General features: G+C 37.7%; 6 protein-coding genes across 9 annotated transcripts; 5 read left to right on the top strand and 1 right to left on the bottom strand.

Moving 5' to 3' along the window:
- Positions 1-16,172: 16,172 nt before the first annotated feature.
- LOC150082086 (uncharacterized) lies at positions 16,173-110,085 on the top strand. Of its 2 annotated transcripts, none has more exons than XM_090379097.1 (2): positions 16,173-16,649; positions 107,432-110,085. In XM_090379097.1, the coding sequence occupies exon 2, from the start codon at positions 107,466-107,468 to the stop codon at positions 109,443-109,445; it is 1,980 nt and encodes a 659-aa protein (XP_090235223.1). In that variant the 5' UTR covers positions 16,173-16,649; positions 107,432-107,465; the 3' UTR covers positions 109,446-110,085. The 2 variants fall into 2 exon arrangements, with proteins under 2 accessions (XP_090235223.1, XP_090235225.1); XM_090379099.1 differs by lacking the exon at positions 16,173-16,649 and adding an exon at positions 59,136-59,309.
- Positions 110,086-127,268: 17,183 nt separating this feature from the next.
- Positions 127,269-234,052, bottom strand: LOC150082082 (uncharacterized). 3 transcript variants are annotated; one of them, XM_090379094.1, is made up of 2 exons: positions 233,885-234,052; positions 127,269-129,485 (listed from the first exon to the last, which is right to left on the bottom strand). In XM_090379094.1, exons 1-2 carry the CDS (start codon positions 233,934-233,936, stop codon positions 127,471-127,473), a joined length of 2,067 nt encoding a protein of 688 aa, XP_090235220.1. In that variant the 5' UTR covers positions 233,937-234,052; the 3' UTR covers positions 127,269-127,470. The 3 variants fall into 3 exon arrangements, with proteins under 3 accessions (XP_090235220.1, XP_090235222.1, XP_090235221.1); XM_090379096.1 differs by lacking the exon at positions 233,885-234,052 and adding an exon at positions 134,280-134,354; XM_090379095.1 differs by lacking the exon at positions 233,885-234,052 and adding an exon at positions 133,863-133,911.
- LOC150082085 (uncharacterized) lies at positions 138,246-158,584 on the top strand. The gene is made up of 2 exons (XM_090379390.1): positions 138,246-138,273; positions 156,619-158,584. The coding sequence occupies exon 2, from the start codon at positions 156,632-156,634 to the stop codon at positions 158,582-158,584; it is 1,953 nt and encodes a 650-aa protein (XP_090235516.1). The 5' UTR covers positions 138,246-138,273; positions 156,619-156,631.
- On the top strand, positions 171,071-176,431 carry LOC150082083 (uncharacterized). The gene is made up of 2 exons (XM_090379387.1): positions 171,071-171,196; positions 174,141-176,431. The coding sequence occupies exon 2, from the start codon at positions 174,452-174,454 to the stop codon at positions 176,429-176,431; it is 1,980 nt and encodes a 659-aa protein (XP_090235513.1). The 5' UTR covers positions 171,071-171,196; positions 174,141-174,451.
- On the top strand, positions 171,151-173,125 carry LOC150082084 (uncharacterized). The gene has a single exon (XM_090379388.1). The coding sequence runs from the start codon at positions 171,151-171,153 to the stop codon at positions 173,107-173,109; it is 1,959 nt and encodes a 652-aa protein (XP_090235514.1). The 3' UTR covers positions 173,110-173,125.
- Positions 188,154-258,946, top strand: LOC150082081 (tripartite motif-containing protein 2-like). Its single transcript, XM_090379093.1, has 4 exons — positions 188,154-188,375; positions 239,764-239,940; positions 240,043-242,133; positions 258,669-258,946. Exons 2-4 carry the CDS (start codon positions 239,833-239,835, stop codon positions 258,819-258,821), a joined length of 2,352 nt encoding a protein of 783 aa, XP_090235219.1. The 5' UTR covers positions 188,154-188,375; positions 239,764-239,832; the 3' UTR covers positions 258,822-258,946.
- Positions 258,947-288,358: the final 29,412 nt, after the last annotated feature.

The following is a 288,358-nucleotide window of genomic DNA, read 5'->3' as shown; positions in this document are numbered from 1 at the left end:
CAATCCGGGCGGTGTGGCGTGGCGCATTATCCTGCAGAGGGGAAAACAGTTGCCATTAAAGGGTGTACCTGGTCAGCAATGATGATTAAGTATATTTGGGTCTAACGGCTCCAGGAATTTCTCCCATCTCCTCGTATGTACACTGCATCGGACAAACCAGGAATTAAAAAGTATATGGGACATATACTTTAAAATTGCTGGATTGTCCGATGCAGTGGGGAGAGGGGGCGCAAAGCCCCCCCCTCTCCCCACGGGAAGGGAAAGAAAGCACCGTTCGAGAGACAAAGAGTGTATGATAAGTCACATGAACACCTTGGATGCCCTTTAGTCCAGGTGCTCGATAAGACGAGATGAGGTTCTTCTGGTCTTCTGTGGTGTCTTGATGAGTTGAGTCACAGTTACTGTCACACTGATATGTGACAGTAACTGTGGAGGACACTGATATATCCTACCTCCAGTCTTTATTGGTGTGTTTTCTTTGTCTGTGGTAAGAAAGTCTGTTCTATGTTTTGGACTATGTAGGTTGTATAAGATTCGTTGTCACTAAGGTGGTCCAACCAGATCCTGGTTGCCTCACAGGTTGAGGATCCATTTCAGTGATCCAGTGAGGTGTGTAGTTTTTCCTGGGTCAGTTCCTGATCCTGTGCAAAACATCCGGAGTATATTTCGGGCATTATTTCTGTTGTTCCTTAGAGAGGGGTTTCTCTGAATTTAGTAAGGTCTTACTCGTGTTTCCATGAGCCAGTGAGGGGTGGCTGTTGTTTCGTGTTTGATTTTCCTATTCGTGGATCTGTGAACTTTAGGGACATCTCTACTCAAGGGGAGAGCAGGGTCCGTTGTCTTGTGAACAGTTTTTGTGAAAAAAGTATGAACTCTTTGTAGGTCTCTTCCACTTGCAGAACAGTGTCCTCCTGGTTTCGAAGACGCGAGTGAATCTTGGTATGTAGTTGACATCTTAGGTCCTTGTAGTGGTCACACTCGTAGACCAGATGCTCCCAGGACTCCTCCTATCCACAGGAGCACCGCGGAGTACCTGAGATTCCGGTCATATAGTCTCTTTCTAAATGAGCCATATCAGTCAATAGGTAGGTGGTTTGGTGTCCTGGCGAAAACCAAGCCGGGAAGGGTGGGTAAACTTGTTCGACTTCCGGTATAAATCTCTTAATAATGGAGCCTTTGTTAGTGAGGTTCCAGCGATTTTTCCTTAGTGGTTTCATGTGTTGTACAATCCGTATGTTCTCCACGGTTTTGGAGTTTGCTGGGTCTGTGGTGAATCCTATATGGGAGACTATTTTTAATTTTGGTACAGCAACCCCTAGCGCGCAATCTCCAAGTCCAGGGGAAGGCATCCCGCCAGGACCTGGAGCGCGTGGATGCTCACAGTGCAGCAAGCTCTTGTCGTTATGAGTAATATTGATCAGTGCGTCATCTCCAGTTTTTTCATGTTGACATCTGTGCTAGTCTTTATGTACCAGACCCCCAGCTGGTTAGTGCTGGGATAAAGAATGCCTTATAGAGGACGCCAAGGGCTCTCTTCTTCAGACGCCAGTCTTTCCTAGTGACACTGCCCAGTAGGCTCGCATATCTTCTTATTTTTGTTCTCAAGTCGCAGAGATGTGGTGTATAGCTAAGGTTTCTGTTAAATATCACTCCGAGGTATTTAATTTCTGTTAGCAGCTTAATGGTTTTCCCGTTTATCTGCGGAGGTTTTCACACCGTTTTCCGCCGCCGTATAGTGAAGACGTGCACTTTAACGCTCTGTATAAATTCGTTTAAAAATGTGCTTTAACTTCAGTTATTGTCTCAAAATGTGTTTTCACTCAAAGATGTCTACTAGTGGACTTCCCCTGTAAGAAAATTTGAAATTTCTGTTGGGAAATTAGCAGGTTATTTGCGTTAATATCTGTATCCTTTGTTTGCCAGACCGCAGTGGTCACCATGTGGCTGGCAGCAGGGATATAGAGAGGCGCCTCTATCTCGTGGCTGCCACGTAAATACCTTGCACTTGACTGGGGAGGGTGCCCCCATCAACGCTAAACCCAGGCTGAAAGAAAGCCCTAACTTTCTGTGACAGTAAAGTGCACTTACACCTATAACTAGATGCAGCTCTTAATTCGATTCAGGTTAATTTTGAATTTTGAATATTATTTTGGTCTCAGTGATAAAGACAATTGTCCGTTGCTTTTCCGGATTATATGACGACATACAGAACTCCCTGCCTGCACGAGCTGCCGACACTAAGCTTGTCCGTAACATTTCTGGAATTTACGCCTCAGGGCACATTGACCCACTCCTCACTCACTCACGGTGCCTTCAGCGACTTTCCACGTATTCTCTATTTGCCTTTCAGTTTTTCGTTGTCTTCAAGGACGCTGCTAATCCTTTAAATCGCAAATACCTACGGTCTCTGCAGACATGAGCGAACCTACTACGTGCACAGGGTGTGGTCATCAAGTTGACTATGTCCTTGTGTGCACTTCGTGCAAAGCCGTTCGCCTCTGTGGGCCATGTAGCCCATACTCTGACCTGAAAAGACTCGCAAAGAAAATTAAAAATTGTTGGAAATGTCAACTTTGCAAACAAGCAGAAAATGACTCGAGGAATATTGATGACACTTCATCTAATTTACAAACTGAACCGGAGTGCGTATCCCGCCGTGATTTTATTCAGCTAAGGGATTCTGTTAACGAAATTCAGACCACAATCTCTCAACTTTCTGCTGAGTTTACACGGTTAAAGGACTCAGGGCAACAGAGAACCGACACCACAGGTGTGAAACCTGATGAACGTCTAGAACTGAGGATACCTGAACCCAGTGTGTCATGCTCAGCAACCACGGACGCAGTTGTTGAGAGTACCGAGCGGTTGATCTCCCGAATTAACCAGCTTAAAAAAGAAATATTAAACTTCAGGACACCCTCATCAGAAGCAATAGCAAAAATAGATCATGGAAATGAAATCTCAAAAGCACAACTGGCAGAGCTACAAGACGACATCACAGTGCTACACAAAGAAAACAAGGAGATGAAATTTATACTCCTTGATATCTATAATAAGATCGAACTGAGTAAGCTAGCAGATCCGAGCAAACTCACTAACCTTCTGAACTCAGACGATCTTAGTAGATTATATAAAAATTACCCAAAGGCCATTACGGTATCAGTCTGCCCCGAATGCAGCAAAAAATCAATCCCTAGTCCTCCATCAGAAGCTCCTGGTAGGAAAGAATCTGAAAAATGGCCAAACACTGGACATCGTCGAGCGCCATCTCCTCGCTCCAGCCAGCTTCCAAAAACAGATGGGAAAGGGCAAAAACCACCCACAAAAGCCCAAAATTCACGTACGCTCAAGTTGAAGCTGAAAGGGGTAACTGATGTTAATCACCACTCAACGAAAGAGAGGATTCCACAATTACAGAAGCAGGCTCCACCAACGGTCAACAGCACCGCATATAGAAACTCGCTTACCTGCAATAACGAATTCTCTACCTCTATGCCAATGAGGCAAAAGTCATCATTTCCACCTTCACACCCAACTTCTCGCAATGCCTATCCCGTCATACCTCACTCGCACTTCTCATCTTCACAAGGCCTGGGACTCAGTGTCGGAGTGAATACAATATTCGAGCCAGCAGATTCTTCCACACTACAATTTCCACTCCCAGTTCACCCCAATGCAAATCCATCCTATCCTATGCAACCAGAGGATAGTACACGTATGAACTTCAGAGTGAGCCAACGAGCAAGTATAGCTTCACGTGAATGGCTTCGAATTGGCACATCGACCAACTCCAAACTGCAGCCTTCCCACACACCTCCCAGACGGCAGAAGTCCAGACCCTCTAGTGGACTTTTCATATCTCGATTAGCCCCAAATACCACAGCAAATCATGTTGCCGAGGTTCTGCGTGATCAACTAAACCTTCGACTAAAGGTGCAGCAACTTCACACCAGGAACCCCCGCTGCGCATCGTTCAGGGTTGAATGCGCACAAGACCTGTTCAATTTAGTTGGAACCGAATCTATCTGGCCTATTGGCACCATTATTCGACCCTTCTATAATAGGAGAACCAGTCACCTTCCCCAACCTCCACCTCTGCACCAAAACCAAGTCTGCAATATCACCACCCACAGCTGACTGGACTCATTCCTGGACAACCTCCAAAGATCTCAGCAGTCCTCCTTTCATACCACTGCTCTGCCAAGTGCCACAGTCAAAGCACCACTCCACCACAATAAGAGTATCCTGAGTCCTCTATGTGATGGTCCCCATAAAATACCAGTCCATTTGTCGATAGGAAGTCGTGCCATTCGCTCGCGAACATGCCAACTCAGGACACCTCCAATCAGGACGGAAGTTCGTCGAACACCTGTCATCAGGGTGTACTTCCAAAATATCAGGTCCATTAGGAACAAACTAGACTCTGCAGAACAGATCTTCCTCTCCCAGGTCGCTGACGTGGTCTGCCTCGCAGAAACGTGGCTTCAACCTAATCAAGACACACTCTTCTGCTCAGCTATTGCTGGTTACCACATGCTGTCTGCCTCCAGGGAGCAATCTAGAGGCGGTGGAGTAGCCATACTGTACAACACCTCCCTATTTTCATATGAGAATTCGACCTCAACTACAACTCAAGCCTTCGAAGCGATTATAGTCTCGCTACGCTTCCACTCCAGCCACATTGATATCGCATCTGTGTATATTCCTCCAGGGCCTACAATTGAAATTATTGAAGATCTAGGGAACTGGCTCTTAAACCATCTTCGTCCGTCTGCACAACGCCTCGTTTGTGGTGATTTTAACCTGCCTCCAAACCGCCATCACCTCTTTATCACGCTCTGTGAGTTCTTCAAATCCATTGACATGACACGGGTCAATGAGAACCCCACCAGGGGATTGAACCTACTGGATCTCGCTTTTGCTTCAACACCATGCACAGCTGAGGATGATCCCATCGCATTCTTCCTGTCGGATCACCAGCCTATAGTTTTGACGTGGTCATTGCAGGTGCCAAATTTCAACATCCCTGACAACAAAATAATCAAATATGTTTCAGCACCTAAATACCTCAATCCTCAACTCTGTGTAGAAGCAGCATCCTGCATTCCTTGGGATGTCCTCATTGACTGCGACCTCAGCCTCGCAGTGACACTCTTGTCTAACTGGATTAAATCCGTCACCGACTATGCTGCCACCAAACGAGTAACAGTAACTCCCCGTTCCAGAGCGTGGTGGACTGCTGACCTCAACAACAGCTTCAAAATGAAACAAGTCCTACATAAGAAATGGAAGCTTACGAATGGCAGTCAAGACAGAATAGCCTTTTCCCGCGCCAGGGCCCACTTTAATCGAAAGAAAGCTGCTGCAATCCAAGTAAATCTTAACCGCACTCTGAGGAAAGGAAAGCCATTCTATGCTGCCCCACATGGTGGATCCAATCATATGCCTGATCCTCAAGAATTGTTAAAATACATCGCCAGGTTTTCAAATACAACCACAGTCCCATCCACAGTTGTCCAGTCTGACTATGAAAACCCTTCAGATGTCCTAGGGACTATCCAGATCACGAAACAGGAGCTCATACGTGCCATCAATTCCCTTCCCACAACAGCCACTGTTGGGGAGGATGGAATTCCGCACTTTATGATCAAATGCTTGAGCGCATTCATCATAGACCCTCTTCTCTCGATCTACAACAGATGCCTCACTGAGCATTATTTCCCACCCCAGTGGAATAAGTACAGAGTGTGCCCCATCCCTAAAAACAAATTTGCCACAAACGTCGATCAGTTCAGACCCATATCAGTTGCTTCTTGTCTGCTAAAAACTTTTGAAAAGGCTTTGCTACCCACAATCACTCACCAAATCCTCCAGACGAAACCATCCGAAATCCACTATGCCATCGCCGGAAAATCATCAGTCACTAACTTGGCAGCCACCACAGAACGCATCCTCTCAGCATTCGAACAAAGAGCTGAGCTAGCAACCACATATCTTGACATAAGCGCAGCCTTTGATGCCGTGTCGATCCCGGCCTTGCTCCTCTTACTTAAGGAGAAATTTCACATTCGAGGTGATATGCTGTGCTTTTTGGAATCTCTTCTCTGTCACAGAATACTTATTCTCCATCGGCAACAACACACCCTGTCCTGCGACATTACTGCTGGAGTACCGCAGGGGGGTGTCCTATCCGGTGTCCTGTTCACAGCTATCATCGTGCCCATTATTGCCTCAACGAAGGGTCTCCTATGCTATGCCGATGACCTCAAACTGCTGACTGAAATTAACCCTGGCGACAATCCCGTTCAGCTCAGCAACAAGATCAATTCCCAACTTAAGGATCTAGAATTGTACCTGGCAAACTTCAATCTAAAAATCAACCCAGTGAAGTCTGCCCAGGTTATATTCTCCCTTAAATCCATGCCGACAGTACTCAACGTTTCACTCTCAGGGGTACGAATACCTAATGTACCCTCGCACACAGATCTTGGCGTTCTGTTTGACCAAAAGATGTCCTTTGTCAACCAGATCAACAAAATCAGTACCAAATTCTCTCGTTTACGGTGGATCTCAAAGAAGCAGCTCCTACACGTCCGACATCCTGTCACTGTTAAAAGGTTCATCACCTCCACCGTTTACCCCGCCATTCTCTATGGTGCAGAAATATGGGCATCTGCTGCACCTACAAACCTCAAGCGAGTGTACACCGCTGAATACTGGTTACTGAAATGGGCCAATAACAAGCTTCGTCTACCTCCCACTACCACAACCACCATGATGGCACAAGCACTCGATATCCCGAGGTTGAAGTCCCTGATCGTGGAAAAGAGGCTGGTGTTCACAGCCAAACTCATCACAGGCCAGATATCATCTCCAAATATTTGGAACGCTTGCTCTTGGAGGATTCCACAGCCAAGCCTAAGGTCGACACCAGCACTCGTGGCTCACCACAACAGGCTTGTACTCACTGAGAGATTTCTTCCCAAGCAGATGCTCGCTGCCCTCAACCGTGTGGACGCCGACATCGACAGCATAATAAGTAAGAAGAAGGACAGACACAACTTTGTCAAAGCCCTTGAACCCTGATATATGGCCAATTTGTATTTATTTCTGTATTTATGTCTAGCTCTGCGTTTTTATGCTGTATTTGTATTGCTTTTGTATTTGTGATCGGTATTTTTTAGCCTTTTGTATTTGTTCGCTGTATTTTTGTAGCCTTTTGAATTTGTAAACTGTATTTTGTAGCATTTTGTATTTGTTCGCTGTACTTATCTTTTCTCTAACTGCTATATGTGAACCCCTGGCGCTCGTCGCCGTGATGGGATATTGTGCTGTAACTCTACTTCACAATAAAGATTTATTTAGAGTCAAGAAATCCTTTGAGAACTCTTGAACTTGTTTTATCTGAGGAGTTAGTAATTAGATTTGCGCTAGCCCATTTTTTCAGGTTGCTAGTGGCCCGGTTTTCTATGGTCTCCAGTCGTACCCGGCTGTCAGCCGGCAGCATCAGGACCAGGTCATCCACATACGCCTGGGTTTTAACATTTGGAATATCCATATTATAGAACTTGTCAAGGACCAGGTTCCACAAGAGCGGCCCCAGGACAGATACCTGAGGGCAGCCACTGTGGACCGGCCTAGAAACAGAGGCGTATTGAGTGGTAACAGTAATTCGCCTGTTTTCAAGATAGGATTTGAGGCATCGATATAAGTCTCCTGTGATATTAGCCTTCCGGAGCCTGGCCAGAACAGCAGGCCATCAGAGAGAATCAAAGGCTCCTGCAAAGTCAATCGATATTAGGAGGAAGTATTTTGTGTTGCAGTTTAGTTAAAACTGTTACTTTTAGGCCACACGAATAATGAAATTCATCTGCCGTGCTCTGTCTTATGTCTGTTAATTGCGTGTGTTCTATGGTCGATTTGTCTGTTTTGCTGGACGAAAAACTTCAGTTACTGGGGGAAAAACCTTGCTATCTACGCCCGAGACCGACTAACTCAGCCATGGATTGAAAAAGTCCATTAAAGCTCCTCGTCATCGACGGGATTCGAACCCAGGCTTTTTCCACCAGGTGTGGGGAGGACGGTGACGATACCACTGTGCTACTCGAGTAAAGTATATTACCCATATGGATAGGGATATGGCATACATATGGTAAGAATATACCCAGATCGTACCCGAGTACGATTTGGGTATATTCTTACCATGCGTATGCCATATACAAAATTTCATTACTTCATACAGCATGTCCCCCCCCCTCACTTTTTCTTACTATTGAATACACCACGAATTGTCAAACTAATAGAACACGCTTATCTGCGAAAAGAGCTAAACCTCCGAAACACTTCCTAATTCATTTCACAAATATACGTGGTCTCAATTTTAATCTCAACGATGTCCATTTCCACCTGCACTCTGCCAAACCCCATATACTTTTTCTGACAGAATCTCAGCTATCGGTTGATTCAACTACTGCTCATCTGAGATGCCCAAATTATTCGCTGTATGATGATTCCTTTCGTCTCAAAGGTGGTACTTGTGCATATATCCTTTACGACATTCCATGTCAGAGGCTTGGTAATTTGGAATATCCTCTCTTTGATCTTCTCTGGCTTAAAATCTCTCTACCTCATTGTGTAAAATTCATCTGTTGTCTCTACCGTTCTCCCAACTCTACTAATCACTTGGAGCTCTTTGACTTCCTCTCTTTGCAACTTGAGTTTCTCCAGTCCAACTTTCCTAACAGTGAGGTAATTTTCCTTCGTGATTTTAATGTTCACAACTCCAGCTGGCTTCCGTTTTCTAGTCACACCGACCGGGTTGGTCGAGATGCTGAGGCTTTTGCAATTACTAATGACCTTGCACAGATTGTTCATTTACCTTGATCTTTTTCACACAAACAACCCTTCTAAGTACACCGTCGAAGTGAGTGGTCCTTTAGGCACCTCAGATTACAACTTGATGATTGTCTCTTCTCCAATGGAGGCTTTTTCTCATGGCTATTCCCAACCTCGTATTGTTTGGAGCAAACTACAAAAATGCAAAATGGGATGACCTGCGAGATTTATTTTCTTCTTTTCCTTGGTCGGATTATTGTTTCAAAACTTCTGATGTCAACATTTGCTGATATCGTGTCAGTGAAATTTCTTTATAGGAATGGAATCCTTTATCGCACACTCCACTTTAAAATCTCCTCCTTCATCTAAATCTTGGTTTTCCAATAAATGTGCTAAGGCTGTTCAAGAGACGAATGTTGCATATCGTAATTGGCTTGTTTCCAATTCTTCAGTTTCCTTTTCTGCCTACACCAAAGCTCGCAACATTTGTAAAGCAGTTCTTAATCAGTCCAAACTAGAGTTTGAACAGGCTAAGAGTAGAAAAGTTCTTTCTTGCCCTAATGGTAGCGGAGCATTCTGGTCTCTTGCCAAAGCTATTGGCCGCAACTTTTTTTTGCCCATCTCTGTTCCCACTTCTGTCAAAACCAGATGGTTCTGTTGTTAGTTCAGCCAAGGATCCCATTTTTCTTCCAACTCATGTATTAAGGATCTTGGTAAAACACCTCCCACCATTCCCAACATGCTCGCTTCAATGTTTCCTGTGGTCTTCTGTCAAAAGGATATCAGAAGGATTTTGATGAATCTTGATGCTAAGAAAGCTCCAGGTCCTGATGGTATTTCTCCACTTGTTCTCAAAACCGGTGGACCTGAATTTACTCCTGTTCTTTACCGCCTTTTTTCACTTTCTTATTCCAAAGGTGTTTTTCCTTCTGCTTAGAAATTTGCTCATCTCCTGCCAGTTCCTAAAACGGGCGACAAATTCCTCCCATCCAATTATCGTCCCATTGCAATTACTTTCTAAAGTAATGGAGAAATCAATGAACCGCCAACTCTTAAAACTACCTAGAAAACTTCCGTTTTATCAACAATCGCCAGTGTGTATTCCGTCAGTGTCGATCCACTGGTGATATTCTGGCTTATGTTACCCATTTATGGACAAATTCAACGTATAAGTTCGGTGAAACACAAGCAGTTGCTGTTGACATCTCAAAAGCTTTCGATCGTGCTTGTCATAAAGGTCTTCTAAACAAGCTTCCATCTTATGGTTTCCCAACTGTTTTTAGTAATTGGTTATCCAGTTTTCTCTCTGATCGCTCACTGAGGGTGATGGTAGATGGCTCTCTGACATCTAACTTCTTCGCTAATGCCGTGTCCCCCAAGGTTCAGTTCTTTCCCCCACTGTTTTCCTCTTGTATATCAATGACCTTCTTCCATTGACTGGAAATCCTATCCATAATTTTGCCGATGATAGCACATTGCATTCCACTTTCCATTTTGAGAAACCGTGCCCTGTTCAATCAGCTTCAACTACTCGAATATCCGTTACCAGTTCCTTAAATGCTGATCGTCAGGTAATTCTTCAGTGGGGCAAAGACAACTTAGTTGATTTCATCCCTTCTACAACTCAGTCTTGTCTTATATCTCGCAAAAAATATTCTTCTGCTCCTATGCTTATCTTTAGTGACACTCCGATTTCTAGGCAAAATGATATATCTCTTTTGGGGATTACCCTGACTTCTAATCTCTCTTGGCACAAGCACATTACAAATATTGCTTCCTCTGCATCTAAAAAACTTGGTTTTCTCTTTCGCTCTCGGCGTTACTTTTCTTCCAAACAGCTGCTCACTCTGTATAAATCGCAAATCCGTCCTGCCATGGAATATTGTTCCCACATCTGGGGTGGTGCCCCCCAAAACCTCTCTCAGGCTTCTTGATTCCATTCAGAAGAGGGCAGTTAGGTTAATTTATGATTCATCTCTAACAGAGTCTCTCCACTCGCTGTCTCATAGAGGTACTGTTTCTGCTGCATGCCTCTTCAACAGATACTTCCATGGGCACTGTTCTTCTGAATTGGCTTCTATAATTCCCGCTCTCTCTTTCAAAACAGTCCGAACACGTGCCGCCACCAACCAACATCCCTTTACTGTCCAACTTCAAACCCACAGAACCAACTTTTCATCTTCCTCATTTATTCATTGTGCTGCCGTTTTCTGGAACAACCTTCCTTCATACGTATTTCCTGAAAATTACAATCTACAGAAGTTCAAGTCCAATATCAACGAATATCTTCTTTCGTCTTCTCAACCTTCAACTCAATAGGTTCTAATACTTCTCGTGTTTGGGGTTTTCATAAAAAAGATATAAGAAAAGTACTATGGCTAATGATTTCGTGTACAATGGTTAATCTCTTTGTGTCTTTGATGAAATTTGGCAATTCTTTTGTAATATTTAAAAAACTTTGCGTTTTTTAAATATTGCAAAAGTATTGAATCTTACAAAAGGTTTATTTTTTGTTTTATTGTTAATAATATAAAATTGTTTGCTGAAGTTGTTTCATTCTGGTGAAAATTAGCCACTCTGAATAACGAGTTTTTGACAGAAGAGGATCTCGGGAATCTGATTAAGCTAATGAACCTCGTCCACTATGCATAAAAATTCAAATAATGACAGGCAAAAAACAGTACGCGAATAGAAAAAAATAGACTCTCTATACAACCACTGGTTTACACAATCTCTAAACCGTAAACCTTCATGAATGAAGTAGAAAGGTGCACCTTTTGTACGTATCAATTATTAGCAATTTAGACATCATTAATCGATGTACCGATAAGCGAATTCCACATTCCTGTTCATTCGCTTCAGTTTACAGCAAATATTCTGAGTGGTCCAAGTAGAGAACCATATTAAACTTCTGTTTTTAGGAAGGCGCTGGTTATTTGTAGCGCAGCACTGAGGTAACTCGTACCAAGCGAATCTGAGGAATGCTTCATACATTTCTCAAACTTTGAATCAACGAGTTTGTCTCTTAACAGTCTGTTCTTAACCAAACATCTGCGCAGATTCTCTAACTAAGGTAGGGTCCTTCTGGATTCCACTTTGAAGGCTCCAATCTTTTAATTTTGATGAACGAAATTCATCCATAACATATAAGATTATGTCTGCTCAACTCATTTAACTTTAACATATTTATTTAAGACAAAAAACGCCTTAGATTTTCAAAAATATGACAGCTATCGATTATTTCTCCAGCTTCATTAAATTGACCTTTCGTGCCTAAAATAAAATATTGATGGACTCAGCGATGTATTGACTAATTTTGATGAAAACTGAGGTCGCGAAGGTAGATTTGGACGGTAAATTAATATTTTACTTCAATAAAATGAAATTATTTCGGCATGATATTGCGACATCTTTCTATGCGTTTCCACAGAAGGCAATATTTGTTCACCTTGATAACAACACGCAAGCAACCAGTTATTTTTTCACTCTAACATTGAAAAACGCACTCCTTTTAACAATTTTGTGCACACTTTAGTGGTTCCATTATTTCCTTCATAATTCCTGTCATGACGTTTACTTTCGTCACCAACTAGCAATCATGAGAGGAGTGATCATGTGAGCATCATCATTTAAAGCAGATCTACGTGTGAAGGAAAACCTGCATCCGCTCACTGAGCAGCACCCAGAATCTTGTTTAATGAAAGTCAGAGAAGTATTCTTTGTGCAGGTGTATTGCGATAAATTTGCAGATGTATTGGAATGTGTTATTGAATTTTTTTAACGCGTATTGGTGATGCCAATGGACCAGTGAGGTTTTCGTGAGATAAAATTATTAATAAATAAATTGAATAAATTCATCACGTGGTGAAGATTTGGTAAGCACTTCTTGAGAAGATTCAGCTTCTGAGGTACCTTATTTGATAATCCTTAATAATTGGAATCATGTAGGTATTTATTTTTTAATTTTTGGTTTTTATTTTATTTTTTAATTATTTATGTATTTATATTTATATTTATTATTTATTATTATTTATTATTATTTATTTATATTTATTATTTATTATTTATTTATTTATATTTATATTTATATTCATTATTTATTATTATTTATTTATATTTATATTTATATTTATTTATATTTATATTTATATTCATTATTTATTATTATTTATTTATTTTATATTTTTTTATTTTTTTATTGTTTGGTTGGCGTAGGAAAAGTCTGGGGCTTCCTTGCACCACGTGGCTAATAATAATACGAGTAGGGTGGTAAATAAGTATTTGCCCTCACCTAGAAATATTTGAATTAAGGATTTGATATCATTTATAAACTACTAAGTCCCATAACTTAATGTATTTGTTTTTCCATATCCATCTGTTTCTGGACTACAGCCACGAATACAACGAGAGGTGGTTTGCTGATGAAGGCTAAGGTCCGATCCGTTCTAAAGTTTCTTCACTTGCAAGGCAAAGAAACAAAACAAATCCATGAGGAAATGAAAGATGTATATGGGTAAGATTGTCAATCACTAAGAGACAGTTCGGGCGTGGGCGAAGCAGTTTGCACGATGATCCCATAGAAGGATGGTCATCTCAGTCACAGACCTTGACATTTGGGCTAAAGTGGAACAGCTAGACCTTGAAGACAGACTCGTCACTTTAAATTTTATGGCAAATGAAGTGAACACTAGCCATGGATCTGTTTGCTTCACAATGCATCCGTTCCTGTACACATATAAGATGGCAGCCCGGTGGGTTGCGAGATTGTTGACGCCTCTTCAAAAACTCTACAGGAAAGAGTGTTCGCAACAATTGTTGGAGAGTTTTTAGAGAGAGAGAGAGAGAGAGAGAGAGAGAATGATGATTTTTTGAGGAGGTACATCAGAAACAAAACAGATGAACAAGTAGTGAAACATTCATCTCCACCAAAAAGCCAAGGTTCGATTGTCTGCCAACAAGATCATGTTGTAAGTCTTTTGGGGACTCTAAAGGTATCATCCTTACAAATTAACTCCCAAAAAGCAAAAAGTTAAAAGGAAAGTTAAGAGAGGTTCTCAAATTGAAGAAAATCGAAAGCTATCCAAAGGTGTCGGCTCCTAGCCGACCATGCTCCTGGTCACAAGATTTCTCCGACAATAAACTTTGTAATCAGGTGTAGTTTGAAAATATGCACCATCCACCTTATTCTCCCGACCTCTTCCCTAAAATGGAGAAACCGTTATGGGTTTTCGGACTGATGAGGAGATACTTAATGAAGTGGAAGCGTGGTTTATTCGCTCAGAGTGAGGAACTCTATTCAAGAGGCCTGAAGAAGATTTAAGATTGGGTTGATTTCTTAGAGGACGGGGGCAGTAAATATTTATTTCAATCGATAAATCAGAAGCATAGAATTTAAGAATATGAGATGGAGAAAATTTGTCTGCGGTTTTTCTTTCGAGTGCATCAGTGACATATGAAATTCATTATAAACATTTCGTAAAATTCTTGGTTTAATACCAAAAATACTTTTTTCCACTACGACATCAGAGAGAGAGAGAGAGAGAATATATTTTATCGCAGCAGTACCTTTACAACTTTTCTTGAAGCTGAAAGAAGTATCGATTATTAATGGAGTCAGTGGCTTCTGCCTCTTGGATAACAGCAGTGCCCAAGGTCACAAAAATATTTTCTAAAGGAGTAGGGTGGATAAACTATAATGCATCTCATTGGGCATCACACGTGCTCTTTGGGATTAAAATCTGATGGCCATACCCTCACTTTCTATATACAAATGGCAAACGCCAAGTACTTCATATGGGTACCAGTAACCCCAGAGTAACGTACCAACTGTGTGGTACTACACTCAGGGAGATGGAGGGTGAAAAATACCTGGGGTAATTGTGCAGTCGGATATGAAGATCTCTGAGCAGTGCAGACGGGCGGCCAGGACAACTCATGGGGTTTTGTCAATGATATACAGGAATTTTGCTAGCAGGGATGAGGAGGTGATTATCCCATTGTATAAGGTAATGATTAGACCACACTTGAGTATTATATACAGGTCTGGAGGCGTCATTTTAGGGAGGATGTAGAGTTGCTAGAACGGGTACAGAGAAAGGCAACGAAATTGGTGAGCGGAACAAAGGGATACTCTTACAAGAAGGGTTCAGTTCTGCAAATTGCAGTGGCTGGAGACTATACTCCTGCGAGGTGATCCGATTGAGCTGCTTAAGGATTTGAATGGGTTGAGCAAGTTCAATGCTCATTGGAGTCTTCCTCTTGCTAAGACTACACAATTAGGGAGCACAAATTCAAATTGAGGAAGGACGTTTGCAGAATAGATGCGCTGAAGTTTGTCTTTAGCCAATGGGTGGTTGATTGCTGGGACAAGCTTCCGTCTGTTGTAAACACGTAGTGCTGTCCGTCTAAACGAAAATAAAATTAGTTTTAAACTCATTCCATTGCACAAATTCATCTACCTCGAAGATTTTCACCGAAATATCAGCGTCTTGCAGTTATTGTAACCTATCGGCCAACCAGTGAGGAAGTGACCTCAGAATGGCCTTGCACAAATCCCCCTATCGCATTTCGTATCTTTGGAATATTTTCTTAATCTTCACACCACACCGCAATCAGAGCCACTTAATGAAGCATTTTCCTGGGGAAATTAACTACCCTATCTGGAGGGGATAACAGACCAACCAGCCGAAGTAATATGCACTTTACACAGACAACATACTGATGTACTATGGGCTTCCATCTAAGAGAATCGTCTGAATCAGTCTTGACAATTTAAAACGAAGTTAACAGCACACAATCCAAACATGAAAGAGATGTTCGATCTCAAAGCGAAAGATGGATTCCTTTTTATTTAAATGAAGAGACACCTCGCTCAACTGATGGTAACAAAATTTCAACTTTATTGAAACGTACCTGATCGAGGAAATCCCTTGACCCACTGCTTTCAATTAACTAAAAATCTATAGGCTACCTGCTGCTATTGGCCCTTACTTCTACGCTGCTTAATAAAACAGCCTAGACCTAAGAGCCACAAGCTTCATAATCTCTTTAAACGAGAACCATCGGGTTATTTGAACAATCAGTCCATTGTCCAATTCGTTTACTTCGCGAGTCTAAGAAGACAGAGAGAGCGAGAGAGAAGAAATAAAAACAGCTTTTCATTTCACAACAGAAGAGAAACAACCGCGCATCCTTCAACCACCCCTCACACAGAGGGCGTTGTAATCACAGATCATTCCCGGCCAAGAGAAATCGGCTCGCAGCATCTGAAGAAAGAAAGCACATCTCACAAAAATACCCAGACACACTTGCGATATGCCGCTACATTAACCAGCCCCATTCCCCTTACGAAGACGGAAACCCTTGATAGTTTCTTCGCAGGAAACTCGCGGATGTGCTTAGCCTTGACTGTAGCGAAACACCGCGAATCCTACGGCAGCCCGTTTCCGTGGTAACCTCCCTTCACCCCCACAGCGATAAGGCCGCGTATTGATCTTTCTCTCTCTCTCTCTATTCTTCGCTATCGTGGCATTCTGCGCGCGAGCTACAGCATCACCCAGTCGCGTACTGTTTCGGTCAACAGAGGGACTCATCGTAATAGCTCTCTCTCTCTCTCTCTGTCTCTCTCCTCCACTCTGTCTTTCTGTGTCTCTCGCTAGCGTAGATTACATGACGACATCCCGACAGTCGTTTCGGGGGAAGCTGACAGGAACGTGCAGTTATTTGCGTCCGTGGAGAGTGCTGGAACTGCGCCCGACACTGTGTGAATTGTCGACACCCAGAAACGTTGTCCCCGACAGATCTCCATGTTGATGGTGAGTTTTGTGTTCTTTCTATTTAAATACGTCTTAAGAAAGGGTGAGGCAGCCTCGCGTTGTCCTCCACGCTAATGGCATCCTCTGTAGCCAACTAACAGTTGATGATGATGATGATGGAATCTGAATGATCCGTTACTGTCCTTCGTTTAGATCAGAACATGGTAAACGTCGGTGCATGGAGGTTGCCACATAGCGCAGAATGCACGCAGCTCTCTGGTGCATTTAGGGTTAAATACGTACACAAAGCTAATAATATCTCGTTGATCAATAGACAAACTTTTTCCAGGGAATATTCTTCGTCTCCTTGCTTAGGACGTCTTTATGAGTCACCACTTGCGAAGTTAATGAGGAGATAACCTTGGCGTGTTATGCTATCAATTGGGTTATGACCCCAGGACTCGTTTGGGCTAGACGTAGTGTGAGAGGTTAAATAATTACTTTTATCTGGATGTATGCCACGTGTTTTTGATTCTGTGCACTTCTACAATGTCCACTTTGGAACATTCGTATAAAATAACATTAAAAATGAAATACCAAACACTGGACTGAAGTAGTTCAAATTGAAGATTTTATAACGTATCATAATAACAAGTAATATAGACTTTTCTATCTACACTACCCTCCAACGTGTATTGGGTAGCGTAGACAGGAAAGGGATTGAAAGGAATGCACCATCAATGAAAGGTAGGTGGAAGAGGGACTGGGAAAGGACTCGTATCTCTCTACAAGGAAGGGCATACCGGCTGGAAAAATCCATGTGGCATGTATCAGAAAGAATGGAACACCTAAACTCAACTGAAAACATCGTACTCCAATGGAAGACAGAGCGGCCATTGCACCTCGTGCCAGATTTACGTGGTCTCAACTTGATCCACTGTAGATGAAGCCATGAATGCAGCTGTTGGTTGTGACATTCTGAACAATTCTTCCTTACGTCCATTGTTGTAGATCTTTGGTAAGGGAGATAGATGTATTTATGTCAGCCTGAAAACGCTCTATATCACATATTTCTTGAGAAAAATAATGTTGAACTGTCATTTCCAGCCCAGAGCCCAGATATGAATCCAACTGAACACTTTTCAGATGGAACAAGACATCCTCTTTCAAGAAGAAATTTCCACATATCAAAAATGTGTAGCAAATATCCTCGAGATGTTTACTAAGACAATAATTGCATACACGATATTAGCAATTTATTTATTTTTTTTTCTAATCAGATGTTTCTTATTTAACGTTCTGATGGATGTCTTGAGGACAGAATGTTACGTGTTTTTGATGGAATAAACGAACTAGAATAATCTATTTCAATTTAAAAAACACAACTTATTCTAACACCTCCTAACAGGCCCTTAATCGATCCTGAAAAAGGCCCACATGTTTTGAAACACCCTGTATAATAAATTTATCACTAGATGACACTTTATCTGGATGTATGCTTTCTGGTAATCAACAGTCCAATAATTTTATACGGTATTGTGATGGATAGATTAAAACCAGTTAGTCATTTGTACGTCATTTCAAGCGTATTCTATTTTTTTTTCTTAAAATTAATCCAATTGAGTGAAAAGTAAATATAGTAATCTCCTTATCAATTAATTACTAATATTATAACTAATAAAACTCTTAATAATTTTGCGTTCTAAACTTAGCCGTTCAATTTCATTACAACTATATAATATTTATTACTCTTCTCCCATACACTTTTAAGTCTCTTTTCTCTCTCTCTCTCTCGCTATATATATATATATATGACTGGTTGTTGCATGTTTTCTAGTTGGTTTAGAAGTAGTAAAATTATAGATGCGGATGACAATGTCCATGGTACAATCTTCTACTGAGAAGACGTGAAGAAAATACCAGAGAGAGAGATTTACTTGATTATTGTGTTTTGAATATCACGCAACATATAGAAACAGTATTCTTTTGTAGAATGGATTTATCGACTTTAAATGAATGCCACCTCTGAGTGGGACAACCGGTTGCAGAGTAAAGCAATCAAAAAACAGTCAGCTTGGTGCTTGAGATTCAACTGCTTGACACCATGTTTTTCAAACACCACTGTATTGGTCTGTGATTTCCTTCGTTGATTGCACGTTCCAAAAAAAAAAGGTTTGAGGTCTTGTTCGAAGCCAGACCACGATTTAAAAGTCATGTGTTGATGGAACAAGCTGCAATCGAGAAAGCAGTTTGCCCACAGAGCCGTGGAAGAAATAAACAAATTTTAAATAGAACGACAGTTATTAAAAGTTTAAATAAGATAACTGAGAGTAACAGCGAATAGATGGAAGCTTATAGGTACAAAACATTCTTTAGAACCACCTATAGATACATTGCACGAGATTTATCTTAATAGGACTTGATTTCACGTATAGCTGGTGCCACAGGAAGCACCATTGTGACGCATGCTTTGTGTCCTGAACGTCTATCTATGAAAACCAACCGAGTGAAACTCCCTGCGGACAGAGCGCGCACTCCTGAACAGTCGTGTTATCATTCGGAGCCCAGATATCAGGCTTTACAGAGAATCCTCGTAAGGAGTGATGTAACCGCTGTCTTCATTTTGCAGGTCATTAAAGGTAAACTTTCTTAGCCTGCCAAATCGTGCTCTTACTATCGTATCATCCCTCTTTTCGCACTATTGACCTCTTAAGGTCCAGACGGTCTTCTGTAGCACGCACCCACTTATTCCTGGCATGCCAACCGACAATCATACTCCTATTAGAAGCTCATCATTATATGGGGTGTCCGAATACTTTTGACAAGGTAGTATAATTCAGTATCATGGCAGTTGATTAGAATTGTGGATAAAATAGGAAAGTACTTGTGGAGCCACATCCTGATCCTTAATACGCATGTGTAATCATTATAGGCTCGTATGCCTTTTCATATAACGGTAATTAGTGAAAAGCATGTTCTCCTTGACAATTTATTATAGAAAATTTTGATAATAAAGAAATAAGTGTACTTTGAACTTTCTCATAATTTGGCTAGACTTAGACTTCTAGAAATATGTATTATTTATTTAATAAAAATATTAAAGTTACAATTAATATTTAGGAAATTTAAAATAAAATAAAAAATTTTAATTAAGTTATATTAAAATAATACTACGTAGTTGCCCTTAGATATGCATACTTGTTTATTATCGATACCACATTACGCTAATGTACCACAATCTACAATTTAATATCGGGTAACATTAATGTTTTGCACGTTTACAACCCATAAATAGTGTTTAGTGTTGTCATAAACACACTAAGTATGTAATACTTAGTATATTTACGATTCATGATTACAAATAAAACAATTGATGTACTGTGAGCTAATGTTTATTCATCGGTTGGATATAGCCGTCAGATATACACTCATGAGCCAAAACATTATGGCCACACTGTCTCCACGGGTGACGCATCCCACAGCACCTAGGAGTGACGTAAACGACCGGCATAGCATATATAGTGACTGGCCGGGTAGTGCCTGTAATTTTGTCAGTACGAAGTCCATGCAATGAGGAACAGAAAGAACCTCCCCTAGTTTGAACGGAGAATGATTTGCTAGGAAGGCGGGAGCCAAGGTTCCACCTCCATCATGCCGATGGACGGTGCGTATTCGAAGTAAAGCAGATGAACAGCTATAACCAGACTGCAAAGTTCAGCGGCGATGGTATCATGATTTGGGGATGTTTTCATGGGCCTCATTGGGTTCCCTCATCCCCAGTGAACACACCCTTACTGATAGATCCTACTGTTGACATCGTTTCGGACAAAGTTTTGTCCAAAATAGTGACCATGTATCCAGATGATACTGAACCCTTTCAACAAGACAACGCCTCGTGTCACATTGCCCGCATTGCGTAGGAGTCGTTCGAGGATAATGTCGAAGCATTTCGTGTGCTCCAATGGCAGCCAAATTCCCCCGACATCAACCCCATCGAACATTTGCAGGATGCAGTGGAACGCAGTATTCGCCATTGTCGAACTCCGGGACGTCCTTCTGTCCATCTGTTCCAGGATACTGAGGATACCTTCCGCGGTCTCGTGGAGTCGATACCACTCTGGGTGGGAGCGGTAATCACGGAGAAAGGCAGCCCAACATACTCTTAGGTAGGTGGTCATAATGTTTTGGGTTACGAGTGCAGATACGCAGTGAAATATGGTAAACTTGTCACAGAAGTGAAAATAGTCTATGTTTCGAATACTATTCAAAGCCACAAAAGAATTAAATGTCCTTCTAAAACGACTCAAAAATAGATATTAAAAGATTCATTTATTGAAATACATCGTTGATGAAAGAACCACAGTAAATACCTTCCCTGAAGACAGTGAATGCCTGTTCAGCACTGCATGGATTTGGAAATAGAACTTAATTTGTAATTAAACTGTATTACAACAACAGTATTATAACAATTAATCTTCTTAGTGTTCTTCAATATAAGAGGCTTAAGATGTTATATGATATTTCTCTATAAATGGATACTTATTAGAAATTTTTTGCTAATATTTGTAACTTGTAACGATAACTTGTAAATAGTATACCATCATCCACCCTCCTAGCCATCGTGGTCATATAGGGGTGTTATGTGGCTACACTGAGTTAAATAAAAAATAAATAAATAAATAGAATGACTAAATACGAATACATTTGTGTGTAACGCAGGTATTAAGTCATAAATGCGCATCGTTTTTGAAGTACTGATGCATCTGTAAGAAAGGTCTATTAAGTACGTTCCTTTGTGAATATGATTTCGGAGATTAAATCTCAACATAAAATTTCCAGCATAAAAGGCAAGTAAGGTTCCTGGAGTTGATGATATACACCCAGTAATTTCGAGGGAGGCCGCCAGGGAGTGTATTGAACCGTTGAAGTTAATTATGAGGGCATCTTTGAACTCGGGAGGTATTTCTCTGGATTGGAGAAGTTCCAACATAACACCAATACATAAAGGCGGTTCTAAGAGCGAAGTTGGTAACTATAGACCAGTTAATCTGACTTCAGCGGTAGGGAAAATCTTAGAGGCAATGATTAAGAGTGTAATCTAGGTACATTTAGATAGATATGACATTCTGAATAGCAAATAACCTTGATTTTGAAGGAAAAAATCATGTTTAACTAACTTAGTAAGCTGTTATGACACTGTTACTCATGAGCTGGATGTAGGGAACAATTTCGACACAGTTTATTTGGATTTAACAAGACATTTGACTCAGTCCATCAGAGGTTATTGTATAAGCTGGAACATGTTATGATTACTGGTAACATTCTAAGAAGAATTGCTGGGTGGCTGCAGGGCAGAAGACAGAGGGTCGTGATTGATGGATATTCTTCAGAAGTCAGAAGTTGAGTACCGAAAGGATCAGTTCAAGGACCACTGTTGTTTCTGATTTTCATAAATGACATCGACGATGGGATAAAGGGTTGATGCAAAAATTGGTAGAGTAGGAATAGTTAATGATCAGTACCAAGCAGCGCTCCTTCGGGCTGGAAGGATGGTCAGAAAAGTGGAAGCTATGTTTTAATGCAGCAAAATGCAGTCGTGCACTTAGGGAATAGCAACACCCAAATAAATGATACACTTAGTGGGTTTGAATTAAAAGTAGTGGAGGAGGAAAGGGGATCTGGGAGTTAGAATACGGGCAGATATGAGCAGTGTAAACAGGCAACCAGGAAAGTTCATGGTGTCCTATTTTCGAATGCTGTTCTGTAGAGATAAGGAGATCATAATCCCACGGCAATTGTAAGACCACATTTGGAACACTGTGTTCAAGTATGGAGACCTCATCGGAAAAAAGACATTGAGCTTCTTGAAAGGGTCCAAAGACCGGTAACTCAATGGTGAGACTGACAACAGGACGACCGTAAGAGGAAAGACTTCGATTATGTTGGCAACCGCGCACTCAGAGGTGACCTGATTGAGGTTATTTTACAGCTCTGAGAGGAGTTAGTAAAATGAGCGAAGGTGGAATTTTCACCGTTATAGAGAAATCCAGTACTAGGAACCATAAATTCAAATTATAGGGGAAGAGCTTTAGTTTAGATTGTAGGAAGTTTTCTTTTAGCCAGCGGGTCGTTGATTGCTGGAGGTCAACTGGATAGTGCATATGTGAGGAGGGAAGCACATAATTTTCTTATTTACTCGTTTTGTTTTGTTTTGTTTTCCGGCAACTGTAGTAAGAGCCTGTGGCTTCCTTGCAATATATAGCTTTACTATTAGTACTACTATTACATGTCCAGCCAAAATGGGTCCATCAGAACCATTTTGTCTGGACTCTGAATAAATGTATATTCTCTGATCCATTTTTATATTCTAGTGACAAATGCAAAGAACTTGGATTTTTAATATTAAAAAGCGAAACTAATAAAACAGTACCAAGTTTTGGGATGGGTGATCTCATTTCATTCATGAATGAGAAATAGAGCAAATTCAAAGTCTTGTTTTTTTTAAATTTCTTGTTTTTTAAATTGATATTTATGAATCCCCGAACTTAATGATCTGTAAAAGCAGCAAAACTTCGTGCATTATACAAAAATGTTTTTCACTCTCGAAATATCACTTCTGAGGAGTAGAATCCAAGTCTGAAGTCAGATAATTCATTAACCAGAAATATTATTGAGATGAAAAAGCAGAGCATTCCATTAAATTTTTAATAAAATTTATAAAACTTTTAACAAGTATTATAATAAATGGTGTATAAATATAATCAATTACTTGTAATTAATGAACTACATTCATAATAAAGTCAATTAAATTTTTATTTTTATTTTGTATTTGCTTTTTTCTTTTGTGATGAACATGGTGAATGTTTCACCATATGAAATGTTCACCACCGTCATCACTAACATGTGAAGGTATAGGAAAAAGTGTAGAAGGGAATGGAGGAAGTGTATTTTTAGAGACGTATTACAAGATTTTCTAATTCCTCACATGCTTTCGTTAATAGGGGAGTTATACACTGTAGATTTAATTTTGTAATCATGATGCATTGTGAATAACCCACAGGCGAGTCATTTTAAAATCACGTTCAAGTGAAATCGAAAAGTATAAAAGAACAAAAGTTTATTAATGTGTAAGAAAACATGAACTCACACTTTTTTGCTTCATGCTGTGTATGGATTAAGATTAGTGCTTGATTATAAACTGATCCTCCTCAAACAGTTGAGAAAACAAACAAACAAACAAACTAAGTAGGTAAACTCTCCTTTGGAGAAGTCTAGGTTCGAATCGCCTCATATACTAGAGGACTTTCTAAAGGCCTCTTCACTCGGGACTATATGGTTTCTTGTCCTTGGGTTGTCCAGATCGATGATCTGATTTTTCGGCCTGAACAACATGCAGCTCGCTCATTCAGTAAACACACACATGTGCAGATATAGTACTCAATGGAGTCAAATGATCTAAGTTGCTGATGGCCGAAAAACAAAAACCACAACAACTTTGCAACGAGTTGCCCTAATACTGCACTATTTTCAAACGAATCGCTAATGTGCAATTTATTTAGAAGGGGCACATACTGCTATGATAGTCTCTTTCAGAACTTGCTGATCCCTTGTCAGACAGCGGGTGGTCTCTTTTAAATAAATTACAGGAAAAAAAAAAAAAGGACAAAAATCAATTGGCGATGGCATTTGTTTAAAGTAGTGCAATAACAAGGCAACTTGTTGTGAAGGCAAAGTTTCTTCTGATGTGAACATTGTATTAAATAGGCAATTTAAATTCTACCAGCCTAGCGAAATGAATATTTAATGACAAATCCAGTTATGAATTTCGAAATCATATTTGTCGTATGGAACAATTCCGCAGATAAGAATGTAAAGCCAACCACCTGCCTCCTAAGTTAGCTGCAAATATCCTTCGTTATACTGAAATGAGTATAGTAGGATACGACCTATCCAAAATAAAATTACAAACCTCTTAAAATTCGCTAACGAAAGCCATGCGTTACCATTTGTATACGAGGCAATGAGTGAAACTAATCGAAACTTTCTTCAGGAGTGGCATAAATGGAAGTGTTGTCATTAGAAAGAGATCTCCATGAGAGAAGAAACGCTACACCATGGGATGGACGTATTGATCAGGACAGTGCCGTAATCATTTGACGTTTTCCTGCCCTCAAGAGACACACGATTACCTGGTAAATGCTCGAGAAAACCTCGCTACACAGTTACAAACTACTTTTTTTTTTTTTAACCGCCGCAATCTGGCACTTTCTGTAACCAGCTGCTTTGGACTTTCGCCATGCGTGAACTGAATGGAAATGAGCGAACATCGAGTTATTTACTGCTTTGCATTCAGTTATTCGGGTTTCGAACACCGCTCCAAAACTCATTGGAGGCTTTTAAGGGCTGTATAAATGGTCTGCTCCACTTTATACTCCGTGTCGTTGAATTCCTTTGTGGACAGTTCTTATGTATACAGATTGCTGCTGCTGCCTGACTGATGTTGACAGCCGCATCATCAGCCCCTGCACGGGCAGCTTTTAACATTTTGCGTCCTTCAAATAATTTCCCTCGTCATCTCTTTCACTCTCCCTGAAAGCTTGAGAAGTCCTTTTAGACTTGACAAGCAGCCAGTTAGAATGACAATTTATTTTCTCCAAGCTGTTAACAATGTCATATCATAATTACAAACTTCATTTTTCCCTAGAACACCTTCATTAAAATTGTATTGCTCTGACGTCACAGATATAGCACGTTCTTTACATTTAGGAAATAAAGAAATGGTGTCTTAATAAATTTATATTTATAAATTAATAAATTGAATTACGATCGACTATTTAAAAAAAAGCATTACTTTTTTTATTAAACTTTATTTTATTAAAAATTATTTAAAAATTAATGTAAGATTAATGTTTCTTATTTTGATTTTCATGAATATGGAGCAATGAATCAAGCACACAATAGAGCAAATCAGGAGGTGACGTCATGAGCAGATGACTATGTTTCAAATCCCTGCTCTACTTATAGATATAAATATTTAATAACACATTTAATATTATACTAAATTAATAGTTAATTTTATAAATTAATTTGCGGGAATTTCTTATATTTAATAAGAAATTCCCGTATAAGAAATTTTACACTATACTAGGTTTGGTTTCTTAAGTTCCAATTTCAACTCTATGTATTGTAATGTATTATTTTCCCGCGTAAGAAGTTTCCCGAGTGAAAAGTTTTCCCACTTAATACGTTTTTTAAATATACAAATTATTTATTTTTAATATTAAGAACCATTAAACAATATAAACATTTGGTAATCGAACAAGTTAGTGCCAAGCATAATTTTAGTTCATAGTAAACCACTGAAGTAGGTGAATTGTTTTGTTATATCTCATATTGCGAATGCCTTCACAACGAGTTGCCCTAATATTGCACTACCTCCAACAACGCTTCTCCAATGGAGAAGACTAATTTACTTATTCTCGGCGGATACCACACCCAGGGGTGGTGGGGTGGTAGTATCTGCCGAGAAACCATTAGCGAAGTTTGCCTATTTGAGAATCCATTGTCGAAGCGTTGCTAATTCGAGGTAGTTCAATATTTAGGCTTTCAGCCCTAAAAGCTTTTTAGTATAAACATTTTGATATAATGGAAGTGACATATTGCAATTTTTTCATCGATATCCATAATTGGATGTGTCGACCTCGTTAAGCATTAGGTTCTGATGGTTGTGAACAGTTCTAAAGTACTGAGTGGACGGTTCAAGTGTCTTATTGTATTTGTGACATTTTAAGGTAAACTCCAAAGGAGCTCATTCTTCCAACTTGGTAATGAGTTTAATGAACAGAATGCTAAGCAATTAGAAATCTTCAGTTTAAAAATGTTTCCCATAGGCAGAGTAAAATATTTATAAATTCTAAAATAGTACTTAAAAATCATCTTCAACTTATGTATGTGTATCTTTTCATTTTTATTTGTGTAGTTAATATTTCATACCCTTAGACCAATTTCCTTTCTAAGAAGTGTTCCCGTGTAAGAAGTTCTAAACCTCCAGTCGCTTGGAAAACTTATCCGGGTTCTACTGTATTAATACAATATAACCCGAATAAGTTTGACCCGGATAAAACCTGACCAGTTTTAAAGGGACCGAAGGTTTAGAACTTCTTACACGGGAAAACTTCTTAGAAGGGAAAATGACCTAAGGGTATGAAATATTAACTACACAAAAAAAGATACAAGTAAATAAGTTAAAGATCATTTTTAAGTACTCGAAATTGCAGTGAATTTGTCTACTAGTTGGCTTAAGACTATTGCGACCTTTACAGCATCAAAGAGAATTTCCATCATGCCTTGGTCCAGAGCATGGTGGACTCCCCATCTTAATGGGGAGAAATTCGCAAGATTATTTAATGAAAAAACTTTCGAGCCTACAGACTAGTAAGGCTCCTGGAGTTGATGGAATATACCCTATAATCTTAAGAGAGGCGGCAAGCGAGTGCATTGAACCATTGAGGCTAATTATGCGAGCATCACTAGACTCTGGGGAGATTCCATTGGATTGGAAAAGTGCAAATGTATCTCCCATACGTAAGGGTGGTTCTATGAGTGAAGTGGGAAATTATCGACCTGTCAGTCTGACTTCAGTAGTAGGAAAAATCATGGAGGCAATGATCAAGGGTGGAATTCAGGATCATTTGGATAGAATTGAAATTGTCAAAGATACTCAGCATGGTTTTGTAAAGGGAAAATCTTGTTTAACAAATCTGGTTCGCTATTTTGAAAGGGTCACTCACGAGCTGGATTTAGGGAATAATTTCGACATTGTTTATTTAGATTTCAGCAAAGCTTTTGACTCAGTCCCACATGAGCGGTTGCTTTATAATCTGGAACAGGTTGGAATCACTGGGAAAATCCTTAGATGGATAGAAGGATGGCTTCAGGGCAGGAGGCAGAGGGTTGTGATAAATGGCTATTCCTCAGATTGGGTTGATGTAAGAAGTGGGGTTCCCCAAGGATCAGTATTAGGACCACTGTTGTTTTTAATTTTCATAAACGACATTGATGAAGGGATAGAGGGCGTGATGTCTAAATTTGCAGATGATGTTAAAATTGGTAGAGTAGTTAATGATCACTGTCAAGCTGAGCTTCTTCAGAGAGATGCAATGCTGAAGCTACTTTCAGACCACTATGAGATCAAGGGAGACACTCTACAGTTCCTCACGTCACTCGTTCAAAACAGAATAATCCAGCTTACTGTCCATGGGCACATATACAAGCGAAGTATCTCTTCAGGCGTGCCACAGGGTGATGACGTCTTATCTGGGCTCTTGTTTACAGCACTTATCTCTCCACGTGTTGAGTCCAGGTATGATACTTTATGTTATGCAGATGATATAAAGCTCCTCACACCGATTTCTCCATATGATGATCTTCTCGTGATAACAGGATCAATTAATAATACACTCACGGAAATTAAAAACTACCTCAACCAGTTCGGATTAAAAATAAACCAAAAAAAATCTGAATTTATGATATTCTCTTTAAAGAAAACGCCTTCTTATATTCAACCAATTCTGTGTAATTCTCCTATTCCCATCATCAATAAGCATACTGATCTCGGGGTTGTGTTTGATCCTAAGCTCTGCTTCAGTTATCACATAGACAAGCTCCTCACCTGGCAGCTCGACTCCGATGGATTGTCAAACAGCATTTACGTTATATTAATGAAGTCACAACTAATAGAAAATATATAAAAACCACAGTATACTCTCTGCTTTTATATGCTACAGAGGTATGGGCATCAGCTGCCACTAGCACAATTAGGCCACTTTTTTCTGCTGAGTTTTGGCTCTTAAAATGGGCCATAAACAAACATAAGCTTCCTCCACAGCTAAGGACAACTGAAATGGCCAGTTTGATTCAAATTCACAGGCCCCCACGCTGATTAAGGTGAAACGTCTTACGACGACTATCAAAATGATGGTTGGCGACATTTCGGCACCATCATTCTGGGACCTGTGCTCATGGAGAGTCCCTCATCCTTCCCTCAGAACGACTCCAACTCTATGCCCACATCTCAGATGCCTCCACATATCCGATAGGTTCCTGCCTTTTCAGCTACTTTCATGTGCCCAGACCTTCGATGCTGACCTTAATAATTTCGCTTCTGACAGGGAATACAGACGTCGCATCCTTAAATTGTACTTCGCTGTACCTGATCCTTCTCCTCGAAGCTCGTCTTAATACCGCAAACCAACAATACCAGTTGATATGAAGATGGCATACTAGCTTTTCAGTATGACAGTTAGTAATGATGGACTAACTACTTCTGTTCAGTGCAAAGAACGTTGCCTGTTTATATTACTATATGTATATGAAATTATTTGTTTCCGCCAATATCTTCTTTATATATTGTACTGTAAATAACTGTGTTATACTTGGAGTTTTGAGTTGTACATCCACATACGCATTTCCTTATGTTTCATATATCAATGCTCTATATTTATATAGTATTATTACTGTTAACCCCTGGCCTAGTGTCCGTGAAGGGCAACATTGCAATGTATCGATTTGTAATATTATCATTATTATTATTGCAATGAAGATTTCTTACTATTTTAGAATTTATAAATATTTCACTCTCTGCCATGAGAACCATTTTTAAACTCAGGATTTCTAATTGCTTAACATTCTGTTCATTAAACCCCTTACCAAGTTGGAAGGATGAGCTCCTTTGGAATTCCTTTGGAATTCCAACATACCTGAAAGATTGTGCAAGGCTCAAGGGGTAGAATTTTTTTCAGCCTGAACTGTACTTGTTAACAGGAGAGATTGCTTCTACAGGGATGGGATACACTTAAATAGAAAGGGTGCAAGAATATTTGCTGATGCTATCGAGGCAGTGTTAGGTGGGTCGGAAAATTGCTAGCTTGGGGGGATACAAAGACTAATAGTTTAACAGTAACCGCAGGCAGAGGTGAAGGTGATTCTTGCACAACTTCTATTAGAATAAGAAGCGACCTGGAGCGAGGGGTGTTGGGGGTTTCAGGGACGGATGGCAGTCATCATGGAATAGTTGGGTATATGGGATGTGTTAGGGTAACAGGGAATAGGCATAGGAGCATGTATGCTTGCATGTATACCAATGCTAGAAGTATAGTAAATAAATTTGATGAATTTGAAGTGTTGGTCAAGACATCAAAGGCGGATATTGTTGGGATAGCAGAGACGTGGTGTCACAAAGATATAAGGAATGCAGAACTGGAATTTGGGGAGTACAATGTGTACAGAAAGGATAGACAGGACAGAAAGGGAGGGGGTGTTATGCTGTTAATTAAGAAAAACATAAAATCAAAGGAAGTGCACCCAGTTAATATAGATGAACAGTGCTCTGTTGAGTCAGTTTGGTGTGAGATAAGCACTGCGAAAGGAAAAATAAGAGTAGGAGTGTGTTATAGGCCTAATGACTTGAATGAGTACAATGAACAATTGTACAGAGAAATAGAGTGGGCCAGTAAATCAGAATGTCTTATAATGGGGGATTTTAACTTCCCAGATATTGACTGGAACTTGTGGGTTGGTCACTCACACACTAGTCAGACTTTTGTGGATTTATTGGATGATTGTTTTCTGCAGCAGCATGTTCGAGAGGCAACCAGAGAAAGTAACACTCTTGATCTGGTTATCAGCAGTGATCATTCGTGTATTAAGAATTTGCAGATAAAGGAACCACTAGGTGGCAGTGATCACAGTGTGCTGAAGTGGGATTTACTCAAAGAGGTAACTACCGTCAGGGGTAAAGGAAAGGGTTTTTGCTTCCGTAAAGGGGAGTACAGTGGTCTCAGACAGTTTTTAAATTCTGTACAGTGGGATCAACTGACGATGTTACCAACAGTAAATTCTAAGTGGGAAGCATTCAAGGAATTAATCGTGGAAGCTACTAAAAGTTTCATACCTATTAAGAAATATTGTTCAAGGTTTAGGCCTAAATGGTTATCAAATGAACTAATGAGACTCGTGACAGAGAAGAAAAATGCATGGGATGCATATAAATTATCAGGTGACGCAGAAGCCTGTGGCAGATATAAGCTAGTCTGTAATCAGGTCACAAAGGAGGTTCGGCAGGCGAAGGCCGATTACGACAAATCTTTGGCAAAAGATGCTAAGAAAAACAGCAAGGATTTCTTTACTTATATAAACTCTAAAAGGAAGGGGATGAATCTGATTGGTCCACTTGACATCGATGGTTCGACTGTTGATGATCCTGCTCAGATAGCAAACAAACTGAATGAGTATTTTGCATCTACATTCACACGTGAGGAATTATTACCGTTTGAAAATGGAAGAAGGTTATCAAATTGTAGCAGTGTGCTTAATGATTTTGTAATAACTGAGAGCAAAGTGGAGGAGAAATTGTTGAAGTTAAACATAAGAAAGGCACCTGGGGTGGATGGGATCTATCCAGTTATTTTAAAGGAGGCGGCAAAGCAACTAAGCAAACCCTTAGCCATAATTATCAGAGCATCCTTGGACTCAGGGGACGTTCCCACGGACTGGAGATGTGCAAATGTGTCCCCAATTCACAAAGGTGGATCGAAGGGTGACACGTGTAATTACAGACCAGTTAGTTTAACTTCTGTTTCGGGGTAAAATAATGGAGTCGCTGGTTAAAGATGCATTGCAGGATCATCTAGACAAGACTGCAGCAATAATTAAAACACAGCATGGGTTTGTTAAGGGAAAGTCTTGTCTGACAAATTTGATTGGTTATTATGATGTGGTCACAAAGGAACTGGATTCAAAAAATAATTTTGATATCATATACTTGGATTTCAGGAAAGCTTTTGACACTGTTGCGCATGGAAGACTACTGTACAAATTGGAGCAGAATGGTATTAAGGGTAAGTTGCTACAATGGATAAAAGGATGGTTAAGTGGGAGAAGACAGAGGGTGGTAATCAATGGGTGCTGCTCTTCATGGACTAATGTTATTAGTGGAGTCCCACAGGGTTCGGTGTTGGGTCCACTGTTGTTTTGTGTATTTATCAATGATATTGATGAAGGTATATCAGGCTTAATGTCGAAGTTTGCAGATGACACAAAGGTTGGCAGGGTTGTTAATGACAGTAATGGCAGTGTGCTACTGCAACAGGATCTAGATAATTTGGGCAGATGGGCTAAGAAGTGGCAACTGAAGTTCAACCTTGACAAATGCAAAGTACTGCATATGGGTAGAAGTAACCCCAGAGAAACGTACCAACTGTGTGGTACTACACTTAAGGTGGTAGAAAATGAAAAAGACCTGGGAGTAATTGTGCAGTCAGATATGAAGTTTTCTGAGCAGTGCAGACAGGCTGCTAGGGCGGGTTATGGGGTTTTGTCAATGATATATAGGAATTTTGCTAGCAGGGAAAAGGAGGTGATTGTCGCTCTGTATAAGGCAATGGTCAGGCCACGCCTTGAGTACTGCGTACAGGTCTGGAGGCCTCATTTTAGGAAGGATGTAGATTTGCTTGAGCGTGTACAGAGAAGAGCAACACAATTGGTGAGGGGAATGAAGGGATTCTTTTACCAAGAGAGGCTTAAGTTCTGCAAATTGCAGTGGCTGGAGACTAGGCACCTGCGCGGTGATCTGATTGAGGTCTATAAGGCCTTGAATGGGTTGAGCACGCTGAATTCTGATGGGATCCTTCCACTTGTTCAGATTACGAACCTACGGAGACATAAGTTCAAATTAAGAAAGGACAGATGTAGAATACATGTGCGGAAATTTGCCTTTAGCCAGCGGGTGGTTAATTGCTGGAAGAAACTTCCATCTGTCGTTGTGGATGTTGATAGGTTAAATAAATTTAAGGAGGAACTGGACAGGCATTTGGAGGGAATGGTGTGATTTTTTTTTTTTTTTTTTGGCTGATGCTGCATAAGCTCCTACACTTGCTTTCTTGCATCATGTGCCACTACTGCTACTACTACTACTACTACAACTACTACCTTAAAAATTCCAATTACAATAAGACAGAGCAACAATCCACTAAGTTATTCAGAACCGTTGACAGCTGTTCAGAACTGGACAATTGAACACCAGAACTTAACGGTATGTGGATCACGTGGTCGACATTATCCACTTATGGATATCGATGAAAACAATTGCAACATGCCACTTCCATTATATCAAAATGTTTATACTGAAAAGGTTTTAGCGCTGAAAGCTTCATACTACAGAAAATTCACTAATCGAACAAGTTAGTGCATAGTAAATCACCGAAGTAGATGAAATGACATCGTTTCTGTTATATCTCTTATTGTGAATGCTTGCCCAACGAGTTGCCCTGATATTGAACTACCTCGAATAAGCAACGCTTCGACAGTGGATTCTCGAATAGGCAACACTTCGCCAGTGGATTCTCGGCTGATACCACCACCCGTGGATGGTAGTATCCGCCGAGAATAAGTATAGTAAGTGTTCTCCATTGCAAAGCGTTGCTTATTGGAGGTAGTGCAATATCAGAGCAACTCGTTGTGAAGGCATTCACAATATGAAATGAATATCAAAAACGATGCCATTTCACCTACTTCGATGGTTTACTCGAACTAAAATGATGCTATGCAATAACTTGTTCAATTACCAAAATTTTTATAGTTTAATATTTTTTTAATTTTAAAAATAAAGAATTTTTATATTTAAAAAACGTATTAAGCGGGAAAAGGTTATTATAATAATACACTGTTTATTCTTTATCACGAACTTTTTATGCGGGAAAACGTTTTTTGATGTATATTTAATATTATATAGTTAATAAATAACTTGTTAATAGAAATATAGAACACCTAACTGTTGTTATTTCTGAGTAGCTATCCCCAAGTATGAAAAGTGTAAATGTACAAACTCATTAAACGCCACCTGGTGGAATTTTATTCCTAACAAATATATTTTATTTATTTATTTTTTATTTTTGCAGTTTTCAATTAAGTACTGAATAACTTCATTCTCAGCCAAAGTTCTAATAGGCAAAATTGGTGGTATAAAGTTAACTAACTGGTTAAATGAAGAGAAAAAGGAACAATGTATAAAATAAAAATACATACGGTTATTTACAGTGCAGAATATTTACAACCCACATCGAAATTACACAAAAAAAATGGAAAACTATTTACAATGCATTATTATTTTACATTTAAAATATGATATTGCTTAGAGCAAATGAATCTTTAATTCACAGTTGAGTTTTAAGAAAAACCGAAGTTTGTCTTATGAGATATAACACTTCCCCATTAAAGAAAGTCGATTGTTGCTTATTCTCCATTGAGTATCACATTTATTTACATTGCAAATTAATAACCAATGTAAATTATAAGTACTCACAACGGGAATTACTCTGTTCTAAGTAATTATGTTATCTGAACAGTGTCTATATACACTGTCCAGTCAAAACATTATAACTACCTACCGAATAGTGGGCATGTCTTCTTTCTGGTAGTACCACCTCTACACAGCGAGGCATAGACTGTGGGGCGTGTGGACATGTGTGTATTTGTGTGCGTTCTGTTGTTATGTTCTGGCTACTTAACTACCCAGAAGCATCAATCACCTGGACAGATGATTCTGGGTGCTCATCCACACCACGGGAAGGAGGGCCAGTTCCAATGGACCACGTACTGTCTCGATACGAGACTCTGACCCACCTGATGTTTCCAAAAGGTGGGCCAGATTTCTCTGGGTCATCCGAACATTGCAGTAGATATGTTGTACCATGTCGCCAGGACTGCGTCCCTTAGATCTGTGATAGTCTGTGGAGGAGGATCCAAACGCCAGGTCTGTCGGATTCACATCCAGCGAATTCGGCCGCCAGGGTTGCACCTGGAATTAATTTTCGTATTCGGCGAACCACTCTCGAACAATGCCGAAAACTTCGCAGGATGAATTATTCTGCTGGAACACACTTGCGCCATTTAAGAAAACAGTCACCATGAAGGAGTATACCTGATCAGCCAATGGACAGGTAGTTTTTAGCAGTCAGAGAGCGTTCTAGAGGTATGAGGGTTTCGAAATATTCCCAGAAAAACATCCCCATACCAAAACACTGTAGCCATCTGCCTGTTTCTGTTGGACTAGGATATCGATGTGATTCCTCTCCACAGTTTGTTGCCGTATTCTCCATCTACTGTCCACACGATATAGCAGGAAACGTGATTCATCGGAAAAGGAACTTTTTTCGTCAACGGTCAATGAATCCATTCAGACACAAACTTTAGGAATCGAGTCGTTGGCGACAGGTGGCTGAAAGCATGGGTACTTTGACTGGGCACCTACTTCTGCAGCACATACGGAGGAGGAGTGGTCGTTGGAACGTGGTCTTGGAAACACCGCTGGTAGTCCCCTGATTAAAATCCATGGTAAGCCGTTCCACCGTTTCCATCTATCGGCTTTCAAAAGCCGACCATCGATGAGGCGTGGTTGCCTACCATTGGCCCAGCCACTGCTGCTGTGTACTGTCCATCCACTCTTAGAACACTTTAACTACAGCACTTCTCGAACAGTCCACAAGATTCACAGTTTCCATAATACTGCCACCCTTCAACTGGTACCTAATAATCATCCTTTTTTGGAAGTTCATCAGATCAAGTCCCTTGCCCATGTTGATGAAGTACTTGGCATTCACTATACACCGCATGCCACGAACTTATATTATCACATTTATCAGTTTTCATCACTACACGAGTTCCACTAGACAGGGAGGAACGGCCGATTTCAAAATCATAAAGGTGGTCATAATACATAATATTTTGGCTGGACAAGGTGTATTTCTGTTATCGATCTTGTCACATTCCATATGAAGCGTTTTTTCCTCATCTGACGAAGTGATCTTTCGCTGCATTCAAAACTGATTTCTTTTTCTCTCAGTTGTCTTAACATTCCTTCCACAGTTGGATATTTATCTTCTGAAAAACTGTCTGTCGCAGTTTAAAAAGTAAATAAATAAATCTTTATTGCCAAGGATATACATACAAACAGCAAAGTCTATATATAAAGGCAAAATTCCCTCCATGGCCAGAAATATGGCCAGAGAATTTACATAGCAGAAGAATTAACTGAAGGAGGAAGCTGACATCGAGATATCCAGTGTCCTCCCCAAACAGGTAATAATAGGGTTTGTAAATAGTAAGTTAGCATATGGTTCGTTGGGAAATTTGAAACATTATATACTCTTCAATGGGCGCTTAACAGAGAATACTGTATTAACAAATTTAGCAAGTTACTAGAGATCATTCAGTTACATTATTTTGAATTTGAATAAATTTATAGAGCTGGCTCAATTAGCGCTTAAGAACAGCTCTTTGGTCTAAGATTTTCCGGCGCTGTTCTTGTTGATATCGAATTTAAAAAGGCCCACATCCAATTACTGCGCAACTTTCAGCATTCGTCAAGGGAGAAATCTATCAACCGTGAGCGACCTGTTTTATTAGTGGTTGGGGAAAGAGTTGCCCGAAGAGTACCGAGTGGGATCCTCCAGGGGATTACGTTCCCCATAGATCAGGAACTTAAATACATCCTATGAGCATATTCTGTGAGTAATACAATAACAGAACGATCAAATTTGTCAAAGTCAGTTAAAACAGTTCTCTGTGATCGATTTTTATCTAGTTTTCATTTGGAACAGCTCGTGTGTGTTCATGTAATTGGGTGGCCCCCTAGGCAGTTGCCCATCTCCACCTTGAATAAAACTTGTAAGTCTGAGTGTGTTGTTTCTGTCAGGCTACTTTGCCACCAGGGAGCAGCCAACACCTGATAGCTGCTGCCTAGTGCCCGTTCCTAGGCACGAGAAACCGGACCTGGATCTACTGCGCAAAAGTGAACAAATCCCGCATCCGCCAGAGGTAGTGTAATACCAGCGGATGCTAGCATAAAACAATCCTGTACCCAGGATACCAAGTCCCGGGTACCAAACAAGAGAGAAAAACTAGTGGTAAATTAATCAATTTCAACCTAACTCAGACAGACTGTCCAAAACGAAAAACATTTTTGGGAGAGTCTTCAGTAATCATACTTTAAACAGATGGACCGATATCCATATTTGTTTTATTTGTCTCTTTTAATAAGCGTGATGATCCCAGTTCATTGTCTTTAATCAAAAGGAGATCCATTTACCTTTTATGGGAGATCCATTTACCTTTGATCAAAGAACAGATTTCCTGGGAAGGAAAACTATCCACCCTTCATCTCTGTTGAAGCTTGTGAAGAGAGAGAGAGCGATTGCCTATATCATCGAAAATTGTTTACTTGAGTAATGCTTGTTAGTATATAAATAAATAAATTTTCTGTTTATACTCCGGCACGACAACCAAGTCAGTAGAGTTTCCAATAAATCGTCAATACAAATATTTATCGTATTTATAGTCACGGGCTTGAACCCCGGTCCACTCAAGGAACGCGTGCTATGCACTCTCGCCCCTGACCACTGGGCTACGTCAATCCTCAATAGTTCAGTAGTTCAACGCTGCGAGGCTGTTCTTACAAGGAGAGGAAGATATACAAACGAAATTTTATTCTCTTTGAATTAATGAGAATACCAAACACTTTCCCGATTGTGAAAGGCTGTCATAGAGTAGAACGAATAGTGGAATTTTTCAAAAGAAAAGGGAAAAGAGTTCTCTTTCATCAGAAAGAGAAGATCTGCATTTCCTAAGTGTAGAAATAATCTCTGAAAATCAGCCTTTTAAACATAGATGGAAACGTTAATAAATTTCGGGTACACTGAATAGAGTACGCATGAGGATTCGTGTAAAAGCAGTATAACACGGTGGACCTTCAATCGATCGATTGTGCAGCGGAATGGCAACTTTTGGACAACGGTTTCTGGCAGCAGGTCGCAATGGAAGCAAGGAAGTCCCAAGAGTTTGTGGGAAACTTGGTCCATTATAGTCCCAAGAGCGTGCAATCAGTTTCTAACGAACAGCGCCGTAACCCGAAGATCAAAATCTGCTCCAGGACCAACCACCGCGGCAATCAATACTTTGCATTATATACAGTAGTGTGCAAATTAATGGAAACAAGCCAGTTATTTAGAGATATAAGCATTTATTGAATAAATATATTATAAAAGCGGAACTTAGTAAGCAATTCTTTCCTTTGTATTATTATTTGTTTTCATTGTAGATAATTGTATCCCGGAAGTATCGGGAGGCTCTTAGCCCCTGGCATTGGCCGTGAAGGGCAATAAAGAGTCTCTCTCTCTCTCTCTCTCATCTTCTCTCTCTCTCTCATCTCTCTTCTCTCTCCTCTCTCTGAATATGGCATCCCCTGACTGAAATAAGTTGTTTCATTCCATTTTGCATAGATTCCATCACTTTTTGTCAAATCTTTGACATTTATCAAGAAATCAAACTTGAATTAAGGATTGAATAATTTCAACTTCTGTCTGTGCAGTACATCTTTCTAAATTTACCACAAATTTTCTATGGGATTCATGTCTGGCCAATCAAGAAATGCAATGCCGTTTTTCTGCATGAAAGCTTTATTGCTGGAAGACACCTGTGTCGCTCAGAGCAGGAATAACACATATTTCCAAAATACTGTTCATCGTTCCATCAACAGGGACAATGCTCATGGTCTTTTTGCTGAAAACCAGCCCAAAAACATCTTTTTTTACAGGATATTTAACCATCTGTTGAATGTACTTCAAAACCGGTTCCCCATCTTGTTTTCGAATGTAACCAGAGCGCCTGCCTTGAACAATAAAGTGAGTCTCTTCGGAAAATAGCCCTTTTTAATACCGTTCAGTTGTCCACCCACCACATTTCTTTGCCCAATCAGTTGTTTCTTCATGTTCCTTCCACGAGTCTGCGACGAATTGTGGAGTCATCGACATGAATTCCAGCATTGGCAAGTTCTTTTTGAAGAACAGAAGTTAAGTTTTCTGTGAGTCGATCTTCGATTTTCTTAAAAGAACTGCGTCATCTCTGACTGGTTTTTCTCGCTTCTTTCCTACAGGTTCCTTTCCGCTTCTAACACCACCGATCCTGTCTCTTTCTTCAGTTGTAGAATTTTATTACAGCACTCACACTCCAGAAGTTTTTGGCTATTTCTCTTGAGTCATTGGTGTGTGTTTAAACAACATTACAATTTTTGTTCTTTTATTTGGTGATATCCATGACATGATATCCATGTATGACAGAACAATCTCATGTACCTTCATTAGTTCCTGCCCTCCTCTTTCCCCCATATTTAATGTGCAGTGAATATCATCCCTGGTGATTTCTGCATCACAAGCGCTTGTTTCCATTAACTTGCACGCTATGTAGAACCCATAATATCACCACAAGCTCCAGAATATTGTTTTCCACTTAATACCACTCAAAGAATAGCAGATAGTTCATAAACACGTCAGCCAGACATTGGATTAATGGACTACCAAACTCTCTACAGATGAATCGAGGGAAAGTCGGTATGCGCTCATCTGCAGAACACCAGGAATATGTTCTCATCCTATTAATATGTTCCCTTTTTGCTGATTTGTCCTGATACTGACAGCTCTATCTGTAGTAGTAAAAATAACATATAATACTGTTTTATACGTTGGTCTAACGTAGATCCTTTTTGATCCAAATTACTGTATGCCTTCTTCAAATTCAGGTTTAGCAATGAATAATGGGGAAATTTTAAACATTTAATGAAAGAGTACCTGGCGACCATGACAGAACAATCTCATGTACCTTCATTAGTTCCTGCCTCCTCTTTCCCCATATTTCATGTGCAGTGAATATCATCCCTGGAATCAAAAGGTGTAGTCATGACAGTGGAAGTGATTATCGACTTGTTCTTATTTGGAGGAGGAACTTAGAATACGCTCCCATCCCTCTGAAGGTGGGGAAAAAGAGGAAACTATGGAGGAAGTGGCATCAAAAGGCATCCTGATGAAAAGCTGCATCGATCTCAATTTCTTTGAGAGCAGCATCTTGACTTCAAAGACATTGTGGAAAAATTATTTTACCTCCTATACAAGGCTTTCAGAGATACAATAATCTTCCATGTAGGGCTCAGCTGATCGATGAATTCCTTCAAAGATAGAATTTCTTCAGTTGGATTGGTCAGCCAGACCTCCAAACCTGAATTCCCATTGAGTATGGGATCATTTAGGGAGTGAATTGAGATATTTCGTCCAACTTTCGGAAGTCTTCTAGCGCTAAGATCAAATCTTGTGGACGAATTATGCAGGACCGGCCCTACGCTTTAAACAGCATTGATCTCATTATGTATAAAGCATTCTTCCACAAGAGATACGATTTTCATTATTCAAACTATTTGGAAAATGGTTAATTATTAAAAAAATATATCCAATTTTTGCAATTGCCACTGCACTGAACCGTCATGCGTTAATATCCATTGAAATAATTTGTTAAATCTCCAGCCAAGTACACACACACACACACACGGGAAGCAAGTTTTGCTAAGTGTACTTTAATTCTTTAACTACTATTAAGTTCGTAAATTTTCTGCAAGAGATTCTAGAAAACAAAAAACATAAAACGAGTAATGGTAGCTTTTTTTTTTTCTTATATGTACATGATTTAACGCTCCACGCGTTAACCCATCGCTCACAAGTTTTTGTTAAGTACCATCAAATGCTCTTTAAACTGCCTTCTCACATGACAAGCTTATCGGCCCGGGTTCTTTCTTTTCGTGTTTTCAAGAAGCATACTTACGCCTACTTTATTGCTTTTAATGGAAACACAAAGCCAAATTCTGATAACTACAAAAACGCTTCGCTTAGTTATTTGTAGTAAAATAAAGGTGAATGGAAGTGTTTGAAATGCAAGGAATGTATGAAGAAAAGACTGGTACTTGAAGGAGAACACTGAACCAAATTCGAAATTTGTTCATATCCAGCCAGTTCCTAAAGAAGGTGACAAATCCCTTCAATCCAATTATCGCCCCATCTCACTTACTTCTACTCTTTCTAAAGTATAAAGAAATGCATTAACCGCCTCGGTAAATCACCTTCTAAACGTTATAGAAACCTTCCATCTGATCAATGATGACCAGTATGAATTCCGTCAATGTTGATCTACTGGTGATATACTGGCGTATATCACCAGTAGATCAACTGACCTTGGAGAACCCATCTATGGACAAATTCAATGGAAAATTTTGGTGAAACTTAAGCAGTTGCTCTTGACGTATCAAAGGCTTTTGATCGTGTTTAGCATTAAGGTCTTCTAAATAAGCTTCCATCATATGGTTTTCCATCTTTTGTTTTTGTAATTAGATATCCAATTTTCTCTCTAACTCTCATTGCGGGTGATGGTAGATGGCTCTCTGTCTTCTAATTTCACCACTAATGCTGGTGTTCCCCAAGGCTCACTTCTTTCTACCACTGTTTTCTTCTTGAATATTAATGACCTTCCTTCATTGAGTGGAAATCCTATCCGTAGTTTTGCTGATGATAGCTCATTGCATTCCTCATTGTAGTTGGAGAAACCTTGCCTTGCACAAACAGCTTCAACTTCTTGATTATCCACTACCAATTCCTTAAATGCTGATCTCCAGGTAATTCTCTAGTGTGGCAAAGATAACTTAGTTGATTTCAATCTTTCCTGTCTTATATCCTTCAGTCCTTCAATCCTTTTTTTCGTTCCTTCAATCCTTCCTGACTCGGTCCTCTCTTATATTTCGCAATAAAGGATTCTTCTGCTCCCATGCTTATTATCTTCAATGACACTCAAATTTCTTGCCAAGATCACATATCTCTGTTAGGGATTATCCTGATTTTTTTAGTCTCTCTTGGCATAAGAACGTCGCAAATATTGCTTCCTCTGCATTTAAAGAAATTTCTGTTTCATTCCCGGAATTGTTTTCTTCTGAACAGCTACTCACTCTATACAAATCTCAAATCTATCCTACCATGGGATATTGTTCTCACATCTGGGGCGGTGCCCCAACACTTCTCTCAAGCTTCTAGACTCCAAAATACGGCAGTTAAGTTAATTAGTGACCCATCTTCCACAAAGCCTCACCGCTATCTGTCTCGTTGACGATATATGTACATACTTCCATGGGCACTGTTCTTCTGAATTGCCTTCTTTAATTTCCTCTCCCTCATCCAAACTAATTGAAACACTTTCCGCAACCAGTCAGCATTATTTTTCTGTCCAACTTCAAAGTCACAGACCAACTCTTCTTCTCCCTCATTTATTCCTTCAACTTCCACCTTCTGGAACAATCTCCCTTCACGTGTATTTCCTGAAAATTGCAATCTACAGATATTCAAGTCTGGTGTCAATAGGTATCTTCTATAATCTTCTCAACCTTCAACTCATGCATGGTACTAAATACTATAGGTTCTAAAACCTTTCGTATTTAAGGGGTTTCATACGATATCTAAAACATAACTTTACTAAGTGTGTCCGATCTCATATGCACATGTATTGTGAAATCCTTTCACCTGGAGTTACTTGGTATTGCATTGCTCCAGTTGAGAAGCATACTGCTATTCATTTAATCTGTATTCCATTACCCATTCCTGAGTTTAGATGGTTTATGGAATCTCATAAGTCGGTGGGCGAAAGGCAGGCACCATAATTGAATGTCCTGACAACCAAGTAATGACGCACGTCCTATAATATCAGGTGGACAGATTTCTTCAAAATGCAGGCTTATTAACTATGAATCTCTTTAGAATCTACTGTACCCTCTTCACTCCAGTGCAATATATAAGATATTTATGACGATAGAATCAACAGCGCAAACAGAGAGAACCATGAACGGTCAAGTTTATAGTTCTCAAGTGAAGGTCAAGTGAGCTATTTCATCATTCATCCTTTTCACTCAAATTATTCCCATCAACGTCATATTTGAATATGTTCAAACCTTTGCTATAGTCCAAAGGGCAATGATGGATTTGCCTGTATGTTAAGGACCATTTATTCTACAATACAACTGATATAGGCAAAATGATGCATTTTTCTCCTTCTACTCCTTTTGAAATACATACATTAACATCAATAATAATATTTGAGGCAAAATTTGTTCTGATGTTACTGGTCTTTTCATACAGTCATTTCTATTTTTAAAATATGACTATGAAATACTAAGACCACTTCGTTAAATTCTTTTAGAAAAATCTAAACTTTAAAAAAAATTTAAAAAAGTAAAATGCGTATTTATTTTAGTTTTTTCCTTATTTTATTTAATTATATTTGGAGAAGCAGTGGACGGATTAATATTACAACCTGAACTTATGAATGCGTCTGTGGTCTAAAAAATAATTAATAAAATGTTTTAATAATATATTTCTGAAAGAAAAAAAAAAAAAGAAATATTTTAAAAAGAATAATTAAAATGAACTTCCTGCCAAGGTTCCCATGAAGGTATAACGCACCACTGAGAACTTGAAGATTAATTTGAAAATTAGGTTTTTTCAAAAATGGTTTTATCGGTTTTGATGAAATTTTATATTTAGTTCTTATGTCGTATAATTTGTTTGTTTTTTATCAAAATAAAAAGAAATCGAAAATGTTCTTTATTAGTTTTTCCTTTAGATGGGGCCCCCAAATTTCATTTTGCCTTGGGCCCCATGAAGGTATAGATGGAGTCCCCAAATTACATTTTGCCTTTGGTACAAATTCCATGTTGCCTTGGGTATAACCCAAGGCAACATGTAATTTGGGGACCCCATCTATACCTTCATGGGGCCCAGAAGGCAAAATGAAGTTTAGATGGAGTCCCCAAGTTACATTTTGCCTTTGGTACAAATTCCATGTTGCCTTGGGTTATACCCAAGGCAACATGTAATTTGGGGACCCCATCTATGCCTTCATGGGGCCCAAGGCAAAATGAAATTTGGGGGCCCCATCTAAAGGAAAAACCAATAAAGAACATTTTCAATTTCTTTTTATTGTGATAAAAAAAGACAATGCGTATATGTGACCCTACGTTAAATACGCCATTTAACGTAGGGTCCCATATACGTATATTAAAAATAAAAAGGTATTTCAGTTACTTTTAACTTTATTGTAAATAATATGTTTAAAAAATTATAAATAAATTTTAATGATTTTAAATAAAAAATAATTATAAAAAATTTCTAACAGTGCACTAAATATAAGAAACCACTACAAATAATATACATTTTATGTTGAATGAAAAGCAAACGAATCATCAGTTGATGTACGGTCATAATTAGCTTTATAGCACAACTGGAAATAGAATGAAGAGCAGATGAATTAGCCACATTTCTTTCGCTACTCTCAAGACATGTTTTGGCAAGCTCTCCATAATTTCCTAAATAGAAAAATCAGTCGCACAATTGGAATGCTTCCAGAAAAATATAGATTGTTATGTTAACTTAATCCACGAGGACTCCAGTGGACACCAGCGACATTAGTCATGCATGGCAATGTAAAATCAATTTTCATTTTGCAAAATGCGTTGGTAACTCTCGAAGAATTTAGAATAAGAAAAACTGCACATATATGCATAAGACACATCAGAAAAACATCTGGGGGTCTAAAAATAGCTTCGATAGTGGAGGACAACTGAATTAAATACGTCGGGAGAGAGCTAGCTACCTTCGACATCGTGGTTCTTGTTTAAAATTAGACCTAAAATTGAAAGGACTATAGCATAGCTGCTTTTAAAAAATTCATCTAAGAAACTATCACGCAATGTCTTACTTTCTGGAAAACATTTTTTTTTTTTCCCGTCTGGTTATATTTAAATATTTATAGAGCAGAAAAGAGGCTTTTTTTTTTATTCTAATAGGAATGCTGAACTTTCTTTCGTTCAGATCAAACATTTTGTTGCCGTATGAACTTAGGATAACATTTGCTTCTTAATTATAAAAAAAAAGTTACATTCGTATGAATAAAATGTATATTAGAAGTATTGTAAAGAGAAACATGCTGCATGCCATAATCGTCCATCAGATATGATCTGCGACTCCCTTTACTGCTTAGAAATCGTAAATTATCCGTAATAATCAATGGCACTTCGAAATCAACTCATTTATTGTTTCGCAAGGTGTTCCTCAAGGCTCACCTTTGGGTCCGCTTTTCTTTATTGTTTACATTAATGATCTGTCAACTTTGTTTCAGTCCGTTAATGCTGAATGGCATCTATATGCAGATGATATTAAACTTTACAAAGTTATATATTCTTCAACAAACAGCGATGGACTCCAGTCCAGGAGTCTTGATTCCCTCTCACTCTGGTTCAATAATAATAACTTGTTTCTAAACCCATTAAAATGTAAATTATATCGCTTTCGCTCGAATAGTGCAGTTAGACCAGTGTTTCCCAACCTTTTTTTTACCATGCCCCACCTAAGTCTTTCTAAAATTCTGATGCCCCCTATGTAACGTTGGGAAACACCGATATACATATTTTTTATATTCAAAAATTGAATTATTTCCTAAATGAAGCCTAATTACAACTTGTTCAGGACACAAAACTTAGGTTTTAGGAAGAAATCATTAGGAAATTATTAAGAAAAAAACAGTAAGTAAATTTTCAAAACATATAATGGACAACTAAAATTCAAGTACAAAATAATTTATATGAAAGATTTTTTTATAATATTTTAATTTTTAGTAATTATTATTTAATTGTTTAATAATTTCAACATTCCATGTGAAGTCACTTCTAGATGAGTGCACTAAATTTAGTGAGACCCTTGTGCTTGATGCTTGCCGCAGAGAGATTTTATATTGGGCTCCAATTTAGTCAGCTTCAGTCTCAAGTCTCCCCGTTTTGTGATATCCAGTCGATTTCTTTTCTTTAGTAACAAATCATTTGTGGCACTAAATCCACATTCAGCTAAATATGAAGATGGAAACGGTAACAATAGCTCTCTTGCAAAGTTGGTTGAATTTGGGTATTTAATTTCTGTTTCATCACAAAGCCATGCCATCGCTCCTTTTATATTGAATAAAGTTTTAACTGACTCATCATTTTGCATTTCTGAGAGTTCTTCTTGGTACTGCATTGATACATCAGACAAATCCACTAACATTGGTTGCATCATCCAGGTTGGAAAATCAATTTGTTTTAAATCAGAAAACCTTTCTTTTAAATCAGCGGACAGAATTTTCAGATGATCGACAATAACAAGTACAGCGGTATCAGTCACTTCACATTTTTGCAGCCAACGAAACTGTTCAAAATTTTTGTTACAAATATATTTTTGACATAATTCAATAAATGTAATGAAACCAAATATCTTCGCTTTTGCATCGACGAGAGTTTTATTTGTTCCTTGAAGTTGTTTATTTAATATATTTAGTTTTTCAAAGATATCGGCTAAATAACTCACAAATGCTTTACCATCGACCGTTAACAGATGCTTCATTTCAGGTTTGTCACTTAAAAAGTCACTAATAGTATCAAATAGTTCCATGAATCTTTTCAAGCAGTTCCCTTTCGAGAGCCACCTTACTTCAGTGTGAAGTAAAAGTCTCACATGGTCTCCATTTTGTTCTTCACAAAAAAGCTTGAAGAGACGCTCACATTTGGCATTAGCTTTAATAGCATTGACACATTTTATAACTGATTTTAGTACTTCATGAAGAACAGGCAAAATATTTTTAGCTACCAAGTTTTCCCTATGAATAACACAATGCACAAGAAGCATTTCTGGATTCTCATCTTTCATCAATTTTAAGCAGCCATTTTTCTTGCCCATCATATTAGGAGCACCATCTGAAGCGCAAGATGTTATATTTTTCATTGGTATATTATTGTCATCTAAGTAATTTTTTAGCTTATTATATATATCTTTGGAGGTAGTGGTGCTCTCTAATGATTTACAGAATAACATTTCTTCAGCAAAATTACCTTTATCAATATATCTCACATAAGTTATCAGTACGGCTTCACTGTCTCTCAAAGTTGATTCATCCATTTGCACTGAGAATTTTCTTGTTTTCAGCTTTCCAACAAGTTGTATTTCAATATCTTCACTCATTTCATCTATTCTTCCGCTAACAGTATTGTTATTGAGTGGCATAGCTTTCACGTCTTTGTCATCTTTTTCCAGAACTGTTTTAAGAAATGCTGATATTGATGGTTTGATTAAATTCTCTCCTATAGTATGATTTTTCCCAGATTTAGCAATGAGTAAAGAAATTTCATAACTAGCCTCAAGAGTACGATTGACAGTTGCAGTATGAGCAATAAACAGAGACTTTAATGTTGCTCTTTTTTCAAAATTCTTCTTTAAAGTTTGAAAGTAATCTAAATCTGAATTTACATGAGCATTATGTTTCGCCTTCAAATGCGCCTCAAGACGACCTCGCTTCATTGATTCGTTGGTCAAGCATTGTTGGCATAAAAGACAAAAAGGTGACCTTTGATCGTGGATAGCGGGTATGAAACCAAATTTTAAGTATTCCTCTGAATACTGACGAACTTTTTTTTTACTTGCACTACTCATTTTACTGCGCAACTGAAAGAAATAAATATAAGATAAATCAAAAACTAAAAATAAACTATGCATTAAAGTTAATTTAATTTTATTTTAATATATCAAAATTAATTATTAGTACGCTTTTTGAATGAATAAATCACACGAATTACTGAATTCGGGCTATTAAATCTGTGGTCTCTGTGAACAAGCAGATAAGTCTAATTTGTCAAAAATGAGATAAGTGCACTATAATAAAGTATTTATTATTTACTATTATGTGACACGCAGCTATCTTCGTTATTGTAGTTTTAGCGTGAGTAATAAATATTTGTATATTCGAATATATGCGTGTTTATATGAGAGTGTGAAGTTTATTTTTCCTCTCCTGCAAATTCGAGTTTTTGGACTTATTTGCTTATTTACTGAGACCACAGAAATACATATATGACAAATACATACCATTGTATATCACGGTTCTTCATTAATAATAATTCTGTGCGTGGACAAAGTAATTTTTATTTTAATCTGAGATCGTCAAACCTATCCAAATGTACAGTCACGATGCCCAAACGAGCGTTTGTATGAAAGGAATTACCTATTTCATATAACATTGCGGTAGGCTACAGTAGACAACCACTTTGCTTGCACATTGCATATGCCATAAGCAATCGTCCAATACAGTATGTACTATTCCTTCACTAGGCATAGTAAGCAATACTCTCCGAGCAAACTGTAGTTGATATTACTCCAAACTTTCAAGTGCAGCTCTATAGAAAGTACAACATTTAACGAATGCTTATTTAAAATTGAGATACCAACAATTCTTCTTTTGTACAAGTTAAATCATAGTAGGCAGTTGTTTTAAACTCTAGACGAGCAATTTTTGAATTGCCCCCCTGAACAATCAAATTGCCCCCATGTGGGGCGTGGGACCCACGTTGGGAAACACTGAGTTAGACCCTCTGTGTTTACTGATTATTATATTGGAAACTCTGTAATTGAAAGTCCTGATACATTCAAGGACTTAGGTGTCCTATTCCGATCTGACTTTCATCCTTCTACCCATGTCGATCACTTAATATCTCAAACTTCCAAACTTCTTCGCTTAATTAAGCGTTCTTCCTGATTTTTAAGAGTGACAAAGTTATAATTCTTCTTTACAAGCAGCTCATACTTCCCATTTTTGATCATTGTGATATTATTTGGTCCCCACAACAAGAATGTCTTTCTAATAGACTTAAGGGAATTCAAATTAAATTCTTATGCTTTCGAAGTCGCATTGCCTTTCACCGTTGGAACTATCTAGCCCTTTGTCATTTCCCCAGAATCGTTCCTCTTCACTCCATGGGGTCTCTTTTTGTCTACAATAACATAAACTCTGTTATCGATTCTCCATCATCTCTTGAATAAATACCTTTCAGTATACCCAGATTGAATTCTCATTATAAACCTAATTTCTCACTGCCTATCCCTGAACTCAACATTTACTTGGAAGTCCTCTGTTCCATTTTCTTCAGGTATTGAATAATTACGATATTAATTTTACAACTAAACCGTCTGTGTATTGCTCTTGATTCTGTTCTGTTAATCCAAATTTTGATACTAGTGACTCCTTTGTATTGATTCTCTGTAATTCTCAGCGTTCTCGGATATTTAGGGACTGCGTGCCCTGTGGGTGAGACGTTTGTAAAAATAAATAAATATTTACAATAAAAAAAGGTTGAGAATAGTTTCAAATAAATTACAGTGCAATTATTTAACGTCAGCTTCCTTTGTAGTTCTGCATCCAATTTTGAATTGTTAAACAGAAAAGGGTGTATTATTTTCAAACAACAAATTTATTTTTATATAATGACATGACGGTTTCTTTTTATTTTTAACATACAATTTAAAGTTTTAAATATTTGTATAATATAATATTTTATATATAACTCGTTTATTTCACATGTATTTGTTAAAATGCTGTTCTCTGACCAGAAGTGCTTTTAATATTTGTGTTGTTCTTGTTTTCATACTCTTAATTTTATGAATTTTCTAGCCAGATTAAATATGGTTAGACAATAAAATAATGGAGTATAATCATGTATTTCATACAGATATAAATTTCGCTGCACGAAGAAGCTTTTATTTATTTATTTTTAAATTTAATATTCCATTCTTATCACAAAAGACTGATTTTAAATTCTTTTAAAATTGTTAGTGACACTTTGTGTCTACACATTATGTAGTTGTACAAGAAAGTAGGTGTATTTTTTAAAGTAGACGTAGGGTGTAATTTTTTTAAGGAAATTTCCTTCCCAGAAATACAAAACTGCGTTGCTTTTACCATTACATTTAAGAATACACAAGATGGGCAATTTACCATGAATTGCTGTCAGTCACGTTTCAAATGATTGTTTCCATGTCAGTAATGATTGTTCCAAACGTTACTGACTGTCCTTAGCTGTTTATAGAATCTTCTTTTAATTCTAAAAATTCTTCCTTGTTTAAAAATCTTCTTGCAAATTTAAAAATTCTTCCTTATTTAAGAAACGATATGAATGAATATTCGTCTTGCTTGACACCAATTATGTTTGCTCTAGATACTGATTATTCACCATGGAAAAACGGATATATTGTATTCGTAGGGATCTCATTAAGTCAGTATCTATTTTTGTACGCATGCGTAAATATTTCACTTACACTACGCGCACGACTGGTTCTTTGCAGGTGCCCTGTTACTTTTGACAATATAGTGTATTTAATTAGTTGAGCAAAGACAACTTCTTTTTTAACATTCTGATAGTGCAGTCATCCTTGACTTTCTAGATCAGAAATTACAGAGATGGTTTGAGAAATTTGTTTCTAGATGAAGGAACATTAAAAGTGAACAGAGCATGCTTGGAAATGCCTTTCTATTAAACATTTGTGTGAATCTCTAGAACAGATGGATCAATAAAGAAATGGATAACGATTTATAGCAGAGCTGTCCTTGTCCTAATCATAAAGCTAAATATTTAATAGCTGTACTCGGAGAACCGTGCTCAGTAACGTATCTAGAAATCTGTAAGAGTGGGTAACAAAACTAATTTAATTTGGATGAGGCTGACTTCCTGTTTAATATAATTAATGTGTAATTAAATAAAACACTAATTAATTTAAGAATTAAAGAAGATGAATAAGAAAACAGTTTATTACAGAGACCATAAGTTCCACAATTATAATATATATAAAATTAACTGAAGACTTTATAACATGACACACACCTTCGAGTAAGATTGCTTTAAGGAAATGAAAATTTAATAGCACATTAAAACTAACGAATTCTTAATCGCTCTTTTAAAATAAGTGAAATTAAGGAGAGGAAGCTTAGAATTAAGACGGCGAATATGGATTTAATGCCATCGGTGTAGTTCAAACTTGAAAAGCACTTATTTTCCTTACCGATAAAATCTCTTAAACTATAAATGCCTTTTATCAGTATACATAGTGATTGGACAGTTTTAGCGGAGCACATGAAAAATACTGACTATCAACTGAACTTATGTACATCTAACTATTCATAATGACTGTCTTGTCTTTCATATGTTTTTGCGGCCAGCCAGATTTAAACTACATGGATGATGCAATGGTTTTAGCTCTCACAGCAGAACAAGCTTGCCTTTATAATGAGTTTCCCTAGTATTTCACTCCTTTCAACAGATTGCTTAGCTGTATTATAACTATGATATCGTACACTGCATGGCAACTAACATCGAACAACTTTTGATAACTGTTTTGTTGTAGTTAGAGACTACCTGCTATATGCTGAATGACCAGTTAGTCCTGAAACAGGCTGTCACAGCAGTCTCATCTTTTAAACAAATAGTCAGTTAACCAACCAACGAGCTTTCTGTTTGAAAATAGTACAATACCGGGGCAACTCGTTGCAAAGGCAGTTTTGTTTTGCTGTGAGAATTCGTCATCAGCCATTTTAAATTCACTGCAGGATGAAGGCCTCTCCAGCAACTTTCAAGTTCCTTCTGTTTTGTGCAATGGCCATCCATTTACTACCCACAAACTCGTGAATTTCATCTGTCCATCTCCGTTGTTGTCTTCTAGGTTTCCTTCCAGCTCCTCTTGGGTACCACTCTGTTATTTTCTTAGTTCATCTGTCATCATGTCTTGTGTCCTGCCCAAGACCATTTTCGTTCTTTAGTTTTGATAAGAATGTCCTTTACTTGAGTTTGCTGCCTAATCCATGTGTTTCTCTTCTTATCTAACAGTCTGATTCCCAATATAATTCGTTCCATTCTTAGCTTCTCTTCCATTCTTTTGGTGAGTGCCCAAGTTTCACTTCCATAAGTCATGGTGGGGAGTATACATTGGTTCATTATTTTACGTTTCAGACAAATTGGGATATTGCTCTTCAGTATGTGACTATATTTCCTGAATGCTATCCATCCAAATTTATTCTTCTTTTGACTTCCAGCCATTTATCATTATTACAGCTAATAACTTGTCCCAGATAAGTATATGACTCCACCTTTTCAATTACTGCTCCTTCAATCATTATTTCCCTTTCCGTGGCATACTTGTTCATCATTACTTTTGTTTTAGCCATATTCATCTTTAGTCCAAAATCCTTACTAACCCTACATAACTGATTAAGATTTTCCTCTAATTCTTTGGGATCGTGGCTTATGACCACAATGTCATCTGCAAATCGTAAATGGTTCAGGTACTCTCCATTCACATTGACTCCTTTCTGCAACTAGTCTAATCTTCTGAAAGCTTCCTCAAGGGCAGCAGTAAACAACTTCGGAGATATTGTGTCTCCTTGTCGAACTCCTTTCTCGATTTTAAATTTGCTACCATCTTTGTCTAATCTAATAAAGGAGGTAGCACTCTCGTATATTTTCTTCAAAATCATAATATATGGGGTATCTATGCCTTGTCTTTCCAGTGCCCGAAACATTGCCTTATGCTGTATGGAGTCAAATGCCTTTTCATAATCCACAAATGCCAGGCATAATGGTGTTTTATATTCATTTGCTTTCTCCGTTAGCTGTGATATTACGTGAAGGTTGAGAATCCTGTCCTAAAGCCAGCTTGCTCTTTCGGTTGATTCTCATCAAGTATTCTTTCTAATCTGTTAGTAATGACCCTTGTGAACAACTTGTAGATGTGGAATAACAAGCTAATTGGTCTATAATTTCCAATTTCTGATTTATCTCCTTTCTTATGCAGCAAAACTATGATTACATTATTCCACTCCTTAGGCATCACACCTTTTCTAATGCACTTTGTGAAGAGCCTTGCCAGTTTTTGTGTCGTGTCTCTTCCTCACAATTTTAACAACTCTACAGTAACTTCATCTTCCCCCGGGGCTTTCTGATTCTTCATTTTCTTCAACGCATGTTCTACCTCATCAGGAAGAATATCGGGTATGTCCCATGTGTCTTACTAATTTGCGATCCATTTTCCCCACTGCTGGCATCATTCCCCTGCTCCTTGTATAATTCTCTATAGTAGTCTTCTGCTATTTGAATTATGCCTTCTCTGCTGTTTATAAGTACACCATCGCTATTCTTCAGTTTCAGTATCATTTGTCTTTCTGTATTATTGCTCATGGCTGCTGATTTAAGTCCTTTGTTTTCCCTTAATGCTTTTTCTACTTTTCTTGTGTTAAATCTTCTTATGTCCTATCTGAGTATTCTTCTAGTGGCTTTGCATAACTCAGTATACTCAATTTTCTCCCTGTCAGTGTTTTTCTTGCTCTTCATTTGTCGCCTTCGGTTCATCATGACAAGTGTTTCTTGACTAATTTTTTCTTCTTTGGATTTCTTTTTCCCTATAGGTTTCTTGGGTTTTATCACTTTTAGAAAGTTGTAACATTCCTCGTCGATATCTTGGTCTTGAGCAGTCTGCAGAAGCTCAAACTTGTTCTTAAGTTTCAGTACATACTGCTTTTTCTCTTCTTCTGTTATCTCAAAGACCTTCGTATTATTTACTCGAGTCAGTTTTTTACTTTCTTTTCCTACAACCATATGAAGTGTGCATCTTACCATTCTCTGATCAACTCCAACGTTTACCTTGTTCACGAAGGTAACATCATTCACGATATATCGTGAGAATTAAGATTGTTTTAATTATCGCGCAGCTTAAATCATCTCTTCTTTCTTTCGTCATTAATCATTCTCTCTATCTTGTAAACTTCTTTGACCTTATGTATCCGATAAAATCTCTTAAAATGGAGAGATTAAGAAAACGGAGTATAAAGAGAAAAAAATTATTAAGAGCTATAGAGATCGCCCGATAGTTGTTCACTAGCCAACTGAAGGTCTACGCAATGTACATCTTCAGACAAGGTAAATACAGGGATTGCGAGAATTTGATATCATCAGCGTGTGTTATGGGGGTTTAACGGTGTATAAGTTGCTGTGGCTATAATGCGCCTATTCACATGAAAATGCTAAAAACAAAATTTAAGTGTAGTTAAAAACATAATTTAGGCATAACAACTTGGTTGTGTTTATAGAGATATTTTAGGATTTATCATAAAATCCAATTATTTTCAGATAAGAGAAAAACTCGTTGATGTTTGCATCATCTCCAATAATATGTTGTAATGTCATTGGTTCTCGTAGATTTCTCAGGGAACACAGGACGGATGTTCTGTCCTGTTGATAGTGAGGGCAGTCAATCAGAATATGTTTGACTGTTAAATTTTCTGAACAGTATGGACATTGAGGAGGATCTCCGCCTCTAAGTAGATGGAGGTGAGTCAGATATGTGTGTACAATACGTGCCCGTGCAAGAACCACTTCTTCTCTTCGCACTGTTTTGGTGCTAGAGTGCCAATGCTTTGGATCGTGTTTCAACTGGTAGAGTTTATTATTGGTTTGGGTATGCCATAGCTCTTTGCACTGCGCGAAACATGCTGTTTGTATAATGTGACAGTAGTCAGAGGCTGGAACCAGAATGGAAGTTAAAAGGTCACTAATTGATGACATTCTTCAATTTGTAATAGGAGTCTTCCGATTTGATTTAACACAGGGTGAGCCTTGTAGGAGGAGTTTTGCATTGCGGTTATTGAGCTGAGAGAGTCTGTGTATACAACATATTTTAGAGATGGGTAGAGATTCAGGTTGTCTAAAGCTAATTTTATTGTATGACGTTCTGCGGGAAAGCTGCTGTACTCAGATGGAAGGGCAGCCAAAATTATAGTAGAGGGAAATATTGCCGCTGCTCCAACGGCTGAATGTGATTTGGAGCCATCAGTATATATGGGCAAAAAATCAGCGTATTTCTGAATATGGCTTGCATGGAGCTGTTTCACATTAAGTGTCGGTAGACAATTCTTTCCCCACTTGTCAAGATAAGTATTGAAATATAACTGAGGAGGGGGAAATCCAAGGCGGTTGGGAGTAATTCATTAAATGTTGCCTGTTGAAAATTTGAACTTTCCAACTCTGCATTAATTCAATGAGGCGTAAGCCTGCCAGTCTTATTTTACTGGGTTTATTTCTATAGAGGTTTTGAAGTGGTGGATTAAAGAGGTGTGGCTGAATAGGATGATGACAGCAATTTTGTATTCGGGCTGCATACTTAAGAAGCAGCGTTTTTCTGCGGAGATAAAGGGGGGACTCATCAGCTTCAATGCACAAACTATGAGTAGGAGATGTCCTGAAAATAGGCGCCTCCGTAGCCAGGTGGGAAGGAACAGTAGTGCTTAGCACACGCTTCTTAATTAGACCAGGGTTCGAGCCCGTCACCACCGAATACGGACGATGCGGAAAGGTCAGGGAATGACCACCGCATATTCCCGGAGCAATATGGCCTTAGTTGCTAATGCTCCTAAAAACCAAACAACAACAACAATGTCCTGAAAGCACCAAGTGCAATCCGCAATGCACTATGCTGTATAGGATCCACCCATCGCAGTGTACTCTTACGGGCGGAATCATAAAGAGGAGCACCATAATCCAATCGGGATCTGATCAATGCTCTATATAAGAGCAACAAAGATGTACGGTCTGCTCCCCAAGACAAGGCAGATAAAGCTCTTAGTATGTTCATATTTTTGAGGCAGGATATACGCACAGATTTAATGTGCTCTAGGAAATTTAGTTTCCTGTCAAGGATTAATCCCAAGAATCTGATGTTAGCATTAGCATTAGCATTAGTAGAGGCATTTGATGCAAGAAAGCAAGCTTATGCAGCATCAGCCAAAAAAAAAAAAAAAAAAAAAAACCCACTTCCACTTCACCCCTCTGTTCGTTCAAAATACCTGTCCAGCTGAGCCTTAAACTTATTTAGGCTATCAACCTCCACCACAAGGGATGGGAGTCTGTTCCACCAACCAACCACCCGCTGGCTAAAGGCAAATTTCCGCACGTCTATCCTACATCTGTCTTTCCTCAATTTGAATTTATGCCCTCTCAGGTGATTTTTCTGAGCTAGAGGAAGAATCCCATCAGCATTGAGCATGCTCAAACCATTCAAGGCTTTATACACCTCTATCAGATCACCTCGCTGGTGCCTAGTCTCCAGACACTGTAATTTGCAAAACTTAAGCCTTTCTTCGTAAGAGCACCCCTTTGTTCCATTCACTAATCTTGTTGCCCTTCTCTGTACTCGTTCCAGCAGCTCTACATCCTTCTTGAAATGAGGCCTCCAGACCTGTATACAGTACTCTAGGTGTGGCCTGACCATTGCCTTATACAATGGGATAATCACCTCCTTATCCCTGCTGGAAAAATTCCTGTATATCATTGACAATACTCCATGAGCTACTCTTGCAGCCCGTCTGCACTGCTCAGAGAACTTCATATCTGCCTGCACAACCACCCCCAAGTCCCTTTCATTCTCTACCACTGTCAGTGTAGTACCACAGAGTTGATACGTTGCTCTGGGGTTGCTGTTTCCCATGTGTAGTACTTTACATTTGTCAATGTTAAACTTCATTTGCCACCTCTCAGCCCATCTGCTCAACCTTTCCAGATCCTGTTGCAGCAGCATAGTGTCAGTAGTGTCCTTGACAACCCTGCCAACCTTTGTATCATCTGCAAACTTGGACATTAAGCTTGATATACCATCATCAATATCATTTGTTAGTCACTGGAACAGTAAAGGTTTGCATCTGACGTTTGGGATCTGTATGCATTTTCCGTTGATTGCAAAAGTGGATTGCAACAGTTTTCTGCTGTGATAGACGACAGCCATTTAACTCTGCCCACCTTTGGACTTTATTCAAAGATATCTGCAGCTGCCGTTCAATGGATCTCATATTCTGAGAATGGCAAGAAATAGAGAGAACATCGGCATAAAGGTAGGTCTCAACAGTATTTGAAAGTTCTTTTGTGATGGAATCGATTCTAAGGGCAAAAAGGGTTGCACTCAGTTGCACCCTTGTGGCACTCCTTCTTCCTGTAAAAATGTCATAGAAAGCAAGTTGCTGTATCGAACTTGGAACGAACGAGTCCTGAGAAAGTTCCTAATGAATATAGGAAGGTTGCCTCGTAGACCTAGAGCATGGAGGTCACTGAGAATGCCACGACGCCAGGTAGTATCAAATGCCTTCTCTATGTCTATGTAAACCATAACAAGATGTTCATTTTTTACAAAGGCATTACGAATTGCAAACTCAGCTTTGATCATGAGATCTAATAAGGAGCTGTTCTTTCGAAAGCCTATTGCTAATTAGTTGTTGCGTTTCGATGATCCAAACAAGGCGATTATGGATCATTCTTCAAGTAATTTACCGAGGCAACTGGGTAGAGAAATAGGTCTATAACTGTTAGGACTGGTAGGATCTTTACCGGGTTTCAAAAAGGCAAGAACTGGGACATGATGCCAAGAGCTGGGATAAATGTTTTCCATAAATATCCGGTTATAGTAGACCAGCAGTATTTGTAAATTTCTGTCACCAAGGTTTTGTAACATAATGTAAGATATTCCATCTGGCCTAACGGCACTGTTGCGTGTTGTTTTAATGACATGTATAAGTTCATGATATTGAAGAGGCTGGTTATATGGAAAGAAAACTGAGGTTCGAAAGTTGATGGCTCGTTATTCAGTCTTGGTCTTTATTTTCTGAAAAACCAGAGAATAAGTTGATGCCGCTGAAACTTGGACAAAGGTTTTGCCCAAAGCATTTGCTATGTCGTCGGCAGCAGAGAGTTCCTGCCCATTCCATGAAAGAATTGGTGAAGGGGTGGTTGGAAATTTTCCGGAAATCTTCCTGATTTTCTTCCATATTAACCTGGAGTTAGTGTTTCTGTTTATGGTAGATGCAAACCGAATCCAAGAATTTTTCTTGACTTCTCTTTGAATGCGACGTGCTTTTGCTCTTAGTTTCTTGTAATTGATAAGATTAGCTGTGGTTGAGGATCTACGAAATAAATTCCATGCTTTATTTTTTAACTTCTTTGCTTTTGTGCCTTCTTGATTCCACCAATAATAGTTAAGGTGCCGTCGGGATTGGGAATTCGACAATGGAATTGAACATTTAGCTGCAGATAGTAGGTGTGAAGTGATATAATCTGTGGCTTCATCTATCGACTGTGTTCGTATATATTGCTCATCCAGGGTGACAAAAGATTGAAATTTGACCCAGCTGGCTTGAGAGAACTTCCATTTCCTGCAGGGTATGGCTATTGGTGGTTGTGCAGTGAGCATATCACAAATAATCGGAAAATGGTCACTGCCCATGGGATCGTCCATAACAGACCATTCTATGATTGGAAACAGAATGGGGGAACATATTGATAGATCGATTGCAGAGGTTTGTCCAGTTGGTAGTTGTGTGTGAGTGGGTGCACCAGTATTAAGAACAGTAAGGTTTTGCTTATCCAGAAAGGTTTCAACTAAGCGGCCATGTCCATGTATATCTAATTTTGTCAATCCCCATAAGGGGTTGTGGCCATTGAAATCACCCAAGAGACAGACAGGGGATACTAATTGCATTAGCAGGTTTCAAGATTTTGGTAAGAGAAGGTATGACTTGGTGGGGGATAAACTGATACTAGTGTTAAAGCAATCTGGGTTATCAAACGTACGGCGACAACTTCAATTTCAGTTTGCAAAACAATTTGCTTAGTCGGGATCTTTGAGCTGATCAAGATGGCCACGCCCCCACGGGCAGCATTTGAAGTATTATGATCGTGCTGATAGATGGCATAGTTCTTTATGTTGGTGGAAATTTGAGGAGTTAGATGGGTTTCCTGTAGACAGAAACCAACTGGAGAGTAGCGGTTAATTAAGACTTAAATATCATTTCCTCCTTAATATGTAAAATATTTAATGGTATTTGAAAAGTGATTAAATAAGCGCTTAAACAGAGTTTCAACGGATGTAACCTGACTGACAGCGAAAGAGAGAAAATTGTTCGGTTATTAATCTGGATAATAAATCTAATGTATAAAGTCTGAATTATTCGTTACTGTTTTTAATGTTTATTTTTAAATAAAGCTTATGTTAATTTAGTTAGACAAAAGTTTATATTTATTATTATTAAAAATCAAATTTATTATTAAAATCAAATTATTATTCGTAAGATTTAATATTATTCCTCTGTTTCTTTGCAGAATAAATTAGTTTTTATCAAACTAGGATAATTATCTATAACGAAAGAGTAGACCGGTACCGTTAGACTTCCACACATGGAAGTTTCGTTCGTGGTAACTGTCATTTCTTTATAAAATCATTCATTTTGGTTAGCCTCTTCATTCCTTTTTTCCATCTCCTATAAGTATAGTAAATGCTACGCAACCAATAGCTATCCACTATCACCGGGAGCCCTCACACAGAGATAATATTTATACATTTCTCAGCTAGCTTGGTGCAGCAGCAGCAAATATACTTCAATGTGGATGTGTACTATTCCTTTGGATGTTGTTTCTTTTCTCTCTCTCTTCTCCATCCCTGTCCGTTACTCCATTCTATCTTCTGTGGCACGTACCAAGAGGACGTTGTACAGAAGTCTGATCGATTTTCTCTGGTGCGTGTGTTTGTATGTATGCGTGCGTGCGTGCACCTGCTCCTGTGCCGTTCAATTCAGCGCATGCTCCCTGGAATCACTCTTATTCACCCACCCTACCCTACCCTACCCCTTCCCCCTCTCTCTCTCTCTCTTGCTCCGTGTATCATCGGACGCCGTTGGCACACACGCTGGATCGACCCATGGTAGCATTTCCATCGTGGGAGGCTTAGTTCGCTCGCGAGTGTGGTTCGTGGCCTGAATCATAGATATTCCTCGAAGAATAGCGGCCAAAACAGATAAGATTCGGAGGTCCTTCCGAGCATCGTAGAATACGGATTCGGTGACGGATTACATCATTCTGTTGAACCGTCAGCGGTGTTTGTAAGTCTGTTTGTTTTTACCTCCCCTTCTGTCCTTCATGTCAGGTAGACTAATTGATTGATTCGCTGTGTGTCCGAAAAACCATCCGGCGTACTAAGAGGAGGGTGGATGGATGGGCTATACGATCTTGCGGTGGATGTTGAGTGCGGTGTGGTACGCTAATAACCTCTCTGAAACACGTGACTCGTTTATTCGGCGGTATTGCGCTCCGATTTCTAAGACACAATATTACGTTACTCCATTGAGAGATTAATGACCTCGATCTGAAAGGAGGAAATCAATAGCAGTTAGCGAAAACCCACTCCGTTTGTACGAGCCATTGCTCAACATGGTTATTAGAAAATTCTCTTGTCTTCCTGTTTCGATAAAACAATTCGAACACGGTTCCACAAAGTGACACTCCTATTTATCCGTCAACCATTGTCCATCTCTTTGTTTATCTAAATCTGTTAATCAATCTATAGCTATCCAACCGTTATCTGTCCATTATCTTTCCATTTTGATTAATACTATTTCAAAACCGAATTTCTAGTTAATTAGAATGCCCTAAGTGATATTTGCTATATAATAAAGATCCTCGATTGTGCAAAGTCGCTGACAGAATCGAAAAATAAACATCATTATAAATCCTCGCTCGTATCTAAGATACCAATTGTCAGCATCTATATTTTGTTTTCCATCAAAAACAGGGTCAGAATTCACCGAAGTCACATGATATGCAGTTCTGTAATGAAGTCTTTAGAATAAACACAACGATCTTAAAGTGGATGAGTGACGGATAGTCCGTATATTTATAAGTGTAGCATGGGTCAAGGCCGTATTTTCTTGAGGCCCTCAAAAAGTGCTTGTACACCCGACAGAATAGGCTATTATCTATCTTTTTTTCATGGGGACCTTGAGGCTGTTTTTTATGAATAAACCTATTTAGGAGTGTAATGTTTCTTTCCTTGATATCTATTTGTTTTAAATAATAAATCCTCCTGAGCTTTGTTTTTTCTGCAGCTACAGACAACGACTACCTCATAGCAAACTGCCAATGAATCGAACAGCTTTAATATATGAAGAGATGGTTTAGAAAGGGGTGTGATAGGTTTAGCTGGTCACGTTTTGGGATAAAAATTTTTAACCTCAGTTAGTTGGGGAAAAATATACACATCTCTGGAAAATTTAAATAAATAAATATTATTTTAATAATAAAACTACGCAACTCGAGAGAAGGAGATTTCCTTCTTGTTTTTTTTTAAAATTATTTCGTCTAATTAGAGCCACCGAAGAGAGCGAAGGCCCTACATTATTTATGTCCTCACATTATACAGCCATTTAGCAGAGTAATTGCAGCAGTCGATTAATACGTAGCTGACCCTACAAGTTCATTCGTTAACGGAGACTCTTCCACAAGATAATGTTCTCGAATTGTCGGGCAACCTGCTGAGGATGGTCTGAACACAGTCCTTCCGTCTGGGTCATCAGAGAAAGGGTCACAACCGGCTGCGTCTCTACTGACCATAGTACCTTGACGGCACGCTATTCTGCAGTTTGGAGGAGAGACGATGTAATTACGAAGCCGTACGGCGTGACACGCACCTCCTGTCAGAGCACAATGCGTCATCCGCGAAATAAATGCAGTCAGGCCTCGTTTGTCGTATATCTTAGTCACGTGCCTAACGTGGGGATGTTGGAGAAAGTGATGTCACCATTGGTCTTCGGGATTTCGTCTTACCCGAGTGTTTTTCCTTAAGAAACAAATGTGTATTTGCTGTGGCAGTATACAAACGCCCGCAGAGACAGGGCACTCGTGTTTTAACAGTTGTTATGGTGACGGAACAGTCCATGTGTGTCATTCAGTGTAAGCGAGAGTTTTACTTCAAAGTGGACAGAATATTAAGAGATGCTTTGCGGAGGATGTCGCCTCAATGTCGGAAAGTGTCAGAGTTCATTGTTTATGTCGACACGGAAAAGCTTACACAAAAACTCTGTTAGGTCAGAGGAATTCCAAACTAATAACTTTAACGAAAATACTATTATTAACCGTCTTTAGCAATTTCGTGCCTTTGAAACCACTGTTAACTCAATAGCGTGTACTTCTGCACTCTTATGTTGATCATTCGGCTTCTACTTGTCACTCTATGATGTAAAAAATAAATATGCAAATTATTCTAATTTTCATATTTGTTGTTTTTCATTTTTATAAATTATTGTTGGTTTTACTCTAATTTTCATTATGTACATCGACATGTAAATGAAGTTTCAAAGATTTATACTATTATTATTAAAAGAAAACCTGGTATTTTTTTGGTCAAAATCTCTAATTCTCAAGCAGTGACATTTTTATAAAATAAAAATTGTATATTTAAGTAGTGGGGGGAACTACGCATGCGCAATAGTCAAAACAATTGCAGACTGCACTTAATAACTCAATATCTATATGCTTTTATTATTATTATTATTATTATTTCATTTTAACCATATGGTCTCAACAGAGAATTAAAAGTCTGGGCAACAAAACTAACAAAAACCCGTGTAACTCACAAAATTGGATTTCAACAAAATTCTAGCAGATTGGAATTGTTTGATAATCGATGTGGCTAGAGTTAACAAGTTTCTGTTTAATCTAAAAATTAGCGTACTAAAAGCGCTTATTAAATTTTGCCACAAGAAATTTAACAATAACACCTGCTGCATATCACAGTAGACATTAGAAAAACTAGAATGCCACCATATAATTCTGCTATATTAAATATATGCATAAATTGTATGACAACATAGGCCAAATTATCAATCAATTTGAAAATTGGAACTCTATATTTGAACTGTAACATTAGATTTAAACACTTTGTCCACCTTTGGGCATATTCATATGGAATATTAATATGTAACTATAAACTCCTAGCAACTATTGTTGGTAAATTAAGTGAGACAGAGATATTAATATGTAACTATAAACTCCTAGCAACTATTGTTGGTAAATTAAGTGAGACAGAGATACCCTGCCTGTGTAATAGCCCCAAATATGTTAAATACGTGGATTCATTTCACAACGAGTTTCCCTGATATTGCACTTCCCGGAATAAGCAACTATTCGCTGGTAGAAAAGACTAAGGGGCTCATATCTGATGAGTATGGGCTTGGCACACCCAGGGTCCTGAGCTGGATATCGTCATTCTTCTCTTTCTTGGTGATTCCCTTCTACTTCTGACTGACTGACTTTCTCTCTCTCTCTCTCTCTCTCTCTCTCTGGGTAACTCAGGAATTTTTTTTTCAGCATTCATTTTAGATGTAAAAACTTTAAAATATAGATTACGAACGTGTTCAATGCCTCTCAATGTCTCTCAATTAATTAACATTCTAGGGCTCAAAAGCGAAAGAAAATGTAAAGATTTGCAGAGTAACTTCGAATACGTAAATGCTAAAACTATTTACCAAATATCCTTCAAAAACTATTTACCTCAATCCCACATTCTAAACTAAAACATGTGTTAGACACACTATACTGTGCGGAAAAATTACGGGGATCAATTATAAAATTTGAACCGACTTATGCGAATTATGCATCTTTTTCAACTATATATCCAACGAGAAAGGGACATAAAGGAATACCAATGGGCCCGAGGATCGCTTTCGCTGTCGCTAACTTCTTATCCCACTTTGAATCAAAGTTCCAAAAACAGAATGACATAAATTAACCGCGTATCGATTTGTTGACGATCTCGCTATTTTAAACTGGGATTTTAACAAAATACACAAAGACATCTGCCCTGAAGAACTCACACTAAAGAATACTAGCGAAAACACCAATATTTTAATATTCCTAGATTTAGAGATTATGCAAAAAGACGTAAGTGAAAAAGTGGTGATAAATTTACACGATAAAAGAAATGCATTTAAATTCCAAATTACATACCTCTGTCACTGGGACTCCAATATTTCACGAAAAATCCAGAGGAATATTATTTCTGCACAGATACGCTCGTATTTGTAATAACTACACCTTATTAGTACAAGCATTTAAAAAACTGAAACAATTTTCCTGCAAATTTTATCAGATTATTTTTGTATATCTAATTTGTGATATTACTGAGGGGGCGCTAATATTTTAAATTAAAAATTAATCAGAAACAGTAATATTAAAACCAGGGGGCGCTAATTATTCATAGCCAACATAACTTACTCAGTTTCATTTTCTGCGACCGTTCAAAGCCACTACTATTCAGTTTAGATGTAAAAAAATTTAAATAATATAAGTTCATATAATTATTAGTTAAAATAATATAAGTTACCAAATTTTATTTCATTTTAAAGTTAATACTGAGTTAAATTACATTTATACATTTATTACGCAATAAATATACAATTATTTAATTGACAATGCCATTTAGATAAACAATTATTAATAAGGACAGTAACGGGCTGATTTAGTGGAACTGTCGTAATTATTAATTTCAATTTGAGTTTTGTTTTTTGTATTCAGCTTTGTCTACTCATTTTATCTTCATCCATTATAAGGTGTTTTCATTTTTGGAATCTTAACACAGGGGTAGCCTAATGCAAAACAGTTACCTACAGCCTACAGACAGGAACAGAAACCAAGATCTTTGTATGAAAATACAGAAATTAAAATCTTTCACAAAACAATAAATCTTAGATGTCTCGAGTATTCAATTTAGCTTTTTATTTGTGTATTGCTGTGATGGGCCAATGCCATGGACATGTAAAATCGTACCTTAAAGGTCAGGGATATTCAGGGATATTCATGTGTTGTTGTGGCGGATCCCAGGGTTTCCCCCATAAGCCGCTATTGTACTTCTTGTGTTGAAGCTTATGCCAAGACCGGCCAATTGTATGTAGTGTGTTGGACGTGTAAGTGTTATGATGTGTTCTGTTGTTATGTTATCGGCCGGTACCTGGCTCTTAGCAGGTAAGAAGCAGTAACACCTGGTCACTACGTCTCACCCCCCATCCCCGCCACGTGGAGGCGGCCAGGATCAATTATCTCCTGCTGGGCAAGCCCAGGGCATAACACCTGAGAGTGCCCGAAAAAGAGAATGAAGTGGAAAAAGAGGAATACAGAGGGAGAAGTTTGGGATCTGGGGAGGTAAATAGATAGAATAGAGGAGAATCAACAGAGGGACTCTCCAATAGTTAGAAGTGAGAAGAAGTTAAGCAAGAATAAAGTAGGGAGAAGTGGACTAACTTCTTTAACCATGGAGACCTATCTCATGGTAAATCCCATCCTAGGAACTAGGATCAGCAAAACATCTTAATTTACAGTTTGCCTAACCCCTTGTAGGCAGAACGTCTTCAGTTGTTGAAGAAATAATTGATCTTCTAACAAAAAACACAGTGAAAGCAAATCCACGAATTCTGAAAAGCTCCACAGAAAGACACTATGTGCAATATGTACAATATCCTCTTCTTCAGGAACACAGCAGAATATACACTATGTACAGATTCGTCCAATGTAATGCCAGGGTAATGCCATAACCTGGCCCAATAAATAAAATGTTTCAGGGTTAACGCAAAAGTAATATACATGTCCAAATCCTAGATGAGATCACATTAGGCAGGGTTCAAAATTATGTTTTAAAAAGTTCTTGCCTAAATACAAGCTCTAAGAGAGCCCAAAAAGTCTAAGATAATCATCCAAGAAAGTTGATAACAGAGTTACTATGAAAAGTCCGTAATATGAAAAGTCACAGTGGTCACATGTCACTCACAAAGAAATATTAATTCCAAAAACTATGAAACGCTAAAGGCCAAATAATATCTCGATGAGTAGAGCAAAATTCCTTATACAATAAATACCTATTCTGCTGAAAACAGTTCCACATCAAGAACAAGTCTATTATAAAATCCAGGAAAGTATAGTGTAGCACTTAATGATACTAATCAGTTGCAGATATAGAATCCAATCAAAAATGAGAGATATTTCTTTCCTAATCCAATAAAGGATCCAAGAAATCGCAGGAACAGTAAAACTAGGACCTAATTTCGGTTCTTCTTTTAAATGCACGAGAAGCAAACACATTCATAGCATTAAAAGCTGTCTGGGACTCAACCAGAATTTTATTGTTGCTGGAGTCCAAGTTAGGAACTACACTAAGTAGGTCACGTCGAAGATCGTTATAATAATGACATTGATGAAGAATATGGTTAACAGTTTCTTCCTGGCCACACAAACAAGATGTTGTTGGTGAAAGTCCCAGTTTGTGAAGTTTAGTATTTATACTTCCGTGGCCAGTTAATATAAACATACCATATAAGCCCGGCGAAAACCACTTTAACTCCTCCTTTTTAATTTCCCTTGCTACAGGCAGAAAGTCCCTTGTGACTGCACCAATATCAGATGAAGACCACTCCTGCTGCCATTTTGCAATAAAAATTTGCCTTAATCTTGTCTTCTCAGTCTTAATGGGAGCACTTAGATCTAATTGGATGTTATCATAGGTCAATGGTATTTTCTTCAAAAGGTGATACTTAAGGTAGCGGTACTGAACTTCAAAATGGACAGGTAGTTTCCCAAGCAAAACCTGAAGAGCCATCGTGGAGGTAGTTCGACAAGCTCTTGACATGGTTAGGAGGGCAGCCCTCTGTGCTTGTAACAGTTGCTTTACTACAGCAACTTTATTAGCTCTAAAGCCCCATGCACCAGCTCCATAAGAAATTATCGACAAAAACACACAATTATAGTGAAGTCGTAAGGTTTGACCTCTAAGACCCCAGTCTTGTCTTGTTATCTGTTTAATTCGGCTCAGGAACAATTTAGCCTTTTCTTTCACATACTGAACATGTTGTAGGAAACTGAGAGCATCATCAATATAAATGCCTAGGTATTTGGTCTTCGATAGGTACTTAATGGTTTGTTCCCTATATTTAATAACTGGAGGTCTTCCATGGTCAAGCTTTCCCTTAAGCAACATCTGAGACGTTTTTGCAATTGAAACCTGCAATTTATGTGTTGAAGACCAGTTGGAGAGTTCTAACAGCACAGCATTTGCTGATTCTTCAAGGCTTTTCCTAGAATTACCCTGGATTAATATTGTAAGATCGTCAGCGTATGCGATCATATGAATAGCTGGAAAACTCTTAACCAACCAGGAATCAAAAACCAGATTCCAACACAAGGGACCAAGTATTGACCCCTGTGGACATCCTCTTGTAACTCTGCGAGAGACCTCCTCCAGTCCAGATTTGACAGAAATGGTACGATCAGAAAAATAGCTCTTTAAAAGCTTATATATATTTATGGACACTTCGGCCTCCCGGAACCTCGCCAGGGCACTTTGCCACCAAAGGGTGTCAAAGGCCCCTTTGAAGTCCACAAAGAGGCCGAGCAAATACTTGGAATCTGTATCAGCCTGAATATCTAGAAGTCTAACTAATGCATCTTCTGTCCCTCGTCCTTTGGTGAACCCATACTGGTCTCCAGAAGCAAGTCTTTTGTCGGCATATGCTGCAATTAATCTGCTGGCAACAACCTTCTCTAGCGCCTTTCCCAGAACTGGGAGAAGGGCTATAGGCCTATATGATGATGGATCCTCAGCCGGTTTTTTGGGATTCTTAAGCAAGATTTTGAGCAAAGCTCTTTTCCACACTCTAGGGAATTCACCACTTCGTAGGCATGAATTAAACAAAATTAATATTGAAGCTGGTACAATTTTCCAGACTCTTTTAACAACATCAACTTCAATTTTATCATACCCAGGGGATTTACCTGAGCGCATGGATTTTATTGCGCATTCGACCTCTTCCAGAGAGAATGGAGGTTCTTCAGTCAATCCTGTGTAGTTAGAATTTAAATGTACGATGTCAATTTGTTCCGGTGACATATTAGTATCAGAATCTTGATGTATAATTACGTCTAATATTCTATCTATAGTAGAAGACCAAGATAGGGTACTTTGACCTTCTGCTGTTGTGACAGAAGTGAAAATCTCCCCTGGTGGAATCTTTTTGGTCACAAGCTTGTAAATAAGTCCCCAGGGATCACTATTTCCCTGGGTGCTAATTAAACTCTCCCAAGAAGTCCTTTTTTGTTTGCGAATCTCATTATGATAATTTCGTCTTGCTTGTTTGTATCTACTTTGTAAAACCGTCAATTCAAGTACCGTACGCGATGGATTTCTCTTCGCCCTCTGGAATTCACGTCTATCTTGAAGACGTGAATTCCAGACTTGAAGTCCTTCTAGTAAGCTGTTTTAAATCAGTTAATGTAGAAGACCACCAAGGAACGTGATATGGTTTGCGCTTTCTAAATTTCATTGAGGCTTCACAAGCCTGTATAATAGTGTTCTGTATAAATTCAACTTGATTATCCAAAGGAAGAGATTCCATAATACCCATCTGCTCAGGAGTAAACATTTCTTTTATTACCTTGTCAAAGACCTGCCACTTTGCAGACCTAGTGTGAAAACGAGGCACATCAAAAGGATCCGATCTAGAACGAGAAACAATATCTGTCATAGTAAACTTGATAACATTATGGTCACTTGTTACCCAATCAGTTTTAACCTGCCAATCCGAGATCCTTTGGGCCAAAGACAGTGTTGCCAAGGAGACATCTATAAATGATTGTCCACGTGTGGAAACAAAAGTCGGTGGATGTCCATGTGTGTTAAGAATTTTTAGACGATGTGTCATAATTACTTCCTCTAAAAGTTCCCCTTTTTCATTTGTTTGTTGAGCATTCCACAGTGTCGAATGGGCATTAGCATCCATTAACAGGAATATTTGTTCATTCTGTAAAGCTCTCACGGCGGAATCAATATAGTTCACAAATGGTTGAATAGAATCATTATGTTGGGCACATTGACAATATATCGAGATAATATAAAATTTCCCGAACCAGCCTTCAATGCAGGCACAGACTGCGTGTGCAGAGCAAAGACTTGAAATCCGAGTAACAGTTAAATTAGGGTCAGCAATGACAATAGCTGCCCAAATTCTCCTTCTTGCATTTCCGCCAGTACCAGTAATGTCTGGGTCAGATTGTAAGACTCTAAATCGCATAGGTAAACCTTTTACTAATCCCTTATAGGAGTAAGGTTCCTGTAGGGCCATGATATGAATAGAGTGATCAAGAACGGTTGTGGTGAGGTCATGCATAACTGCAATCGCACGTTGACAGTTAAGTTGGAGAAAATTTAATTGTTTTAAATTTGTACTGCTTGTGTTGGAACTGATTGGAGGTGTATTATTCATAACTAGTTTTAGATCTGATAATTTCCAGCGCCTTTAAATATTCTTGGCATTTAGCATCTTTGTATGAATGAGCATAGTTCTTTTTTCTCCGCTTACAGTTCGGACATTCAGGGGGTTTGTCTTTATTCTGGCAATCTGCAATATTATGACCTGAACAACCGCAGTGACCACATGTTTGAGCTTCTTGAGTACACGTCCTAACTGAATGGCCGTAGCCAAGGCATTTAAAGCATCGTGGTACTATAGTATAGTCCTTAACCGTGTGCGATGTCCACCCTATGTAAACTCTATGAGTTAAAAGCAAAGCTTTCCTAATATCACTGGAAACCTCGAATATCCAATTTACCGTTGACCGATTTGGTTTGGGACGTGTTGAAAACCTAGGTTTTACTTGCGCCTGTACCTCCTCTGAGGTAAATCGATAATCCTTTAGATTTTTGTGAAATAAATCATCTAATATATCTTCAATTTTAACCTCCTTGTGTATGTCATACATAACAATTGTGGGTCCTAGTTTCTTGGGTGTCTCAGATTTGAGACCACAATCTTGCAATTTTGAACACTTTCGTATCTTATCAAGATCCTGAGAAGTTGCAGTCTCAATAAGTATCCCATTAGATCGAATCTTTCTTATGTATTTAATTTTTACATCCTTGATGTCCGACGCCAATTTGGTTTTAACCTCCTGCCTAACCTCTTCGCTGGTAGAAAAGGCGCTGCCTTCCTGAGCCTTAATAAGTATAATGTGTGGCTCTGGCACAGGCTTCACTGATCCAGTCCTTGGCGTAGCAACATGTGATGGAGTGTAGATTTTTGCCGCTTGTCCATATGACAAATTAGAAGCAGCCAAAGTAGTTGGCAAAGACACTGGAGGTCCACCAATAGTTCCTTGTACCTTGCTAAGTTGGTATTCTCTTTCCTCAAGTTTGGCCTTTAGCCGCTCATTCTCCATGATAACTTTGGTCAATAATTGCTCCATTGCTGTCCAAGTTGTTTGAATGTCCGTGGTAACCGTCTTGGTCAATCTACCACCGTCAGAAATAACCTCAAACAAATGTGAATGCAATGAAAAAACCTGGTCTGTATATGATCCAAGATATTGCGATGATTGAGATTGGTCTAGTGTATCTACAGAGTCTCTGGCTGTTGTAGCATCCAGGGAATCCTGAGACCTAGTTGAAATCATGTTCGCGACCACTGGACTATCACTGGGTTCCAATCTGGGCAACTCCACCCTAACACCCAATTCTGAGGAACAATCTGTGTCTTCAGCTCTACCTTCAACAACTTGTGAAGGTAATGGTGGAAAACTGTTCACCAAGTTGACTAAATCATCGGAATCCATTGTTTTCTTATTATTCATCTAAATTTTAAGATTGTTAATTTTTTTTTTTTTTTTTTTTTTGGATTTTTATTTCTAAGCTGAAAAACAATTACCTAAATCCTAGGTGGCGCTGTGTTCCAAACTGGCGACATTCAATTTTCCCTCCAACTCTTTTGGAGTGAAGACGCTATGGCAGCCATAATTTTCAACCTAAAAAGCATAAATTAAAAATAATATTTACATCGTTCGCTGATAGCTACTCAATGGGTAAACCAATTTTGGAATCCAGTATACGACAAGAAAGAGAAAATTATTCTCTCCGTAGTCTTCTATATTTTTTTTTTTCCTACTGTACAGTCAGGGGTTTGTAACAACCCTATGTTTGAAATAGTATTTATTCAAAAAACTGTCAGCCATTACAAACAGTCTAATAATAGCTACCCTACGTAAACATATGGAAGACGCTTTCCATTGTAGTCTACGGCACGATGCTTGTTTTCAATAACGTTCAGAAAACCACAAATTTCTTAATAATCCCTGCAGGAATCACGGTGAAACCTATCTCTATGTACTCACCAACCCTTCATAGATCCAATGGTATCCTATTTGCATAATTAATCCAAGAGTATCCACAGTAATAAGCACAATATTAGGAGCACTATATTAGCACATATACACAAGCCAACGGGCGAGTCCACTTCCCCCACCTTAAAGGTCAATTAACATTAAGGACACGGCCCGATACGTCACCGCCCGGCAACGACCCAACAATTTCTGGCAGCTATTTTTAGTGTAGTATTCACGCTGTCCGTCAACGACATGACATTCTGGATGAGAATATCAGTCGTGTCGATGACGGGTCCTTGTAGGAAACTGTGAATGAGTAAACGATAGGTTACTCATTCTGAAATGGATAATGAAAGTCTGATAGAATATGTTAAAAGCTGTGGTCGATTTTCTGTTTGCTAGACGAAAAACCCGAGTTTCCGGGAGAAAAACCATGCTACCCTCGTCTGAGACCGACTAACTCAGCCACATTGTGAAAAAGACCTATAAAAATTCCTCACGTCATCTACAGGACTCGAACTTAGGTCTTTTCCAGCAGGTGTGGGGAGGACGGCAATTATATCAACTGCTCTACCCACGAGGACGATTCTGCTCGCAGTCTTTCATTTGATATTTCATTTAATCACTCTCCTCCTCTTCCTTCTTTATCCTCATTAAATAAATGGTATGAAATATTTATAAATTAAGAAATATAGTACTAAAATTACATTATCTGTAAGACTATCAAATACTCTCTCTAAAGATAAATAAAGCGCCTATCCTCAGGAATTTTGTTAGGGATATATTTAAGTGGAAGTGCATCATAAGCACGATGTTCAGCTGAAGTCAGCAAAACTGAAGCATGTTTTTTCGATCATGTACAAAAAAGCACCATTGGCAGCTTTTGTAAAAATGAACGTGGGATGGGAAAAAATCGTTCGGGAAGAAGTCATTGAACTTTGTCTGTTTCCCTATACAATACAAATCAACGTTGTCAAATATATTTTCCCATTTTTCTGTTGACAGTTCTCTCGTTTTCTCTTATTTAATTTTTGGGACTTCAAATACATTTCCTATAATCCTTAGTCAGTATCTTCTTTCCTTTATTATCTTTGCTATTTTGTTTATCCACTGTTATTCTTTTAAAACATCCCTACTTTACTTTCTGACACATACGGTATATACATTTCGCAACTGCTTTTCTTTTACATCATGCTAGTGCTCGAAGTTCCTTTGAAAACCGACCCAATTCTTTGCACGAAAATCTGTCACAGTAGACTGAATTCAAATGATTGATAACTAACACGGAATATATACACCGATGAGCGAGAACATTATGACCAGCGAGTCGTTATGCGAATCGAAGCAACTGCAAGTGAACTACGGCGCGTGCGCGGGTCGGGACACGGTATAAAAAACACCTGAAAAAGACTACCGAAAGTGGTCCGAGGAGGGGAAACCCACGAACCGCCAGCGAGGTGTTGGACGACCGCCGCTCGTCGATGCTCGAGTTGAGAGTTGAACGAAGGTTGTCCCGGATAGTACGTGGCACCAGAAGGGCGACTGTGGCGCAACTCGCTGGTATTTTGAATGCTGGTGACGGGAGTAATGTGTCACAACACCCAGTTCATCGAACCCTGCTGAAAATGGGGCTGCGTAGCCGCAGGCCGCTCCAATTGCCCATGCTAACCACGGTTCACCGGCGAAAGCGCCTACAATGGGCACGAGAGCATCGAAACTGGACCTTCGGTGATTGGAAGAAGGTCGTTTGAACCACGTTTCCTATTACACCATGTGGACGGCCGGGTACATGTGCGTCGTTTACCTGGGGAAGTGATGAAGCCTGGATGCACCGTGGGCCGAAAACAAGCCAGTGGCGACGGTGTCATGCTTTGGGCGATGTTCTGCTGGATACCCTTGATGCAGTCATCCATGTGCCGGGCACTCTGATGTCTACCACCTTCCTAAACATTTGATGTCGCTCGACACTAAATACACTCTACCTAAACACCACCTTTCTGCCTCTACTTTGCCAGATAGTGGATGCCTTCTAGACAGTTACCAATAGCTGATCTGGATGCCTCCTAGACAGTTACCAATAGTTACCCAAACATCATTATTGACCAGGTATATCCTTTCATGGCAACGGTCTTCCCCTCTGGAAGTGCCGACTTTCAGCAGGATAATGCGCCATGCCACACTGCCCGGATTGTTCGAGACTTGCTCGCGGAACATGAGGAACACTTCCAAGTATTGCCCTGGCCTCAAAATTCCCCAGACATGAATCCCATCGAGCTTCTGTGGTTTGTGTTGGAACAGCAACTCCGATCTGCGGCGTCTACACCACGGACCTTACAGGAGTTAAAGGATCTGCTGGTTATGTGTTGGTACCAGATACCACAAGACACATTTAGAAATCTTGTAGCGCCCATGCCTGCCGGGTACGAGCTGTTTTGGCTGCACGTGGAGGACTAACATCATATTAGGTAGGTGGTCATAATGTTTTGGCTCATTAGTGTACCTTGCACTAGCGAGATATATCCTCCTAACATGTGATACCCTGCCAGTCCTGGGAATGTATTTCGGAGTAAGGTGTCTGAAAGTCCTAATCAGCTAGGTCGAAAACGTGCTCTCCTTAACATGTAAATGGCTGAGTAACCAAATGTATTCTAATGTTACGAGGATCACCTCTGGGAATTTTAATCTTTCACCATGACTGCAGCATCCTGAAAACTTCAGAGGGTACCAACATATATCTTACTTCCTTCAGGCCACCACTCAACTTATGTTTCTCCCCTCTCTCTCCACCCCTCCCCCCAAATTTAAAAATTAATTAATCACTAGCTAAGCGTACTTAAACGTTCAAAAAGAGATTGTCACTTCCTCTATTGGTCCTTTGGATGTCAATATCTCCAACCTCCTTCATTGTATACCCTTCACCTTCGTCCAATTAAAGGCAACTTAATTTCTTAAGAATAAGTCCAAAAAAAAACCAGTAACATTTCTTTCTTTATTAGGACTTTTATGCCCTCATAAAATAGTGCAATACCAAGACAACTCGTTACAGAGGCGAGTTTGTTCTGCTATGAGAATTAAGATTATTCTTAATTCAAAAACTCAAAAGCCTCATCCTGCTTCCCATAAAAACAGATACAAGGATAACACAGTCATTATAAGTGTCTGTCTTATTACAAGATAAGACAGTCAGGACAAGGTTGTTTACAGATAAATAAGTTGTTTGTGCTTAATATTTATTGAAATGTACTCCTCTAAAATTGCTCAACTACTCAAAGTACAACTCTCGATAGCCGAGGGTACCGGATTTAAAAGAGTTTACTGTATTTAAATTTATAAATATTAAAATTACATTTTTTTCCTTGCACAGATAGTCTGTGGCTTCCTTGTAGGTATGTCTGTAATGCCAATTTAAAAAAAAAAAATGTATAAAAAAAATGCATGTAGATTATGCTATCTACATTTCTGCAGCATTATAACTAGAAGTCGTTAAAATTTTCTAATTTATTAAAAATGTTCATATAAAATCATATAAAAGTATGGTAAATAAGTTATAAATAACAATATAACGAAGTCTGGCAGCAATGGAGAACCTTTTTGACCACCATGTTTGAATCAAACTGAAACCATAATAATTTTCGCATGCAAAAGAAAAAAAAAAATTAAGTGCTGTTTTTATGTACAATTGCATAATTTGGCTCAAGATCTTGTTACAAGATCACACCCACACAAGATTTCAAATTTGACTAAGTCAAATTTGACCAGCAACAATTTCAAAATTGTTTTGAGGGCCAATAAAACCTTTTCGAGAGCCGGATCCGGCCCATGGGCCGTACTTTGAGCACGTCTGATATAAACTAATGAGCCGCCGTGTGCCCCTGTATTTTCCTTGCCCCTCGGGTTTGCCATCGCTGATCTAGACAAAGCCCTCATGCTACAAGAGCTAGAAAACATATTGGGACAGGAAGGGCCTCAGCCTATACCTGGCATTGAGCAAACTGACCTTTTATTTAAGTTAATTGTGAATAATGAAAATTTTATTTACTTTCTTAACTTAATTAATAATAACCGAATGCAAATTTCTTACGACCTCATTTCCTAAGATGACATTTCTAAGAATCAGTGTTCAATAATTCTTTTGAGAGAAAAACAAATACTATATTAATAAGACAACTAATTTAATTTATTCTTACCTGTACCTTGACTTTTAATCCGTATCCTTTTTGAATCATTTATATTTGCGATCTCTTACTTTTCTCTTATATGTTATCTTCCTTTGATATTCCCTCGTTTTTATTTTATTAACTCAATCCAGATTGAAACTGGTATACAGTTTAAATCTGGATTGAGTTAATAAAATATTCGCTTGTTGCAAGACTTTTAGTAGGTTTTTATTAATTTTTAAAAACGTTTTATAGTAAAATAATGCATCTCTTAAAATAAAAAAGAATATAAAGAATTTTTCTCCAAATTTCTTAATTTCAAATCATTAAATGTAAATTTATTTAAACACCTTTTTTAAATTTTCTTTTAAATTTCGATCGATAATTTTGAAGAATTAACTGCCTTAGATCTTCTTGGGTGTTTCCAACTCGCTTGTTTATATTCGGCCCAATTATTTTTTCATACAAATTATAACTTGCAGTTATTCCTTCAACACAAGCTAATCGCCTAGCTCCATTGTAAGTTGTTTCCATTTCCCCCAAGATTCCCTGTAAATAATGAAAATTTAACTACACAAACAGTAAAAGATTCACGTTCAGTAAGCTCTTCTGTCTATTATTACTTAGGAAATGCGAGAAACGAACTGCTAATGGATTAACAGTTCACTCATTGTATAACCGACACATATAGAAACATGACAAAAGGAAATCTTATTAAGGCCGTTTGTTAAAACCGGAGCTGATAGTGGCAACACAATACTGCAAGAGTTTTCTTACAGGAATTTTATCTTTATGGAAATAAAGATAAAAGTCTTTTTCTTCCGCTCTTTTGTATTCTTCCAATCACAAAAGAAACAAAAAAAAACCATCTGATGGGGATTGGCGTAAAGACTTTCTAAGAAAGTTCCATCGTATGGTCTGTCTTCTTCTTTTTACAATTGGGTGGCCAGTTCCATGCTGGTCACATTGCGTGTGATGATGGATGGCTCTTTATCCTCAAACGTCTCCCCTAATGCTGCAGTGTCTGGAGGTTCTATTATTTCGCTTACTCCTTTGTTCTGTTTATTTCTCCTTCTATTTTCTTTTCTTTACATATATTGCATACTGAAAGGGAAAAGAAGCTATAAATGATAAATATAAAAATTTAGAGTGAGCAGTGATACGAAATATTGAATGTTAAATTTTAGAATTGTGGCTGAGTTTTTGCCTTTCTTCTTTATTCCTTCAAAGCTACAGAAATAGGGGAAAGCAGCAGAAGGTAAAGGTACCTTAGTGAGTCTTTTATGAGTGTCTGTCATTTGTTAAGTAATTTAACAATTAAATAATTAATTCAGTATTAAATTTTTCAATTTAACAAAGGAAGCAGTATATAAATAAAAAAATAAATTTTCTGTTTATACTCCGGGACGACCAAACGGTCAGGGGAGTTTACAAGATACACAGAATACAAGAAACAGCACCGTATTCAGCAGTCACGGGCTTGAACCCCATTGTCATGCGTATATCTTCTCCAGCTTCAGAAGACATCTAAAACATATATTAACAAGGTAGAAATCACGCCGACTAATATTTAACTTTCAAAGCAACTTCGTGGAAAGCAGATTTGAGAATTTACTACCACCTTCGAAGCTTGTAGCTGAGAAACGGAGGAAGATTGGTCCATCAAACATATCTGGCCTATTAATTTTCTTAAAAATGAAATCTTTAAATTTGATTCAGACCTCAGGTGCCATGGATAAAGAGATGGCTGGGTGGGAGAAAACAGAGAGTTATTATCAATGGGCATTGCTCTTCTTGGACTACTGTTATTAGCGGAGCCCAGAGGATTTAGTATAGGTCCCACTGTTATTTATTTATTTATTAACGATGCTGAAGGCATATCAGGCTTAATGTCTAATTGTGCATATGATAGGAAGGTTGGTAAGGTAGTTAATCACAGTAATCAGGGTATGCTAATACAACGAAATCCAGACAAATTGGGCAGATGAGCTCAAAAGTGGCAGTTGAAGTTTAATTGACAAATGCAGGGTACTTCTTTTGGGGGAGCGGTAATCCCAGATTAACGTACCAACTGTGTGGTACCACACTCGGACAGTGGAGAATAAAAAAGACCTGGGGTTAATTGTGCAATCAGATATGAAATTCTCTGAGCTGTCCCGGCAGACTTCCAAGACAGCTCATGGCGTTTTGTCAATGATATACAGGAATTTTGCCATGAGGAATAGAGGAGCGATTATCCCATTTTATAAAGCAATGGTTAGGCAACATCTTGAGTACTGCAGACAGATCTGGAAGCCTCATTTTATTCATGAGGTGGAGCTGTCGGAACGGGTGCAGAGAAGAGTAACAAGAGGCGAACAAAAGGGTGCTCTTACCAGCTTTTCCTGGTGAACAAAAGAGTGCTCTTACCAGCTTTTCCTGGTAAGAGCACTCTTTTGTTCGCCTCACCAATCTTGTTACTCTTCTCTGCACCCGTTCCGACAGCTCCACCTCATGAATAAAATGAGGCTTCCAGATCTGTCTGCAGTACTCAAGATGTTGCCTAACCATTGCTTTATAAAATGGGATAATCGCTCCTCTATTCCTCATGGCAAAATTCCTGTATATCATTGACAAAACGCCATGAGCTGTCTTGGAAGTCTGCCGGGACAGCTCAGAGAATTTCATATCTGACTGCACAATTAACACCAGGTCTTTTTTAACAAACTACAGCGTCTGAAGACTAGGCATCTGTAAGACGATCTGACTGAGTGTTTAAGGCCTTGAATGGGTTTATTAAGCTCGACGTCGATGGAATCCTTCCTCTTATTCTTACTGACACACACATGAGAGAGTATAAATTCAAATTGAGGAAGAGAATAGTTGCAGGTATCATGTACGGAATTTGTTTTCAGCCAGAGGATAGTTGATTGTTGGAACAAACTCCAATCTGGTTGTAGAGGTAGGTAGTTTGAATAAATTCAAGGAAGAACTAGACAAACTGTTAGAGGGGATGTGTTGCTTTTTTTTTTTTTTTTTTTTGGCTGGTGCTGTATAAGCTTGCTTTGTTGCATCATTCGCCACTACTACTAATAATTCTCCTTCTTTCTTTGTGAACAAAAGTATCTTGAAAAAATCCTCCAAATTTTTCAAGACTTCAAAAATTTAGCAAATTAATGTACAAGAAAACTTGTAATTAAGAATGATGTTTTATTTGGACACAGCATAGCATGTCTTGACATCAACAAGAGAAACTTGATAAAATAAGTTATTTACTCTAAATGCTTTAATCAATTACTCTATATGAAATAAATTCTTTACTCTGCGGTAGCTCTAAAATTCTTTAAAAATGGCGTTAATCGGTCACCTCTCTCTCAAAAACCATTCTGTCTCATGGCTACCAACCAGTTTATCACGTGACCACCGTTGCTTCCTGCCCATAAACTTATAAAGTAACAGTTCATTCATCCACCTCAAAAAAGGCGCATAAATAAACTTCTACATACTAACATATTATAAAAGCTAATAAATTTAAGAGAGAAAATTAAACTTTATTATTTAAATTTATTCGTTACTTTATAAAGCTAAATCTATTATTCGCAGGAGAAGTAGAGCCAAATAACGTTAATAACACATTCCGAATATAAGTAGAGAATACTATAGCTTTATATCGTGTATTTGCAAAAGAAAATAAAAGTCAGCTGAGCCATATACTGGTAATATGCTCCTAATATTTTGCAGCAACTATTACATACTAACCTAGATAACCCAAATAGCTGAGAGCCTTCCCATAAATATTTTACAAAGTTACTTTATTGAGCCTCATTGACGTTCTATTCTTACACATAAAATTGCTGGTTTATTTTTCTGTGCCTGTAGAATTCGTGTTCATAAAGAAAACGGGGTACCATTCATTATTCGCAACCTTTTGTTTAACGAAAGAAAAAAAAAGTTGGGATGAAAAAAAAAAGCATTGCAAACGTTCTTATTCAAACCTGGAAAACTGCCAAATACCAAGAGGTCAGCCTTGTTATTAAAGTAATAGGTGCAAAAGCTAACTAGAAATAACTTTTACGTCGCTATAGCAACCACGTGTGTGCAGTGTGAACCTGAGCAAAATGCAAATTGTTTTGATTTTGGCTTGAGTGTCACGCATAAAGTGAATTAATTTCGGCATTTCTAAATGAAATTTCTTAAAAAACTTTCCTCGAAAACGAACTTCTTTACTAGGGCGTGATATTTATCAGTAGGGCGTAACCTGGAAGGAAGGGGGGGAGGGGAGAGGAACAACTCTAAAATGTTTTCCGTAAGTCGCACGAGAAAATTAACTCTGGGTGTTTTTTAATATTTTAATAATTCTTAATTTTTTTTCTATTTTAACTAGAATTATGTCGAAGTTCCAAACATACTAACTCCGTTACCTTTGCTGTTTATAAGTGATATCAACTAACTGAAGAAGTAGGGTCATTTTTCAGGTTTTTATTTATTTTATTTCAATCGAGTTCATAAAAATAGGATTTTTTTTTCTTTCTTTCTTTTCATACTCTAAACTAGAACTAGTAATCGAAAAGTAGCTGATAAGCTGTAAACCGGGCAGCGCATTTCACACACAAGTTAAAGTCATGGTGTCCAATTATTATTATCACTTTTTTCTTCTCCTTATTTATTTATTTTTTTTTTATTGGTTGTTGGTGAGGTGGTTCTTATGTCAGGTTACTATTATTGGTCAAGAAACTCTGACTATTCTACAGCTATACAGGATCGCGGCTTTCTGGAGTTCTATGTAAATGTTCTCTGGGAGGCCTATTGCTGCTAGTTTCTTATGGCACCATGCTAGGTTCTTTGGCACCATGCCTGCGGTTGACACCTTGATCGTAATGGTCTTTACTTGTTCATATGCCACATCTCTCTCTCTCTCTCTTGGCGCCTCCGTATCCAGATGGGCAGGAGCAGCAGTGCGTAGCACACGCTTCTTGATTAGACCGGGGTTCGAGCTCGTGACCACCAAATACGGAGGATGAGGAAAGGTCAGGGAATGACCACCGCATATCCACGGAGGAATATGGCCTTAGTTGCAAATGCTCCTAAAAACCAAAACAACAACAACAACCACATCTCTCTGACTTCCAGTCTAAGGTCTGCGTACTTTTTGATCTTTTCCTCGTAGGTTTTTTGGAGGTAGCTGGCCTTGGGCACCGTTAGGTCGATTTGATGGTAGTCTCTTCCTTCTTTTCAGTGAGGGTTATGTTCGGTCTCTCGTGTGGATCATCTTGTCCGTTCTTAAGGTGCGGTCCCAGACTTCTTGTGGAGAAGAGTCTCTCTCTCTCTCTCTCTGTAGTATGGCCTAAGGTCATACTTGTAATACAATATATTTCTTTGATCAACTGTTATTTCTTCACTAGCTTCTGATGTATTATCCTGGCGACTTGGTCCTGTCTATAAATGTACTGCGTCTGGGTGATCACGTTGCATACTGTGGTGAAGTGTTGGATCATTTCTGAGCCCAGGTGACGTCGTTAACATATGTCATCTGTTACTGCGGGGTCGTTGCCAATGTATTTTCTGTAGTTAGTTCCTGGTGTTGATTACCTGGACTTGGATGGAGAGCATGAATGTTTCGCTCTCGGGGATGAGCGAAACCTCACCAACAACGCATGCCTCACCTGTTGGTGAGGCATTCGTTGGAATCCATCTTATCTATGTAGTTTTGCTGAAGATAATTGCCTTTGTCCATTTTTAGATCTTCGTTTCTTCCTTCTGGGTGGGTAGGGTGTGCCGTTTGTCTATATTCCTTAGGTTGGTGCTGTAATTTTCTGGAAGAAGTCCTGGTTTTTAACGTCTTTATTAGTTGTTCGATGAGGTCTGTTATAGCCCTTTCCCCTTCTTTCCAGGCTATGGTCATTCTCTGGACAACCGCCTTCGGATGGTGTTGGCGGCTTTTCGCTATAATTGTCCTGGTCCTTCTCATGATCTTCCCCAGTTCGGTGTTAGTCCACTCTATGATCCCGAAGGAATACATTAATACTGGAACTGCGTAGGTTATTATGGCTCTGACTGTGTTCTCTCCGTTTAGCTTGGTTTTTGCAGTCTTCTGAATCTCTGATGATATTTCTCGGTATCAGGCGGGTCTTGATCTCTTTGAGTTCTAGCTGTTCAGCCTGCATCATCTCCAGTTATATGTATATCTTTCCTGCTGTCTTAGCTTCGATTTTTTACCAGTCTACAGATGGTAGTTTCGGCCGACTGATTTCCCTGATGCAATCCGTGAGTCTTGCATTTGTCTAGTCCGAATTCTCTCCTGATCTCGGTGCTGAACTCTTCCATGATCCGTAGTAGCCGTTGGAGTTGCTTCTCGGTTACCACGTAGAGCTTGATGTCTTCCACGTGCATTAGGTGAGAAGGATGTACAGGGTCTTCCTCCACTCTTTAAGAGTATATCCATACTTGCTGGTATTAAGCAAGGTGGACAACAGTTGAGTGTTAGAAAGAACCACAATGAGCTCAGGGCATGTCCATGGAAGATTCCTCTCCTAACGGGATTCGGCTTGGTCGTGATGTTCCCGACCTTGATGATGGCCCTCCATTTCGCCATGGTAACTTCTAGGAAGTTTGTGAAGCCCTCATTTAAAACTGATGTCTTTTTAGGCGCATTTGCATATATGCATAATGCGCCTATTGCCTACCCGATGTCCGTCTATCTGTCTGTCCGCATATAAACATTCAACTCCCAGTGGATGGATTTTTATGAAATTTTAATTTGGACCTTTGAAAAAGACTTGTCGAGCCATTCCAAATTCAATTTAAATAAGATCAACAGAAATGATTAGAAATAACAACAATTATTATTTCCTTTTTTATTTTTTTCATCCTCATATAAATAACTCGACTCCCAGTGGATGAGTTATCGTGAAAATTTATATTTAGACCTATAGAAATATTGGTAGAGGCGTTCCAAATTTTATTCAGATCCCACTAATAGAAATCAAATAATAATTATTTATTTGTCAGTCCGTCCGTCCGCATGTAATAACTCGACTCTGAATGGATGGATTTTCATGAAATTTTATATATCGCTTTGTTAGAACGATCCATCTAACATCCCCAAATTCATTAAAATCGGACCAATAGAAATCCAATCCGGCAGTTATTATTATTATTCTTTTATTTATTTATTTTCATACAAATCAATTAGGCTATTCATATATCATATATTGCAGCTGAAGCACTGGATATTTATACAAATCTATTTATTTTGCCACTTTAAACCGCTGCTTTAGATATTTTCCATTTATTTCGGTTTCTTTTCATTCTTTTTAATTTATGGTTAATGTTTAAATAGTTCTGAAGTTTTCACTTATAGAATATGCTCAAAACACACATACCTCCCAATACGTGTCATCTTCTGATCTCAAAATAAACAAGAGAAGGGTGATCTAATGTGATTTCGATCGCGTATGTATTTGTTGTAGGGTGGGTAAACAGCGGGTATAATGTTTTCATCATTTAGACCGTGTCACATCTGCGCATCGTATCATTCAAATAAAAAAAAAAATCATTTCTGACGTAAAGGAAAAAAGGAGAAAAAAATTAAATGACAAACTAATGGCTCTTTCTTCCATGAAGAGCATGACGTGTGTCTGCACACATCCTGAGGAGAGGAGAGGAGAGGAGGGGGGGAAGAGTTATATAACCCACCGGAACTTCAATTACATTAAATGGTAGACTAGTATTACTTTTCCTCATATAATGTCTTCTTTGGTGATCTGCACTTAGAGCTGATTGTTAAATACACACCAGCGCAGACCATTTCAGTTTCATGGCCACTTTTGTACTTTGTATTTTCAAGGAAAGAATTTCCTTAATGTTTTCTGAACACGTTATCAAGTTTACCTTACGCCATAATTCATTTTAATAGACTAAATGACCTTCGCTTTGGCACGAAACAATTAACCGAAGAGCCTCGTTTAATCCGGGTAGATTTGATTTCACATAAAGCAACCGTTTCCTTCTTGCAGCCTTCTTGTATTCGCACTCATTATGCAACAGTCTTTGGAACTAATTAGGTAATTAGTCACTGGAGCAAATTATTAAAAAATATATATAATAATTACTTAATTATTCATTTTGGGGTATAAATAACAGCTTACGTAATGTAAGGATCGAGCTCAGATTGTGAATAAGCTCTTAGTAAATCAGAAACTGAGCTGAAAGAGGTCGCGGATTATTATTTTTTTAAATGTCCATTATATATACTAAATGGGCACTATATTAGGCACCTACCTACCTAATAGCAAAACTGTATGGTTGGTAATCTATTCCGAAGAGCTTGTTTCACCTCATCGTACAGTTAATCAATTGGATTGAGATCTGGTGACTGGGCAGACCACTGCAGTTGGCTGAATTCACTCCAGTTGGAACCAATTCTGGTCTTGTGACACGGTGCATTGTTCTGTCGAAAGAATCCATTCGCGTATAGATACGCTGCAATTGTGATTCGCCAAGTGGAAAACAATTTACAGATAACCAGTGGAATCCAAATGTTTCCCTATAGGTAGTAAGGGGCCAATGTGCACCACAAAAACATTTCCCACTTCATTACAACGCCACCACCAGTCGGAATTTTTTACACCTGGCAGGATGGGTCCATGGATTCATGCAATCCTCTACCTCCTCACGCTGGTGCTCCTAGCCCACTGTAACGTACATTTTTTGCTGACAGGAGGTAGAACATGGTTGGTCGTCGACTGTGATGTCCCATCCTTGACAAGATAAGAAGAACTGTGCGTTTTGAAATTCCTCTTTGGATACCACTGCTGTACTGGGCTGTTATTTGACTGACTGTGGCTTTTCTATTAACTCTGCACAAATCTTGTTACCTTCTATTGGTCTCTCGCATAAACGAGCTATTTCTCACCACAGGTTCGTTATGTGGATATCATTTGATCAATCAGAGTTGCTGCAAAATACTCAAACCAGTGCCTCTGGCGCTGACTCTGCCCCAAAACGAACGCGAATTCTTCACATTATTCCTGTACCCTTTGTTGACTAAAATGTAGTCGTTTTGGTACTGTCAACACCCCCTGGTCTTCTCCAAGTGTATCTTCTTCTCTTCTCCTGTCTAAACCATGTGTTGTTGCAAACATCTATTTCTCTCCTTTTGCAAAATTCTATCGTCTTCTTGCCCCAAGTTCCCAACCTCATCACCTTCCTTTCCTAGGACAGCATCCCAATCTCCCATCACAAAGACCACGCATCTGTCACTCCCCAGTTCTTCTTTCATCCATTAGTAAAGACGCGTGAGGTAGAGACAATTGGTAATATCCCTACATCTGAAGTAACACGGTGTTATAATTAAAAAAAAAAACAATTTTATAAGTAAAGTTTCTTTTAATCTAGGTATTTTTCTTAATATAATACTATCAATATAAAATATTTCTTATTAATGAAAATATTTGCTAAATCAATTATTTTCTGATGACTACCACGTCTAAACATAGTCAATAGCGCAAATACGTGGACAATGTCTCAGAAAATATGAGTATGGTGATTCATCTTTATTCTTAAGATATATCGAACATCTTTCCTTTGCACCACGTCACAGGAAATTATGGATGTCCGATTACAGATCTGGTCCTGATCCTAAATCATAGTACATTACCTCTCTCTCCTTTCTATCTGTAGATAATCCTTGATATATGGCTTGGTACAAAGTTTCTTCCTGTCAGTACCTCAGCACGTTTCACAGCTGATGACTCACAGCATGAATCATCTTGTCATGCATGACGTCACGATTGAATCGACTGTCTGGAACAATAGATGGACTTGGGTAGAAGACGAATGATGGCGGATTAAAGCTGAATTCTTAATCTGCCATCTCTAAGGGGATCTTGGCTGAAACATCCCTTAAGGTAGAGTTTAAAATGCACAAATATTCGTTGGAGTTAAAAAGACAAACCTATAAGTTTTTATTTTGGAGAATTGAACGTTGTAGGATGCTCTATGAGTAGAGGGATTTTTTTATTAACGGTGATATTAAGATACAAGACAAGTATATTGATGTAGACAAGAAGCGATGAAGTTTGTGTTTCACTTTAGCGGTATTCACTTAAGAAAGTGTGGTGCATTATGGCCTCCAAGAAATTCAGAGGTTCCTTCCGTTCTTTTTAGATGGGACAATTTACATTTACTGCTTCCATTTTCGAAGATTTGTTCAATCAATATTGTGCGTATACTGTTGAATATTTTGCAATTACCGATTCTATTAAAAACGGTGTTACTTTCCAGCTCCAGTAAAACTATTTCAACAAGAACCGAATGAACAAAGGTGGCTGCATTATAACAAACTGATTAGATACTTGCATGTTAATCAATAAACAACATTCTCAAAAACGCAAGTTTAATATTGCATCTTCAACTGCACCGTGTTCTCTGTGGTGATACGAGCTCTATGAAAGGGCCAGTAACTTATATAATACAACATTTGTAGTGTGTGTGTGTGGCTACTTTGATACCAGGAAGCAGCAGTCACCACTGAAACGGCTTACTGGTATCCGTCCACGTCACGAGGAGGCGGGCCTTTAATTCTCGTACTATATTATTACTCTAAGCTGAACTTGGCATTGAAAACAGAGAGGGGGATTTTCATTAGCTAGTAGATGATAATGCGTAAGGTGAGTGTGGCCAATTCATAGTCTGGCAAGCATCACTTCTTCTCTGCGATTTACCCTGATGCTTGAGTTCCATATTTATGGGTTCGATTTTATTTCTTGCAGTTTATTATTGGTTTGATTTCTCCATATCTGGGCCCATTCATCAGAGTCAAAGATATAGGACGATAACTGTTAGGGGAGGTAGTATCTTTTCCAGGTTTTGCTATGGGTACCACTATTGACCGATGCCATGTATCAGAGTAAACATTCGCTTCAAAGATTCTGTTGTAAAATTTCAATAGTGTAGATTTTGAGTTGGAGTTGAGGTGGCGAAGCATTATGTAGTAAATGCCATCTGGTCCAGCAGAACTATTTTGAGAATTCTGGAGAGCTTCATTGAGTTCAGTAATACTGAACGGAAGGTTATAAGGATAAGATTGGCTTGTATTGAAGTTAATTTTATACTTTTCCATAGACGGTTTTGTGCGTCTAAATGAGTCTTCATAAGAGTCAGAGGATGAAGTGGTAGCGAATATTTCTGCTAATGCCTCTGCAATATCAGTCGGAGAAGAAATATCCATTCCTTTCCAAGATAGGATTGGGGCCGAAGTTTGTTGATACTTTCCACTGAGGATACAGATCTTTCTCGATTTTTCTGGGGTCAGTGTTCCTGCAGATGGTACAAGTGAATTGAAACCACGCATCCTGTTTTGCTTTTTTTCGAATTCGGCGTGCTTCAGCTTTCGGCGAAAAATGTTCCAAGCTTTATTTTGCTTTCTTTTAGCAAGAAAGCAATCTCTTGTCCACCAACCATTATCTCTTTGTTTGGTAATGTTTGCTTTTGGCATTGCGCTGGCAGCAGCTCCAAGTAGTTCTCCTACTATATGCCTAATGGCATTATTAATAGATGTAGTGAGGATCAAGTGACTTTGAAATTGAATTATTTTAGAAAACATTTCCCAGTTCGTTCGGTGAAAATTCCACGTAATTCCTCTACAATTCCTTTGAATGATTTTTTGCATTATTTGAGTTTAGGTTAGGTGGATTAGTCTGTCCGCTTTGTTTTCCCTCGATCCTGTTTATATTTCTCTCGTTTTGAAAATACTGGACGAACGATGTCCATCTCGTCTTCTGCACGTAGTAGGAGAACTGCATCTTCATTATCCAACTTCTCGTCAATTTCCATACTTCGATCAATCAGTTTATTCGGGGTAGGGTTTGCATTATTTTCCTTGGTTAAAGTTCCTGATTTGGGGGCATTCTCATGGTGCTGATTGGTTGGCTTTGCGTTAGCAGAATTTGATGTATTCTTCGTCTTTATAGCTGTCAATATCTCATCCTTTGTGAGAAATGATGTGGCCCATTGAGAAAGAGATCTTTTAGGAGGAATTGTAACATTGGTCTGTGTTGAGAACTCTTTAATGTTTTTGACTGCATCACAATAACATTTGGGTGGCATCACGTTTAATATCTGTTTTCATGATTCTTGGTATGAGACATTTTTCTCTACTTTGTACTTTAGTATTTTCTTTCCCATTTTCCATGATTCACAAGTTCTGGAAGATTGCAGGGTGAGCACCCTGGTAGTTGGGACACTTTAGCGCTGCTGCTGTTCATTCAGTTTGCAAGTGGTCTGGTGAGCCACACATGGGGCAAATGGCCTTACCTTGACATGCTGTTTGAGAATGACCATACTTCTGGCATTAAAGCATCTGAGTGGATTTGCAATATATGGACGGGTCTTACAGGAAAGGTAGCCAGCTTTAACTGATGTAGGAAGATTCGGAGTGTTGAAAGTAAGGATAACATTTCTGGTGGGTGTATGGACGCCATCCTGTTTAGTCATTATTCTTTTGGCACTGATAACGCATTGTGAAGTTCTTCAGCAATTTCTTCATCGGGAACATTAAGGAGATCCCATTTTGAAGTGACCCCTTTTCAGGCGTTTAATGTTCTGTGTGGGGTTACAGAAATGGGAAGACATCCAAAGGTCGTTTGTTTCAAGAGCTGTCTAGAATGACTGGGATTGGAAGTTTCTATAAGAAGTTCTCCTGAGCGAAGTCGTTTGACTATTTTTGGAGTGCCTGCTACAGCGTCTATGCTTTTTTGCACCAAAAATGGAGATAAGCTGCTACGAGGTTCCGTAGGCAAGGAATGTAAAATTAGGAAAGCAGGCAGGTCATGTGAAGAATCTTTTTCGATTTTTTTTGCTTGAGATGACTCGAGTTCGTGCGAGCACGTAGGCTCTACAGTCGGTAATACACTGGCGCGCAAAACTTAAGGACCAACACTATTTCTAAAGGTCACAACCACAAAATCTTTACTGATGAGAGTAGATTCAGTCTCAGCAGCCATTCTTGTCAGCTAATCTGGCGAGGGTTGGCACACTGTATCACCCCGCAAACATCACTGAAAGGGATCGATATGGCGGTCGAGGTGTTCTCGTTTGGGGAGACGTTATCTTGGATGGACGTACGCAACTCCAGATACTGGAAGACGGTACTGTAACCAGTGCACGCTACTGTACTGAGGTAATCCTTTCCCATGTGTGTCTGTTCCTAGGTGCCATTGGCCCCGAGTTCGTGATAACGTCACACCTCATCGCACTGGATCTGTTGATATGCTTTTGGAAAGTGAGGACATTGTTCGTATGGAATGGCCTGCCCGTTCCACGGTCTATATCCCATCGAACACATATGGGACGCTCTGGGAAGACTCCTAGCGGCACGTCCACACCCACCGGAAAATGTTCGCCAGCTGAAGATGGCGCTGACAGAGGAATGGACGATTTTACCGCAAGAACTTATCAACAAAATTGTTCTAAGTATGGACAGGCGGTGCGAAGCCTGCATCGATATTAGGGGTTGCCATATCTCCTACTGAGCACTACCTCTTCCCTTTGTTCCATCTTTGGCAGTGATGCATCTGTATCACGGCAGCCAGTGCTATGTTACCATTTTTGAATAAAGTCCCTCTGTACCGTTTTGTTTCCGTTGTTGTGTCGGTGTTGTTTCCTTCACCATTTCTGTACCTCACGAGGTTTCTTTCGTATGCTTTTCCCATATCCACGCCATTCCTATGAGAAGCTACAGGTGAAAACTTGACTGGTCCTTAAATTTGCATACCAGTGCATTAATGGATTCACAATTGCTCCTTTTTGTCCTGATTATTGAATTTATACTCAGGTTACCAGCCCTCCACGTGGCGGGCTGGTAACCTAAGTATAAATTCAATAAAGCTGGTAAGGAGCGGTGCCACCAGTGAACAAGCGATAAGGGATTCGTGATAACTGTGTTAAAGAAGTTAGTTATACAAAAGAAAGGTGTCTTTCCTTTCTTGGTTAGAAGCTTACTTCTTTATTTAGAAAAAGCCGAAATTGAATAACTTTATAAAGGAAGGGTTTTAACAAATCTGTCGCTTAGAGAAACGACGCTTTCAAATCACTTTGGAAATATCGCTATGATCACTCGTTTCGCAATCGAGGCCTAATGATAAGCAACGTTCCATCCTTTTGAAAAGGCTAATAAACCATGTTGAAAAAGATCAATGCTAATAACTGCGCATAAAAAAGCCCATCTAATATTGTTAAAAGCAAAAAAATGTGGTCTGATGAATCCTAATTTTGCCTATACTCTAATGACCCCAGGTACCTTGTTCACAGGAGAAGCAACAAAGGCATTTCATCCGGACTGTGTGCAAGGTTTCGAACAAGCTGATGGTGGATCAGTGATGCTTTGGGGATGTCTTAACTATTATGAACTGGATCCCTTACATGAAATAAAAACCAGGATAAATAAGGCTGGCTACACAAATTTTTGGCTTTTCAGGCTGTTCCTTTTGCTGAACGTTTGAGGGACACTCGTGATTTCGATACGCCTTTATTCCAGGGCACCTACTGTTTTAAACTGGTACGAGGAACACGAAGGAAAGGTAGGGTATTGGATTCCCTCGTTTAAATCCGATAGGGAACGTATGGAAGTAACTTGAAGAGACACAGCAGTATCCACGCAATCTCAATGAATCCTGGATTCAATTAATGGTTTTAAACACATCTGTTCATTCGCACCAGAAGCGGAATGTTACTATTTGATCTATAGATAACAACATCGAAACGAATAACATTAAATAACAATCTACCGAATTTAGTCTATAGAAATATAATTTATTTTTAAGTGTTTCTTGATTCTCTTTATCCCAATAAATTTATAAAATCAAAAATATCATAAATAAATAATACAGTAATCTTTTATAATAATAGTTTAAATTTACAGATTATTTATTCGGTTTTTATTATAAATTATCTCTGGATCACATTTGACAGCAATTGTTTTGTTTAATCAACATAGTGAGATTATTTCAAGGGCAATTAAACAATTAGGATTTATACAGATATGCGCTAATTAGTTCCGACCTGCAAAATTAATTGTCTTTAAACGGTTTTTGTGGCCGGAAAGATTCAAACTGCACAGATAATGCAATGGTCTTAATCCTCAGAGTAGAACAAACTTGCCTTCACAATGAGTTGTGCCGGTATTGCACTACTTTCAAACAGATGGCCTCTCCAAGAGATTAATTGGTCATTATTTAAAAGATGACACTGCTATGACAGAAAAAAAAATTATGATATGAGGGTCACCCGTAAATGATTGCATCTACCCATTTTTGTCTGTAAATTGCGTGTGTTCAATTGCGTTGATTAGATACGCTCCAAATTGGAGTTGAGAATTCCATCTGTGTTTTTTGTGGTATTCCAGTTGGATTTACCTACAGTGGCGGACAAAAAAACTGCATCACCTTAAAAAAGTAACATTTGTAGCGAAAAGTATAAGATAGTGTTTGAGTACAGTCATTTTGTTTGTCGCAATGCAAAGGTATTGCATCAGATAGCCCTTCTATTGCATCAGACAGTAATTGCACGGTATTGCATCAGCCATTTCTATAAATACGGCGTTGGAAGGGTATACACGCTCATTAATATTGTTTTGCGGAAGTGTAAGCATGGCTCCATATGTTCAGTTGACACCAAAAAAAAAAACGTGTAGCTATTGCTGTGTCTCAGGAAGGGCTTTCTACGCGTGCTATCGCTGATAAAATAGGTTGCCACCAGTCAACAGTATCCTGGGTGCTGAAATTAAAGCGTGAAACCTGTGATGTGAAGAGACGACTTGGATCAGGCCGTAAGAGAGTGACTACTCCTTCCCAAGATCGATATTTTAATCCTGATCTAAAAGTAGACTTTGAGATGGCCGTTGGTGTTGAAACAAGTGCACAAACTGTCCAAAGACGGCTTTCAGAATGTGATCTACATACCTATCGGCCCAAGAAGAAGCCTTTGTTGACCCAACAAATGAGGAAGAAGTGACTTGCTTGGGCTAAAACGCATGTTTCATAGACAAAAGAGCAATGTGACACCGTCATCTTTTCTGATGAATCGAAATTCAACCTGCATGGCTCGGATGGGAAGCGATACGTTATAAGACCAAAATCGGAGGCATACCATCCTGACTGCATAACAGATGTCCGGGGATGCATAACAAACAAAGGGGTGGAGCGAATTAAGTTTATTAACGGAACGGTGAATGCAGAAACCTAAACTGCTATCTTGGAAGAGTGCCTGAAACCCGTTATTAGGGATCACCACACAGACGTCCAAAACTGCATTTTTAAACAGGACTCAGCACTTTGCCACAGAGAAAAATGATAAGTTTTATGCTATTTAGATTTAATTATGAGTTTGTCTTCTTGTCTCACAAGGCTTAAAACATACTTAAACCAATGTTTTCCCCCCTTAAGATGCAGTCATACCTCAGAAATGCTGGAATTACAGTGTTGGACTGGCCTGGCAACAGTCAGATTTGAACCCTATTGAAAACTGCTGGTACATAATGTCGTCTAAAATTGGTCAGAAGAAGCCAACAAGTAACATTCAGCTGCAGGAGAGCACTGTAAGGGTGTGGTACCACGAAATTGGGCAACCGTATATCCAGAAGTTGATTATCTCTGTGGCAGATCGTTGCAAGGCTATAATTGCAGCTCGAGGAGGAACAATAAAATATTGAGGACTTATTTTGCTAATTTACAATAGTATTACGGTAACTTGTCAATTCAGTTTGTACACATAAATGCAATAAAATGTATGTTTGGTCGTCATGGTTTCCATTTGCATGATTTCTCATATTTCCATTAATTACGCATTTTCCCCTTTGGGAAGATATTTATGGCAATTAGGTATATCAGGTGAAGTCTTTTTATTGGATTTCATTCACAGCAATATATATCCCATCTAACAAATGCATTTCGAACATTTCTGCAACCCACAATGCAGCGCAAAACACATTATATACAAAATTTACAAGTGATGCAGTTTTTTTGTCCACCACTGTAATTCGGCTCTACAAAGATAAGCTTATTCTGAATAAATGTTTTTCCAGCTGCTAGAACTAAACACGATGTGTGTAATGCATCTACTTCCTGGACGTTACTGAGCTAAAGCAGCTAAGCGATTGCTGATTGCACTGTACATGCTGTGAGAGTGACAGCTAGTATTTCATACCTGCTATTAAAATACGTTGACGTTTTCCAAACAGATTTAGTTCGTATGTCAACAAACAGTAAGTGAGCGTATTTCTGCTTATGCATATAATGATTGTACTCTAAGAAAAGCATTCGTAATGTTTATTGTGCAGGCTGAAATAAATCACATGGAATTATACTCTCTCCATGAGATTGGAGTCTAAATGGCGTAAAGAGGTTTTCTCTGTGCTGTCAAAGATCAGTCATACAAAGCTGCCTTGGTGTTGCACTACTTCAGATGAACAGTAATCCCTGTTGAGATAGGGAAGTAGTGCAATACAGAGGCAACTCGTTGTGGAAGTAAGAGTGCTTCATACGAGAGATTTAATCCATTTAGACTGCATTTGTTCAATGGTTAGTCGAAAGTCTACAATAAAACTGAAACAACCGGTTAGAAAGCTAAGTAGAGTAAAAAAAATGAGCTAAATAATTAATATTTAAAAACTTAATAACTATAGACGCAATTCATGCTGCGATTGGAATTCTCTGTTTTAGTTTAAGACACTTTTCGGCCGAAGAAATCCTATTGTATGATATTTCAAAACCGTTTTCAGCAAGTTTTACGTAATATGTATGTCAAAGTGATTTCGAAGTATTAAAGTTGTTCATAAAAGCAATACCCATGGTATTATATTCCATGGAAACACCAGATACTTCTGGTATATTTTATATCAGCTTAACTTTGGTAAACAAATAGGAAATGGAATGTTGTTATGTATAATACTACCAAAAGTATTGGGAACACTTTATCATGGCGTAAGGTCTCTTTTACACCAATTTATAACTGGACAATAAGAGTACGAACACGTGCACTATTTTTCTGGTAAAAACATAATTATTCCACAAATACGAATTAACTAAAGTACAGATCGAATGTTGCTTTGTACATTTTTAAATAGTTTATGAGGACACAAATAACTTAAATAAATTGGGAACAAGTTTACATGAATTAAATGTTTCATGAAAAAGCCACAATCGTTTAAATAACACAACACTCATGTTTTTTTTTTTTTTTTATTATTATTATTATTATCAGATACCCCTGTATCGTTATTAACAATCGAGAAATACGAAACATTGGAGAATAAATAATGTATTCATTTATGCTAACGTATTCATCAAAGGTATTACGCATTCATAGAAGTCTAAATTTATTCTAAATAAATATTCATGGCCGAAGGGGAAAAAAAAAAAGATTAATTTAAGAGTAGCATATATTCTCCAATCCCGTATTTTAATGAAAACAAGAGAGATTAAATATTAACAAATGACATTGAGGAATTTATAACCCTCTGCAACTAATTATGGCTGTCACAGAATCATTCTCTAAGCTAAAAACCGTAGCTGTTGGAATCCATAGTTCTGCAACGCTGTCCTCATTATTATGGGTTTTGCATTGTAAACTTTTGAAACCAAATGAAACTTTTAGATTAAATTCTAAACAAATATTACAATTTTAGCTTCCCATAAAATATTCAAATTCCGAGCAACGTTTTGTGGTATTATGATATTTTTCTTTATGGTATTTTCAACTGCAAACGTTGGGGCTTCCAAGTCAGTAATTTGCAATAGTATGGAGATGCGACAGTTCGAGTTTGTAGAAGATGAAATACACTTCCATGTACATATTTAAAGGATATCGTTGGATTTATAGTGGTGACTAACTTCTTTCATTATTCTGCATCTAAACAAGCTATTGTATGCTATCTTTATGAACACCTCAATGAATCCAATTTCAGTGTATAAGTATTCTCTAATTATTATTATAATACAACAGACTTATTCGTAATTTGGCTGCATAGCTCAGAAGCAATACTTTTCTCCAAAGATGTAGTGGAGGTTCATTGGCGTCTATATATAAACGTTGCACTGGGGCTCTCTAGTTCCAAAAAATGTAAACGGTTGATTATATGGAAGAGATGCCACTGCATTGAAGTTCAGCGTATATTTTTCCTGCATTAGCTTCTACCTGTTTAAAGGCTGGCTCATGTGCTGACATGGCAGAGATTTCAAAAAAGCATTCTGACAGAGCATTTGCAATTTCCGCTGGAGAGGAGAAGTCTTCACCCTTCCAACTTATAATGGGTGTTGATTCCGGTAAGGATTTACCATTCAGTTAGATTTTTCTACTGTTTGTATTTTATTATAATTTATGTCCCCTCACGTGCATAGTCTGATCAGGAGGAACCCATCAGCATTGAGGTTGCTCAATCCATTTAGAGCCTTAAACACCTCGATTAGATCACCTTGCAGGTGTCTAGTCTCCAGAACTGAAGCGTTTCTTAGTACGGCACCCTTTCGTTCCACTTGTCAATCTTGTTGTTTGCCCTTCTCTGCAAGTCAACATATTTCCAAAAATGAGGCCTCCCAACATGATTGTAGTATTCAAGATGCAGCCTTGTACAGTGGGATAATCACCTTCTTATGCCTGCTAGAAAAAAATTTCTATACCATTTTCTAAAACCCCATGAGCTGTCCAAGGACAGTTCATGGGGTTTTGTCTGCACTGTCAGAGAACCTCATATACGACTGTACCATTACGTAATGACCCAAGTCTTTTTTTATTTTCCGCTACCTTCAGCGTAGTACCACACAGTTGGTATATTAATCTTGGATTATTGCTGCCCATATGCAGTATTTTGTCAATGATCAATATTAAACTTAAAAGTACATTTCTTAGCCCATCTGCCTAATTTTTTTAGATCTTATTGCAGTAGCATACCTTGATTACTCTCACGAACCACACTGCCAACCTTTGTATTATCTGCATTTGATATCCTGATCAGTTATTTGACTACTTCATGAAATTTATTTTCTATGCTCCTAGCATTAGTATAAATGCAAGTTTACATGCACCTCTTAGTTACCCTAACACAGCTCATGCATTTATTTGTTCCATGATGATCCACAACAGAGCTTTCGTGCGTTTAAAAAGATGATATCAAAATTCTTCGAAAGCCCTCCTTAAGTTTTCCCCTGAACCACAGCACTCCCACTGTTTTGAGTCTCTTTCTTTGTCGCTGTAGTGTGAGGCATACCCTCCAACATATATGTCAATTGACAATTTTGTAAATTAAAATTAAATGGAGCTGTGCTTTTTTATATAGAGGTAGTACAATACCGAGGTAACTCGTAGTGAAGGGCTTAGACTATAAGATTCCAACGTAAATATGTATTTGGCTTATTTCTATCGAATATTCCACAAAACATTATTATTGTTATTATAACACTAGTAATGCTGAGTTTGAAGAGTAAATATATTCCTATTTTTTAATGAATTACGACTAGATATTTATACACCTAAAACTAAGGAGCAGATCCTCCATAATTCGTACACCGCTGAGCAGCTCTCACAATTAACTTTTATAATGTTTACAATTCTGATGAAAAGTTCTGTTTAATGATACATAAACGTGCCATAATATTATGAAAGTTATAAAATATTACTGTACAAGTAGGACATGGCCTTAGGGTGTACATTAAACAAATTAGAATTGCTACTTAGTGCACTGAATCTACCTTATGTTGTGAATGAGCTTCGCCATGAGTTGCCTCGGTATTGCACTAATTAAATAAAAAGCACTGCTCCAATATTGCTATATATTTAAAGTTTAAACCCTTTTTTATATGTCACCAGGTTATTTAGCCCATTTCCCCATAAATGAGACCCTAAAACAGTATAGGTAATTTCATCCAATTTAAATAAATAGTAATATACTTCTTTATAGGTGAAGTGATATTTATTTAGAGTAGTGCGATACTAAGGCAACTCGTGGTGAAGGGTTAAAAGAAAATAACATCGATACACTTAGTAATAAATCTAATTTCATTTAAAAGTAGCAATACTATAAAATTATTTATGTAATATATCAATAAGAAAAATTTCTTATTAATTAATTAGGCTGAACACCCTAATTAATAATAGTAGAGTATTTTAAATTGTATTGGTGGTTTCCTTCGCTTTTCATTTAATAAATTGAATTTGCATTGAACTGAATTGAAAACATTATTGCGGGTATTTCCAAGGAGTGGATCTTCTAGAGGTTAACGATAAAAGTTTTTTTTTTAGACTACTAAAAATATCTTTGGAAAAACCTTGTTTAAAAAGCCATTTGTAATATCGTTTTCTACTCAGCTTGATCGTATAACAGGAAAAGCAAAAAAAAAGCAATCAGCCGGTTTACTGCATCAACTTCGTAACCAAGTTTATGAAGGCCATACCTTCATCGGATTACAGCTTTCACAAAATCCTTTTCCATTGATTGTGTTTGCCAATTTTCCCTCAACTCTCTTCCATTGCAGTCCATGAAAACTGGTACATCCAAGATTTCCTATATTTTCGTTTCTGTATTTGGCACACTGCCAACTTTCAGAATGCTCACTGAAAACAAGCATGTTGTTTACGGATATGATGTAATTTGCATTGGTTATCACTTCCGGTGCAGTTTGATTTCATCCTTATACAAAGTACTCTTATTGATCTTGATTCTGTATTTTATTTCTGAAACCGAAAATAAGTTTAAACGTTTCTTTATGAAGAGAAGTGATTTTTACAAACAAGTGAGGGTGAGGCTTGCATAAGAAGACAGCTCAGTTATTAGCTAGAATATCTACATACACTACATGACCAAAAATATACGAACGCACACCAGTAGTTGAAAAAAGAGCTTTTAATTTGAAAAATTAAAACAAAGTAGTCACTTTGGCCTGTATAACAGCCACAACTATCCTGCGCATAACATCGCCTCCATTCCTCCTGCAAATCGCACTTCTTTGAAATAGAATAGCAGTGTGCGCTTTATGAATGCATAGATATCTTAATAAGGGAAATATCATTCACTGCTTCCAATTTTATACGAGAATGAACACTGCAACATAAGTGAACAGATGAGAGAACATTTACACGTATTTTCCAGAGCTCAAAGGTAGTTTATCAGCATAAGAATGCATTGTCTTTTGAGAATTTCTCATGAGGATATCTGATTTCCTCTCACGTGAAAACAAAAATGATCGCATATCCTACTTTGTATTGCGTTTCCTTCCTCACAAACTTTAGATGTTTTGGACCATTTCCCCTCCCACCCCACCCACAGGTTTCATGTTGCCTAGCTCGAAGATTTGCCTCTACATGAAAATTTAATACTGCAGTGTAAAAGGAAGAAGTCGTTTGTTCTCCCGAATAAATTATTAATCTTTGCTTAAGAGAATAAATAGTTTTTTTTTTAAAGCCTTTGTTTATTGGAACTGCAGTGTTTATTTTCTAATTTATTAAAATTTGTAATTCAAATTAGAGTCATTTGATCTTATCTTGGAATGGTTTTTTGATTTCACTTAATTCTGTTCCAATTTTTAATCCTAGAGGTGCTTTGCATAGTTCTGCAGGTTTCCGCTGGGTGTCGCTTTTCCCCGAACAGCTATGCACTTACTTCAAGGTCGATGAATCGCCACTAAGTTCGAAAATCGATAAATATTCGAAACCCTCGCAGTAAGAAAGATATCTGTACTGCTCATGCGCACTAACTTAGGGTCGGAGCTCTATCATAAGGTCATCTGGTACAGAAGTATTTTTAACACCACCACCATCACCAGACGCTATTAATAATGAAGAGAACGGCAAAACACATAAAACATTCAGTTTTTATTCAACATATCTTCGTTTTTTTTTTCTTTTTCTTTTTTGGACTTTGGAGTAAGTTCATCGTACCTGTAATAGCTTTCCATTCTGCCTATTACAAAACCTTATCGATAAGAAAGTGGAAATGGGATGGCACGAGCGTTTCCGCTCTTACTCCTTTGTGGAAATTTTAATAGCAAAAACGTATCGAGTTCCGAGCAATATTTCCAGGAGGATTGTTCAGAATTGCTACATCTGATCAATATTGACTGATGTTCTTTTACATCCATCTTTTATTACTCACTGCCAGTTCGGATCCTCGCCAATATAATTTGCAAAGCAATGTCTTCCACTTTACAACTGAGTACCGGATAACAATTTTCATATTTACAAAAGTAACTCGTGTTACAAAGAAAGGGGGGGGGGAGTTCTTTTCACATGTACCTAACGAAGTCTAGAAATAACGTAAGAAAAGCGGTAAGCACGAAAAAATACAAATGCGTCACGAATTTGATAGCTTAGGTGATTCATTATTTTGGGCAAGCTCTAATATCAGCCATAGCGGCGACTGTCTATTACGTGCAGTCTGAGCGGCGCGCCTTTACGATAATAATGCCGATTTTAAAATTGTATAAAACTTCCTACGTGCCAAACTCAGTTTTTGCTGGATAGTTTGTTTGAGGGAGAACAATATTTTTTGTCTTCTCCTCTCTTTGGACTTTATGACTGGAAAACTAGCGCAACTTTTTTCCATTGATTATATTTCATTGTTGGATTACACGTGCAAACCACAGCAGTTGACTTTATCCATTGTTATTGCACGCGCAACCTCAGAAGTTGAATTTTTTTCATTGTTGGATTACACGTGCAACCTCAGAAGTTGAAATTTTTTCATTGTTGGATTACATGTGCAAAACACATCAGTTGACTTTATCCATTGTTATTACACGCGCAACCTCAGAAGTTGAATTTTTTTCATTGTTGGATTACACGTGCGAAACACAGCAGTTGACTTTATCCATTGTTGGATTACACGTGCGAAACACAGCAGTTGACTTTATCCATTGTTGGATTACACGTGCGAAACACAGCAGTTGACTTTATCCATTGTTGGATTACACGTGCAAAACACAGCAGTTGACATTATCCATTGTTGGATTACACGTGCAAAACACAGCAGTTGACGTTATCCATTGTTGGATTATACATGCAAAACACAGCAGTTGACGTTATCCATTGTTGGATTACACGTGCAGGACTTGAATTTTTTTCATTTTTGCTCCACGTACAACCACAGCAGCCAATTTTATAAGTAATGCAACCAGAGAAATGTAAATATTATAAAAAATAAGCACACAGATACCATATTTTCAATGAATGTAGTGTGAACACCATCAGAAGACTGGAGGAGAATCGTATGATCAATATTTTCTCTTCCACATAAGGATGAAAAATCCTTTCGATCAATAACTGAACTCGCGGCTTTGACTCCTCCCTTCGCTTTCTCCATTAATGTCTGCACTCTTCTCTTCATTTTCCTCCAGTGTGCATGCACTCACATCTGAATTGCGTACGCTTCATTTCGTTTCCTTTTCTGAGCCAAAGAATTTAATTACGTCCACAACTTCGTTCCACTTGGTAAGCGACTTCTTTAGCCCTTTATCGGGTGTAATCCATTGGCACGTGCACGTCTTAATGACATTAAGAACAAAGGAGACACATTTCTTTTTTTGTTGTTGTTGTTGTTGTTTTGTTGTCCCGCAGAAAAGCGTTTATGCGCACGTGCTGGAGAGGGGGAGGAGTTGTCTAGGCAACAAAAATTTGATTAATTACAATCGCAATTACACCCCGCACAAGAAATTCAGTCTTGGGATACGTAAAAGACGTCGACATTCTTACTCCACCGTCTTTTGGACGTATTTCTACACGCGTCCTCATTAGTTGTTCTAGAATCAGGAAGTCAGAGCAGATTCTTTCAGGGCATAAAGGTCTGGTTGTTGTATCAAGTGACGTCACCACATACTCCGAACTGGGATGTTAAGAGTCACTTGAGCGTGCCTAAAGCCCATTAACGGAAAGAATTTCCCAAATTAAAATATGTTCACTACTGAAATCTGTAGTGATGTTTACTCTTTAGAATGGTGATATCGTTGATTAACTTCTTCCTGACTTTTCTGCGTATTCCAGTAATCTTTGCTTCGCTCTCACCCGTCGACTACATGTACATCAAAATGTCCAAACATTTTGGTGTTGCATAGACATAGCAGTATGAATTTTATCATACTGTTAAGAAATTATATGTCAGCTTTCTTTAATTACCGTATTTTTCGGAGTATAAGACGTACCCAGGTTTTTGAAGGTGAATTTTGTGAAAAAAAATAACATTTTATTGAATAATATACGAATTCAAAGGTGCTTACTAAACAGAACAGAGTAGAATTAATCCCAAAAATTCTCTACTGTCACACTCGTCCTAGCTGATGTTATAATCTGAATTTTCACTTTCTACAAAAAAATGCTCTCGGGAATGGGACGCCAGGGCAACCTAGACATAGTACACCGGCGCCAGCCTGAACTGACCTTCGGCCAATGAGGGTAGGGTCGTGGCAGTGACATGGCTGACCCTCGCAGGTGAACCTAATAGCTGATTGATCCTGGCCGGGCCTTGCAGGACTACACATCTTATCAAAGCAGGGGCCAAAGTGGTGTGCTGAAACATATATATACGAAGGCCTAGCCACTTTAACTTTTTTTTTTTCTTTGATGAATTTAGTTTTTCAACTGCAATAAATATTTCTCCCTTCCACTTTCGATTATTTCAGTGCGCATTCCATCGAACGTTTTATCGAAATGTCCTGTGATTAACATTATTAAACCATCCATTTCCCCCCTCTTTCCCCATATATATAAATATAAAAATAATAAGTTAAGAGAAAGAGGGAAAGACAAAAAGAAAGAAAGGAAAGAATTGCTTCCATATATATTTAATCGTATACAACAGTGTTTCCCAACCTGGGGTCCGCAGCCCCAGTTTGGAATTTAAGTTGTTAAAGCCAGGTAATCCAATCTTCATGTGTGAATTGAGAAGAAAAAAAAAAAAAAACAAAATTAAATTCGAAACACATTGATTAAACATATTTTACCATGACACAATAATAATGCACGATTGCCATAACTAATCTATTTATGAAAGAAAAACTTATATAGATGATGACTTTCTACAGCAACAGCACTTCTAATAATTGCCTTAAGGCCAGAGGTGCGAAAATGCGCAACCACTTGAGTAATTCGACTGGGAACCAACAAGCTTAATTTGTTGAGGTAAGCTGGTGGATTACCACAAGAAGCGATGGCCAGTGCCCACACACTGTTATTGTACGCACTCCCATTAACTTTCATGATGCATTTAGGCTACCTGTGGCTGCTGGTCCCAGATAAGCATGCCATCTGTGTGCACGTAGGCTGTGAGCGTTGGATCTTAGGACGCTAAGGATCCCCAGCAGCACGTCACTGGGAGATCCCCTCACCACGTACAGGTGCCCACTTCGAGGAGTCCATTTCAGGTATTCAGTGTCACTACAGCTGCTATCTTGGTAGAAACAGAAGCACACTGTCTGTCTGTCTCGCGATATTTACAGCTTTTCCCTATCCTTCAATAACTTATAATAATCTCAGTAAGCCTTCTTCTCTGTAAGAAAATCAGTGAAGATGACGTAGAAAACATTAAATGATTTTCTTGGGATTCTCAGCCCATGGCGCATCCATTCCGACGTTATTCAATTGAAGAGGAGTTTAAGAATCCTTCATCGTAAATCCAAGATGATTCGAACCGAGACTAACCCCTCCAAACGAATAACGAGACCACTATTAAACCCACTGGGGTTCTATTCCACATTAAACATTTCTGCTTTTCTTAACTAGATTTTTTTTTCTTATCCTTCAATAACTTGCGCATGATATTAGGTAACTGGTTTAGTTAATTTAATAATGCATGCACCAGGTAGATAGTTTGCCACTTTCCTAAAAAATATCACTCTTTTATCGAAATAACAACAACAAAAAAGTTGAACAATGGCATGCTGGAAGAGCAAATTAATCTCAGCAAAGTTCTCGGAATCCTTGTGTCTCCACTAAATTGGATTTTCGACAAAAATAAGGTTGTGCGCTCTTTTCTTTCCAAAGCTAAATAACCACAGAAATAGGCTGGTAACTTCGCAGGAAACTTTGGTCCAAGAAAAAGATCGTAAAAAAATTAGCTGTAATCATGAACAGATTAAGGAAGGGATCATGGCCGAAAATCCTACGAAACAAAATTGCTTCTACGTTATTTAGTTGCAAATCAAGCCCAACATAACAGAAAAACTTTTCTGTGACTTAATTCTAGAAGCCAGCGTCAAAATCACGTGACTTATTTAGCCACATCAACTAGCCGCTCCTCAAAAAGCCAATTCAACACCAGAATAAAAAAAAAAATGCATCCATTACTGTATTCGAGAAAATTTCGACTTGCAGCGCCATCTGACGCGAAAATCAAAAACGTCAAGAGAAAACAGAAATTATTTAATATTAAATTGATTAGAGTTTGCATTTGATACTTCTTTGAAGACTTTAGCTCCTATTTTTGTACAAATCACTGAACCTAATAAATTTTTAAATACTTTTACAATAAAGTTACTAAAAAATAGTAACGTCATACGGAGATTTTTGTTAAATTTTTTAACTCTTTTTTTATGTGTAATAATCTCCAAAAAATGATTGCAAGTGCCCGAGCTGCCTACTTCCTTCTGTTTATTACTGAAAACACGATCAAATCGATTTAGCTAAAAGCATCGGCTGCCTGCGTGTTGCTTGAAGAAAATCGATTCCGAGTGCACATTGCAATAAGAATTCTACGCTACAGAATAAGTGCTTAAGAATTGTCAGAGCGATGCCAATAATTGTACCATACAGTTAAACATAAGTTCGCTTCGTTTGTAGAAATGTATGGAATAAAAAGGCGATAACCAGCCAACAAATGAACAGAAAGATTTAGTTATTTTAAACCTTAGAAGTGCTTTCTTTTCTGTACATGGAAAAATCCTTTACGTAACTCGAATTACAAAAATAAACGCCAGTTATAAGGATTCATTGTGAAATCAAGAGATAAAGACGAAACCTGATCTCGCTGAAGAATTAATTTCCCAATTGCTAGAAGTGGAAGATAAAAGAATGGAAAATACGAAACTCGAGAAATACAGCTACACCAAGTTGGTGGATCACTTACTATAAAAATAGTTATACGACGAAACTGTAAACTCCTTGTCACTGGATATTTCTGCCGGATTATAAAAAAGGAATTTTATTTCTCCAAATAAATTCTGAAAATAAAAGTATTTTCACACAAGGCAAAGTAAATAAAATGTATGAAGATTCTTTAAAACTGTCAAAAGTCACTCTGAGGCAAGTATGGCGAATAAGGATTAAGAATTGAAGATTTTTCCAAAATGGATGGCACAAAATGATGAGGAAATTTGTTGAGATTACTTGTAGTTCCATGCAGAAGGAGCCGTCCAATTGCAAAATCTGCTGTTGACGAAATTCCTGATTCTCTGCCTAAAGTACTTGGCCGCCATAGCCTAGTGGTTAAGCTTACAGGTGCGCAAATACACGTACCTTGAGTGACCGGGGTTCAAGCCCGTGACTGCTGAATACGGTGAACTCCTCTCACCGTTTGGTCGTCCCCGAGTATAAACAGAAAGTGTATTATTATTTATTACCGCACAGAAAGCCTATTCGTCAGCTAGTGCCAGAATAGTATTGCGACATCAAAATGTTCCATGGACAATGGCCTGCAAAGCAGGCCATTGTCCTTCCAGCAAAGGTTTCCTTACAATACCCATGTGGTCCTTTACTCCACTTGATCCCAGCAATGCAATGGCTTGGCTGTATGGTTTCCACTAGAATGAATGAAGGTGGATGATACGTGGCTTTGGAACATGTTACAGACCGATGAGGTTCTTTTCCAGCAAAGAGAAGTAACTCGATTTCCAGGAGACAAAAACCATGGAACTCTTGGCTGAGATCAACTAACTCAGTCACGTTGTGAAAAGAGTTCATAAAAATTCCTCACTGGCATTGGAACCAGAGGCGGACTGGCCATAAGACTTATGGCCAGTATATGAAAACTAAATACACAAAAATCATAACAAGAAAAATATGGATCTTCCTTATCCACAGTAATATATGAGTCAAGTCTTTTGGAAATGTTTTTTGTTTGCCTGTATAGTAGTCGCATCAACCCTGTTAGAGTTTGTTTGATAAAACCAGCACCACCAGGTTGCCCCTGCGGCTGGCAACCACTGTTCATATTCATACAGGGTAGTGTGGCCCCTGTGGTGTGGTTATCACAAGCGCGACTTCTGGGTATAGTATGTAGTAGAGGCGGTTGTATAGGCTTAACGGACACCTCTGAATTGTAGATTGTTAATCCCTTTAGTTCCTAATTCGTGTTAATTGGGCCACCCATGGATTCCCAGACTCTGTATAAGCCGAGACCCGACAACCTTAAAATTTAGTTTAATTTAGCAGTTGAAGAACGAAGTAAAAGTGTGATACGCAAGAGTGCACACATTGAAATAAATATAGGTACGTATCTTTGAAAGTAGTGTTGTAGTTTTTTTATTTTGTTGCAACAGCAAATTTAAATACAGTATATTAATGTTTCGTTATCCATTATGGCTGTGGCAACGTTTCCTTTACTGAAAGTTTCTCGCTCTTAAAATATGAATTGATTCGTGTGTACTTAGTTATTTAATTTTTATATTGAATCATTATCAGTTACATTACTCCTAAGCTATATTACTATAACTTCTTTTGAATTAAATATTTAAAATTGTCAATGAACAACGAATTAAATGAAGCAGTAATTAAAACAATGATATATTTAAAAATGCATTAATTTGGAAATTAAATGAAAAAAAAGCAATTTTCTTTCTTTAAAATTATTCTTTTAATAATAACTAATTAATTATAATTTACTTTCCCGAAAATGGTGTGCTATTTTAATGTCTTTAATATCTTTTAATAATAATAATAATAATAATAATAATTATTATTATTTTATTAGAGTATTATTATTTTATCAGACTAGTTGAACTTTAGAATTTCACTGTGAACGATTTAATTGAGATGAACTTTTAGAAGTATAGCTCTGAAAAAGCAGCTCTCTGAACAAAGAGGAATCACTTGTTTAAATTTCTTTTTTCGGAACTATCGATTTTATTATTTTTTAATTAAAAAGACTAAAATAATATTAATGTTAAAATAATTAAGACAAACGATCTCCACTTTCATATTTCTGTATTTTTTTTAAAAAGATATGTTGAATGATGAACAAAGCACACCACGGTCCAGCTCATATAGTAATTTTTCTACCAACTAATATATATGTCTATCGATTTTTGGCTATTGTAATTAAAAAGAGAAAGAAAAAAAAAAAGATCTCTTTTTGTGTAATTGCGTGGCACTGCAAAGCACGTTTTTAAACCATTTATAGATTTATTCCCTCCCTCAAACCTAAATGGCACACATAGGACCGGATCTAACATTCACTGAGTCCTGGTGCAAGAATTAATGTTGGGGATAAAATACGAGTAGGGCTGAGTGGCTCTCCTTTTGTTTGGATTTGGGGCCTTTCTTTAATATATAACCTGGGTGTGTTGCACTCGTGCTTCTCCTTAAACAAACAACGTACCCCGTGCTTTTATTTATCCACAAACCTAGCGATCACGCGAATTCAGTAAGTAAATAAAGGAATGTGAAAAGTGTGTTGCTACTTTACTCTCTATGGGTTATTCGGCTGATTTTAATAGATATCGATTATAATAATAATCGACCTCTGCGCTCGCTTCTTTTGATAAAATACAGCAGCTTTCGGCACTGTGTCTCTCTCTTCCTCAGCTATGAATACATAAATACGTTACATGTGGAAATCAAGAATCGTACTACGTGGTAATGCCAGATAAACAAAGCGCGTGCACGAGGTTTATCTAGCAAGACCACGCTAAAACAGGAGCTTCTTTTACCACAGTAAAACGTGCTTCTGTGACGTATTTTAGTATTTGTTACGTATTGCCACACAACCAACATCCCTCTTCTCCCATTGGCTAAATAAATATCATTAGTAGGAGAAAGTGGTTTAATTTGAACACGCTTGTTGAATAACACTTTTGTCTTGTGAAAATTCTTCTATTAAGAGGTTATTTATTTGGAAATCTAATGGGTGAGTACATTGAGTAGAATTAAAATTTAAGTGAAATACGTAAGATGTACAAAAATCGATTAATCTCTTCATTTTTATTTATTTTTCCCTCCTTTCCCTTCATCTAATTTTGTGGACGAATAGGCGTTATTGTAATCAAACTGTGTAAAAGTTACTGCTATTATTAGAGTACGTTTCGAACTCGGGAAAAAATCAATACGCGCTTATAGAAAGCGAGCTCATAGATTTTCCCCAGCCAGCTGTAATATTTCGGCCGCCCCTGAGAACCTTAATTTTTGCGTAGAAAGTAACGCTACGGTGATTCGTCAGATCCGATCGCTTCTGCTGTTTATCAACTGCACCCCGTTTTGCTGCTAGATAACTTGCGAAAGCTTTCTTGCATAAAATTTGAGACAGTTAATCATGAGGTATATGCAACTGCAGGCACGCTAATTTTGCACGCCACTGAGCAGTGTGCACGAAATGCCATCTTCAAGCACGTGTTCAATGTCTTGCCGAATTCTAAAAATCTGGCTGAATCATTAAAAGCCAAAAAAAAGAAAAAAAGAGCAGGAATGTAGATCCACCAATCATGCCTACAGTTAATATTATACACGATATTAAAAATAAAGATATAGCATTTTTTGCCCAGTTATTTTATTTAAAAAGTTTTAACCTTTAAGTTAATTGCTAATACTTTAATAAAATTAAATTTAGTTAAAAAATTAATCATTAAATTTAAATTTTTTTAGGCACCTTTTCTAAATTTTAAGATACTAATTATAAGTAAATGGATGAGAGAATAGATTAAGTTTTATTATTTTTGCCATGACCCGAGGATTCACTCCCCCTTCCCGATCACTTCTCTTAACTTCTTTTTTTCCATATCTGATGTTCCTTCTCTCGTTTATTCTCATTTCTACCCTCCAATAAGTTTAATCTCATTTCTGTCACCCTCTGTGTTCCTTCCTGCAAGAAGTGGCTCTGATGCTCAACGTCCTCATCAGTCTCTACACGACTAATTACGCTCGGAGTTGTGCTAACGACAACACTTTGGGAGGAAACATTATCATAATATCCATTACCTGAACACAAGTGAGATGTGATTTGCCCGCAAATCAATTCACACTTCACTCGTTTACCGCTGCTCGGCTTAGTAATAAGATAGCGATCGATCTGTCGGGAGAATATCCGGCTAACTTAGCATTAAATTCACTCGAAGCACGCAAGAAGTTGAGGAGATCGCAAATCGAGCAAACCCTATTAGATTTACCGTTCAATTTGAATTTCAAAAGTGTGTGGGTGTTGTTGTAGTAAGGTTTTAGGAGCATCAGCGACTAAGGCCATGTGTATATTGTCTGTAAATTGCGTATAGTGGTCGATTTTCTGTTTCCTGGACGAAAAACCCGAATTTCCAGATGAAAAAACCACGCTGCCCGCCCCTGAGACTGACTAACTCAGCCACTTGTGAAAAATACCCATAAAAGTCTCTCCCGTCATCGACAGGATTCGAACTGGTCTTTTACACCAGGTATGGGGGAGTACGACAATTCTACCAACTGTGCCACCCACAAGGGCTGAGTGGGTGTGTTCAGAGGTGGGTTAGCAGCAGGTTTATTTTTTTAATAAATTTTAAAACTGAAATAAGAATAATTTTACTTTATTAATTGGAATTATCTCACGTAGTCAAATATTTTCAATAAAATTATTGCATAATATTAGCAGAAGCGATAATGTAATATCATTTTTGAGAATGTCCGTGGCATTCCATCGAAGAAGCCTTTTTCTCTAACAATTCAATGTTTTTTCTTTCTCTGTGCAGTGCCTGATGTGGTGTATGAAGACGCCTCAGGAACATGGGGTCCATGCGACGCACATTCGTCATTCTAGCGTCGTTCGCAGTGTGTGCCATAGTGATCTTCGTATCCTACTCGACCGACCAGATCGGATTCGTGAGACCGTCCCAGGTGAAGTGGCTGGTCGACAAACACGGCTTCCTCGTGGACACCCCGGGTTGCCGTATACCGACGTGGGACCCATATGACGCGTCTGTCAGGCCGTTCATCGAAGCAGTGGTCGGATCGTACAAATGTCCCGGCCGACCGTCTTTCTTTAACATCAAACCGAATGCGGTGGTCAGCATCGACGAGACGATCCTACACTTCTATTATGGCCTGTCGAGAAACAACGTGTCGTGCACCTACAAAGCGATCCTCCGTGACCCCGGTACCGAAGACAAGCCCACAGACAGCAAGTTCAAGTTAGGTTCAACAACGCCATTGGTTTTCGACGTCCCGCTGAACGAAGACTTCATTCAGGTCACGTGTCTGGTTGGGGTGTGGCCCCCGTTTTTGGAATATCTGCCCCTGGTGCCCATAAAACCGGAAGTGGAAAAACGCTGCGAAAATGCCACGGCAAAACAGTCGTCCCCACCCCAGGAGAAGCTGAACGTGATCGTGGTTGGCATCGACTCCATTTCCAAACTGAACTTCATCCGCCACTTTCATAAAACTCGAAGATTTCTTACGGAGCAACTACCCGTGATCGAACTCCACGGATACAATAAAGTGGGGGACAACACCTTCCCCAATCTGGTGCCGTTTCTCACCGGACAGTTCGTGGAGTACTACTGGAACGAAAGCGTCCGCTATCACATGTTCTTCGACGACATTGACCTCATCTGGAAGAAATATTCCGAGCGAGGATTTCGCACCATGCTGGCTGAAGATGCCCCCAACATTGCCACCTTCAATTACCTCAAGAAGGGCTTTAAACAACCCCCCACCGATTACTACATCCGTCCTTTCTCTCTGGCGGTGGAACAGTCCCAGATGAAGGCCCAAAGCAAAGCTTACTGCTTCCAGTCCAAGATGGAGATCGAAGTCATGTTCGACTACCTGCGTAACTTCGTCTACACCATGCACGAGCGACCTTTCTTCGCTTTCACCTTCGTTGCGCGACTTACCCACGATAAGCTGAACGCAGCGGGTCACGCCGATGAGCCGACCTACCTGCTCTTAAGGGACCTTCACCAGTCCGGAGTACTGAATAGGAGCGTCTTAGTGTTCATGAGCGACCACGGAATCCGATTCGGACCGATCCGGCAGACGTACATCGGCAAGATCGAGGAGCGAATGCCGTTCATCTTTCTTCACTTTCCCCAGTGGTTTCTTACCCTCCACCCCACTTTCGCCAGCAATCTGAAGAGGAACGAGCATCGTCTCACCACGCCCTTCGACATCCACGCCACCCTAGTGCACCTACTGAATCTCACCGGCGATCCGCTCACCATCGCTGGTCGGGGCACGAGTTTATTCACCGAAGTCCCTCCCCGACGGACGTGCTCCGACGCTTCCATTCTGCCGCACTGGTGCGCTTGCCAAACACACACATCCGTGTCCGTAGACGACGCGATGGTGATTAGCGCCGCCGAAGCCCTCATCGACACCATTAACGAGTGGATGAAGGAATACGACGACAGGTGCGTGACCCTCAGAGTGGAGAAGATCTTGGACGCGCGCGTCGGTCGACCGAACGAGGAAGTGCTTCGCTTCGTACGACACGTCAACGACGTCATCAACAGGCACGTGCTTTTCGGCGACAAAGTGGACGCCCCCGTCGATTACCTGCTGACAATCAGCGCTTCTCCGAGTGGTGCGATGTTCGAAGGAACGGTGAGGTACGAAGACGACGATCGCACTTTTCGGGTCATGGACGACATCAGTCGAATCAATTTTTACGGTAACCAGTCGGCGTGCATCAGCAATTCGCGTCTTCGCAAGTTCTGTTACTGTCGGCAGGTTCTTCGCTCCATTGGCAACGTTTCGGACACATAATGTATCGGAGATGCCCCGTTGGAAACAAACTGAACCTCGTGATTGTGCGCAGTAAGATCCAATGACGTCATTATTTACTTCAGATAAGATGTGTTTGAAATGTATACATTGGTGGTGGTGCAGGAAAAGAGAGAATTTTAAGCATCGAGATGATGCGTTTTGTGCTGCGTTTCATAATAAAAACAAGACTGATTGTCTAAGAAAAAAAGAAAAAGAAAAAGAACAGCTTGTATACAAAAGTATCTAGTCGTGCATTCTTTTTTTATAATGTTCTAGTATTTCATGCGGGTCTTATCAACAAAGCTTCCACGTTGCATTTATATATTTGTTTTTCACGGATCGATGTTATCATTTTGTGTACAAGTAGTCACCAAGAGTGTGCGTGCGTGCGTGTGTGTGTGTTCACTGCAGCTGTGTTTAGTTCCAGTGCACCAAAAATTAAAATGCCGAGTGTGGGTTCTTTTTTTTTTTTTTCTCCCCAAAAAAGAGAGCATTGCTCAGGATATTTCCTGGTCAATGGAATATACATTTTGTAAATAGTGAGTGTTTCCTTATGAAGTGTAATTAATTTGTGCCAAAACCGAAATAAAAATTCATTTTATTAGCAAATATAACCGCTGTTATTGTGGTCAAACTTGATCCAGGCACTGCTTTGTTTTTGATTGTATTCATTGATATTTCATGTAGATCTGGAAGCGATGGAGATAAAGTTGTTTTTGTTTTTAAGACCTGTCTTCCTTATTTCATCTCAAGAAATTATATCATATATTTCCCATCCATTATTGATATACTAATAAGTATTCTTAATGCATTTTTTTTATATATAATCATCTCGAACAATCAAAATTATGTTGTTCAAAGTATGGGATGTGTGGTGGCGCCATCTAGTAGTGCTGGTTCTAAAAAATGCTGAACTTTTCTTTCATTCGCTTAGTATTTTTCCTCAGCTTCTGATTGCCATTATTATTCAACCAAAAATATGTTGTTAAATCTAATAAACTTCATTATTCTCATTAAATTAATAACTTCTTAGAAAACAAATAATTAAATCACCGTTTCTTCAATATTATTCTCAATTATATTATTTATTATTTTTTTTTAAATCCTTTTATATAAAACTACGAGTGGTTAACAATTGCGACAGCTGTTTGAAACGATTGCCAAACAATATTATGTAATATATACATAAATATATTTGAATATTTATATTATATTCTGTATATTTCGAATGTTTAAAATATCTTTTCTTCAATATTTTAAGGTACAGATTTATATATATGTTTTAGTTTCAAATTTATCTAAATAAAAATGAATCGCAGCATTTTTCTCACACCACTTATATCCTACAAAGCAAGATAAAATAGGGAGGTTGAAAAGAAAAAGGTTTCAAAGTTTACCTGAGAGATGGCGCTGTTAACGTACATGATTTAAAATCGTTATAAATCAATATTGACAAATCTGCATTAAGCATCGCCTGAAGTAAATTTGATGTTTAATATATAACACAAAACCTTCTTAAAAAATAAAAATGAATAATTATTTTTAAGTGCTTTATTGTCATTTAAAATAATTCTGCATATTTATCAGCCAGAAAAAAAAAAAAAAGCAAGATTTTGGCAAACTTTCAAGAACAACAACTTATAATATTTTATGCAATGTAGAGGAGGCCCTTTATAATTCTTAATTCACTTTTGAAATCACTGGTAATAAATGGATATTAAATCAATCACTTTTATTCTTTCTCTTAAAATCATTTGAGATTAAAAGGGGTATTTAGAACGCGACCGATAAAAATGCAATGATTAATAGGGGATGGTATTTAATAGGCAGTCGCTTAAAGCGAGTTTCACAGTACATAGGAAGATTATCATAATCCCAAAGTGATAAATGAATTAGGAATTAATATAATATTCATACGAGGAGTATAATTTTAAACATTTGTTTTGAAAATAAAGAGTAAAAATTTAATTGTATTTTAAGCAGAACCATCCTTATCAAAGGACTGCCCATTGATTCCTTGATACTTGCCCATTGAGTCGTTGGTCTTCTTCGTTTTTTTTTTAATAATGAGAGATTTACTACAGTAATTTGTTATATTTTATTAAACTGGGCCTTTCATATTCCAGCATGATAATGTCCCTCTTCCCTCCTACAACTGGGTTTGCAAAGCTACAGTCCTGATCTGAATCTTATAAAACACATGAAACTTGGACTGTAATTAACAGACCAATTATTTTTCAAACGTATGTAGGAACTGCTAGGCTTCAATTGAGGAAATTTGTTAATCTCTTGCAAAATAAGGGATTCGTCTCTTTTAAGTACTGTATATGAAAAAAGGCATTTTCAATTGGTCGCCCTGGGTTTTGTACACTCGCACCAATCTTATAGCCAACCATGGATGAAAACAGATCAATACCGCGTTATGACTATTAATTACTCGTCTCATGTTCAATAATTCTCTTTAGAATTGAAGGTTTTAACAATTTACAGGTTACCCAAGGTTGAAGCGATCGATTAGAGTCCACATGGCTTTATGCTGTAGGCGTTCCTACTCTTCCTAATTGGTTCCTTTATTACTACCCAGAACGCGCTTAGAACGTACACAAAACAACGACCAGCACTCCTTTGAATGTCTGCACGCAAAAGTTAGAAGCAACCACGCTGAAAAATTAATGTTTGCAGCTACTGGAGGCTTTCCCACGCATAAGAAGCAGCATTTTATTCTTGCGATAAATCAATGGAAATAAATTAACGACCCCAACTTAAAAAATTAAGTCCAAATTTTTGAAAATAACTTTGAAAGGTTCGTTTCAGTTTTGCAAACTATTTATCACTAGTGAATCTAACGTTTGAAAGTAACTACATTTATTATCTTGCTCTCACACAAAAAAATAATACCACCATCATTAAAGTTAATTGCTTTCTGGCATGGAAAATCGATTAGTTGTTTGATATTTAACAGGAACTGCGAAGGTGTTTGTTAAATCAAGGATAGTTTTTTCGTTGGAGCCGCAAAGACTCCTCTCTGGCATCATAGCATTGGAGAAGAGAGGGAATGAAAATGTTGAATTCATGACGACCAACAACTCATTGCCATAATTACTTCGAACTTCATTGTTGGGAGGATGAATTGAGGCAGGTAATGTTCTCTAGAAAGCATCCTTGATCGTCCGATCTGAACCATGTGTAGCGTACTCTGCTGCTCCATAAGAATCTTTCCTTGTTTTCATAATCCAGTTTAAGATTGGTAACTTACCACTCTAAGCAACAATTGGCTTTAAGCTACGGATCGTGGGCTGGGTGGCTCTGAAAGCTCAGATCAATCTACTAACTACAAACTCGCTGTTTGAGGCACCAAAGCAGAACAATCACTACCTTTCGCTTGGAAAGATCTGTGTCCTCGTGGGAAAACCACCTATCTTCACTAATTGTGAAGATGATGCCAGATTACAACATTTTACTGAAAGCTTTCCAAAAGACGGATCAATCTGTTTAAGATTGATCCCTCTTTTAGAAAAAGCTGCAAAGAGGAATAGGCCCAAGTGTTTGAAGAAGAATCATCCACTGGCATTCTTCTCAAAATTAGTAGTAGCTTTTTCTGCCACTATATTTAGTATTGCTCTAAGTCAGTGAGCAAAAATCCTCTGGAAGATTTGAACCTAGCTCTATCATTTTCTTGCTGTGGAGTGATGAAGATTGCTAATTTGTGCATAGCCCATCGAAGAAGCCAGTAATCGTCAGATTTGATAGTCTTCAGCATAGAGGGGCAGATGATGTCCAAATTTCTGTTCCATAAGTAAGTGCTGGTTGAATCTGTCGATAAATGTATTGCAGAGTGACGGTTGGCTCTGAGACAATCAAAAGATGCTGTTTTGTTGGTGAAATATAAACTTGGAGTCAAAAATTACTACGAGGTCTTTACAAGAGCACTACTATTGAGGCTTCATGCAGGACAGAGTTCCACTGAGTTGATTTCTTAGCGTTTACACAATAAGCGCAGATTTGTTTGGATTCACATAAAGATGAAAATCTTACAAGATATGATACGAAGTCTTGAAGATTTTTTTATTTTTTTATTTTTATTAAAAATAAAGGCGGCACCCAAAACAACTCTCAACTGAGTACCTTACATATATTTCATAAAATAAATAAATAAATAAATAAACATTATAAAATCATAAAATATATAAATAAAAAACAACACAAAATTTACACTAAGAATTTTACCAAGGACTCTAACATCATAAACAGACTTTTAAAACTAACTATTGTCCAGGTCTTCTTGGTAAAACGAATCTTCTTATTGTCCAATTTTATCTTCAGACTTGATTGATCTGGGGCAGAACCGGGTTCGCCCTCAGAATAAGCCTCTTCCAAGCAAAAATTCCTTTTGCAAAAGCCTGGAGTACTGCAAGATTACTTAGTGCTTGAATTAGTTGTTCCGCTGCAGTTGGGGAGAATCCCTGGACGTTATTCCTCAGCTGTTCTCTGGATTCATCATATATTGCACAGTCGAAGAGTGTGAGGGACCAGTTCTCCTTCGCTCCACAGAAACAGAGGTCTGACTGTGTAAGCCTAAATTGAAACAATTTGTCATTGAGGGCCCCATGTATGTCTTGTGACTAGATAGGTTTCCATCGTGAGAGTAAACCATTTCGTAACAGATTTCGCCATGGCAAAAGTAATCCAGTATGAAGTTTTTCGTGACTAGTCCCTTGTTGGTTGTGTCCCCTCGTATCTGCCATATATGAAATAGCTCATTATAGGAGCGCAGCCACTTTCTTTTCACGTTCGTGTCTAAGTTAAGGTGAATGCTTAGGATTTCTGCAGGGATCCTCTTCCGTATTCTGTAGTATAGTACCCGATAAACTACAATGAGGTCCAGTGGAAGAACTTCTGCAATAACTTGTGTTGCCACTGTGGAGACCATTCTGCAGATCGGATTGATGGCCAGGAGAAGTCCTCGTTGGACAGAGTCAAGCGTCAACTGCCCGATGAAACCACGCCCCTGCAGCGAACGTGACTATGGAGAGAAACACCGCCTTGTAGTAAAGGAGTATTGTGCGCTTGGAGAACACCAGTCACTCCTGGAGATACTGACTATTGAGGCTGAGAAGTTTTTTACTTTTATGTTGAGATTCTGAAGATGAGGGAGGAAAGTAAGTCTATGGTCAATGATGACCCCTAGGACTCGGGTTTGGGTCACAAGAGGTAACTCCGTGCCTTGGATTTTAACCTGGGGGGGGGTGCTTTCAAAGGTTGAGTTTGGCTCCAAAGATCATCATATTGATTTTTGTTCAATTGATTCGGAGTTACTGGTTTGAGTCCAGTCGGAAAGATCGTCAAGAACGTGGCTTGTAGTGGTTTCAAGGGCTCGCCGAGAGCAGCCCGAGAAGATGGTGAGATCGTCTGCGAATGCAATGACGTTGGTACTGTCGAAGCTGCGGCGAAGCCAGTCCTGAAGAACCAGGTTCCAGATTAAAGGGCCCAATACGGAACCCTGTGCGCATCCTCTGTAAATTGGTCGTGTTGGTTGCCTATGTCTTGCTGCACTGTAACGGTTCTGTTGGTGAAGTAGCTCCTGATTAACAAGTAGAGTTGTGGTGGGCAATCGGCAGAGCGCAGCCTCTCAAGAGCGCTGTCCCAACATACCCAGTATAAAGCTCCCTCAAAGTCTATATAGACGGCCAGTTCGTACTTGGCCCTTGAGGTCTCCAGATGGAGTATTATATCTGAGAGTGCATCCTCATAGGAGCGACTTTGTGTGAAGCCATATTGCAAAGGAGAGATAAGTCCTTTGTCTTGAAATAAGCTTACAATTTTTATGGCTATGAGTCGTTCAAGAATTTTACCAGGTTAAAAAGGAAAAGTAAGTTCTCTGGTTTCAGTTTCAACACATTTTGTATGAATGCATACTCAATAAGATCAATGCCGGGGCATTTATTCAGGTAGATTCTGGTCATTACTGTCTCAAGTTCTTCGGGTGTAAAAGGTTCATCAGGTGAGGTTGATGTGTAGAGAGAATTTCTTCTTCTGATATCTGCATGTTCAGGTTGAACTTCCATTGAACTGAGCCAAAGACATCCGGGATGTATGTCTTCCCCTGGAGTCTTGAAGATTAATTTGGCAAACACTGCTAGATTACTGTATCTTTCCAGGTAACAATCTTCACATCGGCCTTCGGGTGGCAGTTTGCAGACTCGCCGTGGTCCTTACATCGGGTGGAAAAGATGAGTTCGAATCCCGTCGATGACCTGAGGTTTTTATGGGTTTCTTTCAAAAATGACTGAGTTAGTTGATCTCAGTCGAGGAGAGCATGATTTTTGCCCAGAAACTGGGGTTTTGCATCCAACAAACAGGCAACTCGACCACAGAACACACGCAATTTATATCATATTATATACATTGCGATATGGCCTAAGTTGCTGATGCACCTTAAACCCTACGACAACTGACATCTTCACATTGTCTTGCTTGTGAATTCCGCCCACTAGCGCAAAAATGGATAAAAAGTGGGTGAATGAAATTTATTTATTATTATTATTTTTTTTAATGAAAGCCCCAAAACGAGAGGTATTAGAACCTATAGTACTTAGTAACTTGCTTGGGTTGGAGGTTGAGAAGAGGAAAGAAGATATTTGCTGACATTAAACTTGAATGTAGACTGTAATTTTCAGGAAATACGTATGAAGGAAGGTTGTTCCAGAAAACGGCAGTTGAATGAATAAATGAGGAAGATGAGAGTTGGTTCTGTGAGTTTGAAGTTGGACAGTAAATGGATGTTGGCTGGTGGCAGCACGTGTTCGGACTGTTTTGAAAGAGAGAGCGGGAATTATAGACGCCAATTCAGAAGAACAGCGCCCATGGAAGTATCTGAAGAAGAGGCATGCAGCAGAAACAGTACGTCTATGAGACAGCGAGTGGAGAGACTCTGTTAGAGATGAATCATTAATTAACCTAACTGCCCTCTTCTCAATGGAATCAAGAAGCCCGAGAGAGGTTTTGGGGGCACCACCCCAGATGTGGGAACAATATTCCATGGCAGGGCGGATTTGTGATTTATACAGAGTGAGCAGCTGTTTGGAAGAAAAGTAACGCCGAGAGCGAAAGAGAAAACCAAGTTTTTTAGATGCAGAGGAAGCAATATTTGTAATGTGCTTGTGCCAAGAGAGATTAGAAGTCAGGGCAATCCCCAAAAGAGATATATCATTTTTCCTAGAAAACGGAGTGTCACTAAAGATAAGCATAGGAGCAGAAGGATCCTTTTTGCGAGATATAAGACAAGATTGAGTTTTAGAGGGGTTGAAAACAACTAAGTTGTCTTTGCCCCACTGGAGAATTACCTGAAGATCGGCATTTAAGGAATTGGTAGCAGATTCGAGAAGTTGAACCTGATTGAGCAGGACAAGGTTTCTCAAAATGGAAAGTGGAATTCAATATGCTATCATCGGAAAAACTATGGATAGGATTTCTTGTCAATGGAAGAAGGTCATTAATATACAAGAGGAAGAGAGTGGGGGAAAGAACTGAACCTTGAGGGACACCGGCATTAGTGGAGACGTCAGAAGACTGATAGCCATCTGCCATCACCGTCAGTGAGCGATTAGAGAGAAAACTGGATAACCAATTACAAAAACAGTTGGCAAACCATAAGATGGAAGCTTGTTAAGAAGACTTATGCCAAATAAGATCTAAAGCCTTTAAGATGTCAAGAGCAACTGTGTTTCACCGAACTTTTCCATTGAATTTGTACATAGATGGGTAACATAAGCCAGAATATCACCAGTGGATGGACACTGACGGAATTCGCATTGGCGATCGTTGATCAGACGGAAGGTTTCCAGGTAGTTTAAGAGTTGGCAGTTAATTGATTTCTCCATTACTTTAGAAAGAGTAGAAGTAATTGCAATGCGACGATAATTGGATGGGAGGGATTTGTCGCCCTTTTTAGGAACTGACTGGATACGAGCAAATTTCCAAGCAGAAGGAAAAACACCTTTGGAATAAGAACGTGAAAAAAGGCGGCAAAGAACAGGAGTAAGTTCAGGAGCACAGATTTTGAGAACAAGTGGAGAAATACCATCAGGACCTGGAGCTTTCTTAGCATCGACATTCATCAAAATCCTTCTGATATCCTTTTGACGGAAGACCACAGGAGGCATTAAATGGAATGTGTTGGGAATGGTGGGAGGTGTTTTATCAAGATCATTAATACATGAGCTGGAAGAAAAATGGGATGCTAACAGGTCAGCTTTTTCCTTGGCCGAAGTGACAACAGAACAGTTTGGTTTTGACAGAGGTGGGCTAAAGTTGCGGCCAATTGCTTTGGCAAGAGACCAGAATGCTCGGCTACGATTAGGGCAAGAAGCCAGTTTTCTACTCTTAGCCTGTTCAAACTCTAGGTTGGACTGATTAATAACTGCTTTACAATTGTTGCGAGCTTTGGTGTGGGCAGAAAATGAAGCTGAAGAATTAGAAACAAGACATTAGGATATACATCATTCTTCTCTTGAATAGTCTTAGCACATTTATTGGAAAACCAAGGTTTAGATAAAGGACGAGATTTTAAAGTGGAGTGTGGGATAAAGGATTCTATTCCTACAAGAATAATTTCACTGACCCGATCTGCGCAAAACATCAGAAGTTTTGAAACAGTAATCCGACCAATGAAAAGAAATCTCGCAGGTCATCCCATTTTGCATTCTTGTAATGCCAAACAACACGAGGTTGGGAATAGCCATGAGATAAAGGCTCCATTGGAGAAGAGACAATCACCAAGTTGTGATCTGAAGTGCCTAAAGGACCTCTCACTTCGAGCGTGTACTTTGAAGGGTTGTTTGTGAGAAAAAGATCAATCGTGTTGGCTGTATGATTAGGATTGTCCGGTATTCTTGTAGGTAAATGAACAATATGTGCAAGGTCATTAGTAGTTGCAAAAGCCTCAGCATCTCGACCAGCTGGGTCGGTGTGACTAGAAAACGGAAGCCAGCTGGATTTGTGAACATTAAAATCACCAACGAAAATTACCTCACTGTTAGGAAAGCTGGACTGGAGAAAGTCAATTTGCAAAGAGAGGAAGTCAAAGAGCTCCAAGTGATTAGTGGAGTTGGGAGAACGGTAAAGACAACAGACGAATTTGACAGAATGAGGTAGAGAGATTTTAAGCTAAAGAAGATCGAAAAGAGGAGATTCCAAATGATCAAGTCTCTGACAGGGAATATCAGAACGGACATATGCACAAGTACCACTTTTGAGGCGAAAAGAATCATACAGCGAATAATTTGGGCATCTGAGATGAGTAGTACTTGAATCAACCGATAATTGAGATTCTGTCAGAAGAAGTACATGGGGTTCGGCAGACTGCAAGTGGAAATGGACATCGTTGAGATTACAATTGAGACCACGTATATTTGTGAAATGAATTAGGAAGTGTTTGGGAGGTTAAGATCTTTTCGCAGATAAGCTTGCTCTATTAGTTTGACAATTCGTGGTGTATTCAATAGTAAGAAAATGTGGGGGGGGGGGAAACACGCTGTATGAAGTAATGAAATTTTTGGATATGGCGTACACGTGGTAAGAATATACTCAGATCCTTGACATAATGTAGCCTCGACGGTACCCTTCGCATACCCGCTACTAAGACTCCCTCCAGTCACTATCTGGCAGAATAGAGGTAGCAAGATTATACACTAGCTGATCCGGAAGCCTCCTAGAGAGTTACCAATAGGTTCGGTCCGGTGTACTATCTAGCGACCGGCCTGCGAACACCGTTTTAGAGGTGTAATCCCATTTTAGAGCTGTACCCTCGAAATGTAAGGAAGATTGGATTTCGCCACGATGTCCATCATAACCTCAAAATTCATCAGTCATACTGCATGATGGAAGAGATAGGGAAGGGTTGACCGGAACTTAGCTCTGGAGACTAAACATCGGTTCCACCTCTTCAATTCTTCAATAAGCAAAGTGGTGGAATTGCACCGGTTGATGAGAGTCATCTACCACCTGGTACTGCCTGGTAACAGAGGGGTGGCATTCCCCCATGTGGTGTGAGTGCCACACCTCGACCCCTGGTTGGTCACCCACAGTGTGCTTGTGCATGGGAGTTATACCCAGGATTACTACCAGTCCCAACATCGTGAAAGTGCAAGTATGAAATGCCCAGAGGAATGCTGGTATGCGTTGGTTTACGGTATAATGTCTGATTCACAGTAAAAAGCAATGTTCTTGTTAGGTTTTTAAAAAATATCAGGATGTCTCTCTTTAATATAGTTGACTTCTATGCAGGGACAAGAAGGGCTTTGGTTTTAACACTGTTAAAAGAACGGCTTATCGAGGGTTGTAATCATAAGCTCTGCTCTTTCCTCAAATGACTTACGAATCTTATTAATAGTAACCAAAATATTTGCAACTGGGAATCGGAGCTTGGTAGAGTAGTTAATTTGAGGAGAGTGACACGAGAGTATTTGTCTGATTTACACTTAGGAGACATTTTTCATCAACTTTTGGATATTTTGGTTATTGAGAGTAAATCTGGATGGCAGGTACTGAGTGGAATCCTTGAGGAGTACTAGCATAAGGAATCAGTCTAGTAATGGATTTCATCTTGGCCTCCGATTCAAGTTTGGAAATTTATTTTTCATCAAAAAAAAATTGAATCTTCCAACACAAACGTTTTATTGACGTAATTCTTAATAGCGAAGGAATTTTTGCATGTTACAGTGAGCTCTGGCTCTTGCAGAAAGGGATTCGACCTTGTGAATTTGACGAAGTCTTCCAAATTTTAAGCCGTGTTTTGTTTTCCTCAGAAGGCTTGAGAAATACGTGGAGTCTGCCATCCGTTACTGTGGCTAGTGATCATTGTTGATGCAGTCTTGGCACCAGAATTAAGCTAACAGGCGATCATATGATGGCAAATTGAAAATGCACATTCCAGCAGAAAGTCTCACCACAATTATTGGGATGAGGGTAGTCACTAAGACAGGCTAGTTTTTTCTGAACGTGCAAATATCTTACAGTTTGAAAGAAACTGATAGATTATAAGGCTGATAACTTGAAAGTAATGCTGTCTCAGGGAAAAGATCCACCATAATCACATTTGTAGCTAAAATCAGGTGAAAAAGGCTGGCACCTCAGGGGAAGGGATACAGATTCATTCTGGAGTAGGAGATTCATGGCAGCAAAGGTCAGTGAAAGTTGACGGATCAACCTACATTCGGTGACCATTGAATTATGACTATCCGTAATGGACGATGCCGAATAGCTCGAAGCATTCTTGCATTAAGAATCATCTGCAGATAAAGGAACCATTAAGTGGCAATGATTACAGTGTATTGACGTGGGATTTACTCAATGATGTAACTACCATCAGAGGTTTTTGCTTTCGTGAAGGCGATTACGGTGGTCTGAGACAGTTTTCAGTCTATACAGTGGGAACAACTGATGATGTTACCAACAGAAAATTCTAAATTGGAAGCATTTAAGGAAGTAATCTTGGAAGCTACTAGGTTTTTTTGTCCCAACTAAGAAATACTCTTCAAAGTTTAAGCCTAAATGGATGTCACATGAATTAATGAAGCTCGTGGCACAGAATAAAAATGCATGGGATTCATATAAATTATCAGGCGACAGCAGATATAAGCTAGTCTGTAATCAAGTCACAAAGGAGGTTAGGCAAGCGAAGGCACATTACGAGAAATCTTTGGCAAAGGATGCTAAGGAAGACGGTAAGGATTAAACTCTAAAAGGAAGGGATGAATCAGATTGGTCCACTTGATATCGATGGTTCGACTGTTGATGATCCTGCTCAGGTAGCTGACGAACTGAATAAGTATTTTGCATCTACATTCACACACGAGGTATTATTCTGTAGCGAAGTGCAGGACAGAAGCTTATTAAACTCTAACGGGGAGCTTAATGATTTTCTAATAACTGAGAGGAAAGTGGAGGAGAAATTGTTGAGGTTAAACATAAAGAAAGGCACCTGGGGTGGATGGAATCTATCCAGTTATATTGAAGGAGGCAGCGAGGGAAGTAAGCAAACCCTTAGCCATAATTATGAGAGCATCTTTAGAATCAGAGGAGGTCCCCATGGCCTGGAGATGTGCGTATGTATCCCCAATTCACAAAGGGTGACACGAGTAATTACCAACTTGTTAGTTTAACTTTTGTTCCAGGAAAAATAATGCAGTTACTGGCTAAAGAAGCACTACAGGATCGTTTAGACAAGACTGCAGTTATAGTTCAGACATAGCATGGGTTTTTAACGGGAAGTTTTGTTTGACCAATTTGATCACAAAGGAACTGGATGCAAAAAATAATTTTGATATCATGTACTTGGATTTTAGGAAAGCTTTTCATACTGTTGCACATGGAAGACTACTGTACAAATTGGAGCAGTTTGGCAATGGGGCAAGTTGCTACAATGGATAAAGGGTTGTAAGACTACTGCACAAATTGGAGCGTTGTTGCATTGCAGGCAAATTGCTGCTATGGATAAAGGGATGGTTGAGTGAGAGAAGACAGAGTGGTAATCAATGGACACTGCTCTTCGTGGAATAATGTTATTAGCGGAGTCCCCCAGGGTTCAGTGTTGGATCCATTGTTTTCTCGATTTATAAATGATATTGATGATGGTATATCATGCTTAATGTCCAAGTTTCCAGACGATACGAAGATTGGCAGGGTTGTTAATGACAGTAATGGCAGTGTGCTACTGCAACAGGATCTCGATAATTTGGGCAGATGGGCTAAGAAGTGGCAACTGAAGTTTAACCTTGACAAATGTAAAGTACTGCATATGGGTAGATTTAACCCCAGAGTTAATATATAAACTGTAGTACTACATTCAGGGTGGTAGAGAATGAAAACGAACTCTGGGTAATTTGTGCAGTCAGATATGAAGTTTTCTGAGCAGTGCAGACAGTCTGCCAGAGCAAGTCATGGGGCATTGTCAATGATATACAGGAATTTTGCAAGCAGGGATAAAATTAGGTGATTATCGCCTTGTATAAGATGATGGTCAGGTCACGCCTTGAGTACTGCGCACAGGTCTGGAGACCTCATTTTAGGAAGGATGTAAAGCAGCTTTACATCCTTCCGACCATCTTTGTGGTGTGACCGACACCACAAAGAATTGTGTCGGACGGTCACACCACTCCCGCCGACAGAACTGTAAAGGATTATGCAAGGTGGATGTTCATGGTGAGTGTGCAGCGCATTAATTGTACGGGCCCAACAACAGTTCACTGTGCGATATTTGACATCGCAATATAATATGGAGGATGCAGGAACAATATTCCAAATGATGCGCCGCACAATCAGACGTATAGGATTCTACGGCAGACAACCCAAGAGACACTCTTCTCACGGCTGATCATCGTCGACGGCTGTGCTGTTAACAACACGCTGGTTGGACACTGGAGAACTAAAAACGAGTGTGCTGTTCGGATGAGTCCAAATACCTGGTGCAACACGTCACGGAGAACTTCGTGTCTGGCGCAAGCAACGCGAGTCCATGGAACCATTAACTACATGTGTAAGAATGACTGGTGTGCAGATGGGGTTATTGCGTGTAGAATGTTGTTCTGACAGTCCCCCTCCTCTTTAGACTGCTGTGGAAGCAACCTATAAGGAAACCTCCCCCGTCCTTATTGACGATATGCCCTCTGATCTGGGGCATGGCGTGGGATCTGCGAACACTGGTTTCAGTAGACCTGGCCAGTGTGGGATCTTAAACAAAATCCTTCGCCTTGTGGACTCTGCCACCAAAAATCTTTCTCTGTTCTTAACAGTCCCCTGGAATGGATGGCCCTTCCACATGGGTGCCCCTCTATCTATTTAACTTTTGTTTTCCCACTTATGAGCCATCTTCTATCCAATACTCGAACTACCACCCTGCACTCCTTTTCCAATTAAAAAATCTTCTGGAGTTTTTATTTTTTAAGGGCCCTTTCTGGCAAGCACAGGCAACTCCCAGGGTTTGTCCACGCCAGAGACGTTATCTACACCCTGCACACCTCCTGGTGGCGATAGTCCCACCAGGGGCCACGCAGCTAAATGACCGAATGAATAACATACCATAACACACCCCAATCATACACTAGAACTCACACTTGGGTGGACCCCAGGTGTCGCCTGATAGTAAACACTATACACGACAGTAACAAAGATAAAAGCAGGTATTGTTACGTAACAGAATGTCGGTGTGTCGTTTTTACATGTGGACAAAATAATGGAAACACCTGATATGAAAGTAATAGTTCGTGTAATTGAAGTATGACGTATTTATAATCATTCAGTAATGATGTTTTGTTGTTTCTTATAGTTAAGACTCTGAAGGAAAAGCGATAAAAGCTGACGTTTATTTATAGGTAATATAAAAAAAGGTACATGAAGAAAACGGCTGATTGTCTGAATTCCAAAGAATTCAAATTGTTGGTGTACGTTTAGCAGGGGCATCGGTGACTAAAACTGCTGATTTGTTTAATGTTTCCACAGAAACTCCATATTTGTTCAATGCAGTAAGGTCTGCATTGAACAAATATGGAAAAATAAAATCTGATAGGACGATTTGTGGCAGAAAAATTCAAGTTGACAGAAAGAAACCACAGGACACTGCAAATGATTATAGCTCGAAAAAAAGGTGGACATTTGGTGATTCAAAACTTCATATTTTCAGAAGAATTATCATTCACGCTTTTTCCAACATTCTGGAGATTTTGCATTTGGCGAATGCCAAAAGAAGTTGCACCATCCTGACTGTGTTATGCCAACCGTCAAACATGGAGAAAGATCAACAATGGTTTTGGTAGTAATATTCTTTACATCTGCAAGGAAAAACACCTGGTGCTCACCTCCTCGAGGTCGATGTGGTCAAAAACGTTTGCGGAGAATTATCCAGTTACCCTCTTACGTCTTCTAAATCGGTGCCTGGCGGAAGGTATCTTCCCAAGATCTTGGAGAACAGCAACTCTAAAATGGATCTTAAAATTCGGGGAAGAATTTAACCTCACATCATATCGATCAATTGCTCTTCTACCCGTGTTGGCTAAGCTTCAGGAACGTCTTCTATTCTGGCTCTCTGCCTGCTATGAAGAACACCAACTGTCATCAGCAAAGCAATATGGCTTCAAATCAGGTTGCTGTACAGAAGATGCTATGAATACCCTCATCACTCAAGCGACACTTCCCTTTCAAGTGCTCCCTTGCAATAATGTGGACTTTGGAGGGGCTTTTGATCGCCAGTGGTGGCTTAGTATTCTACGGAGGCTCCGCCTGGCCAAAGTTTTTAAAACCCTTTAACAGTCTGAAAACCTACTTAAGTAACAGAAAGATCCAGATTATCAACAAGTTCCAGACAGTATGAGGTACATCTCTAGGAGCTGGCCGCAAGGCTCTGTCCTTGGCCCTTTTCTCTGGTCCATAGTACTTGATGATTTCCTGGGGATAGACCTGGGAGTTGCTGAACCTCTGGAATTCGCGGACGACTTGGTCTTGCTTATACATGCGGATACCAGAGCGATGTTGGAAACAATAGCCAACAGAGAATTAGACAAACTCCAAAACTGGGCAGCCATGCATAACCTGAAGATTTCAGGAGAAAAAAACAAATTGATCCTCCTAAATGGGAGACTGCAAATACGAATACCACCAACAATTATATTGACTCGGGTCTCACATTTCACTACCATTCTCAAGTATTTATCAACAAAGATACAGAGGTATGCTGCCATGATAAGACGAATTAGCAGGGCGGATTGGGAGCTGAAGCACAAAGACTTGGCACTTGTCTATAAAGCCATCTACGTTCCAATTGTCAGTTATAGAGCATCCATCTGCTGTAAACAAGCCACGCTTGAGAGAAACAAGCGAAAGCTAAACTATACAAAGGTTTATGCTCTCATCAATCTGCAGGGCGTGCCACACTGTCAGCACTCCTGCACTGTAGGTGCTCACTCGATGTCAATCACTGTACCTTGAGGTCGTCAAAAGAGGCTTATTCTATCGGTTAAAGAAAGGAGTACAAACAAGCCTTCTAAATTTACAGCTAGATCTAACAAGCGACGTGAAACAAGAGAAAATGCGCATTACCCAACACCTACTGGAATTATGGCAACGGTCATTGGAAACTTTACCGAAAGGAGAAATCGCCCGACGATTCATACCAACAATCAAAGTAGTCCACCCAAAGCCTGCTTCCTGATACTCGCCTGGGCTGCAGGTAACATTCTTAATCACGGGACATGGTCCCTTCCGATAAAAGTTGATAGCCATGGGCATAGAGAGACCCACAATGCCACTGTGGCATAGGAGTCCTGGTGACACCTCATTTATGAGTGCCGAACCTATGAAAACAGTAGGGTTAAGTTCATCACAGAAATACAGAACAATCCACGAAACAATGAGTCCTCTCGCATACTAAAAGAAAGTTCCTACAAAACTCTTGCAACCTATGCGCAGGAAGTTTTTTTCCTAAGAAGAGCCAGAATAGCAGAACTCAGCACAACTTTGAACACTACGCCCTTGGGACCAAATCAAACTTGAGCAGAAAAATTCCAAACCTCTAACATAACATTGAACTCCAGCAAAGCCATTTAGGGTAGGATATACTGCTGGCATCCTTGGTGTGGGATTGCTGGTAATCCTCTGAGTGCGGGATCCGCAAAGCTTACGCTAACCCATTACGAATAGAATTCTTGCTGGCACCGTTCTTGTGCGGGCTGCTGGCACACCTCATAGTGCGGGATTTGCAAAGCTCAGGGCAAATGGCACTCACACAGGAACATCTGCTCCTGTGACTTTAACCTTCACACTAATTCCTCATGTCGCCTAAACTTGGGTGGATTAACTCTTACCTGTCTAGCCACCCACACCCTTCCCCCTTTAATCTCTTCTTCTATACCCCATTCTTCATATTCTCCTATCTTTTTTTTCAACTTGGTCTCCATCAAGAAGCTCAGGCGACCCTGGCAGAGGCTAGCCAGAGTATTATGGGCAGCCTGGTTCACCTACCAGTGGTGGTGGTGGGGTCCCACTAGGGACCCTGCGGCCAAGAAGCCAGAGACACAACAACAAAACATAACACTACTCTGGCAGAAACCAGACATTACACTTTTTCTGGCTTTTACACAGTCCTGTACTTCTTCACAAATTACCTACCATGGCGCAGATATCGGAAACCACTTGTGGCGCCTTCCACAAAACACTATATTCTTTAGATCTTATCATCAACTTGAACAGGCGAATTACTTCCACTGATTATCGCGATACATTCTAAGCGACTAGGTTCATCCCATGGTACACACTGTTTCCCCACACCCGATGCCATGCTTCAAGATGACGCTCCAATACCCACAGTGCGTTAGTTGTCTGACGGCACCAAGGGTTCCCCCCCATCTCCGCGCTCCAATTCCCACAGCCAGATGTGTCCAATCTGAGGAACACGAAACTGAGACAGCATATCCCATGGCCTGCACAATCAGACTTAAACGTTATTGAGCCAATGTGAGCATATTTGGAGACGAGAGAGCAGATTTCCTCCACCTTCATCAATCAAGGAGCTTGAAACGCCCCTCCATTAAGAATGGTCCAGTATTCCTCTTAAAACACTTCAAGATTTATTTTAATCTATTCCACGCAAACTATAAATTAGAAGCGGTTTTAAAAGAGTGACTCCCGAGGACGGTCACTCTTTTAACGTGTTTTAGTCGAAATATTTCTCAGTATCAATAAGTTATGTCCTTGTAAGACAGTTGAAAAGTTAAGCTATTCAACTCACTTACAAACCATGTTCGGTGTGTATTAAAATTTACAAAAAATATGACAACACTTTAGCAGGCCTTTTATTCAAATATACCATAAAACTACAAAACATATTGCAAGATTGCATTGTTTTCCAGTTACTTAAAGTAACAAAGTATACTACATAGCCATAAGTTGTGGAGTTCACTACTTCGTTGCATATCCATTTCGACTCAACTGCAACCTTGCGCTGGCTGCAGTTTAGAGTACTATACTATAACCGGGATTATAAACGATTTTCACGTGTTTTCTCTCTGATATTGTCTACAGAATTCATCACATCTTTGCAGTAACAAAACTTACGTATGTGGGAGTCACTAATACAAGAGGACTGGTTGCCATAGAAATCAATACGACTAATATCGTCCAAAACGCGAAACATGTGACCTTCCTTTTTGTAGCGTACGGTACCTTCGAGCATCGCGTCACTCGGGGAGGCCTGAATAGTTATAAGATAATCCACGGGAGCGTCTATCTTCTCCCCGAACATGACGAAACTATTGTTGTCTTCATTAATCTGTTGCACAAATCTCAAAACCTCTTCGTTGGCCTGGCCGGCCCGAGCATCGATGATCATCTGTAGTTTTAGGACCAAACATTCTTCGCGATACTCCATCAACCAGCTGTTAACGGTGTCAATCATAGTTTCAGCGGCACGGACCACCAGGGAATCGTGAATGGACACGGGAGTGTGAGACTGACAGGCGCACCAATGTGGTAAAACATACGCTTGATCGCAGCTCCGAGTTGGTGGAATTTCGGAGAACAAACTGATTCCCTTATGGATCAAGGGTTCTTTGCCGTCCAGTAGATGCAGCAAGGTGGCATGGATGTCAAAGGGCGTTGTGAGGCGATGTTCATTCTTCTTCAAGTTGCTGGCGAACGTGGGATGGAGTTTCAGGAACCACTGGGGGAAATGAAGAAACATGAACGGCAATCGCTCCTCGATCTTACCGATGTACGTCTGCCGGATTGGACCGAATCGGATGCCGTGGTCGCTCATGAACACTAAAACACTTCGGTTAAGGACTCCAGACTGATGAAGATCTTGCAGGAGATGAAGAGTCGGCGCATCAGCGTATCCAGCGGAATTGAAGTCATCATGGGTAAGTCTCGCAACAAAGGTAAAAGCAAAGAAAAGTCGTTCGCGCATAGTATAGACGAAGTTCCTGAGATAATCAAAGATGACTTGGATCTCCATCTTTGACTCGAAACAGTGGGTTCTGCTTTGAGCCTTCATCTGGGACTGTTCCACTGCCAGAGAGAATGGACGGAGATAGTAATCAGTGGGAGGTTCTCTAAAGCCTTTCTTGAGGTAATTGAAAGTGGCAATGTTGGGTGCATCTTCTGCTAACATGGTGCGAAATCCTCGCTCGGAATATTTCTTCCAGATCAGGTCAATGTCGTCGAAAAACATATCATACCTCAGACTCTCGTTCCAATAATACTGTACAAAGTGGCCTGTGAGAAGCGGAACAAGATTGGGGAAAGTGTTGTCTCCCACTTTATTGTAACCATGAAGCTCTATCGAAGGAAGATTCTCCATCAAAAACTGACGTGTTCTTGGAAAGTGGCGAAGAAAGTTCAACTTCGATATGGAGTCAACTCCCACAATAATGACACTGAGTTTTGGTAACTCAACGCCTTGTAGCAACTGCTTTCGGATCGCCTGTTCGCAACGCCTTTCCACATTCGATTTCAGGGGAACCAGGGGTAAATACTCAACAAAGGAATTCCAAGTTTCAGTGAAGCATCCGACTTGTAAGAACTCTTCCTGAAGTGGCTCGTTGAAATTTAGTGGAAGCAATGGGCCTAAAGTGAACTCGTCGTCGGTGGGATCATCTTCCGTCTCCGAGTCCCGGAATATCGCCTTGTACGAGCACATTAAGCTGTTTTCTGTGAGTCCCAAATAACGAAGAATTTTTGGCCTTAAGGAGACCACAGCGTTGGGTTTAATGTCAAATAAAGAAGGTTGACCGGGACAATCATATGGTTCGATAATGTTTTCGATTAAGGGACTCACACTGTCGTCATAAGGGTTTAAAAGGGGTATTCGACAACCGGGAGTGTCCACTAGAAAGCTCCCATTTTCTTGTAACCATCGCTTTTGGAATTTGGTTTGGTCTGCTAAGTACGATAGAAAAATTATGATTGTACATACTGTGAACGCTGCTAGGAGAATAAGAGTTCTGTACAAGACTCCCATACTCTTGGAAATATCTTCATATGCTTCATCTAGCACTGCAAAGATAAAAAGAGTCCTTGAGTTGAATGAATATGGTGATATTCAAATCTGCTATGCAAAGAAGAAAAAAAAAAACAAGTACAGTATTCATTTTACTGCTCAACTTTCTTCCAAGAGATAAATACAATCTGTGGTCTCCTTGGTCCTGTAAAATTATGAACTTACCTCATTTGTACGTAGTGATATTGAGTGGTTAGGATAAAGATTATCGCCAAAGCGAAGTTGATTATAATCTGGTAACCTTTCTTCCCGACATTAAGTCATCGAAGTAAAAGTATTAAATAATATACACTATGTTATCAAAAGGTATTGGGACATGTAAAGTATGAGCTCGTCTGTGAAATATTATAAAATGGAAGTTGTTGTAAAATGATCCATTTATCCCGTAAGTTGGGATGAATGACTCATTGAGATTTTATTTGGATCATTAAATTGAATTGTCGCATAATGTACTTGGATCACTTATATGAAATGAAATTCATTTCCGTGTGTAAATGACTGGGCAAATGTTCATGGTACCAAGCAAAACAAAACTGGGAGGTGGATGATGGAAGTTTGTCTTCTTAACGTCATCATTAATGTTGATTCTATGGCTGATAAGGAACACGTAATCCATAATCTACAAGGTTTTGGTACTTGGAGAAATGTTTTTACCATAAAAGAAAGCCCATTCTCATTGAGTAGCCAATTTCTGTCATGGTAACTTGAGTTGTAAACCAGTAAATTTCTTAGGCAGTTTAAATACCATCATCATATTACAAGCTAAAAATTTCCAGAGTTATTCCTTGTTCCATTTTATCCGTATAGGAATAGTTGAGGTTTTCGTATGGCCAGAAGAATGATGTCACTCGAACATCGTAATCTGACTGACGAGGAACGGTGCTGTGTAACTCTTCACAGATGAGTCCAGATACAACCTGCAGTCGAATTCTCGTCGGGCCCTAGTAAAGGATGAAAGATCCATTCGACACATTCCCGTGCAAGAATTTCCAGCAAACTTCATCATCAGCGCATAATTTTTAGAGGAAGTGTTCCCAACAGACATGTCATGTGTGTTCTCAGTGGTATTTTGACCTCTGCAATCTCTTCATTGCAACAAACGTCAGAATTTGTAGCACACATTTTGTTAAAACAGAATGATTCACCATCTCTTCACCGCATTCATCAATATCTTGCTCAAGAATGCGTTTATCGAAGATCGTGTCTTAAGTGAAATTTATCTTTCTTTTGGCCTCTTCGTGCACCTGATTCGAGTGACATGGCTACGGGGTTACTTCGACGAGCGTGCCTAATGTAACGATATGCGCACGTTAGTCTTTTAGGAGGCAAAAATCGGGCAACATATCAGTAACATTAGCCTCGACATGATAAGCTACACGTGGATCATGCAATAAAAATCTAGTTCCGACTAACCCGACCATGACATGCCGCAGAACAATTTAAATGGAGCGTGTATTATGCCACCTGGAGGAAAAGTGTGGAAAAAGTCTGAAATGTAAAATTAATTTTTCTCTATAAAAACTTTTCATTTGTAGTAAACGTAATTTATCATTCAGAGCATAAGGCGTATAATATACTATAATGGGGTCCAAAAGTTAAGTTACAACCATAAAATATGAAATATCAACAATAAAGGAGGTGTAATCATTCCCGATAGACAAAACTCTTACAACGAGCTCTGTTTTCTTTGATAAGGACCCTTGTGGTGATAAATTCCACTCCTCTCAGAGAGCAGATATAGACAGGGTTCAGAGAGGACATGGACGCACCCAATTTCATCTGCAGACGTGTCCCAGATATGCTTAATCACATTTAGATTCTGAGTTCTGGCTGAATACTTCATCTAAAGACTATTCTCACTTTGAAGGAATCATCCGTTTGTTGAATCGTAGGATGAAGGGCGTTGTTGCCAATAAAAATGAATTTAGGGTCTATGGCGCCTCGAAAAAGTCTCATATAGGGTTAAAAGAATATTCCTTATCTCTGAGAAGTTCAGGTGCTTACTACTAAATTTCAGTAGCCCGGGCATTTTTATCAGATACCTGAGATACATAGACCATTTGTCTAATAAACCAATCCCAAAGATTGGTTTATTAGACAAATAGTCCTAAGTGGTTTATGTATACAGTTGCTCAGCACGAGAGCTTGACTTCCCAGTTCTTGTGGAGCCAGCATATGTTTAACTTGGACAGATAATTTAATGATAAATTAGGAATTGTTAATATGCTTTAAAATATAGTCACATAATTTAATAAATTAAAAAAAAAACCTATTTTATCCGCATTTCTTAGTGTTTATGAACTGGGGCGTGTTGATTCCGAATACGATCAGAGTTTTTGCACATCACTAATGTTTGCCCAGGAATGAGAGAAAAGTATATATAATAATACATCAAGTTTATACAATAATTAATCCCTGTATAAACTTGATATATTAATATGGACTAATGTTATTAGTGGAGTCCCTCAGGGTTCAGTATTGGGTCCATTATTGTTTTCTGCATTTATAAATGATATTGATGATAGTATATCAAGCTTAATGTCCAAGTTTGCAGACGATACGAAGGTTGCAGGGTTGTCAAGGACACTACTGACACTATACTACTGCAACAGGATCTGGAAAGGTTGAGCAGAGGGGCTGAGAGGTGGCAAATGAAGTTTAACGTTGACAAATGTAAAATACTACATTGGGAAACAGCAACCGCAGAGCAACGTATCAACTCTGTGGTACTACACTGACAGTGGTAGAGAATGAAAGGGACCTGGGGGTGGTTGTGCAGGCAGATATGAAGTTCTCTGAGCAGTGCAGACGGGCTGCAAGAGTAGCTCATGGTGTATTGTCGATGATATATAGGAATTTTTCTAGCAGGGATAAGGAGGTGATTATTCCCTTGTATAAGGCAATGGTCAGGCCACACCTAGAGTACTGTATACAGGTCTGGAGGCCTCATTTCAAGAAGGATGTAGAGCTGCTGGAACGAGTACAGAGAAGGGCAACAAGATTAGTGAATGGAACAAAGGGGTGCTCTTACGAAGAAAGGCTTAAGTTTTGCAAATTACAGTGTCTGGAGACTAGGCACCAGCGAGGTGATCTGATAGAGGTGTATAAAGCCTTGAATGGTTTGAGCATGCTCAATGCCGATGAGATTCTTCCTCTTGCTTAGAATAGTCACCTGAGAGGGCACAAATTCAAATTGAGGAAAGACAGATGTAGGATAGACGTAAGGAAACTTGCCTTTAGCCAGCGGGTGGTTGGTTGGTAGAATAGACTTCCATCCCTTGTCGTGGAAGTTGATAGCCTAAATAAGGCTAAGGCTCAGCTGGACAGGTATTTCGAACGAACAGAGGGGTGAAGTGGAAATTTTTTATTTATTTATTTATTTAGGCTGATGCTGCATAAGCTTGCTTTCTTGCATCAAATGCCTCTACTAATGCTAATGCTATTACAGAACAGAGTATTTATCATTGCCGCAAGTAAATAGAAAGCTAAAAAAAAAAGCAGAAAATCCACCTCCAGTTAATGAAAAAAAAATCCTTAAAAATGAATATTGGAAGGTCTGTCTTTTGCGGTCAGTCTACTCATTCCACTTTCCTTAGTACCTCTTATCCACTGACTGTTTCTCCTGTTGGAATCTCCAGGTGACATTCTGCACTCCATTTTTTCCATCAGTTTATCAACTAGTTCTTTGTTTTCATTCTTAATATTAAGAAGAAAACCATTCACTACAAGGTGAAGCGACTGCCAGCCATTTCGCTTAGCATGAGACTTTGATTTCCCAGTTCTTGTGAGGACAACATCTGCTTAACTCGTGTACAATAAATAAACCACCTTTCACTTCTGCATCAAGCAATTTCTGAACCAGATCAATCCTATTCACCAGATGAAGACTTCTCTGGCAGGTGAATTGGGAATTGGTAGGCCTTCTTATGATCACCACCAACTTTCTTATAAGGACCTGCAATTATAATAGGCTTCATATGCACTACAAAAGTTGGTTCCTTCAACAATGTTATGCTTCAGTTGTTTCTGGACTATAAACATAACAGAACGAGTCTAGAGACAACGTACCCCTTCGTTTAGTACATATAGGAAACTTCTAAAAAAAAAAAAAAAACAAATTATACGAATGTTAAAGACTTAAGTATCACAGTATCGATATGCACTTATGTAATACATTTAAGCGTGATAAAAATCTTAAAAATGTTCAATTTCCGCCAAAGATATTGACCCAACCCAAACCCCAGTGACACCATTGGATTCAGCACACAAAATAGGCACATAATGAAAAAAAAACATATTTTTGTGGCATAGTGAATTCATAAGACGCCACCTACTCTTTTCTCTGAGTGAACTTGAATAAAGAATCGTCTTACCCTTTACAGTCTTGTAAAACAGACTTCTCCAGAATCTCATATGACAACGGCGTTCAACAGAAATAGGAAATAAATCTGAGGTACAAGGTTCATCAACGTCTGTCTACATTACAACGTCTCTATGGTAAGAAAAATGTTTCCGTTAAGCAAATATTAATTATATATTTCCTCTATGGTGTATAAAAAAGAAAAAAAAATAAATAATCTGGCAGAATTCCTTAGACAAATTCCTCGACAATCTCTTCCCCCTTCTAAGAAACAAAAAACTATTATGGCACCCACTACTTATGTAGAGTATTACTGGAGGTAATTAACTGGCATTCTAGAAACCAGATGGTGTAAATGTTTCTGTTTCGACAGCTAATAAAAAAGAATAAAACGTATATTTAAAATATTAAAAAAGAAATCATCACTTACCTCTTTCGAATACAAAGAAGATGAAATCGTGGTGTTGCCACTATTTGGTGGCACGCCAATCTACTTCAGTGGTCACTTAGCCAACTGAAGCTTACTGTTAGGGTGATCTGTTGCTATGGTCTACAGTTACAGTGATTCGTTGCTATGGACGCCTTACTTCCAGCGTATCGATTAACAGAGCCTATCGTGGAATTATGATACTAAGTGGCACGCTTAAATCACCCGAAATGTCTCCACTGCTAACATGAGACCTTTTATTTGTCAAATCGAAGTGTATATTCAACGATGAAGTCCACCCGGTTTTATACTTACGAAATACTCTATTATTAGGCACTGCGTTGCATGTTTGAACTACAGAGAAGCATGAAGTAGAATGAATAAAAGGATGTTGGTTTGAAGCACAGCGATTTTCGTGCTGGTAATTCAATGCGGTGAGTGTGTGAGAGTACTTTGGTCTCGCCACGGTTAGAAGCATTACTAGCCGGATAGATTTTAGGAAATAAACCAGAGCGGAAAAGGAAAGAAAAGATAATGAAGCCTTGGAATGTTATTAGAAGTGACACTTAAAATAAGAATTAATCAGCTTATATTTCGAAATGAAGACTAATCCACTCATATCTGTGATATTCAGACACCTCTGCCTGGTTTATGATGTCTGTAGGTTATAAATTATTGGCTCTGGTAATTGTAATAAGTTTGCAAAATCTGGCTAATAAAGCATGTAGAATAAATCATGGTGTATTAATTTAATTGCTAATAAAAAAATTAATAAAAATTTAAAAAAGAACTTTAATTTGCATATTATGCAATTCTAAGAACGCTTAAAAATTATAAATGAAATATTTATTTATTGTTCAGGGTTTTATAGAAAGAGCGAATGGTAATATTTATGTAGCTGATTTCATGATGTTAAGAGAAGAGTAACTTGTGAGTGCGCCAAAAACTTCGATTTTTCATAGAGGGCGTGAAAGTAAAATAAGGGCGCTCTTAAAGGAATAAGAAAAGTAATGACGTCATTACGTTTTCTGTCACTACGATAATTTTTCACAATAAGACAAATTTTCACTTATAAAAAATAGTATTACAAAATATAAATATTGTATTTTAGACCATAAAATATTTTTACAGAAAATTTATTCCAAAATTATCTATAGAAGTGTTAAACACCCGAATAATTCAAACCTTAGGACTTACGTCCATTGTGATAGGATGACATGCTTGTGACGTCATTTTCACATTTTTCTCTCGAGTGGTATTTGATAGTCAGAATAATTAAATACAAAGCTCGAAGCACAACATAATAGGATAATTTTACAAAATTAAAAAAAAAAATAAATACAATATGGATTGCGTTTATAACTATTATATATTACAATTTAATACTTCGAAATATTTTAACACATTTCTTTGATCTTGAGAGAGTCATATGGCCAAATGCTGTCTGTTGTAGTAATTCAGGACCAATTGGTCCTGCATTCGATGCTGAAAACTGAGATTTTGTGAATTTTCTCTAAGACAATGGTAGCAGCGCACTGGAGGAGGATACAGACAGGAGAAAATATGAAAGTCAAACTTTATTCATCTGCTTTATGCGATATTCATAATATACTGGAGAAGTATTCCCTTTTACAATTTCCCATATTTATTAATAATGTTTAGTATATTTATTAGTTATACTTAACGCACTATATAATAATCTATTTCTGATAATGGACATGTTATTAGAGTACATGACTTTTTTTGCTCAGTATGGCTACAGGTCAGGAGTGTTACAGTATTAATAGGAATTAATGATTAATTAAGTACCTGTGTGCGTGGTACGTGCTTGTTAACAGGAGAGATTGCTTCTACAGAGATGGGATACACTTGAATAGAAGGGGGTGCAAGAGTGTTTGCTGATTCTATTGAGACAGGTGATAGATGGGTTGGAAAACTTCTAGTTTGGGGGATACACGGACTAACAGATTAACTGGAGCCGCAGGCAGAGGTGCAAATGATTCTTGCATTGCTAGTATTGGTACCTGCAGCAGACTAGAAAACAAGATGTCTCGGATTTCAGTCCTTGCTTAGTCATCACGAAACAAATGAATGCATGGGCTGTGTTAGGGCAACAAACAGTAAGAACAGGTGCAGGCATACTTTCTGTACACTAATGCTAGGAGCATTGTAAATAAATTTGAAGTATTGATTAAGTCGTGGAATGCAGACATCGTAGAATAGCAGAAATGTGGTAATGCTGAATTTGAATATGGGGTGTACAAAGTGTACACAAAGGATAGACAGGAAGGATGGGTTATGCTGTTAGTTAAAAAGCACAAAATCTAAGGCAGTGCATCCAGTTGACATGGGTAGCCAGTAAAACGTTGAGTCAGTTTAGTATGATATAAGCATTGGGGAAACAAAATTAACAGTAGGATTTTTATAGGTCTGACTGTGATGAGTATACCAAACAGTTCTACAGGGAAATAGTGGGCATATGGGGGGGATTTTTTAACTTTCCAGATGTTGACTGGAATTTGTGGTTTGGTCATTCGCACACTAGTAAGACTTTTGTGGATTTATTGGATGACTGTTTTCTACAGCAGCATATTACAAAGGCAACGAGAGGAAGCAATACTCTTGATCTGGTTATCAGAAGTGATTCTTCGTGCATTCAGAATCTGTAGGTAAAAGACCCACTAAGTGGCAGCTATCACAGTGTCTAATTTGGAATTTAATTCAAGACAAATACTGTCAAGGGTATAGGGAAAGGCTTTTGCTTTCGTAAGGGTGACTACAGCGGCCTGAGATGGTTTTTAAATTGTGTGCAGTTGGACCAACTGATGACGTTACCAACAGCAAATTCTAAATGGGAAGTAATCATGGAAGCTACTAGACTTTTCATACCAACGAAAAAACTGTTCAAGGCTTTGACTTGGATGTTGGAATAGGCTTTCATCCGTTGTTGTGGAAGTGGATGGATTTAAAACAGTTTTTCTTTTTTCTTAAATGCGAACAATTCGAATTTCTTGAGAAATTCGAAATATAAGCCTACCGTACAAAATATTATTTATTCTAGTAGAAAGTAAATACACGAGACAAATGTTTTTATAGCTTTCATTTTTTCTTTTCAATCCAATAATGTCACCCAGTGTATGCGATATCTTCCATTTGCCTTTGTAAAAAGTTTTCCCTGACATGAAATTGATGAAACCTTTCGTCATGCTCATCTCCAATATTGAACGGAACCAAATCTAAATGGTGGACGCGCATCTTAAAACTTGTTGAACCTTACGGTTTATAATTTAAGTGGTTCATGAGCAATTTTTTATAGCACAGTTGACAGAAAGGTTAAGCATAAAGTTGCACAATCACCACTGGATTATCATATGGTTTGGAGAGGTCTGGGCTTGAATTCCGTTTTAGAGAGATTCGAATCTTCACACAACTTCGTCGACAGTTAATCTGAAACTGTGCCCACCTTGAAATAAGTACGAATTATTCTAGGTTTATAGGCGTGATCCACTCGAACTGAATACACCGGTATTTCTTGGTGTTCCAATTCTTTTGATAACATGGTGTACTAAGGTGATGTACAAAAACACGGCATTAATATTCAAAAATACGTAATAATTTGGTCTGAAGAAAAGTTGCCACCGAAATAGCCGGTTCACAGCATCTATATTAACCCTTTATTATGAATATTGGTGTGTACAAGTTATTGCATTTTAAAAGGATATCGAGATTTTATTCTACCGCATTTTCTACTCCACTCGATAACTTTCTCTGAGATTCCCATGAAAGTGAGTTATCACAAAAAGCTAAATCAGCAATCGCAACGTAGAAATAAACAGTTTCATTTCACAATTTACGTTCTGCTAGACATTAAGATAACCGATCCCAGATAGCCCTGTTAAACTCCTTGTTGTCCGAAGCCAGGCCATACTTGTTTATAAATTCCATAGTTCTTGGAAACTTTGCCCAACGAAACCAAGTCCAGCATTCTGAATTATCCGTAAGTTACATTTGCTGTGAAGTAGCTTAAGTGGTGTAAAATGAATTACGTGTTTTTGTAAAATTAAATCGTTATTATAATTACAGAAATATTGTATTATGTAATGTTTAGATGTAGTCTGCGATGTTTAGGCACAAGAACTAAATTCCATTTTAGTTTTAATAAAATAAATTGGAATTAAATGTCATTAGAGCGATCGCACCGGCTCTGAACTTACAATAGCATCTATAATTACTTTAAGTAATAATTGTATTTAAAAAAAAAAGCTTCTTAATTATGGAGAATTCTTTTACTTAATATTTATTCAATAATTTTGTAGATGAATATTTTCTCAAGGAAAAATCTAGAATTTTCTTATCCACTCGCCGATGATTTTTTTTGTTAGATAGGGATTTTCCCTTGCATTTCGATAAATTAGACTGACTCGTTACTGTGAACGCCATATTGTTTCTACTGCTGCGCATACGAGACAAACAACTGCATTTATCGTTCAGTAGAATGAATTAGTACCAATTCCTGTTTTAATTACCTGTTGAAAGTCCTCATTAGATTGAAATTTCGGCTTCGAAGATCTTTAGTATGCTTAAGAAATGAAAGTCGTTAGAGGCAAGGTCCGGACTGAACAGTAAGCGGGCAAAAAAAAAAAAAAAAAAAAAAAAACTTTCCTAATTGGTAGGATGAGTGAAAATTAAATGGACAGCACTGTGAATCTGACATACTGTGTAATCTTAAGAGAATTTTCAATTGCCATATCCATAGACTGCCTGAGCCTTCTGAAGTTATTGGAAATTGGGGATGACAAGTTCCACTACGGTATGTATAATGTATTTAGGAAAGATGGGCAGAAGTGGTGGGTCGTGCTTCTTGTCAAAAGCAGCATGAGCACGAAAAGAGCTTTTGCTGAATCTACGTCTGCCAGCATGGAATCTGTGTGGTGTGAGTTGGTTGGAAGAAAAGGTGTAATGAGAGTAATCTACAGACCGGAAGATTGTGACGAGAGTCTCTACATGCAGATGGAATGGGCAAGCAAGCGTGATGTCTTTTATGGGTGACTTTAATCTGCCCCAGATTGATTGGAATAAGTGGGAGGAAAACTCACCAAAGGAAATTTTTTTTAAAATAAACTAGATGATTATTTTTACCAGCCAGTAATATCAGGACACCCTTCCATGGATGGGGAAACAAGTTCTAGGCATACAACACGTCACAGAACCTGCTATAAATATGCACGCGGGACTTCGAACAGACAATTGCAAAAGTGGGCATGCAAGATCACACGTTCAACAGAATTGATCACCTCAACAAATGCTAGACGCCGATTAACATGGTGTAAGGAGCACGAATCCTGGACTGTAGAAAACAGTCCTATGGACAGACGAGTCGAGATTCGCACTATATCAGTCTGATGGGTGTGGCAAATTCCAGGGGGAACAATTTCTTCCCGATTGTATCCTCCCAACAATGAAGTTTGGTGGAGGCAGTGTCATGGTATGGGGCTCCATTAGTCATTATCGACAAAACGAATGCTGTGCAATACCAGGACAATTATGCACTTCCAACATTATGGCAATGCTTCGGGGAAGGCCCATACCTGTATCTGCAAGACAACGCGCCATGTCATACTGCTCGGTTCATAACAGAGTGGTTTGAGGATATGGATAAGTTGGAATGGCCAGCCCAAAGTACTGTACCCTATCGAGCATCTTTGAGATGTATTGGATCGTCGGGTACGTGACGTCGAGATAACCCAAAAGAACAAGGCCGAACTAATGGTTGCGTTAAAGGCCAAGTGAAGGAACATATCCCGTGACATTTATAAAAAGCTGGTTGAGAGTATGCCGCGAAGATTGATGACCGTCATAAGAGCAAACGATTTCAGCAAAAAATATTAAATGACACAATAAAAGCTCTGGTTTTTTTTTTTTTTTTTTTGTCCAAAGGCAGGTGTCCGGATATTAATAGTAGGGCAGTGTATTGCAGGAGGAGAATACGGAAATGGATGACTGCAGAGCTGACCGGTCAAATACAGCAGAAAAAAAACATAGCACGGAACAGTTGCAAAGAGACGAAAAGTATTGAACTTACAACAGCTACAAGTTGATCTGTAAGAGTACCACAAATACTAGAGGTGTTCAATAAATTACCTACCGCCCTATGAAGGAAATGAGACAGGAACTTCAATACACTTGTTCCATTTTGTTGGCAATGAGGAAATATCAGACAAATAAAAATTCTTTATCCTGTCCATCAAAGAACTCAGAAACAGCAGAGCTCAGTTCTTTATTATCAGCAAAGCGACGTCCACATAGGTTGGTTTTCCTTCAGGTGTCGAAACAGGAAAGTCACTGGGGACCAGATCCGGCCTGTAAAGTCAGTCTCGCAAAGCAGCAGCAACAGCATGTGACCTGTGCATTGTCGTGGAATAAGCAGCACACCTTGGAACGTTTTCCACGGCGTTTTTCCTTTATGACATCTCCCAGGTTGTATAGTAGGGATGCATGACTCCCCAGTGACAGTCTGCTTGAGTTAGAAGTAGTAAACATACAAAATTTCACTCAGCATCCTAAAAAATGGTCATAATCTTGACAGTTGAAGGTTGTATACTCATTTTTTTTTTTTTTTTTTTTGGGTAGGGAGAACCCTTGTGCTTCCATTACATTGAGTCTTGCTTGGTCTGAGGATCCAAGTGATGAACCACGTTTCACAATTCTCGAGATAAATTTCAGGATCCCTTCCATAAAGCTCTAAATTCTCCTCACAACACCGTATTCCGAATTGCTTCTGCACAGGGGTCAGAAATCTGGGGAACCACCTTGCACTGATCTCAGTCTTCCCCAAATGTTCATGGAGGATGGTTATGACTGTTCCCTTCGATATGTCATATTCCTTAGAAATTTGGGACACCTTTAAACGTCTCTCATTCAGCACAAGGGTTTCCACAGCGTGGTACATTTCTGGAGTGGCCGCTGTCACAGGCCTTCCTGGATATGGACCATCTACGATGTACTCTCTACCCCACTTGAATTGTTTTGACCAGAAGTTTACCTGGCACGCTAAAAAGGTACACTGCTGCCATACACAGCCACCAATCTTTCTTGAATGGCCTTTGACCCATTTCCTTCTTTGATGAGAAACTTGATGACCGAAAGATGCTCCAATTTCAGCAAATTCATAATTTGATACAGGTGTCTTCCATCTTTCTGTTACAGCAGCACAACCTAAAAACACAGTGGGATCAAAATTAGTACGATTCAAGTTGAGATATGTAGGAACTTGATAAATCATGGATCATTGAAATATAACTATGGGAAGTACCTTAGGTATATAATTTATTTAACTTCCCTCGTAAGGTCAAGAAGGCCAAAGCTGCGTATGAGAAAACGATGGCTAAGATAGCAAAGAATGGGAACGAGGAATTTTTCATGTATGAGAATACAATGAAAAAAGCAAACCAGATCGGACCCTTGTGCACTGGGCGTAGGAAAGTCTTAGATAACCCAGCTGATGTTGTGGATGAACTGAATAGCTACTTTGCATCTGCCTTTATTGGCGAAAGACCCTTCACGATGAGAAGAGGCTGTGCGAGTGAGCCATATGAAATTAGCGATTTCGAAGTTACAGACGACTGTTTATTACAAAAACTTTCTATAACAAAGAATTGATTTGGCTCCTTTGAGACAGATTCCTTTGGATTTGAGAAGTGTCAACGTATCACCAATACATAAAGGCGATTCTATGGGAAGATGGTAACTACAGATCGGATTCTCCCCTACCACTGACTTCAGTGGTAGGGGAGAATCTGAGACAGATTGGTATATAAGGCTCTGAGATGGATTAGTAAAGCTGGAATTTTCACCGTTACATATAATTCCAGAACTAGGTGGGGGACCATAAATTCAAATTAGAGAGGTTTAGTCTAGATTGTAAGAAGTTTACTTTTAGTCAGCGAGTCATTGATTTGCTGGGACAAGTTGCCTTTGCCAGTAGTTGAGGCTAGCCGTTCAAATAAATTGAAAGGTCAACTGGATAGTTAACTTTGTTAGGAGGGAAGCACATAATTCTTATCTACCTTTTTTTTTTGGCCAGTGCAACAAAAGCCTGCGGCTCCCTTGTATTATATGACGAATACTATTACTAATAGTGGCTTGTTTTTTGAAAAGATGGAAGGTTAAAGATGACAACAATAAAACTGATAATGACTGTCCATAAGTGCATCTCGTGTACAAGAATTCGGGAGTTTCATTATCATCTTCACAATATCCATAAAGCCGAGTTTATACAGGACAGAATTTATTAGGATACGTCCTGGCTGGGTCAGGAAGGACGCAAACATAGAGCTGTAAGAAACATTGGTACGATAAGGTGAATAAGAAAACGTAGCAGAATTTGGCAAGCATATAAATAATTAACTTTTTCTACTCTGCCCACCGTTATTTGATCGAAGAGAAAAACGTGCCTTTTGACTATTTCAAAGCGTTCTACAGACAACGACCATTTACTCTTACAGCAATAAATTGACTTCTAACGTTTTGTGTTTCGAAAAGGAATCTGAGAAAGCATGCTCCAGCAGATACAGAAGGCTTAAAACAACTCGCTTGTAAAAGGAGAGAGTAGGCACTCTTTGGCAAGGAAATCCGAGTTAGCACCTTTCGCACAGAGGCGGAAACACGCCACAGCAACTGGAATGGAATCGAAACCAAGTAAAAATATACTGTATAAATATTTTAAATTCTCATTTGGCTCCCGATTCTCTGGACATGCATATTTTATGATGCAACAGTTAATTGGTAATGAGCACCTAATAACAACCAGCTGTGTTAAGATTTATCTTTTACCGGATCTTCGAACACTTGAAAGCTGGAAAAGCAAATGTAATTTCCCAAACAGACGTATGATGTGTAAAAATAGTCTCCAACTCGGTAACTTAAGCTTTCCAATTGGCTACAAATTATCCAAATGTCTCCGTGTACTTCAACCAGTATTATTACCTCGTTTCCATGCGTGAAAGATATTTCCGAACCTTGTGATGGCATATCATGACATGAAAGGGCGTGTCAGTTGACGTGAACCTTTTGTTTTGGCTAAAGGGACCAACGTTCTACGTCCCCCTATTTCACACCAACCTTGCATTGCCACTCCATTCTCTAGATATCTTTCCTTTAAAGAAATACCATGATGTTTCTATTTTACGTTAGCCGTCATTAATATAGAGCGTTTTGCTGAAATGACACGAACAACTTAATTACCAACATGACATCTTATGCTGATTGCCTGTTAGAAACACCTTGTTTTTCAACGCCTTGACCCATTTACTTCTGCACGCGCACAATGGGTTTAATCATCGTCCTCAGCACACCGGTGAAAAAGGCCGAGTTCGAATCCCGTTAGTGAGACGAGAAACTTTATGGATTTTACTTTTGGACTCTGTGTTTAAGTTATCCGGTCTCAGGCGCAGATACCAAGGTTTTTCTTCGCCGGAAACTTGGGTTATGTCCGATAAAACAGGCAAACTAACAAGGAAAAAACAGCAATTTATGAGTATAATACGCATGGGCTGAAAGTTTTTCTTCTGGGATCCTAATATGAAAATTAGGTCGCTCTAATATGTTTTTGACCAAGGACTTTAACCAGGGGACAACCAGCGCTGTTTTCAAGACCAATCCAAGGAACCCTCCTACATATGGGCACCCGGTCAAGGTGCCCATGATTTCAGTCCCCCATTGCCAACAGCTTGAATGTAAACAGCCTCGTTGGACCATTGACTGGAAAAAAAAAAAATTCTTTTCCGATGAATCACGTGCCCTGCTATGTCGTGTGGACGGAATTGAGGGTACGGCGAAAAACTGCGGAGAAGTATCATTCCGATGTCATGATCCAACAGAAAAAGGCAGGTGGCAGCAGTGTTTTGGTATGGGGGGGTAAGATTTCCTGACGCTTTCATATCTCTAAACCGCACTCAGAATGCTAAAAGCTACGTATCCATTGTGGCTGATCAGGTAGACCGTCTTCTCAGATGGCACAGGTATGTTCCAGAAGTATAATGCACCTTGCTGGTATTGTTTGAGAGTATTTGCCGAACATGAAAGTGGCTGTAAAATTCGCCGGATATAAATCCTATAGGCATCTCGGCAATCCTTTCCACCTGGTGTGGGGAGGATTGTGGATCATTATCTCCACCATGCTACCCTCGAGGGCAAAATATATCGTCTACATATCAGTAGTGTCCTTAAGATTGAATAGTTAGATCATTTATGAAGATTCTGAAAGGAAAGAACAAAGAGGAAATCAGAAATCAGTTATACCAGAGCCTTGTGATTTTATTCATGAGAGTGGATAGAAAAGAATCGCATGCTTTTAAAAAATCAAATGTCACCTTTTATAAATGCTTTGTAATGATCGAAATATATTTTTCGATGATATTAAAAAACAAATCAGGTTGTCCATTATTGATTTGATATGAATCCAAGGCGATTTCCAAGGAACAGAGGTTTTAAATATGCAGTGATCACTTGATGGAAGGCAATGTTGAAAATCCTAGTTAAAGAGTTAAATGGGTTGATCAATGAGAATTCTATTGGCTTCCCTTAGAGAGTAGTCTTACAGCGGTATCATTTGAATCGGTTAGGAAACTTCCCTGAGTAAAGGAATTGATGATTATAGGCATCAGTCGAAAATGGAGCTACAGGCTTCCAGAAGACACTGGAAACACCATCTAGTCCAATTTCTGGTTATTTCTACTTAAAGGATATTTAAAGTGACTTCGAAACAAGTGATACTGTTTAAAATAAGTTTAATGTTTAAGTATACTTTGAACTCTGCAGTAGTGGCCTTCCTAATTCCTAACAAAAATAGTGGTGCTGCACCGGACAGGTGTAAACTTCCTTTTTAATTTCTGGAAAAAGTTCATCGGTTATTTTGAATCCCATTAAAAAAATATTAAATAATTATTAATATATTTTTGAAAAAATATTAAACGAATCTTTTAGAAACACCTGATCTAAGAGAAATTGATGTCTACAGAACATCTGGGACAGTTCTTTACCATAGACATTCTATTCTTTATGCTCACAGCCGAGTAACCTTACCTGCACAACGAGTTGCATTACTTTCAAACGAATGGCTTTGCCAAATGATTAATCTGCTATTTATTAACCCTGTAGCTGTGTGGCTACACATTTGAGGTCAATCTAGAAAATAATTAGCCCGCGTTAATTGTTGGTCGATGGAAATAATCTGATTTTTGTACCTACCTTCCTAAATATACACATTTTTTAATGCGTAATTATCGCTTTCCGAGAATTATAGCGTGATTGCACTCATCAGGTACATGTATTAATAGCAAGCAGGTTCCCTTTATCCAAGAGAACATATTGAATTCATTTGGTACCTCAATGAGGTACCAAAAATGTGTTATAGGGATACTAGCCCATGTAACTCAATTGTTTCCTCAGTTTTTTTCAGATTGGATGGTTGCTGATTTCTACTGCGAAGAGCTCCAGTCAGGTGCTCAAATGGATTGAGATCTGACTACGGGGAAAGGCCATCGCTGTAGGTTGAATTTACGGTCATGTTCCTCGAACCAGTACAATTTCGACCTTGTGACAAAGCGGGTTTTATCCTGTTGATAAAACCCATTTACAGGTGGACACACTACAGACATGACGGGATACGTCTGGCCTCTATGTGCGTTATGAACTGCCATTTTGGTTAATGTTCTAATGGGTTATTTGATTGACTCCAGCCTTTCCGTTACCTTGCGGAAGTCGTCTTGTCAGCCTCCATTGGCCTGTTGCATCAACAAGATGTTTCTTACCACAGAAGCACCGCTATTTGTATATTATTTGGTTATTCCACTAATCTCAATACACCCGAGACAGTCGCGTGTGAAAACCTCAGCAAGATTTGCTGTTTCAGCGATACTTTTACGTGAGACAGATGCCGAGTACCATGACAAGTCAACTTACATCTTGATCTTTGTATATATATTACAGTATCAGGCACAGAGATCAACAGTAACACAAATAATTATAACTCACGTGGAAAACGAGACAACAAAATGTTAAAAAAAAAAAAAAAATAGACAAAAAGAAAGAAAATAAAAAAAGGTTCAATAAGCGGAGATAAGAAAACGAAGAAATTGAATGGAGAAGACCACAGAAACGGAAAGATGGAAAACAAGATTGTCTATTTTTGTTCGCATTGATATATCATTTTAGCCAAGATACTAACTGAGCAAACGCCAACAAAATGGTCTCTCTCTCTCTCTGTGTGCAATAACTATGACGTAGTTTGGAAAATTACGTAAAAGCCACTGCAGAATCATTTTGGCTTTCGAGCGTGACAGTGTCCCCGTGATTAATTGATGGATTATTATACTTCAGAGTCCACAAAAAGCAAAACTAATCTTCAATAATTACTCTGCCATTATGCAATTTAAGAGTGCACTTTTCGCTGAGAATTCAAAACCATAATTTATTCCAATCAGATTTGTATGACGTCATCGAAAGCTTTTAACTTTGTACTTCACATAATTCGAGGTGTTGAAATAATTTTTATGAAAAAATATTCGATAATCGCAATTTATATTTAACACTCTAAAACGTCTACTAATTGATGAATAATTTTATTAATAAAACGAAAGCTCAACAAAGCACGGCTTTTTTTCAAAATATTAAAAACAGGATAATAAAATCTGGTCGGGAGCCAGTGATCACGTGACAACGTTATGACGTCATAGCCAACAAATCATGTATAGGCTACAATAGTGGTTCAAATCAATTATCTCTTACTTTTACTTCCTGCAATTTTCCTAATTCACTTATAAAATCACTGAAAATATAAATACAATAATTTCAAAGCACTTTTTCGTCCTGAAATATATATATATTTTTTTATTTATTTAACGGGATTTTCCTAAGACACTTCAATCATTTATTCCTAGATGGCGTTGCTGCATATCAACTTTACAGTACAGTATTCTCTTTTTTAACGTTGGGCATAAGCGAAGAACAAGTACATGATTAATAGAGTTGCCAATAGAAATTCTACCCAACCATCTCTCCACTAATCCGTAACATCTTAGTTGAGGGTGCATCCTGGAAGTTAATTATAGTAAACGGAGCAGAGTTGGATTTTCTGTAAAGCACTTGGTTAATGTTAGCTATCAGTGCTGTTACACTAATGATAATTACGAGGGAACTGTGGTAAAGCACTAAGGTGTTTGGCAACGCAATCATTCTTAGATGGTAGGCAGAAGCATTAAGAATTTTTAGTTGAAAAGCAAGCTCCTCTTAATTCCATCGAGCCAACTAATCCTTTTAATTGGTGTTTACGAAATCGGGGTTATTCGCCTTTGTGGAGATAATTAATAAGTAATCCTCTATAATAATAAACATTATTCGAAATAACACTTCCTTCTGCAGCTCGTGTTTTCTATTACGTCATTCTAATATAATTAAAGATCATAATGACTGGAATTCAAAATAATAAATAGTTGGAGAACTAAATTTATATGAATAATCTTAAGGAATATTAGTCTTGTTGATGGACGCCAGAATTGTCTGAATACACTGTCATCGTGGAGGGGTGTACTTGGATTGCGACGATTAATAAAAGGTGGGAGTTTCCATTGAGCCGTTCCCGGTGATTGCAGGACCACAGAGTATGCCATAGCCTGTACCAGCTAATGTCCGGTGCATATCCGTGTGGATAAGTGGAATTGGCGAAAACCCCTGGTGCCATTTGACCCGTAAAACTAAATTCATGCGGATATTGTGGTTAGCTGGACCACAGTACTGCGTTGCTTTCGTGTTACGAGACACGCTATGCTCATCATGGGCGTCGGCTATACGTGGCTGTCACACGTGTGATCTTTGGCTGCTTGTTCGACAGCTATTGAGCTAGCCACAGTAGACTCGTGACATACAGAACGAGAGCACTTATCGCGAGTTATCGAGATACTGCCATCTGCACGTCTTTCCTCCCACAATCAGTTCACGTTCGAAGTCAAAAAAAAAAAAAAAAAAAAACTCGACGCAGACTCATTTTTGCTCACAGACATTCAAAAACCGAATCGTCGCGTGTGCGAACTACAATCTGATATCGGCCGTTCCCGATTTTGAGCCTTCACCAGCATCACAGAGCTGTCCAAAGTCAAATAGGGCCCACTTATTGGGAAGTAGGGGATCCATTTATTGGGGATCATTATTATTGAGTTTAATAATGCACCTATACTTCTGGGAGTTACAGAGAGGGGGGGGGACCATGCGGGTGGGTCTATAGGAACTTTTGTCCCAGCAGTTTATATGTCAAAAAAAGTCCCTGGTGCTTCACAGTTTATAAACAAAGGCGAAGAAACAGTCGGAGGTACCAAAAAGGGAAATACAATTAATGATACTGTTTGTTGTTAGTTAGATCCAAATCTAAACTAAAACTGAAGTATTTAAAAGGTTGTAGTTTACCTTTGTTCATCTCATAAATGACTCGTGACATAACTACATTGTAGTGCGCATCAATTTTTAAAACACCAACGGATCAGGGTTAGTGGTGGTCAAGTGCAAGTTACTGGAGATTAGGAGTGATGTATTCTGCTACGTAACAGGTGACAACTCAACCGAAGTAAGCCGTGCTGAAAGGGTAATTTTAGATTTATGCTAATGTTCCATCTCGCATATTCTATAGGGAACTTTCTATAGAGTATTTTAGTCCTTGTCAATATTTGCATTTTTTAATTAATGCAACGCGTACACCATTCCATTGGTAAGTTCAATAAAAGATTATATTTAGTTCGGTATAAAAATTAATTATTTTTCGAATTAACCATTAAGAAAAAACAAAAGCGGTGCTTTTAAACGCAAAATAAAACGCGCTGCTGACGAAGCTCTAACAGAAGTTAGAAAAAAAAATCTGCTTCGTATTTTGCTCATCCAGGAACAGAATTAACATCAACGACAAGTCAATCAACTTTTGACAACGACGAAATGGTAAAAGAGCCATCAATTGAGGTCGAGCAAGAGAATAACTCAACCTCTAGTAAATCTGGATTAAAAATGAACAGGCAATGGTTGTGCTACTCCAACAAACTGGATTCTGTATATTGCGAGCCATGTTGGATGCTTTCTGGGACTAGATGTAACCGGGCAGAAGGCATCAATGATTGGCAAAATGTCTACTAAAATTAAGTCCCAAAATCCAGAATGAAGTTATTGAATGCTTGGGCCAACATCTAAGAAAACAATTAACTAAGGATATTAAAGAAGCCCCATATTTTTCCATCATTGCTGATACAACACGAGATATCTCAAAATGCGATTTAACTTTTCTTCATAAATTATTCTGTGCAGAGTACATAATACGATTTAAAAAACACTACACGTACATTTGAACTGTTTTTATTTAATGTTTGTATTTGTTCAAACAATAAGTTATTATTAATCCACTCTATCAAATTCTTTATCTCAGTTTGAAGTATTAATTTCCGCAACAATTCAGTCTTTTTTAGATATTAAAAAGGTTTCTAATTTTGTGGCCAGTGAGTGTATAACAAAATTTATCATATTATATCAATATTCAATTTTACGTTGAGGTAATTTTTTATACTATTTCTCTTTAATTATTAATCATTTATCGAAATACGGCCGTTTTATGTTGTGTATATACAGTGTTATCAAAAGTATTGGTACACCAAGATATATTTAAGTAACTAAAAAACAATTTTAAAATTGTTTAGGCTAACACTTGCTTCAGTACAGCAGAGTCTACTCGACAGTTTCACCAATTATATCATTCCGGAAATGGAAATTTTCACAGGCGATTGTATCAGATGGTGTCCCAATGCTTTTGATAACGCAGTGTATACGTATTGCCCATTATAATTGGGGGCTTATTTTTTGTAATGCTTTGTAGAAAAGCTAAAAATAATTTATCTCTTCCTAGCTGCAAATTGAAATCAATAACGATGTTAACTTTTTCTAATACTTTTTTTTTTTTCGGAAAACTGCTGAGGCTCTTAACGCAGCATTAAAAAGATCTTTCTTACATGGAGGGGATCAATACAGTGTATGATCCCTCCAGCCTCTAAACACGCCTTACAGTGGTGAACCATGCTCGATATAAAGATGTCTAGAAGATTCTCTGACAACAAATCCCATTCTTCCATTAGCACAGACTTTTGCTCACCAAGTGATCGAGGAGTTGGCCGTCGGCGTGCAATGCGACGCCGAAGAGCGTTCCATACATGTTCGATCGGATTTAAGTCTGGTGATCGTGCTGGCCACGGCAGTCGTTGGATACCTTCGGTTTCAGGATATTCCTCTACCACTTGAGCTTTATTGTCCATGAAAAGAAAATGTGGGTCAACTAACCTCTAAAAAGTCGCACATAGGGTTCGAGGATCTGTTCTCGGTACTCTGCGCAGTTACGGCACTCCTATCAAAAACATGAAGGGAGGGTACAGCCGTTGATCATTATTCCACCCCACACGAGAACACTGCCTCCACAGAAATTGTCCCTTCCTCTGATATTAGAGGGATGGCACCGCATTCCTCGTTGTCTCCAGATGAAATTACGTCTAGAATCTGTTTGTGGGCTAAAATGGGACTCATCACAGAACAGTAATGTACCCCACTTGTCAGGGCTCCAAGTGACATGTTCATGGCACCAGTTCCGACGAGCTCTGCGGTGGTTCGGGGTTAATGGGATGCGAACCGCTGGCTTCCTCGCGTAAAGTCCACTTGAATTGAGCCTTCTTAACAGTCCGGTTGGATATGTTTTCACCTGTGGCCACAGCAATCTCAAGAGAGTTCATGACATGACATCGTAGGGGTCTGCCTTGCTGTTCTGGTTGACGTAGATGACCTTGGCCAGCTCTTGTAGTGGTTTTTATCCCCTGAAACTGCTTTCATGGTGTCGAGACGACATTTGTGCCACATCTGCCTGATTCAAGTCGTCCAACGGCCCATCATCTCAAAAGAACTATCTAAAGGCGATAACTTGCCATCGTGAGTACTGGAGAAGAGGCTATCCCACTGAGAAAGCCAAAAACGGGAATTAAGTAATGTGGTCGCAACACGCGTTTTTATAGTAATGAATAATTTGCATAATGTACGTCTCTAATGTGTAAGATCGATTTCTATTGGATACTCGGAATTTTCATGCCTATATCAAATACTGCCCTTAGGCCACACTATTCACAATAAAATAGTCATGAGGAACATTTTGTTGTGTTGATGTTGTCGTATATGGCATCGCATACATAGAATATCTCTTGACATTTCTAAGATCGTATTTGGTATAAAAAAGGTATTCAAAACAAGTTTCAAATTTTATGGATTACCCGCTGCATTTTTTTACAATTGTGTATCCAGTTTTCTCTCTGACCACTCGCTGCGGATGATGGTAGATGGATCTGTCTTAACTTCTCCACTAATGCTGGTGTTCAAGGTTCAGTTCTTTCTGCCACTCTTTTCCTCTTGTATGTTAATGACCTTCTTTCAATGACCAGAACTCCTGTCCATAGTTCTGCTGATGATAGTACATTGCATTCCACCTCCCAGTTGCACAAGAGCAGCAGGTATTGCCCGAAATTGGTTATTGTTATTTGTTATTTGGTTTTTAGGAGCATTAGCAACTAAGGCCATATTGCTCCGGGATATGCGGTGGTCATTCCCTGACCTTTTCCGCATCCTCCGTATTTGGTGGTGACGGGCTCGAACCCCGGTCTAATCAAGAAGCGTGTGCTACGCACTGCTGTCCGAAATTGGGCAATATCAATGATTTATATGATCTAGTTTAAAACTAGACTGTCAATCAAAAGCATACGGTTTTACTTTACAGTTCTGAGCATCCTCTTTGCTTTACAATATTTGAGTTGAAAGTCTAGAACTGTGAAAGGAAATATGTTGTTGAAGTAGAGTTCAAGAAGCATCACCAACTAAGCATATTGCTCCGTGTGGTCTGAGGTCGATTTGTTTGCTGGGCGAAAAAACCACGCTACATTCGCCTGAGACCGATTAACTCAGCCATGTTTTGAAATGTCATCGATGGAACTCGAACTCAGGCCTTTTCCACCCGGGAGGACGGCGATTCTACAAACTGTGCTTCCCACGAGGGCAAAAGATGTTCAGCTATCGCTCATTAAATCCTCCAAAACAACCAGGTCAATGGTTGTTTTGGAGGATTTTCAATGTTTAGATTGGTAAAATTGCCTACGTAACGACCAAGAGGAATTTCTTAGGCAGAAAAATATCTTACGTGATATCCTCTCCAATATTTTTTTGGATTATTGAATCCCTGATGTGTTTTTGAAACGAAATCAAAAGTTGTACTAACCCCTTTATCATTCGAATCGACCAAGTTTACTCATCAAGCTAATACGTGTAGTAAAGTAGGTGGCAGCAGTGCAGTGTGACATGCAAGGGTTGTCTCAAAACACGTTGTTTGGCTTCAAGAAATGCCGTGCGTCAGAAATGGGTTGTTTTTCATGTAGACGTTCCGTGTGCGTGTGTACATAGCTTCCATCAGGTACAATTCGTTGACAGGACCATGTGATCGAGGAAAAAAATATATATCTTTTAAATTTTTATTTAGATAGCTGCATCTGAATGAAATTGTTCCTTTTTCAAGCGTCTATTCTTTGGGGCCAAGCCCCACCAGTACAACAACGCCCTGTGAATCAATAATTTGTCGATTTTACGCGCGTTCCCATAACAGCGGCTTAATAACAAGGACAGGTTGCAGTGACCAGTGAAACAAGTACCGAGTAAGCAATATTAGTGAAGGGTTTCACCTCTCCATTGAAGACACTTTCAGAAAAGATTGGTACTGAAGATTTTTTACAGGTAAGATGGATTCCTTTACATCCGTTTTTGACATACTTTACACACACGGCGTCTACATCCGGAACTATCACCCATGAAGAAGTCAGGGGATACCACACACTAGAACGTATATAGTCGCAGTAACTTTTAAATATATAAATTTTAAATATATTTTTTTTTGGTTTCTTTAATGGAGTTCAATTAATATGAAGACTATTGATTATTAAAACCTATTAATTCTTTTAAAATATATTTTTTATATATTTTAGTATTTTTATTAATAATTTTATAACCTAAATGAGTTGGGAAGTATTAGAAAGGTCGGTTAATTTTGTTTTCCTTACAATGCATATTTAATCATGGAGCAGACAAACAAAACTCTGCCTTGATTTTGTTTGAATTTTTATATTATTGTAATATAAATTACAGTGAAACAAAATATTTTTTTAAATTTTAAAATTCAAACTAATTTTAAATTGATTTTTTGTTGTTGGAACAGAATTTAGGACCACCTGCAATAAGACAAACTAACTTACCGCAATCAAATTACATAAATAAACGCTAAAAACGTTCTTCTCGTATTCAGTTCAGTTCATCTAGTATTTTTTATTATGTAATTTGAACCAATTCAAGCTTTTTTTTTTTCACTTCATTGCGAGTAAATAATTATTTTTGCTAAATTTTTTCAGATTATTATTTGTAAGTTTTCGATCGCACCTATCTGAAGAAGAGACTCTACAGCGAACCCGAAACGTAACTGATGCTTTAACTAGAAAGATCGGCCTCTGCAGAAACAATTCTCTTTACACATTTAAGCATACATTTATATACACTGGTGTCCAAAAGTTAAGTGGAGCCATTCTTGCTATTATTTTTAACACTTTACACACAGAATAAAAGATTCTTGTGGAGCATATTAATCCAGTTGAACTTTAGAGGAATGCAGTAAGTAGCTATCAGACGTATATCTACCACCCAGGACAGACATCCAATACCTAGAGGAACTAATTTAACTCCTGTTTGTCTTATGACAGATGAAAATGGTTACACCACATTAAGGGGAAACACAAAACACCATGCGTGAGAATACCGCTGACCAGCAGAGCTCAGGGACTTCGAACAAAGTGTAATCGTTAGAGTGCTAAGACACGTGCTGATCATGTGACAAATGGCATCACAAAACATCAATACAGCCTTCTCTGACGGAGTTTGTTTTCAAAGCAAAGAAAACGGTTGTTTCCTTTTGATAAAATAATCGCTTATTTCCAGGCCTCATCTTTCCCCCACTCGGTCAAGGGTGGGGGAACGTGTATCCGTTCACTGCCACATTCATTGCCATTTAACTGAGGTAAGTAACTTTGTTAATTTAATTTAAAGCGCTGTAATATCTTCTTCGATACTTGGAATTCTTTCAATTCGTGATCCATTAACTTTGTCACATTAATTTCGATTGCAGTTTAGAAACTTGATATTAAATATTAAAGTGGAGTTCTTGAAATCTTTCGTTGGATCGTTTATCGATTGAGTTTAGTTAGCCGAAAAGTTTCCATTCAAAATGAACAAAAAAAAGTTTAGCCGGGCGCTAACCTTAAGATGATAATGATCCCATTTTCTTATTAAGTACCACTTATTATTATTATTATGGCATATGACTTTATTTATAGATCGAGTATACACTATCTTACCAAAAGTTATGGGACACTTATGAACAAAAGGTGTATTCATTTAACAAAATGCGCGTTTCTTCTTCAAATAAATTAAACAGCGTCTTAACTAATTAATGCGTCCTGGAAGACTTTCTACTAGTTTATAGTATGAAGCTGGTGTTATTACGCTGCACTCCTCCATTGAACTGTTCGTGGGGTTCATTAACGAAGAGGGTAGTCTCGATGCCCGATTTGACGAATTCCAGTTCTACTGGATGACGCTGCTCTAAAAACTGTTTCATGCCAACCCGGAAATCAGCATGAACGTACCATGACGAAAGCAGCACGAGTGCATGGGCCCCATCTTGTCAGATGTCAACAAAGCAGGATGGTAGTGTCTGCGTGGATAGATTCGTCGATGGAGAGGATCTAATCTCTTAATACTGATTTGTCCTCCGGGTTTGAACAAAAAGGAACCCCTTAAACTTAATAAATTGATGGAAAAGAAATAAGGACCTTATTAATGATTACCAACCAGAACAAAGAATTGTGAAAGGAAAATAAGAGATTATTGGACAGAGCAAAAACACCAAGAAGCAGTTTCAGAATTTAACCCATCACTGAGAAATTAGAATCGCAAATAAAACGCCTACGGAAATACCCAAAAAATAAACAAACATTTTTAATAAATGTTTATTAAAATGGAAAGATTTAGGACCTTACTTGAACACTAAATTGTTGTTATAACGAAGCTTTGAACAGAACAGCACAAAGATAAAGTCGTTACTGGTGACAAACGATCAAAAAGGCGTGAATTTAATGTTAAATATGCAAATGATAATATTTTATATTAAAATGGTTGCGTATGCACAGAATTAAATTACAAAAGGAAGATGGCCCTTGAAACAAGGAATGTAACATTGGTAAATATTGGAATTTATTATGATACATATTGAAGAATTACATAAAATGTTTCGAACTACCTTTGTTGTTTGTAACAAATTCTACAGAAGCCCATTCCACGTCAGAGGCTTCGATGCAAAACTTAAGCAAATATTAACGCATTCGTGTATTAATATTTGCCTATTCAATACTACTGTTTAGAGAAACAAATTTTATAATGGCGTGATCCAAATAACCTTCAAATGACAAAGCTTATTGAATACGCTGACTAATTTTAACACTTTCGGGTTAAGAGAAAGCTCTTCCCCCAAATTTAATTATGCCACCCTCACTTACTGGGCCATATGTGTAATTATGTAAGTATTAACTCGTGTCTTTCTAACCCACGAGACTTTAATTCAGGTGAGGTGGACTAATAAATGTTTGGAATCCAGTATCTTCATCGGATATAGTTAGGCGTTATATTGATCGTAGAAAATAACACGTTGGCATTTCTATCCAAAGAGAAATCTCCATTTAGATCTAGAATATTATAAACCTACACAGATTATATTATTCATAAGATATAATGAAAAGCTCAATGTACTACGAACCTTAACAACACAACAGGAAGCAGATGGATGTATACTGCTGAAGCTACACCGAACACTAGACTGATCTAAAAATAGACTATGGAACACAGCGTTTGGCCTCACCACACAAAACCTCATTAAAATAACTATTCTCCAATACATCAAATGAACTTCATCTAGTAACTATAGCATTCAGAACAGTCTCGAAATTAAAAGATCACATAGCCTAACTTAAGTTTTACTGTCTTTTGTGAGTCGAAAAAAAAAGTCAAACATTCATTGCAGATTGTAAGGAAGATGATCAAAAGTAGTGGTAAGTTTCGAAAAACTTCAGATAGCTACTTAAATAAGAGATTTTATTATTTTAATGCATTCCTCCTGCTTAATCGCCACCTATTTTGTTTCTAGCCACTTAACCACGATGATGAAACAAACATCAAGGCCTATCTGGTGCTCTAAAAGATGGCAACTCCTGCTGTGGATGTTTCTATCAGCTGTGGTGTTTCCATTCTGTTTCTATCAATATGTTACACTGCTTGGAGCGGAGAGTTTTCATCCAGTACCATCAACCAGAAGCCAATTTTTCATTGATACCCCAGGATGCCGCATTTCGAAATACGATCCTTTTGACAAATCAGTGGAAAGGTTTTACAGGCAAGTTGAATACGCGTACAGATGTCCTGGTCCACCTTCCTTTATTGTCACTGGTCCAAACGCTGTAGTATCACTGGATAAGAACGTACTAAGGACTTATTATAATATTTCTAATACCAACGATGTAGTTTGTCATTTCCGGGAAATACTTCGAGACACGAAAAAGAAATTTTGGAAGCCAGATAATCACTTCACAATTGGGACAAAGAAGCTGCTCATCTTTGATCAGCCTCTTCGTGAAGAATTCATTTGGGTCACATGTCGATTGCAGAAGCAGTCGAGATTCGAAACCTATTTAGCATTAACGCCGGTAAAAGAAAATGTAGAGGAACGTTGTCAGAAATCTGGGAACGCTGACAACCAATTGGAGAAACTGAATATCATTGTGGTGGGCATCGATTCAGTATCCAAGCTCAATTTCCTTCGACACTTTAAGAATACTTTGCAGTATTTGCGGCACAACTTATCAGCAGTGGAACTACACGGATTCAATAAAGTGGGAGACAACACTTACCCTAATGTAATTGCACTCCTAACAGGAAACAGAAATCCAAAGATCCGGAAGTCCTCTGGTCGATCTGATGAGGAGTTCTTTGATGATCTCGACTTCATCTGGAAGTACTATTCCGCCAGCGGATACAGAACATTGCTGGCAGAAGACGCTCCTCGAATAGCCACATTCGACTTTCATCGCAGAGGATTTTTGAATCCTCCCACTGATTACTTCCTTCGACATTTTGTTGTAGCACTAGAAGGATCCGCTCTTCGAAACAGGAGTAGAGAACACTGCATTCAAGACCGCATGGAAATGAAGATGCTTTTTGACTACCTCCGTTCCTTTGTGGCAACCATGGGTCAAAGGCCATACTTCACCTTCACTTTTGCCACTCGACTGACTCATGACGTGTTCAATAACGCTGGGTATGCCGACAAGCCTTCCTTAGAATTACTGCAATATTTACAAGACTTCGGTGCTCTAAATCGCAGTTTACTTATATTCTTCAGTGATCACGGAATAAGATTTGGAGAAATCCGTCAAACGTACATTGGAAAAGTCGAAGAGCGCATGCCTTTTATGTTTTTGATCCTACCATTGTGGTTTCTCGAGAAATATCCCTTAATCCGATATAATCTTGAGTTAAACCAATATCGACTGACGACACCGTTCGATATTCACGCTACTTTGTCCCATCTGGTGAGCGGGACCGCTTCAAAAATATACAGAGGCAAACTCTCACCAGGGATCAGTTTATTCAATGAAATTCCAAGCAACAGGACTTGCTCTGAAGCTGGAATTCTACCGCATTGGTGTGTTTGTCGTTCTAAAACCATTTTATCAACGCATCATCCAAAAGTCACAAAGGCAGCAGATATCGTGGTGGAAACTATCAACGATTGGTTGAATCCTTACAAAGATGGCTGCTTCAAGTTATCGCTAGAAAGGATCCACAATGCTTATCTCGAACATCCCCAAGAAAATCAGAATCTCGATACAACTAGCGCTGCAGCCAAATTGAAAGACCAAGAGGTATACGAAGATTACCTTTTAAATCTAAGCACTGCACCAGGTGGCGCGATGTTCGAAGCCACTATTCGTCACTATCCAAAACACCAGAGGTACAAGGTACTCGATGACATCAGTCGAATAAACAGATATGGCAGCCAGTCGCATTGTGTCAGTGACGCGAGACTGAAAAAGTTTTGTTTGTGCAAGAATTAAACTCAAGAAAATTATTTATTCTAGGAAGCAAATCTCTTATTTTATTAATAATATCATTCCTTGCATTTTTGTTGTATAATTTAATTTTTCAGTTTTGTTATTTTGCATACCATAACTGATTTTATTTCATTTGCAACACCACTCCTATGAATCCGTCCATTAGTTGGAGCAAACTCCAACTAATGGACGGATTCATGGGAGTGGTGTTGCTACCAACCAACATAACATCAGGGGTGCTGTCCAGACTCCTTTTAAAAATTAAATAAAAAGTAATAAAAAATGGAATGTGCCAGTCTAGGATTGTCTGTTTTATGAAACATGTAAAGATCCAGTGTCAGAATACAGTGCAAGGGTACAGTATAATTGAGCCTTCGCTTTTATTAGAGGGTGGGAGCAATAACATAAAAAAATATGAGGACAGACCCAATTGTTCTGTTTACGATAAAGCAGAACAGCTTTTTGGGTAATCTCTTTAGGAACGTAGATTACTGCATTCTTCCTCTCCACCACATTCTGCTCGGCCCTCGTGGGTAGCGATTAAGTAGGATCGCCATCCTCTCCACAGCGGTGGAAAATACCCGAGTTCGAGTCCCGTCGATGACTTGAATTTTTATGGGCCTTTTTCGCAACGTGGCTGAGTTGGTCTGTTTCAGGGGAGATCATGGTTTGTTTTTTTTTTTTTTTTTTTCTCCAGGAAGTTCTGGTTTTTCGTCCAGCAAACAAAGTTGACCACAGAATACACGCAATTTAGACATATTATACACGGCTCAATATGGCCTTAGTCGCTGATGCTCCTAAAACCCTAATACTGCATTATTTAGAATCATTACATGAATTATATACAATAGTTAGATTAGGTCACTCGGAATAGTTTAGACTCCTGTTTCATGCATTAGCAATCCGTCACTATCATTTCCGATGTCTGATTAGATGAGTTTTGTGGATTTAAATCCGCTTTACCAACACTTCCACGCTTCTTTGAATTTGCAGATTAATTGCTGATAAAAGAATAACGATATCAGTTTTAACAGAAATGGTCTGTGGGTGTTGTAGCATTTTAGGATATTCACTGTGCAATATGACTAAGGCCATATTCCATCGTATATATTTTCTCTAAATTGCGTGTGCGCGATGGTCGATTTGGATGCTTGCTGGATGAAAAACTAGTTCAAAGAAGGAACCATGCTATTCTCACACGAGACCGACTAACTCGCCCACGTTGTGAACAAGGCCCATAAAAATTGTTCACGTCATCGACGTGAATTAGAAGAAGTCTTTTCCACTTGGTGTGGGGAGGACGATGATTATACCGACTGTACTACCCATGAGGGCTGACTATAGCAGATACTACAATTTAAAGATACATCCTGAAAGAAAAGGAATACAGAGAGGATTCCTAGAGTAATAATAGCCATTGAGTTAAGGAATCCAGGATGAAAGCTGAAAACGCTAATGTGTGTGCACATTTGACACAAAATGAGGCTTACAGTGGACAGATCAATACGATTTAAATCCACCACGATTACGGATACATTGAGCTAAGTGCCTAGGCATTGAATTGTACAGATGTCGAATGGCTCTGCAGATGGCATCCAGTCATGGCCTCCATGGGAGAGAAATTCGCTCCATGGGAGAGAAATCTGCAACCTGGCTGGCCAAGACAGTACGTCCACACCACATTCAGAGCCCTTGCGGTTATTGTTTTAGTAGGGTTTTATGAGCATCTGCGACTACGGCAATATTGCTCCGTATATATTGTCTGTAAATTGCGTGTTCTGTGGTCGATTTTCTGTTTGCTGGACGAAAAACCAGAGTTTCCGGGGGGGGGGGACGATGCTGTCCTAGCCTAAGACCGATTAACTCAACTACGTTGTGAAAATGGCCATAAAAATTCCTCCCGTCATTGACGGAACTCGAACTCGGATCTTTTCCACCTGGTGTGGGGAGGAAGAGCCTACTAACTGTGCTACTCACCAGGGCGCGAGAAAAGGGGGGGGGGGGGAGAGTTCAGAATCTCAGTGACGTAGCGGCAAGCAGTCAGATTACCTTGGACAAAAACCAACAAAACTTAACGCTCCCGACACCATAAGGGCGAACAGTATGAAGTTCAACAATGCCTCTATCACTGCATTCACCAAAGGTGTATGTGGTGATCATCGTGCCCCATGCAGAAGCGGGAGATTCGTCGCTGAAGACCACTAACCATTGTGTCTCAGATGTCTCTGCTCGACACCATTCCAAAGGCTGTTAAATATGGGCTGCGCTAAGGGGAGCCTTTTTTATGGGCCTTTTTCACAAAGTGGCTGAACTAGTTGGTCTCAGGCGAAGTTATGGGTTTTCTACCAGAATAGATTAACAGTAGCCACTGGCAGAGGTGAAAGAGATTCTTGCACTGCTTCTATTGGAATGAGCAGAAGCCTGAAAAACAAGATGCAGGATATTTCAGATACTGCTGGGAGTCATTGGGGTACAAGTAAACACATGGGTTGTGTTAGGGTAGCGAAGAAAAAGAACAGGTGCATGTGTACTTGCGTGTACACCAATGCTAGGAGTTTAGTAAATAAATTTGATGAATTTGAGGTATTGCTCAAAACATCGAAGGCAGATATTGTTGGGATCAGAGACGTGGTGTCACACAGATATAAGGGATGCAGAACTGCAATTTGGGGAGTACAACGTCTACAGAAAGGATAGACAGGATAGGAAGGGGGGAGGGGTTATGGTATTAGTTAAGAAACACATAAAAACCAAGGAAGTGAAGCCAGTCGACATCGCCGGACAGTGCAGTGTTGAGTCAGTTTGGTGTAACATAAGCATTGGGAGATCAAAATTGAGAGTAGGAGTGTGCTATAGGCCTAATGACTCTGATGAGTATAATAAGGAACTGTACAGGGAAATAGAGTGGGCCAGTAAATCAGAGAGTCTTATAATGGGGGATTTTAATTTCCCAGATATTGGCTGGAATTTGGGGGCTGGTCACTCACACACTAGCAAGACTTTTGTGGATTTATTGGATGATTGTTTTCTACATCAGCATGTTCGGGAAGCAACTAGAGGGAGTAATACTCTTGATCTGATTATCAGCAGTGATTCTTCATGCATTAAGAATCTACAGATAAATGAACCACTAGGTGGCAGTGATCACAGTGTGCTGAAGTGGGATTTACTCAAAGAGGTAACTACCTCTTTGAGTAAATTTACTCAACGAGGATTTACTCAAAGAGGAAGGGTTATTGTTTTCGTAAAGGCGACTACGATGGACTGAGACAGTATTTAAATCTATACAGTGGGACCAACTGATGATGTTACCAACAGCAAATGCAAAATGGGAAGCATTCAAAGAACTTATCTTGGAAGCTTCTAGGTTTTACATACCAACTAAGAAATATTGTTCAAGGTTTAGGCCAAAATGGATGTCAGATGAACTAATGAGGCATATGGCAGAGAAGAAACATGCATGGGATACATACAAATTAACACGTGACACAGAAGCCTATGATAGATACAAGTTGATATGCAACCAAGTTACAAAGGAGGTTAGGCAGGCGAAGGCAGATTACGAGAGATCTTGGGCAAGGGATGCAAAGAAAAACAGCAAAGAGTTCTTTACTTATGTAAACTCTAAAAGGAAGGGGATGAATCAGATTGGTCCACTTGATATTGATGGGTCAACTGTTGATGATCCTGCTCAGGTAGCTAACAAACTAAATGAATATTTTGCATCGACATTCACACATGAGTCATTTAGCGAGGGGAAAGCCAGAGGTGTATTCCACTTTAGCAGTAAGCTAGAGAATCTTGTAATAACTGAGAGTAAAGTGGAGGAGAAATTGTTGAAGATAAACACAAGAAAGGCACCCGGGTGGATGGGATCTATCCAGTTATATTAAAGGAGGCAGCAGAGGAAGTAAGCAAACCCTTAGCCATAATTATGAGAGCTTCCTTGGACTCAGGGGAGGTACCCACAGACTGGAGATGTGCAAATGTGACCCCAATTCACAAAGGAGGATCAAAGGCTGACACAAGCAATTATAGACCTGTGAGTTTAAATTCTGTTCCAGGAAAATTAATGGAGGCACTGGTTAAAGAAGCACTGCAGGATCATTTAGACAAGACTTCAGTTATAGCTCGGACACAGCATGGTTTTGTTAAGGGGAAGTCTTGCCTGACCAATTTGATTGGATACTATGATGCAGTCACAAAAGAACTGGATGCAGGGAATAACTTTGATATTATATACTTGGATCTTAGAAAGGCTTTTGATACTGTTACACATGGAAGACTGCTGCACAAATTGGAGCAGTGTGACATTGGAGGCAAATTGCTGCTATGGATAAGGGGGTGGCTGAGGGGGAGAGAGTGGTAATCAATGGACACTACTCGTCGTGGACTAATGTTATCAGTGGAGTCCCTCAGGGCTCAGTGTTGGATCCATTATTGTTTTCTGTATTCATAAATGATATTGATGATGGTATATCAAACTTAATGTCGAAGTTTGCAGATGATACAAAGGTAGGCAGGGTTGCTAAGGACACTACTGACACTATGCTGCTGCAACAGGATCTGGAAAGGTTGAGCAGATGGGCCGAGAGGTGGCAAATGAAGTTTAACATTGACAAATGTAAAGTACTACACATGGGAAACAGCAACCCCAGAGCAACGTATCAACTCTGTGGTTCTACACCGACAGTGGTAGAGAATGAAAGGGACCTGGGGGTGGTTGTGCAGGCAGATATGAAGTTCTCTGAGCAGTGCAGACGGGCTGCAAGAGTAGCTCATGGTGTATTGTCAATGATATATAGGAATTTTTCTAGCAGGGATAAGGAGGTGATTGTTCCCTTGTATAAGGCAATGGTCAGGCCACACCTAGAGTACTGTATACAGGTCTGGAGGCCTCATTTCAAGAAGGATGTAGAGCTGCTGGAACGAGTACAGAGAAGGGCAACAAGATTAGTGAATGGAACAAAGGGGTGCTCTTACGAAGAAAGGCTTAAGTTTTGCAAATTACAGTGTCTGGAGACTAGGCACCAGCGAGGTGATCTGATAGAGGTGTTTAAAGCCTTGAATGGTTTAAGCATGCTCAATGCTGATGGGATTCTTCCTCTTGCTCAGAATAATCATTTGAGAGGGCATAAATTCAAATTGAGAAAAGACAGATGTAGGATAGATGTGCGGAAGTTTGCCTTTAGCCAGCGGGTGGTTGATTGGTAGAACAGACTTCCATCCATTGTTGTGGAAGTTGATAGCCTAAATAAATTTAAGGCTGAGCTGGACAGGTGCTTGGAACGAATGAAGGGGTGAAATGGGAGCGTGTTTTTTATTTTTTTTTTTTGGCTGATGCTGCATAAGCTTGCTTTCTTGCATCATATGCCTCTACTAATCATAAACTCTAGGCTTTTCATCCAGCAAACAGAAAATCGAACTCAGAACACGCGCAATTTACAGACAATATACACGGAGCAATATGGCCTTAGTCGCTAATGCTCTTAAAACCCTACAACATTAGTAGTTTCCCAGGGCCATTTACTGTTTTCAGCATTTATTAATGGTGCTGATGAAAATATAGCAACTTTGCAATGAGATGATAGGAAGGTTTCTCGGAGAAAAAGCATGTCACACTCGCCTAATTGGCTCACCTTGAGAAAATAGATACGTAAAATTTCGTCGCGTGATTGACGGGATTTGAAGTAGTCTATTTTCCACGTGGTATGGGCAGGACAGTGATTGTACCAACTGCGCTACCCAAGAGAGAGAGAGAGAGAGAGAGAGGAGAGAGAGAGAGAGAATCTTGGGTACTACCTACAAGTCTGGAAGCCTAATTTTTGGATGTGGATCTGTTGGAATGGGTGCAGAGAACGGAAACGAAATTGGTACAGAGTTCAAAAGGGTATCCTTACCAAAAAAGGCTTTGTCTGAAAATTGCAGCATCTGGAAGTTTGGTACCAGTGCGGGGAAATTTGACAGATGTTTAATGCTCTGAATGGATTAAGTTAGCTCAATGTTGATGACATTCTTGTTCTATCTCCGATACACACAAAACGGGACACAAATTTAAGTTGAAGATGAATGTCTGCAGGACAGATGTGCGAAAATTTGCTTTTGGCCAGCGGTTAGTTGATTGGTGGAACAAATTGCCGTCTGGTGTTGTGGAAGTGGGTAGTTGGAATAAATTTAAGGAAGAATTAGACAAATAATAATTTATCTAACTCCTTAACCATATCGATTCTCTCCAATAATAATTAGACAGGATGGACATGTGATATACGAAGTTTGTTTGTTTTTCTTTTTTATAGGTGCTGTATAAGCTTCTTTCCTTTCATCATTCACTACTAATACTGAATTTATGGACTGGTGCCAACTTCTGATGGAAAAATATGGCATATTACAATGTCGACAAAATTAACAGAGCACGTAGAAAATGTGGTGTCACTCATGCAGCATGCGATGAAGTTGGACAAAATGTGGTTTGGTGGTGTACCATAGAATAATGATGAAATGAGTAACACGAGACTTCTGATAGATATAAGGGACATTTATAGAGATGGTATAAGAAGTAGCAAAAGGACACATTACAGAAGTCGATACGGTCACATGCCATCAGTACTGCGTATGATCCCGTCCAACGGTAAACAGGCCAGAAAGCGGCGAACCATTCTCGATAGAAAGGCGTCTAAGATTCTGTGGCAACAAATCCCATTCGTCCACCAGTGCAGACCATAGCACACCACGTGACCGAGGACTTGTGGTGCCCAAGGGCATCCCACACATATCCGACCTGATTTAAGTGTGTGATCGTGCTGGCCACGACAGCGGTTGGATAACTTCGGTTTCAAGATGTTCCTCCACCACTTGAGCTTTACGTGCATGGAAAGAAATTCTGGGCCAACGGCACCCTAAAAAATTGTTATTGGATTGGTCTACAGTTGATGAAGTAACCAGTTTGCCGGATAGTCTATTAGGCATTAGTCTGCCTACGCTATCATCCATTTCAGTTGCAGTAAAAAGAAGTTCTTCATGAGCTAAGTTCAAGTCTAGAAGTATTTGCGAATGACTGTTTGAAAAAGGAAAGAAATGACTTGATGGATCGCATAGTAACCATACATAAAACATAGTGAAGCACTCTGAACCAGACAGAAGGCAGTGAAAACACCAGTCATCACTATGGTTGAAGAAACTGAAGATTTCCGAAAGCATTGGGAAGGATATGCTTGTGCTGTTCTTTCACTCAAGGACTGCTGCTGTGTAATCCCATATGGCAGTCACCTGACAAATATCCGCACGAATCCTCAAAGGTAATCTGCAATGTTCCAAAAAATATTAGAGGCCGGATGTTTCACTGACAGTATCATTTTTGTTACATTACAGTGCATAGCCACATAAAAATACATTATCAGCGCATCATCCAAAGGTCATAAAGTCAGCAAATATCTTGGCAGAAACCATCAACGATTAGTTGAATCCTTGCAAAAATCACTGGTTCAGGTTATCGCTAGAAAAGATCCACAATGCTTACCTTCAACATCCTCAGGCTCAACAGCCTATCTTAGTCATTGAGAAACTACAATGATTCAAGTATGCTCTATATAGGCCAGACTTGTTCTTGCGATTTTCTTGCTTTTGGGAGCCTGAAAAATGATTTGGCAAAGATATCGATATCATACGGACGTTGAAGTGAAGGAAACTGTCAAACAACGGAGCCGAGCAAACAAAAAACTCTTTACAGAGCAGGATATAAAAAAATTAAGTACCAGAGCCACCGCTGGAGTAATAAGACAAGTAAAAGTTGAATACGAGAAATCACGCATAAAGAGTTGCTGAATTTCTCCAAGAACCTTCATGTATAATTAATGAGCTAAGACGATAAGGGTTTCTACTCGTAAAGAAAGAAGACAGCGAATCAGATAGATTTCCATTACGAGATCGAAGCGTGGAATCGCAGACCAACCAGATAATTTGGCATACGAGTTGCACAAGTTGCATGATATTTAGAATTGGAAGTACATCTCAAGCAGAGGAAACAAACAGTGGTCATACTACTGTAAAATAAAATACTCCGGCACGATCACTATGTCAAAGGAGTTTCCAACTTACCACTTTGAAAATGAATACAATCATTAACTATTTAACACTCATCTGGGCTCATACCATGTCAACTCGCATACGTGTACTACTGCACTTTGAAACTGACCGCTCGACTGCGTCAAAATAGTCTGTTGGAAAGGCTACCGAGAGCGTGGAAAGATAAGCCCTCATGGTTGGACGGTGTGCATCTACTTATAATTAAAACAGCACCATGTGAGGGCATCAAAATTGTTAATTCCAGATGAGATCATCATTATATCCTGGGATGATTCTCCTTGGACCGGAGATTGATCAGACCATAAGGAGCGAAAGGATGACAGAAACTATGGACTGGTGAGCTTAACTTCCCTGGTAGGCGAGAACATAGAGCTTCCGCTTACGACCCAATAGAGGACAACGTCGACAAGAATAAAACCCCAAAGAGAATTCAGCATGGGGTTTGTGAGGAAGTCTTGTCTGACCAAGATGGTTATGAGAATAGTTCATGATCGACTGGACTGTCTTTCTGGTGACCACAGATTCTGTGTGAGCACTAGAAAAACATGAAATATGCATTAATGGGATTCAAGATTTTCTGTTAGAAGACCTTTATCGTTTAGCAAACAGGAAAATCAACTGTAAAACCCATTCCAATGCAGACAATGTTTCATCGTACACAGTTTTGGTTGCTATGAAACCAGCTTGACGTAGCAGAATGGTCAGGAGCGCGAGTAGTAACACACGCTCTTTGAGTGGACCAGAGTTCAAGCCCTTGACTATTAAATACTATTTTAACGTTTGTATTGATTGATTTACTGTAAACTCCACTGACCTGGTGGTCGTGCCATGAGTATAAACAAGAACATTATTCTGGATATTGCTTGTTATCCGATTTTCAAACCATTCTCATCTGGAGAACGACTCTTCACACAAACCTGCCAAACCTCGCGGATGGCATAGCGAATACAAACACCATTCACTTTACGCCAGGTGGAAAAGGACTGGGTTCTAATCCCGTCAATGACGCGAAGCATGTATGGGGTTTTAAAAAATAAAAACTTAGCTGAATTCATCGGTTGCAGGTGAAGATCGCATGGTTTCATCTGCCGGAAACTCCAATTTTCATCCCGGAAACACCAAAATGGACCACAGAATACATGAAATTCACAAACACAATACTGACGTCTTATAACCTTAGTTACTTGGGTACTTAATACACAAAAGAATAACAACTCTGCCAATGCCGCATGAACTTAAATTCCTCTAAGTTAGAAGTCAGTTTCTGCACATCGCATTCAAGTCCCATCCCAATAACTGACCAAGTTTTTCGTAGCCTTTTAATGTTGTTTGTCCAATTACCCATCGGGGACTATCTTTTGCCTGTATAAACTCAATATATAATATCTCTGCGCAGTAACATCTTTAAGCAAATCCATCATCAACGCCACTAGTTGACAGTGATCACAGTGTACTGATGTCGGATTTACTTAAAGATGTAGCTGCCATCTGGGGTAAAGGGGAGGGTTTTTGCTTTCAAAAGGCGACTACAGTGGTCTCAGAAAGGTTAAATTCTATACAGTGGGATCAACTGATGACGTTAACAACAGCGAATTCTAAATGGGTATTAATCTTGGAAGCTAGTAGGGTGACACAAATAATTACAGATTAGTTTAACTTCTGTTCCGGAGAAAATAATGGAGTCACTGGTTAAAGAGGTGATACAGGATCATCTAGACAGTTGCAGTAATAATTCGGACGCAGCATGGGTTCCTTGAGGGAAGGTCTTGCCTGACTGGATACCATGATGTGGGTACAAAGGAACTAGATGCACAAAATAATTTTGATATCATACACTTGGATTTCAGGAGTGTTTTTGACAGTGTTGCACATGGAAGACTGCAATAAAATTGGAGCCATATGGCATTAACGACAAGTTGCTACAATGAATAAAGGGATGGTTGAGTGGAAGACAGCAAAGAGTGGTAATAAATGGACACTTCTCTACATGGACTAATGTTATTAGCGGAGTCTCCAGGTTTCGGTGCTGGGTCCATTGTTGTTTTGTGTATTTATCAATGAAGGTATATCAGGCTTATTGTCCAAGTTTACAGATTATACAAAAGGTAGGCAGGGTTGTTAATAACAGTAAAGGCAGTATACTAATGCAACAGGAGCTAGAAAAGAGTTAGGCAGATTGGCTGAGAAGTGGCAGCTGAAGTTTAACATTGACAAATGCAAAAGTACTGCATATGGGTAGCAGTATCCCAAGAGAAATGTACTAACTGGGTGGTGTTACACTCAGGGTAGTGGAGAATTAAAGAGACCTGGGGGTAATTATGCAGCCAGATATGAAGTTCTCTGAGCAGGTCATGGAGTTTTGTCAATGATATACAGGAATTTTGCTAGCAGAGACAAGGAGGTGATTATCCCATTGTATAAGGCAATGGTCAAGCCACACATTGAGTACTGTATACAGGTCCGGAGGCCTCATTTTAGGAAGGATGTAGAGTTGTTAAAACGAGTACATAGAAGGACAACAAGATTGGCGAGAGGAAAAAGGGGTGCTCTTACCAAGAGAGGCTTAGATTCGGCAAGTTGCAGCATCTGGAGAGGCGCCTCCGTAGCCAGGTGGGAAGGAGCAGCAGTGCGTAGCACACGCTTCTTGATTAGACCGGGGTTCGAGCCCGTCACCACCAAATACGGAGGATGCGGAAAGGTTAAGGAATGACCACCGCATATCCTGGAGCAATATGGCCTTAGTTGCTAATGCTCCTAAAAACCAAACAACAACAACAACAACAGCATCTGGAGACTAAAGGCACCTGGGCGGTGATCTGATTGAGGTGTATAAGGCCTCGAATGGTTTGAACAGCCTCGATGCTGATGGGATTCTTCTGCTTGCTCAGATTAAGAACCTGAGAGGGCATAAATTCAAATTGAGGAAGGACAGTTGTAGAATAGATGTGTAGAAGTTTGCCTTTAGCCAGCGGGAAGTTGTTTGCTGGAAGTGACTTCCATCTGTTCTTGTGGAAGTTGATAGCTTAAATAAGTTTAAGGTTGAACTAGACAGACGTTTGGAGCGACCGGATGTGTGAAGTGGGAAGGGTTTTTTTTTTTTTTTTTTGCTGATGCTGTATAAGCTTGCTTTGTTGCATCATGTGCTTCAACTAATGCTAATGCACTGTCTCACTGAAACTGATTGGGTGGCCCTCGTGCGTATCACTGTTGATAGGATTGCTGTCTTCCTCACACCAGGTGGAAAAGACCCGCTTTGTCCCGAGTTCCGTCAATGACATGAGGAATTTTTACGGGCCTTTTCCACAACATGGCTGAATTGGGCGGTCTCAGCCGCAATTTATTCTTTTTTCAGTTTATGAACATAATACGCGTGGGCATATAAGTTAGGCTCTAGTGTGGCCCAGTATGACAATTGGTTTTGTCATTTCTATCCTCATATTCAAATTCTGCATCTTTATCCGAGTGACCCCATTCCTTCGATATCCCCACAATGTCTGCATTTCACTGCTTAATTAGTACTTCCAATTAATTTACTATGCTCCTGGCATTAGTTGATATGGAAGTACACATGCACCTGTTCTTACTTTTCGTTATCCTAACACATCCCATGAATCTAGTAGTTCAATGATGACCAAAGCATCGCTTGGTCATCATCGAAGAGGACCAGAATTTTCTGCAAGTTCTTATCCTCTCGCTTGGAATTAAACCGCTTAAAATTGTTTATTGTCATATCCATTTAGTACATTGTATTCCTTTCTTCGTCCGTTTAGAATTTCTGCCCTCCGAGATATCCTTTTGTAATTACTAAGTATTAATTTTTGAATCTCGTAGAAGTTTAACAGGGATTAATCCTCCACGATGTCAAAGACGTTGTCTAGGATCTTGCCAGCTGATTGCAGTACCTAGACGTTCTTGGCTGGTGGCAAGCCTTTTTAGATGTTAGCAGTCTTTAATAATATTAGTGGTAATTTTTTTTTAGGGTAAGCCGAATGGATTATTTTACCTGTTCCCTCTTCGAGGCCATTAGAATATATTGATATCAATACCAGCTAAGAGCTGGATTATTACCATTGAGTAAATGTTGTAATATATTTAAGATAAGTTTGTTTTTGATTGATAATAAATCTGATTACATTTTACTTATTGTTTTCAGATAATAGAGGATTGTCTTCATCGGGATTTGGAAATGAAGACCATGTTCAAATGTGAAGAGAAAACAAGTTCCAAAAATTAAATTTCACCTCACTAGAAGGATAAACAAAGAAAAATCATAAAAACGCAGAATACCTCGAAAATAATTTCTATTCAATAATGTAAACCAAATAGAAATCTTTTGAAGAAATGTCAAGGACTATCATCTAACGTCCATCATGAAGTGAAGGCTCACCGCAAATATTTTTAAGGACCATGGACAGTGAAAATCATCCCGGCCTGATTTATAACTAGGAGCAAACACCACATTTTCTGTCTTGGTCTGCTAATACAACATGACGCAGCCAATAAAGAGGCAAAATGTCTGTACCACCATTACCTGTAAGAAACGCCAATATACGCTACTTTTACCCATACTTGTACTTTTGTCCTTAACATACTCTTGTTTTCTGTATTACAGGGCGGTTCCATTTCAACGAATAACCTCACATCCACAGTCATTGGAAAGAGAATTTCTGGTACAAACCAGAGGGTGTCGTATTCCCAAGTTTGACCCGTTCGATCCATCCGTAAAGAATTTCTATTTCCCCGTTAATTATTCGTATAACTGTGCAGATAAACCTTCTTTCCTGATAATCAAACCGAATGCAACAATCTCGATAGACGAATGGCTGCTTACAATTCATTACGGTATATTCGATCCCCATCAGGTGGTATGTCATTACCAACCCATTATTCGAAAAACCAATGAGCTGTTCTGGAAGCCTGATGATCATTACAGTATAGGTGAAATCAAACGACTAATCTTTGATCAACCACTCACGGATGAATATCTTTATATTACGTGTTCCAGTGGGAAAAAACTCCTGTTGGAAAATTACATAGCCGTGGTACCATTGAAACCAGAAGTAGAAGAGCGATGCCACAGGCTTCAACGTCATCATCAAAATTCGAAACTGATGGAAAAGCTTAATATTATCCTGATTGGCATCGACTCGGTTTCAAAACTCAATTTTCTCCGCCATTTTAACAACACAAAAAGGTATTTACAGGATACGCTTTCGGCTATAGAATTACACGGGTATAACAAACTTGACGATAATACCTATCCCAATATAGTCCCATTACTCACGGGAAGGTATTCAGAAACTTATCATAAGGATAAGTTTTTTGACAATTTGGATTTCATCTGGAATCATTATTCCAGGATTGGGTATAGAACTCTTCTAGCAGAAGACCATCCTAATGTCGCTACCTTTGATTATTTTCGTAGGGGATTTAAAAATCCTCCCACTGACTACTTTTTCAGACATTTTTCCGTAGCTGTAGAGAAGTCAAAAGTGCAGAAAAACAGTGAAGATTATTGTATCCGTGACCTCATGGAAGTAAAAGTATTTTTCAATTATCTGAAAACTTTTGTAGACACAATGGATCTTAGACCATTCTTTGCATTCGTCTATCTTACCCGACTCACTCATGATGAATTAAACAATGCTGGATATGCAGACAAACCATCTTTTGAGTTACTTAAAGATTTATACGAGTCTAATGTTTTAAATCGCAGTTTGCTGGTGTTTTTAAGTGACCATGGCATTCGTTTTGGAAATATTCTACAGACTTACATTGGTAAGGTGGAAGAACGTATGCCATTCATTTTCCTTGTGTTACCACAGTGGTTTCTGCACAAATACTCTAACTTCCATCATAACCTTTTAAAAAATCAGCATCGTTTGACAACTCCATTTGATATCCATGCTACTCTTCTCCACCTGGTCACTGGCGCGAGCAAAAACTCTGAGAACTTTAAATATTTTAAGGGCAATAGTCTGTTTAATGAAATATCGGGCGATAGAACTTGTTCAGAGGCTGGAATTCCTTCGCATTGGTGTACGTGTCATTCTCATACAGTTGTGTCAACAAATGACGGGAATGTCACCGAGGCAGCCAAAGTCCTAGTGGAAACATTGAATCAGTGGCTAATTCCTCATTCAGAGAAGTGTGCCAATCTGTCGTTGAACCTTGTCCAAAATGCTTACCTGCAGAAGCCGCAGGGAGGACTGCTGGATGAAAACGAAGATGTTTATTTTGATTATCTCATAACCGTAAGAACAATGCCAGGAGGTGGATTATTCGAAGGTACTATCCGCCATCTTCAAGCAACATACAACGTTCTTGATGACGTCAGCAGAATAAATCAATACGGAAATCAGTCTCATTGTATTGATGACACAAAGTTAAAAAAGGTTTGCTTTTGCATATTGTCAGCAAATTGCGCGTATTCTAAAGTTTGCTAGACGAAAAACTATTCTACCGTCACCTGAGACCGACTAACTGGGTCACGTTGTGAAAAAGGCCCATAAATTACTCCTGTCATCGAGGAAACTAACTCGGGTCTTTTCCACCCGATACCCGATCCTACTAACTGTGCTACTCACGCGGGCATTTAATGTCGGTCAGCTACACCGAATCTAGTTCAATAAAATCTATAGCAAGTCTATAATAGGTTTCATTTCAATGTGTGCCTCTGGTCAGTAGTTTGTCTCCAGACAGTGTTTAGAAACATGCCTATAGATAGCAGAAGAGCAATTACCAACCGAAATGGTTAGCTGTCTAAGGCTTAATTCCCGTGTATAAGAAATGGGATGAAAAGCGAAATGTTTTGCGGGATGGAAAACACTGTATGGTTGATTTTCATCCCGTCTGCTTCAGGATTTTGAATAGTTTTTCTTTTTTAATAATTTTGATCGAGAAAAAGATGGGAATTTTTTTTGGCGATCCTTTTAAAAATTGATTATGTCAACAGTAGAAAATAAATCGAATTCGTGTCCTTGAGAAGTTTATTTGAATTACATTTGCTCTAAAGAACCAGTCATTACAATATTTTAGTAATAAATCTAATATTTTCTCTTTCAGTATTCATATTGTGTTCAAAGATTTAAGTCAATTATATAATCTTTGTTATTGTCAGAATTTTTTTTTGGTGCTAACTTTTATTTGATGTCCATTTTTATAGTGTTACATTAAGTTATCAAAGTTATTCGCAGTGTAATTTTATTGTACTGTACTCTCCTGTAGAAACTACAAAGTCCCCGTGATAATAAAAACTTTCGAAATGAGAGAGAGAAAAAAAGAAAAAATAATGCGTGTTTAAATGTTATGGAAAGTCAATTAAAATTTTAGAAAGAAACATTTTAGAAATTACTTAAATTCAACAGAGTTCTTTGCAGTAAAAATATCTTAACAACTTTTTTGAATATATTTCTTCTCATGTTCTCTCTACTTATCCAACCATATCTGCTCACTGGATATATCTCGTTTCTTTCAGATATGAAGGGAATACCTCTTACTATGTGCTACACAATATTAGGAGGTTAAATATGAATACTGGTGACTGACAAGCCTGCCGTGGCCAATCATAGAAGACACATGAAGTGTGTACTCTAACATGTCCACTGTGATTAAGAAACTCGTTAATATGCTTTATGTTGATGTCGCAATTTGATAAAAATCACAATGGCCATCAATGTCCCAAAAAGTGCACGTGCACATTTTGTTTCTGTGAGAACGAAATTTCCACATGAAGATGTCTACCAACCTGCCATTACATATTGAAACCTCACATTTAATTCGCTGAGGATGACCCAATCTAAACAACAACCTCAAATATGTAAAAGATCATATCGCATTTTGTTACTGTTTGTATGGCTAATCTTTCTTTATGCTTTTTATATGTACTGTAAGAATATCACTCCTGGTCCTCTACCAGTACAACCGGCATCACTTAAAACAGGATTCCTCATCTATACTCCTGGATGTCGGATACCTGGCTTCGACCCTTTTGATCCTTCAATAAAAGGCTTCTATTCCTCAGTAGACTATCAGTACGAATGTTCCCGAAAGCCATCTTTTCTGAAAATAAAACCTAATGCAACAATATCGCTAGATGACGACTTGTTATCAATCCATTACAATATCTTCGACGTGGAGCGGATAAAATGTTATTATCAGTCTATTAGCAGGGGCCCAAAAACTCATTGGAAACCCGATGACCACTTTATCATAGGTACAAAGAAATTATTGGTTTTTGATCAACCACTCGATGATGAATTCCTTCACATTAACTGTGAATCGGGAAACATGCACTTGATGGAAAACTTTCTGGCCTTGGTACCATTAAAACCACAAGTAGAAGATCGTTGCGAAAAGCTTCAGCAGCAAAGAGAAAGACCTGAACTACTGGAGGACCTCAACATTATCTTGGTTGGCATTGATTCTGTTTCGAAACTGAATTTTCTTCGTCATTTCAACCACACCAAGAGGTACTTGAAAGATACTCTTTCAGCTATAGAACTGCATGGTTATAACAAAGTGGGCGATAACACATTCCCCAATATAGTTCCTATACTCACTGGAAGATATGGAGAACATTACTGGAATGAAGATACACCTGGTGATAAAAATAATTTTTTTGATGATCTGGATTTTATTTGGAATCTTTATTCCAATTATGGCTACCGAACCCTACTTGCAGAAGACGCACCAAACATTGCGACCTTCGACTATATTCGAAGGGGCTTTAAAGGTGTTCCCACTGATTATTTCTTAAGACCATTCTCAGTGGCCGTAGAGAGATCCAAACTTTGGGACAAAAGCAAATCTCATTGCATTCGGGATCGCCTGGAGATGGAGGTCCTATTTGACTATCTTCGTACGTTTGTGAAGACGATGGGCCAAAGACCTTACTTTGCTTTCGATTTCGTAGCTAGACTCACCCATGATGTATTAAATAATGCTGGATATGCAGATAAACCATCTTTTGAGTTACTCCAGGATTTGCACGAGTCGGGTGTTTTGAATCGAAGTTTCCTAGTATTTTTCAGTGATCATGGAATTCGTTTTGGACAAATCCGTCAGACTTACATTGGCAAAGTCGAAGAACGCATGCCATTCGTTTTTCTGGTGCCACCTCCATGGTTTCTGGAGAAGTATCCCAAATTCCATCACAATCTTAAAATAAATCAACGTAGACTAACAACGCCCTTTGATATTCATGCTACGCTGCTGCACCTGGTAAATGGAACTGGCAAGAGTTCTGACAGTAGTGAAGGAATCAGGGGAATCAGTTTGCTGAATAAAATACCTGCTGCTAGAACGTGTGCCGATGCTGGTATTTTTCCGCATTGGTGTACCTGTCACTCTAGAAATATGGTTTCAATAAAAAACAAACGTGTGACCAAGGCAGCCGAAGTCATGGTGGAAAAAGTGAATCAATGGTTGTCAGCTTACTCAGAAAAATGTGCCAATCTCTCTCTGGTCCTTGTACAGAATGCGTATCAAGAAAAGCCACAAGAAGAGTTGTTGACGCATCTTGATAAAATTGGAAGGGCAGAAAAGGTAAAAAACCAGGATGTCCACGTAGATTACCTCGTAACAGCGAAGGCCATACCAGGAAATGGATTATTTGAAGGCACGGTTCGTTATAGAGAACAAAGATACACAGTACTCGATGATGTCAGCAGGATCAACAAATATGGAAACCAATCGGAGTGTATTGATGACACCAGGCTGAAAAAATTCTGTTTTTGTGTAGATCAAGAACGTATAACAGCGCAGTAAACATTTGGCTCTCCTTTTTTTGTAAAATTTAACGAAAAGCTATTTAAGCGAATATGTATTTCGCTTAAAACATAATTACAAACCAAAAACTGCCATGGTTGTAAAAAAATGGCAAGTTATGATTTCAGATTACAGCTTTGCTCATTGGGTGGACTTTTCTAATGAATCCGTCCATGTCATAAAACTCCTAAGACTCTTGTAAAGAAGCTAGCACAAGCTTAACGCACATTTATGTACATAGTAGTATTAGAAAAAGTATAACCATTAAATTAAAAAAACAAGTATATGCTAGAGTAAAACACTTTGTGCGTCCTGTAGACAAATGGCGTAAAAGTCCTGCCAGTAATTATTCCTTAAAGAACACTTAATGCCACTTTACAAAAGGATTCACAATTGTATTAACTGCGTTATTTGACTGATGAAGCTCAAAATGCTGTTAAAGGAAAGTTATTATGCATCAAATGTATAGTTGGAAAAGCACGAAATATGAAATTAATTTTATTATTTTTGAAATTGTTAACCGTTGTTAGAAGTTCAGCGTTTATTCTGTCACTGATAACTATTACAAGCATGCGAATTCAAAAATAAACTATTCTTATACAAAGTGATGAGTTTCATCGTTTTGTGGTATATTTAACCTTACAAGTGTAGATGTTTTGTTGATATTAAACACTTCAGGAGTCAGACACCAATATAGTTTCCCAAATATTCTTTTTTTAATTAATATATCTTTGTAATTAAATCCACATTGCCACAAATCTTTAGTAAACTCTAAAGTTATCTGGGAAACATTTATTCTACTAGCACACCTCTCCACGTGAACAGCCTGGCTATTTATAGTAACCTTAAGGGACACAATATGTTTTAGAAAATGTGAAAAACGTTCTAGAAATCTGGAATGACGCGCCATCTAGCGACATGAAAAGCAACACTATTATAGGCTGTCATCTAGGGGTGGACAACTTCATAAATGGCCGACTAAATAAAACGTCTGAGGTACACGAGGGCAATTTTTTTTTTTTTTTTTTTAAGCTTTCCACGAGTTTTAGGATTATTAAAATAGTGTATAATGAAAAAATTGTCAAACAGTTTTATGTTATTTACTGTAATATTTATATATACATAATTTTAAATTATTTTAATTAAGAAAAACGAAATACAAATTCAAGATGAATTACAAAAATACAATTATAGTAATAAAATACAATTCCAGTAACAAAAAGTGCCGAAGCAACTAAAAAAGGTACGAAGTATCAATATATTATGTCTAATTGTGTATCCTTTGGTCAGTTTTCTGTTTGGGAACTGAAAAACCATGCAACCTTCACCTGAGAGCGACTAACTCAGCCACTCTTTATTAATACCAACAGTTACAAAACTTCCATTAGTCTGTTGGCCGCCTGCATTTTAATTCGTTCAAGTTACTGTTTATATATGATTTTGAGCTTAACTTTTGGACACAAGTGTACGTTTTATATATAATTAGACTTATTCCTAATAGCCGACGCATTTCAAAAGCATTATTTCGTAAAACAATTTTCTGTCGGAATGATTTAACATTTTCTTCATACTCGGGGATAAATTCGATTATGAAGTTTCGTGATATGAACCCAGCAAACACCAGGAATCTATCAAGTATGAATCGGGGGAGGGGGGGGCCAAAATTCCTTGAACACAGATTAAAATAGCGTGTACTGTGACAGGTAGTTTTAGTTAGTTCTGGTACTGGCCAGTCACGAAGTAAAAAATGTATTAATGATTTATAAAAGCGAAACATTCCAGGAATTCGTTTTACTCAAGGATAGCTACGTGAACTGCATCAAGCCAGTTCTCTTATTATCTTCAGGACATAAAATGAAAGAGTCTTATTGTTTCCAGAAGTGTTTAGTACGTGATCTTCAGCTCACGAATACTTCTTCCGGCTTTTTCAGTTTCCTGGTTTTGCATCATCAAAAATGACACCGATACTCCCTACCATATAATATGCAGCAGGGATTTTTCCCCCCTTTAAGATAATCGCTACTGTTTATGCCAAACACGCAACACTCAAACCAGTGCTCACGTGACGAGTCATGCGCTTTAGAAGGATGAGACCTAAAGAGTACGAAAAATTGTTTTCTGGGCTCTACATTAATTTGGACGCATTGGACAGTGGAAAAAACGAATACATTCTACAAGGATAAGTGGAAATCGCAGCTTTGGATGTGGGAAACCAACAATTTCTCTATTTTATTCTCCAGAGAAGGTGTTATAAAGTTGCGTTTAAAAAAAAGCTGACACTTTCTGAAGACAGCTGCATGGAAAGCGTTTAGGTCTTTGCCATTTCTAAAACGAGTCATCCGCATCGAATTCGATTGTCCGTCTATTGACCTCAGCTTCGATCGGAAACGAGAACTGTCGCTGGAAATTTTTAAATGGAGTAAACGAAGTGGAAAATAAACAAGTATCGAGATATAATAAAGGCATCGCTAATAGCAGAGATCTGTGGAACAGTTTTAGCCAGCCACTCACAGCCAAGGACGACCGAATAGTAAATTTATAACTGACGTAGGTGTCAGTGCAGGATGCTAATTGAAACTGCCATCGTTAACCGTATTAACAATCCGAAGGACACATCCAGTAGCACGTGATATTCATCCTGAGTGCCACACTACCACCGTTAATTGCTTTTTGAATTATAACGAACGCTTTGGACAAAGGAATAAAAAAAATGGTTCAGAAAAACCTTTCTACTAACGTTTCGGAGTAATTTTAGTTCCTAAAACAACGCAGATTTTGTTCACCTCAGTGTATAAACTCTTTGATAGAACGATAACCATGATAACATTGATTAAAAATACAATGGAGCTGTCTGCGAATTAACTGTTTATATTATACTACTTGTATATTAATTTTCTCTTGCTGTAGATGTGTTATTTCAATACATATTATGTACAGAGCAATTCAAAGAGAAGAAAATACTTTCGAATGTTTATGAAATAACTATGCTTTGATTATGCTTTTGGTAGATTCTACGAAATCTGCATATTCTCTGGTACAAAACGAAAGATAAACTGAATTTCTTTTTAATCCCTTCGAGAAATGTAATTTCTGTAACTGCCACCAGAGGGAATAAGTTTTTTAAAATGTCTTCTTCGCTTGAAGAAGTAAAGGTAAATTCAGTGATGGTATTGACGGTGTGGTTATCGTACACTGTACAAGGGACTCGCCACAATGTAAGTTGACTGGTGGGAGCATTTTGAAAACAAACAAACAAAAAAGATTGGTTGGTTCATGTTTTTATGGTGCTTTGGCAAACTCCGCCATGGTACACTGTGATGAAGACAGACGCCATATGAATCCCAGTGCCAAAAACAAACATACCAGTATCAGCACGAAGACAAGTAGAAAAATCAAGAAAGAATTAAAAGGATAGAGTTAGATTATGTTATACTGGTATTCATTGTGAAACAGTGGCGATTCTAAGTTGCAGTGGAGGACGTCACAGCTGGCAGAGGTGAGCTACTTTCAGGCCGGGGAACAGAAGACATCAGTACTGCAAGCCGTCTAGAAAAATACTTGTCAGCAAAGGTTTGTAACTGAAGGAACACATCTTTGGATTGTAGAAGTTCAGCATCGCGGCGAGGAGAGAACAGATTGCAGCAGGCAGCCAGGGGATGACGAAGATGTTGGTAGTATGGATAGGGATACAAGACATGCTTTAGAAGGATAAGATCTACAGGGTATGAAAAAAAATGTTTTCTGAGCTTTACACTAATTTAGACGCTGTCCCTCGTATCGCTACTGCAACTGAAGAGCAACACCACACCAATCCAATCAACAACCCAACCAACTTCCATTTGGTTGGGTTGTGCAGTGTTGCCCTGGCAGATTTCGAGGGCATGGACCCCACAAAAACTCACCATACCGAAACAGAACTCCAATAGAATCCTGTAGGAAGTAACAGACCACCTCAATCACCGGATTACCTCAACAATGAAGTAATACTAGACATGTACACAACCATTCACTGTGCCCCTGTAGCAGCCACCAGGATGAACGGAACAGAAACCAGGCACCAACAGAAACGCAAAGACAAGGAGCAACTACCCTGGAAGAAGGCTGCAGTAGAAGATAGATGAGTTAAGAGTGAAGATAGGTCAACTGACTCAATACCAACTGTAAAATAGAAGTTGGTAAAAAAAAAAGCGAATACCATCCTCAAGAAAGACAACAACCACAAGTTCAAGGTGTGTTTGTTTCAATTGCGGTCTCCAGGGTTCCCCCTATATGCCGCTGTAGCATCTGAAAAGGTGAAGGCCGGCAAGTGTATGTATGTAGGTGTGTAAGTATGTGTCTTGTTATGTTGAGTGCCTGCACTGGCGACTTTGCAGCCACCAGGGGGCACCTTTTTTTATTGCTGGTGCTATGATTATCTGATCCGACACTACCAGATTTCACCATTAAACTCGGAAGGCAAATGGCGAGGCGCTATACATGTACAAACATAGGTAGCACCCTGTCAGCGTTTTACAATTCAATTTCATATTTACAACATGCACGGCCAACTTTTCCTCTGTACACAAAATCGCTATTAATATCGTGATAGTCTTTACAAGTCACATTTTGACAGAAACCACACTGCTCAAAATCCACTAACACAACCAACAGATAACCTCTCTGTTAATTCTACTAAATCCAATTTTATATTTATGACAAATAATCTACAAAACACAACATCATTACCATCGTGGAATCAACATATTTACTTAAGAAAAGAAAACTAAGGACTTATTTACAGAAAACATTTAAATGGGCAAAAAAGCATAATAGTTCTTGTCCTTAAACACAAACTCTGGATTACTTGGCATCACTCTTTACAGATCAACTCCAAATTAGTCTCTTCCTACGTGCAAACAATTTATCTGCAAAATTACAAAAAAGCTAGGAAATTTTCTTTATCATTGACTAAACATGGTAGGTCATCTTCATTGTACACTTCTGTAAGAAGCTGTAGATTATTTCTTAAGTCTGTATAGAGATAGCAGTTAAATATTAAATGCTCCATGGTCTCAGGAGCACCACACTTACACAATGGAGAGGCAGCCAACCCCAGAGTGAACAATTTGGAGTTCAAGCTGCCATGTCCTGTTAGAAGAAAAGATACATTCAGACCTGGAATTAATATGTTAGGATTCTAACATATTAATTATTCTAATATGAATTCTAATATGTTAGGAAGGTAACTAAAAGTAACTTTACCAACTTCTGCATTGGACCAAGTTAATTGCCAACTATTAACAAACTCTTCTAATTCTACAATTATCATCCTTAGTTGGTATGTCTAAATTAATTGAATAGTTGCTCACCCTTGCAGCAGAGCTTTCCGACGATAATATTGTAAGTAGTGGTAAATAATTTCATATTGAATGGGAAGTTTTCCACTCAGTACTTGGAGTGCCATTGTTGACACTGTTCTGCAATTTCTTGCGATTGCAAGAAGAAAGAAAACGTTGTGCTTGAGTCAAGTACTTCAAGACTAAACAGTTATTAACACGATAACCCCATGCACCTGCAGCATAACAAATTATTGGTATAAAAATACACTCTTAGTATAACTTTAAAGTAGTGGGTTTAATTCCCCAGACATTTAGTTATTTTAATGATTTTTCCAGTTAAGACTTTTGTTCAGCATATTTTTTGCGTGGTCTACAAAACTAAAATCTATCGTCCATCGTTATTCCAAGATATTTATACGTTCTTACAATTTTAATGGATTGATTATTAATTTTAACAGGGGGGGGGGGTCTATTCAGGTTCAAATAACCTTTCAAAAGCATTTGTTTAGTTTTGTCAATAGAAATCTGTAGTTTGTGTACACTACACCAACCATCAAGGTCTCCCAAGGTTTCGTTCGCACGTTCTTCAAGTTCCCTACGAGACTCTCCAAAGACAACAACCACAACAAACATGAGACCTTTAATTATAGGATTGGAGAATACCTTGACACTTAAGCAGAACCTCTTGGCACTCAACAAGAAACTTCGCCAATACAGGGAGAGTGCCCAGAGGAAAATTAACAACCAGATAGACTTCTACAAAAAAATCAGACAAGGGGAAAGGGAAGGCAACAGACACCACGATCACAAGGCACTTGCGGAGTTGTGGGGAAACCTGGGGAGCAGAGAAGTTGGCCATAACGGCCGTGATCCCTGAATAGACCTAGGATAAAAGAAAACCAAGGACATACAAGAGATGACAGAATGGGAGATTCAAAAGGAAGAAGACGTACAACAGTCGATCAAGATGTCCCGGAACTGACTAACCCCAAAGACAAAACATCCACAACTACTGGTACAAGAAGTTCAGCTGCACACATAGGCGCATAGTGGAGCAGTTCACCCAGATGACAGGGCACCCTGACAACACAATTCTAGAGAATCTGACTAAATGAATCACTTATTTGAAGGCTAAGGAGAAAGACACCACAAACCCAGCCGAGTAGAGACTGATCACTTGTCTGCCAACAATGTACAAGATCCTGACTAGATGCATAACCAAGAATATATCAGACCACGAGGAGAGCCAGAACATTATGGACAAGCAGCAGAAAAGCAAAAGATACAAGGAGCAATTGACCATTGACAGAGTTATGGATAAAAACGGCAAAAAAGCACCGCATCTATAGCTGGCTGTTAGAGACACTGAGGGTCTACAAAGTCAACCCAACACTTCCTAGAAGCAACCATAGCGAAATAAGTAGAGCAATCTTCCAGAGCGATTGCTTAAACTCACTGTTCTGTTTTGAACCCACTGTCAACCATGCACAACAACAGTAAATAATCTAAAAGAAAGGAGGAAGAACCTGTACACCCACTGTCACGTGATGTATATGGATGGCAACAAACTATGCAGCAACCGAGAACCAATTGCAACAGCAACTCCGGATCACCGAAGAGTTCAGCACTGACATCAGCACGCAATTTAGCCTGGAGAAACAGCAAGATTCATAGATTACAACAGGAAAATTAGTTGGCCAAAACTATCAGCTGAAAACCGGTGAAGAGATTTAAGCTATGACAGAGGGAGATACCTACAAATATCTGGGATGATGCGGGCTCGACAGTTACAACACAAGAATCATTGAGAAATACCATCAGAGACTGAGAAGCCTGCTAAAATCAAAGCTGAATGGCGGGAACATCGTCACAGCCATAAAGACTTACGCAGTTCCAGTAAATACTAACGTACCCCTTCGGGATCGTAGACTGGACCAACACAGATCTGCAGAAAATTATGAGATGGGTCAGGATAATGATGACGAAGGGCTGCCATTACCACCCGAAGTCAGCCATCGAGAGACTGACCATAGCCCATAAAGAAGGAGGAGACTAACTGATATCAATGAACAAGAGAAGCCAATTAAGAACCTGCAAGATTAGTTTCAGGAAAACACAGCAGAAACGGCGCACAACATTCAACCTTAACAGGGAGACCCCACTCACACAGACAGAGGAAGCAAGAACAGAAAGATAAGCGAAAGAAGGAACCACACAGCAAGCACTACAATGACTTCTATCAAGATTAAATAGATAATATGGCTTCCAATGTATAGCTCACGACTGGAAGACTCTTCCCCAAGACCGAAGGATTCATGGCGAACCAAGATCAGGTAATTAACACCAGGAGCCACATCAGCAAGGACTCCGAAGTAACAAATGACGATGCCACCTGGATCTAGAAACAATCCAATATATCACACCGAAATGCAGGGAGTGATCGCCCAGACGCAGCACATTCATAGATACATCCAGTTCGCATGGACAATACATCAGAAATTATCGAAGAAATTCCAGTTGATCAAGAACGATATTACAAGTACGAACCCCAGGGCCATAACTGGAAACCACAACCCACAGGCTGTACTGAGATCCTTCCATAATAATGGATAAGACGATCCTGCATAACAAACCAAACATAACCAATTCCTTCTTGTCGATGAGGGTTATCTACCTGATCGACATAGCGGTGCCCAACACCAGCTACCTCCAGAAAACCTATGAGGAAAATATCAGGAAGTACACAGACCTAAGACAAAGAAATGTGGCAATGTTCAACGCGAACACTGTGTCAACCACTTGTATAATACCAGCGAACCTACACAAGAACTAAGCAGCAATAGGCCTCTGAGACCACTTACAAGGAACTCCAAGAAGCTGCAATTCTAAACATCTGTACGATAGTCCGAGAGTTCCTCGACCGATACTAGTAACCGGACATCAAAACCACCCCAAGTACCTGGTACCAGCACAAAAAACCCATAAAGATAATAAAACATTAATAATAATCCCATAAAGTAGAAAAATTAATAATTACAACAACAAAATAAATATAAACAATAAATTACACTATTTTAGTGTACAGGAATATCAAGCCAATATTGAGCGCTTCTTTCAAAAGGCGCATTAGCCTTTTTATCCGTTAAGCTTTTGTTTCTTTCTTACTAAGATTCTCATCTCAGTACTGTCTTGCGCTTTGATCTTGCGACCTTTAACCTACACTGTTCGACAGAATTCACAGAACAAGATGCTTTTCGTGAATATTTTGGTGTGAGAAGGGCGCTGAAGAAGAATATTTGATTTAAAAGGCATTCTGGAATACAAATTTAGAGTTTCCAAAAGAAATTGATCTACAACCTTACATAGCCACACATTATCCAAATTATTCATGCCAAAAAAAAAAAAAAAAAAAAAGCACTTCATTCCGGTCTTTTGGCTTGCTCAGTGGGATAACCACATCTGCAGTACACAGGATGGCATGCCATCGTTGTTTAGATGAACGTTGAGGTGGCGGGCGTTTAGACGACTTAAAGCCGGGCAATCGCAGGCGGCACTTTGGCTTAATGTGCAGTGTTGTCTCGGTACTATGGAAGCAATTTCAGGAGACTGGAACCATTACAAGAGCTGACCAAGGTCGCCCGAGGGCTACGTAAACCAGAACAGATCGCTATCTGGCTTTAACCGTAAGACGGAACCTACGATGTCCTGTCATCAACTGTCTCTTGAGGTTGATGCGGCCATAGGAGAAAATATTTCCAACCGGACTGTGTTAAAGAGGCTCAATTCAAGTGGACTCTATGCAAGGAAGCCAGTGGTTTGCATCCAATTAACTCCAAACGACCACAGCTCGTCGAAACTGGTGCCATGGAAATGTGACTTGGAGCCAGGACAAATGGAGTTCAGTTCTCTTGAGTCAAGTGTCCCATTTTAGCCTACAAACAGAACGTAGACATTATTTCATCTGGAGACAACGAGGAATGCGGTACCATTCCTCCAACATCAGAGAAAGGGACACTTGGAGTGGAGACTGTTCTCGTGTGGGGCGGAATAATGATAAATGACAGCAACCCTCTTCACATTAATAGGGGGTACCGTAACAGCGCAGAGATACCAAGAATAGATCCATGAACCCTATGTGCGACTTTAAGGGGTGCGGTGGGACCAGTTTTTTTTTTTTTTTCATTGAAGAAAACGCCACTGAATTCAATCTTGAAACTGAAGATATCCAACGACTGCCGTGGCCAGCATGATCACACACTTAAATCTCATCGGACATGTGTGGGACGCCTTTTGCCGCTGCATTGCACGCAGACAGCCAACTCCTCGGTCGCTTGATGAGCGTACTATCTGCGTTGGTGAAAGAATGATTTGTTGCCACAGAGTCTTATAGACAACCTTATATCGAGCATCTTTCACCGCGGTCAGGCCCATTTAGCCGCTGGAGAGATCATACGCCATAATGGCGTCATGTGACATTTTTTTCACAACCCAGTTATGAACTATAACTCCACAATATGAGAGATGCCAGACAGTGTGCGATAGTAAAGACTAAAATCTGTCATACTGTGGAATTATACTTCATAGGTGGGTTGTCACTCATTGTATCACCGGGGTACCGGGCCACCCACCAATTAGAAGTCAATTAAGCTTCGGAACTACCCTCTGGGTGATTATCCGCCGAGAATAAGTAACATTAGTCTTCTCGACTGGGGAAGCGTTATTCAAAGTAGTGCAATATCACGACAACTCGTTGTGAAGGCATTTACAATACGAGATGTAACCAAAACGATGTTTCAGTGATTTACTACGAACTTAAATGCTTTGCAATAACTTGCTCATCTAGCTCTCTAGAAAATATTAAACCCACCTATTTAATATTACTAGTGCATAGGTTAATTTCCTATAGTACGTGGACTTGCGCATCATGGCCTTAGTTGCCCATGCGCCACAAAAAAGATAAATCAATTCTATTCTACTTCCAAGAGTACTCGAGTATGATTTAAAACATACCGATTATATTGTTAACCATGTATTAGTTATTTGGACCTTAAATTTAAAGAGATAATTAATTACTAATGAATGATAAAACCTAAGTTGTTCATTAACAACTTTCTGTTATGTCTTTCATGGAATCTGTTTATTATACTTTGCTTCTAATTCATCTGTATATAATCTTCTTTAATAAAGATCAAGTCGTGTTATTATTAATAATAAAAAGGTATAACTAAACAAATTAATTAAATCAGAAGGGATATATTCAATGGTGCTGTAATTGGATCGATATATGCATTCTTTAGAAGTATTTTACGATCAATATCCGAATGATTTTAATACTATCAGTTTCGGATATTTCTTCCTCTCATTAACATCGATTTATTGATCCCAAATAACTGCTTCAATTACTTTACAATAACAAACTCCACAATTAAATTAAAACTTAATACGCAACGATCACTTTAAGGGAATTTCGCACAAGTACAAACCTTTAATGGGGTTAGGAAAATTGAAAATAATTCGTATGTGTTCATGCGCATCGTTCGTTGGTAACAAACAGGGGGCGCTGTCCAATTATGCACGTTCTGCACGCTTCGACGAGTTTGGAAAACGTAGAGCGCTCCAGGATCTAATTGAATTAGACCAGGGGAAAATGTAAAGGTGGTGGGGAGGGAAAAAGGAAAGATAAATAACTCTGTCAAGAACTCGCTTGATATTTAGAACACCAAATGACAATTCAATTGAGCCAACCCCTGTTCTGCAAGCTCATATTGCGTAGTTTTTAAGTACCTCGTAGGAAATTCGATTTTTCTGCACTTTCAATTGATCCAAGATCATTACAATTCCAGCCTCTCTCTCGTCTAGTCACTGTGGCGCTTTTATATGACACAGTGGCTGCCAGTAGGAAAATCCCAACATTTTCCTTCAAGGAAGGTCGCAATAGACTATGGCTTTTATTATTAGAATCCTTAATAAATAAAATTCTAGAAGATTTAAGATAATTCTACTAAACCACGAAGAGGAGAAAAAGAAAGCAGCAATCCTTCGGTCACGCATGCACAGACAAACAACCCAATGAAGTGATACGTCATCAAAAGCGTGAAGCCAGTAACTACCACCATTGACCAACCATGCTCATCACTCCCTTCATTTGAAATAGACTGTCCCTCGTGACAATGACTTCACGTGTTTTCTCTCCATTGTTGGTACATGCTTTTTTTTTTTCTTTTGGTTTTTTTTAACCAAGTACCAAGCGCAGATCTAAGCATGCAAGCGTGCTGGAGTCCATTTCGCTGTATCGAAAGAGCGCCATCATCTGACGTCAGTTACTATGGCAACCGGTAACAGCACGAACATCTGCGTGGCAGTGATATCAGAAACACCGTACGAAGCCTATGCGGTGCGGTACTACAACATGTCTGCAGTGTAGCTGTCCTTTCCAGTCAAGGCCTTGAAATGCTTCCATTCCAGTGTTCGCCTTTAAATTGACTTCCAAGCCGATATTTTTGGAGTTGCTCGGTCTCATCTGGGAATTTTAAACGCATGGATTTGAACGAATTACCAAACGAACTAATTTCCATATAAAAAAAAAAGAAAAAAAAAGACAGCAGACGAAGTGTCCATTTCAAATAGTAAGTGTATATTTCTTCTAATACTAAACGTTAGAAGCAGACGATTTCTGTTTTAAGTTCTGTAAGAAAATCTCGCGATATCTGAACGGCTTTTATAACGGAATTAAGTGTGTTCAAGCGATTACTGCAGTCATTTTTCACGCTTGCATATTTTACACGCGTGTAAAAAAGATAATGTAGTGTGGCTTGCCACTGATAGCGTTCACTACTACGGCTACAGATCGGAAATGATGGTTCGGCGACTCGGGAGTGGAGTGGATCATCGCTAAGAGGGTGTAAAGGGTTTCGTATTAACGATAATCAATGGTGGTCTGCTCTGTATATTCCAATATTGACGGGTGTTTCGATTTTTGGTGTACAAAACGGTTGACAAGACTCGTAGCCTTATTTGAAGCACGTAGATGGATATCAGGCTTAAGTCAGTCTCTCTCGTGCCATTGTTATCCTTCATTAGACTGGCTACTACTATAAGGTAAGGGGCGTGTGGTAAGCAGGCGAGCACAGACACGCAATAAACTCATAATACTTTCTTTGAGAGCATCCTTTGGGAACCGAAATATTTAACAGTAGCTGGATATAAGAGGAAAGTGTGTGTGGAGGGCAAGTAATCGTTAATATGTGCTAGGTCTACTCGTATTAAGCATACAGCTGGATTGTGTGATAGATTTTCTCATGAATGAGTCTTTCGTGCAGTGAAAATAATAATTTCACCCGATCCTGGTGGAGCTCTTACGCTTTGTAATATTGCCAACTGGTATTTACCATTACAGCGCAAGTTATATTTTCGTTTCAGTTGGGTTTTTAGGAGCATTACCGACTAAGGCTCATGTTCCGATGTATCGATTTTTTGTTCGCTGGATGAAAAACCCGAGTTCATGCTACCTTCTCCTGAGACCGACTAACTTGGCCACGTTGTGAAAAGGCCCATAAAAATTCCTCCCATCAAAGGAACTCGAATCTTTTCCACCCAGTGTGAGGAGGAAAGATTCTTCCAACTGTGGTACCCACGAGAGCTTTAGTTTGTGCTGGCTACTTAAAATGTTCAAGAAGATTAACCACAACCACTATGATAGGGACATGACTCGTGACTCCGTCCTTTTAATAAGCAGTTCTCTTTATATCCTATAATATGTATGAGAAATAAAATGTCTTTAGGGAAATTGCGTTTACGACTTTGTCCCCAGAAACAAAAAGTTTTAGAGTTTTCTTAATATTCTACTTTTTCTGAGTCAATAGATATGCGTTTCTTGACACAACATTGATAAAATTAGCTGCTACACTTTTTGAAAGTACTAAACATCCATTGGCAAATATTTTGATTCATAATAAATTGTCACACTCCTCGCCAAGATTTTTCCACCTTGTATTAAAATAGATTATTAGAAAGACTGCTCCTTAGTTCAGTCATCTAATTGGTAGATTAATGTCTCTTTAAAGCTTTGTTAAATTATTTGTTTCAGATGATATTTTTCGTTTAAAATTCATAATGGTACGTTGCTACCGCTCCCGACACTCGAAGGATATTTAATGGTTAACCCACTTGATATCTATCTATCCAGCGGACTTTCTGGAAGATCAATATAGTATATTATTATTAACTTATACACTGTTCTCCAGCATTACTGAGACACAAACTGACTAAAACTGGGGCAGCTACAATGGGCTTTAATAACCGCCGAAATCATGAGGGATACACCCTAAATAATATTATTGTAAGTAGATACCAAATCTTAGCGCATCTCAAACATACAGCTAACTCATTCATGGAAGTTTGGCACCTCCATTAGGCTTTCAGTTATCAGATCTCTGTGCTGGCCAAGTTAAACTATCGACGCTAATCTTCACGTTAATGCAGGTAAGGCCCTTCACGGAACTCTTATGATGCAGAGTAGGCATAAATATTCATTGCTAAGTAGTCAAATCACTTAAAACAGGTCCAAACAAGGGTTACAATGTAATGGTATTGGACAACTGACAATGTTACTGAAGTGAACAGACTGTCGCTGACGGGACACCAACTTGATCAATATATTCAGATACAACATGCTCTCATACCATTACAAGAGCAGTATATAAAGAGCAATGGAAATGAATTTATACTGTGAACAATATCTGGGATTTCTACAGAGCTATACTGATCACTGAAGCAAATTGCCATCTCTTCCGGCTTGCAATTTGCGCCTACTTCCCACATACATGCCCACACCCACACACACATAGCCACGATCATTAAGGCACAACTTTAACGAGCATATGAAAAATTGGCTGTTAGTAATAAAATTCTCCCCTTAAAAATAGTCTGCCCAAGATTATTATGGGGTCTGCCGATTGGATTATCCCTCTTTTTCAAATAATCACTTTTGAATCCCGCCTCCTGAAGCTTCGCCTGTTCTTTCCAATTAAAGAGAAGTCAAATTAACTCGGTTCTGTTCTTAAGAACCAAATTTATATTGGTCCTTTTATGATGGAAATTAAGAAGTCCACGTGGCTCATTCATTCATCCACACCTGTTATATACTTCACCCCTTTAGAGATAATTATAGAATCCATCTGACAACGCGCTTTCTCAGCAGTGCACGCAGTTCGCTAGGAGAGCTCATGGGGTTCTCTCAATGATATACAGGAACTTTGCCAGTAGAGACAAAGAGGTGATTATTCCATCGTATAAAGCAATGATTAAGCTACGTGGGGTATTGCATAGGTCTAGAAATTACGTTTTAGGAAGGATGTAGAACTGCTGGGAAAGGCACAAAGAAAATTAACAAGATTCTTTTAAGACATTAAAGAAATATTCTTACATAGATTTACATTATGTAAGTTTGGAAAATCTTATGCAATTTTAAAGAAGGGCTACACGAATAATTAAATGAAATAGATGAAGATTATGAAGGATTCATAGGTTAAGTGCAGCAGTGTTTTTGTCTGCTTTAAAAGATGTACGTTTTGTTTTGTTTTTTAAAAGATATTAAAGTATCATTTCTGCACATAGGACTACATTCGGACAGCGAACACTAAGGGTTTAAGGGACACACAAAATCTGTGGTAACTCCGTTCCCAATCATTCCCCATCTGCAAACGATGATGAGGGTGATGATAGGACTGTCTTTTCCCAATTTAATGCATCACTAAGGTTGGATTTATTAACCTCGGTCACCATCATGCCTCCCGCACAGCGAGTCGGGAAGAGTAATTTGTCACTTGCAAACCCCTAAAGAAAAAGACTGCCCACACACTATTCATAAACCGTCCAGATGATTTAATAAGTACTTAGAACTGTTTGGAACACTTCCTACACATACATTAAATAATAATCCTCTCCAATTAGTTTATATAAATATTCGCAAACAACCACCAAGTTTGTCAAAAGTTTTGGTTCACTCGTATAAAGAAATAAATCGTTGACCGACTATCTTCATTTCGAAATCTTATTTTTCACTTTAAGTCACTCCTTTTCAAAAAAGGAATCGGGTATAAGTTCCATTTTGCAAATAAATTCTTTTAGAAAGATAATTATGTTAGATTGGCCATTTTAAAGCATCTACCTGTTCGTCGTAATGATGCTGAGGGGAAGAAGGCAATGTCTTTTACCTGAAGAGGTAATTTCTGTCCTCCTGCTAGTAAGCCTAATCTACCACTGATTATATTATTTTCCTCAGTTTATGCAGTTAATGTTCCCTCCTGACGAGAAATGTTTCTTCCTGGGTCTAAGTCCTGTAATCCTCATTCTATATTTAGTAGCATACAATAGCAGAGTTCAAGTGTATCGGTGTTGGAGTGAAAGGTAAAACAAGACAACCTTGGCATCTAAGATATACGATAGGAGTACACAACAATGGAGTGAAGATCCTTCATCCATAGGAAGTTCATTGTTTATCCTTGTAGAGCGTGTGGCTGGTGTTTAACCAAGGGTTAACGGATGCATCTGGGGAGGAGGGGGGGGGCTAGTAATCATCGTCCTTCGTCTGTAACCGATTACGCACTAGGAACCACTTCGGTGTCAAGCACACATGCATTTGTACCTGGGTCGCCAACGGAAGGGAGTTTGAACGCTACGCCTGACCACACCTGTGTAAACCTGCCTGCTGATTATGGAGTCCATCCCCAAGGTTACTGATCCCCCGATCTTTTGTTGACAGGTTGGATAATAGCCGAAGACTGTTAGCCAGTGGGAAAAGAACTTGCCTATTAAAATGGCCGCTTGCATCGGGGTCCCCCAACCTGCAAAAAAAAGTGGCCAAACCACGCTAGCGATTTACAAAATAATGGACAGATTGAGGCAGTTTTTTTTTACCCCTTCTTTTTCTTTGTTGGTTTCTGGTTTTTAGAGCAGTTCCCCCGCACTGGTAGGTATTGAATACAACTGTGCCCTTCAGCAAATCCGATAACGTCATTTCCTGTTATACCATCTACAAGAACGCCACTTCCTGTTATTAATTTTCTGGCTGGCAAGTTGCAAAATTCCCGTAGCTTCCGCCTCGTGGTACAAATTGCCTGATGAAACAGTAATAACAGGCCAACGAGATTCCTCCCCCACTTGTGGTTTTGTAATCTACTGATTAAATGCACGCAAGAAAGAGTCGCAGTAACTATCTATTTGATTGAATGTTATCAGACAACAACAGTCTGCTAAACAACATAGTAAAAAAGGTATTTGTATAGGTGCGACAGACTCATCTCTGAAAGCCTATTTGAGCTGTTCTTACTGCCGAAGAAGTTCCAACCACATCCTTGCTTTGACGCGTAATACGCACAAAACCTAACCATCGGATAAGAATACTCTGCTTGTTGAAATTATCGGAGTTTTGGTTGTCCACTTTGTGGGAGTCTTCCATGAATGTCGCCACGTTTGAGCCTACTAACTCACCTTCAGCAGAAATTGGCACACTGCAGTCTGACTGAAAGTGACCAGGCCCGTATAGTCTGTAGTTACAAAATCTAGGGTTACTTGAACTACTGTAACTCTTGATTATCGCAGGAAATGGAGGTCAATGTCGTCTTCGTTCACTTGATTTTAAGATGAGACCCTACTGTATGTACAGAACTGTGAAATTCACAGACTTCAGTGCTGCGAGGCTATGTCACTGTCATTTGTCTTACTTAAAGTAAGTAAACTAAGATTTCTTTTAGGAAAAGAAAAGAAAAAAAAGTAAGTGACATAGGTTCCTCATACGGTGCCCTCGTCAGGTACACGATAAGTGTTTTGATGTTGCATCTACTCCAAGCAGCAAATGTCTAAATCGTCATGGAAGTACCGCTGGGCGGAGGCAACTCGTGTAATGGAGGGACATCAATTCCACGGCACACCAGCATATATGGCCATTTCGGTCCAGTCTGTTATATCAAATGTATTCAAGTCAATTTGCAGTTAGTGTGGGCCGAAAACTTCAGCCTTAAATTCGCAAGCACCTTGCCACGGCTCATTCAGTTTGTTTATGATACTCTGCTATTGCTTGCCCACGTTTAAACCTGTTTTTGCATACATTTCTTTCCTCTATTAAATCCCTTAACTCTTGCAGTTTGAACCTTTGAACGAGGGAGATTCCTTCTTCGCAACATCTTTGTTTTGGTTTTTTAATAATCATCCATCAAATTCTTACTCCAGCAAAGCTGCTTCTATGGAATTGGCATTTATCTTACCCATAACCATGTCCCTTTTCAAAAAAAATTCAATAAGCTTAATTTGTGGAGGAAAACTTTGGTTGACCGGAATGAAGACCTTTCCGCTGTTGAGCCCTTGGATGGCTTCCAAAGGAGAGTGCTCTTTAACATGACATTTATTACTACTAAGCAAGGAACTTGCGTGCAGTGTGCATGGGATATCTATACAGTTCTTGGTACCAAGAAATTGCGACCGCATTGCTGATAAAATAGCCATGATGTGCAGGTATAATGATAGATCGCATCCATTTTTAAATATGGCTTTCATAATTATGTAAGATACGAATTAGTGTGAAATTTTATGCGAAGGTTGTTATTATAAAGCAGTACGAAACGTTTGTGTATATTTATGCTAAAAAAAAGTGATGCAAATGGATCACGTGGCAATATAAAAAAGATTGTTCCAAAGGATTACTGGATATCTTCATACAAACAAGTTTCTCTCTCTGTTGCTACCTTCAGCAATATTTAATGACTACTGTTCCACGAATCACTATGAATCAGCATAATAATTAACTATTTATCGCGAGGTAATGTGATGAAATAGTTTTTTCAACGTTGTTCGTGGCTGAGTTTTTCCTTTGGAAATATTTTCCTCATTCTGGTGCCGACAAATTTCTGATAAGCAACGCCATGGTACATTGAAGATGGCCATGAAAGAGCTAGTAATTTATGCATGCATACTCGCGATAAACTTTATGCGTCTATATTTTCACTTATGACTTCCTTCAAGCGTACTATAAACATCCCAAAAACAGAATTTCCTCGGTTATTTTATTTATTATTGCCAGCAATCTTTGAATATAGAATTCCAGGAACTTCTATAACTGCTGATGTTTGTTTATATTAGTGCTCCACCCACGATGTTTATTTGTTTACCAAAAAGGTAGCCGGAGTCAATAAAAGGCTTAGTTGAAGGCGGAAAAAGCAAAATTCTTTAAAAACGAGCTAATTCTAGAATTATTAATTAATAATAGAAAATGCAAGAGGGCGCTATGATAGACTTAATTAATCTATGGTGTCTTAAGCCTCAGCTGACTAAAAATAGGTTAGTGATGCGATATTATGATGCCTTGCTATGACACGGGGATGGATGCACGAATATTACTCAAATATTTCAGTTTAATTGGAAAGAGTATAAACTATTAATGTATATATTGCGCGGTCTGTTTTAAAATATCAACTAGCAGTTCGTTTTTTGTGTGCACGTGATCACTAAGTGGTTTATTGTTGATATAGCTGGTAATATCCAGTACTAGAGTGTGGGAATTCAAAGTTTTGAGAAAATTATAAAAATAATTATGAAAAATACATTCGTGGAATTATTATTTGATAATATTTGGGTCATTTTCCGTCTTGGGGACACTTTGGTCATTCCATACGTTCACTTTCGAGACTATAACGCTATTCACGAATCTACTTGAGCTGTTAATATTTTAAATTAAATAGAAACATCAGGAAAGAGACTCCACTATTCATTCATTATCGTGGCAACTGTTTTTGTCTAGGAAAACAACTAAAACCACAAAGAGGTTTTCCACCAAACAGAAAAGATGAGAAATAGCTGATGGAGTTCGGTCTCTTCTGAAATAAGCGTCCAAACTTCAGTCTCGCCTTCTTTCATGACTCAATTGTCGAGTCAACGGTGGACAACCTTGTGACACACACAGTGATCGCTGAGTTATAACCACCTCATCTGTAATGGACTATGTAGCATAGCTCACATTATAAAAAAGCGAAGAGCTTCATACGCTGGAGCAGTGGTAATTTGCATCTGGCCGTGCAACTCTGACTGATAAAGGAGCAGTTATGGAACGTAGTAAAGATGTTACGGAGTTTCAAAAAGGACATAATTGTGGGAGCAAGCAGGTCGGGTGCTTCCTTATTGGAAACTGTATGCCTTGTCCGTTGCTCACGGCCCACTGCGATTAAAGTGTACAAAGAATTGTGTCGAATGGGTCAAACCACCTTCTGCCGACAGACCTGAAAGGATTGTGCAAGGCTGAATTCGTGGAGAGTGCAGCGCGTTGTATGGGTTCAACAGTACATGACCTAAGAGACACCGCCTCACAGTTTTGTTGAAACCTCAACTAATGTGTGGTTTCAACAACACGCTAGTCGAGGACTGGAAACAAATGTGTGGTCGGATGAGTCTAAATGCCTTGTGGAACAAGCCGACCGGCTATGTACGCCACCCAGAGTGTCCGTCGGCGTGAGTGGCGCAAGCAACACTGGTCCATGGACACGTGGCACATGGTGCCCAATATCCAGGCAGGTGGCTGCTTAATATGGGGCATGTTTTACTGGCAAGAACTAGGACTGCTGATGTGTATGGATCAACGTTTCATTGGTGAGGTCTACCGGCAGTTATTAGGAGATCATGTGCACCCTGCCACGTTGGATTTTTCCTCTAGACAAAAACAGAATCTTCCAAGACGATAATCTGCCGTGTCATTGGGCCCGCACAGTGACATGAATGGTTCAAGGAACAGTGAAGACATCATCCATCATGATTAGCCTCCAAATTCAGTTGAACACCAGTGGGATGTTTTGGAACGGGGTGCAATCAAGGCGGATATTATGAATATTTACCATTGCTTTGACTGTCCTCTATATCAGTGTTGCTCATTTTTTTTTTCCCCCTATATGCACCACTTTTATATTTTAGGTGGAAACTACGGATCACAGCTACACATGCAAAACATTAATAACCATTATGTCTTTTGTTTTATTTTTTTAATAACCTTCCATTAACCGTAAATCGTATCCGTAGATTTGCTGATAACAGAACATTGCATTTCACCTTTCAGTTTGAGAAACCTTGCCCTGCTCAAACAGCTTCAACTTCTCGAATACCCACTACCAATTCCTTAAATCCTGATCTCCAGGTAATTCTCCAGTGTGGCAAAGATAACTTAGTTGATTTCAAATCCTTCTAAAGCTTCTATCTTATAATCTCGTAAAAAGAATTATTCTGCCCTTATGCTTATCTTCGATGACTCTGATTTCTAGACATGATCACATCTCTATTGGGAATTACCCCCGACGACTTCTAATCTCTCTTGACATAAAAAGATCGTAAATATGGCTTCCTCTGCATCTAAAAAAAGTGGGTTTTTTCTTTCCCTCTCTGCATTACTTTTCTTCCAAAAGGCTGCTTATACTTGTATATCCCATCACGGATAATGGGATTATTGCCCGCCTTAAAAAAACAAAACAAAAAAGCTGTTTTATTGTCCAGTCCACTTTCATAACTTACACGGACCAGATGTTCAGAAACATTGCTTCTTGGGGACCAGAAGCAGGGGTTATTTTCATTTCTTGTACCAGTCCAACGTTACTGGTTGAACAAAGAATTCAATGCCGTTTTCCATGATATGGAGGGGACCCAAAAGACCACACGATGGTAATTGTTACTTTTGAAACGCGAACATAACTGGATTCTCAGCGAAGAATAAGCACTAGATTGTTTATCTGAATCTGGATTCAGCGATGACACGAATCCCTCACGATAACTATGCCGGTAGTGCCATAGCATGGACTACACCCTTAACTGGATGAAATTGATTTATTTTACAAAAATCTCCAAACACGAAAAGGATTACAATCTATAATATTAGGGGTTGAAGGTTCGGAAGACGAAAGAAGATAGTTTTTGACATTAGGACTTAAGTTTCTGTAGATTGTAATTTTCAGGAAATTCGTGTGAAGGGAGGTTATTCCAGAAAAACAGAAGTTGAAGGAATAAATGTGGAAAAGTTGGTTCTGTGAGTTTCAAGTTGACCAGTAAAAGGATGCTGACTAATTGCGGCACTTGTTCGAGCTGGTTTGGAAAAGAGAGGGGGAATAATAGAAGCCAATTCAGAAGAATTGTACCCATGGAACTATTTATAGAAAAGGCGTACAGCAGTAAGAAAACATCCATAAGACAGTGGAAAGACTTTAAGAGATGGGTCATTTATTTACCTGACTGCACTCTTTTGAATGGAGTCTACAAGCCCGAGAGAAGTTTTGGGGCACCACCCCGAATGTGGGAACAATATTTCATAGCAAGTCGGATTTAAAATTTGTACAGAATGAGTAGCTGTTTAAAAAGTAACGCCGAGAACGAAAGAGAAAACCTAGTTTTTTAGATGCAGAGAAAACAATATTAGCGATGTGCTTATGCACAAGAGTTTAGAAGTCAAGGCAATCCTTAATAGAGATGTGATCATGTATAGCAATCTGAGTGTCACTAAAGATAAGCGTAGGAGCAAAAGAATCATTTTTGTGAAATACAAGACAAGACTCAGTTCTGAACGAATTTAAATTAGCTAAGTTATCTTTGTTACCTGGAGATCAACATTTAAGGGATTGGTAGTGGATATTCGAAAAGTTAAATCTGTTTGTGCAGGGCAGAGCGTTTGGAACCGGAAGGCAATGTACTGTTATCAGCAAAACTATGGATAGGATTTCCTGCGAATAGAAGGTCAGAAATACACAAGAGGAAAAGGAGAAAGAACTGAACCAGCATTAGTGGAGACTCTATAAGCCAGACAGATCTACAATCACTCGCAACTAGTGGTCACTTAACCTGGATACTTAATTGCGAAACAGTCCGAAATCTGTAAGATGGAAGCTTGTTTAGGAGATATATTAGGACTACCCAAGAGTTATTAAGGGAGGAGAATGCCAGAAGTTTATCAAACTGTAACGGGGTGCTTAATGATTTTGTAATAACTGAGAGCAAAGTGGAGGAGAAATTGAAGTTAAAAATAAGAAAGGCACCCGGGGTGGATGGGATCTATCCAGTTATATTAAAGAGGTGGCAAAGGAAGTTAAGCAAACCTTAGCCTGATAAGAGCATCCTTGGACTTATCCTTTATCTCATAAACCCTTATGAGAGCATCCTTGGTCTCAGGGGAGGTTCCTACGGACTGAAGATGTGTAAATGTATCCCCAATTCACAAAGGGGGATACAATGGTGGCACGAGTAATTAGACACCAATTAGTTTAACTTCTGTTCCGGGGAAAATAATGGAGTCACTCGTTAAAGATGCATTGCAGGATCATCTAGACAAGGCTGCAGTAATAATTCGGACACAGCATTGGCTTCTTAAGGGAACGTCTTGTCTGACAAATTTGATTGGATACCATTTGGTTACAAAGGAACTGGATCCAAAAATAATTTTGATATCATATACTTGGATTTCAGGAAAGCTTTTGATACTGTTGCACATAAAAGACTGCTGTACAAATTGGAGCAGAATGGTATTAAGGGTAAGTTGCTACAATAGATAAGAGGGTGGTTGAGTGGGAGAAGACAATAGTAATCAATGGACACTGCTGTTCGTGGACCAATTTTTATTAGTTATGGAGTCCCCAGGGTTCAGTGTTGGGCCCACTATTTTGTATATTTATCAAATGATATTGATAAAGGTACATCAGGCATAATGTCAAAGGTTGGCAGGGTTGTTAATGACAGTAATAGCAGTGTGCTACTGCAACAGGATATAGAAAATTTGGGCAAATCGGCTGAGAAGTTGCAACTGAAGTTTAACCTTGACAAATGCAAAGTACTGCATATGGGTAGAAGTAACCCCAAAGAAACGTACCAACTGTGTGGTACTACACTTAAGGTGAGAGAAAATGAAAAAGACCTGGGAGTAATTGTGCAGTAACATGAAATTTTCAGAGCAGTGCAGACAGACTGTCAGAGCAGGTCATGGGGTTTGTCAATGATATACAGGAACTTTGCTAGCAGGGAAAAGGAGGTGATTATCCCTCTGTATAAGGCAATGGTCAGGCCACAACTTGAGTACTGCGTACAGGTCTGGAGGCCTCATTTTAGGAAAGACGTAGAGTTGCTTGAGCGAGTACAGAGAAGGGCAACAAGATTGGTGAGGGGAACGAAGGGATCCTCTTACCAAGAAAGGCTTAAGTTCTGCAAATTGTAGCGTCACCTCAATGTATGTCACCTGATGTACCTCAATCAGATCACCTGCGAGGTGATCTGATTGAGGTGTATAAGGCCTTGAATGGGTTGATCAGGCTCAGTTCTGATGGGATTCTTCCTCTTGCTCGGATTAAGAACCTGAGGGGGCATAAATTCAAATTGAGGAAAGATAGTTGTAGAATAGATGTGCGGAAATTTGCGTTTAGCCAGCGGGTCGTTGATTGGTGGAAAACAAAAAACCGTCCTTCACACACCGGGTGGAAAAGGCCCAGATTCGAATCCCGTTAGATGACGCGAGGAACTTTAATGGGCTTTTTTCATTCCGTGGCTGAGTTAGTCGGTCTCAGGCGTAGATAGCACGATTTTCCCCAGAAATTAGGGTTTTTCGTCCAGCAAAATAGACAAATCGACCATAGAATACACGCAATTATCAGACATAAGACACACAGCACGGCAGATGAATTTAATTATTCGGGTGGCCTAAAATAGTTTGTTTTTATTCTTTCTGACACCCTTTCCTCAACGTCAGGTGTTATGCTTCTGGGCCTACCTGCTCGTATTCCATGTGCGAAGCGACCATGTTCTCTAAGGCGTTGATGTACCCTGATGAATATGTGCCTGTTGGGCTGCCTTCGGCGGGGAAATGCTTCTTGGTACAAACGTGGAGCCTCGAGTGCACTGCCGTTGGCTTTACCATACATGAAGTGCATGTCCGCATACGCTTCGTTGCGGTAATCTCTTTCCATGTTGACTATCCTTTGACGAGTACTAGTATGCCTGCTACGTCTCAGAGCACTGAGAGAGGGGAAAGGGAGAAAATGAGCATAACCTAAACAAACAAACAGTCAGTGAAGAATCCAAACTCTGTACAGTTCACCTTGTCAGTGGTGGATCCCAACTAAAAATGTGCAATATTAAAAAGCGATTTACTTAAGGACCCATGTTTACTAGGCTTTTTTTTTTTTCTTTTTGGCATATTGTAGTCTAAAGGTGAACTGTACAAATTATTGACCATCACTTTTGAAACACCCTGTAGAAGGCGTCAGGAAATAGAAGGGCATTGTATGTGAAACAAAATCTTCTGCGTCTCCCAAAGGGGGGGGGGGGGAATCAGTCGTCTGACTGAGCACACATCACCGTCTGAGTCACTGGTGCCTAAGTCAATCGACCAATCTTCTCGTTGCAGAACCATCGAGATTCAGTTTTGAAACAGAGTCTCATCTAGAGAACATGTTTCAGGTTTCTCTAACATCAAGAAAAAGATCACCTTTGTGACCACAGTTTCAGATGGCTGATCTACAGAGACATCGTAATCTCTGGCCGAATCGATACTCATATTTCTGGAAGAATTTCTAAGATCCTCTTCAGTGTAGGCTCAAATTAGACTATCTCATGAGAAGTCTTTTCTTCCGTGAACTATTCCAGGTTTATCAGCTTGCACAACATGCAAATTGGTCCATGAACACGCACATACTTCTACAGACAAATACACAAACATGAGTAACAAGACTAGGTGCCATTAAAAAAAAATAACTTTACTTTTTTTTTTTTTTTTTTTTTTTTTTTATTATGTAAACCCCAAACACGAGAGGTATTAGAACCTATAGTACTTAGTACCGTGCTTGGGTTGGAGGTTGAGAAGACGAAAGAAGATATTTGTTGATATTGGACTTGAACTTCTGTAGACTAATTTTCGAGAAATTAGTGTGAAGGAAGGTTGTTCCCTAAAAGAGAAGTTGAATGAATCAATGAAGAAGAAGAAAAGTTGGTTCTGTGGGTTTCTACAGTAAAAGGATGTTGACTGATTTCGGCACGTGTTTGGACTGTTTTGAAAGAGAGAGCGGGAATTATAGAAGCCAATTCAGAAGAACAGTTCCCATGGAAGTATCTGTAGAAGAGGCATGCAGCAGAAACAGTGCGTCTATGAGAAAGCGAGTGGAGAGACTATTAGAGTTGAATCATTAATTAACCTCACTGCCCTCTTCTGAATGGAATCAAGAAGCCTGAGAGAGGCTTTGGGGGCACCACCCCAGATGTGGAAACAGTATTCCATGGCAGGGCAGATTTGCGATTTATACAGAGTGAGCAGCTGTTTGGAAGAAAAGTAACGATGAGAGGTTAACAGAAAACCAACTTTTTTAGATGCAGAGGAAGCAATATTTGTAATGTGTGCTTGTGCCAAGAGAGATTACAAGTCAGGGTAATCCCAAAAGAGATATATCATCTTGCCTAGAAATCGGAGTGTCACTAAAGATAAGCATAGGAGCAGAAGAATCCTTTTTTGCGAGATATAAGACAAGACTGAGTTTTAGAAGGGTTGAAATCAACTAAGTTGTCTTTGCCCCAATGGAGATCGGCATTTAAGGTATTGGTAGCGGATATTCGAGAAGTTGATTGAGCAGGACAAGGTTTCTCAAAATGGAAAGTGGAATTTAATATGCTATCATCGGCAAAACTATGGATAGGATTTCCAGTCAATGGAAGGAGGTCATTGATATACAAGAGGAAAAGAGTGGGGGAAAGAACTGAACCTTGGAGGACACCGGCATTAGAGGAGAAGTTAGAAGACAGAGAGCCATCTACCATCACCCTCAGTGAGCGATCAGAGAGAAAACTGGATAACCAATTACTAAAAACAGTTGGCAAACCATAAGATGGAAGCTTGTTTAGAAGACTTATGCCAAACATGATCGAAAGCCTTTGAGATGTCAAGAGCAACTACTTGTGTTTCACAAAACCTTTCTATTGAAAGAGTCCATAAATGGGTAATATAAACCAAAATATCACCAATGGATCGACACTGACGGAATCCATACTGGCGATCGTTGATCAGACGGAAGGTTTCTAGGTAGTTTAAGAATTGGCGGTTAATTGATTTCTCCATTACTTTAGAAAGAGTAGAAGTAATTGCAATGGGACGATAATTGGATGGGAGGGATTTGTCACCCTTTTTAGAAACTGGCTGGATATGAGCAAATTTCCAAGCAGAAGGAAAACCACCTTTGGAATAAGAAAGTGAAAAAAGGCGGCAAAGAATAGGAGTAAGTTCAGGAGCACAGGTTTTGAGAACAAGTGGAGAAATACCATCGGGACCTGGAGCTTTCGTAGCATCAAGATTCGTCAAAATCCTTCTGACATCCTTTTGACGGAAGACCACAGGAGGCATTGATTGGAGCGTGTTGGGAATGGTGGGAGGCGTTTTACCAAGATCATTAATACACGAGTTGGAAGAAAAATGGGATGATAGCAGGTCAGCTTTATCCTTGGCCGAAGTGACAACAGAACCATCTGATTTGGACAGAGGTGGGAGTAGGTATGGGCAAAAGTTGCGGCCAATAGCTTTGGCAAGAAACCAGAATGCTCGGCTACCATTAGGGCAAGAAGCAAGTTTTCTACTCTTAGCCTGTTCAAACTCTAATTTGGACTGATTAATAACTGCTTTACAATTGTTGCGAGCTTTGGTGTAGGCAGAAAATGAAACTGAAGAATTAGAAACAAGCCAATTACGATATGCAACATTCTTCTCTTGAACAGCCTTAGCACATTTATTGGAAAACCAAGGTTTAGATAAAGGACGAGATTTTAACGTGGAGTGTGGGATAAAGGATTCCATTGCTCCAAGAATAATTTCACTGACACGATCTGAGCAAACGTTGACATCAGAAGTTTTGAAACAGTAATCCGCCCAAGGAAAAGAAAAGAAATCTCGCAGGTCATCTCATTTTGCATTCTTGTAATGCAAAACAACAACACGAGTTTGGGAATAGCCATGAGATAAAGGCTCCATTGGAGAAGAGACAATCATCAATTTGTGATCTGAAGTTCCTAAAGGACCTCTCACTTCGACCGTGTACTTAGAAAGGTTGTTTGTGAGAAAAAGATCAAGCATGTTGGCTGTATGATTAGGATTGTCCGGTATTCTTGTAGGTAAATGAACAATCTGTTCAAGGTCATTAGTAATTGCAAAAGCCTCAGTATCTCGACCAGCTGGGTTGGTGTGACTAGAAAACAGAAGCCAGCTGGAGTTGTGAACATTAAAATCACCAAGGAAAATTACCTCACTGTTAGGAAAGTTGGACTGGAGAAAGTCAAGTTGCAAAGAGAGGAAGTCAAAGAGCTCCAAGTGATTAGTGGAGTTGGGAGAACGGTAGAGACAACAGATGAGTTTAAGCCAGAGAAGAGATTCCAAATTGCCAAGTCTCTGACAGGGAATATCAGAACGGACATATGCACAAGTACCACCTTTGAGGTGAAAGGAATCATACAGCGAATAATTTGGGCATCTGAGATGAGCAGTATTTGAATCAACCGATAACTGAGATTCTGTCAGAAAAAGTACATGGGGTTTGGCAGACTGCAAGTGGAAATGGACATCGTTGAGACTAGAATTGAGACCACGTATATTTGTGAAATGAATTAGGAAGTGATTGGGAGGTTTAGATCTTTTCGCAGATAAGCTTGCTCTATTAGTTTGCACAGCCTTTGAGGAGACGAGAACCTCGAGCAGAAATGCCAACATCCTAGCTTTATTTTCGTGGATAATGACACTTTTACTATGGCTCAGCTGGCCAAAGAAGGCTTTCAAAAATAAGAATATTCTTCAAGTGGAGTGGCAGATCAGATTACATAGATTACTTCCCAAAAAGATATTTTATCTTTTGGGATCCTCTATTAGTACTGAAAAAAAAACCTTTCCGTATTACAATTACTAAAAAGAAAGTACGGTTTCCATTTGCTCCAGCAGATGGAATCTTTACCATCCCTGGTCTCTCATTCCATTGCGACTTTGATACAACTTGTTTGAGGAAAAAAAATTTCTTTAGATTCCAAATATTTAAACAACCAACTTTCTCTTGCAATTCAGCCCTCATTATTCTGTTTATTATTATTTTTTGTTTTCAGTAGACCAGAAAACTGGTCAGGAGCCGCAGCCTCAGCTTTGAATAAGTATCACTAATGGTGAACAGCATCTATTTAAATTGCGCTAATTTAAAATCTGGACATAAATATTTTATACCGAGACCCAATTTGAGGTGTCCCCATTCAAAACACGTCATCCAAGTCAAATATTTTTGCTCCTCTTAATTGTTTCAAGTATAATCAAATTTTGGTTACAATTTGGTCTAAAATGGGACGGCATGTTCCTTTATGCTGACTTACTTTTTAGAAATTTTTTTGTCTCATTATTACTTTAAAAAACTTAAATCTTGTTCCTATAATGTTCCAGACAGATGCTAAAGCCTGGAAAGCAAGGTGCCAGCGATTTCAAGGCCTGCTGTGAGTCATCATGGAAGAGTAAATACATGGACCGCGTTAGGGTAACTAAGAGCAAGAATAGGGAGAACAGGTGTGTGTGTATATATATGCACTTGCATGTACACTAATGCCAGGAGCATAGTAAATAAATTTGAAGAGCTGATCAAATCAAAATGCAGACATTGTAGAGATATCAAAGACGATGTCTCACTCAGATATAAGGGACGCAGAATACGAAAAGTACAATGTGTACAGGAAGGGGAGACAGGATAGGAAGAGGGGGTGAAAATGTAAAGGGAGTTATGCTCTAAATTAAAAAGCACAAGATCTAAGACAGTGCGTCCAGTTAATATGGGTGACCAGCGTAATGTTGAGTCAGTTTGATAAGGATGCAACTGCCATCAAGGCTAAAGGGAAGGGGTTTTGCTTTCGTAAGGGATGGCTACGGTGGTCTCAGACAGTTTAAATTCTATACAGTGGGACCAACTGATCACGTTACGAATGGCAAATTTAAATGGGAAACATTCAAGGAATTAATCTTGGAAGCTACTAGGCTTTTCATTCCAACTAAGAAATACTGTTCAATATTTAAGCCTAAATAGATGTCAGATGAACTAATGAGATATGTGGCAAAGAAGAAAAATGATATGCGATGCATATAAATTATCAGGCGACACAGATGCCTATGGTAGATATAAACTAGTCTGTAATCAAGTCACAAAGGAGGTTAGACAGGATAAGGCAGATTAAGAGAAATCTTTGGCAAAGGATGCAAAGAAAAACAGCAAAGAGTTCTTTACTCATGTAAACTGTAAAACGGGATGAATCACGTTAGTCCACTTCTTTATCGATGGTTAACTGTTGAGGACCCTGCTCAGTTAGCTAAAAACCTGAATGAGTATTTTGCATCTTCGTTCACACGAGGAATTGTTTAGGGAGGGGGATACATAAGTTTATTAAAAAAACAGGGAGCTAAACGATTTTGGGATAACCCAGAGGAATGCGGAAGAGAAACTGGACTTGAAGTTAATCATAAAAAGTCACCTGGAGGATTGGATCAATCCAGTTACATTAAATGAGGCAGCTAAGGAAGTAAGCAAACCCGATAATTAGAGCATCCTTGGACTCAGGGGAGGTCCCCACGGACTGGAGATGTGCGAATGTGTCTCCAATTCTCAAGGGGGGGGGGGTGAATCAAAGGGTCACACGCAATTACAGGCCTGTTAGCTTAACTTCTGTTCCTGGGGAAATAATGGAGTCAATGGTTAAAGAAGCAAGCTATACAGGACAATGAAGACAAGAGTGCAGTTATACTTCAGGCACAACATGGGTTGTGAAGAGGAAATCTTGTCTGACCAAGTTGACCGGATAATATGATGAAATCACAAAAGGAACTGGGATACAAAAAATAATAGATATTGGTGTTCGGTTCGGTTCGGTTCCATTGTTGTTTTCAATATGTTTTAATGATATTGATGAATGTATATCCAAGTTTGCAGATGATACCAAGGTTGGCAGGGTGGTTAACGACAGTATTCCACGGCAACAGTAGCTAGAAAAATTAGGCAGATAGGACTAAGAAATGGCAACCGAAGTTTAACATTGACAAATGCAAGACACTGCATATGGGTAGCCGTACCCCAGTAACATACCAACTGGGTGGTACTACACTCGGGGTAGTGGAAAAATGAGACCTGGAGGTAATTGTGCAGCCATAATGAAGTTTTCTAAGCGTTGCAGACAGGCTGCCAAGACTGCTCATGGAGTTTTGTCAATGATATACATCAATTTTTCTAGCAAGAATAAGGTGGTGGTTATTCCATTGCATATGGCAGTGATCAGGCCACATCTTGACTATTGGATACAAGTCTGCAGGCGTCATTTTAGCAAGGATGTAGAGCTGCTGGAATGGATACAGAGAAGGACAACGATATTGGTATGGAAACAAAAGGGTACTTTTACTAAGAAAGTCTTGAGTTCAGCAAATTGCAGCATCTGGAGACTAGTCACCTGCAAGATAATCTGATTGGGGGGGGGGGGGAGATTTAAAGCTTTTAATAGATTGGTGGTGATGGGATTCTTCTGCTTGCTATGCACATGAACGGCACAAATTGAAATTGAGGAAGGATGGTTGCAGGACAGATATGCGTAAGTTTGCCTTTAGCGGGTGGTTGATTGCTGGAACAAAAAGTTCCATCAGTTGTTATGGAAGTGGGTTGCTTTAATAAATTGCAGGAAGAATGAGATAAACTATTCGAGGAAAGAATTAGATATGATTGAAGTTAGTTTAATCTATACTGTATTTAAAAAGATAAATATTTTATAACTATTTTAATTAATGTAATATCCGGATCACCTTCCTTCATAATTGTCTCTTTTATGTGTGTCCATTTTAATGATATTTTGAAAAATGAGATGACATGGATTTTTAGATAGTTTGTATGCGTATCAGCAGTCACAGCGTGTGTTTATTTATCCGACACGTACATATCTATATCAGATGACAGGATTTCTGCCCTGCTATTCGATAAGGCCACTTCTCTTGCCAGCTGTCGGTACTTTGTTCCCTTATGCTCTACATATGACTCCCACCTGTTTGCCGCTGCAAATACATTGTGGTAATAACGCAAAACCCAAACTCCAACGAAAAGAGGGTCAAATTCTGAAGTATTTAGTGCATTAAATTGTGTCACTTGATGAATTAAAGCTTGCAATAATATGCAGTGTCACTTCCAATGGAAACTCGATTGCGTTTGTAAATTTTATTTAGCATTCGCATGGGCACATGATGCAATAAACAAAAAAACCACCCCCGTCTCATTTCCCCCAAATATCCGTTGTGTTTTCATTATTAAACACATCTTTAAGCAACGGACCCCACAGCGTGCTTTGTAATTCGAACCCACTTGGCAGTGCCCAAATGGATTTGTCTGAACACTGACATATCACATTGTAAAGTGTGTTATATTATTAGTCTTACTTTGCCAAAAAAGTTTTATAAATAAAGTTTGCATTATTTAAGGCTATTATAAATAATTTTATAATTTTTCATTAAGCTAATAATAATTTTTTTTAGACGTTTTCTTTCCTAAAAGAGTGCTTGCAGTGAAATATAAAATAGAATCATGTTTGTTTAATTAAAAGTGAATGTTATAATAAAACTGAAACGTTATTATTATAACGTTTATGCCCAATCACGTGATGATAATTCGTGGATGATTTTTGAGATTATGATATCAAATGGTTTTGCACAAATTCGCTAACTTTTGAAAAATATATTTTTTTTGTACTCAAATTGTCTACTTTCATTTTAAAAAAAAAGAACACACAACTAAAGTCCTTATTTAAACAAATGAGAAATTAAAATCCAACTACCAAAATAGTAAAAAATTCTTTTGGAATTGGTTTAAGACATTTTTAAAACGATAATTGTTTTTTTTTTTTTTTTTAATTAAAGAGGTAAATTTTAATTTTCTACTGTAAATCACGAGAGTTTTGCTAGCAAGCGTTTCTTTGCAGATTTTTTTTTCCTTCCTTTTTCTCGCATTTACTTGTTAAACTGGTCACAGTGTGCTGGGGAAACTCACTGAAAAGATTAAGACAAGGTTCATTTACCATACATGCTGCTACAGCAAAGGATAATGCAAAATTTTGTCGGGTACCTTGGCAACCACAGGGCAACTGGAGAAATAGGTTCGATAAATCTTTTTTCCTTTTTAAGCCATTTTTTTTTTTTATCTCTGTTACTTAGCAAAAAGTGACCTTTTCATTTGTAAAACGTATAATACATTCTTTCCTCAGTAAATACATTATCTCCAAGTGTTTTGGAATCTATCCAAATCAATCTATAAAAACGATTGGAATATTTTCTCAACTCTTATCAAATAACTTAGTCTATACCTACGAGTTTTGTATTTATTTCCTAATAAACGATATAATTATGTATCACAACAAAACGTTTATCATTTTGTAGTTTACGCATATTAAAACCAAAGCACGAAATTCATGAATTCATTAATTTCGTGACTAAATGATTACCTCGTTTTTGAAATGAGATAAGGTGTAGTAGTTTTCCTTCATAAATTTTTATAAATTTCCTTCTCTGTTACTTAGCAAATCAGAAAATCGTTTTGAATATTTTCGTTAGATTCTTTTAATTGCGTTAATTTGAATTTTAATTGTTTTGAATTGATTTTGAATTGTGTTAAATTGATTATTTAATTATTTATAATTTACTTTAATTATTTATATTTTACTTTAATGTACCGGTAAGTTGTCGATTTTTCCGTTTTAATTTCTGGAGGGTATCATACGGAAGTGTTCCACGTACTATATTGAGGTAAACTCCTCTTATTAATTTACTAATATCATTATCAACGTAGAACATATTGAGTATTACAGCTCTGATTCATATTATAAATTTCCTTCATAAATTTCTTTCAAAAACCAGTTCCACTTAATTTTAACAATTATTGGCAAATATTTAGATATAATATTATCGATAGATGGAGCCACTGTTTCATTTGTTTGTTTTTGTTTTTTTTTTGATTATATACAAAACTGTTCCGTAAATGAAGAAATATTAATAAAATAAATTAACAAATAATAATTAAGAAAATAATATAAACGAAAAAAATAATAATAACAACATAATTTAGCCTATCAACCATATTGCTTGGTCTAACAACAAATAACATTTAAAGATAATTAAGCATATCTAGAACCATTAAAAAAATTATTAGTGGACTCCCCCAGCCAAATATGATAAAATTTAATTATACATTCTTTTACAAATTCTAATTCATAATAATCCACTTTTCATGAAAGTGGAATTTCCTTACAAGCTTACAGTATTTTTAATTATTTTATGTTGGAAATCCGCCTCCCCTGATGACAGCCCAGCGAAAGGGGTTACCCTTTCGGTAACTTTCGGTATCATAGCTTATGAATCAGGTTATTGAATGAACAGTTAACAGCTAAAATGAAGTGAGAAACCTATGAATTTAAATAAGCTACACGAAACAGAATGACTGAAAAGGCAAAACCCAGAATAATACAGTATATGATTATAATTGTCAAAGTTGGGTAATTTGAAGTTTGGGAAGATGCACCTTCGAAAAAAAGGTTACATTTCCATTATTTTATTTACTAAAAATGTCTTTCCACCACCTAAGTGGACACGCAGTGTCTAGAAATCCGTCTTTCACTAGAAAGCTTCTTTATATCAAAAACTAACCTTGTTGCTCTTTGCTGCGTCTTTTTCAGCAGATCCAGAAAATCCTCCTTGAAATAGAGGTTCTAAACCTAATTTGGCTTTGATTTTCAGAGGGAACAAAATTCACCGTGGTCGAACATCTAATGCAGTACTGCATCCCAACTTTTATTTCAGCTTCTGCGTTGAAATATCCCCATGCCATCCCATAAAATTAAGACTTGGCCTAACCAAAGCTTTATACTCTTACAACTGAATAATCATCTCGTTGAGCTACTAGAAAATTCCTGTCTTCTGCAGATAAAAATATCATTTATTATTCTAGTAATCTGTCTTCGATGGTAAGACAATTTAATGTTGTATTGCCTAATTATTTCTGAGCAACCTCCTTAACTTTATTGCTTCGACTATTTAGAATTGCTATTATCCAACATGTAGAAGTCTGTATTCCCAATATTGTACTTCTATTTTTCAACCTTTATATTGCCATTGAAATGGATCGCAATAGGCACGTTCAACATAATTTCCAGATGTCGGAGATATTACGCCAGCAAGAACAGCTTGATGGTGACTAAGCTGTCAGATGTATATTGCGTATTGAGGTAGGGAGCCTTGGAAGTTAAAATTTTGCAGCTGTTTTCGTTTTTTTGAGGTGAAGGAGAGTATTCAAGACAAGTATTCCGCCCCCGTTATTATAATGTCTTTACTAATGTTTCGAGGGGATATTTTAATGTGTTCCTCCCTTATTTCTTATGATAGATCTGTTTTAGCGTCCCAACATACGATAATAGATCTGTCTGGCAGGCAACCGGCACTGTCTTAGACGGCGGCCGATTGCTTATAGGTGTTCAGTTCGCTGTCTTGTGTCACTTTTGCGATGAACCCGATGAACGAAGTGCTCTTTATAAGTTAGATTCACATTCTAGACACCATCAGGATGATTATCGTATGAAATTTATAACACGCGTGAGCAGCCTTAGGCCCGCAGACCGTATCCTGTCTTCGAGAGCTTTCGATCCAATCAGCGAAAGCTATATAAAGATGTAGGCACGCTCAGTTGGTTTAATACTTACCTGAGTCAATGTGGCATCAGATGATCAGCATTAGATTTGTTTGGTGCTGTAGTAACTGTTATTGTTGTTTATGCGGTCTAGCTAAGTGAACTTCAACTGTTATTGACAGTGGTATTAGTATCATCGGAAGTCTCATCATTCTCTGAATTTTCCTGTTGGTTCAAATCAATAATTTTTGCATTTTCGTTGTGTATACTTCAGTTATTAGGCCTGGCGGGGGTACCTTATGAAAAATCGTCAATTCACTCCACGTGACACTTCGCTTAAAATTGCATGACAGGCATTCTGAAGTTCATTTTATATCCGTGTGTAAAACACCCTCTACGCCATTAGCATGGTCGACCTTTCACATGTTTATTCTATGATAATCCAATAATTTTGATAATAGTGTACATACGTAAGAGGGTTAAGGAAAGGTATTGGAAACCAGATAATAACAGGAAAGTTTATTGTATCACAGTTATTAATTACAGTCGTTCATTATAATCACGGCCCATCTATGTAAACTTTTCTCATCCTGATCTGAAAGTGAAATCAGGGTCGAACCTCCCACTCGCTGCTAAATTTGGGCGAGTGAACTAATAACCTGGACCCAATAACCTTTCTCGAATTATCTTAAACGGAGCAACTTGTTACGTTATTTCAACGAGCACGTGATATTTTTAGCCTTGTCTGAGTATTAAGAAACAGGAAAGATAAACGAGATAATTCGAAAATGTTAATCCACTGGCCACTATACTGGACAACACAACGTCATTCGATGACGTCCCATCTTAGGGCGAGTATTATCCATCACTGCTAACAAGACACGGTGTCACTATGACTTAGGAAGGAGGGAGCTGAAGACTACACCGGCCCACATCTTTCACCACAGACAAGACCCAGCCGTGTTGGAAAAGCTAACGAGATGTTCGGATCGATGACGGCGCTTTCCGTCCACCATTTCTTACGACTTGATTGATTGCAGTTCACTGACCTCCGAGCTACGTTGCGCAGACACTTGGTTGGAAGAATAGGATAGAACAGCGAGCCGTTTTCCGTCTTTGCAGCGATGTATAGAAAGGGTGGGAAACGGAAGGATGGGATTGATAGGAGAAGACTTAACGAGTGGATGTAATTGATTGGCTTCGAATTTGTGGTAAGATCGGGTTTAAACGAAGTGCGAGTAACGCAGTTAATTCTCACGCATCAGTGCTATCGGTAGAGTACATCAGTAACACTTTGTTATAATTCCAAATTCAATTAGAATAGGAGTGATACCGCCATTTTATTCATTATAATATATTTTATTATAAACGTAAGATCATTCTCCCAACATAGTTGTTGCAGTCAGTTTTACGTTATGAGTCTGCATTATTGTCAGATTCTTTAGAAATTGGTGAATTAATGAGCACTTCAACCAATGTGAAATGTAATCTGCCTTTAATTCTTAAGCTCCAAGAAGGTTGAAGTGCTCATTATTTCAACATTTCGATTTCTTGATATACCTGAACACCGTACCGCTAAAAGAATAACATCTATATAAGATTCTTTGTTTGAATCTTTATTTTAATTTATCTTTTACTGTTTTTTTTTTTTCTATCGATAAAGAAATCTGCCCAGTTTCCTTCTGTTATTGGAAAAAATGGGAATCTTTGGGACACGGAAAATATCTTACAAAAGTTTTGAATCGGATTAAATTGAATTAGTCGTTGAACAATCTTACAGTGGTAAAACTGTAGCTGATGGAGGAATTGTGAACGTCAGTAGCAATGGACATTAATGAATTTTGAATACAATGCGGCTGATGAAGCAATCGCAACTGACTATGCATTTGTAGAATACCCGTAGGATGATTCTGCGAAAAACAAGAAAATTACAAGATGCCGGGAAGAATACCTTTTAGGGAAAGCTTGGAAAAATCTACATAAGCTTAGGTGACAGCCAATATGATTTCGGAGCCATACATTTGTTGCTTGGCTAAAATAAGTTTTAAAAAGGTCAGAATAAACTTCCATCCTTCGGAATTCAGGAAAACAAAGGGTTTCATTTTATTTAAGAAACAATTCACATGTTGTATTATTCCTTAATTATATGTGCGGGAGAAATGCCACATATCACCACATGGTCTAAAACTTTGAGGAGTACATTTATAAGAATAGACTTTTATTATACCTCTTAAATTTTATTTCTTATACTTTTTTATATGTGCAATTCCTTTTTCATCGACCGTTACTTCAGTATTGTTTGACATCATAACCTGTCATTATAATAAAATTCATAACCCGTCTTGCATAATATCTACAACTCGTAAACCTGTCCTTCACAATACTCTTTCATGCGTAAGACCTATAATTCATAAGAGACGCATCTACCATTCTATTCAAACTCTTCTGCTCAATTATTTCCTTCCCTCAGTTTTAATAACGAAATTACTTCCAAGTTATCCTTATGTATCTATTTTCAGTTAGTTTAACTTATTTTACCTTTATTCTTTAACAATTGCTTCTCGAAGCCTTTCTATTATATTTCTCCATCTTTCGTTTCCTCTTTTTTCACTCTTTCGCAACCATAATGGAAATCCTTTTCCATGTTAAAATTGCAGTCCAAAAGGGTCTACATTAACCCATTCTCTCCTTTAAATTTTATCAGTTCTTTAACAATACTACTCTGTAAATGACAGAGTAAGACTTCCTGGTTTTTCCCCCCACAGCATCTTCCCTCTGTACATTCTTTCTTCCATCTAATGCAGCAAAGCTTTAGGTTCTCCTGAAATGTAGTCTAATCGTAGAAAAATTCTACGAGCACTTTTGAGTGGAATTGCCACAGCTGTTATATGGAGATGAACAGCTGCTATCCTTCTGGACTATTTCCAAGCGTCTGGACCAGTACTTGGAATCTGCTCAATTCAAAACGTTTCAATTCTCCATCTTCAAATCTTTTGGCTAATAGCTGGACGCCTGAGCAATTTCGATTAACTTTGACTAATCCATAACATGTAATAAGAAGCAGTCAGCCAATAGAATGCTACTTCTAGAGTGTGACTGTCGACTGCCTCTTGCTATTTCTTTCTTAAAGTGCATTTTTACCTATTTTTCTCACTACATCAAGCTTTAAGTATACTGTTCAACAGTAACTAAATAGTAACCATTACTTTTACTACTAAAAGGCAGCCGAAACAGCACAACCACACCTTAAAACCGCGCCTTTTAAATTTCATTCTGTCTTTACCAGAGGCAAGACCGCACAGGCCTGCCCTAGGAGTGATATACAAACTTTAAAACTACTTCTGCACCACTCAAAATCAAACTGTGGAAAGCGTGTATCTGTGGGTTTCAGACACAGACACGCTTTCCACAGTTCTCGATTTTGAGGGAAATTTTGGATTTACATTTCTCTTAAAAATATACTCCTTCTCCCTTACAAATTGGCCAATGAGACGTGTCACTACAGAGTGTCTGCCCTTTCCAATTTGTTGAAACTTTCGATTTAACGAGTATTGCAAAATCTTTGTTTACAGAGTCTTGTGTATCGAGAGCCTTATCTCAGGTTTTCTTACTTCCCACTCTGTACTCAAGCCCCTTATTCTAAAGTCCTTCCCTTAAGAGTCATTTTATGTAAACCGCCGCTATAACCGACATTCCAAATGTTTCACCTGTCGGCTTAACCTGTTATTAAGGGGATGTACCTAGCTCTCCTAATAGCTTAAAATTGCTCTGGAAAGTTCTATTTTGCACTTAGTCCTTTATATTTCTCTTTTAAAAGTTAAACTTGCGTCTTCTGTTCTTTGTTTGGCTGTTTACTTTTACGGAAATCAAAAACAGTTTTCCAATATAATACAATCTTGTAAAAGATCACGATCTTTTACCAAGAAGTCTGGGTCGAAAATTGAAAATCGGAGATTAAGATGTGATACAGCACTTCCCAAAGTCTGACTGAAAAAACGAATACCCTGTACTGGGTTAACTAATAAATGTTAATTCATTAATATTTTAAGAGTTAATTTTAAATCATAAATATTATTCGAGTTACATTTTGTGAATCCGTACAATAAAAAGTTGTGATGCAGATGGATTATTAAACTTATATGCAAGACTTTGGCTCTGAACAAACTATAGCAATAACTGAGGCAATGAAACACCTCCTTAGAGCAATTTTTTACGTGGATTCTTTTTGCAGAAAATTTAGGTCCCCTATTCGTAGAAACCATTGCTTCATGAATCGCCATGCCGCGTGACATTGTTGGTGACACAAAGTTTTGCATTGCATAAAAGCGCATTTTGGAATGCTTGTGGGCGATCAGGGCAAATTGGGCACCTCATTTCTGCTGGCAGTTGCAGCTCAAAATAAGAGGGATGATTTCGTGGTAGTGCTAAGTGTATGCCTCTTGCTATTCCTCGAATATAGAGAGCCCACGAACCATTATGATCCTGCTACTTTTGTATGGTAGAAATAAAGTTTAAAATTATGCGGATCGAAATACTGTAACGTTTTCCAATTCATCACCCCCTCTATTCCTCCTATACCACATAAAGACTGGCCAGCTCCTAATACCTTCCAGAGAAGTCTTCAAAAATGGATGAAGAATTTGAACAGGATAATACCACAGAAGCCTGTTCAAATTCCATATTTCTCTAATCAGCAAGAAGTGGACAATTTAGCGAGAGACTTAGGACTAACTAAATTCAATGCAGAACTCTTGACATTTAGTTTAAAAGAGTGAAATCAACTAAAAACTAGCTGCAAGATCTCTACATACAGAAAAACATATCACGTGCATTTTTACACTGCTGCAGAATCCCAGTGCTATTACTTTGATTGGTCTTTGTGGAGAAATTAGTATTAGTCACAATCAAAAAGAGTGGCATCTTTTCAAGTTTAAGAAAACTTTTGAAAGCCGTGTTCTTCACAGTGGAATTTCGAATATACCCATTGATTCAGAAATTGGAAGCATTTTTAGAAAATGCTTAGTATGGCAGTATGAATATGTGTTTTGGAACTTCAAAATGCTGGGATTCCTTCTGAGTTTGCAAAGTACACCATTAAGTTCCCTTGTTTTCTCTGATTCTCAGAGCAGTAGATCAGCACTACAAGAAAAGAGAATTACCAGAATTGAGTTTGCATGCAGCCTAGTGCAGTTCCTTGGGCAAGAAACAAAAGTTTTACTTCTACTTTCCATATCAAGCTGGGAGTAATCAGTTTTTAAAGCGTTGGATCCTCAAGCATATAAAATCTGTTCCCAAAACTGTCCAATACGAAAGTATATGGCATACTTATTGCTCCACAAGTAAAGATGTTGGCTTCTCGAGAACTGGAAGACAAAATGGCTGGTGCTGATTCAATACAATTCACGTTGTATTGAATAGCTTTATTGATTAGTGAAAAATCACGAACTAGTTGACAAACTGATTGAAAAATAGGTGTGCAGAATGGCAATCATGCTTCATTACATGCACACTCTCACCTGGATTTTTTTTCAGACAAAATCTCGGCGACGTTCGTGAAGCAAGGAGAAAGATTCCACCAGGACAAACAGTCAATAGAGAAGAGGTACCAAGGAAGATGGGATGAAGCTGCAATGGGCGACCTTATCTAATTTTTGGTTCGGGATGATCACACTGACCAAAATTGCAGACGTTCAAAGTTACATTTTTAAGGAATTTTATTAATCCCAGAAGAGTTTGTCTATTCATTTGCGATTTTTTTTCTATGTTTAGTTGCAGCAAAAGTTAACGATCTATTTTGCACAGATGTTAAGCATTATTAATAAATCTGGTATTATATTATTGCATTATTTTTTCATTTCTGGGCAAAGCATTGATGCTATTTAAAATCTATCACATCTTTGGAATCAATATATCCTAATTCATATAAAAAAACGCCAAGAAATGCAGATAAACAAAAACTTCGAAAATTTGTTACACAGTGTAATTTTAAGCCATAATGGCCTAGACGTAACTTGCAAAGCTTTAGAATTGTGTGTTATGTCAAAACAGGATGATACTTTAAATAAATCATGAAGAGACGAATAATTTCGAGTAAAATAGTGCCGGGGACTTGAAATTTAATATAATGACAACCCAAAATTTTCTTGAGTTGTCATTTAAAAGTAATTCCCTACTTTAGAGACTTCTATTGAGTCAGATACTCGCTGAAACTCGCGGATAGGCTTTCATTTATCGCGGGTTTCTGCAATTATAAATGGATTCATTCAGAATTTTGAATGGAGATGAAAAATCGAACTTTCGATCACAGTTCCATCTAGAGAAGCTCATTCATGTGGCGTCTCGTGTTTATGCATTAAACAAGCTACAATAATTTGATCATTTTATGAACTTTAGTATAATCTTAGCAACTCATCAGGCTAAAGAAAGTTTCATGTAATTAAATCTTTTCTTGTACAGGGTCAATTGCAAGAACTTTATCTCTACTTCCAACTATTTGTATATTTTCGCAATTTCCTTTTATTTTAGGGGATGAACACTTACAGGATAAATCCTGAAAATGGTAGTACAAACGTTCTTCTTGCAGAAAATATGCGTGTAATTTACTTGAAAACAAATTCCGTAACAGTTCTCTCCTTTCTGCAACTTCATCGATTTTTTCGTTCAAGGCAAATAAAAACGCGTCTCTTTCTGTTGCCCCAAGCATGAAACATCTTACTTGCTCTTGAGATATTGGTCTCCTCACTCAGTTTTTGATGAATTTTAAAGTAGAAAAGCTTCCTTCGCTTATATCGTTTATATGAGCGAAAGAGAGTCACTCACCGGTGGCATATCTGGCTCAAAGTTTGAAACAAATACTTTTACTTTTTCAAGTGATTTAAATTGATTATGGGTGTATGTGTGGAAGGCACCATATTCTGATGGAGTCCTCTAATGTGATGCTCTATTTCACTAATTTCCTGTTAATAAAACTCGCATTTCGTTTTTTTTCTTGTGTTTATCGGCAAAGAAGATGGCACAATTGATTAAGCTAATAAATTAACCTTTCAAGAGCAATATTAACACAAAATACTTATTTCCTGTTTTCAACTGAAAATTTTTCATCAGAGATTGGACCACTAAACCTCCAAACATGAGGTTTAGTGAAGATTATAATTTTTGGAAAATACATATGAAGAAAGGTTGTTCCAGAGAACAGAGGTAGACGGATTAAATGAGGAAGAGAAAAACTTGGGTCTGTGAGTTTGGAGTTGAGCAATGAATGGATGCTGACTGGTTTGTTAGGGAGAATTACAGATGCCAGTTCAGAAGAACTGTGTCCATGGAAATATCTATAAAAACGGCATGCAACAAAATGAGAAAGTCTGAGACAGAGTGGAGAGACTTTGTGAGAAATGAGGTCCTGAGATGGTACAAGTGGCTACAGGTAAACATGTACTTTCGATACAGCTACAAAAAGTACTCGGCCTATTTATGGCAGCCAATATAACTAGAGGAATTAGCAGCCGTTTAGATTTTAGGATCCCCTATTTATGAAGTTGGATGTATATAAACTTTTTTGCGCCCTAAAATAGGGAGAGCCCCTATTAGCAGCCCTAGTGCGCCTGTGCATAAAGGCGCCACCAGAAAGAGTTGTCTGCCATAAACGGTTGCAATGAAGTTGTAAACTTGCCTTGCCAACAAATAACTGAAAATAAAATAATTGTTTTAATAAAGAGGTTATGCAAATTTTCAGTGATACATAAGTTACCAGAGTTATTCCGGAGGCCATTAGTTAGAATTTGCATCTGGGTTTTTTTTTTTTTTTCTCTCATTCTCTTCTCCTTTTCGAACTGTTTGCTACTGATCACCCTGCAAGAGTGCCACCTGCCTTTCTACGTTGTCACTATTCAAACCAGTAAAAGAGAAAATTGACATTGAGTGCCGGGTGTTCAAAAGCCATGATTAGCTGTTTGTGTAATACGAAGTCTGCTATTAAAATGACGCGAATGAAACTGGACATCTGAAGTGTGTGGCATGTGCCAAGCAAGCAACAATTGTCGGACTCATTAAAGCTGATACGAAAAAATTGAATGCCCTCAATCCATGTCCTACAGCTTTAAACGGGAATGTCATACTAAAGTGACTTTAACTTCAGTTTGTTTCAGTAGGGTTTTTTTTTTTTTTTAAATCAGAGATTAGGCCATGTAAACATTTTGCTTATACCGAAGTTGTAGAATAAACTGGCTTACAAGTTACATCGAGAACAATTGTTTCCTAGCAGAGAAATTCAAACAGCAAGAAAAGTTCTGATCTCTAATGAATACTACAGATGACATTCTTAATGATATACTTCAGCATACTAAACTGAACTCCAAAATTGCAAAGTAAAGCGTCCTAAATTCTTTGGGGTGTGAAAAGTTTCAGAGTTACACTCGGTTATCAACTTTTATTTGCTCTCAGTAATCTTAATACGAAAATCGTAGATCAAGATCACCGAGGACAAGAAAACTGAAGACTTTAGCTGACATTACAAATTTCTTGACATTCTTAATCCGCCTTAAAGATCCGTTTACGTCAAATTATGAGGCAAAGAATACAACTCTGGTTAAAATATATCAAGGTTATTTTGCAATTTCGAGCCATATCAAGGAAGAGACTTCCATGATTTTTTAGCAGTGTTTAACAACTTCCATCCCACAATGAAATCCAGAGTGGGAGTTGATCTTAGATTCTCTTAACTAATTTAATAAGGAAGGAAAGCGTAAAAATATTCTAAATGCAGAATTCGATTATGACGAATCTCATTGATTCCATCAAAAATGGTCCTTAATGAACTAAAATTGTCATTAAACAGATTAAAACACAAACAGAGAAACAACGCTTAAAGTTAAGAAATTAATGGAGACATTACGCATACTTAAATTATAATTCTCAGCTTGGAATAGTTTTAAACGCGACCCTTATGTTTTCATACATGCATATGGAAAGCATTGCAATTTGTAAATTCCCATTGGTTGTCGCTTTAGCGTGAAAATTATTAAAGGCGGCAGCTGCAGTTTCATCCCCCTACCCACACACAAACAAGTTTGGTGTCGAGTAACTCACGTAGTGGGTGAACCACCCACCCGTTTTTTCGTGTCCTGCATACTTCACACTTGATATTAAAAAACAAACAAACAGTCATTTAAATGCTTCATGTGTCCGCAGGATCTCCTAAATGGCCACACTGTAACTATACGTCTTCAAATTGTATCTTTCAACGGATTGTATGAGCTTTGAGTTGCTAACTAGCTTAAAACAAAGATTATCACTTTCCACGTTACTCTTCTGTGTCTTCAATAACAACGAGTAAACAGTGGAGATTTAGCTATAAAATGATTTTACGCTTACATGAAAAAGAGGAATATAAAATAGCTTCACAACCAAGTACGGATTTGCACTAAGAAGCAACGCTTTTATCTCTTTCAGTGTAACTTGATTTCCAGGAAAAACTCTGAATCTTTGATGCGAAACGTGACTGCAGTCCGCGAACGTGATGTACTTACAGAAAGAGGGTAGGAATATAAATCTGCCTCCATAAATCTTGGTCTTTGGAAAACCATGTTAAGTGTCATAATAAGGACGGATCGAAAATATATCCAAGTACAAAGGTTTGATGAGCTCTTACGATTCGTCTCAGAGGCGAGAATAATTCTAATTACTGCATTAAGGAGGAGAAATCCATCCTTTTGTTATTATTATAAGTGGGATCGAAGCTCTGCTGTATGTATTTCGCTCAATTTCTGTTTATTTTGAATGGTTTCCGAATTTCAAATATCAGTAATACTTGTTATAAATCATAACAGGTAGCGCCCTCTGGACTAAACGAATATGTATTATTATGATTTCCTTATTTATAAATAGTAACAAAAATCGCTAATGCCGAGACCAAAAATATTACGCAATGACCGACGTAATAATTATGTTGCCAATTCTATTAATTGCATAAAATTAGTAAATATTAATGCGTTGCCTTGGCCGTTTTATGGAGCATCAGAAATACTGGTTTTCTGTGTTAGATTTGCTAGTTTTATGAATTTCATCTAATGACATGCAGTCCTCTGTATAACCCTGACTCCAAAATTTCACATTTTGCAAAATGAAATGCTCGCTAACGTAATATGTCCTTTCTCGACTTTATTTTATTGTTGTTTTTTTGTAAAGATTGAAGGATCTTTACCTCGATTTGAATAGCTGAGTGGATAATGTATCCAACTGCGCAGTTCTTGAAATGCAAGAATGTACAGGCTAATTTCTCTTGCGGATGGAAGTAATACTCAATATATATTAATATAAAAATAAGTAAAATGCTGTTTATTTAAAAAAAGCTTTACCCCCTAATTATCCCCTGCGATTTAACTCCTTCCTGAGATAAGTTTTTTCATGCGGTTTGAATATCAGAAGAAAGTAATAATTGTATCATTAGAAATGCCTAATTTCATGGCAGGAGGCAATTTGTTTCACTTTATAAACCCTTTGGAGATAAATTAATCTCATTTCTTTTCTTGTTAATTAATAGCGGTGGGAGATTAGATCCGTGTTGTCCATTTTGCAGTAATAGCATTAGTTGGGAATTTGCTGCACACTTTCTAATTAAAGTCTTTTGTAGTATTATCCGTGGGTAGAAGATTAAGAGTCTCGATAATTTGAAGTAAAGTGGATCAGAGCAAAGTCGGTTATGCTGAATGATAAACTCATTTCGAAATATTTATTAAAATTAATAAAAAATATAAAATAAATAAAAAGAAATAATAAAACTATGTAATTAATTAAAAAACATGTCCAAAGCTAAATACTCTTCTTATAGTACCTCTATAGTAAGTTAGAGAACTAAGAAAAAATTATGAGAATAGGATTTTCTTGTGCTGCCTTATATTGAATGAAGCTAGGAACTCTTTTGGTATCTTGGAGTCCTACTAGATTATAGGAAAGTTTCTTTTTTGGTACGTTGCCGGCAGAATTTCATCTGCTAATAAATGAAAGGGTTCTTGTTTACAACAGAATAAACTTCACCATTACAAAGAATTGTCTTGATATTGAACTACTTCTAAACAAATAGTCTCTAGAAATTGCCTATTGTCTGGTGAGACACAGATAAGTCCCGACACAGACTCTCAGAGTAGTGTCTCAGCCTTTTAATAAATAACAGATTGAACTTTTAGCTATGCCGTTTGTTTAAAAGTAGTTGAATTTAAGACCATTGCTCTTACTATGCAATTTAAACCCTGCCAACCTCAAAAACAAATTGGACCAGAAAGTCTACTTTTCGTAAATTTTATAGAGGCTAAAAGAGCATTATAAATAACTTAAAATAAATTTAATTTTACTAAGGTGAACTCTATTAGGCGAAATTTGGCTATCATTGGGAATTTGTTTTTAGAAAAATATTCATTATGCTTGCTTGTATATGCACCCATTTTTAATCTACTTTTCTTGTTGATATAATAGTTTGTCTGCATCATTTTATTTAGGATTTTGGTGTAATTCTAAATAGAGTCGAACCATCTAAATCTGTCAGTACATTTTGGAATACCAACCATTTTCCGGCTGCGTTTAGGAAAAAACACTAGAGAATCCACAAATTTAGGTGTCGGATTGACGATTTATAAGATAGCCGGATGGCCATAATCATGAGAGCTTCGCAATGTTTAGGTAAAAATATGCTCGCAATATAAAAAAGAAATGTTTATAAAAGAGAAATAAAGTACAGTTTAATGTATCGTATAAATAACCACATTTATTTGAGGAAAAATTAATCAAATCAATATTTTATTGAACTTATTCCCATCTAATCGTATTTTGATTATTTTATAAAAATCTTTACACTTCAAATGTATATTATATTAAATTGGCGTAACAAATTAAACTGTTTTTAATTAAATTCAGACAATTTCATTTATCCTGACCACTTATTTTCTAAATGCGGTTGTCTTCTGTGTGGCAAACAAAAACCACATAAGTTTAATTTCTGAAGACTGTTCTTGAATGCAAAACTTCCGAAAACCATCAGGACATTTACGAGTCCTGAAACAAATTATTGACAGCGAGTTTTGGAGGTCTCATCTCAGGGCCATATTTTTTTTTAATGGCACTTTAGTGACATCGAGGAATTTGATATGTCATAGAATTTTCTAATTGCTAATCGTGAACATGATTAATGATCTTTAGTAATAAACGATCAATTACTCTGTTTATAAATGCCTTGATGAATTGAGAAAACTTTTTAATAATAAAAAGCTTGTGTATTTAGAATTATTTTTTTTCACTTAATTTTCTTTTAGTATTTGTTATTGCAAATTTAGACACCAATAAAAGTGGGTTTTATTTATAAAACTATGGGTTTATAAATAAAGATTATATTAAAGAGATTCATGTATATCTTTTTATTTCAGTAGTATTTTTGTTGGTACAGTTTATACGTCCAGAAAAATTGTATGAGAAGAAATTGCAGTTGCAGAAATCCAAATATTTCAGTCAGAAGATTCACCAAACATCCACAAACTCTGCTTGCATAAACCGTTTGCACAGTACATCAAGTCAATAACCAAAAAGCCACTTCCACGTAGCGTAATTTGCCTTTCTACATTTATTTACTTGTTATTCATAGTTATTTGCATATTCAGGCTTAAGAGTCCGTTATTGGATCATAACTCATTTGTACACCGGAGCTCAAATTAATGGAATACTAATGGTGAATGCCACAAACAGATCTAGTGAATGAACTGGGTGTAGGGTGCTTGCGCGTGACTGGATAGCTAAAAACGAGATAAACATCTGACCTTCGGTTCAGACACCCGCTGTTTGTGTCTGATCACGTTCGAGTATACAAGCATTGAGTGTTAGTGTCAATGTATACACTGTGTTCCATTTTGCATGTAAGAAAAAGAAAGAAAAAAAAACTTCGGGCAAAGCTCTTTAAAATGAATTATTGCAGCTCACAGGTGCATCACTTAATTAAAAACAAACATAAATCGGGTGAAAGAAGTCTTCCCTACGCTTGAAATCAAGAACTTTAACCAAGATAGCAATGGGTTCGACTTGTGGAATTATCGCCATGGCGTTTCTGGATTTCGATAATAATCCAAAAAACCCTGCATTCCGCATAGTACAGGCTTCACTATAACAGTCCTTGTGTGAGAAATGAATTAAATAATTAGTTAAAATTGACTGTAGTTAAACATGTCTAAATTTAAATGTTAAGTCGATAATTATTTTTAAAAAAAGGTGTGCAGCTAAGCTCAATTTAAGTCTTTTAGTGGTGAATCCCTTTGGCATTGATTCCATAAGGTGTGCGCAGGTATTCCTGGTGAAGTCTAATATAAACGTGTGCCATTCTTCTGCAGCTGGTCGTTGACACTTTCTGATGCATATTTTCCAAATGATTTTAAGTGTTTCGATCCAGAATTTTCATATACTCGTAAATACCATTGACTGTAAATCCTTAACACAGTCTGCACCGATATATATGTCACCTCCACTGAGCCGTAAACAGTCTACTGGCACTAATAATTTGTCGTGGGATAATGTTATCCCACTAGGATATCTCTAATATTATAGTGGGATAAAATACACGCACACTTGAACATAAGTAGCATGTTCACAACGACAGTAGTGTAATTAGGATGTGCTTTGTTTCATACTTAGAAAATCCGAACAGTTTAATCACCTATCATTGTCCGAACACAATAGAGAGAAAGTAAACAGACAGAATGTTGTTATCGGGAGAATGTTTACAGATCTGTCATTTCCAATAACAGGGAACGCTACCTGTTTACATGTTTCACAACTCCTAATCATTTGAACGAGTTGATTTTACGAAATCGATTTGCTGTGTTAGAGTATTATCTGAAATTTATTGTAAAAGCCCAATAATGTATAAATCCTCATTGAATGGAAATCCTTGTTGATGTAGAGATTTAGTTAATCCCAAGCCATGATAGGCTGAAATTTTGGGTTATGTTCAGACCCATGTAATCTCAAAGTGTCATCCAGAAAAATTCTTTAAAATGCTGTGACTCATGAATAAAGTAATACTTGGCTAACTGAACTTATCAACTCTTAATAAGTAGAGTTAAATACCATTCATTTACATTGGACACTGGAGTAAAGCTGGATCTGGCCCCCTGGGCCTTCTATTCTGTAAATGTATAAGTAGCACTTTTAAAACTGCATTCTCTAGTATTTTTGTAAGGCAGTATAGTATTATGTACTGCTTGTGTTATAAAAATACGAGTTCGATGGTGAGCCAAGTCCAATATTTCCCAAAGCATAACCGGATAACAGCGGGATGTCTTTTATGAATGTCAGCAATATATATCCATAACAGGATATTTAATGATAATAAAATGCTGTCTGTTTCTCGAAACATGTCTGGAAGACGTACGTGATCAAGGTCAGCAGTTGACATAACCTCATTCCGCATGTCATCGGTTCTGTGTGCCATAGGCGGGCCGTGATGAACTTTCCCCTCCTATAGTAATGTATGCGGACCTCCTTGCTGCCACTGGCATTTCATAATGGTGACTACGCCCAAGACAGTGATCGCCGGTAATTAGTACGCAGATGTAGCAACGGGTTTAATAATGTGGATTAATGGTCGCTAGATGTTTCTGCCTTCAGACCATGGAAGTGTTCCTTGGACAAGGGCTTTCGGAGGAATCCATTAACTAGAGCACAATTGAACCTTGTAACGAGTACCATTCGTCCTTGTAACGATTGTACGAGTCATTAAACGTGAACTCGCTGTTGTCAGGGTCGATACTCGTCATAATAGTGGACCCAGTAATTACCATCTTTTGGGTTTCCCCAATGCCCTCAAATTCACGCCAATTCTATTTCACATTTTCCTTCTTTGTTTTTGCCTATTCATTTCGCTTTAGGCTATTTCTTTTTTAACCTTTTTAATTGTATTTTAAAATCTTCGTTGTGCATGTTGATATGTCATGTTACTGGACAGTCCATTTTTTAATTCTGTCCAGCAACTTCATATATTGCTTGATGCAAATTTTCTTTATAAGAAAATATATATAAAGAAAGTTTGCATTCTTTAAGATATTTCGAAATATTAATAGAAAAATTTACTTTATTTAATAAATTACAGCGGATATATTTAAGGCATGTTTTTCTACCATGGTTCCTAATGTGCAATCTGTTTGCACCATCTCATAAGATAGTGGCGAGCATCCTTTTTGGCATGAAAGGATATTTAAGAGGAAAAAAGTGTTTGCGCATTTAATAAATGACGTATATCTATATTTTATGACATTGAAAGTGATGGGCAAGATGCGGACCGCATCTTGCTCAAAGATTTCCACGAAGGAAACATTTAATTTAGTATTGTATTCCATTTCTCCCCTAAATATCCCCAGTTCTCTTCTCACTGGAGAAGACGTTTTTGTTCTTTCTCATCCTTTTATCATTCAATTCCGATAAAAAAGCTATTGCCCTTCAAGTGACAGTCGCTGCCTTCTTTCCTGATCGAATTAAATGAGTTCAATTGGTGAAATTAATCGAATGTCGTATTTTTCTGCATGGCCACCGATGGCCAACAAGGTAAACTTCATTTATCAAATTACTTCTCTCTGTGATTGGATTCTTTGCCGCCCAAATGGCTGACGTAACCGATGTAGTTGAGTATTGGAAGTGTTCCATCAATAAGGTTGATTGTAGGTTAGGAGGCTAAACGCTTACCTTGGACTTGTTTGTGGTACGTGCAAGCGCGCTGAAAAAGAATAAAAAAAAAAATAAAAAAAAAATAGGCGTTTTGATGATTTTGGCACGTGCGTCTAACCCAAACAGCGGCTACGATCATCAACGTAATCTGAGAAAAGGAGGATAATCGTCCGGATGTGACAAAATGGGTTAATTATATCTATCATGGGTCTAATCTATGTGATTATTTATATCACTCCTTTTATCCGTCTGTCCCTTTTTATATGCTTGACTTGTATTTCATTACAGTCTTATTTGTCTATCATTGAATTTGTGATATCTATTTAGGTGTCTTTCTACTCAATCATTTACTGCTATTTATTATTTTAAAATTAAATTATCGATATGCAATAATCCTCAACAGCATTGCTCGTTCCATTAATATAAGAATAATACATTGATGACGTCAGCGAATTCAACTGAAATTAAAAAGACTCGAAATAGCAAGATCGGCCTTTTGGAAAATGTAATACTTTATGTAATCTGAAATTGGATCTAAATCTTTGACTAAGAGTAATGGAGTGCTACATCTGGTCCACACTATGGTTGCGAGACTTAGACATTGAAGAAAGCAACAATTAATGGCGTCATTGAAATGGCTGTATTTAAATAGATACAAATGAAAGATCATCCATGTATTTTAATTAAAATAGATACAATAATGTATCAGTTTTAATTAAAATATATGGATTACCTTTCATTTGTACATATTAAAGACCATATTCGCATCTGACTACTCCTAATGAATGGATTTTCATAATAGTTTATATTTGGCCCTTTTTAAAAAGATTTGTATAATATGGAGGATACATATGAAAATTCAGCTCTTTGTTATCAGTTTACTAAATATATACATCGTAAATAAGTACCATTTTATTTTATAATCACTACAGAAACTTGAGATACGTGTCATGTCTTTGAATTATTTTAAAATCAAGAAAGAAATGATTACCAGAAGCTGAATGAATATTACGTTGCGAGGTATGTGCAGTGATTCGAAAACTATTTTTATACTGTAGTTAATTAATTGGCTTTTTACTTATGTTAAAAACAGAAAAAGAAAAGTTTGAATTGAAGAAATTAAGAACCGAACGGTCTGAAATGTAACACTGCAGAAGGACAGATAAGATTCAAGATTTGTCCATTTGGGGAGGTACATCCTTATGACTCAAATTACTTTGAAATAAATCTGCCTTCTTGACAGTATATCAGCTTTCCATTATTTCTGTATTTTCTATAAAATATTCGTTTGTTTAAAATTTACTTTTTTTTCATATAAAATCATAATTTTAAGTTCAGACACCTATATAATTTTAATTAAACTTTATTTTACCTCAATTAACTTAGCTAACAGACTGCTTTGCTAAATGCTTCTCCCAGCCAATTGAATATTTAAATATTCATTAACCCGCGTATTTAATTAAAATAAAATTTAATTAATCGATCCTCGAAACTTATTAACTCTTAATCTCTAGCTGTTTTTCTACCCATTTAGTCCTTGGATAATTAAAATAATTTCATCATCGCACGAGAGTAGACATGCGTTAGGGGGGCAGGTCAGTGCACGTGAGAAGTTGTCTGCAACCTGTGGGCATGGCCGTAGCCCACGCTGTCTTCACTTGCATTTGTTTGGGTGTAGCCGAACGGTGCAGAAGCCTACACATATTTCAATGGCTCTCCTCTTTATATAAGGCACTGGGAACAAAGACAGCTTTCAAAGAAAACCGAGCTTCCAAATAAATTTTCTCCCTCCTCTCCCCCCTTAACGATCTGGTACAGTCACCTCAGCATAGCCTTTGTTAAGCGATACAAGCTTAGTCGGGACATTGGCTGCTTTAATAACCAATTAATAACGATGTCTAGTCTTCCCAAAAAGAGGTGTTAAGAAGGAATAACTTTATATGACCTGTGTTTTGTGTATGTGGAAAATTGTCAACTTCTTACTTCAACTTAAAGCTAGACAAGATGATGCTGGCTACTTATTTTCAGCAAGTAAGTACTTTAGAATTATAGTCTGGTTTTGTATTTGTAAGATTGTTTTGTTTCATATTTGTTCGGTGTGTGTCATCCTCAGACGGCATTTGCTGATCATATAAAAATTGATATTTATCAATAGATGTGTTAAAGTTCTATTTTCACTTAGAATCTCATAAAAGATATAAAAAATAACAAGCAGAATCGCTTAGTTTTGAATAAACTTGGGATTTTTGTTCAACACGATGAAAGAAATTTAAAACTTCTCTCATCGTGCGCACATAAAGGAGCAAATAAAGTTTTGTATACACTGGAATGACCATATTATTAGAAGACTACGTTTTTTGGAAAAATGAGAATCCTGTTTGAAAATTTGATTTTTTTGGGTATAAACACGTAAACTTGTAATAAAGGTTGTCTTGTTTGTTGTGGTAGTAATGCTTGTTACACGTGTTTAAATCTAAACTCGTGTCTACTTAGCAATTTTGCATGAGTTATTGAGGATGTTCGAAGTTGCCTGATCAACCGACTCATGGCTACTCGTGTGGGTCTTGCTGTTTCGAGAATTGTGGCAAGATGGTTACAGAACTTTATAAATAAAAACTCCAACTGGCATTCAGGTGTCTAAAACTAGTAAAAGACATTATCAATCGATCCATTGACTGAATACAGGACAAAGACCCATAACTGCCCACTATAAACATTAGTAGATTAATGAGAAAAGTCAGGCTGCATTCTTCATTGCTGTGCCTAAGACATAACATCGTTGTCAGTATTTGAACTAATGTGCGAAAATTAGGGTGCTGGTTGGGATCGTACTTTCTTCAGTGACAGTTGATTGGTTGAGAATTTGAGGAATCGACGGGAACAAGTGTGATTCACGAGCTGATTTGTATCGGCGAGTTTAGATTCTGTTTGGAAGCAGGTGATGGTCACCGTCGTGTCTTAAGACACTGGGGAATGGATCATTCACCCCGCATCTGGGAGCGCTTGCCTGATGTAGGAATCGCGTTTTTAACGTGCATTCTTTGGTAGGATTCCTGTTTTGTGGGATGAAAAACTCTGGAGAAAAATAAATGATTACTACTCACTCGCATACTGAATAACCTGTCAAAAAGCCAGCTTCTAGTCGAAGGTCCGTGCTTGTATTGGTCATAAGCTCTGTTCAAGATACCACATTCCAGTAAGAGGATGTTCGCCCTCAGAAACGTTGCAGCAGTACAATGAACTCAATTTAACGGACTTCGGATATATAACGGACAACATCCGTACGTACGGAACCCGGTAATGAAATTGCCCAAATCTGACGCTATTTATTATCACTTAAAGTATTTTCACAATAAAGCAGAGCGCTAGAATTTTCCTCGCCATCAACTACCATAAACCTGCTGAGCTCGCCAGACATCAGTAAGGAGTTATTTGAACCTCCAGTGAATGTACCAAACCTCTTCAAAACTCCGAAGAAGCTTTAGTCAGAATGTCTATTGCTACCGTACGACTCGATAAAATTTCGAGCTTTTCTACTCCAAAGAACTAGTACGTGCAATAAAATACATGTATTTTTTAATTTATTTTATAATACAGCAGCTTTTCTTAACATTCTGTTAAGAAATTAACATTTTTTCTTAAATTCGAAGAATCCTCGCGGATAGCAAACGGTTCTAATTAGTTTCCTCCTACACAACATCGAAAAGATCAGTTTGGATCCCATCAATGATGAGACTTCTGGACATTTTATAATGTGACCGCATTGGTCCATCAATTTTCCCGGAAAATTGCTTTTCATCCAGCAAACCGACCGAATGATACACGCAATATACGGACGCCTCATGGCTTTTGTTAGTTTGGAAATTAGCACACACCTAACCCAATCTAGAAGAGAGGAAGGAAGACAAAGCCAGCAGAATAGACCAGAAATAAAAAAACTAGTTAAAATTAAGACACGCTTTGAAGAACAGAATAAGTTTTCCAAAGTCTTGTTATTATAACGAGTTACAGGTCGATGATAACATCGATATTCTCAATCAGAATCGTGATTATTCACAGAAAAGTATAAACAGGGTTAGCTATATAAAAAAGTGTAAAATGAGATTAACTTCATTCTAGTAACATAGAATATAAAAGTAGTCTGTAATGCGGAATACTTGTACAGCCTTGAAGTGTCACTACTTAAACCAAGTGCTCAATATGATCCCTCTGCCCTTTTATATTTTCTTGTATAGAGCAAGTTATGCATGACTTCCTGAATGAGGTCTAGTGTAAACCCAAAAAGAAATCTTTAAAATCAACACTTGTGATTGGTTTCAGAAAATCTATCATCTGTATTAATGTCCACATTGTTCTGTATATGAGATGCTGGAAATTATTTCTGAACCACGCTTGCACTCCTTCAGGCATTGTAGACTACAGCACTCCTTGCTGTAGTCTACAATGCATGTCATAAATAAGGCGCTGCTCGATTATGTTTTATACCTAAATAAACAAGCAGAATGGGGAAGGAACTGCTTAAGGTTAAGACAAAGAACCAATTAGCCATGAAAAATCTCGACATGAACAAATATTCTTTGCATAATATAATTTAGGATACGCATAACGCAAGAGTTTTGAACACTGTCTTAGAATAGACAAAGCTGTCCTACCAGATAGTTTCCATCAAGCATAATTCTGTGGTTATAATGGATAACTTTACTAGAAAACACGAGCCTGGTAAGTAGACAATTTGCTCATATGTAACCTGGTTGGTTCCTCGCTGTGTCGGCAAACTACCGACACAGTGAGGCAGTTTAATTAAGCCATTAATTCCGTCCGAATTAATGGCTTAAACTAACATAACCTTTTTTTTCAAGCCAAAAATGAGTTATTAAAAAACCCACACTTCTTTTGCTAGAACCAGTCCCGAATTTGGTCATGCCCGTGGCACAGTGACAAGGTGTACCCATAATCTGGAGATCAGCCCATTATTTTTGTCCATTTTCTCGATTGCTTAATTTTAAATAGGCTGAAATGAAATAAAACAACGCCTGTTATTGGTAAAAAACCACCGGGTAAATTCTGGATCCAATAATTGATATAAACTTCTGGTGGTAAAAAAGATAAATTACAAAATTTCAGGCCAATAACAACCTGTTGGTAAACATCACGGTCCAATGAATTATCAAATTACATTTCATATTCTACTGTGCCTATCACCAGCGTACAAAGAGGTTGTACTACGACCACAAAAGAACACCAGTACCTCTCTAGACTTCATTAAAGCAATCGAAACATTAAAAATTTCACATTTCGAAGTTCAGCCTTGTTAAGTTCTTGGTCTGCTGCCTTCGATAACTAACAACTTTATTTTCTTCTTCCAAACGGTATACTTAATAACAAAAAACTGGTTTTATAATTCTACTCAATTAGTGCATACCACACCAATCCAGCCTCGACATGAAAACAGAAAAAACAACTAGTGACAGATGGCAGAACCAGCATGAGACTACGCTGCAAATTACTGGCGAAAGGGTCAATGGAAGTTCCATAGAAGCATCAATTACAAGCAGCCAGACATTGTGTACTTCCCTTAGATTTTTAGGGATACAGTAAGCTACTATGTAAACTGCGCAGTTCACACATTTGTTTAAACTGCATAGATAATGCAATAGTCTTAATTCTCAGAGCAGAATTTTCTTTTGCAAAGAGTTGGCCTGGTATTACACCAGTTTAACACACATCGCCTCGATGATAGGTTAATTAATCGACTATTTGTTTTCAAGATGATCCTACTATGAGCTTGTTTTCAGAGACAGCTAGTCACCTCATCAGATAGCAGGTGGACTCCAGGACAGCATGCAGAACAGTTGCACAGAATTAAGTTATAATGCAGTTAAAGCAGTTTCTTCTCAGCGTTGTCAGTATCGACAAACTTATCTGATGAGAGAGTAGTTAGTTCTGAAACTAAGCTGTCATGGTAGTGTTATCTTTTTAAACAAATGATGCAAATTAACCTTTTGGTGAGGCCATTCGGTGAAAACTCGTTACAAAGGCAAGTTGGTTACTACTATGAAAATTAAGCCCGTTGCATTATCAATGCAGTTTAAATCATTCTGACAGCGAAAACACAGATGAAAAGGCGAGATAATCCTGCAAACGTCTTATTTCTGTTGAGGCCATAGTTTTAACTATATTATTCAGTGAAGTTGCCAAGTTCACTGAATTTTATTCAATGAACTTTGCAACTTAGAGCAAACTGGTTTTCAGAAATTACAGCTGTGGAACTGGTCATACAACGCTTGCATGAGCTGGTCACCAGTTTAAATGTTACTTTAGAATATTTCAGGCTAAAAAAAAGATACAAAATGGTGGCACAACTGTAAAAATGTATGCCTCATTAAATCTATGACTAATCTTTCACATAAAAAGTGATTTACTGACTCGCACAAATAACAGATTTACTTTCAAGTACTTCCTTATGAATATTCCTTAAGAAGAACAGTTATTTTTCTTGTCCTCCAACTGGAAAGTATTTTATTCTCTGAAGAATTCATCAATATTATACCTGATACTATATTAAACATGCATTTAAAGTTGCCATTACAGTATATGATTGCATTTTCTATTACATTAAAAACGTTTCATAAAACCTAATTAATTTTTTTTTTATATTACATTTACATCATATAGATGTAAATTGCAAATGGATAAGATGTTTTCCGATATTATTACTCTGTATTCGTGAAAATAAATATATTGAATGGTCGCTTTACCTAATAGCCAGTAGGATCCCTTTAGCCTCTCAGAACAGCCTAGATTCATCATGGATGGCTGCAAATCTTTACTTCGAAGAGCTTATTTTACTTCATTCCGCAGGTATAATTGGAGTGAGATCTGTGACCAGGAAGCTATTCACAATAGGTTGAATTCACTTTCATGTCCTGGAACAGTTTTGTACAATTGTGACATTGCGCATTACCCTGTTGGAAGAAGCCATTCTCAGATGGATACATTTCAGCCACGAAGGGATGCGGCTGGTCGGAAACAATTGTCAAATAACTTGTGTCATCCAAATGTTGCTCCAATGATATCAAGGGATACAGTTGCATATGGAGAACACTTTCTACGCCATTATAATGCCATCACCAGCCTGTACTGTTGACATCTACCAGGATAAGTTCATGGATTCGTGTTGTTTTTGCCATATTTTGGCTTCCTATCAGCATGAGGAACCGGAATTCGTCAGACAATGCAAACGTTTTTCCATCCCTCCAGGGCTAGTGTTTCTTTGCCCCCCCCCCCTTAATCGTACCATTTTGTATTTTGCTGACAACGGTGGATCCTGGTATTCTCTTCTCGCATCAACGAACTATTTCCGGTCACTTAGGTTGAATGTTATTTGGTTACTGGACCAATGTTGATACGCCTGAGACACAGTTGTACGGGGAAACAACAGCAAAACTGTACTTTCCGAGATACCACGTTCAAAATCACTCAAATCTCGCCCCGAAGAGCGTACATATAGCATTCCTACCTATCTACCCACCTGCTTTATATCGAATGGAACACGTGATGCTTTTACTGAAGGAGCTCTCCATTTCATGAAAAGGGTATGTAAATTTTAGTGTAAATGTTCAACCAATTCAAAGAGAGTCCTGGATGCTATAAGTTTTAATAAAAGAAGCTCGTGATTCACAGAATCAAAAGCACTGCACAGGTGAGTACATAGCGCACATGCCCCTGTCAGCTACTAACACATGCTTGTTTTCACCGATCCTTCAAGGTCTAATAGCACAATATTTCTCATTAAGTTATAAAATAATGACTCCATGAAAAATGAATATTTTTATAATGACAATTTAACTAAAATGGTGGAGGACTTCGCGGTATGGTAGTTTCGCCGTTAGCCCCCTGATAAAGAATCCAATATGTTTTTAAACTCGAATACGATACGTAGTCTCTCGATGAACAAGCTCCCAATGTGTACTAAAAGTATTGTATCTATGACTATGTGTCCTGTGTGTCTTTTCCATTGCAGTTCACTCAAACAGAACTAACTGCGCATAATTACTGTTCATTAACTTTGAGCTGCACGGTAATAGCGTGTCTGTAACATGTTCTAAGTGGTTTTTGCGACACGGTTCCAATGGAAGAAGGCCTAACATGGCGTTAACTACAACTGAAGTGATGCCGCGCGCATGTCATTTGCATAAAATTCAGGACAACCTTGTCTTGGAGGGTACGCACTGTAGTCTCGCTGAACCTTGGCCGCTTGTCACGTTTGGCACACCATGACCCGGCAGAGGTAGGCGTGACAGTTCCACACCGACCGTTTCAATTTCAGGTTTCGTTTTGCTGCTTTCTCGCGCTGTTTGTCAGACAGGAAAGCTTACATAACTTCAAAGCGTTCTGTTGGCATTCCTCGCCTTCTGAAGTAATTAGCAGTCAAGGCAGTGATGCTTATTAATGAAAGGGGCTACCGAAAGTTGGGGGGAAGTAACTATGAACGAGCGGGTTGGCTGGGCAATCTGTCAAGAAACTGTTACTAGCGGGACCGCGCAGGTAACCCCGGCATTGCAAAGAACACACAAGGGTTCAGTCCATTAATCATGGGCACTCGCGGTTAGCACAATGGTTATGAGCACTCTTTCCCATTATGTGCAAAACTCCTAGGTTCGAATCCCGTCGAATCGGGAGGAAATTGAGTTACGTGGCCGACTTAGTCGGTCTCGGGTATCAGCAGTAATTAAATATTCATTTATTAGGAAGATCACCGATTTTTTCCTTCTTAACACCTTCTATCAAGCGAATAATGAAGGTGATAAACGTCTGTATTTCATTCTCTCTGGAAAAGTTAAGGAACATGAGTAATAATTTAGAAAAATGAGATCGATTTTGGGATCTCCACAAAAATCTGGAAATGAGCTACTAAAACTTAAAATCTCATTTTTTGGACACTTTTTTTTTTTTAGCGGTAAATTTCCCCGCATTGCGGGATTTTGCGGTATGATGGTTACGCCACCCAGTAGTTTCAATCTTGTTGCTGCTTTGCTGTAATTGATCGATTGGTAAAAAAGAGAACATAATAATTTTTTTAAACAACTGCACATCACGTTTTGAATATTAAACTGTATAAGAGAGTAGTGACATTTACAGAGAGCAGAAAAGAATTTCCCAATTCTGTTTTCATAATAAACTAGTTTTGCATATTACAAAATGCAATGCAAGAAGTTTCTGAGTGTGTCAGAAGAGGCTTGCTAACGTTATTTTTTATTTATTATCATTATTATTTGTTTTTCTGAGCAAATCTTCTCATGGCAAAATCGATAATCCTAACTTGCTCGAATCGCAAGACAGTATAACCATCTAATGCGAAAATGTCAAGGACAGACTGTGGTTAAAGGAAGTTAACGCCTAGTTAATTCAAACGGGACGATTTTAAAGAACTGTTAGAAGCATTATGGACATATTTACATCTCCCATTTATTAAATAACTACAGATTGTCAAAAGCAATTAATACTTGAATTACCAACAAAACAATTCAAGCTTTGTAACCTAAATAAACAGAAATTAAATGCAATGGCCTTTACGCTCACAGCAGAAAAAACTTTGCCTTCACAACGAGTATCATTGGTATTGCACTACTTTCAAATAACAGAACAGACGGTGGTGCGCCAACAATTAACGCAGGCTCGTTATTTTCGGTAGGAACCTCACAGGTGCAGCTCCGACACTGCAAGATTAAGGAGTTTAAGCTGGAAGTGTTTCATTTGGCAACGGAAAGCACACGTGAAAGACATTGTTAACCTGGAAGATGAAGTTCATAAGAGGTTTTTACAACTGGTGTAGGTGTAAGGAGTGCTGAAGTGAGTTCAGCTGATAAGAAGCTAGTTGACCACATTGGGAATGCCGATCCAGACTGAAGGTTCGCCCTCGCGGTAGCACAACTGGTAGGATCGCCGTCCTCCCCACACCGGGTGGAAAAGACCTGAGTTCGAATCCCCTCGATGATGAGAGGAATTTGTATGGGTCTCTTTCACAACATTGCTGAGTTAGTCTGTCTCAAGCGAGAGTAGCATCGTTTTTTCTCCCCGAAAATCGGGTTTTTCTTCCAACAAACAGAAAATCGACCTAAGAACACATTGGCCTAAGAACACACGCAATTTACAGACAATAAAAAACATGGCCTTAGTTGCCGATGCTCCTAAAACCCAATGACAATCAACCGACCACCTGAACCTCACCAATGTTCCAACTTTGACTTCTTAGCCCTTACTCTGAATATAGTTTATTTCTGCATTTCCTGTGATTCATAATTTGCTGGCAGAGCGGCAAATTATGCGCCACGAGCCTTCACACGAGTCCTTCATTTCGCACTGTCTAAGCCAATAGGACCATTGCCCACAGTGAGCCTGTTGGGCTCGGATCGGGACTCTGAAAACAACATGATAGCACCTCTGTGTGACGAGGGAAGACATTGACCTTTAAAAAAAAAGCTGTGCCATAAAGACATCATGCTTCTTGAAAGGTTCAACGACGAGCAACCTTATTGGTAAGATCTGAAAAAGGACACCCGAATACGGAAAGACTTCGAATTTGTGGGCTATCTTCATCATCAGCCATTTTCAATCCACTGCAGGATGAAGGCCTCTCTAGCAACTTTCCAGTTCCTTCTGTTTTGTGCAATGGCCATCCATTTACTACCCACAAACTCATGAATTTCATCTATCCATCTCCGCCGTTGTCTTCCAGGTTTTCTTCTAGCTCCGCTTGGGTACCATTCTGTTATTTTCTAAGTCCATCTGTCATCATGTCTTCGAACTATGTGTCATGCCAAGACCATTTTAGTTTTTTAGTTTTGATAAGATTGTCCTTTACTTGAGTTTGCTGCTTAATCCATGTGTTTCTCTTCTTATCTAACAGTCTGATTCCCAGTATAATTCGTTCCATTCTTCGCTGTGTAGTTCTCAGCTTCTCTTCCATTCTTTTGGTGAGTGCCCAAGTTTCACTTCCATAAGTCATGGTGGGGAGTATACATTGGTTCATTATTTTACGTTTCAGACAAACTGGGATATTGCTCTTCAGTATGTTTATTTATCATTATTACAGCTAATAACTTGTCCAAGATAAGTATATGACTCCACCTTTTCAATTACTACTCCTTCAATCATTACTTTTGTTTTAGCCATATTCATCTTTAGATGAATATGGCTAAAACAAAAGTAATGGCTATAGAGCATCTGTGGGCTATAGAGCTTGGCAACTAGGGATACCTGGTTGAGGCGCATAAGGCTCTGAGAGGGGATAATAAAACGAATGAGGGCGAAATTTTCACAGTTACAAATGATTCCAGAACTGGGGGACCATTAATTCAAATTCCAGAGGGGGGGGATAATCTTTATATACTAGATTGTAAGGAAGCTTTGGTTTAGACAGTGAGTTGTGAATTACTGGAATAAGTTACTTCCTGGACAGTTGAGGCTGTCAACCTGGGCAAATTCAAAGTTCAGCTTAATAGCTACCAACTTGACGAGAGAAATACATAAGTATTTTGTTTTCATTATTATGTAATTTTTTAAATTTTATTATAATATTTATTATTTATTTATTTATAAACTGGCGCAGTAAAATCCTGTAGCTTCCTTGCACTATATGGCCAATACCAATAATAATATTTTCAAATAAAAAAGTTTCCAGATAATAAAAAATCTGGGATTGATTTGACACAAGAATCTCACTTTTCAGTAGCCGTTCGATCGTCTCACAAAGAAATTTTTTGCTTTGGTTTGAGTGAGGGAATAGAACTCATAAGCACTCAGATCAGGATTCATGCAGTATGCGATCAAGTTTATTAACCCAAGGAATCGCATTACCCATCGGCGATCTGGTCGGCAAGATTACACCCCAAGGTACGCTTCCTAGATTCCTGTACTGTTGTTGGGCTTTGAGAGCATTAGCAACTAAGAACATATTGTTCCTTGTGTATTGTCTGTAAATTGTATATGTTCTGAGGCCAATTTTCTGTTTGCTAGAAGGAAAAACCCGAGTTTCCGGGAGAAAAAACCATGTTATCCTGGCCTGAAACTGACTAACTCAGCCTCGTTGTGAAAAAGGCCCATAAATATTCCTCTCGTCATCGACGGGGCTCGAACCCAGGTCTTTTCGGCTTAGATGCGGAGCAATAAGAGAACAAATAATCCTTTCACAATTTCTAATCGGTCCTCTACACTTTATTGAATCTAAAATCATGGGGATTCATAATAATATCTACCATCAAAATTTTATGCCTACATTTAACTAAAATAAACATCCGTTCAATTTTTTTTAATGATCTCTTTTGCCATCTCCTTATTTTAAAACAGGAACAGAATAAAATTAACGTGCAAGAAGTAATATGATATTATCTTTCTTATTAAATTGGACTGCTGTTAGATATATATTTTTTATTTACAATTAATAACTACTCATTGCAATTTTATTTATTTATTATGGTGAAATTATTTTAATTTTATTATAATAAATTAATAATGAACCTATTATTTTGTAAACCTGCCCTTCTGGCCTTGAAGGACATTTGAAACTTCGCTCAGTTTGTCTAAGTCTTCGTGAACTTCAAGACATACATGATGAATAGTGATTTTAATTTTACAGTACTACGAGACATTCTCACCCTTCGAAAGTGCAGATCAGCGCTACTACCCAGGAGAACCCTGGATAGACATGGCCGAAGGATCCGAAGAATCGGCATCCTCATCTCCTCTTCCACCCACTGAAGCACAATTTCCACTTACCTGTAGGCTGTGTTTCGGACGTCATGTTGAGCCAAAGGTAAGTTTAAAGGCTAATGCTATTTATTCCTTCAGTACATCGCTGTAAGAGTGACAGTTATATTTTTGTCATTTAATAAACCATTCTTTCTCTTTATTGCAGATGCTACCTTGTCTTCATACTTTCTGCGAACGTTGTCTTCTTCATTACACCCCTCCAGAAAGTTTAACCCTTGCATGTCCTGTATGTCGTCAACAGTCGATTCTTCCAAAGCAAGGAGTGTCAGGACTGCCTAATAATTTTCTCATAGGACACCTCTTAGAAGTTATAGAGCAAACCTCTGTCTGCCAAGGGTGTAGCGAAAAAGCTGTATGCATCGCTAGATGCACGGATTGCAACCAGTATCTGTGTGACGATTGTACTCAGAGTCACCGACGGAGCTCTCCAACCTGTATGCACACGGTACTCTCCTTAGCCGAAATGCCAATGTCAGAAGAAAGCGACGATCGGCCAGAACTACTGATGTGTCCCAAACATCTGAATCAATCGCTGAGATTTTACTGTAGGGATTGCGAAACAGCTATTTGTATTACGTGCACCGACATTGAACACAGCGGTCACAATACTGCCAGACTACGCGAAGCTGTTCAGGATTACAAACAGAGCATCCGGGACCTTCTAACAAAGGCTTACGCCCACGTTCCTGTCTTGAAAGAAGCTATTGCTGATGTCACTAACGTTGCTTACCAACTGTCCACTTGCCATTCGAGAACAAGTAAGCAGATCGACGACTCTTTTTCTTCCCTCGAAGAACTGATCCATCGTAGAAGGGTGGAGTTGTTGGAGCAACTTGATGAAGTACATAAGATAAAGAAAAGAATCTTGGAGCAGCAGAAAAGTTTCTTTGAACTGTGTCTATCCAACTTGGTTTCCAGTTGCGAATTCACTGAAAATACCATTAATCACGGATCAGAGACAGAAATAGTCCTCGTTACAAAGCAGATGACCGAAAAGCTGGAAGAATTCGCTGACATGGATATTCAGACCATGCCTGAAGAGAACGATTATTTGGTATTCGATGAAGAGCGCCTATCTTCGGTGAAGAGTTCAATACTCGAGGCTGGTGCGATTCTTACTACATCAGCTGTAGCGCACCAGTGTGTTGCCTCAGGGGAGGGATTAAAGAATTGTACAGTAGGAAGGAAGACACTGGTAATGATCACGGCCAAAGATCGAAATGAAGATGTTGTGAGAGGTGGAGGAGTCTGCTTTGAAGCAGAGGTATTCTCCTCGGAGTTATCATTATCATTCAAACCTGAAATCACTGACCGTAAGGATGGAAGTTACGATTTAGTGTACATGGTCCCAGTAGAGGGCGTTTACCACCTTGCTATCACTCTTTTCGGTAGGAATATCAAAGGTAGCCCTTACGAAATCACTGCTTTTGTCGATGAAGAATCATCCTCTAGCGATAGACCCATAAGTTCCAAAATCCCCAGACGAACAAGCGGTCGTCATAGCACCAGTAAGTCATCTTCTCGGTCGAGTAGTTCGCGACTTCCTCTAAATGGCGTCGAAGACGATCTCGTATTAAAAGTTGGAATGAGAGGACGAGGGAAGGGGGAGTTCACGAACCCACAAGGAGTGTGCTGCACTCCTGATGGTAAAATTGTAGTAGCTGATAGTAATAACCAGTGCGTGCAGGTATTTAGAAATACGGGAGAGTTTCAACTACGCTTTGGTACTAGAGGACGTACACCGGGACAGATGCAACGGCCGACAGGTGTAGCTGTAATGGCTAACGGAAATTACGTTATCGCCGATTACGAAAACAAGTGGGTGAGTGTGTTCGAATCAAATGGAAAGTTCATAAGTCGGTTTGGTTCGGGTAAACTTCTTGGACCTAAGGGGGTTACGGTGGATAAAAGAGGAAACATAATAGTAGTGGACAATAAAGGAAACAACGTGTTGGTGTTCCAAGAAAACGGAAAGCTTTTGCACAGATTTGGTGGAAGGACAGGTGACGCTTTGAGATTTGCCGGGCCTCATTATTCAGTGGTGAATAGTAAGAATCAGGTAATTGTGTCAGACTTTCATAGCCATTGTATAAAAGTGTACGACATCGAAGGAAATTTTCTATCATGTTTTGGAACTAATGGAGAAGGAAATGGCCAGTTCAATGCGCCTACCGGTGTTGCTGTAGATAGTCAAGATAATATCATTGTAGCGGATTGGGGAAACTGTAGAATACAGGTAAGTTTACTCTTCCAATTATTTCTAACAAGATTTTATAAATTAAATGGAATGCTCATTAGTTCTTATGTTATTTGGCGTCATATATTTGTTACTGTAATGTGTGTATTGTTTATATTGGTATTATGAAGAACTTCAGCAGGGACAGAACTACAGAGCGTGGGTCTTTCGCCCCTGAATTGTAGTGACCTAGCAAAATATCTCACATGAATGTGCAACAAGAGATTGAATTATTGTCGATTTATATGTGCAGAACAACACAATCCTAAATTGGGAAGATAATCTTCTCTATTTTAAACCCACCTATATTTAAGCAATATACTGACTGCGCATTATTTGAATGTATACATACACTTGAACAGATATAAATACACACACACACACACATGAACATATACTGATACACTCTCTAGCCATTAATTAGGAACCCCTATCTACTAGAGCCACCTTTTGCTTGAATTACAGCCGTTACACGTCGTGGCAGATTCCACTAGGTGTCTAGCTCCAGATTTGATCATTCTTCCATCAGGATATTTTTCAACTGCCTGTATTTACGGTCAGTAGAGAACTGCGAACCTGAACTGCTCTTTACAACATATTCGAGACACCTCATTTGGATTCAGATCTGGAGAATTAGGTGGATGGAGTAGAAGTTCCGTCCGGGTAAAAATGAATAATTATAGGGTGAAGTTGGTTCGATACAATAGAAAGATATTCATTGGAGGTGCACGACCTTCTAACAAAATGGACTCACTATGAACCCAGTCGGTACCAACACCACTTACCCCATACCGTGTTGCCACTACCAAGACTGCCACCAGTCGCTTCAGTAGTGGACAAAGGAAGACTGGATGTATGGTTGATGAAGACTATCAGACCACATCTATTTCTACAGTTCCACAATACAGTCTTTGCATTGGACGCACCACTCCAGTTGAATATTTCGATTTTTTTTTAAGTGGCTTTTGAACGTACCAAATCGGAGATTTTTAGTATTAGCCATATAGCCAAGGAAGATACAGGCTTTTGTTGCACTAGTCAAAATATATATATACTATCATTGAATTATATTAAAATAAGTTAATTATAATAAAGTGAAAATAAATAATTAATTAATTGGTATGGGGCATGATGGTCAGTCTATTTTATTTTAATTTATTTTGATTTTGTTATCGTTTGGTAGTTCCTTTAACCCTCTTTTGGTGATATTTCACGTCTTTTGGAACTGGTACCTCTCGGGGGGGAAGGGGGGGTACCGCTAAATTAATAAGTAATTGGCATTATTCTAAATTTTGTATAGTTTTTGTTAATTGGATTTAAAGTTTGAAATTATATAAGGGTTTCTGGGCTACTATTTATGTCTATTCTTGTTTTTCGTTTGTTTGTTTATTTGGGTTATTTTTATGTTAATTTTCGCTCTACAGTTTTTGCCATACTACTGGCTTAGGTTTTATTTTATTTTATTTAAAATATTGGATATATATATATATATAAAAGAGAGAAAATACAAATTATGCACTTCCCTCCTTATGTGGGCAACTGGTCAGCTGACCCTTAAATTTCTTAAAACTGTCAGCCTCAACTACCTGCAGAAGCAACTTTTTCATTAATCAAAAACTCGCTGGCTAAAAGAAAACTTCCTACAATCGTCTATACCTCAACTCCTGTAATTTGAATTTATGATCCCCCGCGTAGTTCTGAAATTCTTTATAACAGTGAAATTCCGCCTTCATTGATTTTACTAACCCCTCTCAGAACCCTATAAACCTCAATCAGGTGCCCTCTAAGGTGTTTGGTTGCCAAGCTCTATAACTCACATAATCGAAGTCTTTCCTTGTACAGTCGCCCTTTTGCTGATCTCACAATGCGATTTGCCCATCTTTGGACCTTTTTAAAATTCTTTTTTCAGATATCTCCATACTTGGACACAGTATTCCTAATGCAATCTTCCAATTGCATAATACAGTGGGAGTATGGCCTCCTTATTTCTGCAGGATAATGTTCGATAAATCATCGATAGGACACTGTGGACTTTACTGGCCGCCTGTTTACACTGGTCAGAAAAAAAAAAATTCATGTAACTCCCAGATCCCTTTCTTCCTCTACTGTTTTTAATTCAATCCCACCAAGTCTATAATTTATTTTGGGGATTGCTGTTCCCCAAGGGTAAGACTGCATTTTGCTGTATTAAAACATAGCTGCCACTTTTCTAACCATTCAACCTGTTCAAATCTTCTCAAAAGAGTGTTGCTTGGCGCTGATCATGTCAACTGCAAATTTTGACATCACACGCTTTGTCGATGTCATATATGAAAATCAGAAAAAGTGGCCCAATCTGAAGAATATCCACTGATCACAACTCTCTGCCTTCTGCCTTGCAATCTATCTTAGAATCTTTCCAGTAATCGCATGTTCCAGCTTATACAGTAACCTCTTATGAGGAACTGAGACAATTGCTTTGCTAAAATCCAAATAAACTATATCGAAATTGTTGCTACATCTAGCTCATGAGAACTGTCAAAATAGTTTACTTGGTCAGTTAAACACGTTTTCTCTTAACAAAACCATGTTGTGCGTTATTCAGAAAGCCATTTCTTTCTAAAAGTCCCTGGATTGCACTTATCATTGCCTCCAAGATTTTCCCTACCACTAACCAGTCTGTAGTTACTGACTTCACTCTTAGAACCACCTTTATGTATTGGCCAATCTCCCCTAGTCCAAAGGTGCCCTCATAATTAACCGCAATGGTTCAATACACTCTCTGGCTGCCTCCTTCAACATTACTGGGTATATGATTTAGGCTATATTGCGCCGTATATATTGTCGGTAAATTGTATGTGTTCTATGGTCGATTTGCCTCTTTTCTGTGCGTAAAACCCGAGTTTCTGGGAGAAAAACCATGCCACTCTCTCTCCTGAGACTGACTAACTCAGCAGTGTTAAAGAGTTTCGAACTCAGATATTTTACGCCTGGTGTGGGAAGGACGGTGATTATACCAACTCTGTTACCTACGAATGCGAAAGTGAAAATCGGAAAGATCACCTGTCTTCCCTATGACCGGATCCACTAAGAAGCCCGAGGAAAGCATACAGTATTTATATGATAACAAGGAACAACTTACATTTGAATACTGAACGTTTGTCTGTTGGCGCTAATTGCAAAAGGTTTCTAATTTTTTTGGCCAGTGAGTGTATAATATGTGGTAAAATCGAATGAACTGGAGAATTCTTCTAGTTTTTTGAGGATAATGATATTAAGGAATTCCCTTCCAGAAGAAAACAACTCGTTTTGAAATATTCAAGGCAAGAAATGATACGTTGGAAATATTGGACTGTGTATGGGTGGAGAAACAAGCATTCAGGTGTAGAAGCAAAAATAATAGGAGCGGCAGAAGAAGGAATGATAATTATACATTTCGTTATTTACCGTGGGTATTCACCAGCAAAATAATTGTCTCGAAGCCTGAATAAAGTTATGTACTACCCTCGATAAAATTTAGAAAATGTTATCGAGGTTAGTGAACTCAATTCGCGCCTGTTGACAATTGGATCTGAGCGTGCCATTTATTAAAAACTGGCTAATTCAAATATGACTAATAGAAATGTGTTGTGCAAAAAAAAGGCGTTTTTTCTTACAATATAATAGTGCAAATTATAATATAATAACTTTAGTTCAATGTTTCCCAACCTTTAGTCCATGGAAAATTGGTCAAATATAAGTACACTGGGTCTAAAAAAAAAAAAAAAAAAGAAGTTAGCGTTGTTTATTTTATGACAGACATATTTCGTTAGTCAATATTTGCTGGAATCTAGATTCTATTATTTTAACAAATAACTGAAAGATGGCCCTGTTGAATCGCAGAGGTTAATGGCTGCTTTAATTGACAGTGAAGCTGTGGAAAATTAGCAAACAAGGAAAATCCAATGTAATGAAATCAGTAATGAAAAAGAGACGTTCAGTATCGAACTGGAAAATTCTAGTCATCTTGGAGAGCTTACGAGGTGAATTATGAAAACAACGTCCTGCGTATAAAATATTAAATGATAAATTATCTGTCCATTAAGTGAACTGAACCAAGCAGAAATAAGAGAAAGGGAAAAACACGTACACCACAGGATTAATAAAATATCGAACATCAGGGAGAACCAGCATTCACATTTCACAATAACCTAAACTTCACGAGCCTCGTGTTTCTAAAAACTCCTTGGCCAAAAATTCGAAATTAAAGAAAAAGCTCCGTGTGTTGTATTGTCAAGTGTTTGGAAATAATATATTATTGTCATTTTTTTTTGTGATTAATACGTATTATTATTCACATACTTTCCTAATATTCAAATAAAGATGGTCAATCAAACATTATTTATGTGAGTATAAGCATTCCTAGGTGTCTCTCTCTCAGAAAAAAAAAAAAAAAAAAAAAAATTCTCAAAAACCTGGTCGCCATATCAACCCCCCCCCCCCCCCCCACTTTACGATGATACCTGGATACGATGCTGAATTAACTTCGATGTTCTTTATCCGAATATCTGTAGTGCCTTCAATTTTTTTTTTTTTTTTTTTTAAGTAAAATACACATTTTGCAATTATTTTCTAGTGAAAACGTTAAGTTTCTAAATATCAGTTATCAGGAAATAATTACTTAGAACCAGTGGCGCGTTATACCTTCATGGAGCCCAATGCAGAATGGAATTTGGGGCCCCATCTAAGGAAAAAAACTAATATAATAAAGAACATTTTCAATTACATTTTATTGTGACAACAAAACAAACAAATTATATGACATAAGAACTAAATATAAAATTTCATCAAAATCGGTAAAACCATTTAAAAAAAAAACGTACTGTAATTTTCAAATTAATCTTCAATTAAAGTTCATTGACGTTGACAGGTAGAAAGTTCAGTTTCTGATAAAAAATCATTTTACAAATATTAGTAAAAACCAGCAATGAGTTTTTGAAACAGTGATTCTGGGAGCCCGCTCTGATCAGGGCCCTATGGCAATGTATTTTTTGCCTACAGGATAACGTGCCACTGCTTAGAACCTTTATGAAAACCACTTGTATACATTTCTTATTTCCACTGGATAGTCATCTTGGAGAGCTTACGAGGTGAATTATGAAAACAACGTCCTGCGTATAAAATATATTAAATGATAAATTCGGACTTCATTAACATCGCGGTTCAAAGTGGAGCTCGATAAATGACATACAAATGAAAATATATACTTTTCTGGCATATAATTTTGGCTAATTCCAATGCCAGACAAGTATATATTTTTACTGGTATACGCCAAAATATAATTTTGGCGAATACCAATGTCAGAAATCTAATTAATTACGTGCCTGATTTAGTTTTGAGTTTACTTCATATTTTTATGTACCTACTTACAGACGTGTTTTTTTTTAAGAATAAATTGTAATAAAATTCTGTAAGTAGCATATTTTATCTGACCTTCATATGCTACATGGTATCTGACATATACCTTTTTTTTTAAAGATTTTTCAGTTATTTTTTTTTAAAGTCTGAAAATGAAATGAAATCCTGAAGTGTTTTTTTTTTTTTTTTTTTTTTTTTTTTTATGTAAACCCGAAACACAAGAGGTATTAGAACCTATGGTACTTAGTACCGTGCTTGGGTTGGAGATGGAGAAGACGAAAGAAGATATTTGTTGACATTGGACTTGAACTTCTGTAGACTCTAATTTTCAGGAAATACGTATGAAGGAAGGTTGTTCCAGAAAACGGCAGTTGAATGAATAAACGAGGAAGATGAAAAGTTGGTTCTATGAGTTTGAAGTTGGACAGTAAATGGATGTTGACTGGTGGCGGCACGTGTTCGGACTGTTTTGAAAGAGAGAGCAGGAATTATAGAAACCAATTCAGAAGAACAGTGCCCATGAAAGTATCTGAAGAAGAGGCATGCAGCAGAAACAGTACGTCTATGAGAAAGTGAGTGGAGAGACTCTGTTAGAGATGAATCATTAATTAACCTAACTGCCCTCTTCTGAATGGAATCAAGAAGCCTGACAGAGGTTTTGGAGGCACCACCCCAGTTGTGGGAAAAATATTCCACGGCAGGGCAGATTTGCGATTTATACAGAGTGAACAGCTGTTTGGAAGAAAAGTAAAGCCGAGAGCGAAAGAGAAAACCAAGTTTTTTAGATGCAGAAGAACCAATATTTGTAATGTGCTTGTGCCAAGAGAGATTAGAAGGCGGGGTAATCCCCGAAAGAGATATATCATTTTGCCTAGAAATCGGAGTTACTAAAGATAAGCATAGGAGCAGAAGAATCCTTTTTGCGAGATATAAGATAAGACTGAGTTTTAGAAGGGTTGAAATCAACTAAGTTGTCTTTGCCCCACTGGAGAATTACCTGAAGATCGGCACTTAAGGGAAGCTGAAGCTGATTGAGCAGGGCAAGGTTTCTCAAAATGGAAAGTGGAATGCAATGTGCTATCATCGGCTAAACTATGGATAGGATTTCCAGTCAATGGAAGAAGGTCATTAATATACAAGAGGAAAAGATTGGGAGAAAGAACTGAACCTTGGGGGACACTGGCATTAGTGGAGAAGTTAGAAGACAGAGTGACATCTACCATCACCCTCAGTGAGCGATCAGAGAGAAAACTGGATAACCAATTACAAAAAACCGTTGGCAAACCATAAGATGGAAGTTTCTTTAGACCTTTATGCCAAACACGATCGAAGGCCTTTGAGATGTCAAGAGGAACTATTTGTGTTTCACCGAACCTTTCCATTAAATTAGTCCGTAAATGGGTAACATAAGCCAGAATATCACCAATGGATCGACATTGACGGAATCCATACTGGCGATCGTTGATCAGACGGAAGGTTTCTAGGTAGTTTAAGAGTTGGCAGTCAATTGATTTCTCCATTACTTTAGAAAGAGTAGAAGTAATTGCAATGGGACGATAATTGGGTGGGAGGGATTTCTCACCCTTTTTAAGAACTGGCTGGATATGAGCAAATTTCCAAGCAGAAGGAAAAACACCTTTGGAATAAGAAAGCGAAAAAAGGTAGCAAAGAATAGGAGTAAGTTCAGGAGCACAGGTTTTGAGAACAAGTGGAGAAATACCATCAGGACCTGGAGTTTTCTTAGCATCAAGATTTGTCAAAATCCTTCTGACATCCTTTTGACGGAAGACTACTTGAGGCATTGAATGGAACGTGCTGGGAATACTGGGAGGTGTTTTACCAAGGTCATTAATACATGAGTTGGAAGAAAAATGGGATGCCAGCAGGTCAGATTTATCCTTGGCTGAAGTGACAACAGAACCATCTGGTTTGGACAGAGGTGGGAGCAGAGATGGGCAAAAGTTGCGGCCAATAGCTTTGGCAAGAGACCAGAATGCTCGGCTACCATTAGGGCAAAGAGCAAGTTTTCTACTCTAATTTGGACTGATTAATAACTGCTTTACAATTATTGCGAGCTTTGGTGCAGGCAGCAAATGAAACTGGAGAATTAGAAACAAGCCAATTACGTATGCAACATTCTTCTCTCGAAGAGCCTTAGCACATTTATTGGAAAACCAAGGTTTATTTAAAGGACGAGATTTTAAAGTGCAGTGTGGGATAAAGGAGTCCATTTCTGCAAGAATAATTTCACTGACACGATCTGAGCAAACGTTGACATCAGAAGTTTTGAAACAGTAATCCGACCAAGGAAAAGAAGTCTCGCAGGTCACCCCATTTTGCATTCTTGTAATGCCAAACAACACGAGGTTGGGAATAGCCATGAGATAAAGGTTCCATTGGAGAAGAGACAATCACCAAGTTGTGATCTGAAGTGCCTAAAAGACCTCTCACTTCGACTGTGTACTTAGAAGGGTTGTTTGTGAGAAAAAGATCAAGCGTATTGGCTGTATGATTAGGATTGTCCGGTATTCTTGTAGGTAAATGAACAATCTGTGCAAGGTCATTAGTAATTCCAAAAGCCTCAGCATCTCGACCAACTGGGTCGGTGTGACGAGAAAACGTAAGCCAGCTGGAGTTGTGAACGTTAAAATCACCAAGGAAAATTACCTCACTGTTAGGAATGTTGGACTGGAGAAAGTCAAGTTGCAAAGAGAGGAAGTCAAAAAGCTCAAATGATTAGTGGAGTTGGGAGAACGGTAGAGACAACAGATGAATTTTACCCAATGAGGTAGAGAGATTTTAAGCCAAAGAAGATCAAAGAGAGGAGATTCCAAATTGCCAAGTCTCTGACAGGGAATATCAGAACGGACATATGCACAAGTACCACCTTTGAGACGAAAGGAATCATACAGCGAATAATTTGGGCATCTGAGATACGCGGTAGTTGAATCAACCGATAACTGAGATTCTGTCAGAAAAAGTACATGGGGTTTGGCAGACTGCAAGTGGAAATGGACATCGTTGAGATTAGAATTGAGACCACGTATATTTGTGAAATGAATTAGGAAGTGCTTGGGAGGTTTAGATCTTTTCGCAGATAAGCTTGCTCTATTAGTTTGACAATTCATGGTGTATTCAATATTAAGAAAAAGTGGGTGGGACATGCTGTATGAAGTAATGAAAATTTTGGATATGGCGTACACACGGTAAGAATATACCCAGATCCTTGACATAACGTGGCCTCGACAATGCTTCCTACATACACACTACTCGGACTCCCTCCAGTCACTATCTGGCAGAGTAGAGGTAGCAAGATTATACACTAGCTGATCTGGAAGCCTCCTAGAGTTACCAATAGGTTCGGTCCGGTGTACTAACTAGTAGCCGACCTGCGAATCCCGTTTTAGAGCTGTACCCTCGAAATGTAGGGAATATTAGAGTGTACCTTTCCTCACTAATATTCTCTGACTAATTAAACCAGTGGCTTTCAACCGGGGTGTCATGTAATTTGGGTTTAAATTACTTAATTTTTTTTTTAAATTTATATATTTAATATAAATTAATATATCTTTTTAATTTTGTAGTGATCTATATAATTGATATTTATTTAGTAACTCTATATAAAGAATAAAATTATTATATAAGTATATATAATTTGTATTACATCACATTTTTTTAATGTTATACTGTATATATATATATGCACAGAGAATTGGATTATTAAAAGGTCGAAAAACACTGTGTTAGGTATTTATTTTGCCTAGGGGCGCTGTGAAAAAATTACTGGGATACTAAATGTGCTATGAATGGAAAAAGTTTGGGAACCTCTGAATTAAACTGTACTTTCTGTTTTCGTTTGGATATATATGTAATATGAATTAAGAGACAAAAAATAAATTAAAGAGACCTATGGTACCAGGTTCCATAGATGAGTAAAGAAATTCTGTGGATTTTTCAAATCATAATTAATAAATCAATTTTCAGTTAACTAAAAAAAAAAAGCTTAAAATTTATTTTTTTTCATAATTAAAATTAAACAGGGGAGTTAAATAAATGCCATAGAAGCATCTTGGTTACAATTAAAGTGCAAGTGAGTAGTTTAGTATTATGTATAACGGCCTCCGTAGCCGAGTGGCAGGAGCGGGAGTGCAGTAGCACACGCTCTTTGAGTAGACCGGGGTTCAAGCCCCTGACTGCTGAATACGGTCGATCTGCCAACCCGCACTCGACCAGCGTTGCAGATTATGGTCCATTTCCCTCAGCATGAATTGTTGAGGCTTCCACCCTGCAGTGGGTTGATAATGGCTGCACTTTACTTTTTTTATTACGTACAAGTTAGTGTAAATGCATCATATTAGTACACGGCAAAACTCTGAATTAGCAAATTTTTGGAAAGGCGGCATCTTTTAAGTTATCTCATATTGTGAATACCTTCCCAACGAGTTGCCCTATTGCACTACTTCAAATAAGTAACGCTTATTCAAAAGCGTTATTATATTTATATTTTACCCTTCTTTGGTGGGTAGGTAGGTACATTAAAATCGAAGAAGAGCCAACTAGCCCTGAAATGGTGCCATCTGGATGGTGGTATCCGCTGAGAATAAGTAATAAGCCTGACGTAGCCGAGTGGTCAGGAGCGAGAGTGCATAGCACGCGTTCCTTGAGTGACCGGGGTTCAAGCCCGTGACGACTAAATATGATAAATATTTGTATTGACGATTTATTGTAAACTCTACTGACTTGGTTGTCGTGCAGGAGTATAAACAGAAAATTTATTTATTTTTACAACAGTCTTCTCATTTGGTGAAGCGTTACTTATTCAAAGTAGTGCAATATCATGGCAACTCGTGAATGTATTCACAATATGAAATATAACTTAAACGATGCCGCCTTTGCAAAAATTTGCTAATTCAGAGTTTAGCTGTGCTAATATGATACATTTGCACTAACTTGTACGTAGTCTAATTCTCTTGCAGCCTGAGGCATAACCCCTTAATGGATTTTTAGTATTTAGTATTAGTAATGGCCACATGGTGCAAGGAAGCCTATGGCTTATGCTACACCAGCTAAAAAAAAAAAATAATATATATATATAATAATAATAAAAAATAACAATAATAATAAAATAACAAAAATGAATAAAATAAAATAAGAAAAAATAATAATTAAAAATAATAATAATAAATAAGAGAAAAGGAAATGAACAACCTAAGCATTTCCCTCCTCATATAGGTAATTATCCAGCTGACCTTTGAATTTCCCAAAACTGTCAGCCCCTACCACCCATGTAGGCAACTTATTCCAGTAATTTATAACTCGCTGGCTAAAATAAAACTTCCTGCAATCCAGTCTAAACATCTTCCCTCGTAACTTGAAATTATGCCCCTAGTTCTATAATCATTTATAATTGTGAAAGTTTCATCCTTATTCATTTTCCTTATGCCTCTCAGAGCCTTAAACACCTCAATCAAGTCTCCTCTAAGGTGCCTAGTTTCCAAGCTCTGCAAGACCACATATTCAAAGTCTTTCCTCATATGGACACCCTTTTGCTCTCACGAGGCAAGTTACCTGTCTCTGGCCCCTTTCAAGAAGCACAATGTCTTTCTTTAGGTGCGGTCTCCATACCTGAACATGGTGTTCCAAGTGTGATCTAACAATAGCCTTATACAATGGGATTATGACGTCCTTATCTCTACTAGCAATTGTTTGATACATCGTCGATAGGACACCATGCCCCCCCCCTTGCAACCGGCCTACAATGCTCGGAGAACTTCATATCTGACCATGTTGTAATACCGAAGTCCCTTTAATCCGCTACTGGCTTTAGTTCAACTCCGTCAAGTGTATGTTATTTTGGGGTTACTGTTCCCCAGATGCAATACCTTACACTTTGCTGGATTAAAGTATAGCTGCCATTTTTCTGACCAAGCTTGGTGGCGACCTTTAACAATTCTACCAATCTTTACATCAACTGCAAATTTAGACATCATGCCTTCTATCCCTTCATCGATGTCATTTATGAAAATCAAAAACAGTGGTCCTAATACTGATCCTTGGGGAACCCCACTTCTTACATCAACCCAATCTGAGGAATAACCATTTATCACAACACTCTGCCTCCTGCTCTGAAGCCATCCAGCTATCCACTAAGGATTTTTCCTGTTATTCCAACCTGTTCCAGCTTATAAAGTAACCACTCGTGTGAGACTGAGTCAAATGCTTTGCTGAAATCCATAAAAACAATGTCGAAATTATTCCCAAAGTCCGGCTCTTGAGTGACCCTGTCAAAATAGCTAACCAGATTAGTTAAACATGATTTTCCCTTTACAAAACCATGCTGAGTATCCTTCAAAATTCCATTTCTGTCTATCTTGATCGTTGTCTCCATGATTTTCCCTACCACTGAAGTTATACTAACCAGCCGGTAATTTTCCAATTCACGCTTAGAACCACCCTTATGTATTGGAGACACATAGACACTTTTCCAATCCAACGGAATCACTCCCGAATCCAGTGATGATCGCATAATTAGCCTCAATGGTTCAATGCACTCCCTTAAGATTATAGGATATATGTCAACCACCCTAGGAGCCTTACTGGCCTGTAGGCTTGAAAGCTTTTTCATTAAATAAACATGTGAAATTTCAACATCATTAATTACATTTTTTTAAACTTCACTCCCAGAATCTCTCATTTATGTAAAGAGTTTCTTCTTTAAATATCGATGCAAAGTAACTGTTGAGTTCATCTGCAACTTCAACTGAGGTATCTAATACTATCCCAAGTCCATTACATAAGGGTCCAATCTGGTTTGTTCTTCTCTTCTTTGCATTTATATATGTGTGAGGAATTCGTTATCCCCCCCCCTTTGCTCTTTTGCCAGCAATTTCTCATAATCTGTCTTTGCCAGCCTAACTGTTTCTGTGGCACTATTACAGATCAATTTGTAGCTGTTATAGGCTTCAGTACTTTTTATTGCTCTCTAACTTTTTCATGCTGCCTTTTTCTGCTCAAGTAATCTGGCAACTTCATTATTCATCCAACTTGGAATCCTGCTCGTGGAGTATTTTTTAATGGTATATATGCATAAAAGGCTTCTGTGATTAATGTTTTAAAGGTATAGCATACTTCAATTGTATTCACTCTCTGTGAGATATCTACCCAGTTAATAGAGGCTATGTAGCACCTTAAGCCATTGTAATTTCCTTTCTTGAAGTTATAACCCATTCCTTTGCCTTTAACTTCTGCTACCCTCTCTTCATCGTCCACCGCAGAACTCCGTTATCACTTCCTGCTACTGATTCCTGTACTGTCAGCCCTATTATGTCATCTGGTCCATGGGTGATGATGAGGTCTAGAGTATTCTTTTCCCTGGTACTTTCCCTAGAATGTTGATACAAATAGCAAGCATCTAGTTGATTTAAAAATTTTGTCCCCATGTGGAGTTTCCTTCCCATTTGCTCCAATCAATTAGAGGCAAATTAAAATCACCCATAATAAGACATTCATGCTTATTTGCCCATTCCATTTGCATGTAGAGGCTCTCATCATAATCTTCACAATCACCTGGCCTGTAGATTACTCCCACTCTCATTATACCTTTGCTTCCAACTATCTCACACCATATAGACTCTATATTAGCATGAGAAACATCTGAATCCTTCATGCAGTGGCGGACTGGTCAGGGTGTCAGCTTTCCCGATGGAAAGTGGGTCCCCTTGCAATAACATTAGACAATATGTTAAAAATGTTAATGACCTTTTAGTAGCTTGAAAATATAATAGTTGTGGGTGGGCCCCCTTTGTCTCCTAGCAACCAATATTTTTAGACCCAGTCTGCCACTGCCTTCACTTTCAGGCTGCTTTTGATAAGAACCATGACCCTACCACCCCTTCTATCTCCCCTATCCTTCCTAAATACATTATACATACCATACTGAAACTCATCATCCCCAATCTCCGGGTGGCACCACATTTCCGTAAGCCCTATTATGTCAGCATTACTTGTCCTAACCAGCAGTTCGAATTCACTCATTTTATTATATCTATTTTAACCAATTTACTGATTGGTTAAAAGAGATATATACTTGTAAAAAGTTATAGGTCATCTGATGACATTTATTTTTATAAAAATAATGTTTAGTATAAAGTATAAAAAATAAGTATAAAAAATTATTAAATCAAATATTTCGTGCTGTGTTAGTTATTTTTACAGCTAATGTAGTGCAAAAGGCTGCAACCCCTGTTTAAAACATTCTGGTGTACATGATACCAAAACAAATTATATTTGTTTCATCAGTTATATATATTCTAAAAAAAAAAGCATATAATAACACAAAATAATATTACATTTGCCTCTTTTTTTTTTCTATCATTATACAATCTTGAGAACTTGCAAGAAACAGAGCCTGAATGAATATGGCATGCTTAAACTCTAAGACTTGAGGTCAAACCCAGTCAAGTGGCAATTCTAATTGTCAAACTACCCTGGTTTTAGCAGGAAGGTCCCGATTTACAAATGCATATCTGGTGTCCCTCTAAATATCTGGTCTGCAAAATAGCAAAAATCCCATTTCTAACTTTTTACTGATTGGTACTTTTTAATGACTTTGATTAACACTTTCGCTTTTGGCTTTTCTGACAACCTTTTTGACCCAGGATTGAAAACTGTGGGATTGAGTCGATCTGGATTGGAGATGCAAAAAGGCATTTTTGGGCTTTCTTCTCACTATGAATGAATTAGTCAGCCTCCAGTGAAAGTTGAGAGACAAAAATATCCAGTTTTGCTTCTGTTAAATTAGAAGTAAAAGTTCTAAAAGTAGGGTGGTTTCCCCTCCAAGTGGATTAAAAACTTGATGCCACGTATGTGTAATGAAGCAGTGAATGTATTAAATTAACAGAATTAATTCCATCAATTCCATAATCTAACACCAAGCTGAATGAATGAGGAACAACACAGGGGCTCACATCTGGTGAGTATGAGCTTGGCACACCCAGGGTCCTGAGCCGGATACCATCATTCTTCTCTCTCAGGATAACTAAAAATTTTTTTTGGCTGGTGCAGCATAAGCCTCAGGCTTCCTTGCGCCATATGGCTAATAATAATAACACACAACAAAGTGAAAGAAATAGGCTGTCCCTTAATATGTTGGAAGCAGAATTAATTGTCACATGGCTGATGTTAAAAAAAAAAAAAAAAAAACTGCTCATAAATCAAATTAAAAGATAAATTTTCTGTTTATATTCTGGGATGGCCACTAAGATTATAGGAGTTCACAATACAGAGAGAATACTAGAATAGTATACCATATTTAGTAGTCAAGTATGCCCTTGAACCAAATGGTCAAAGCATGTGCACTTTTGTATCCTTGTGCTTGAACATTTGGCTACAGATCTTTATACATATATATTATCACAGGGGGTAGTCCCAGTATTTTCTAAAGAGAGCAATAAAATGGTTCTTTAATCATTATGTAGCAGTAAAAAAAAAAAAAAATCCATACTATTTTGACTAAGTGAGCCAAAACCCTGTTAGCTCCCAGGTGCAAGGGAGCTTGCAGGGTTTTGGCCCCTACTAGTCACAATTGTTTTTATTGCAAATTTTCTTCCCAGACAGAAACTTATCAAAAAAAAAAAAAAAAAAAAAAAAAAATGCATTTAAATATTGTACACTTCTTTTTTTTTGTCTGTCTTTTTACGAAACTCCCAAATCTGAAAGGTATTAGAACCTATAATACTTAGTACTGTGTAATTGGTTGAAGGCTGAGAAGACAGAAGATATTTGTTGACATTAAACATGAATTTCTCTAGATTATAATTTTCAGGAAATAATAAGTTGTTTGGAAGAAAGTAATGCTGGAGCAAAAAGGAAAACCCAGTTTTTTTTTTAAAGATGGTGGTGGATATTCCAGAAATTGATATTCTAGAAGTTGTGCAGAGCAAGGTTTCTCAAACTGAAGGTGCAATGTAGTGTGCTATCATCAGAAAAACTGGATAGGATTTCCAGTAAGTTGGAGAAGGTCATTAATATACAAGAGAAAATTAGTGGGAGTAAGAACTGAATCTTAGGGAATGTCAGCATTAGTGGAGAAGTTAGAAGACAGAGTGCCATTTACCATCACCAGCAGTGAATGGTCAGAATGAAAACTGTATATCCAATTGGATTTTCATTCTGACCATTCATGGGAGCTTGTTTAGAAAACCTTTATGCCATTTTATGCCTTAATAAAGTCAAAGGAAACTGCTTCATTTGCACCAAATTTTCTTATTGAATTTGTCCAAAGATGAGTAACATAAACCAAAATATCAACAGTGGATCACAGTTGATGGATTTCTCTAATACTTTAGATAGAGTACAGTGCAATGGGGCAATAACTGGAAGAGAGGGATTTTGTGAAATATAAGAGTATCAACTTTTCACAAAGGTTTGGATATATCAAAAATAAATGTTTATAGAAATATTTATTTTTAATATATTTTGCTGTTAACCATATATAGCAAAACATTCATGTATATATATATATTTTTTGGAGTGAAAGGTCCATCCTGATTTGCCATTCATGTATTCTTATGGATCACATGGCATGCATACGATAACACATAGGATGTGATATTTCAATCTGGAAAGTATTCTGGAGTGCTGTTCTTGTTTGTCCTTATTTCAAGATTTGAAAATACAGTAAGCTTCACTAGGGTTACCATATTTTTCACGACTACTAAATATGGTGATGTTCTTTTGTTCTCTATAACTTGTGAACTCCTCTGGCCTTATTTGGTCATCTCTGAGCATAACTAGAAAATTTACTTATTTGACTGCAGAACTGTATTTTATCATTGATAACTATGTTACATATGTTATCAATGATAACATGTGTAACATTGTTAGGATCAATTTATCAAGGTTGGGCCAATTTTGTGATGTTCAAAATTTTGAATGAATGTTGAAATGTAATTTACTCAAGCTTAAGATTCAAACAAATACTTTGTCACTTACTTTGTCAATTATTAATACTAGTCATTACTGTTTTTAAAAGCTTTATAGTTACCTTTATATTCTATGTTGAATGTTTCAGGATATAAACAGAGACATTAACTGAATATGAAAAAATAAAGTTGCTGTAATATAAATTTTTTTTCCCTTTCTCCTCCTTTCCCTAACAGGTATTTGATTCAAGTGGCTCATTCCTCTCCTTTGTTAATACCTTTGCTGATCCTCTTTATGGTCCCCAAGGCCTAGGACTGAACAGTGATGGCCACGTTGTTGTAGCTGATTCTGGTAATCATTGCTTCAAAGTGTACAAGTACTTACAGTAATCCTTGTGATATTCTCATGGGCTACTTCCTGGTTGTGGTTGCAGATGGTCAAACAATATGATAGGTAATGCACAGCTGAGGCATTTTCAATGTTGTTCTGTTAAAGATTTGACGTCAGTTGAAAATCTTACCGGTGAAAGAAACATAACGCTATTGTAAAAAATAATAAAAAAATAACAAAATTCATGTTAAACATTAAGTGGGTTTTTTTTTTTATTTTATACATAGATTGGTTTGAAATATTAGTAACATAAATAGTCTGTAAATAACTAGGAATATATATAAAATTTATTTATATTTCTAAAATTATAGGTAAAAATTGCCTTCAGGGAAATACTACAACATTGTCATTATTTTAATTAACAAAATGAATGTCCCACATTCTAGAATGAATTACATATTTGTTAAATATGTAATAATAAAACGCAATTATGTTGTTGTTTAAAAAAATAATAAACAAGAAAGGATTGAACTTGTGTGGTAAACACAGAGTGCTTTAAGTATATGCTTGGGACAGCTTAGTTTATGTTTGTGCAAAAATAATTTTACGTTATTCATTAATGGCATACTCCATAAATTTGATATACAAAAATAAATAGGGATCAGATAAGCATGTCAGATTAGCTAAAATTAGATAAGCATTGAAAGTCTGTTTTAGCTAAAATGATACTATTTTTCTGAAAGAAAAACAGACTTATGAGATTAACATAACTGTGTCCTCCCACACAGTAACTTTTGTTTACAGGCCCAAAGGTATCTGAAGTGAGTAATTTTATTCTGAACTACCACCTCAAAATGAGATTTAAATACCTTCTGCTATTTATTATGTCAAAAAGGAATTGGAAAATGGCTCTATGAATTCTTTGAACTTATTAACAAAAATGTTGATATTTTGCTGCCGAGCTAAAAAGGAGATAAGTGAAAATTTCTCATCAAGATATCAATGCTAACAATAAACTGAATCTTATTAGATAAAAGAATGCCATTGTGCTGTGATAATGGCATTCTTATTAGATAAAAGAATGCCATTATCACAGCACAAGAGCTTTTATCTTAGTTTTAAAAACTACTAGAAATGCTATTTTCATGTAAAAAGAAAAATGAAACAATGTAGAAAGTAAGATCTTCTGACTTCTGCTCATAGTATATTCTTTATACAAAGAGACTTTATAAACTATTACTTTATTGTATACTATGCTTATATATTGCTTACTCAGAAAAGCAAAATCAATATGCAATATTTTTATTTTATATCATTATGTGTATTTAACTTTGATTAGCCAATAGCTTGAACAGTGAGTACAGAAATAATATAGCCATCTCTTTATATTTGAATTTCCACAGAAGAGTAACTTTCTTAATGCATTTGTCTATCTTTGTATCAACTTATTAAGGTTATTCTGAGTAGGCACATCAGTGTAAAGTGTCATGTCTAATGGCACCATGGGTTTTTCCCATTTCCGCATAATATACATTGTCGTGTGAAACAGAACACTGTTGAGGCCAGAGATTTAAAAGTGTGTGGATATTGTTAAATGTAGTGTCATGTACCATTGTCCATCTGGTCATTTAGTCATTGGACCCCTACTGGGACCGACCATTGCCCGGGCACATCAGTGATGAGCCCAAGGCAAATTAACAGAAAATTAACTGAATTAACAGTAATTAAATTTATCCAATAAATTAACAGAATTTATCATTGCTGATAAGTTTACAAAAAATGGGAACATTTGGACCAGCAATAATATAATTTCAATAGGAAATAATGAGCAAGCTACAAATTTCAACAGACATGCTTAACACACTCAATAGGATGTACAATCACCTTTGATGGTTATGCATCACTATATGCTCAATGAGACATATCCCCAAGTGGCATAACTACTAAAATTTGATCCTATCAGGAAAGAAATCATTAGGCCTGTAAGAGGTGTTAGACTAAACAAAAAAAAAAAAAACATTTTGATTTTAGGTCTGTGTCTTGTAATCAAGTCCCACTACAACTGCAATGAGCATAGTTAAATAAATTTTGTTTATATTCTGAAACAACCACATAGGGCAGATGAATTGTTTATATCTTGAGTCCACCAAAAAGAAAGGCAACAAATCTCATTCCACTGAATAATTCCAACCTATCAGGAATTATATGCTTGGAGGTGGATGGGTTGCATTTGATTCCATAGGTCAAGGGCATCCTATAATATTGATCTCTTGGTTGTGCCATTTTTTTTGGATATCAGTTTCCAGATACTGCTGCTTAAGATGAGCTCTACTGGGATCAGATGTTGTCCTTAAAGTTATGCTCAGGCTCAAGGAGCAGTTGGACGAGAAGTACTACCACTGATAGCAATGCCATCACCCTAGTGCAACAGTTCCCAAACTGTGTGCCACAGCGAACTCACAGCGGCTCCGCAGGATATTTTAAATTTTCAAGGGAAACACAGTGATACTCGAGATCTGTCAGACGCCATGCGAACTACTAGCTCAAGGTAGTTCAGTTTCAACATTACTTTTATACTTGGAGGTGGATGGGTTGCATTTTATTTCCATAGGTCAAGGGCACCCTATATGTCCTATGTTATTTGGACCTAACTACTTAATACACAGTACTGTTAGGTATTTCTTTTGGCCTATGGGCACCGTGAAAAAATTACTGACACACAAAGGGGACCGTAAACTGAGAAAGTTTGGGAACCTCTACCCTAGTGGTTAAATTATTATGCAGTCAAGACTGCCATCTAGTGGGGGGGAGGGGAAGGAGATACAGACAGTCTCGACAGAATGATTAAGAATGATAGTTAAAGAGCAGATGAGAGTCCATCTGAAAACCCTGCACTTCTGCTTTAAAAAAAATTACTGATTTGTACATACTTTAAATCCACAAACTCATTAGGTCCTGGTACTTAGTGAAATCATCAATAAGTTGGAAAGTTGCTTATTTAAATGAGATTTTTCTTACATTCAGAAATGTTTTAGATTTTTTTTTTTTTTTTCTCAAAAAAAAAAAAAAAATAGAAAAAAATGTGCAATATTAAAGCTTCAGCAAGTAAATAATTTAAAATTGTAACTAGTAAAAAATGGCAGTAACTGTTTCCCCAGATCTGCTTCAGTAATTCATTCTGCAAAATTGATAATTGTTAACATAATTACTTTGCTGCTTATAGTTTATTCCTGTAAAATATCTATACTGAAAATGTACAGTTTTTGACATATATAAATGTTTGATGGAGATAGTCCATCAAACATTTATATTAATTAAGAATTTTTCGAGTTGTCTATTATATTGGGATGGAACACCTAAGCAGTGAGATATTCTTATTGAACAGGAAAGCTGCCAAAGAAACTAATTTCATCATAATTTTTGTTACTTTAATGTTGTGTGAAAAATATAGAGATGGGGAAAATTGAGATACAGTAAATGCCAATTATAGTAATCACATTTGCAAATTGAATTTTGATTCTAATAAACAGCAATTCTAATAAGAGAAAATCAACGAATATTATCCACAGGCTATAAAAATAAAGATATAAAGCACAAGTTTACACTTTATTACCAATTAAATGATGCTTAAAAATCCAAAGAATATTATCCACAGGTTAAAAAAATAAAAATAAATTTATACTTGCGTACAAAGCTTAATTAATATACATATTAATTAAACATAACACTTTGTAATATGGTTATAATTTTAAATAGTCACTTATTACAGATTGCTTTAAGTTATCACTACAAAGTCTATTTATAGATTTAATATTGTACAAGTCTATATTCACGATCACTTGTATCAATTTCTTCCTATGCTTTCCTCACGACAGCTATAGCTTCATGAGTTTGCTGTTTTGTAACTTGAATTCATTCAGGTTCAACTTCATTTTCGTCCTCCTTGACGAAATCATCAGCAACAGACTGGGCAATTTCTTCTTCTGTTAAAGCTGTAGTAACTACCTGTTTATAACAGATTGTCAGAGCAATATGGCCTTAGTTGCTAATGCTAATGCTCCTAAAAACCAAATGACAAACAAACATAACAGATTGTACAAACAAAAAGGCCCAATAAATTGAAAACTACAAATTGTTTTATGATTGTGATTTCCATAAATGAGGTTGAGAAAAATATCGCAAAGGCATTCAAAATTGATTCTTATAACCAAAGGTGTGATTCTAATAAACGATGAAAGTGTAGTGCATTTTATTGATTTCAGTTGATTCTTTGAAATTTGATTCTCTAAAGCAGCTGATTCTAATAACCAGTGATCACTATGACCATTGCTTATTGTAATTATTACTTAGAATAATGTGAAGTAATGGACACTTAATTCCACTTAAGGTTTGGGCTTAAATTTATAGGGTACAAAATAGAATTCAATTACAATTTAGTAAACTAATAAGTAAATAAATTTACCCTGTACTTAACTACTTGATCACCTCACTCAGTTTTAATGACAATGTTTCAAACTCAGAACTTTGGGGTTCATTATCAAGTCTTGATGCTGCTCCTGTGTTTCTGGCTTGGGGGATGACTAAGATCTGACTGTCACATCTGAGTGAATCAGTCACTAAGTGGAAAACACATAAGCAGCATAAAGACTTGAGAATGAACCCCAAAGTTATGGGTTTCATCATAAAACACCATCATTAAAAAATATATATATATAAGCAAGGTTAAATATTTGAGTACAGGATCAATTTAAGCTCAAACTCTACATGGAGTTGTGTCTATTACTTCAGATCATGCTAAGTGATAATTATTTAGATTTCAGTATCATGCCTTTCCAAAGCAAAGGCAAGTAAAGGCTGATTTCCTAATTTTAAGTTTAAATAAACTTCAGAGTATTATAAAGAATAAAACAATACAATATCTTTTCTTTTGCCTGATAGCACCAAAAGAAGAGTATCCAAGATGCAAAAGCTGAAAATGGCAGGAAGTTGTTTAACATAAAAATGCTTTAATAATGAACTGCAATAATTATTTATACTTCACTGTAGAGCAAACTCTTGTGGATCCCACTGCAAAATTTGATTTTGTGCCCTCTATCATTAATTTTATCCATTTGATAGATACCAAGGTCTCCAGCCAAAGAAGGGGGTCCCCCTGGTGTGATGCACTGGTTTGCTACACATGTAGCTATACTTCTGATTTCAAAACAACTTCTACTGGTTCTGAAAGATCAATGTGTTAATAAAAGAAATGGTGGAAACAGTACTAATGACCAAACTCGCATGAAAGAATGATACAATTTCTACATATCAGAATTTCCATATATCATACTGTTGCCTAGAACGAGAGAGGTTTGAAAATAATTTTGCTGAAATTATACAGTATCAAGTATAAATATTAATTGTGTTTACTTTAAACTGTAGCCATTTACTTTTAAAATCTAGTTAAATAGTATGTAATTTTAAGGTACAGTAAGTTCTTAATATAATTTGAATATTCAAGCTATCTGCAACCCATCCCAGTGCAAGTAACCCATTTTGCAATCTTACATTCTGGTGCAGGTCAACTGGTCTGCTTTGGTGCCTTCGACTTCTGCCTAACTTTATTTTCACTGAAACAGAAATAGCCATTGTTATATTTATTTATTTTATTACGATGTTGTTTTAACCCTTCAAATATTGCGACTGTATATCATTTATACTTTAACACAGCATTTGTACTTTTAACTTCCATTGGGCGCTTCTAAATATACTGTTTGTCATATCTATGCATAATTCAAACCAATAAATGTTTATTAACATACTTGATTGTTAAATATATATAGGTGTGCATGTATATATATAAATATATACATATATCTAATTAAGCTAAGTGCCGCATTGACTGTAGTCAAAAATAGTCCTTTATAAGGCCAGTTGTAAAATGTTTTGAGAAATGGTACAATGCCTATGCATGATAAATTGTGCTAATGTGTGAAGTGTATATTTAGAAAATATTTAACAGGCTTTATTAATTACGATTGTTAGAACTAGACATATAGATGTAACAAGAATATAATATTATTAGGTCACATTAATTTCATATTTAATCCCCACTTATTTGTATGGGATGTGAAATATTTTATTACTGGGAAATATGATCAGAACAGCTGTTATAATTTATATCTTTATATGATTGTTTTTTTTTTCTCTATAAACATATTGTCATTTGTCATTATACAACACTGTTAGTTGTGAAAAATGAAGTTGTATTCATGTTTCTGTTAATGGTGCACAATTTGTCCTCCAAACTGGTTGAAAAATAAGGCATGCATTTTTATAAAAGTTTTGTTTGTTAATCAAAAAAAATTGTTAGAGAATTTACTATTCAAAAGAGCAAACATTAAAGATTATAAATACTGAAATTCAACTAATTTAGCTCATATATTTACTATTTTGCCACAAACTGATAAATATTAAATATGTGATTTGTTCCAACACCAGAAGTTCTTTGTTTAGTTGTGTGAGAGATGCACTGAAACTAAAATTTATATTTTCTGCCTTAATGAAACCAACTGTTTACTGTTGTTTACAATATACTGTTTTGAATGTATTGTTTTTGAATGTATTGTTTTTGACTGCTCCTGATTTATATTTTGACTTGCTTAGTGTTAGTCAATAATAATTTCTAAGCCTTCCACACTTACAATACTCCAATGAGAGACTCATCTCCAGTATGTAAGAACTATAATATTTTCACAGGATAATATCCTTATTTCTTCTGCCATGGCATGGAAGCTTCATTACGTAATTATTAGTTGTATTTTCCAAGAGTTATGTTCTGACATTGCACTGCAGTTTAGTTTAGTTTAGTTTTATTGGCGCATCAGCATCTAAGGCTATAATGCGCTCACTGCAGTAGAATCTTCACTGGTAGTGGAGAAAAAGAGGTTCATCACAACTATAAGAGAAACAGGGTTTGGTTTCTAGGTAAAAAAAATACGCATTAAGTGATCACTTTAATATGGTAACTCTGTTGAATAAAATGCAAACACGAAAAGCAATCACAAATATTCATAAATTCCTGTGTTTTCAATTTCTAACATGTGGGCTACTTCTGTTCCCTTCCACTGGGAACATTTTGAGGGGAGACACTTTTTTTTTTTTTTAACAAAATATGGACAAACCATCTCACTGATTGAGATATGAAGCATTTTATATCAATCTGTGATTGAAGTACACATTCATTTATAAGATTATGTACACTTAGCTAAATGTTTATGAAATATTTAAGGGAGGGACTATAAGGCATAAAAGTCTGAAGATCTCTGACCTACAACAACCTTCCTAACTAAACGAAGGCAGCAATCTTACTGCGGTTTTCATTTAGTTAGGCAGGGAACAATTTCGGTAGAATATCAGCAATATTAATCTTTAATGCAGATACATATAAAAGTGAACAACACACTCATGTTTGGAGAGGTTTGCTGCATGCTAAGGCATTAAATAAAATTGAAGCTAGAATTGTCCAAAGTTTTACTGTATTTCTTTATACAGTTAACTCTTCACTGAACTTCATTAATGATTTTCACTGGGGTCAATATCTTAATTACCATAAATCAGAAATGAATCCAAAATAAAATTATTTAGCCAAATACAATAAACATTGAATGCACCTAAACTTTTTCTTCGTTACAGCTATCCTTTAAAGCCATAGTTTATTTTTTAGAAATTGCACTGATAACAGAACGTTATCACTATATGTTGGCTATTTGACTGCCGAGCTGGAAATTTCATTTTAACTAAGGCTTTTGATACGTTCATTCTTTAAGTGCATAGTTACCTATCTGATTAACTGTCTGAACTTTTCTTTCAGTTTACTAAAGTGAATATTCAGATGGTAAGTGCATAGTTTTTCAAAACATCTACAGGAGTACCTCCTCCTCCTATTACAAAAGAATTCTCTTATTTTGATGAGAAGACAGAACACTTTCCCCTTCTTTAATTGCTTTATCTCTGGTCAGTTAATGTCATTCAGTACAACAGCAAGAACCACTAAATTACACTGCATGTAGGTGCCTGTGTAGCCAGGATAAATTAGGCCGAGAATGCTTATGAAAACACTTTCTCTGGCTATCACAGTAAATGTATGATTTAATTTATTGTTCATATTTCCTTTAACTTTTATACACATTAACCTATATATTTCTGTTTTTAATGCTATAAAGGCACCCATATGCATCTCAGTCTAAATATATACTGGTACACACAACTTTTTGCTTTTTTTAATTATCATATAATGGCCTGTCAAAAAATTGTGAAATCCTATTAGTTATATTACTCGTGAAGTTGAACATTTCAGTTAAATTTTCCATTTTGTTCCATTTAAATTTTCCTTTTAGTTTCACCATCTTCATTTTTTATTTTTCTTTTCTTTTCTTTTGATTCATAAAATAGCTGAAAGGCTTTTATGTCAGATGTTCTGAAATATATCACCCATTTTAATCAATTATTGAACTATTTATTAAATCACTAACACGAAATTTTGAGATGATAAATGCTTAATTGATGTCATTTTACGTATTTGAAATGGTAATTATTATTATTCAGTAAAGTAATCCAAAACGATTTAACATCTTTTGAGCATATAACATGCTATTTCAAAATAAAGTATTAGCTATATGACCAGTGATAATATTAATGTAGAAAGCATCCTGGCTTATAAAGAATACATCAAAAATATTAACTTAATGCCCTGAGAACTATAATATACTATAAAAATAATTAAATAAAAATATTTCTTAAACTGTTTTTTTTTTTATTTATAATTGAGATACCTCTAAAGCTTTATAATTATTTTACTTCATGTTATTACTATGTGGTTTAATAACCGGTAACTTTATTTTTATAGTAGCTGTGATAACCAAGAATTCTAATTAAAATGAATTAGTATTGATTTTGAGACTAATTCATTTTAATCTAATTTATATGTAGTGTTTTTTTTTTTTGTTTTTTTATCATTTATGGTAAAAAATGATTGCACAGCAATATTAAAATCGTTTTGTCCCCTTTAACTCTGCCTTCTAAACCTGCTCTGGTCACTCAACTGTAATTCATATCTTTCAATAAATTTTTTTCCATTGGTTCTCCATTAAATTTCAAAAATATAGTCAAAACAACCCCCACATACCTCTCAGTATTTTGCTAGTATCATCAGTTAACACACTTATTTTACAGGAAACTTATTTGTAATAACAAAACAAGTAATCTCAAGGTCAGTTGTGCAAATACATTATTTCCCTCTCCCCCTCTGTTCTAAAATTAAGCTGTACATTGAAACTGTCCAGCTTAACAATAGTTATATATAAATAACAACCATAGCAAAATAACTTCTGACTAAAGCTTTCAGAATTTTTGCACTTAAAAGCACCAATATGGTGAATTGCATCTTATTTATACAGAGATTAACATATGAAATTTAATTTGCATCATGGCATATGAAAATCTTTACTTAAATGCATTAACTCATCTTTTAACTGCATCTTGTTTTCTAATTAAAATTTATTAAAATTAAATAAAATTTGAACCCTTTGATAGGCATGCTGTTCTCTAAAAGTATTACAAAACAGAACATGAATACCATAATTGATTGATGAAAATTTAAAATTTGGTAAGTTAAACATACCATATGTGCACTGTACTTTGAAATTATTAACTTATACTTAATAATGGCATATGTAGGGGAAAATGTTCTAGGGGATGTTAAATGTAATAACCAGACTACTAATATCAGTTTTATGGGAGAGGCATATTGCTTTTTATAAGTCTGTCTTTATTTATTAAAATAACTATAGTTTTCATTTTGTCATCTTTAAAATTCAATTGTATATCATATTAACTTCATTTACTAATTGAATAAATGAAAATATTTAAAATGTGAATGTATGAGAGAGAGAAATAACTTTTCTGAATAACTTAACATATTTATTCAAACTGGCTACTTGTTATGAATATGTGATAAATGCATGTCTTATGTAAACTACATTCCAGCAGAAAAAAGCAGTAAATGTGCTATTTGTGAGTAAATGGTGGATATTCCACTAAATTAATGTAGATAAATGGAAATTTTAATGAGTTCAGTGTCTTAGAGTGGCAAAATAAATGTTTGCAAGAAAAATGTTTCTGTGAATTCTTTGATGCCAGGAACATTTAAGGAAATAAAACTGCACTTTGCATTATCTTAAAATTGTTCAGTTTAATTCTGAATGATTTCAAATATTAAAAAAAAAATTCTCACATCAATATTATTGCTATATGATGGCAGTTTTATCACATCTCTGAATTTAAGATATAAAGTCTGTCTCTTAAATTCAGAATTTTTAATTTTTTTTTTTTTAACCGTCCATTGCTAGTATGGCATTCAAAGGATGCCACTTAGAAAAAAATATATGTATTTTTAAATTTGTAAATGAAATCATAATTCTTCTATATACATTTGCTAACTGGTTACAGAGTATGTTCTGTTTTCATTTTTATATATATTGATATACTATGTCTGGTCCTGTCCCTGTATACCGTTTCATTACAACTTTTTTCAGCTAAAACTCTTTTTGTAATAAATAATACATGCCATATGAACACAGTACCCAAGTTATGAATTCTGAGATTTGTATTCTTTTTTTTAGCAATATTATTTTTATATTATTTCTGACAGTTGTTAGAAACCTTTTTCTTTTGAATTAGCAAAGTGGCACCATGTATAATGATGACAGATTATAAAAGCAAGCAAATATTGTTTTCCTAAATTATAAATGTATTTTTCTGCTTATATTCTTGGACAGATATCTAAGGGCCAGAGGAATTTACAATTACAGTAAACCCCCGATTTAATGAACCCGATATAACGGATTTCGGATTTAATGAACCAGACAAATAATAATACAGTAATGTGCATATTAATCTCAACCATATTAATTTTTTTTTAGGTTATACAAAACTTCAGTGTTATTATTAATTAAAAATTAATAATAATTACCTATTTCCATTATTGTTTTGATAATTACCTACTTTTATTTTTATAATCAAATTCAGGAAATTGTAGTCAAGAAATTGTTTTTTTATTCTTTCTGAAAATGTGTTCAAATAGCTGTTTTCCCAGATTACAGATAAGAGCAGGCGGTGACTTGTCAGCTGAACGTGACTTGGGACACTAAACTGCAGGTCTACCGACTTGCTTTGTTTCAGTCTCAGTCTGCCTCAAGCTATCGTGCGGTCAGGTTGTATACAGTGTTTCTGTGATTTCTGAATTGTGACTTTATATATTAAATAATTTTGCAATCCTTACAATTTAAAATGGCATCAAGTGATAGAGGAGTTAAAAGTTAAAAGAAAGCTTGTTAACTTAAATGTGGCTCAGTAGCAAGCGTCTGTGAAATTTACGGTGTAAAAAAAAAAAAAAAAAAACTGTTTCTGATATCCATAAATTAAAGGCCAAATTGCAACATAATTTTATATTGTACAGTACTGTATATTGTATTAATGCTTTTTTTTTTTACATTAAGAACAATAAAAAATCCCCCCCCCCGGTTATATTCAATTTAACGGACTTTCAGCATTAACGGATATCCCTTCTCCCCTATTAGTCCATTAAATCAAGGGTTTACTGTACAGTACTGTATAACGATTACTGTTAACACATTTGCAGTAGCAAGCATAATCAAATACACAGTGTACAAGTCTCATAGGCACACTAATCACTCAACTATAAGACAATCTAATAGTAGATTTCAAGAAACAAGAATTAAGAAAATCAAATTAGGGCCTTCACTTGATTTAGTTATATTATTTGTCCTCCACCTTCCACCATATTACAATTTCACTTTATATCACTACAAAAAAGATATTCATATATAGTCGTACAGCAACTTTTATTTGATACTAGAGAGCTATTAAGTGCTCGATATTTCCTATATTCTATTATATTATGAATCAACAGGGCTTACCTTTATTTTAGATATAGGAAGCTTCTTTTCCAACTCTCCTTTATTCATATAAAAAGCAACTTTTATATGAATATAAGTGTACCAAATGATATTGAAACCTTTTGCAAACACTTTGGTGTTAACTTTACACCAAACATAGAAATTTAGAATATTATTTTAAAAAAATTCTGTCAGCTTGAATTTTAGTATTCTTCCAGTATGGTATTTGCTTTTAGTCTTCATCACTATTTTTTAACTGGAAAATTATAGCTATAAAAAAATCTTTAGAACAGTTCTACATTCATGCAAAAAGTGCACTGCACACCCTTCCTGTGCTAATGTTCTGTGGAGTTTAGACTTGCTATATGGCAGTATTTAGCATTTTTTAAAAATATTTTACTGAAGATATTTTTTATTCATATTATCATAGTATCGTGTAAAGTCTTATACTTTCAATCAATCAAACCAAGTGAGTCCAAATGTTGACAGAGTCAAGAAAAGAACTTTAAAATGCCAAATTACTGGATTGTTGTTATTATGATATATATAGGAGGCAATATTAAAGCTGCATAATCAGCATTGAAAATATTCTGCCAACAGTCTGAAGATCTGATTCTTATATAACAAAATATTTGCAATTAAAGACTGATGTCACACTGGGCCAGGCAATTTACATTCATAATGTGATAGGTGTCCAGAGAAATGAACTTACAAACAGCAAATGAACGTAACAATTTAATTCCATTACACTTCATGCAATATCTGTACACTACACAATATCTGAAGCAGCATATCTGCAGTCAGCTGCTGAAGAGGGAGGGATTTGCTCCAATTCATAAGCATGTTGTAGCAAGCAACACAATAACAATGAAGATTATGCTTTACCATATGGCATGAGTGGTGATAACCACACAGAGCCACAGAACTAAATCATTCAGGCTTGACAACAAGTCAGCATAAATTTGTTTCTTCAGATGGCACAGAGAAAATAATCCAATATTCAGATCAGGTGATCCAAGCTGCCAGACTATAGGACTGATAATTTACCTAACATAGCCTATCCATCACCTTTCAGTATTAAGGTGATGACAGAGTGCTAAAATGCACAGGGGCACTGTGTTGGAGCCACATTGTATGGTTGGAGCAAAGGCATATTCACCTAGTATGTACAGTGGCACAATAGATAAAAATGAGGCATAATAGTTCCCAGCCAGATGACTGGAGAGTCAGTAGGGGCCTGTGATTTTATCTCCAAGGGTAATCCCACACACCGATGCCTCACTGAAATTGAAACCCCCATGTAGTAGCAACATGCAGATTTATACCTACCCAACATTATGGATGTGACCCCAGTAAGACCACTTTCTTTTCATACATGATAAATGGTAGTGTGGGTTACTACTGTTGAGCTAGTGTGCATGCTAGTTTGTCAGATTAGATACCACTATTTTCAGAACTGCTTTTCCCATTCCAGACATTCATGTGAGTGTGACCAACTCCCGTCTGCACTGACTGAAGGCACAGTGTTGCAACACTGTGCAACTATGTTCTTAAGCACTCATTGCCTGATGATTTTCCTGGATATTGTTGCACATAAGTGTGAGTGCTGCCATGTGCACTTCATCAACACTATCCCAATATGAGGTACACACCACCTAAAAGTTTGGAATTACAACATATGACAACAGTTTTCATTAATTTTTTTGAAATTAACATGACAACGTAAGGTTTAATATATAAAAAAAAAGCTACATACTACAAAATATATTGCAATGATTAATATTAAACAAATATTCTGATTTTTCATGAAAATATCCTCCACGAGAGTTTATCAGTCTTATACAGGCATGGCAATTAATTTTATAAATAGTGTCTCTATAACAGTCTAATAATAATCTTGACTAACATTATTCCAAGTGATCTGCAAGGTTTCCCAAAAATTTTGTGAAGATGGGCAGACTTCACGGACTCGATGATCCCATAAAAGCTCTGTTTAAATTAGGCTACTGGGATGACCAATCTCAATAATTTGCAATACCCCTCCTGTTGTTTAGTTACTAGAAAGTCCATGTACAGCTTAGAGCTGTGCTTCGGGTACTGTTTTGTTGTAATTAAAAATTTCTTCCACAAAGTCGAAGTCCAAAGGATATTGCATTAAGTTCAAGAATGTTTTTAGTCTTCTTTTTGTAAAATGCCTTCAATTCTGACATCATCCACTCCAGATAAACAGAGGAAACTCCAAATCATAATGGAACCACCACTGTGCTTGAGTGCAGGCACTAAACATGCAGTGCTATTTTTTTCATCGATTGATTGTCTCACAAACTCTATGCTCAAGTCCAAAAATTTCAAATTTGGATTCATCCACCCACTATATGCTTTTCCACTCTTCAATTGTCCAATGTTGATGGCTCTCTCACAGTCCAAGCCAACCGTTTAGTGGCGTAACTATGGTGAGGCAGGTGGCCTGGGTGCCAAAAGTTGGAGGGTGCCATTTTTATGGTTAAAAAAAAGCAAAAATTCCAATTTTTGCATTTCCAAGGGGCACCATTTTTTTTTTAATTTTCCCTGGGCACCATAAACCCTAGTTACGCCACTACAACATTTTCTTTTTATTTTCCGGTTTTAATAAGGGTTTTCAGGCTGGCACATGACCAGGGAGTCCTGTTTGTTCAAGATAAAGTTCCACAGTGATAGACATGGGAGTTTCTCTGTTTCTATTGAACTCAGCTCTGATTTCAGGTGCAGTAAAAGTCATCAATTGCATTTAAAAATCAGTGTTATGGTTTTATCTTGAGGAAGTTTAAAGGCCAAACAACAATCAGAATGACATGCAGTCATCCCACTTGTAGTTTGTACTCCTTTAAATGAAATGCTTAGCTTTTTGGCAGTACTTCTCATTGAATAATTTTCTTTATACAGTTATAATAGCACTTCTTTTTGCAACACTGAGTTCCTTATTTCTTGCCATGTGTAAGAAATAAGGAACTCAAACACACAAAACTTACACCAAACACTCTTTCTGAATAACAAGTATTTGATTTTATAAGTTATGGCTCTTCCTCATCAATTTATATTATTGAAAAACACTAGAATCATCTACAATCTTCTGTAATATTGAAACAATACTCCCAATTTATTGAATATTCTAGAATCGTCTACGTTAAACCACATTCAAGAATTTTCTACAATGTTCTACCACATTAAGAATCTTGAATATTCTAGAAATTTTTTATATAGTATTTCAGTTTTTTGATTTTTATATATAATAGAAAATATTTTAATAAAAATGTTGGTCCCATTTTAATAAAAACTTTGAAAATTAAGAAAAATGAAACGTGATTCCAAACTTTTAGGCAGGAGTGTACATGTCACGGTACTCACTAGTTGTGCATTCCATCTCTTCAGTGTCAATCATTTCATTATTCCCATATTTTCTTAACAAGCTGGAATGGCTTCCTTTTAAATTCTTGACATCTAATATGTTTGCTATTGAGAATATGGTTTATACACTGTGACATGTTGCTACATGTGCAATTTGCATGGAAATACACTAACTTCCCATTCAATGAAAATCACTCATTGATACGTTATCAAACTTTAATTGCAAATGTGGAAACTTGAAAAAAATTGTCCAAAGTGTGTTCAGTTTATTTTTGCCGCCCAGGGAATCATTTCATGTGCTGAGCATGCAATTAACAGTATACCATGTTTATTAATAATATCACAGTCAAAAAACTGTGACAAAAGTTTTTTCTATCTTCTATAGAAAGGCCCATTTCCATCTTTTGTAGATGCAAACTTATATGCATCAAAAAAGCATTTATTATTACTAAAGTGTTTTACATTTCTGCTACTTTCATTACCATATAACTCTAATAAGTGCATTCAAATATGTCCTTTCGTGTTCCTACATGGTATTTATTACCATGTAGGAGCATGAATTATAGCATGTATATTACAGTTTAACAAACATGTATTAAAGGATTTAATACATGTTTGTTAAACTCTTAATATTATTAGAATTGGACATACTCATAATTCTCACAATATGGTTGGGAATCATGAGTTGGATAATATGCATGATTCCCAGCCCTTAAATTATAATATACATTATGACATTTTTTAGTTGTATTAAAAGCTATTTCTGTGTTGTTGTTTTCTTTTTTTTTTTCTTTATAGTACATAGCAAATTATATTACAAAGCAAACAAAGCCTGATCAAGGACGTGAGAAGGCTCCCAAAATTGAATTTTCTGACCACGTATTTCATTTACAAATTTTGAAACTAGAATAAAGGAGGCAAGATGACTAAGCAAGACTACAAGAGGTGACTAAAAAAAAAAAAAAAAGTTAAGTGCTGAGCATGCAATTAACAGTATACCATGTTTATTAAGGCCCATTTCCATCTTTTGTTAAAAGTCCCCTGAAATATGTAGCAGCTTTTAAAATAGGAACAATTATTCTGAAAGGAAAAGTTCTATATTGAACATCTGAAAATTTTCCACTTAGTCTGCAGTTTTAACAATTTGATATAGAGTGCCTCTAGCTAATGCATAAATCCCACTAGTAATCAACCTATGTTTATATCATGAAAGAAATTAATCCTATATAAATGTCTGAACTTGTGCTGCACTTTCACAGTGGATTTAAATCTTTTATATTACACAATAGAAAGCAGTTTTTCTTTTCTGCACAGATGCCTGCATTTACCCAACTAACATAAGCATTAACTGACAAACAGCACAAGAGCAGCAACACATACACAAATGTAGGATGTAAGTCCTATATTTGTGTATTTTTACATTTAATGTAAAACTTTGAGTCAGAAAATAATGTCATCCTTGTATCTTACTGTTTAAAGGTTATTATGACATTTAGAAATCTTAGTAATATTATTTTTAGATAACATCATATAATGAAAATTAGTATTACAGAGACAGGATTTGTCATGTAATAAAGTGATGATGGGATTAAAGTTTACCATATCTTTCACATTCATCCTCAAAAAAAAAAGTTAATAAGAAAATTTATGAACAGCATTTAGCAAATCAATTACTATTTTTTTATTAAATAATTTATCCAGGAGAATAGCAATTTTATAACATTACAATAACATATATCTAAATGCACAAAACAAAAAAAAAAGAATGAGCTGCCATCATAAATGGATTATATTGAACAAGTCCTTGACTATCAACAGATTCAATAAATCTTCAGGAAGGTTTATGAAGTCTATTTATAGTAAAATTCATCCTCCCCCCCCCCCCTCAAGAAGTCTCTAATCCTTTTAATTAATTCAATGGAATAATTTTGGCATGGAAGCTTTTATACCTTAAAAAAGTAAATTTCATTTGCAAACTCTGCTATTGATCTCATAACATCAAACATTTAAAAAATATATGACAAATTAAGCACTGAAGAGAACAGGATTAAAATAACTACCCAATTACCTAAGTTCATGTGAAGATGCTTCGGCATCATAGTATAAATTATTTTAATGATAAGACACCATTTAAAGAAATAATATATTACAAATATGCTATAATATATAGATGGAACAATAATAATGACCAAAAGAAAACAACTGTGGTTATTAATTAAATATCTGTAGTACAGAAAACAATTCAAAATTCTGATACCGCAAACTTATTTATTTTGAAAATTTTAAATGGCAAACAATTTTATTTTTATAATTCTAAACATTTAGAAATAAAAGAAATTAATCCAAACTTCATACTGTATGCCTCTAAATTTTTATATTAGCATCAAACTCCATAATCACAATATAGCATTAGCGTTTCATCTATATATTAGAATTCCAAATAAATATCATTTAAAAATCTGCTAGCTGCAAAAGAGGTGCTTTCACATAACACTTGAAAGCAACAACTCAAAATTCACTTTGGGGTGGGGAAGAGAGTCAGCCTGTCCAGAACAGTATTACAAACTTGCTCTTTTTCATTTTGTATTAATTCAGATATATTTAAAAAAAAAAAAAAAAATTGATTAATGCAACAAACAAGTGTATATATTATAAATAACATATCTCCAGGTACTTCGATTTAAAATCTTATGATCCTACATTTCTTCATATACAAAAGTAATTAAGGTAACAGTTTGTTTAACAAGTTAAAAATTTATTTCTGTCATGTAAGAAGAAAGTAAAGCAACCTTCCTCAAAGTCACTATCATCCTCATGATACATATAAAATACATACACAAATTCATCCATAAACAAAATTATCACAGCATATAAATATTGGTACTTTGTATTATCACTAATGCTGAATTTTTCCAACATTGCTTAGGACAAGTGCAAAAAAATATGAAGAACACAATATGATCACATACCATGCTACTACTTTAAACAAGAAATTCAGAGTTCAAGATAAAAGATAAATTTTATTTTTGAACCTAAAAGGGCTTCTGCAGTCCTAGCTATATCTTAATATTTTCAGAGAATGAAAATATTAAGATACAGTTTAGTTTTATTCATATTAAAATTTAGTGAGTGAACTGCATCTATATTCACTTTTTTTTGAACCAGAATGGAAGAGGAACTGATTATATTTCTCAGAAAGTAGTTTTGTCTTCTTCCAACACAGTTTAAAAAATTTATTTTAATCAGAATAAGACTAGATTCAATATCTGTCAAAATGCCACATGCTGGAATAAGCATTATGCTTGTCAATTTAAATTTTAAAATGGCAACTTTTTACATTTTATTCCATATAAATAAAACTATTTTCAAAACTACGAAAATGAATCTTTCAAATAATTCAATAACAAAAAAAAATTATTTCAGTACATCAGCTTTATCTCTTGATCAAAAACGATTATTGATGTTTCTGGACTATCTGTGCTACCTCGAAATCAAAATAACTGAGAGTTCACTGTACTTCATTTTCATAATAAAAGTAATGTTTATAGAAAACAATTCTTCAGGTATTGATTAAATATTTGTAGTACAAAGAATAATTCAAAATTCTGATGCTGCAAACTTATTTTAATTCACCCTGGAAATGTGAAGTATTTTATTATTTGTAGCACATAAAATACTAAACAACTAATTTGTCACAAAAACTGCATCATAATAAAATAATTATGATTCAACATTACAAAACAGCATTCTTGTAACATTTAATATAAATACAGATTTATATAAAACACAAAACAAAGATTATGAATTTCATAAAAAGATGTCTTACTCAAATACAGATTTATTTTAAAAACATTTGTACCGGGGTATGAATATTTGCATTTTCCTATGATTTTATAAAAGAAATTTTACCCCAACAAAAGTGTAAAAATGCTTTTAGCAGAGTATGAATAATTAAAACCAATTAACATTTGCTACAGTAAACAGTTACAATAGGGATGCCATTAAATAATGATATGACCAAGATAAATAATGTATTTTAATCACAGATTTATTCTACTGACAATAATGGAAAGAAAATTAGCTCCTTTCTTTCATTAGACAAACACAATTATGTAAACATTTAGCACAGCAAGTTATCACAACAAATGGCATAAAAACTGTGTCCAACTAAAATTATACGGACATATAAATGGCAGCTTTGTTTTGCTTTTCATTTGCTAAACTGCAGTTGCTCCCCAAAGTTGCAAACCAGAAAATTATAACTCCTAAAATTATTTTCAACCCTTAACCTACTGAAATTTTATTTTTTAGCTTTTGCACTAATATCTCTACCTAGCAGTAATATACAAACTTTAAGATGTTTTTCCCACAATTTTTCTAGTACAGTCATTCCTCGTATAGAGGCGCCTCCGTAGCCAGGTGGGAAGGAGCAGCAGTGCGTAGCACACGCTTCTTGATTAGACCGGGGTTCGAGCCCGTCACCACCAAATATGGAGGATGCGGAGAGGACCACATCAGGGAATGACCACCGCATATCCCCGGAGCAATATGGCCTTAGTTGCTAATGCTCCTAAAAACCAAATAACTAACTAACTAACTCCTCGTATAGCACGATAGTTGCGTTCCTAGAAACCCTCGTGCAATGCAAAATCGTGCAATATAAACAACAGGCCCTATGGGAAAAATGGGGTTAGGTGCCGACCACCCAAGATTGAACACACATTTGTAACCAAAACATTACCAAACCCAATAAATAATCGTAATAAAATACTTACACATTTTATTATGACTATTACGTAATAAAATATTGCTAATGCTTTTACTTCTATCGTAAGCAAACTTGTTTTTTGTTTGATTTTCTATCCAAACAGATGACAGGCATTCCATCTCTTCCAATTCTTTGTGTCTTAATCTAATGGATTTTAATTACACTTTGAGTTGTTCCTGCTATGAAAGTTGTTTTTATTTTCTCTGCGTTCTTTCTAATTCTCGGCGATGCCTCATTTAGGTTTGTTATTTGGTTTTTAGGAGCATTAGCAACTAAGGCCATATTGCTCCGGGATATGCAGTGGTCATTCCCTGACCTTTCCGCATCCTCCGTATTTGGTGGTGAGGGGCTCGAACCCCGGTCTAATCAAGAAGCCTGTGCTACGCACTGCTGCTCCTTCCCACCTGGCTATGGAGGCGCCACCTCATTTAGGTCTGTAGCACGTGCAATATCACATGGTCTTTCATTTCACTCAAAGCGTTTCACAATTTCACATTTTTTTCTCTATCGACAGAGGCGGACTGGCCATAAGCCTTACCGGGGAAACCCCGGTGTGATTTTGGCCATAAACCATAGTATGAGGCCACTATAAATTTTCCTGGGTAAGAATTTTTGACCCAGTCCGCCTCTGTTTATCGATATTGCTTTTCTCTCTGAATCTGCAGTGTCTACACCAGGACGCTTCCTTTTCACACCTTTTAAGTATTTTACTCATTTTTAGGGAATAAAGCACAATTATAAAACGAGGAGGCACGCTTGATACACATAAACAAAGCTGCGCGCGTGTAGCAACTGAATAAACAACACTGTAAAACCCGAGATACACTATTAACACCTCACATTTTACTAAAGCACATTTCTAGAGATTACTAGCATAAAACAATAAAAACAATTTCCAGTTGCGTTTCTGCTAGTGGAATCTGTTATAAACTGGTAGTTAACTCGATCTAATTGCATTTGCGATTATACCGATAGCTGGAATCGTGTTGGTTCTTACGTTATTACGGTGAAATGTGTTTCCCCTTCACTGATATAAAAAACATAAATACATTTTCAGAATCTTCTCTTCATTCCTATCGTGTTGCGTTCGTTTGGGGTGATTCTGCGTTCGACTGCCATTTCTTGTAAACACAAAGGCGAATCGAATGCATAAGCGAATTCGGTTCGTGTTATATAAGATATTGTTCCCCTATTTATAAATCGTGTATGATCGAATTCGTGTAGTGTAAACATGTGTTATATGAGGACTGACTGTATGTACTTGAGAAATCTGTACCGATATATAAACACATGAAAAATGTATGTTTGTACATTCCTGCATCAAATCACAAGATTATTAAAATGGACACTATAAGATTGCAGGGATATTTGAAATTAATCCTAAAATTAATTGTAATGTCCTTTCCTAAAAAAAGTTTTAGGAAAGGACATTACAATTGAATACATATTAGACTTAAAAAAACGAAGTGATGACAAAGCTTTATCAGATAAGAATATTGTAATAAATACTAAAGAATTACTTTAAGAAAGAAATTAATCTTGGTATGCATACATAGAACATGATACTTTTTCTTTTCCTGTGACATTAGTAACAATTCACAGTCAAACTAATGCAATTGGACATTTATTTTGGTTCAGTATTTTCCATATCCTAAATACTGCAATTAAGAAATATGTATTAAAAAAGAATTTTTTTTTTTAGTTGAAGTGCTCACACACTAAATTCTAACAAAAGCTATGATAAACTACTTTTATAAACATCACCAGACTAGAATTCATTTCAAAAACTTATGATCAATGCACAGAAAGAACCAACAATGTTTCAGAGGAGATTTATAGGTGAGTGTCATGTGGGGAAAATGTCTGCATGTGCTACTGCTCATTTCAAATCAAGAAATGACAAAGTGCTGAAGAAATGGAAATCCAGAGGTGACACCAAGAGAAGGCATAACCTGGTAAGCATAAAATACAAACCAATAGGAATCAATGTGCACTTACTCCATCACCTCCAGAACCTAGAGTAATGTGAGTTGGGGCTATTGGCAACCATAGGCAAATCTGCACATATTTCTACAATATGCAGAGAGCTGCATGCCACAAATTTTCATGGAAGAGTTATAGCACATAAGCTTTTGATAATAAAAACAAATGCAGACTTTCTGTCACAGTCAATTGGCATATGATAAAAGGCACACTGAACTTGGACTGTGATCAACGGATCACAGTCCAAGCATCACACTACACATTCTTCCAGTCTGATGAATGCGTACAGATATGGAGGATGCCTGGAGAGCATTTATTACCACAGTATGTTATTCCAACTAGGAAATGGATAAGGAGGAGATCTGTTCTAGTGTGTTTCTCATATCAATTAGGTCCACTAGTTGCAGTGCACAGAATCATGAATATGCTGAATCTACATTCATGTTCTGAACAAATCCGGAATCTGTGGAAATTTTATGAAAGTGGCCCTATCTGCACAAATGTGCGGAAAGGGCCACTTGTGCAATAATATTATTGCACAATGCCAATGAATATTTGTTTGAAGAGAATAACACTAACACTATGATGGCCAACACAGAGCCCTAATCTTGACTCAAGTGAATATCTTCTGAAGGTCATAATGACTGTTTCAGTCAACACGCTTAATTTCTTTGAACAGATATACATTTTGTTTGTAATTTCAAGTACCCCCATGACTTTTAGTAGCATAGTGTAGATAGGTCATTCACACCAAAAAAAATCTGAAAATTATAGTTTTAGATTACGGACACTCAAGACATATGTGAAGTCAACTTCAAACTGAATGGAAGAAGTGACAATGCAATTTGCACTTTGTGCAGTATGATATTTCTAGTATGAATATGATTTGACATAAATCATAAGGATATCATTACACTTTCTGATAGAAAGAAGAATGAATTGTTGAAAAGAAGGTTAACAATTAAAGTCAAATTGACTTACTTGGAAGATTTGCTTACTGTCAAAACAATGCTGGGGTATCAACGTTAACCCTGTGCTTTATATAGTAAAACACTAACTGCTGTTGGATGGTAAACATATAAAATAAATTATATTGTAGCAATTAACACATCTGACTTAAATGAAATTTATATTAATACTCATTACATGATAACTTACACTAACATTTAATTTTGGCACTTATATGACAAATGGCTTATTAAAAAAATCAAACATTAATTAGAAGGGAGTATTGGCTAAGCAGATATACCATTTCTACATTTCTATTCAGTCAAAGTGCAAACATACATATTCAGAATTTCCTATGCTGGCCCAAAGGAGTATATAGATTTTGAAGGGGTTTCAACACAGTGTCAGCAAGTTACATTTTTGTATATACAGATTGTCTTGAAAGTCTACAGGAATGTGGTGCCATCTATTAACTGTGTCAACGTGCAACAGTAGTAATTTTTATACTTTTCATGACAGTTCTGAAAATTGGTATAGGATTGGATTGGTATAGTCACAGCCTTTCAACAAGATTTGAGACAATGTAGGCTTATACAAGCCAAAACTGAATCAAATAATATATATATATATAGATACAATAGCATCAAAAAATTAGACTAGTTGTTTTCTGTTTTATTCATTAAATTTTGATCTTGATTTTATTATTGACAATAATTTCACTCTACTGTTCAGTTATGAATTCAAAATAGGAAAAAAATTAATATTTAAAAACATTTATATACATAGTTTTTCAATTTTTGTAAAACTTACACATCCCCTGGAAAAAAGAAAACCCACTCCAGGCAGCAATATATACAGTCTGGCAACTCACTCATGAAAGGATTAAACATGGAATTTCATATCACAAATAAGTTTACTACAGCATGTATGTTAAACAAACACAATTAAGATTATATATCATTAACTTGGAAAATTTCTATGGCTCAGGTATAAGATACAAACGCCAGTAATACATTACAGAAAATTTGCTATTGAAAAGGAAAATATGATATAAAAGAAATACAAATATGTCTATACTAAGGCTGAATAAACCTTACAATCTGAGGATCTCACTGAAATTTCCAAAATAATCTAAGGATTGTACAAACCTGAAGAAAGACTACTTATTACTTTTATTTTTGCCTATATAAAACAGTTTTCCAAGGGAATATTATTAATCCTATCATCGAACTACTAACAAAAACTAATTAATAATATTTTAAGAGGAGTCTAATTTATTTCGGTGAGTTAAAAGCTTAGTAGACTGATCCAAATTATTACTTTGACAACTCGAATCACGAGACAGTGTGTCATGTCTGTAAATTGCAAGTATTCTAAGGTAAATTTGTTTGTTTTGTGGGCTGGAGAAACTATATACCCATTCAGTACTGGTTAACTTAGCCCCTGCTTGAAATGATCACAGGATGTTCTTGTTGCATCACTAATGGGAGTATGAACCAAGCCTTTCCAAATTTGTGCAAGACTTTCATGAAGATAGATTCAGTGAATCCACAAACATAACAAAAATAAGATGGGCTGGATAAGTTCAGCTCTGCATATGTAACAGCAGACTCATTTAATCTTTTCTTTATATAGAATCTTTCTTTATTTGTACTGAATATTGCACAACAATTCACAAATCAAGTTTTTGAACCTTATGGCTCCAGAAAGCAAATACAGTATTTCTAACACACACACACACACACACACACACACACACACACACACACACACACACACACACACACACACACACACACAGGAAATTATTCACTGGAAAAAATAAACTGAGAAGCCACATACTACACACAGTGTACTGCTAATTTTGCACAAGCACCAGGATAAATGATTCATTGGCAAAAATAAACTGAAAATATTCTGAACAGATTTTCCATCTGATACCAATGTAACTCATAATGCATAGGGCACCAAGAATAATGAAAAACAAAGAGCAGAGTTATAAAGACTGATACAAATTACACTACTCTGCATGGTTTTTGAAGTTTGTAAACTAATCACTGCTTTTAACTCAGTTTTTTACACTAATTTCAGAAATGCTGTTTTTTTTTCTATAACGTACCATTTTTTTCATAAATCACTTAAGTTGATGTCATGAGTTGTATTATCGAATGAATTAAGGCATGCTACTTGGACAGCAATCTGGCTACACAAAAATGCCTTGCTTTCTTGCTTTTCATTTGAGTGAGACAGTTGGGCAAGGAGTAAACACTGGGATGTCAAGGTCTTGGCCAAATGGGATAGTTTGTTGCCTGGATCAAAGAACAGTTCATAAATTACTGGTAGGCAACAAAACTGTCCTCCTTCCACCCTTGCACATCAAACTGGGTTTGATGAAAGTTTGTGAAAACTTTACCTCAGGAAGGTCCCTGCTTCAATTATCTTCATACTAAATTCACATCAATCACCCAAGAGAAGCTAAAACAAGGTATTTTTGTTGGACCTCAAATTTGAAAACTGATGAGGGAAGGAGATTTTGAGAGAACTATAAATAAAAGAGAAAAACAAGCATGGATTAACTTCTGGTTTGTTGCTGAGAACTTCTTAGGAAACAACAAGTATCCAGACTACAAGAATATAGTTGAAAATACATTGGCAAACTTCAAGAAGCTGGGCTGCAACATGAGCATGAAGGTACATTATTTTTACACTCCCACATCAACTACTTCTCAGAAAATCTAGGTGTTAGCAAAGAACAGTGCAAGGTTTCATCAGAACATTAAAGACATGGAAATGAGGTACCAGGGAAGGTAGAATGTTAACACGATGACCGATTCCTGCTGGATGCTGAAGAGGGACGAAAATGTGACCCATGGTAGATCAGTTTTTAATATGAGAGGCGAGTATTTAGTGGATTTTTTACCATACTTCCCTTTTTAATATACAAGTCTGGTAAAGTAGCATTTTGTTATAATTTCAGTGCACAAATTCTGCCAAAATTAATAAAATTTTGTAAAAAATCAAATTTTCTTTCATGATTTTTTTTAAGAAACCTGGCATGATGGAAATAAACAGAAGTCATTTTTGAAATCAACATTAGAAAATGATTCATAAACACTCTTTTCTGAGAAAATATCAATAGATTTTTTTCAAAATGCAGAGTAGTGTTATCTACCCTTATTTATACCATGATAAAATCATTTATTATTCAGCAGTACACTGCAGTATCTTCATTGAAGTTCACCATTTGATCCATGGCTCTGATAAAGGTGTTATTATAACATATTTCTGAATAATAAATGATTTTATTATGGTATAAGAAGCATATATCATTTGTATCAATCTTTATGGATAATCCTTACAAAGAAAATGACTCATTCAAAGTCTTAATTACGGTGAAGTGTTCAAAGAAATGAGCTCATTAATGGCAAGTGAAAGTAATTTCTTTCAATATGCTTCATGCAATGAATGGAACCATAAATGTACACTGTACAATATTAGAAATAATGCATTCAGGTAGGCAGTCAAATGCTGAAAGGAGAGTTTGCTCCTGCAAAAGATGTTCAAAATGTCTTCCATGCATGTTGTAGCTAGCAACAAGATAAAAACAGACATGCTCTAACATAAAGATGCCTACAATGGTGAAGGCTGCACAAGTAAACCTTCCAAGCTTGAAAACAAGTCACATGAATCTGTTCATTAAATGACTCCAAAGAAAATAATTCAATGATTAGATCAGATGATCTGGTGGCCATGGCATCTTCCAGGGAATGAATTATGAGTTGATGGCAAACAACAGTGCTAAATGGGCAGGAGTGTCATTGTGTCAGAATCACATTGCACAGCATTTGACACAAGGCATACCATTTAGTTAGTCTGGTAGCACAGTACATTAAAATGAAGTGTAAGGTTCCCAGTCAGAAATAAGAAGTAGGTAGGGACCTATAATTTTAACTCCCAAGATACTGGCTCATACAGATGCCCCACTAGAGCTGAAACTGCTGCAGAGTTGTAAAATACAGATTTATGCCTGCCTAATAATGCACATTGTGGCATTCTAAATGTCCTCTATGCAAAGTGTGCTTCATCAGTCCACAGGAGGCACTCATAGAACTGCTGGTCACTGACTTATTTTGTACGATCCACTCACAGTCAGACATATAACAATCATGGAGGCAAGAGTTCTTGAACATGACAAAAGTGATATGAGTGAATACTATTTCCTCTCATAATGCAGTTAATGGTGGTAGTACGTTCACTCCTAACCATTAAGGGAGTGCATTCATGCTGCTAATCATTCGATCAGATGAGAATTGCTTCTTCCACATCAAACATGGCCTCCCCTTGTTTACACAAACCACAGGTTTACCTGTCAGGTTTCCAGATAAAAATAATGATGGGATGCTGTTGGCATGGATAATGTTGCATGTATACACGAGTGTAGCCATGTGTATTTCCTTATCTATGTACCAACCTGATGTACATCAGAGTACTCATTAGCTGTGTATTTCACCTTGTCAAGGTCAAGTCTTCTATTATTCACACTCATCCATTTTCTTTACAAGCTGGAATGATTTCCTCTTAAATTTTGACAGCTGATATATTACAGCTGCTGAGTATCGTTTTCATATCATAATGTTTTGCATGTGCTTTTGAATTGCCTCTTCAATACAAATTGCTCAGCCTAGTTGTGAATGTCATCAATCTTTAAATGTGAATATCTCATTACAAAACATCAGATTAAAAAACTATTCAATGTTTTTGTTTTGGCCAAAGAAGCACCAAAGATGCAATAACCAGACAACCTATATAAAAATATATTTACTAGAATAATAAAGTCAGATGGATTCTACAATGTGACAAAAAAATGTTAATATACTTTGACATATTAGCATTAGTGGAAGCATATGATGCAAAGAAAGCAAGCTTATACGGCATCAGCAAAAAAAAAAAAAAAAAAACACACACACACACACACACACACACACACTCCCTTCCCATTTCACCCATCCATTCACTCCAAATGTTTTTCTAGATCTGCCTTGAATTTATTTAAGGTGTCAACTTCTATGATAGGTGGAAGTTTGTTCCAGCAATCAACCACCCGCTGGCTAAAGGTAAAAAGGTGAAATATACCCAAGAAGGTGAAAATTTAGCATTACAATGTCAAGACTTGATGCATTTGAATAATCAACAGGTGGAGTACCATCACTAATAACAATTCAATGACTAATGTGTAAGCAACAAGGTGACAGACAGACAGTGTGGGGGTGGAGAGAGAGGGAGAGAGAGGGAGAGAGAGAGAGAGAGAGAGAGAGAGAGAGAGAGAGAGAGAGAGAGAGAGAGAGAGAAAATGGCAGTCTGGGCTTGGATTTCATCTGTCTCATTTAATAACCACATAATTGTGAAACAAATTTGATGAAGAAAGTACAGTACAAAATGTCCACACAAAAAATTAAAGGATATACACCAAAGAGAGAAATGCTGGCATTTTTATAATCGTCAAAGACCTCTATAGATGTTCCTGTAATTTTGGGTCAAATAAACTAAGTAAGACAGGTGGCAGGGAAAGCCCATGGTGTCTAATTGGCAACTTCTTGAACATTTATTTTTAGAGAGAGAGATCACAATCCCACTGCATAAGACAATACCTGGAATAGAGTATTCCAAGTATGGAGATCTCACCTAATAATATGGAGATCCCATCTAATAAAGACATCAATCTTCTTGAAAGGTTCCAAAGATGGACAACTCACTTGGTGAGATCTGCAAAAGAGCACCCACATGAGGAAAGTTCTCAAATATGTGGGCTACAGTGCTTAGTTGTTGTTGTTATTTGTTATTTGGTTTTTAGGAGCATTAGCAACTAAGGCCATATTGCTCCGGGATATGCGGTGGTCATTTCCCTGACCTTTCCACATCCTCCGTATTTGGTGGTGACGGGCTCGAACCCCGGTCTAATCAAGAAGCGTATGCTATGCACTGCTGCTCCTTCCCACCTGGCTACGGAGGCGCCTCAGTGCTTAGTAATTAGGAGGCACCTTACAGGTGGGGGATCTGACTGAGGACTATGAGAGGGATGGTAAAATGAATGAAGATGAAATTTTCAGTTATAAACAATTCTAAAACCAGGAGCCATAAATTCAAATTAGAGAGGAAGAGGTTTCAAATGGATTGTAAGAAGTTTTCTTTCGGCCAGCAAAGAAAAGTTGTTGATTACCAGAATAAGTTATCTCCATTGGTAGTTGAGGCTGACAGGTAGTCAAAATATTCAAAGGTCAGCTGGATAGTTATCTAAGTGAGGAGGGAAACACATAAGTTTAGAAAATATAGTTTAGAAAACATAAGTTTAGAAATGTTGAGAAGTTTCATTTGAAATTATTGTTACATGAAAGAAAACATCTAAGGTGTTTCGAAGATGCGACAACTGTGAATGGAGTAGTGTACAAGACTTTTCAAGAAGCAGCTCAAGCAGCCAGTCTAAGCAAATAGGTCAATCATCTGAAAGAAACTGTTTCTGAAATGGCTTCAGTAATGATGCCAAGCAAGTTAAGACATT

The sequence above is a fragment of the Mastigoproctus giganteus genome, chromosome 8 (assembly GCF_048544385.1).
Source record: "Mastigoproctus giganteus isolate SK-2022 chromosome 8, ASM4854438v1, whole genome shotgun sequence".
In the NCBI taxonomy this organism is placed as follows: Eukaryota; Metazoa; Arthropoda; class Arachnida; order Uropygi; family Thelyphonidae; genus Mastigoproctus; species Mastigoproctus giganteus.
This window is presented reverse-complemented; position numbering and strand designations above follow the sequence as displayed.

Excerpts from the sequence above, each read along its gene's own strand:
- LOC150082086 (XM_090379097.1), top strand. The coding sequence starts at position 107,466 with ATGGGGTCCATGCGACGCACATTCGTCATTCTAGCGTCGTTCGCAGTG.
- LOC150082085 (XM_090379390.1), top strand. The coding sequence starts at position 156,632 with ATGATGAAACAAACATCAAGGCCTATCTGGTGCTCTAAAAGATGGCAA.
- LOC150082084 (XM_090379388.1), top strand. The coding sequence starts at position 171,151 with ATGACGCAGCCAATAAAGAGGCAAAATGTCTGTACCACCATTACCTGT.
- LOC150082083 (XM_090379387.1), top strand. The coding sequence starts at position 174,452 with ATGACCCAATCTAAACAACAACCTCAAATATGTAAAAGATCATATCGC.
- LOC150082082 (XM_090379094.1), bottom strand. The coding sequence starts at position 233,936 with ATGATGAATCTAGGCTGTTCTGAGAGGCTAAAGGGATCCTACTGGCTA. Across the intron at positions 129,486-233,884 it reads GGGATCCTACTGGCTATTAG|TGCTAGATGAAGCATATGAA; the intron begins GTAAAGCGACCA and ends TTATCTTTGCAG.
- LOC150082081 (XM_090379093.1), top strand. The coding sequence starts at position 239,833 with ATGGCCGAAGGATCCGAAGAATCGGCATCCTCATCTCCTCTTCCACCC. Across the intron at positions 239,941-240,042 it reads GACGTCATGTTGAGCCAAAG|ATGCTACCTTGTCTTCATAC; the intron begins GTAAGTTTAAAG and ends TCTTTATTGCAG. Across the intron at positions 242,134-258,668 it reads GGGGAAACTGTAGAATACAG|GTATTTGATTCAAGTGGCTC; the intron begins GTAAGTTTACTC and ends TTTCCCTAACAG.